Source organism: Canis lupus, chromosome 1, assembly GCF_003254725.2.
Source record: "Canis lupus dingo isolate Sandy chromosome 1, ASM325472v2, whole genome shotgun sequence".
Classification (NCBI taxonomy): domain Eukaryota; kingdom Metazoa; phylum Chordata; class Mammalia; order Carnivora; family Canidae; genus Canis; species Canis lupus.
The window spans coordinates 105,456,235-105,704,379 of record NC_064243.1 but is presented as its reverse complement, the minus strand read 5'-3'; the positions used below and the strand labels follow the sequence as shown (position 1 = coordinate 105,704,379).

At 48.7% G+C, this 248,145-nt stretch overlaps 14 protein-coding genes, 1 long non-coding RNA gene and 2 pseudogenes across 46 annotated transcripts; 4 read left to right on the top strand and 13 right to left on the bottom strand.

Annotated features, from left to right (window-relative positions):
• Nucleotides 1–13,224: 13,224 nt before the first annotated feature.
• On the top strand, nt 13,225–28,965 carry IGLON5 (IgLON family member 5). Its single transcript, XM_025424077.3, is given in 9 exon segments — nt 13,225–13,332; nt 20,999–21,036; nt 21,038–21,078; nt 22,048–22,280; nt 23,798–23,917; nt 25,303–25,437; nt 25,591–25,711; nt 26,215–26,369; nt 27,445–28,965. Coding segments are annotated over 9 exon segments (1,011 nt in total). The 5' UTR covers nt 13,225–13,253; the 3' UTR covers nt 27,534–28,965.
• Nucleotides 28,966–30,893: 1,928 nt separating this feature from the next.
• VSIG10L (V-set and immunoglobulin domain containing 10 like) lies at nt 30,894–39,746 on the bottom strand. Its single transcript, XM_049109403.1, has 10 exons — nt 39,689–39,746; nt 37,865–38,782; nt 37,177–37,470; nt 36,735–37,019; nt 35,786–36,040; nt 35,033–35,311; nt 34,515–34,811; nt 33,384–33,497; nt 33,046–33,200; nt 30,894–32,148 (listed from the first exon to the last, which is right to left on the bottom strand). The coding sequence occupies exons 1-10, from the start codon at nt 39,744–39,746 to the stop codon at nt 32,077–32,079; spliced, it is 2,727 nt and encodes a 908-aa protein (XP_048965360.1). The 3' UTR covers nt 30,894–32,076.
• A 1,957-nt stretch (nt 39,747–41,703) lies between these two features.
• ETFB (electron transfer flavoprotein subunit beta) lies at nt 41,704–57,080 on the bottom strand. Of its 3 annotated transcripts, none has more exons than XM_025424057.3 (6): nt 56,923–57,080; nt 47,966–48,124; nt 47,683–47,841; nt 45,234–45,296; nt 42,525–42,683; nt 41,704–41,917 (listed from the first exon to the last, which is right to left on the bottom strand). In XM_025424057.3, the coding sequence occupies exons 1-6, from the start codon at nt 56,977–56,979 to the stop codon at nt 41,747–41,749; spliced, it is 768 nt and encodes a 255-aa protein (XP_025279842.1). In that variant the 5' UTR covers nt 56,980–57,080; the 3' UTR covers nt 41,704–41,746. The 3 variants fall into 3 exon arrangements, with proteins under 3 accessions (XP_025279842.1, XP_025279843.1, XP_035566933.1); XM_025424058.3 differs by lacking the exon at nt 56,923–57,080 and adding an exon at nt 56,512–56,842; XM_035711040.2 differs by lacking the exon at nt 56,923–57,080 and adding an exon at nt 55,602–55,696.
• Nucleotides 57,081–57,745: 665 nt separating this feature from the next.
• CLDND2 (claudin domain containing 2) lies at nt 57,746–60,354 on the bottom strand. Of its 7 annotated transcripts, none has more exons than XM_025424069.3 (5): nt 60,317–60,354; nt 58,933–59,114; nt 58,473–58,610; nt 58,013–58,132; nt 57,746–57,856 (listed from the first exon to the last, which is right to left on the bottom strand). In XM_025424069.3, the coding sequence occupies exons 2-5, from the start codon at nt 59,099–59,101 to the stop codon at nt 57,783–57,785; spliced, it is 501 nt and encodes a 166-aa protein (XP_025279854.1). In that variant the 5' UTR covers nt 59,102–59,114; nt 60,317–60,354; the 3' UTR covers nt 57,746–57,782. The 7 variants fall into 7 exon arrangements, with proteins under 7 accessions (XP_025279854.1, XP_025279851.1, XP_025279853.1 ...); XM_025424066.3 differs by lacking the exon at nt 60,317–60,354 and adding an exon at nt 59,341–60,310; XM_025424068.3 differs by lacking the exon at nt 60,317–60,354 and adding an exon at nt 59,341–60,310 and having other exon boundaries at nt 58,933–59,111.
• A 638-nt stretch (nt 60,355–60,992) lies between these two features.
• NKG7 (natural killer cell granule protein 7) lies at nt 60,993–62,460 on the bottom strand. 2 transcript variants are annotated; one of them, XM_025424060.3, is made up of 5 exons: nt 62,322–62,460; nt 61,901–62,083; nt 61,679–61,825; nt 61,462–61,596; nt 60,993–61,347 (listed from the first exon to the last, which is right to left on the bottom strand). In XM_025424060.3, exons 2-5 carry the CDS (start codon nt 62,055–62,057, stop codon nt 61,136–61,138), a joined length of 651 nt encoding a protein of 216 aa, XP_025279845.1. In that variant the 5' UTR covers nt 62,058–62,083; nt 62,322–62,460; the 3' UTR covers nt 60,993–61,135. The 2 variants fall into 2 exon arrangements, with proteins under 2 accessions (XP_025279845.1, XP_025279847.1); XM_025424062.3 differs by lacking the exon at nt 62,322–62,460 and having other exon boundaries at nt 61,156–61,375; nt 61,901–62,206.
• Nucleotides 62,461–70,273: 7,813 nt separating this feature from the next.
• LIM2 (lens intrinsic membrane protein 2) lies at nt 70,274–76,451 on the bottom strand. Its single transcript, XM_025421897.2, has 4 exons — nt 76,277–76,451; nt 71,895–72,044; nt 70,755–70,889; nt 70,274–70,527 (listed from the first exon to the last, which is right to left on the bottom strand). The coding sequence occupies exons 1-4, from the start codon at nt 76,449–76,451 to the stop codon at nt 70,466–70,468; spliced, it is 522 nt and encodes a 173-aa protein (XP_025277682.1). The 3' UTR covers nt 70,274–70,465.
• A 610-nt stretch (nt 76,452–77,061) lies between these two features.
• C1H19orf84 (chromosome 1 C19orf84 homolog) lies at nt 77,062–79,504 on the bottom strand. Its single transcript, XM_025421896.3, has 2 exons — nt 79,300–79,504; nt 77,062–78,273 (listed from the first exon to the last, which is right to left on the bottom strand). Exons 1-2 carry the CDS (start codon nt 79,332–79,334, stop codon nt 77,721–77,723), a joined length of 588 nt encoding a protein of 195 aa, XP_025277681.1. The 5' UTR covers nt 79,335–79,504; the 3' UTR covers nt 77,062–77,720.
• An 8,873-nt stretch (nt 79,505–88,377) lies between these two features.
• Nucleotides 88,378–136,852, bottom strand: LOC112645046 (sialic acid-binding Ig-like lectin 10). 7 transcript variants are annotated; one of them, XM_035710924.2, is made up of 12 exons: nt 101,969–102,120; nt 101,699–101,795; nt 101,197–101,580; nt 100,756–101,040; nt 100,417–100,464; nt 99,999–100,271; nt 98,951–98,998; nt 98,572–98,829; nt 98,204–98,488; nt 97,815–97,905; nt 97,590–97,719; nt 88,378–89,110 (listed from the first exon to the last, which is right to left on the bottom strand). In XM_035710924.2, exons 2-12 carry the CDS (start codon nt 101,733–101,735, stop codon nt 88,982–88,984), a joined length of 1,968 nt encoding a protein of 655 aa, XP_035566817.2. In that variant the 5' UTR covers nt 101,736–101,795; nt 101,969–102,120; the 3' UTR covers nt 88,378–88,981. The 7 variants fall into 7 exon arrangements, with proteins under 7 accessions (XP_035566817.2, XP_025279829.1, XP_025279832.1 ...); XM_025424044.3 differs by lacking the exon at nt 88,378–89,110 and adding an exon at nt 94,652–95,344; XM_025424047.3 differs by lacking the exons at nt 88,378–89,110; nt 98,204–98,488 and adding an exon at nt 94,652–95,344.
• LOC112645047 (sialic acid-binding Ig-like lectin 14) lies at nt 113,763–117,850 on the bottom strand. Of its 5 annotated transcripts, none has more exons than XM_035710953.2 (8): nt 117,202–117,831; nt 116,726–117,004; nt 116,521–116,568; nt 115,663–115,703; nt 115,265–115,523; nt 114,901–115,158; nt 114,443–114,578; nt 113,763–114,314 (listed from the first exon to the last, which is right to left on the bottom strand). In XM_035710953.2, the coding sequence occupies exons 1-8, from the start codon at nt 117,701–117,703 to the stop codon at nt 114,272–114,274; spliced, it is 1,566 nt and encodes a 521-aa protein (XP_035566846.2). In that variant the 5' UTR covers nt 117,704–117,831; the 3' UTR covers nt 113,763–114,271. The 5 variants fall into 5 exon arrangements, with proteins under 5 accessions (XP_035566846.2, XP_035566849.2, XP_035566851.2 ...); XM_035710956.2 differs by having other exon boundaries at nt 115,663–115,700; XM_035710958.2 differs by lacking the exon at nt 115,663–115,703 and having other exon boundaries at nt 115,323–115,523.
• Nucleotides 136,853–146,667: 9,815 nt separating the features above from the next.
• LOC125754878 (uncharacterized) lies at nt 146,668–149,394 on the bottom strand. The gene is made up of 2 exons (XR_007409895.1): nt 149,257–149,394; nt 146,668–147,493 (listed from the first exon to the last, which is right to left on the bottom strand). It is a non-coding gene; the product is annotated as an uncharacterized LOC125754878 (long non-coding RNA).
• ZNF175 (zinc finger protein 175) lies at nt 146,836–166,574 on the top strand. 3 transcript variants are annotated; one of them, XM_025421371.3, is made up of 5 exons: nt 146,836–146,956; nt 149,265–149,519; nt 156,462–156,588; nt 156,850–156,945; nt 162,903–166,574. In XM_025421371.3, the coding sequence occupies exons 2-5, from the start codon at nt 149,370–149,372 to the stop codon at nt 164,690–164,692; spliced, it is 2,163 nt and encodes a 720-aa protein (XP_025277156.3). In that variant the 5' UTR covers nt 146,836–146,956; nt 149,265–149,369; the 3' UTR covers nt 164,693–166,574. The 3 variants fall into 3 exon arrangements, with proteins under 3 accessions (XP_025277156.3, XP_025277160.3, XP_025277161.3); XM_025421375.3 differs by lacking the exon at nt 146,836–146,956 and adding an exon at nt 146,977–146,995; XM_025421376.3 differs by lacking the exon at nt 146,836–146,956 and having other exon boundaries at nt 149,370–149,519; nt 163,002–166,574.
• On the bottom strand, nt 156,582–180,420 carry LOC112643391 (beta-1,4-galactosyltransferase 3-like). Of its 10 annotated transcripts, none has more exons than XM_025421413.3 (9): nt 180,263–180,399; nt 172,149–172,269; nt 171,182–171,462; nt 169,437–169,672; nt 168,063–168,250; nt 167,393–167,515; nt 167,139–167,240; nt 166,571–166,671; nt 156,582–156,879 (listed from the first exon to the last, which is right to left on the bottom strand). In XM_025421413.3, exons 3-9 carry the CDS (start codon nt 171,459–171,461, stop codon nt 156,746–156,748), a joined length of 1,164 nt encoding a protein of 387 aa, XP_025277198.3. In that variant the 5' UTR covers nt 171,462; nt 172,149–172,269; nt 180,263–180,399; the 3' UTR covers nt 156,582–156,745. The 10 variants fall into 10 exon arrangements, with proteins under 10 accessions (XP_025277198.3, XP_025277199.3, XP_025277200.1 ...); XM_025421414.3 differs by having other exon boundaries at nt 172,149–172,264; nt 180,263–180,395; XM_025421415.3 differs by lacking the exon at nt 172,149–172,269 and adding an exon at nt 177,752–177,942 and having other exon boundaries at nt 180,263–180,387.
• LOC112643404 (high mobility group protein B1-like) lies at nt 161,102–162,038 on the bottom strand (annotated as a pseudogene).
• A 389-nt stretch (nt 180,421–180,809) lies between the features above and the next one.
• On the top strand, nt 180,810–186,566 carry LOC112643390 (cytoplasmic tRNA 2-thiolation protein 1). Of its 2 annotated transcripts, none has more exons than XM_025421406.3 (3): nt 180,810–181,001; nt 182,421–182,965; nt 184,380–186,566. In XM_025421406.3, the coding sequence occupies exons 1-3, from the start codon at nt 180,811–180,813 to the stop codon at nt 184,949–184,951; spliced, it is 1,308 nt and encodes a 435-aa protein (XP_025277191.3). In that variant the 5' UTR covers nt 180,810; the 3' UTR covers nt 184,952–186,566. The 2 variants fall into 2 exon arrangements, with proteins under 2 accessions (XP_025277191.3, XP_048964430.1); XM_049108473.1 differs by having other exon boundaries at nt 180,933–181,096.
• Nucleotides 186,567–196,916: 10,350 nt separating this feature from the next.
• Nucleotides 196,917–223,070, bottom strand: LOC112643398 (sialic acid-binding Ig-like lectin 5). The gene is made up of 11 exons (XM_025421431.3): nt 222,897–223,070; nt 210,071–210,206; nt 209,835–209,911; nt 209,376–209,756; nt 208,872–209,150; nt 208,623–208,670; nt 207,623–207,880; nt 207,256–207,540; nt 206,939–207,038; nt 206,062–206,152; nt 196,917–197,382 (listed from the first exon to the last, which is right to left on the bottom strand). Exons 2-11 carry the CDS (start codon nt 210,076–210,078, stop codon nt 197,191–197,193), a joined length of 1,719 nt encoding a protein of 572 aa, XP_025277216.3. The 5' UTR covers nt 210,079–210,206; nt 222,897–223,070; the 3' UTR covers nt 196,917–197,190.
• On the top strand, nt 209,897–211,418 carry LOC118352930 (syntaxin-12-like; annotated as a pseudogene).
• On the bottom strand, nt 219,565–225,263 carry SIGLEC14 (sialic acid binding Ig like lectin 14). The gene is given in 6 exon segments (XM_049109353.1): nt 219,565–219,625; nt 220,572–220,626; nt 220,629–220,679; nt 220,784–221,041; nt 223,122–223,400; nt 223,626–225,263. Coding segments are annotated over 6 exon segments (1,203 nt in total). The 5' UTR covers nt 224,125–225,263.
• Between the last annotated feature and the right edge of the window lie 22,882 nt (nt 225,264–248,145).

Below are 248,145 nucleotides of genomic sequence, written 5' to 3'. Positions count from 1 at the left end.
AGCACTACGCAGCCATAAAAAAGACTGAGGAGGCTGTCCGTGTACTAATATGCACAAATATACCAGAAATATTAAGGAAAAGAGGAAAAGTACCAAAAAATTGGTCTAGAAAAAAAAGCATACACATATTGAGACAGGACTGGGAGAGAAGCTGAGGAAAGGCACAGCCATGAAAAGCCACTGGGCTGGAGGGCTGGGACTTCGTCATGAGGTCCTGCAGAGCCATGGGAGGGCTGGAAGCAGGGGAGATGCAGGCCAGCTCTGGGGCAAGAGGTTAGAAAAGAGGCTAGGAAGAGGATCCAGGCCAAGAGAGTAGGGATTTGTATGCCCATTTGCTGAGGAGAGGGTGGTGCTGGTCACAGAACCAGCAAATGGAGGCAAAGTGTCTTCTGACCCCCAGACAAGGGCTCCTTCTAGGAAGAGGGAGGGGGCAGGCAGAGACTGAGCACAGTATTAACCACAGCACTCATTACCTTAGAATGAAGATGCTTAAATGGTGGAAGGACAGTCACATCTCCAAGGCCAAAGAGGCACCAATCATCCAGAAACCAGAGCTGCTGGAGGAGCCAGAAATAGACGTGGAGTCTGAAGCCAAAACTACTGGGCCTCAGTTGGAAGTAAGTCCCTGGGCTCAGACTGGCCACCAGCCAGGCTGCTGCACAGCTGAGGCCAGCTGAGCTCAACAAGCTGCCTGAACTCACCTACTGCCCACTGGCACTGCCAGGGAACACTCGTTAGAAACAAAGATTGTCAGGGGCCCTTGGACCTGCAAATCCAACCCCTCAGGATCTGAGCCCAGAGGGTCTGTGCTGGTGGCAATCTCCTATTCATTTTGAGGCGTGGCCACTGGCCAGACAGTGCCTTACCTGAGTGTCTGTCTGGTTCCTCAGGCCAAGTTCCCTGCCAGCAGAGCCCCCTTTCTTGGATGGCGAGGACCCAGAGGGGCTCCAGGCCCAGCCCCTGCCCCAGCTGGGGAGGCAGACTTGGCCACAAGTGGCTGTTGCCCTGCCAGGAGAGAACAGTAAATACTAGGGAGTGGGCCTTCTTAATCTGCTCGGGGGCTGCCATAGCAAAGTATGGCAGACCCAGGAGCTTAAACAACAGATATTTTCACGGTTCTGAAGGTTAGAAGACCAAGAACAAGGTGTCTGCAGAGTTGGTTCCTTCCAAGGTCTCTCCTTCTAGACAGCCACCTTCTCCCTGTGTCCTCACGTGGCCTTTCTGTGCATGAGTCCCTGTCCTAATCTCCTCTTTGTATGAGGACACAAGTCACAATGGATTAGGGTCCACCCTAATGGCCTCATTTTGACTTAAGTATCTCCTTAAAGGCCCTGTCTCCAAATAAAGTCACACTGGGAGGTACAGGGTTAGGACTTTAACATATGAATTGTGCAAGGGGTAGAGAGGGGGGACACAAGGGGGAGGGCAGAGTTCAGCCTGTAACAGAAGCATCAAGGTGCTAGTCATGTCCCTCCATTGGTGGGGACCCAGATCAGGGAAAGGCTTGGCCAAGCAAGGCAGGAGAATGCCAGGATCTTGTTCTCCCACAGTCTAGGGCTCTTGAAACAGAAGGACCCACCATGGACAGGCAAATTCCCAAACGGATAAAGACCGACGCGTGGCTCGCAGACTATAGGCTTCAAAGACCTACAGAGCAGGAGCAGCAGCTCCATTGGAGACTCTAAGACCAGAGACCAGCGCTAAGAGCTCACGCATTCACTGAACAGACATCCCCCGAGGACTCCCACGAGCGGAGCCTGTTTGTCAGCTCCTCCCAACAACACACCTGCTCCCTGCCCTTGAACTGTGAGGTCTGGGCGGGCACCCTGACGTCCAGGAGGACAGATGACATTACACAGGAGCCTGGTGGGGAGGGCAGGGGGAGGTAGCACTAGGAGATGAGCTAATGCTATTGCTATTGCAGGGGCCACACAAGGCAGTGTGACCCAGAGTGACAGTGACCTTCCTGCAGCCTCGGGCACTGCCAAGCAAAGCTAACTTCAGTGTTCTAAGAAGAGAAACTGAGACCCACAGGAGGGAAGCCCCAGTGGTCTTACTGCAAGGACATTGGGGGTCATGAGGCCTGCCCTCCACACCCCCCACATTGCAAATGGGGAAATGGAGGCGCAGAGGGCCTCAGGGCACACAGCAAGACTGTGCACTGCTCAGGACACCTCCATCCCAGGATCGTTAGTCCCTGGAGCAGCTGTCCCTGTCCCCTGGCAATTTTCTCCTGACCTTATAAAACTGTAGTGCAGAGGTTGCAAGCTCAAAAGCCCACCGGGGCCCTGCACATAACAAGATGAGTACAGTTGACCTGGTGGAAACCAAGTCCGTCTTAAGAGCAGGTGCCCCACCGAAAGGGGGCGCCAGCAGCAGCGAACTCGGCTCCAACTCTTAGCTCCCACCCACCCCCGCAGGAATGAGATCTGCATTGCTGGGCCTCCTGGTTTTGGTTTTATCTATCTATTTATTTTCAGAAGAATCCAGACATCTAGATTTCAGTGTGAAATTTCTGGATTCAAACTGTTAGTAGCTGTTTTTAAAAAGCAGCACGGGCCCAGGAAAAGCCGTATATGGACCTATCATTTGCAAGTGGGATCAGAAGACAGACCCGAAGGAGACATCTTTTCTCTGAACACACCTCCTGCCTAAAGGCGCTGTTTTTCAGAATGCAAGCTCCTTGGCCAGTGGAAACAGAATCCCCAGACCCTGGCCAGAGGCTTCGATCTGGAAGAATGAGGTGGAATTATTTAGATGGAGAAGGAGTTCCAGGACCTCATTCACTTGTACTGCCACAAACAACTGCAGTGGCCCCCATGTGGCCTGTCCTGGGTTGGGTACACAGACGAGTGAGACCCAGGCCCTGCCCGGAAGGACCCTCCAGGTATCCCAGCCTGAGGGGCTATGCCTGTGTACAGGGAGCTTCAGGGAAGGGCAGGGGCCAGCACTGGGGAGAGAGGGCGTGGCCTCACCTCTAGCTGGACCATTGCCATCTGAGCTGGGCAGACAGGCTGGGGCGACTGGGAAGCCATGGGATGGACAGCCTGAAGTGCTGCAGCAAGGGCAGCACCAACAGGAGGCCACTGCAGGGAGAAAGGAGCCCAGCAAGGCACCACAAGCCAGCCAGAGTAAGCTCCCCTGCTCATGGGCCTCAGTCATCACTCCTTGAGTCACACCGTCTGGACCAAAGAGCAGGTTTGAGTCTCCAGAACAAACTCCCAGTCCTTGGTTATATGGTCAGCAGTCATTCATGTCACTGGCTAAATCTCGCCATTTCCTCCCTCGACCCAAGGAGGAGGTCACGGGGGAGGTGGACTTTATAAAGAACCCTCCCCTGTTCTTTCAGGAGATGATGGGAACTACCATGATGGAGGATGATGGTAGCACTCCAAGCCCTCAGGCCTCCTTCGGTCACATATCTCAGTGACACTGTGGAACTGGTCTGGTCATCAGGTTCATTTTACAGCAGAGGAAGCTGAGGCCCAGAGAGGTTACAAAACCTCCGTGCAGGAGAGAAAAAGAGAGAAACCTCCCTAAGGTCACACCTCAACCCACCTTTTCCCACAAGGAAGCTGACATTCAGACCAGGGAAGGTCCTTCCCCGCTGGTCCTGCATCTCTACCCTCTCCTGCCAGGTCCTTGGAGCCCAGTCCATTGGGATGGCTTCTACTGATCTGGGATACAGGAAGGCTGGAGCACAGGCTGGGGTCCCTGCTCACCCTGTTCCACTCAGCTCACTCAACACCATCATCCCAATTTGGTTCTATTCTCAGTTAACCCTTTGTATGCCTGAACTTACTAGGTTTGAAGGATGGCCATGGACAGGGCTGCTATGGTCCCGGCCTCCCCAGAGGAGGGCTTTCCACTGGTCGCCTCAGGGCCCCCAGAGCATGAACCTTTATGGTGGGCCCCCTGGGTGCTGGAGCTGGGGCTATCTATGATGGGACCGCAGCACTGCCCCCAGTGTGGGCCAGTCATGTATCCCATTCCTAGCTTCATCTGCAGAATGGGAGCATAATATCATTCATCACTGTGGGGTAGGAATGGGTTCACCTGGCACCTGGCAGGGCATTGAGGGCGCTGGAATGGCAGCTCACATCTGTTGAGCTGTTTGTACCCGCCAGGTCCTACTCTAAGCACATTAAGACCCTCTCATCTTTGCATTGGTCAGGGTTCAACCCCAGAAGCAGAACCAGTAGCTGATCCCTCTTAAGAGATTTATTGCAAGGAATTGGCTTATGTGACTGTCAGGCTAGCAGGGCAGGTCTGACATCCATCCAGCAGGCAGGTTGATGGGACAGGCAGGAGGCTCTTAAGCATGGGAAGCCTATGTCCCCAAGCAGAAATTTCTCCTGGGAATCATCCGTTCTGCTTTGAAGGCCTTTCAAGTGATTGAATTGAGCCCACCCAGATTATTGAGAATTATCTCAACTGATTAGAGATGTCAGTCACATGTACAAAATACCTTCAGGGCGACGCTAGCTGGGGGCTGGACCAATGGGGAACTCTGGCCCACCCACGTTCACACATAGATATGACCATCCTGACATTTGATCCCCACCCCGACCTGGTGAGGTGGGTGCCAGTGTCCTCCCCATCCTACAGAGAGGGACAAGACACTTAAGGAGACCACATGACTGTACAGAGGTCAAGGCGCTGGAGCCAGTGCTTGGATCCCCCCACCCCCTGCCCCAGGCAGGGAGTGTCTGCACCTACTGTTACTAATACCCAGCATGGTTCCAGGGGCCTTACTGTGGCAGGAAAGAGGAATGTATATTACAAAGTGGGTGACTGTGCCTGACCTGTTGTGGGGCGGAAGCCAGGGAAGAGGGTAGGGAATTATTTATTCTTTCAAAAATGTGCTGTGAGGAGATCCCTGGGTGGCTCAACGATTTAGCACCTGCTTTCGGCCCAAGGTGTGATCCTGGAGTCCTGGGATTGAGTCCCTCATCAGGCTCCCTGCATGTAGCCTGCTCCTCCCTCTGCCTGTGTCTCTGCCTCTTTCTGTCTCTCTGTCTCTCTGTCTGTCTGTCTCTCTCTCTCTGTCTCTCATGAATAAGTAAAATCTTTAAGAAAAATGTACTGAGACCCTACTGTGTGTGAAGGCATTGAGGGCATAGCAGTGAATGGGATGGACAAGGTCCCTGCCCTTGGGCAGCTCAGAGTCCCGTGGGGGAGAAAGACACAGAGCAAGTGGGCAGGAATAAATGGGATGCGTGACAGATAAGGGGTGGTGGGGAAGACAGTGAGTGCCCCTGGCCAAGGAGCCAAGGGTAGCCATGGAAGGCCTCTCTGAGGAGGTGAAGGTCTTAGGAGAAGAGAGTCCAGGCAGAGGGCAGAGATGAGCAAGAGTCTGGGGGCTGAGTGCCTGGTGTGTTCACAGAGAGGAAAAAGACAGTGTAAGAATTTTCCAGAAGAACCCACCCAAAAGCCCACAAAAGCAAGGCGTGGGCCACTTCCAGCACCACCTGTTCTTATTCTAACTTCCAGCTTTTGGCTTTAATGAATTCTTTAAAAAAAAGAAAAAAAAAAGATTTTATTTAAGAGAACGTGAGAGGGCACAAGCAGAGGAGGAGGGAGAAGCAGGCTGCCTGCTGAGTGGGAAGCTCCACGTAGAGCTCAATCGCATGACCCTGGGACTATGACCTGAGCTGAAGGCTGCTGCTTAACAGACTGAGCCATCCAGGCACCCTGAATTCCTCATTTTCAAAGAGGCTTTGCAGGAACAAGTTACAAAAGAGGGACATAATGAAAAGGCAAGACCCCTGCCTCATCCCACTCCCCAGAGACAACCACGTGGGTCCCTGGTCCCTGTGCTTCCTCCCAGAGTGGTGGCTCTTCATGGGAGCAATATCCCCCATCCTGGGTGACACTGGGTCTTCCTGACCATTACTGGTGGCAGGAGAGCTCCTGACATCTAGGACTCGAGTCCCTGGTGCTGCTCTACTCCCTGCAATGCCCAGCACCTGGTAAACACTGAGTGATAACAAAGCCCATGCTAGCACTGCAGGGTCCTGGCTGGAAAGAGATAACCTCCTTCAATAAGATTCTTAAACACAAAGATGTCACTTACAGAAGTATGAGCAGGGTTAGGACGCCCAGGATCCAGCAGCAGAAGGAAAGAGCTCCTTCCAGATACTGCTGTATCCTAGAGGAGTCGAAGGGGGGTGGGGTGCCACTAGGGTCTCACTGAGAACCAGTGCCAAGGCAGAGGGGCTACCCACCACGAAGGGAGGGCAGCGAGCAGAGAGGACAGCATTCTCCAGCCAACCTCCAGCGTTCAGCCTGTGCCTCCCTTTGGCCAGACCCACCTGAGGTCAAAGGGCAGGGGAGCTTGTTGATGTGATCACTGGAGGTCAGCCTCCCAGGCATGTATTAGGGCCGTGAAGGATAGAGAAGGGACGTAGTGAGAAGCTGAGTAACAGTCCCCAAAGATATCCAATCCTAATGCCTGGGACCCGTGAATGCTACTTTATGAAGGGAAAATGATCTTTTCAGATACAGTTAAATGGGGGATCCCTGGGTGGCTCAGCGGTTTAGCGCCTGCCTTTGGCCCAGGGCATGATCCTGGAGTCCCAGGATCAAGTCCCATGTCAGGCTCCCTGCATGGAGCCTGCTTCTCCCTCTGCCTGTGTCTCTGCCTCTCTCTCTCTCTCTCTGTCTCAAATAAATAAATAAATAAATAAATAAATAAATAAATAAATAAATAAAATCTAAAAAAATAAAAGATACAATTAAATGAAGGATCTTGAGATGAGAGGATTATCCTGGATAATCCAAATGGGCCCTAAATACAATCGTGTATCCTTACATGAGGGGCCGAGCTTGGAGCCACGCAGCCACAAGCCAAGGAACGCAGGTGGCAACCAAAAGCTGACAGAGGCAGGGAACAGATTCTCCCCTGCCCGGCCCCAAAAGCCTCTCAAGGAAGCACAGCCCTGTCGACATCTTGCTTTCAGCCCTGCGAAATTGATGTTGGACTGTTGGCCTCCACAATCTGGAGGGAACACTGGTTTTAAGCTACTGTGGTTTTGGTCATTTGTTACAGCAGCCACGGGACGCCCGGGCAGATGGGGAAGGTGGTACATGGAGAGAGAGCAGCACAGCAGAAACCAGGAGAGCTCTCCCTTCTGGCTGGGTGCTGGGATGAGTACTATTCTTGTGTTAGGAAATTCCCTTCATTCTCAGAGAACTCCAGGAGCAGGAATTTTTTTTTTTTTTTAAGATTTTATTCATGAGAGACAGAGACATAGGCAGAGGGAGCAGTAGGCTCCCCAAAGGAAGCCTGATGTGGGACTCGATCCCAGGACCCTGGGATTAGGACCTGAACCAAAGTCAGATGTTCAACCACTGAGCCACCCAGGTGCCTAGGAGCAGGAATTATCACCCTCCGGGTTTTTTTGATGATGAAACTAAGGCACAGAAATATTAAGTAATTTGCCCTGCCAAGCATTTTCTTTTTTAATTTGAACAGGGAAATTTTAATATAAGAAATTATTAACCATAACAGGTAGTATTCTATAAAGGGATAAAGTAACTACAGTAGGCTTCAGGGAGGATGTCTGAGGAAGGAAGGAACTTGGAAAGGGGCCCCCTCACCAACAGTGAGGTTCAGCCCACACTGTAAGAGATGTGGGTGTGAATCACTGGATGGTGAGGAAGGTAGCTAGCTTGCCCAGACCAGAGCTTGTCCACAGATGCTGAGCAAGCAGAGAACACCTCTCCCAAGTGCTGGCAGGGTGAGGCTGGGAAGCCAGCTTCTAGGACACATTGGGAAGGCATCAATTGGGACAGCACTGAAACCTAATGAGATGCCGTCGTCCATGTGGGCACCACTGAAACCTGATAGAAGTGAACACCACTGAATATGCCCCACATGTGTCCCTGATGACCACAGGATAAGAGCAAGAGGAAGCCCAAGGGAAAATTCAGAACAAGGGAGAAGCCCTGTTCCTCTGCAATGTCCTTCAGGCTCCCTCTACTGACAAAGCTTAGCAGCCCACTCACTGCAAGGAAGAATTTTTTTTTTTTTATCGATTTTATTTATCTATTCATGAGAGACACAGAGAGAGAAGCAGAGACACAGGCAGAGGGAGAAACAGGCTCTATGCAGGGAGCCCCATGTGGGACTCGATTCTGGGTCTCCAGGATCATGCCCTGGGCTGAAGGTGGTGCTAAACCGCTGAGCCACCCAGGCTGCCCTGCAAGGAAGAATATTTAAAGGTTCCAACTCTATTTTTGCAGAGCAGGTAACAAAGGGTAGCTTTGGAGCATAGAAGCAATAGCCAAGTAGTATGATTATCCATTCATTGTGCCTGGTCTGGGAGAGATGGGATATTCTTATGTGATTATCAGATATCCTCTTGTGCATGTGTGTAGTGCCTATTCACGTCTTTTTGCTGAGTTTAAAAATGAGTGTCTCTTAATGATTTGTAGTAGTTCTTTATATATTCTGGCTACTAGTTCATTATCAGATACACATATGACAGATATCTTCAGCCATATCTAAGGCTTTGGGAAATTTTTTTACTTCTCTGTGTCTCTATTTCCTCCTCTGTAAAATAAAGGCAAGACACACCTTGTAAGGATGTGACGAGGCTTCAAGGAGGTAATATCAAAAAAGTGCTCAGAAAGATGCCAGCTCATAGTAAGCACTCATGTTGTCATGAGGCCTGGCATGGGCCAATCCAGGAGGAGGAATGCCATCCTCACCCTAAATTTGGATGGTCCTGAATTCAAGGGGAGTGATAAATGGTCTTTGGCCAGGGCCACAGCAGATTTTGTACAGTGATGTACTGGTACAACAGCCCTCCAAAAAAAAAGTTCTGATTTATAGTATTTGCTAGTTGCCATAGTGTAAATGCTCCCTTCACAGCCAATTTCAAACTAACAATGGTTTAACATCCAGCTTGCAAAATTACTGGAAATCTAACAGCCAGGTCTCTGGAGCCAGTGCAAGCCATCTGCAGTGTACCACTAGCTCTTGTACCACCTGGTTGGGTTAACTTAGGTGGATCTCTTCCTCTCTGTGGATCTTCATATCCTCCATCTGTCTAAATGGGGCAAGTCATCCAACTCATTCATGCAGTACCGATTTATTCAGTATCTTTTATGTGTCAGTCACTGGGCTTGGCTCTGGAGACACAGACTTGAGCAAAAACAGACAAGAAGACCTTCTCTAGCAAGGATATTCTGAAGATAGGGGCTGAGGGTAGGATAATGCTTGAAAATAAACAAGCAAACACATGAAATAAAGGAATCATAAGAGCTACGGAGAAAGCAAAGCAGGTCTGACAACTCTTGTGTTGAGAGGGGGTTTACTTTGGCTAACATGATTGACAAAGGCTTCTTAAAGGTAACACATGATATGGGGCGCCTGGGAGGCTCAGTCAGTTAAGTGTCTACCTTTGACTCAGGTCATGATACTGGGGTCCTGGAATCGAGCCCCACATCGGGCTCCCTGCTCAGCGGGCAGTCTGTTTCTCCCTCTCCCTCTGCCCCTCTTCCCACTTGCACTTTCTCTCTCTCTAATAAAATCTTTAAAAATAAATAAAGGTGACATCCGATAAAGAGTCTGGTACCAATATGGCAGGAAGAGAGCATTCCAGCTGAGGGAAAATGCCAGTGCAAAGGCCCGTAGCTACAACAAATTTGGCTTGTTTGAGGAACCAAATGAAGGCCAGAGCAGCTGCAGCAGAATGAAAGTTTAAGGTGGAGCGGTGGTATCGGCTAGTTTACGTGTTCAGTAGCTGTGGCTCTGAAGGTGAAGGCAAAGGTAGAGCAGGACACTGACTGCTGGAGTCAGAGCAGTCCTACGGGCAATGGTGGCAGCTCAGACCTGTGAGGGACCCAGGACAGGGAGAAGTGGACAGAGACTGGTTTTAAAGGCAGGGCCCGCTGCTCTTGCAGACAGATGGGACGTGGGGAGAGGAAGGAAGGATGGATGTATTTGTGAGGCAAAACAGCCCCTGTGGGGTGGCTTCAGAAACTCCTGCCTGCAACTGCCAGACATGGAGGAGGCTGAGACTTCTCTTGCCTCAGAGGTCAATACAGGGGATGGGGACACCTCACCTGGTAGGCCCAGGGGGAGAATCCTACCTAGTGATGTAGGAAAGATGTTAGGGTTCAAAGCCAATGGCTGAGAAAGAATTCTTGAGATGCCTTTGGCACAAAACGGTGGTTTTAATATAGCCCAGGGACAGGATCTGTGGGCAGAAAGAGCTGCCCTGAGGTCATAAGGGGTGGCCCATTATATACTTTCAAGTTGGAAGGGAGTTTGGGATAGGGTAAGGTCCCAGGTATTTTGGAAACAAGGTTTCCAGGATCCTGAAAGGGGCTAGCTATTATTGGAAACAGGTCATTTATTACTGTTTCATAAAAACTCAGTCATGAGACCCTTCAGATGTATATCGGTGGGCCATATGCTTGGGGGATGATTGTCAACATGTATCTTGGGGGAATAGAAATAAAGGAAGTTTCCAAAGGAGTTTTTATAAAAGTAGACTTATAGGATCCTGGGGGTCGGGCAAGAATTGCCTGTTGCTCTTAGCAAAGTGTTAACATCAAGGCAACTGAGTTCCTAGGGGAATGTGTCACTCTGCCTGTTTTAAGGACTTGTCAATGGGCTGTAGATAAGGAAATTTAATAATTTTTCTTCTGCCTTTGCTTCCCACATCACCTAGTAAGTGAGTACATGGTGGGACTAGGTGGAAAGAATGAACCACAGGTTGTTGGGATACTGGACAGAGCCAGCAGTTTCCCCAGGATCTCTCCTCTTCTCAATAGCTTGAGAAATAGAGATGATTCCCTCTTGCAGGGCAGACACAGAGGTTCTAGGAAAAGAAGTGACTCATCTAAGGTCACACAGCCAAGTAAGTGAAAGAATGGGGAATTCAGATTTTCTGCACCTTACCATCCCCTCCCCACTCCCATGACCAGATTCCTGGTCCTGCCTTATTCCCCCTGTTATCCTGAGGATGAGGACTGGAGTAAAGAGAAAAAGGAAATTTCACCCCAGAAGTCAGTGTTATTCATGAAAGTAGATGGAGAAGCTGAACTGTGTCCCACAAGAACTGGGATCCTAGACTCCTGGGTCTGAGGCAGGAGGGGGTTGGGGTCCTGGACTCTTGGGTCTGACAGAGGAGAGGGTTGGGGGGGGGTTGGACTTCTAGGTTTGAGGGAGGAGGGGCTGGGGTCCTGGACTTCTGGGTGTGAAGGAGGAGGGGGTTGGGGGGCTGGACTCCTGGATCTGAGGGAGGAGGGGCTGGGGGGCTGGACTCTTGGGTCTGAGGGAGGAGGAGGTTGGGGTCCTGGACTCCTGGGTCTGAGCGAGGAGGGGCTGGGGTCCTGGACTCCTGGGTCTGAGGGAGGAGGGGCTGGGGGCCTAGACTCCTGGGTCTGAGGGAGGAGGGGCTGGGGTCCTGGACTCCTGGGTCTGAGGGAGGAAGGGGCTGGGGTCCTGGACTCCTGGGTCTGAGGGAGGAGGGGCTGGGGGCCTAGACTCCTGGGTCTGAGGGAGGAGGGGCTGGGGGCCTGGACTCCTGGGTCTGAGGGAGGAAGGGGTTGGGGTCCTGGACTCCTGAGTCTGAGGGAGGAGGAGGTTGGGGTCCTGGACTCCTGGGTCTGAGGGAGGAGGAGGTTGGGGTCCTGGACTCCTGGGTCTGAGGGAGGAGGGGCTGGGGTCCTGGACTTCTGGGTCTGAGGGAGGAGGGGTCTAGGGTCCTGGACTCCTGGGTCTGAGGGAGGAGGAGGTTGGGGTCCTGGACTCCTGGGTCTGAGGGAGGAGGAGGTTGGGGTCCTGGACTCCTGGGTCTGAGGGAGGAGGGGCTGGGGTCCTGGACTCCTGCGTCTGAGCGAGGAGGGGGCTGGGGCTGGACTCCTGGGTCTGAGGGAGGAGGAGGTTGGGGTCCTGGACTCCTGGGTCTGAGGGAGGAGGGGCTAGGGGCCTGGACTCCTGGGTCTGAGGGAGGAGGAGGTTGGGGTCCTGGACTCCTGGGTCTGAGCGAGGAGGGGGCTGGGGGGCTGGACTCCTGGGTCTGAGGGAGGAGGGGGCTGGGGGCCTGGACTCCTGGGTCTGAGGGAGGAGGGGCTGGGGTCCTGGACTCCTGGGTCTGAGCGAGGAGGGGGCTGGGGGGCTGGACTCCTGGGTCTGAGGGAGGAGGGGCTGGGGGCCTGGACTCCTGGGTCTGAGGGAGGAGGAGGTTGGGGTCCTGGACTCCTGGGTCTGAGGGAGGAGAGGCTGGGGGCCTGGACTCCTGGGTCTGAGGGAGGAGGGGCTGGGGGCCTGGACTCCTGGGTCTGAGGGAGGAGGGGGCTGGGGGGCTGGACTCCTGGGTCTGAGGGAGGAGGGGCTGGGGGCCTAGACTCCTGGGTCTGAGGGAGGAGGGGCTGGGGGCCTGGACTCCTGGGTCTGAGGGAGGAGAGGCTGGGGTCCTGGACTCCTGGGTCTGAGGGAGGAGGGGCTGGGGGCCTGGACTCCTGGGTCTGAGGGAGGAGGGGGCTGGGGGGCTGGACTCCTGGGTCTGAGGGAGGAGGGGCTGGGGGCCTAGACTCCTGGGTCTGAGGGAGGAGGGGCTGGGGGCCTGGACTCCTGGGTCTGAGGGAGGAAGGGGTTGGGGTCCTGGACTCCTGGGTCTGAGGGAGGAGGGGCTGGGGGCCTGGACTCCTGGGTCTGAGGGAGGAGGAGGTTGGGGTCCTGGACTCCTGGGTCTGAGGGAGGAGGGGGCTGGGGGGCTGGACTCCTGGGTCTGAGGGAGGAGGAGGTTGGGGTCCTGGACTCCTGGGTCTGAGGGAGGAGGGGGCTGGGGGGCTGGACTCCTGGGTCTGAGGGAGGATGTTAGTACACGAAGCAGAAAGAAGGTGGGCTCAGGAAGTGTCCCAGACCCGGGGTTCTGGGGATCCGAGGTGGGAAGACGCGGGGACGCCCGGGGCGGGAGGGGGTAGGGGCCGGGCGGCAGTAACAAAGGCCTCTCCCTCCAACAAGCAACCCCCCCTCGGCCCCGCCTCCCCGGCCCCCCGCCTCCCCTGATTGGTCGGCCTTCCTGCCCGTCAGCGCCGCCCCCCTCCCCGGGTCTGCAGCAGCTCCGGCCGCCTCGTCGCGCCCCCCCAGCCCCCTCCCCCCGCCCCCGCCGCCCCCCGGGCCGGTGCAGCCGCAGGCGGGGTCCCCCCTCCCCCTCCCCCTCTCCCCCCGGCCTCGCGCGCCCCGGACCGGCCCCCCCTATCCCCTCCCCCTTCGCGCCGCCGCTGCCGCGATGCCCCCCCCTACGCCCGGGGCCCGGCTCCGGCTTCTCGCCGCCGCCGCCCTGGCCGGCCTGGCCGTCATCAGCCGAGGTACCGCAGCGTCGGGGGCGGGGGGAGGGGGGCGGGGGGCTCGGCCGGGACGCCGTGGTCCCGAGCGGGGATTGGGGGTGGGGGGCTGCATCCCGGGCGGGGAACGGGAGGCTCCCGGACGCGGAGGTCTGGGCCCGGGGGCGGGGGCTGCAGCCCCCCGGCTGGGAAGGGGGTCTTGGACATCTGGATTCGCGCCCGGGGGCAGGGTTCCGCGTCCTGGGGCTCGAGCCTGGGCCTAGGGGCGGAGGTCGGCTTCTCCGGGCCGGCGAGGGGGTCGCGGACACCTGATCCCGGCCTGGGGGCGGGAGTCTGCGGTTCCCGATCAGGGAATGGGATCAAGCTGAAGTTAAGGGTCCCTGGGCAGGATCCCTGAACTGAGTTGGGGTGTGGAGGGGAAGTGGGATGCCCCGTCGGGGGGTCTTCGTCTCTGAGCGGAGACAGTCCCTGAGGGGGTCCTGGCCTAAGGGCTGGGGTAGGCGTTTCTGGGCAAAGGTGGGGGGATGGTGTAAGAGAAGGTGGCAAGGGTATCCACAGACCCCCATCCCAGGGCCAGGAAAAGAAGAGGGGCTCTGGCCTCCCAGCTGGGTCATGTAGATTGGGAGAAAGTGCTGGTGTTTGGGAAGCTGCAGTTATATAGGGGAATGGAGCTGGTGATCCAGGAAGTTGGGGACACTGGGCTGGGGACTCAGATGTAGGAAGCAGGGTTCAGAGACTGAGGATAAGAGAGGGACAGATTGAGAAAGGAAGGAAGGGAAGGGTTAACACGGGGTCAAAGGGTTAATGAGACTGGGGATGATTGGGGAGGGGTGACCCCGGGCTGTCTGTGCACAGAGGATGTGGATGTCTGCGGGACCTTAAGTCTCCCCAGTGCTGGCAGCCCAGGGATGGTCCGGGAGGTGCCCCCTGAGGAGGGGAGAACAGAGCACTGAGGCAGGAGATCAGGGTTAATCAATGCTTCTGGAGGATTCCCCCAGGCCCTGCCCTGAACCAAGGATTATAGTCAGGGACACACAGTCAGGGACAACCTAGAGTCCTCAGCCGCCTCAAGGAGGCAGCCACTCTCAGCCTCCCACCCACACACACTGGGTCACGCACAGACACATAAACACCGTCACCGAGGCTGACCCAGGGCCGCACCCGCAGACGCCCACAGCCACACCAACATGGCTCTGTGCCCGCGGGACGCCTGTCCACGCACCCGGGCCCCCCAGCCCTAGGGCCTTGGCAGGCTGGAGCCTCGGTGGGTTGAGCGTTCCCCTGGCCTGACCTGTCTGAATCACCGTCTGACTCTGCCTGGCTGTCTGCGTTGCCCTGTCTCTCACTTGTCTGTCTCTTTAGGTCATTTCCAGAGGCTCCTATTTCTGGGGGACATCCCGTTTGTCTCCGTCTCTGGGTCCCTGTCTCTCTGTCCCTGCTGGTCTCAGCATAATTTCACATCTGTCCCTCCCTGCCTCGGGAACTGCTTCCTGTCGTCACACACGCGTGTCTGTGTCCTCTCCTCGCTTCCTCACAGGTCCCTTGACCCTCGCTCCTTTCACTCCTGGGAATTCACCATCACTGGCGGCTCCCATTGTTGTCCTTGGCCTTTCCTTGTCTCTTGCCTTCTCCTTCCCCTGCTCCTCGTGACCCCCATCCCACCTTGTCTCTGTGCCCCCCCACTCCCACTGTCCTTCCTCCCTTGCCCCCTCACACCTCCTTGTTTCCTCCAGTCTCAAGATAACTTCTCACTTTCCACTTTGGATCTTCCAGATCCCAGAAATCACTGTTGTACACACAGGGGGGAGCTTCTGGGTGCCCGGAGGCCGCCGGTGACCTAGGTCAAGTTCTCTCCCACTCCTGGGCCTTGGGTTCTCTGTGGGAGATCGGGGTGGGGGTGGGGGGCAAAAAGGGACAGGGCAGGGGTAGGCTGAGACCAAACTAGGTGGCAGCAAGGCAGCCGCACCCACTGCCAGTTGGGGCGCTCTGAGAAAAAGCAGGGGGGCCACGTAGACGAAATTGCAGTCTTCTCTCCTCTGATTCATTTGCTCTTTCCCAAATTCCAGAAGGAATGCATGCAAGTGAGCATTCCACTACAAATATGTATCAGAGCAAAACCTACCTTACTCTGGCCCCGCCCCTGCCCAAACACACTCTCTTGAGAGAGCCAGGGCCACAGCTCTCCCTCGCTCACACACAGGCAGACACACCGAGTTGAACATATGTAAGGTATTGGTTTGTTCCGGAATGTTGCTTCCCGAGATAGAAACAAAATCAGCCCATTTCCCTGCAACTGGCTTTTTCCCACTTAACTTCAGCTCCCTGGCATGGGTAGATATTGCTCTATCTTTAGTGTCTTTAGTAAATTCCTTATGCCAACACTCACACACACACACACACACTTACACACTCACACTCACATGTATCTATTCAGTTGCAGAGGTAGCTGCAGGAAGCCGTGCAGGGCAGCCCTGGGCGTCTGGTGAGGGGTGTTTGACAGCAGGGGGCAGGCATGGGGCACTGTCCCCCGCCTTCTGGGCACCTGGTCTGTCCGGACTGGATATGTGACAGATATTTACTGAGCACAAAGTCTCTGTTCTGGGCACTGGAGATCTATAGACACAGGGCAGTGAGCAAGCCAGATGAAGTCGAGGAGCTCTCAAGGAGCTTCTAGCCTAGAGGGATGGAGAGAGATCAAAACCTAAAAACAAGCAATGAGTAAACAGGTAATTTCAGAGAGTGACACGTAGTACAAAGAAGTTGGGAGTGACTTCAGGGATGAGCTGAGCATGTGAGCTGTGGTGAGTGAGCCCTCTCTAAGCTGCCGGGAGTGGAGTTCACACTGAAAGAAGAGAATTCAGCCTATCAAAGATCCCGAGGGAATGACAGTAGAGGCAAAGGTCCTGAGGTGGGAACCAGCAAAAAGGAGCAGCCAACATGTAATGGAAAGTTCTAGGGCTCTTGGCTCAGCATCTGAACTCTAGGACTCCGGGCATCTGTCCTGGGAAGGCCCCGTTGGAGGGTCCCAGCTTCACCAAAGTTCCCCCCCTTGGGGGGGGTGGGAGGTGCTTATCTCCAACCCAATGTTCTCCATCTGGTTCGAAATCTCTTTGTCTCTTTAGGGGAGGAAGCTCACCTACCTGTGACCTCCATCCCTTGATTTATCAAGCAGGGATGAGGGCTACCAGTCCAGACTGGCAGAGACCTGAGTGGTCCTTCTAGGACCACTCCCTGCCCCCTCCCAGACAGGCTGGGGCACCTACCACATCATCATCATCATCCCATCAGTCAGCACATGTACAGCTGTTGGCAAGCACTCACTAGCAAGCTCTGCATTGAACCTGTTGCTGGGGTGACCTCTTTTCATCCTCCCCACCACAATGCGATGAGGGAGGCACAATGATCATCCCCACTCATAGAGGGAGAAACATGAGTCCTGGCAGGGTGAAGTAATTCATGCAACTAAACGGCAGTGCTGCGACTCAAACCCAGGCAGCCCAGGTCCCCAGTCTGTTCTTTGAGTGGCCTGGTTATGCTGGCTTGGTGGCGTCAGAGCAGAAGCTGACAGGGCATCTGTACATGAGTTGCTGACTCTGGTGGGTGCTGGGCACAGAGCAACAGCCGCTCTGCCCTCGCCCCCACCCCCACCCCCAAGGGACTGACAACGAACCAGGGATAGCAGTAGGTGTTTCTTTTAAAAGGTGCTCTTAGGAACAGCTAGCATTTATTGGGCCCTTTCTGCATGCTAAGCGCTGAGCTAAACATTTTGCTTGCATGTCCTCATAGAATCCCTCACAAAACCCTCAGAGGGAAGAACTGTTGGTACTTTCTCCTTTAATAGATGGGGAAACTGAGGCTTAGGCTATCTGGGGGTCACCCCGACAGGAAATGGTAAGGCAGACATTTGGTCTCCCAGCACAGATTCCTCCAGGCTTTCTTATCCAACCTCTCAAGACCATTCATTCTCCCCACAAACACTTCCCTGCTCTGAGCTAAGCCCGGTTCTGGGGGACACAGCCAAGATTTGGGCCCTTGGGGAACTCCTGGACAAGTGGGGGAGGCACCCCTGAACATTGTTCCAGCTGAGTCAGAGGGTATCCAGTAGAAAGGGTTGAGACTCTCTGTCTTAAACAGTCAGGGAGGTCCTCCTGGAGGAAAGGGCATTTGAGTTTGGGTCTTGAAGAATGAGTAGGAGTTCAAGAGTTGGAGACACAAGTTGTAGGTATCTATTTACATTCACTCAGCAAATATTTCCCAAGGCCTTCCAGGGTCAGGCCCTAGGCTGAGAAATCCTGAGGATACAGACCTGAGTCAGACCCAGGCTCTGCCCTCAAGAAACTTCTAGTCTATTGGGGGAAAGAGGCACAGATGGTCACCATGGCGTGATATGAGCTCTACTGGAGGTAATCCAGGCATTGTGGGAATACAGATCAGGTTCAGAGAGGGTTAGGGAGAGTTCCCAGAATTAAGAGAGAGTTTTTCAAGCATAATTCCTACAGAGTGGATCTCATGTGCACCAGCTTGTTTTTTATACATTATGTATCTTTCGTGGTCTTCTGTGGGACAGACCCAGAGCCAGCAATGCTGGAACCCTGCAGGTGGGTCAGACCCCAGCTCCACCCTGAGAGGCTCCCATCTGGTGAGGGAAACAGGCTCAGACAGGATCCTGGGGTGATCAGAACTGAGACCGAATGAAGAGCCGTGCTCAGGGACAGAGTGGGTGGTGAAATGACTAACCCGACCCCTACCTCCACTTACGGAAGCCCAGAAAAGGGAAGGGACTTGCCCAAGGTCACACAGCAGGGAGAAGGGAGGGAGTTCCTGATCCTGGAGTCTGGGAATTGTGTGAGACAGGAATGCAGACTCAGGATATCCACATTTATAGACACAGGGACCAAGAATAAGACCTGCCTCAGACATGGATTCCTTCATCATGTACCTCCTGGGACTGCCCTCAGCTGAGCCTGGAGCTGGGTGTGCTAGGGACACAGATGGTCTGGACCAAGCTCTGCCCTGGAGGAGCAGATGGGGGAGGCAGATGACACTGTTCCAAGCTGCCCTGGGAGGAGGGCAGGAGCTCATACGGGGCTGTCTCTCCTAGGAGAGGCCTCATTATATTAGACCCCTGAAGAAGGAGAAGCATTTTTGACATAAACGGTGGGACAGAGGGATGAGAATAGTGAGGAACACAGAGCTGGGCCAAGCAGTGACCCCAGGGTCCTGGACCCAGGTTGAGGGGCTGGGCCTTTGTCCTGGGGGCAGTTCTGAGTGTTGGAAAGATCCCCTTGGAAGGAGTATGTGTCTGTCTGTATTTCCGTATGTCAGGACATGTGATTGGGGTCCTACTTGCCTGGGTTTGTGGGCCTAGCTCCTGCGGGCAGCACCTGGGTATTGTCCAGGGCTTAGCCCAGTAGCCCTGGGTCCCGAAGCCTGGGGGACCTTGGACAGCTCCATCTTCAACTCGAGCGGGATGTTCCTCCTATAGCCTTGGACAGTGGCTGTCCCAGGGAGATGAGGGGAGATTTTGCCCCCTGTGGGGCACCTGCCAACGTCGAGAGGCATTTGTGGTTGTCACCACTGCAAAGTAGGTAGAGGCCAGGGATGCTGCTAAACATCCTGCAGTGCATAGTCCCCACTGTCCCCTTGTGGGGACAGGAGAGTCCCCACGGTGAAGAATCATCCGACCCCAAACGTCAGTGGTGCCAAAGTGGAGAGGCCCTGATCTAGGAATGTGTGAGCAGGAGTATGACAGGTCCTGTGGTGTGTGTGTGGATGTGTGTGTGTGAATGTGGCTGTGTATGATCTGATCATAGGTGACAGCATGACTGCATGCGCCTGATTCTTGGCCCAGGGCAGCTCCTTTGTATTGGAGAGGCTGTGACAGTATAGCTGTTTCATTGCACGCTGTAGCTTTCTGCACGACTTTCCAGAGTGCAGGGGCGGGGGATGGTGAGCATAGCCCTTGGGCTGGTAGTGTCAGCGTGACTGATTAGGCCAGTGTGAGTGTGTGTGTGTGTGTGTGAGAGAGACAGAGACAGAGACAGAGAGAGAGAGAGAGATGGCCCTCTGGATGGGGCTCTAACTGCCTGTATGTAGACTGCATCTGGGACTGTTAGTGTCAGTACAACTGTGTGCATCTAGTTGTATATTGTGGGGTGACCTTCTGCTGGGTTTGTGTTCGGGGCTGTGTGTCAGCAGGAGCGTGTGTGCACCTGTGCCTCCGAGCAGGCCACATGGCCCGCCATGTGTTGGAGTGTGGGATGGTCTCCTGGCCCAGCCCTGGCGCTGGGTGTCCTCCCTGGGCCCCAGCGATGTGTCTTGTTTCTGCGTGTGTCCACCTCCTGGCGGTCTCCTTCTCTTACCAGGGCTGTGTGTGGCAGCGTCCACTCTGCACAGCTCAGGGCAGGCAGGCCCCTTCCCTGCATCCAGAAGTGACTCCGGCCACGGTGAGGGGCTGCAGGGCCCACCCCAAACCCCAGGACCTGGTGAGCCCACTGCACTGTCTCTGCCCCAGCGCTGTCCTGAGGGGCTGCTGATGGAGAGGGCCCCCGGGAGTCATTGGGGCGGCACGGGCAATTAATTCATTAGATTAATTAGCTCCTCATGCCAGGGCGGGGGCAGGGCAACCCCACGCCAGGCCCTCCTTCCCAGGCATCCAAGGTCATCCAGCCTCCTCTCCCCCGCCTGGTGCCGGCTCCATCCTCCGCCTCCGCATGCCCAGCCCCCACTCCCTGGCCCTGGTCCAGCCCACTGGCCGTGGTCCACGGAGATGAATGGGTGGGGGTGGGGGCTCTGCCAGGCGATGGTGCCCCTGAGCTGCGCTGGAGGGTGCGGGCAGGCGTGGGCGTGCACCTGCAAGCGCGCCTCGTGAGCAGGCAGGCAGGCGGGTGTGTCTGTAGACGCATGTGTCTGCGAAGGTTTGTGTGGCTGTACAAACCCAAGGCCCAAGGGTCCAAGGATGTATTTGTGCATCTGAGACAGATGTGTGTCTGAGTGGATATACACATGCATCTGTGTTCGTGTGCATGTGTTTGCGATTATGTGTCTGTACGTCTGTGTACATACGTGGGGAGCTCTGTGTGTATTTCCATGTATTTCTGAATTGATGTGTACATGTGTGCATCTGTGTGTATACATGTGTCATAAGTTTGAATATGTGTGTGCCCATGTACATGGAATCTGTGTGTATCTGTGTTTATTGCATATGTGTATGTGTGTATCTGTATATGTATCTGTGTTCTTGAACTTTGAGTGTGTGTCTGTACACTGTGAATGTGTACATATGCATCTGTGTACATGTGCCTGCTGTGTACGTGTATATCTGCATATACATTTATGCAGTTGTGTATCTGTGCATATGTATATGTGTGTTCCTCTGTACACTGCATTTGTGAATAGGTATGCGTGTGTATATGTGTGTTTGTGTGCTGTGATTGGGATGTTGTCTCCGTGTCTCTGGAGGTATGTGGGATTGTGTGTCCCAGTCTGTCTGAGTCTCTGTGAGCTTGTGGAAAGGAACACGTTGCACATGTTTGCTCTGAGCACATCTGCCGTGTGTCTCTGGAAACATCCATGACTGTGTGCCAGTGAGTGTGGGAAATGTCTGTGTCTGCAAGGGCACGTGTGTGTATGTGCAGACATGTACAGTCCCTGCCGAGCTGCCAAGCTGAGCTGGCCCTCCCCTCCGCAGGGCTGCTGTCCCAGAGCCTGGAGTTCAGCTCTCCTGCAGGACAACTACACAGTGTGTGAAGGTGACAACGCCACCCTCAGGTACCTTCTATCTCAGGGACTCAGAAATCACCCAGTCCTGCTCCTTCACCTTCCTTGGGACACAGCCTGGCCCTGTCAGTCAGGAGAGGTGGTTAGGGGCATGGACTCTGGACCTGGTTCCATGCCTGGGCCTCAGTCTCCCCATCTGTCAAGTGGGTGGAGGAAAGATAACCACTATATTGACTGTCACAGGGATTTAACATTTTGTACACACACTCCCAGTTCAGAGAGCTCAGCACCCTGACTGCTTAGCCAGATGGAGCCAGGCTTATTTCCCCAGATCAATGCTGCTCCCCACACTGGGTCAGCCCTGCTCTCTGGCCCTGTCCCCATCTCTCTGGGTCTCTGTCCTTCTCTCTGGATCTCTGTCCCCTCTCTCTGGGTCTCTGCCCCCCTTCTGTCTGGGTCTCTGTCTCCCTCTCTCTTGGTCTCTACGCCTCCTCTTTCTGGGTCTCTGTTCACCCCTCTCTAGATCTCAGTTCCCCCCCTCTCTCTGGATCTCTGTCCCCCCTCTCTGGATCTCTGTCCTCCTTCTCTCTGGATCTCTGTCCCCCCCTCCCTCTGGGTCTCTGTCCTGCCTCCCTCTGGATCTCTGTCCCCCGCTCTCTGGATCTCTATCCCCTCTCCCTCTGGATCTCTGTCCTCCCTTTTCTGGGTCTCTGCCCCCCTTCTCTCTGGATTTCTATCCCCTTTCTCTCTGGATCTCTGTCCCCACTGTCTGGATCTCTGTCCTCCTGTCTCTGGATCTCTGTCCAGCATCTCTGTCTCTCCCAGAGTGTTCCAAGTACTTTTCCGGTCTCTAGCACACAACAATCACTCGTAACCATTAGCTACCCCTTCATTGTGCACTTGGGCTCAAACTCCGTCTGAGGCTGAGTTTACCCACTTCCAAGCCCCCAAGATGGCAGAACCCAGAGGGCCTTCTGGGGTGGGAGAGAGAAGAGCCCTCCTCCCTTGTCCTCCCTGAAGCTGCTTCATTGACGAGCATGTGACCCGCGTGGCCTGGCTGAACCGCTCCAACATCCTGTATGCGGGCAATGACCGCTGGACCAGTGACCCACGGGTGAGGCTGCTCATCAACACACCCGAGGAGTTCTCCATCCTCATCACCCAGGTGGGGCTCGGCGATGAGGGCCTCTACACCTGCTCCTTCCAGACCCGCCACCAGCCGTACACCACTCAGGTCTACCTCATCGTCCACGGTGAGCCCTCCACTGGGCCTGGGGTGGCAAAGGGGGTGGAGGGCATGAAGGAGAGGGAATTCGCACATCCTTACCAGCTGCCCGCTCTCTGATCCTGGAGATACATGGTGTGGAAGGCAGACACACACCCTGCCCTTGCAGATTTCAGCCAAACAGGAGGGACAGTCACTTGGAGAGTGACCCTTCAGCATGACAGCTTCTAGGACAGGAGAGCTACAGAGGTCAGGGAGTGCACAGAGAAGACTGCAGCCATTCACTCAGCTCTGTTTATTGAGCACCTACTATGTGGGCCTGGTTCCATGTTCCTTCTATGTGCTCATAGTAGGTGCTCAATAAACACCTAGGCATTGCTCTAGGCCCTGAAGATAAAGGAGCCAGGCAGGCTGCCCCTGACCTTTTGAAGCTGACTTTCTAAGGAGGTGGCTTCCCAGACATAATGTCTGAGCTGAGACCAGTGACCCACAGACTGGTACTGGGAAAAAAGTGGCACTGCAGGGGTCGGGGGAGAAAATGAGTCAGATGTGTAGAGTGGGTCCCACAGGGCTGGATGCCCCAGAATTCAGACAGGGAGAGGTGGGCAGAAGACAGAGAAATAGGGGAAAAAGCTCAGGTGGCTGCCCCACATGGCATCAGAAACGGTCTGGAGGGCAGGGAACAGTTGGAATGATAGGAACCCAGAGACAGAGACAGCCCAGCGGGGCCATGACAAGCCCCAACTCAGGAGCCAGACCACCCAGCGGCTGAGGGACCTTGAGCAAGCAGGGCGGCCTCGGGCTCCTCATCTGCAAAATGAGGATGACTCTGTCATGCATCACATCCAAAGCATCATCAACAGAAAAGGGCATCTTTAATTTTACCCTCTGCCAAGAAAGAAAAGAAAAATAATCCTACCAGTTAAACTCTGGCATCCTAAGTTGTCAGGCCATCCTGATTGGAACAATGTTCAGATGGGTGGGAGAAACAGCCAGATGTGTTAGAATTGATGAATATAGCAACATCTACCCCAGAGGGTGGTAGAGTGGTGAAGGTTTAATGAGCTAATTTGTGTAAAACACTTAGAACAGGGTTACCATTGCTGGAAGCCCCATATGAATATGTTATAGAAATTAATTGTTTAAAATAAGAATAATAACAATTAATGAATAAAAGCAGACAGAGATAAGGTGGGAGGAATTCAGAAGAGAAGGCAGAGAAACCAAGTTAGGGTGAAGGGAGACAGAGACAGAGAAAGAGACAGAGACAGAAAGAATGGGAGAGAGACCAACAGTTAGACAAGGAGGCAGACCCAGAGGCAAGGGAGAAACACAGAGGAATTCTTAGAAAGACAGAGGGAATATTGGCTAGACCCTTGGGTCTGAGGAAGGAGAGGGTTGGGGTCTGGACCCCTGGATCTGAGGGAGGAGGGGCTGGGGGCCTGACTCCTAGGTCTGAGGGAAGAGGGGGCTGGGGGCCTAGACTCCTGGGTCCTGGGAGGCCATATTCAGCCTCTCACTGGCCTCTCCCCTCCCGGCCTACAGTCCCCGCCCGCATTGTGAACATCTCCTCACCTGTGACGGTGAATGAGGGGGGCAATGTGAACCTGCTTTGCCTGGCCGTGGGACGGCCGGAGCCCACAGTCACCTGGAGGCAGCTCCGAGGTGAGGATCCCACCCCTGGCCCAAAGCCCCTTCCCCACTCCACAATCTGGGCCCCTCGATTCCCCATGTCCCTAGCTAGATTCCCAGAGTCCCCCTTCGCCTGACCCCCCAATCCTTGTCATGACCTGATTTCCCCCTCCCACTTTGATCCCATTATTTCACCAGCAGCCCCCAGAGCCTTAGGGTCTTCACCACCTTCTGGCCTGAACCATTTCATCAAACTCACCCGCTAGACCACAGCCTGCCCTCTGTCCCCATGTTCCCCACCAGTTCACATAATTCTGGGTGCAGAATCCCTATCACTAATCCTAAATCAGGTTACAACAGTAGCAGTAACAATAACAGTGGCCCCGGCCCCTGTTTCCATCTCCTGGTCACCTCACTGTATCTCCTCTGCTGGATGCTCTCACCCAGCAGTTCTCAAAGTGTGGTCCCCAAGCCAGCAGCATCAGCATCACTGGGAGCTGGCCAGAAATGCACATTCTGGGCCCATACCAGGCCTTAGGAATTAGAACTTCCCCCTACCACCACCACCACCACCACCACCACGAGTCTGTTTTAACAAGCCCTTCAGGTGATTCTGGTGATAGAGCTGAGAACCACTACTCTAGGCTTCCCCCAAACATATCACCAAGGCACCTGAACATGACATCCCAGATCCTGGACATCCACCACCCCTTTTACCTGGATCTCCACCACCATTCCCCCAGATCCCTAGGCCCTTGTTCACTGAGTCTTTAGAGACCAATGGTGCCAATCACTCTATCCCCCGAGACCCCAGAACCCAAAAACTAGGTCTCCTAGATCCTTTCCCACTGGGTCATCTGAGCCCCACAATCCTGGGCTTGAGATTCTGGATCCTTGGAAGTCCCTGGATCCCAAAGGGTCTTCTGAGCCTGATGATGTGTCATCAGACCCCAAATATCTAGATTGAGGATCCCAATTACTAGATCCTGATTCCCTGAACCCAAGAATAAGATCTCAGACCTCTGGACCCACCCCCCTTGGGTCTGTATGATCTGGATCTTTCTGAGGTCCAAGAACCTGGGATCCTCCCTACTGGGTACTATGAGCCTCATGATCTGAATCTGAGCTCCCAGATCCCTGGATCCGTTGCATCCCCAAATTCTAGGACCCTCCCCATTGGGTTCTAGTTACTAGGCGCCACACCCTCATTCCCCGCCCCACCCCTAGCGGGAGATCCCGGGCCTACCGATCCACACCCCCACCCCAAAGCCCTGCGAACCCCTCCTGGCTCTCATTGCCCTGGGCACTCCAGGCCCTGCGGTGCCTGCCCCGCTGATGTATGTCCGTGTTGTGCCCGTGTTGTCCCGTGTTAAGTGTTTGTGTCCGGCCTCGCCCCCTCCCCTTCCCTCCCCGCACAGACGGCTTCACCTCAGAGGGCGAGATCCTGGAGATTTCCGACATCCAGCGAGGCCAGGCTGGGGAATACGAGTGCGTGACTCACAACGGCGTTAACTCGGCGCCCGACAGCCGCCGTGTGCTGGTCACAGTCAACTGTGAGCCCCTTGGCACCGGGCATGAAAGGGGGGGCAGTCCCTGGGGAGGGGGAAGGGGGTGCTGGACCCCTGCGAAGGAGGGAGGAGGGGGACAGGGACAGAACCCCTTCATCTCCAGCTCGCTGGAATTCGCTGACTCTCGCCCTTCGCCAGATCCTCCGACCATCACGGACGTGACCAGCGCCCGCACGGCCCTGGGCCGGGCCGCCCTCCTGCGCTGCGAAGCCATGGCGGTGCCCCCCGCGGACTTCCAGTGGTACAAGGATGACAGACTGTGAGGACAGCACTGCGGCGGGCCGAGGGAGTGGGGTGGGGAACGTAGCCGAGCCCTAGGTCCCGAGAACTGGGGGATCCAGCTTCTGGGGGATGGAATCTGGTGCGCCCCAGAGAGATCTCGAGGGTTACTGGAAACTTTGGTCCCCGCAGGGTGAATGTTGGAGCCTGATCTCTTCGGGCTATTCAGGGACAAGTTCGGGGGTCGATGCTGAGAATGGGGTGGGGAAGCTTCAGAGGACCATCGAGGTTGGGGTCTAGCAGGGTCTGGGACACACTGGGAGAGTCCAGTGACCGTTAGGGGCAGGGCTCCCCGGAGAGGGGTGTCTGTGGAAGCGGCCTGGGGACCCACGGGGAGCTAGAGCCCGAATCTGGGTAGAGGGCAGGATTCGGGGTCTCCGGGAAATCGGGGAACCTGAGAGTCGCGGGGAGTGGGGCTCTGCGCCACGAGGGGGTCCCGGGCCAGGGTCCCACGGCGCGGTCCCTGACCTGGATCCCCGGCAGGCTGATCAGCGGCACCGCGGAGGGCCTGAAGGTGCAGACGGAGCGCACCCGCTCGATGCTTCTCTTCGCCAACGTGAGCGCCCGGCACTACGGCAACTACACGTGTCGCGCCGCCAACCGGCTGGGAACGTCCAGCGCTTCCATGCGGCTACTGCGTGCGTCCGAGAGGGAGGGGCGGGGCCGGGTGGGGGCGGGGCGGGGCCGGCGCCGGAACTGCCCCCGACCCCCGCGAGCTCGGGGAAGTGACCGACGCTGAGACCCGAGCAAAGCGACTAAACGAGAAACCCATTCCTTCAATGAATGTGATTCATTGAGCCCCCACTAGGGGGCGGAACTGAGACTGGAATGGGAAGAAGCAGCCGGCCCCGCGGAGATCTGCGGGAAGAGCTTTGCAGGCAGAGGGAACAGTAACTGTGTGCAAAGGCACAGCAAGGAGGCTAGCATGACCTGAGCAGAGTGATCACCGTGGAGTCTGAGGCTGAAGAGGAAGGGAGAGGCAGAGTCTCGTGGGCCATGGAAAGGATCTGGGGTTTTATTCTACCGCAGGGTGAGGCCCCTGGAGGCTATTAAGCAGGGGGGTATGACCAAGTGGTTGATGCTTATAGAGAATCACTTTGACTGCTATTTGAGGAATGGCCTATAGGGGGCGCAGGATGGGCGCCGGAGGACCGGGGAGGCGGTGGCTGCAGAAATCCGAGGCGGGGGAGGGGGGTGGGGGGGACGGTGGCACATCTCCCGGTGGGAGATGTTTTGAGGGCGGCAGGAAGAAGCAGGTGGCGTCCAGGCGATCCCAAGGTTTGGCTCGGGCAGCCGAGAGAATGGGGATGTGGTCACAAAGTATTGAAGTGGAGAGATATTGGGGTGGGGGCAGTACCCAGTCTTGGGGGGAAACGTCAGGAGTACCACTTCAGACGTGCCGACTGCGAGACGCTTCGTGGCGGTACTGGGTAGATCCAAACCATACGACGTGAAGATCTGAGAAAGACAGATCTTTCTGTCTAAGTCCCTTTCTTAAGAGAGAGGGACCGAGTGGCAGAGAGAAACAGATATTCAGCGAGATGACTCGGAACCGAGTGGGAGGAGCAGAGTGGAAGCCCCGGAAAGGTCCCTAGAGTGGAAGGCTCCAAGAGCCCCTCGGAGACCGGGACCGGCAGACCCAAAGCCCCGCGGGACGCACAAGGAGTCTCGCCTTCCCAGGTCACTCCCGTGACCCCCTCTCTCTTTCCCCAGGCCCAGGATCCCTGGAGAACTCAGCCCCAAGGCCCCCGGGGCCCCTGACCCTCCTCTCCGCCCTGGGCTGGCTGTGGTGGAGGATGTAGGAAGAACCCAGTGCAGCTCGCCTCCCCCTGCGCGGGGCCTGAGGCCGGGAGCGAGAGCAAAAGGGAGAGCAAGCACCGTGGGTCTCGAGGGGGCGGAAGAGCTCTCTGCCACCGAGGAGGAAGAAGAGAGGAGGAGGAGCAGGAGGAGGAAGAGGAGGAAAGCTCTTTAGAGAACCCATCACTGTGAGGGATAACGCAAAATTATGCATCTTTCTACAGCCATTGTCGCCACTGTTCACGTTTCCGATTGTGACCCACCCCCGGCCACCCCACACCCCTCTCTTAGCTCAGGCTGTCAACTGGATCGTGTGTATGTAGTGGGTGTGTGTGAGCATGAGCCTGCACGTATGTGTATGTGTGTGGAGGGAAGGGGCTCAGCAATCTTCCCTCCCCTAACACCCACACGCCCACTGCCCCCCAATGCTGCTGCCTCTCACCTCTGACTGGAGGTAGGTATGTGGGCTTCGTGGCAGAAGCTGTGAGGAGAGGTTTCCAGGCTCCCTGCGTTCCCAATATATGCACGCACACCACCCTCTCCCTTCCCTGTTGAAAGAGCATCTCCTGGCCAGGTTGAGAGTGAGGAGGGGTGTCGCGCTCACCTGTCGAGCTCAACATTCAGCCTTTGTGAGCAGGTGGGGGATCCCCATCGTGGCTCTGGGCCTCCTTGCGGTCAACCACCAGCTGCCTGTAGCCAGAGTCCCTGTCACTGGCTCAGCAGTCTGAGACCTTCCCACTTTCCCTGCCAGCCCTCCCTCCCCTGCCCCCTGACTTTCTGGCCCCCTCTGGGCCAATCGGTGCTTCCATCCAACTGTCAGACAGGTGCCTGTGGTCACCTGTCTGTCTCAGTGCTTTGCCCTACCCCACCCCCGACTCCCTTGGCCCCCCCGCAAGCACCAACCAGCTGCCCTCAGTGCCCCTGTAGCCACCCCCAGGTGTGGGCTTGCTGGTCTACCACTCCCTGGCTTCTCCAACAACTGCACCTCCCAAAGGCTGACCCAACTGCCCTCACACACACACTCAGATAGACACACACACACACACACATACCAGCGAATGACCAGCAATAGCTCCTGGCTCCAGCTGCCCTGTAGCTGGTGACCAGCTGTAGTTCCCCCGAGGGTGGGCAGCTTGTCAGGAGGGGGTGCTGAGAGGCCATAACCTCAGCTCCAACTGTAGGAATATGCAATCCTGGCACACCACACCACACAACGTGGGGAAGAGAGAGGCATCACGCAAACATCCCCCATCCAGACCAAGATGTCAGGTCACCAGCTCTGACTCCTGGGAGACCCGCTATAAACACCCACCCCAAATCACACTACCCAGAGCTTGGGGAGGAAGAGCTCAGAGCAGGGGCAGGGGGGCAAGGGGCAGTGACTGTACCTCAGACGGGGGCGTGGGCCCCATCCCGCATTGTCTTCCATTCCCAGGGTCCAGGGGTTGGGGAGGGGAGGGGGAGGGATGTGAGGAAGGGGGCGGGGGGGGGGCCCTGGGGGCCGTGTGTTCCGATTCATGGGGAGTGTTGAGACCACCACACCAATAAACGCCTTTTTCCAAAGTCTCTGCCTGCAAATGTCAGTGTCATTGAGGATTTGGGTGAGTTGAGGGTGAAGAGTCATCGGTGGTGCCTCCCCAGCATCATCTCTACCCTCTCTTTTGGTAGATCTGGAATTGACCCATTACAGAGGTGGCCCCTGATTGACTTAAGCCCCTCAGCTAATGAGACAGTACCATAGCTGCGTGGATTTCACAAGATGCTCTTCCACTGGATAATGTAGCTCAATGATGTGAGATCTATCTAGATCTGCATAGTTGCTTTTCTCCATTACATGGAAGATCTTGGGTCTGTTGGGATAGCAATGGTGGGGAAGATAGCACATAGAGCCTGAGAATGATAGAAACTACACAATACAGAAAGGAAGGAAATTGAGGCCATGGTGACATTGAGAAGCTGGATCAAAACTGACCTGACACCCACCTTTATTTACATAAGCAATACAGTCGCCTATCTGTATAAAACAAGTTGTGCTAGGTTTGTTATTAGCTTTCATTTCCTTTTCAATCAAAAAGGAAATGAAAGCTCTGAAACAGAAAAGACAGAGAGAATCCAGGTACCCAGGGCCCCAGCCTTCATCTTTCCGAAAATATCAAGAGTTCTATTTCCCTAAAGGCCTCTTTCATCCCAGTCTTCAACCAGAATACCTCCCAACTTTTCCTTCCCTGAGACAGACGCTTTAGTTGTTTCCTCCTCCTTTGCTATCAGACCCACCTCCCATGATACAGGCTGAGATGTTTGGTTTCCCAGCCTCCCTTGCAGTGATGTGGCTAGTTTTGGACCAATATGGGCAGTTTGCTGATGGGATTCCAGGAAAGTTGTTTTCCCCATTCATGAGGTTGGTCAAGGGTAGGGGTGTAAGAAGGGACTCTAGCTACCCCTCTCCTTTTGTCTTCAGATACAGTTGTGTGAAGACGTGATGCCTGGAGCTCCAGCAGCCATCTTACCACATAAGACAAATATGTTAACCCACTGAGGGTGGTCAAGCAGAAGGATGCAGAGAGCTCAGGTCCTTGACGGGGTCTCGAAGTTGCTGAGCCAGCCTGAAACCACCACCACTTTATTTTGCCACCATATATTTTGTTATATGGGAATCTTCACTGATGCACTCCCTAAATTTCTAATGAGAAACCCAGCTAAGAAAGAAAGGCACCGTGCTGGCAAGAGCGGCTGCAAGCCCAGCCTTCCACTGGCACCAAAACAATTGCTCAGTCAATCCATATTTATTGATTGCCTGCTGTGTGCCAGGCTCTATGTTAAGAGCTGGGGATAATGACATTGTCTCTGCCTTCATGAAGTTCTCAGTTTGGAGAACGAGTCAGAGGCTAAACATGTATGTACAGATTTATGTGAGAGGGGCCAGAGGTTCAGAGGCTGTGGGACTTAACCCATGATTAAGGCAGATTAAGGTCATGGGTTAGGGAAGGGTCTCCCAAGCTGGTAATGGTTACTTTTTTAGGGTTTCTGCACCTGATTCCAACATTAAAGGAATGTTCTAATATTCTCCGCACCCCCCCAACAACAACAACAAGCAATTGTCAGATGCCTGCTGGTGTCTGAGAATTCAACTCCATTCTGACTTGTCTACCCAAAGATAGCATGAAATTCTACAGGTGAAGGATGCAGCCCTACAAAACTGCCACCCCTATTCCCCACATCAGACACTAACTGCAAGCCCCAAACTGCTACCCATGCTTCTGACTGACTGGCTACAGGCTGGAGGTTCCAAAGACCTCTTCCTTGAATTTGATTATTTTGCTAGACTGGCAAGCAGAACTCAGGGAAACACTTAGTTACATTTAACATTTTATTAAAGGACATGAGAAAGGATATAAACCAACAGCCAGATGAAGAGATACACAGGGCAAGCTCCCAAAGGAATCTCTGTCGTTGTGGGGCCTGGGGACCCAGTTTAGTGGTACATGGGGGCATTCTGGTTCCCCCAGCATAGAAGCTCTGCTGAAATGGGTCAAAGAGCTGTCCTCTGGGGTTTGTTCGTAGGCTTCATTTTACAGTCATGATTGACTACGCCACTGGCCATTGGTTGATTCAACATCCAGTCCCTCCTCCTCCTGGAGGTGGGGGTGGGGAGCGTGTAGAACTGAAATTTCCAATCCTCTAATCACAGGTTTGGTCCTCCAGGCAACCAGTCCTGCCTTTGGGTGCAACCCAAAAAGTCACCTCCATTAATAATAAGACACTCATTTCACCTTTATGGCTCTGAACCGTTTTCAAGAACTATGGATCAAGACCAAATCTATCTGAGAAACCAAATGATAATCAAATATACATGTCCTATAAATCACTGTATCTCAGTTCCCATTATACGTGAGAAGTGGACGACCCAGGGCAAAGAGTGGTGTTCTAGGCAAAGCAAACTCTGAGGCAAAGCCCTGGAGGCAATCTAGAGCTGTGTGGACAGAAAATCTGTTGTTAATTCTGAGTAGCAGGAGTGAAAGGACTGGAAGGGAAGGTCAGAGGCCAACAGAAGCCAAACCACAAGGCTTTGAAAATCACAGTGAGGAATCAGGACAATATCTGAAGGGCAATTGGCAGCCATAGAAGGGTTCAAAGAGAAGTGGATGTGATCTGGGCTGTTTTAAAGATGAAGACTCTGGGTACCGGATGGGGAATGGCCTGGAGGAGACAAATGGACATAGGAAGATCTTCTGAGAGAATGAGGGAGGGCCCTCTCTGGGGCTCGGAACAGCAAGGACAAGTCCTGCCTGTTCACCACCAAGCCTGTACGTCCTGCCTGCTTGGAGGTTGTGCAAATCACACTGGTACATCAGCAAGGAGTATCTCCTAGCCTGGGAACCACAGCTCCTTAGTTGCACAAATATGAGTAGAGTCTTCTGTGCTGACAGGGAGACTAGAAGTCTCATGCTCTATAGCCAGTTTTCAATCTCAGCAGGGCAGGAAGGCCCTGCCTGCTGTCGGGGTGAAACAGGAGGTCCTACCAAAAAGTCCTGTGCAGAGTGGGCCCCGTCACACCTGTGTGGCTGCCCGAACAGTCCTTAGGCCCCCACCCGGAGAGATGACTGGACTGGGGCCAGTGACCTGGAAGAGAAAGGAAGGGAAGGGGACCATCTCAGGGGTTACCCTGAATGTGACACAACTTATGCTTTTCTAGGGCGAGCTCACACCAGTTGGACATTAACCAGGTTACCTCCATTTACCAAAGGAAAAAATGTCCACCTACCCTTGGGAGAGATAAGACAAGCAACAACCCAGCTTTTATGGGGAAGATATTCCATCCCACATCTGATAGAAAAGGGAAATTTGCCAATTGCTATGGAAAAGAATAAGGTATTTTTCCTCCAAAACTGGAATTTTTTTTTTAAAGATTTTATTTATTTATGAGAGACACAGAGAGAGAGAGAGGCAGAGACACAGGCAGAGGGAGAAGCAGGCTCCACACAAGGAGCCCGATGCGAGACTCAATCCCAGGACGCCGGGGTCACGTCCTGAGCCAAAGGCAGACACCAAATTGCTGAGCCACCCAAGCATCCCTAAAACTGGAATTTCACTCTTAATATAACAAAAATTGGATGGGAATTCCTGTCCAATTTTTATGTATTTTTTAAAAGAGGGGGGATTTTACCGACATTGTAAATCAACAAGTAAAGCTAGAAGAAGACTCAGACCGTCTTCGCTCCCTGATTAATACACAGGAAGGGGGCACCTGGGTGGCTCAGTGATTGAGCATCTGCTTTTGGCTTAGGTCGTGATCCTGGGGTCCTGGGATGGAGTACTGCATCAGGCTCTCCACAGGAAGCCTGCTTCTTCTCTGCCTATGTCTCTGCCTCTCTCTGTGTCTCTCATGAATAAATAAGTAAAACCTTTTAAAATAAATAAATAAATAAATAAATAAATAAATAAATAAATAAATAAATAAAATAAAACACAGGAAGTTCCATGCCCTTTCCAGAAGGACATTGGGGCACCTACACTCACCTGGTGGGCCCTGTTTGGGCTAGGGTCCTCCAGCGGCACTTTGAAGGGCAGAGGCTGTGGGGTCTGCACTGGGGTTATGCTCTGCATCTTTTTTTCCGGTGGGGGAACCACAGGGGTCAAGGAGGGAGGACACTTGTTTTTCTTAAGAGTGTCTTCTGGAAAGAGAAGGAAGAGAAACAGAAACCGTGATTGGCTGTTCCAACATTCCAACCCAGCCAATGACCAGGGAAGCTGGGCTGAGGGGCGGAGCCTTACTCTGATTGGCTGATAATGGTAGAAGACAGAGTGAATGATCTATGACTGGGTTGACTGGTTCAGTCAGTGGGCCCCTCACTTACCCCTAAAACTGCACAGGCAGCGGATGCACTTGTAGAGAAGCAATGCTAGGAGGGCCAGGCCCAGTAGGGAACCCAGGACGATGCCAGCAATGGCCCCAGAGCCCAGGGGGGGACCTGGAAGAGACAAAGAGATGGAGGATAAGGAAGCAGGAGCCAGGGCTGGACCCAAGTTTCCTATTTTGGAACTCGGGAATTTGGGATCCCAGACTCCCAATTCATTTTGCATCTACTAAATCACTGTGGTGCGTCCGGCATTCTACCGGATGGTAATGATCCACTGATGAGCAAACCCGGATATCTACTGTCAGGGGGATTAATTTTTAGGGAAATCAGAAATGAACACCCAAATTAATAACAATTACAGGTGGCACTAAAAAGAAAGTAAGTGTGCTATGCCAGAAGTAATGTGCTAACATAGAAATAGAGTCAATCTTCTACAAAGAATCTGTTTCCATATAAGTTCACATTCACAGGCACAGAGAGTTAAAACGTAATATATCTTTTCAGGAGGAGACACATCTCAACCAATCAACTCAAGATGAGATCATTAGGATGAGCCGTAACCCAATATGACTAGAGTCCTTACAAGAAGAAGACAGAGGGACACCTGGGTGGCTTAGCAATTGAGTGTCTGCCTTCAGCTCAGGGCATGATCCCAGAGATCCAGGATCAAGTCCCACATCGAGCTCCCTGTAGGGAGCCTACTTCTCCCTCTGCCTATGTCTCTGACTCTCTCTGTGTGTCTCTCATAAATAAATAAATAAATTTAAAAAGAAAAAAGAAGACAGAGACACACACACAGGGAGGAGGTAGCTGTGGAAAGCTAGAGGCAAAGATCACAGTGATGCAGCTATAAGCCAAGGATTGATGGCCACTATCAGAAGCTGGATGAGGTGACAAAGAGTCTACCCCAAGTCTCAGAGGGAGCATGGTCCCAATTTCCCTCAGAGGGAGCACTGACACCTTGATTTCCGACTTCTGGCCTCCAGAATTGGGCGAGAATACATTTCTGTTGGGTCCAAGCCACTTTCTTACACTAGCCCCAGAAAATGGATACAAGCAGACAAGCGGGATACAATGCAACAAACTGAGGAGACAGCCCAGGAAAAGGCTCCAGTAGCCCCAACTCACTGGCCTGGTACACTCGGCTCTGTGATGGAGTCCCTGGCTGGCCCCCCAGCATGGGCAGGACACGGAAGACCCAGGTGCCAGGGTTCCGACGGGGAAGGGGTACCACGGCTGACCGCTCCTGAGGCCCCAGGGTGAGCAGAGAAATCCAGTCCTTGTAGGTAGTGGCTCGACCCAGGTCAGGGCCTTCTCTTTGTGCCTGGATCTCAAAATCACTGATCAGGGCCCCACGTTCCACATCCCAAGTAAGCACTGCTGCATCCTGGGCTCTCTGCAGCCTCCATGAGGAGATGGAAGGTCCTGAGGAGATTAAGGTGAAGGCTAGATTTATGGGTCCTAGAGGGGAGAGGGAAGGGGGCTCTGGACCTGGGCTCATAGGTCCTGAGGGTCTCCTGGGGAGCCTTCTAGGCCTACAAGAGCAAGGGACTGAGGGGCTGGACTCTTGGGTCTGAGGCAAAAGGAGCTGGGGACCGAGTGGGAGGGAAGAGAAGGCTGGAGGTTCTGGGAAAGGATGGACTCACCAGTGAGAGTGATCTGGTTGCCCCCAGCACCCAGCGCCCCGCTGCACAACACGGAGTAATTTCCCAGGTCCCAGTCCAGACTGAAGTTGCTAATGAGGAGCCTGCGCCCATCTTGGCTGAGCCGCAGGCGACTCCCACCTCCTGGGGCCACAGGCTGCCCTGCCCGGGCCCAAGAGGCTCTCGATGGTGGAGGGCAGCCAGTGGCCTGCAGCACCACCTCCACCTCCCCTGACCGTGTTTCCTCCACTGTGGGATGCAGCAGCACTTCCCGAGGGGCCTCTGCAGGTAGAAGAAACCCAGCTGAGTCAAGACCTTCCCCTGGAATGGGAGACCAAGTCCTGCGCCCTTTGGTGAAGTAAATTGCTGTGAGACCCCAGCACTCTAGCCAAACAAGGAAGCACTGCCCATTCACTCACTCTCTCATTCAATCACCATTATGATTTCTTTAATAAAGACGACTTATTACATACATACTAGCAGCCAGGTTCTAGACTGCGGAACTCGTATTATTCTCAACCATTTATTGCACTGGACACGTAGGAAGGTGTCTCTTCCTGGATCCAGGAAAGAAATTGTGGCCCTTCTCCTGTTTGAGGTATGGGAAAACCTTAGTCCTTCTGTAGGGTTTAAGACACAGGAACTCTCTTTTCCGGGAGTTTCGAGTCTGCCTTTCTCATTTCCTAAAGGAGCTAAGAAATACCGCCCTCCCCCCCCCCCCTCAGGAAACAGGAGAGGAGTCCCACCGGCTCTCACCCGGGGTGACAGTGCAGGTGCGCGTGGTCATCAGGTGGCGGGCAAGGCAGGTGACCGGGACGCCGCTGAGCCGGGGGTGGGCGGGGACCGCTGCCAGGAGCGCAGAGGCCACCGGCCCCGCGCGGACGCCTTCGGGGAGACCCTGGAACTGCAGGGAGGCGGCGGGGACCCCGCCGGGCCACGCGCAGCGGAAGCGCAGGCTGCGGTCCCCTGGACCGCCTTCGACTGAACACTGCGGGGACCCGGGAGGCAGATCTGTGGGGCGGAGGGAGATGCAGGGGTCAGCCTCTCTCCCTCCGCTCAGCCCTCCAGCCCCGCCTCTCCGCGCCGCACACCAACCCTTCGGCACCTGGCCCCGCCCCGTAGGCGCCGTCCGCGCCCCATTCTCCTGTCACCCCAGCTCACTCTCCCAGAAACTTCCGGGCTGAGTGGGCAGCTGCAGACCCCTGACCGCACCTCTTTCCTAAGGAAACTACATTTCTGCACGGATTTCTTTCCTTGCAAACATAACCCCGCCCCTTTCTTCCCAGTCCCGCCCCCTCCACCAAGTTACTCAGCGCCTTCAGCCAGACCTCTGCGCCCCTCCTGGTGCGCTCAGTCCCTCTTCTAAGACCAATCCGCCCATTTCTAGAATGATCCAGCCCCCTTTTCTTATGACTTAACTCCCAGGCAATTTATTTGCTGATCCCACTTACTGGCTCAAGCGCCCTAAGCCCCTTCCCTTTCTGGCCTCCACTCTTGCCATCCGACGCTCTGCTTAATTTGTTGAGACTCCTGCCCAGGAAACTCTGCCCTATTAACGCTGGCCCCGTGCCCTCCCTGGCCTTCCCGCCCCACCGGCCCAGTCCCTCGGGCCCCTGTTGGCCCGCCCCTTCCCCGGCACCCGCCCCTTCTACGGGGAGGCCCCGCCCACAGGCTCCCCACTCCACCCCGCCCCCACCGCGTTCACCCGCCACCGTGAGGTTGAGCAGAGAGCGGCGGCGGCGGCCAGTGCGCGGGTTCGCCGCAAGGCAGGCGTAGGTGCCGGCGTGGCCCGGGCCGACCGCGGGCAGCAGGAGACGCGGGCCGGCGGGCACCGCGGCCTCGGCCGGGTCGGCCAGGCTCCACGCGATGTCGGCGGGCGGCCGCGAGGCGGCGGTGCAGCGCAGGGTCACGTTGCTGCCCGCAGTGACAAAGAGGGCGGGGGCGGCGTCGCGGTCCGAGGAGATCTTGATGACCGGCGCATCCGGGCCGTCTGGACGGAGGAAAGGGTCCGGACCAGGAGGGGCGGGGTTACCCGGGACCCCGCCACAACCCCGGGGCGCTGGACCTCCAACCCCCCTCCGCCCCAGGGACTCAGGAACCTGAGCTCCCAGATCGCGGACCCGAACCCGAGGCACACCCACACTCACAGAAGACTCTGACGTCGGCCGCAGCCTCGGTGTGGCCGAAAGGGCTGCGGACGCGACAGGTGTACCGGGCCTGGTCGCTGCGCACGGGACGCATGATGAGCAGCTGGTCGCCCTCTGTGCGGATCCGGGGTGGTTCCGCTCCCTCACGGTCTGTCGCCTCCAGGGTGCGTCCGTCCTGGCTCCAGCTCAGCTCTCCACGACCAGGCCCCCACCCCAGGCAGCGCAGCCGGAGCTCGGCCGCCCCCTCCTCTGTCTCGGGGGTGTGGGGCTGCACCGACAGCTGGGGCAGGGGCTCTGGAGAAGGGAGCAGACTCAGGACCTGGTCTCTGGCCCCCTGGTCCCCTAGATCCAGGACTCCAGACCTCAGCCTTCACTCCTCCCACCCAAGACTTTGAGGCCCAGCCCTAGGGGTCCTCCCCCTCCCAGACCCATAAGTCTGAGTCCCCCACTCTGTCCTCTCAGAGACTCAGGATTCCAAGCACCCAGGGGTCTTGATCCCCAGGGCCACCTCCCCTCAAGAACTCCTGTCTTGACCCCCAGCCCCTCTTATCCCTCCAACCTAGAAGTGCTCTCTCCCCTGTCAAAGGACCCCTTCATCAAGGGAGAAAACATGGACAGCAGCCACCTGCCCAAAGGTCTGGCACAGCAGACCCTGCAGCCTGCACTCTGAGCCTCGGTGCCCACTTACCATACACACCCACCGTGAACTCCCGAATCTGCCGGGAAACCCCAGCCCGGATAACCTCAGCAGTGTAGAGACCAGCATCCTCCAGCCCGGCAGAAGCAAGTTCCAGGCCCCCTTGGGCCTGGTCAAATCGTAAGCGGTCTCGGTAAGCAGGGTCCAAGCTGATCAGGGGCGCCCCTGGCCCCAGGCCTCCTGCAGCCAGCACCTTGGAGCCACGGCGCCAGACAACCAGAGGAGCAGGAGGGCCAGGGCTGGGAATTGGAACTAGAGGAAGCTGGATGGTGGTCCCCACTAGCACCGAAAGAGGCCTCCCCACCTGCTGGGGGAAGCTTTCCCCTGGCTGGGCTCCTGCAATTACTTTGGACTCAGGTTTCTGGGCAGAGATTTCAAGATCATGATCCTCAGGGGAGGCTTTTGAACCTGGGGTCTCAATAAGTACTTCAGTAGCTGGGACCGGAGCTGAAATGTTCAAAGCTGGGGTCTTAACAGAGGAGGGCTCTGAGTCTTTGGCAGGAACTTGAGAACCCAAGATATCAGAAAATACTTCAGAATCAGGGATTTCAGAGAAGGTAGGATCCAGGCTCAACTTTTGGCCCTCAGCAGAAACATTTGACCAGACGGACCTAGGCACATCGTTAAAATTTGAGGCCTCGGAAAACCATTTGGGATGAGGGATAGCAACCGTGGCATTTGAACCTGGAAACTGATCTGGAAGTTTCCAGCTGGGGGGGTTGATGTAGGAGACTTTTGAACCTGGGCCCTGGGAAGAGCTTTCTGAGTCCAAGGAGAAATTGGTTTGCTGAACTCCAGAAGAGGCTCCATGGGTGAGGACCTCTCTTCCAGGAGGCTGCAAGGAGAGGAGGGGAGGGTGTTGAGGAGGTCCCGAGAAGGGGAACAGGTGGGAAGGGGCTGAGCAGGGGACTTACCCAGAAACAGGAAGAGCAGCAGAGCCCATGAGGTGTCCATGGTGCTGGCTGCACCTGTGAAGACACTGGAGCGAGACTCCAGTGCCTCCCTGGTCAACAAGTCTGACAGGACTGGTAGCTTCCTGGGCGGGGAAGGAAGCCAGACCCAGTGGGCGGTGCCAGGATCCCCCAACCCCAATCTAGTGGCAGAGCCAGCCACCCCACCTGACTGGTCCTCATCAGTTGGTCCCATATGACCCCTGCACTCCCCACACCCAGGGTGAAGATAGTGAAAGCTGCTGAGTCCCAGCGGAAATGGGGTAGCAAACCCATGGGGAAGAGAAGCCAGGAAGACTTCTTGGAGGAGGGTGAGGTGACCCTTTGGAGAGCCCCACTTCTGATGGCCTTGGCCTCAGTTCATCCTTCCTTCTCCCCACCCTCTGGCTTTCAGTCTACTCTGTCCTCCCTGCAGCCTCAGATACCTGCAATTGCCCAAATGCTTCAACTCCTCCTATGGCTCCCTGCTGCTCTCAGAATATGTCTCAATTCGTTGTCTCCCACCCTCTCCTGAGACCTAGAGTTGCATCTCTGTGCCCCCCACGGCCTCAAATGCCCTGCATCCCACTAAACTCAGCATCTTCCCTCCAATACAACCCCTTCCTGGGCTCTCCATCTCAAGTGCCATTCCACATCTATGCACAGGTTGGGAAGACTTCTTCCCTCCTCTCTTCCCCCTCCTCTGCCCCTTCCTCTCCATTCCCACTGGCCAGACCCCAGCACAGATCCCATCCTCTCCTCCAGCCTCCTCCCTCCAGCCTCTGCCAGCCTATGGATCCACACTTAAACCCTTTCTGTCCCTGCCCCTCCTGTGGCTCCCCTGTGCCCTCAAGAGACATCTAAGGGCCCTTTCAGACCCACCCACTCTGGCCACGCCCTCCACCCTCTAATTCTTTGAACATCCTGCCATTCTTCTGCGCCATCTCTCCCCTCCCAGATTTGCAGGCGGGTTTCCTACCTGGAATGCTCTGCTCGCTCCCTGCCCAGCCCCCACCCCCAACTTGTCCTGCAACCTCACCTGCTTAAGAATCATAACAATAATTACCACTTCTGTGCCAGGAACCATGCAAAATGCTACCCAGGCATGATCTGCCCAAACACTTCCAAATGCCCTCAGAGCTGGGTGTCGTTATCTCATCTTACAGGCCAGGGGACCGTGGATCAGAGAAGTCAAGGGACCTGCAGGAGGTTGCACAGCCAGAGAGGAGCTGGGCTTTGGCTCAGGGTGGTCAGAATGCTTACTCCTTCTGAAAGCTTCTACCACCCTGAGCTCTGCTCAAGCTCCCAGTCAGTCATCTGAGCTTATCCAGGGAGTTCTAACCATGCTGATGGTAACAACAATGGTAATAATAGATTGTGAGCACTTTCTGTGTGTCAGATGCGGTTCTGGGGGAGCTACATTAATTCCCTCAAAACCTCATGGGGTAAGTTTTATAGCTTCAGGATGCCCGTAAATTCGACCCTCCTCCCTCAAGGAGTAGGGTCTATGCTCCCTCCCCTTGGATCGGGGTAGACTCGGACTACCAGATCAAGGGAGTACAGCAGAAGTGACCCCACACCAATGTCTGCATCTCAGCCTGCAGACTGGCATATTCCACTTGTGTGGTGGAACACTCCCTCTTGGGGGGCGCCTGGGTGGCCCAGTGGTTAAGCATCTGCCTTTGGCCCAGGGCATGATCCCAGGGTCCTGGGATCAACTCCACATCAGGCTCCCTGCAGGGAGCCTGCTTCTCCCTCTGCCTGTGTCTCTGCCTCTCTCTCCCTCTCTCTCTCTCTGTCTCATGAATAAATAAATAAAATCTTTTTTAAAAAAAAAAAAAAAAAAGAACACTTCTTCTTGGAACCCAGCCACCATATTGTGAAGAAACTCAAGCAGCCCCATGGAGAGGAATCATGGCCTCTGGTCAACAGTCAGCTCAAGCCAACAACCCTGGCCAGTTTGTGGGCCACATGACTGAATCATCTTGGATGTCAATCCTCTGGCCACTTCTTGAGACCCCAAATGATGCCACGTAGAGCGGTGAGCTCTCCTGCCAAGCCCTGCCCAAATTTCAGGTTTATGGGCAAAATAAATTATTGCTGGCTTACACCAGAGTTTTGGGGTGGTTCGTTATGCCATGCCAAACAACCAGAACACAGATCTTATTACTAACTCCACCTGAGAGAGGAGGAAATACAAGTTCAGAGAATAGGAACTTGCCAGGAAGTGGCCTGGCCAGGGCCTCCGGATCCAGACCCCAAGCCCTAACCACTACACTAAGCTCTTACTATTTTGATCAGCTAGATAAAGAAACTGAAGCTCAGACACCACATGTAACTCACTCAAGATCCCACAGTTGGTAAATGCGAGAGAGGCTCTAAAATCACCAGGTCTGACTCCAGACCCCGCTCTTTATTCCCACAGGGGTTTTGATTGTGGTATGTCTGTGTCCCAAACCAGAACCTGAGCTTCCAGCTTTGTCCTCTCTTGTATCCCGACTCTCAGAAGGGGCCTGGCACCTGGGAGTCCCCAGCAAAAACTCTGCAGATGAAAGCCTTTCTTCTTCCCACCTCACTGATAAGTGTCTTTCAAGACTCAACCAAGAAGCCACTCCCTGGGAAATCTCTTTGGCCCCAAGAGCCAGGTCAGGTGCCCCAGGTGGCTCCCAAGTGTGTGGTGTCACCTGTGCTTAGAGCACACAGTACTCTGCATTACAGCTGCCTCTGCCCATGTCCATTCCCCCTCCCCACCAACATGGAAGCTTCTCAGGGACTAGATGTGACTCACCTGGGTCCCCAGCGTCACCCAGCACAGGGCCTGGCACACAGGAGACTTAAGTAAATGTCTGTTGAATGAATCAAGGAACAGGTCTCCAGGGAATGAGTTAACAGAGACAGTCGTCGAGAGGGTCATAGTTTTATTGCTGGGTTTTAGGGAAGGGGCTCAAATCCGCCCAATCTCCTTCAGCTTGGCCACCAGGTCCTCCACAGTCTCCACCTTGATGCCAGCGGTTCGCTGGGGTGGGTCCTCCACACTAACTATGGAGAGCTTGGAGGTCAGGTCCACACCCAGGTCTCCAGGCTTGATCACTTCAATCTTCTTCTTCTTGGCTTTCTGCACATGGGTGGCCAGTTTACAGGCTGCTGAAGGCACTGCCCACCCTCCCACAGCCTCCTGCCCATGAGTGCCACATCTGCAGAACCAATGCCACTGCCTGAACTTTCCTGGACCTACCCCACTAGCCAGAACATCTGTGACCTCTTACAGAGCCTGGTATAGATCATTTCTATTGGCAGGGATGTCCTGGAAAGCCCTTCACTGGCTGAAGTACACTGGCAAAGTCAACCTTCTGGCAGTAATGACTCCATGAACTTTGGGCCGAGCCGACCCACTGAACCCACCCTGCTGGATGGATGAGATAACTCACTGAACCCATCCCACTGAAAGAGATGCCCCACTGAATTCTCCTTGTTGGCTGAGATAACTCCTTGAATCCATCCTACTGGATGAGATGACCCACTATACCCTTCCTATTGGCTGAGATGACCCAATGAACCCATCCTACTGGCCATGATGAACAGTGAACTCTTCCTTTTAGCCAGGTGATCCCTCCCTTTAGATAAGAAGAGCCTTAGATCCTCTCTCCTACCAGGGAGGCACTGGGCCTGCTATGCACTCACCCGTTCCCGGGCCCTCTGTGACCCGTCCACTAAGCGCTCACCATGATGTTGGGCAATGTGGCATAGCGGGGCTCATTGAGCCGCAGGTCAGCAGTCACCACAGCAGGCAGCTTCAGCCGCACGGTCTCTAGGCCCCCATCAACCTCCCGCTCCACTTTCAGTTTGTCACCTTCCACTGTCACCTGGGAGGCGAATGTGCCCTGGGGAGATGAGAGGATGGGTAAGGTTAACTCAAGGCAGGAACAGAGCTGCAGGTGTGCATACACACAGGTGAGTGAACAAATAAGAGAACAGAAAAGACAGTCCTGCAAGGCAACCTGTAGACATCAAGTTCACAAACATGAGGAAGCCACAGAAAGGGATCTCAGTAATCTAGGGAAGATATCTTGTACTTTCCCTGGGAGCCAAGGTGTGGGTCCTAATGATTTGAACCTGCCAGTTAGGCTCCTTCCTACTATTAACCTAAATTAATAATGATGAACACATATGGAGTAGGAAAGGCACTGTTCTAAACAATTTACATGCACTAAGTCATCAGGCCTCACAGGAACTCTATAAGGTAAATGTTATTATCCCCCTTACAGATGAAGAAAACTGAAGCAGAGGAAGGCTCCAAAATGTGCTCACCATCACCCACCACTGTTAAATCCAAGAGCTGGCAGTCTGGTTCTAGGCTCGAGGCAGTGCTCCCACTACCCACCATTCTGTCCCCCAGCTCCCTTTGAGGTCCCTCTGTGGGGCTGACCACAGCTCTATGTTCACCTTGACCCTGGAAACCTCCGCTAGGACCCCATCTTCTTCACTCGGTGCCAATGCTCTGGCCAAGACCCCTCTGGCTCTCAGCTCTGAATCAACATTTCCTGATGTACCTACACCCTCTTTGTCCAACCAACCTGTTCTCTCCATTCACTTATTCACTAGACAAACCTTCCAAGTCTTAGCTGGAATGTTCCATCACTCCCAGTGTCATCTGAGTGCCTCATGAGCCAGCCCTGGGGATACACTGTGACCCCCACCAACAAGCTTTGGTGGGAGCTTGTTGGGCATCTATCCCGACCAGGAAGACCACCGGGAACCAAAGAGATACACAGCAGCCACTGGACCCAGGTGTCTCCTGAGCACAAGAAACGTGGCTACCATGATTGAGGGATAGAGTTTTTCATCTTACTTAATTTAAATATAAAGACCGAGGGGCGTCTGGGTGGCTCAGTTCGCTAAGCGCCTACCTCTTGATTTCAGCTCAGGTTATGGTCTCAAGGTTATGAGATCGAGTCCTGTGATGGGATCCTCACTTAGCAGGGAGCCTGCTTCTCTCCCTCTGCCCCTTCCTGTGTGTTCTCTCGTTCTCTCTCTCTCTTTCTCTCTAAAATAAATAAATAAATCTTTTTAATAAATAAATAAATAAATTTAAAGATTGACAAGCCAGATACATTATGATTGTAGTGATGGCTTTATGGGTGTACCTATGTGTCAAAGTTTACCAGACCGTACACTCTAAATATATGCAGTTTATTGTAGGTCACTTAATCTCAATAATGCTGGTTAAAAAATAAAAGATACTCAATGCAGTCCCTGGAAAATTTTTAAGTCCATTTGGAACAACTTAGGTGTGTGAACCTACTTTTCCTTTTTTTTTTTTTAAGATTTTATTTATTTATTCATGAGAGACATAGAGAGAGACATGACACAGGCAGAGGGAGAAGCAGGCTCTCCACAGGGAGCCCAATGCGGAACTCGATCCCAGGAGCCCGGGATCACGACCTGAAGCAAAGGCATACGCTAAACCACTGAGCCACCCAGGCACCCTGAACCTACTTTTTCAACTGTGAATTTTAGGAATCTAAATTAAGTATTTTTTAAAATGTTTTATTTACTTATTCATGAGAGACACAGAGAGAGGCAGAGACATAGGCAGAGGGAGACGGAGGCTCCCCATAGGGAGCCCGATGTGGGACTTGATCCCAGGACCCTGGGATCATGCCCTGAGCCAAAGGCAGATGCTCATCCACTGAGCCACCCAGGCATCCCTAAATTAAGTATTTCTGATGGAATTTCAGCATCTGAACTGAGATGTGCTGTACATATAAAAATCCACCCTGGATTTCGAAGACTTAATACAAAAAGAAAAAAGAATGTAAAAAAAATAGCTCAGTATTTTTTATATTGATCATATGCTAAGAATATTTTAGATGTGTTCAGTTAAATAAAATATTATTGCAATTAGTTTTGCCTGTGTCTTCTTACTTTTTTTAATCTGGCTACGAAAAAAAGTTTGTTTTTTTTAAATTTTTAATTACCTAGGTGGCTTGTGTTTCTATTGGGCTGGCATAGGTGGGGAGTAGGGAATCTGACATTGAGGAGGGGATCTGAGGATTTCATAAGGGTGGGCAAGGAAGGCCTCTCTAAAGAGGTAATAGAGGTAATAACAGCAGGGACCTAAAGGAGAGAGTGGGAAAGCCATGAGGCAATCTGAGGGAACCATGTCTTGGCTGAGGGAACAGCAAGTGCAAAGGCCCTGAGGCAGGGATGAATTCAGTGAGGTTGACAAGTGACAGGGCAGGTAAAAACAGAGGACCAAACGCCCAGATGAGAAGCATGGTGTCCTGGCTGGGCACATCTCCTTCCTGCCCGACAGAGTAGCCATCCTGTCTTACTAAGCCTGCCTCCTTCCAAAAGGACAGGAACAAGGGTGGCCCTGTTCTGAGCTCCCAGATCTGACCCCCAGCAGGTGCTCCCCACTCCAGCCTCACCTGTGGCCAGTCTAGAAATCCAGCTGTCATCTGCCCCGTCTGGTTACAGTCATCATCGATGGCCTGAGTGGAGAAAGAGAGAAGACTATATGACAACGGGTCTTTTCACATATCATTTGGGCCTTGGTCTAGATGGGGTTTGGCCAACATTTTCCAAATATCACCTAGTCTCTGTCACAGCTACTGAACTCCACCTCAGTAGTACACAAGCAGCCACAACAATGTGCTTATATAAAGCAACAAGTGTGATAGTGTTTCAATAAAATTTTATTTATAAAATCAGCAGTGGTCATGGCCCAGTTTGCTGACTCTTGGTCTAGAATGATCCCATCCCCCCACTTGGGTCTGAAGATAGGCAGCCACTTGTCCAGGGGCACATAAGGACATCTAGCATCCTCAATGCCAAATAGGGGTCTTTGCCCACCATACAAATATTCATAGAAGCCAGTACCTGGGCCAGCCACACTGGGGAACTGACTAAGCAGGACCTGGGCCAAGAACGTTCTATCCCCTGACCCTAGTGATTGGTTCAGGGATGGGTACTTGACTCAAGCTGGACCAACGAAGAACCCTGAAAGCTCTTCAGAGCCCTGAAAGATTTGTTGGAATCTTTGGGAAAGAGGCTCTTTTCTTTTCACTGAAGGTGCTAGACTTGTGGGGTGTGAGCCTGGAGATGTGGAAAGTAAAGATAAGACAGAGGAACAGGGATCCCTGGGTGGCGCAGCGGTTTAGCGCCTGCCTTTGGCCCAGGGCACGATCCTGGAGACCCGGGATCAAGTCCCACGTCAGGCTCCCGGTGCATGAAGCCTGCTTCTCCCTCTACCTGTGTCTCTGCCCCTCTCTCTGTGTGTGTGACTATCACTAAAAAAAAAAAAGAAAAAAAAAAAAAAGACAGAGGAACAGAGCCTAGAGCTGACATGTGACCCTGGATCAAGCTATCCCTGAAGCCTGCTTATATAAACTAACAGGTTCACTTTCTGGCTTAAGCCAGTTTGATTCTGTCACCTACAATGAAGAATGTTTATCCTCTATCTTCTCAGTTGGAGGTTCTGGCCCCATGAACTGTCCCTGACAACCAGGACAGGCAGAAGGGGGGCTTCCATTGGCCATGCTGCCACCAGCAGTATCCTGGGGAGCTGGTGTGAGACCTGGGTCCTCAGAGCCCTGAGCCCTATCCAAACCATGCCTTTTTGGCCTGTTCTCTGATCAGGCCCTTTGCCTCAGCTTACTGACTTACACTGATTCCCTTATTGTTTGTCATGTCTTGTTCTCTATTGCCTGACTTGTGCAAGGCTGTGCACGACACCCAACAACCTACATAGACCCATCAGCCTCCCTGTATCCTCAGGTGCTGATCCAGCCTGCTGGAATCGCTGTCTTTTCCCGCCAGGGCTCAGTCTTTATATCTGAACCTCCTGTGCCATCTATGTGCCTCATCTTCTCTCCCAGGCTCTGATATTCTTTCTCAGCCTCTGTCCCTGAGTCCCTGCCCTTTGGTCTTTCCCCTCCCACTGCTGTCTATCTACGGCTTGGCTCTTCTGATGACCCTCTGCCCCCACCCTGAGTGAGGCCACAAGGTCTGTCCTCAAATAGGAGGGGGTGGGCAGGCTACCCAGAGGGTAGTCACCTGCCTGGTCTCCTGAAAGAACAGCTGAGCCAGACTCACATCCTCCTCAGGTTGGGGGTACCACATAGTAGGCAGGGTTCCAGCTCCCCGTTAGCCCCCATGCCACTCCCAGGACTCCTAACCTCCAGTCTCTCCCCTTCCAATTCATTCCTCATGGCCTCAGAGAGGTCTTTCTGTACCCAGAGCTGATCCCGTCCCTCCCCTGCTCACAGGCCTCCGGAGGCTCCCCAGCACCCTCCAGAAGCCTCAGGTCTCTGCTGTAGCCCAGGCTGTCTGAACCACACGGCTGTCTTCCCCACACACCAAATCCCCGTGTCTTCCTGAGTTCTTTGTAATTCCTGATTGTTCTTCCAGGAGTGCCCCTCTGCGTCTCCCAGCCAGGCCCAGCACTGTCTGTACCTCCTCCCTCCCCCTCACTCCCTACAGCTCAAGCCCGGTCCCTCCAGCCACATATATCTGCTCTATCCATCTGTCTGCTCTATGTTGGCCTCCTATTCTTCCACACAGGCCATCACCACAGTGTCTCCAGGGCTCCAATGATAACCCCTAGGACCCCAGGAGTCTCTGGAGCTCCGATCATACCCCTAGGACTCTGGGGAGTCTCCAGAACTCCAATTGTACTCCAGAGGACCCTGGGAGTCTACAGATCTCCAATCATAGCCCCTAGGACCCTGAAAGTCTCTGGAGCTCCGATCATACCCCCAGGATCCCGGGAGTCTTTCTGCATCCATGGTCACCCTGCCCTCCACTCAGCCTGGGCCCCCTGTAGTCTCAGCTCCTATGTGTGTGTGGGGCGGGGGGGGGGGGGGGGGTCACATTTACCTGCTTGCCCAGCAGCAGCAGGTCCACCTTCTCCTTCTCTGCCAGCTTGGCCAGGACCCGGGCCACCTGCAGGGGACCCAGGCGATCTGCCTCTGCAGCTGGCACCTCCACGTGGATGCCTCGGTCTGCACCCATGGCCAGAGCAGTGCGGATGGTCTCCTGCCAGGAGAAGGGGCTTGACTTGGCTTCCAGCCCCAAGGGGATCCCGGAGCCTGGTCCCAGTCCTTCCTCCCTCAGACCCAGGACTCAGGGCCTTGGCACCCTCTCCCCAGGATCTGGGCACCTGGCACTGGGCAGGCCCACAGCTGACAGCGATGACCTCTTTGACCAGCTTCTTCTCCTTGAGCCTCACGGCCTCCTCCACTGCGATCTCACAGAAGGGGTTCATGGAGTGCTTCACGCCATCTGTGACTACGCCCATCTTGTCAGGCTTGACCCGGATCTGCCAGCCAGAAAGGGAAGGGGCGGGGTCAAAGGAAACAGGCAAGGAGGCAAGAGGGGGACCCCCCCCACAGAAAGGGGCAGGGCCTTGTCCAGGGTTCCACAGCTCTGGAGACACAGCAGAGGAGAATTTCAGGTAGGTAGAGGGTCATCCTCTCATGGTCTCATTCAGACATTTGTTGAGCACCAGGGACATCTGACAGGCTCATCAGACTCTGTTGCTCAACTTGGGCCTGAGAGAACGTTTCTCAAATTTCTATTTCCCATAATCCAGTGTGAAATACATTTTATGATACACCTGAGTATATCACAAATGCATAACATATACTTATATATAAATATAAATATCACTGCAATGTGAGGTTCAGTGAATACTTAACCTTAAAAAAATTATAATAATAAATTTAAAAAAAACAATACATAACCTTACTTTATACACCATACCCTGACATTTTCTACTCTTTCTTTAAATGTCAGCCTTCAGAATGCCTGGGTGGCTCAGTGGTTGACTGTCTGCCTATGACTCAGGTCGTGATCTTGGGGCCCTGGGCTCCCTGCGGGGAACCTGCTTCTCTCTCTGCCTGTGTCTCTGCCTGTCTCTCTCTCTCTCTCTGTCTGTCTCTCATGAATAAATAAAATAAAAATCTTTAAAATAAAAAAAATTAAAAATAAATAAAATCTTAAAAAATAAGATAAATTTTTTAAAAAGATAAATAAATGTCATTAAAAAAATAAATAAATGTCAGCCCTCTTGGGGGATTTCATGATTGACACATGGTCATGATCTAGTATGAAAAACACCAGTATCAAAGGCCTATTCTGCCAAAGAGGCAAACCCCGCTCATTCCTTTCCTCACAGGGTCCGTCTTTACTGAGCACCGACTGAATGTGGGCCCAGAGCTGGATTCTGGGGATACCGCCACGAGCAAGGGAGAGAGGCCCACCGGCCCTTGAGCTCCGGGTCTAGTTAAGGGAGGACAGTATAAACAACTAACCATCCTATTAGTTTCCACGTGGCTGCCATTCTAAATTACTAACCCAGTGGCTTGCTGTCTCACCACTCTGGAGGCCAGAGGTCCACAATCAGTTTCAGGAAGCTGCAAGCAAGTGTTGGCAGGGCACAGCCCCTCTGGAGGCTCTAGGGGAGAATCTATCCCTCAGCGCCTCCTGCTCCCTCTGCCTCTCTCTTATGAAGACTCTAGAGATGGCATTTCGGGCCATCCAGGATAACCTCCCCATCTCAGGAGGCTTAATTCAGCCATGACTGCAAAGACTCCACTTCCAAATTAGTTACCATTCATCCGTTCCACGGATCAGGGCCTGGATAGCCTGGGGGGGGGCCACTTCCTAGCCCATCACATTCCTCTTAAAAGCCAACGGGGAGAATATTATTGGCCACCGGGCACTGAAGGAGCCTCAGGCAGGAGTCCGTGTTCTAAGCAATTATCCTAACTCATTCATCTCATGGGTGACCATTTGATGAGGGAGGAGCAGTCATTATCCCCATGGGCGATGAGAAAACTGAGGCACTCAAGCAAAGTAGCTGGCTTGGTTTCTAGGACCCAAGCACTCACATTCCCTGTTATGCCACTTGACAATCCATGAGGAAGTCTGGGGAGCTCTGAGAGAGGATGATGGGGGCCTCACCGAGTCTGAGGTTGGAGGCTATCATGGAAGGCTTCCCTGAGTCAGTGGCCCTAGAGCTGACGCTTGAAAGATGAAATGGAGCTGAATAGGGTAAGTGTGAAAGCGGTCAGTGGAGGGCAGAGCATGTGCAAAGGCCCTGAGGTATAAGGAGTCTAAGGAGGCCTGTGTGGCCACAGGAGTAGTCTGCCATCAAGCCAGAGAGCCGGGACTATTGTGATGGGCACAAGATGTCCTCATCCTAATCCCCAAAACCTGTGAATGTCGCCACCATGACAAAAAGGACTTTGCAAGGGGGATTTGAGAGGGGGACTATCCTGGGTTGTCTGGGAACGGGCCCCGTATAATCACAAGGGTTGCTGTAAATGAAGAGAGGTCAGTGGGAGAGGTAGTGTCAGGGTCAGAGAGACAGTGAGGACACTGTGCTGCTGACTTTGAACCTGGAAAAGCAAGGACGCGCATCACTCCGCACCTCCAGAGGGAATGTAGGGTTGAGGACACCTTGATCTTAGCTCAGCAGGCTCATTTCAGTTATCAGATGTGCAGAGTGGTAAGAGAACCAGTCTGTGTTGTTTAAAGCAACTGAGTTTGCCAGAGTTGCTAGAGCAGTAACAGGAAACTAACACAACTCTTAGGGCGCAGCAGGCTACAGAAGGGGAGCTGGGTCTCGATCCAAAGAACAATGATGATCAAGAAGCGAGTGGATCGGGCAGCCCCGGTGGCGCAGCGGTTTAGCGCCGCCTGCATGCAACCCAGGGCGTGATCCTGGAGACCCTGGATCGAGTCCCACGTCGGGCTCTCTGTATGATGCCTGCTTCTCCCTCTGCCTGTGTCTCTGCCTCTCTCTCTCTCTGTGTCTATGAATAAATAAATAAAATCTTTAAAAAAAAAAAAAAAAGAAGCGAGTGGATCCAACTTAAGTTTTCACAAGATCACTCTGGATTCTTGGTGGAGAAGAACGGGAACACAGTAAGGGCAGAAATAGGGAGCCAGATGGGTGGCTGTTAGTCAACAAAATAAGTAATGACAGTGGCCTGGTCAGCTGTGCCAGCAGAGATGGAGAAGTGGATGGACTGGAGAAGCCTTTGGAGGTGGGAGTGACAGGGACAGAGTGGGGTTTCTAGAAGCCAGGGGAGGGGAAGAGGTGGGTTCTGTGTCTGAGAAGCCCATGAGATGCCTAGAGGAGCCTTGCTCGGGAGCCTGCACGATCCACCAGGATCTGGCCTGCCTCTCTCCTTCCCTGTGGCTGCTGCCAAGGCCTCAGCCAGTGCAGACCTGGGATGATAGCCTGGCCCAGCCGGGGACACTGGGACACTGTCTCTTTCTATCTTCTTACACATTTCTCTCTTCCCAGCCTGGACGTGCCTCATGGACCGGTAATACTGAGGCGGAGGAAGAGGAGAAAAGGACAACTATCATTTTCCATCACTGTTATTTCCTTTTTTAAAAGTCAGGGGCACCTGGGTGGCTCAGCCAGTTGAGCATCTGCCTTCAGTTCAGGTCACAAGCTCAGGGTCCTGGGATCAACCCCCACATTGGGCTCCCTGCTCAGTGGGGAGTCTGCTTCTCTCTCTCCCTCTGCCCCTCCCCGTACTTGTGCCCTCTCTCTCTCAAATAAATAAATAAAAATCTCTCTTTAAAAAAAAGTCATTTTAGCACCAAAATAGGCTCAAATTTCAGACCTGAATAAATTCACTCTACAGAAATCCAATTGGAAGAAACATCATGTTCCGAATCCATGCTTTTTTCCCAAACCATACCGTGGGGGTTGCACATGATCCCCAGAATTTCTTGGAATATGCCCTTGCTTGACTCTCACCTCCTCTGCTGTCCCTGTCCCACCTCCTCTTGTGTAAACCCTGTCCCTCCCAACTCTCCCCACCCCCTCTTATCCTGTTTAATTCTCACCATAGCACTGACCACCCCTGACAATCAACACACGCTGGACTTATTAAGAGTCAATTTTCTCCTCACCAGAATGTCAACTCCCCGAGGACACAGATCCAGAGCTGAACACTCCATCAGCTCTGTTCACAACTGAACTCGCAGGCCTAGCATAGTGCCTGGCACACTGCAGGCACACAGTTAAATACTCGCCAGACACACACATGAGAACCCATGTTAGAACCACTCAAGACTTGAAAATGGTAGGAAACTAAAACACAAAAGCCCTCTGGTTACAAAAATAAAATACAAGTCAGAGGTTTCCCCTTTCAACAGAAAAGCAGCCCCCCACCAGCAAAAGGCCAGTGCTGGTGAGCCAGGGGCCAGTGGAGGGCGCTGGGCCTGCTCTTGCTCTGGCAGGACTCCCAGCACCAACCTCCTAACTCCCAAGGAGAAGGAGACAAGAGCCCTCCACACCAGGGAAATATTGCAGCTCATCTTCTCCATGAAAGACCCTTTAGCCTGAGTTGATTTCAAGCTTCAAAGCCACTGTTTAGTTAAATTATGTAAGTCAGGAAAGCAAGGTCAGTCTGAAAAATTAGTGCCAGTCTTTTTATTATTTTAAGTAACGAGGTTTTATAAATCAGAGATGATCATGAAGCTTCTCTTAATGGTGCAAAATATTGGGGCGCCTGAGCGGCTCAGTGGGTTAAATGTTTGCCTTAGGCTGGGGCGATGGTCGTAGGGTCCTGGGATCCAGCCCCATGTCCCGCTCCCTACTCAGAGGAGCCTGCTTCTCCCTCTCCCTCTGCCTGCCGCTCCACCTGCTTATTGTGCTCTTTCTCTCTCTCTCTCTCAGTCAAATAAATTAAAAAATCTTTTTTTATAAAAGTGCAGAACATTAACCTTTAACAAAAATAACCATGAGTCAGGCAGGCATCGCTCCAAGGGCTTTTTGTGTATTAACTTAATTAACTGTCCTAATTGCCTAGAGGTTAGTTACTGCCATGACCATTCCCATTGTACAGATAGAACAACCACAGAGAGGCCAAGCGCCTTGCCCAGGATCACACAGCAGGACCAAGGGGCCTAACTCCGAGTTTGACTTGGGAATCACAAGACTCTCCAGGACACAAAATGGGCTCTCAAGAGGTAGGGTAGCCAGTCCTTTTATTCATGGCCCACTGTATCAGAGCAGGTGTTTATAAAGTGACTTCCAAAAGCTCTCCCTGAGCTCTTGACACAGCTCAAGGACTTCTCTATGGTTCTGTCTTCTAGTTTTTTCCATCAAGCGAGTCACTCACTGGGCATGTGCTAGAGCTTTGGGCAGAGCACAGAGCACCCAGGACACACAGTGATCAGGACAGCCAAGGCCAGATAGGCAGATGGTGGCTAGGGAGTGATGACAGTGACAGATGACTAAGGCAGTAGTCAGTGCTCTGAGACCCTTCTACAGGAGACCACATGTGGGGCAGGCAAAGAGGATCAAAAACAAAGAGTTGACATGTATGACCTGAGGGAGGAATGAGGAGGTGCCAGCCTTGCCAAGAACCGCGAGGGGCCAGGAGATGCAGAAAAGGCCATGTGCTCCCAGAACCAAGAGAAGGCATGGCTGGTTGGAGTTAGGCCCAGAGGTCAAAACAGGTTTTCTGGGGCCTGAGGTTTCCAGTCTTTTGGAGTAGCCTCTTTAAGAATATGCACACCAGGGGCACCTAGGTGGCTCAGTGGTTGAACATCTGCCTGTGGATCAGGTGGTGATCCGGGAGTCCTGGGATCAAGTCCTACAGGGAGCCTGCTTCTCCCTCTGCCTATGTCTCTGCCTCTCTCTGTGCCTCTCATGAATAAATTTTTAAAATATTAAAAAATAAAAAAGAAAGAAAAGAAAAAAGAGAAAACGCACACCAAATCATGAAGGCAAAATTGATCCAGTCTCTCACTGGGCCTTGAAAGAAACTCTGAAGGTTACGGCCTCATTCGGCCTCATGGAAAATGTATCCCTGGCCAGAACTGAGCATTCCTGGGTTGCCAAATGCTGATGTGTTAATACCCCAGACACACAATCTCAGACATACACACAAACACACTGAGCAGAGCGTTTGTTGTGTCCTGAACAGATGAGCAAATGAATTTCTACTACCAGTTCTACTGATAGTAACCACACCCACTGAGTGCTAGCCAAAGCCAACAGTTACTGTAGGCCAGGCATTATCTAAAGGGCTAATTTAATTTTCATTGCCACCTGATACAGGAGGTATTACTGTCATCCCTATTGTAAAGAAGAGGAAAATAGGGCTCAGAGTGGTTAAGCAACTGCCCCAAGGCCACACAGCAGGAAGCAGACCCAGGCAGATGGCCTGGAGTCGGCCCTGAACTTCTCTTGCAGGGTCTCTGCTATCTCAGACAGTGGTGACTACATTAGACAGACTCTCCTCTCGACTCCTGGAGCTCAAAGCAGTCTTTGAGCTGTCTGGAAGGAGAGACAGACACCAAAGTGAGCAGTTATAAATTACACTGTGGAAAAAAAAATTTTTTTTAATTACACTGTGGATTGCAGGGATCCCTGGGTGGCGCAGCAGTTTAGCGCCTGCCTTTGGCCCAGGGCGTGATCCTGGAGACCCGGGATCGAATCCCACGTCGGGTTCCCAGTGCATGGAGCCTGCTTCTCCCTCTGCCTGTGTCTCTGCCTCTCTCTCTCTCTCTCTCTCTCTCTCTCTCTCTCTGTGACTATCATAAATAAATAAAAATTAAAAAAAATACACTGTGGATTGCAAAGCAGTAAGAGTATGGGAGGAATCACCACGAGACAGCGGACAAGGATGATGGGAGCTGCAATTTTAAGTCAGTGTCCAGGGAAGGTCTCACAAGGAAGGTGACATCTGAACAAAGGCTTGGAAGGAAGGGAAAAAGCCACACTGGGAACAGAGCAAATGAGACCCAGCACTGACCTCGAGGAGCTGCCATTCTGGGCAGGAGCGGTTGAGGGGGGGTACATGAGTGAACCAAGGGATCCCAATCCAGCATGGGAGCAGAGCTGAGAGAGGCAAGCCCGGGGGTGGGGGTGGGAGGGCTGCAGAAGTGTTCAAGGACACATGGAGAGGCCTGAGAGGGTTGGGGAAGGGGGACTTTCTGGAGGAGGTGACACCAGAGAATCACTAAACTTTGATACAATTGACAGGTCAGAGTTAGGCAGGACAAGGGAGGCACAAGCAACAGAGGTGGAGAGGGACAGGTACCCAGGCAGAAGGCAGAGTGGGGGCAAAGGCCCAAGGCAAGAAGGAGTCTGGTTATGTCCAGAAAGATCAGGTGGGAGCTGTGGACACATAAAGGGTGAGGGAGGGACAGGGCACCGTGGATGGCAGAGCAGGAAGCATACACCCCGGGATAGGTCAGAGGCTGATACCCGAACTTTGTTCTCAGCACACACCTCCATGCCAGGCGCTGTGCTGGGTGACGCTGGGACCCAAAGCCCATCAAACTCGGGTCTGCCAGGTCAGGGAAACAGATGCTACCCAGGCATCTCAGGCCATGGAGACCAGGGCTGCGGCCCAGGGAGGCCTACGGGGGCAGAAAGAGCCTGAAGCAACAGCTACAGGTGGGAGGAAATCTAGAGAGAAGGTCCCAGGACACCAAGAGCAGCTAAAGACAATACCCCTGCCCTTTGCTGCCAGGGCTGTGCTCTAGCTATGGGGTGAGAAGGGGAGGAGTGGCGCCTGGGTGGCTTGGTCAGTTCAGCGTCAGCCTTTGGCTCAGGTCATGATCTCCAGGTCCTGGGATAGAGGCCCACGTAGGGCTTCCTGCTCAGCGGGGAGCCTGCTTCTCCCTCCCCTTCTGCCCCTTCCCCTGCTTGTAAGTGCACCTGCACACACTCTCTCACTCTCAAATAAAATCTTTAAAAAGCCGGTGGGGGTGGTGGGGGGAGGAGGAGGAGCAGAGACTGGAGCAGGACTTGCCTGCACTTAGATCCTGCTTGTGGCTGCCTGGAGCTGGGTGATCTGGCAAGTCACAGAACTTCCACAGGCCTCAGTTTCCTCACTGGTCCAACAGGATTCATAACATCAAGAAGATACTGAAAGTACTGAATGAGTCAGTCCCTGTCCCTGCAGAATAATCACTCACTAACCATTAAGCAGCTATGATCACTGAAGTTTCCATGCCAGGTCCGGCTCCCAGGCCCTCCTCCCCACCTCACTCCCCAAGCCCATAGGGGCCCTGGTTTCATGCACCCTGAGGCCTCTGGCATGCCAGGCCCTGTGCTGGGCAATGCTGGGGACAGAGAGGTGGAATCCAGTCTAATAGTGGGGACTGACACGGATGGGCAGTCACCATCTTCAGTCTGCTTAAAGCCAAGTATTTCAAGGGGTGCCTGAGTGGCTCAGATGGTTAATCATCTGCCTTCAGCTCACGTCATGATCCCAGGTCTTGGAATCAAGCCACACATTGGGCTCCCAGCTCAGCAGGGAGTCTGTTTCTCCCTCTGCTTCTCTCTTCCCCCTGCTCATGCTTGCTCGCTCTCCCTCTCCCTCTGTCTCAAATGAATAAATAAAATCTTAAAAAAAAAAAAAAAAGCTAAGTATTTTGAGAAACTGGCCTGAGAGGCTGTATCTGATTCACCTCTGCTTGGACCAGCTTTTCTCTGGGGCAAGCCAGACCCTCAGACACACTGCCCCCCAAGCCCTCTCATGGGGAGTGGGAGCCATTCCACCAGCTCAAACAGGATTTCATCTCTAGCAAGCACTTCTCCCTCCCTTCCTGGCTAGAGCCTTCTTGCTCACCAAGCGACTACGTAGGGTGAAAGCTTCTGGGTTCCCAAGTAACAGTCAACTGAGTGTGCATGTCCTGACAGGTGACAGTGTGGCTTGCGTGCAAAGCACTAGTTGGGCTGAGCCAGACGGACCTGGAGGGGAATCTCAGCTCTACCGCATTAGCTGGGTGACCTCTCTGCGCCTCAGTTTCTCCAATATGTTCCACAGGGGCCATGGCACCTCCAGCAGGTTAGAAATAGAGAAGGCAACTCGTACTGCACACGATTATTAAGACAGTGAGTCCAGAAGTTGAGAAAAGGGCACGGGGTCATGAGCCCAGAAGGGCCGGGGCTGAATGAAGAGGGATCTGAAGTCTGAACCTCACAGTCCTTGATCTTTGCCCTCAGGTGTGACTTTGACGTTTGGGGGAAGAGCGGCAGAGATCAGATGTACGAGAAGACCCCCCAGCCAGTGACCCCGGAAGCACATGGCCGCGGGGTTCGGGGAGGTGGGGAGTGGGGCCCGTCACCTTCACGGCGAAGTCGATGACCCTCTTTACAGCCACGAGCGCGCGCAGCTCCGCCATCTTCCTGCCGCCACCTGCGGGGTCAGGGGGCTCGCTCGGCCTCCAGATCCAGACGTCCCGCCCCCCACCCCTCCCACCGCCCCTCTCTGCGTCTGCGCCCCGCGCCGCCAGCCAGTCAACCGCTGCGGTGCCGCCTCCGTCCTGACAGAGGACCAATCGGAGGCCCGGAGGGGAGGGGGGTGTGGCAAGAAGATCCGGACCAATGGGAACCGGATCCCGGAGAAAGAGGCGGGACCTGAGGGGAAGCGACAGGGACTCAGGGAAGGGGGCGTGGCCGGGAACTAGGGGAAAGGTCGTGCGCGTAGGCTGGAGCTCCCGCAGTGGAGCTCCTCCCGAGCCTTCTGAACTTTTCCCAACGCCTCTGCAAGTCGCCATGCTTGTGTTTCACCACCCACCCCGGCCTCTTATGTCTGTCTCCCCTTTATCTTCTTGCCATGTCGCTAGTCCCCTGATCATGCCTCTAACGTTCCCCTATATCCGTCTTCCCGCGTGCATGTCCCTAAATCCCCTCCACGCGCCCATGTGCTCTCCTGATCCCCTAACCCCCGTGCCCCGTTCCCCCTCCTAGCCCACGCGCCTTGTCCACTCCATGCTCGTGTCCCCATGTTCCTTGTTCCCTATAGATTCATGTGCTTATGTCTCCCCCAACCCCCAGGTACCCCCCATGTCCCAGTCCCCCGTCCTTTTCCTATCCATGTTCCCGCGTGCTTTTGTGCCCCCGGTGTCCCCGTCCTCACGGTCGCTAGAAAGGCACGCGCAGCCGCGGTGGTGAAAGCGGTTCCTTTATTCTGCCCCAGGCAGGCTCACAAGTACACGGGAAATCCGCTGATGGCATCCGTGCTCTGCACGACCATGTCCGCCAGCAGAAAGTAGATGCCTGGGGAGCGGAAGGCGGGTGGGAGCCCTTGGGCAGGTGGGAGCCCCCAGGGCGCCCTTGCCGGGGATCTGGGGGGTCCCGGGGGAGGGGGGTGGCGGCCGAGAGTCTGCGGTGAGGGGGTCCTCTCCCCCACTCTCTTCCCGCTGTGCAGCTTACCCGCGAGAATAGAGAAGGGCAAAGCCAGCCACCCCGAAAAATAGGACCACGAGAAGAAGACGTCGTTTTTCCACGCGTTCTCCACGGTGTAGCCTGTCAAGGCCAGGAGCAGCAGCAGGCCTGGGCCCCGCGCACGCAGTGAGGAGCGGGGCGCGGACCCTGGCCCCACCCAGACTGCGTCCACGCCTGGGCCCACGGGCCACGCAGCCTCCTCTGGGTCTCCGGCCCCTCCTCCCACTCCCCTCTCAGCGCCTGAAAGCTCGACGCGTGGGCCCCTAACCCCGTGCAAGCGGCAGGCCCGCCCTATGCCTGAGGGCCCCCCCTCCCCGCGCAAGCGGCAGGCCCGCCCTATGCCTGAGGGCCCCCCTCCCCGCCCCCCCCCGCCCCCCTCCCCGCCCCCCCCCCCCCCCAGGGGAAGCGGCAGGCCCGCCCTATGCCTGAGGGCCCGCTGCCCTCTCACCGCAGAGGAAGAAGATGCTGCTCGTGGTCTGGCCCCGCGCGTCGCCCTCGTGGCACAGGATCCGCAGCCCCATCACCAAACCCACGATGCCGGAGCCCGCCGCCAGCACCATGTACGCCCCGGTCACCGCCAGCATGGCTGGGGAAAGGGGGCGCCTCAGCCCTGCGCCGGCCCCTGGCCACCACCCCGACCCGCCGGTACTGGGCGGGAGCAGAGTTGACGGTTTGGGTGGGGACTTGGAAGTTACTTCATGAGGGGCAGTTAATGTCACAACAGGGAAGCAGGTCCCAAAGTGGGAATTTGTGGTAGTCTCTGTCGTGGAGGAGCCGGTGGGCCTGAGACTGGAGTGGAAGGGGTGAGGGTGGGGGCACCGCGGGATGTGCCCAGCTGTTGTGCCAGCTGTGGTCTGTGCTGGGGGCTGTCTGTCCAGTGGGGGACACCTGGGCGGGCCGGGCCTCACTCTGGCAGGGGATGTTGGAGCAGGTGCCGGCATTACACTCCTGCCACAGGCCACGGTGGCCCCCAGGGTAGCGTATCCAGTAGTTGGTGGCAGTGGAGAGAATCATGAGGATTTTGGCGAAGAAGCCCAGCAAGATGCCCCCTCTCTGAAGGCTCCGCTTCACCCCCATGCCAAGGAGGCTGCTGCCAAGGGCCACACATGCAAGATTGGCCAACACTCCTCCTGCCCCTAGACCCCTCTCCCAGGGTCCTGCAATTCCTTGAGATCCCCTCCCACATGTCTCTCCATATCTGACTGCACCCCGGGCACAGCTGTCTGCGGACCCCTTCTTCAGGCCCTCCCCAAACCTCCTTCCAAGAACTCCTTCCCCCTGACCTACTGCTCTTCATGGGGGCCTTAAGACCTTACCCCCAAGGAGTCACCGCTTAGAAACCTCCCTGTCTTTCAAAGATCTTCATGCCCCAGTGGAATGTCCCTTTAGCCTGTCCAGTGCCCTCCTCGCCTCCCCCATGCACACACCCACCTAAGTGACAAGTGACTCACTCCTAACTCTCAGGCTTCTTAGACACAGAGCCCAGAGGGGTGGGGGAAGGGAGACTGGGTCTCTGTGAGGCAGGAAGAGTTCCAGAATTCCCTCTCCCATCAGCCATTTAAAGGGATAACAACACACACACACACACACACACACACACACACACACATAACTCTTCTAGCACAGAGACAGCTCAGAGTCTGGGGGGAGCCAAAAGGCCATGACATGGTAGACCATATCCCTCTGAAAACTCTTCCCTTGATCACATAAGCACTCCAGGTTCCCAGCTCTCTGACTGCCCTCTTAGATGCCCATGCAAGCTCCTGCTCCCCATCCTCCCGATTTTCCTAGAGCCTCCATCCTGCACATTCCCACAAGAGGACCTCCCTCACCTCCACTAGTAGCCACCGATTCTCTGATAACAACCCAAACCATCTCCAGCCCAAGTCTCCCTCCCAGACCCCTGACAAACATATCCCAACTGAGCTCAATATCCCCCACCCAAACCAGGGATGACCCTGCTATCCCGCCCATTGCCCATGCCAGACGCCTGAGTAGTCTCCTTCCCCCTCCTGCCCATCACTCCACAAAGCCCTTGGATCCCTGAATCCGGTTCCTTCTGCCACCACCACCCACTCCTGCCCCAATCTTTCTGGCTCCTTCCCTCTTTCTCATCTCATGCCCTGGTCGCAGTCACACCCGTCACGTTGCCAAACTTCTCTCTCCCTCTGGCCTCCCTGCATGCCGCAGAGGGGTCTTTCTGGCACCTAGAACTGGTGTCACCCCTCCCCAACTCATAACCTTCTCCTAGATCCCCAATGCCCCCAGGAGTGGCCTTAGGGGACCTCCCACCTGCCTCTCCATCTTCATGCTCCACCACCCTGCATTCCACATTCCACCACAAAGCACTGTTTTCCATCCCTGAAAACGTCCAGCCATTCCACACCTCCACCTTTGTGTCCCTCTGCCTGGATGACCTCTCCTTGGCCCTCAAGAAGCCCCTAAACACCCTCTCCCCAGAAAAGCTCACCTTCACCACCCCCAACAGTCTTTCTTCCCACCATCCTGGACTCTACCTGTGGTCTCAATTTCCCCAACCAGGACTAGCAGCCCTAGTGGGCAAGGCCCAAGTCAGATTACCATCAGCACCCCAGTGAGACCCAGCAGGAAAGATGAGCTCAGGAAAAGCCAGCTGAAGGAGTAAGTGAATTAATGAAGTGGGCAAGGAGGACCAGAGTGAAGACCAGGGTGACAAAATCAGAGCAGGAGTGAGATGGAAAGATAAAGAAGAAAGAGAAAGGACAGAGAGTCTTGAGGTGGAAACAGGGAGAAAGATAAGGGCAAGAGAAGGAAAAGACATGGGACCGTGCCTGAATCCACACAGTCGTGTGCGGGAGCTACCTGAGCACAGGTGGGGGTTCTGACTCCTTTCTGTGTGCCTAGTGTCCCCACCTTGGAGCTCAGTTTATGTCGTGTCGGAATTAATCTCAGAATAACCAGATTCCAGGATGCCTGGGTGGCTCAGTGGTTGAGCATCTGCCTTCTGCTCAGGTCATGACCCCAGGGTCCTGGGATCGAATCTTACATCAGGCTCCCTTCAGGGAGCCTGCTTTTCCCTCTGCCTGTGTCTCTGCCTCTTTCTGTGTCTCTCACAAATAAATAACTAAAATCTTAAAAAGAAAAAAGAAAGATTAACCAGATCCCAGCAAATTTTTGTTGAATGGATGAAGAAACAAATGAAGGGGTCTCAGGAGGGCTAGGGGTAAGGGCTAGAGGGAGGCCTGTGGGTGCCTGCGGCTCCTGACGACATCTTCTGTGACTACTGCTTCTTCCTCCTGGTCTCGCCTTCAGCTCACAAGGTGTCATAGCCAGGCCGGGAGGCTCTACAATAAGCACTCAGACTCAGGCTACCTGGTGTGGCAGAGAGAGGTTAGCGCTTGCCCCCACTCTGCTCTCTCAGACCCCAGACCGCCTCCAGTTCCCAGAGCAACAGTCACCTGTACAGAGCAACAGGACAGTCGAAACCCAACCCAGGTAGAAGGACCAGGAGAAGAAGGTCTGGACCTGGGGGCTGTGAGGCTGGTTCCACCGCTCACTGGTATAGACCACCATGGCCACCATCGCAAAAAGGCCTGAGGATGGAGAGGAGAGACAGGGCTCAGCCCCTCTGCAGGAACTCCGGTCCCCAGTGCCCAAGTACAGCCCAGAGTCTACCTGCAGCAAAGGCTGTGACAGAGGAGATGAGGCGCCCGTGGCCTGGAAGGGACAGTAAGGGGATGTAGGACAGGACCAGGAAGATCACCGACACCAGGACCGACAGACTAGCCAGAATGGTGAGGCTCTGCGTCGCACGGATGTAGTCTGTACGGAGGTGAGATTTTGGTGCCTGCCCCTCTGGCAGCCCACCGCCCCCAACAAGAGACCCCTCTCCCTTACCTGCTACTTTGTTATAAACCCCCTTTGGCCAGAGGCCGGAGTGAAATGTAAAGCTGGGCCCCATGGCCACGAACCAGAAATCCGTACTCAGAGCAATCAGGATGGACACCAGGCCCAGGGAGCCAGTGAGTAGAGCCAAGGACCGATAGGGCTCCATGTAGGTGAGCACTGGGTGTCTGGGTCCTGGAGATGAAGAGGCTGGTAACCTGGGCGGATGGGTCCTCTGAGCTCAAGAAAGAGACTCAAGACTTTAAAACCAAGCTGGTTTGGTTTTACACAGTTCCGGGTAACTGACTCTTGCCTTACACCCTCCCTTCCTGGTTGCCCTGTCCTCCCCCCGCACAGGTCCAGTTCTCCTCATAGTGTGTGGTGGGGGAGGGTGTCATATCATCAGTGGTTTGGGTGGTGGTTCAGAACTTACCTCTGTTTTAGGTTCTATACCTCCCACCCTTGGAACCCTCAACATCAGAGGAGACTTCTTCCTGGAAGAGGTGTGAGAGAGGCTTGGGGGCCTCAGGGTGGAAGGTGACAGATGAGACCAGGGTGTGAGTTAAATGGGGGGGATGTGGCCAAAGGGGACAGTTAGGGGTTGTGTCATGCTTTCCTGTGGGTTCTGCAACCTTCCATTCTGGAAGAGGGGGCCCCAACTCTAGTGTCTCTGCGGAAGGAGGGGCCTGGAGGCCAGGATGCTTGCAACTGAAGGGATAGAGGGCTGGAGGCCTGGACTTGGGTCCTGAGGAAGAGGCAAGCAAGCAGGGTCTCAGACTCCTGGATCCCTGCCTGGAGCTTTTACCCAAGACAAGCAAACAGTGGAGAATCACAATTCTGAAAGTTTGTGGAGAGCATGACATGCCCACATCCTCCTCTGATGAGAGTTCACAGAGCTCTACTTTGAGCAGGGCCTCCAGTGTGATGGGCTTCATTGCCAGGATCAGGGTGCCTGAGGGACACAGGCAGGCACACAGGACCCTCCCACCCTCCAAGCACTAGCCGCCTCTTCCCATACCAGCAATGGGCCCTAAGCAGTGCCTCACCTCACCAATGAGCAGGTATAAGGTAAAGGTGCCATAGCCCAGGTAGAAGGTGCAGGCCATTCCTCATGGCCTAGAAGAGGACCCCTGTCATGAAGCCAGCAGTCCCACAACAGCTGGTAAAATGGAGACCCAAGAGTGACTCAAGTGGCCAGGGCTTCTTCCATCTTCCATCATTGGAGACTCCAGTTTGCAGTCCCCCATCTCTCACCCAGACCCTCATCACTGACGTAACTGGCCACTCCTGAGAACATGTTCACAAGGACAGGCTCTCAGGGGCAAATTCAGGTCAGCAATAACAAGGGCACCAATACAAAAATGGCGGTGCATATAACTAGTGAAGAACAGCAGACAGGCTTCAGGAAGTCTGGGCCATGGGTGTGTGGTGAAGGGAATGTCAGGGCACAGAGGCCTTCTGTGATGTCTACCCCATCTAAAACCCAACCCCATTCTCATTTCCAAACCTAACCCCAAATTCAACCCCATCCATAACCCAGCTCTACGCACAAACTCAACCCCAACCTGATTCCTAAAGCAAGCCCTATTTACATCATCAAGACCAGCTCTAAAGCCAGTCACATCCCCAACCCTAAATATGATCCACTCCTTAACCCCAGTTCCAACCTCTAATTTAATCCCATCCTCCAACCTAACCTAACCTCCAACTTCTTGGAGAAAGAAACTCTGCCCCAACCCCATCTCCAAATCTAAGCTTAGCCCCAGACTCAAACCCATCCTCATCCCAAGAGACTTAACCCTATCCACATTCCCATCCCCATGCCAGATCACACTTATAGCCCCACCCCCACTTTCTCATCCCCTACCTCACCCCCCATAATTCCTATCTCGACCCTACTCATTCTTCTCTCCATTCCACCTCCAGGCCCATGCCTGTAACCCTGTTTCATCTCCCTTTACTTTTGAGTTTGTTTCTTTAAGTAATCTTTACCCCCAATCTGGGGCTTGAACTCAGGACCCCAAGATTGAGAGTCACATGGTCTCCCAACTGAGCCAGCCAGGCACCCCTCCTGTTTCATGTCTTAAATCCCACCATCACCACCACAGCATACACATACACAGGAGCACACACATGCACACACGTGGCCATACTGTGGTCCTGCAGGTTCCTTGCACTTGTAGGCATCACAGGCTGACTACAGGCCCATGATCTTGGTGCCCACCAGACTATACACCTCAAACCAGTAGAATCAGACTAAGGCCAGCAGGAGAGCCCGAAGCAACTCAATGTGACATTGAAGATGCGCTTGTCCTGCAGAACCTCCATCTTTTTTCTTGACAAGATGTGTGTGTGTTCTGAAGCTCTTCCCCAGACCTCAAGTCCCCAGCTCCCAGCCTCTCTCAGACTCAGGGAATTCCTTCTGAGGCCCCCACCCTGCAGAAGCTCTGCCCAGTCCTCAGGCTCACCTGTACCACCTAGACACCTGGTCTTTATTCTATGGGCTCTGTCTCCAGACCTGAGGTCCCCCAGTGCCAAGGCTCCAGGCTCCACCCTCAGTCCAGGGCACTATTCCATAGCCGTAGCCCAATTATTATCTCCCAGGACATTGTTCACTTGGCTTGATCCAAAGTGTCTTGCCTTCCACCACTTTCCACACATCCTCAGACCTCAAGAACTCCAAGCCAGAAACAAAGTCTGATGAATTTACGGGACTCGGGGGCTCCCCTCGTAGGAGGCCTCTGGAAATATTTAATTTTGTTTTGTTTTGTTTTGTTTTGTTTTGTTTTGTTTTGTTTTACCGAGGAGAGACTGCACACCAGAGCAAGGGGCAGAGGGAGAGGGAGAGAGAGAATCTAAGGCAGGCTCCACGCTCAGAGCAGAGCCCAACGCCAGGCTCAATCTCACAACGCTGACTTGAGCCAAAATCAAGAGTCAGATGCCCAAAGAACTGAGCTACTCAGGTGCCCCTGGAAATAGTGAATTCAATCAGCACTGCTTATAGGCCAGGCCTTGAGGAAACAGCAGTGCCCAAGGCACATGAGGCCCTCACCCTCACTGAACCTATAGAAAAGATGTGAATGCTGCTTATAAACAGTTATCATGGAAGACACTCTCATTTCTACTGAGGCCTACTCCATCAATATTTAAGGCAGTCTATTATGATAATAAAAATGTACTAAATCTGTTAGTTTAGTTGTTGTCTAGTAGAATGCAGCTTAATGTATCTGCTCTGACATAAGAAATAACTTGTTAGATGGAAACTCTCTGCTAAGAATAGTAAGCTGAGGGGTGCCTGGCTGGCTTAGTGGGTGGAGGATGTGACTCTTGATCTCCAGGTTGTGAGTTTGAAACACACAAGGGCACCTTGATGGCTCAGATCATGATCTTGCGGTCCTGGGATCAAACCCCACATCACATTGGGCTCCCTGCTCTGCTGGAGGCCTGTTCCCTCTCCCTCTGCCTGCTGCTCCCCCTGCTTGTGCTCTCTTTCTCTCTCTCTCTGTCAAATGAATGAATAAAATCTTTTAAAAAAGCAAAACAGGGGGCAGCCTGGGTGGCTCAGTGGTTTAGCACTGACTTCAGCCCAGGGCCTGATCCTGGAGCCCCAGAATCGAGTCCCAAGTCAGGCTCCCTGTATGGAGCCTGCTTCTCCCTCTGCCTGTGTCTCTGCCTATCTCTGTCTCTCATGAATAAATAAATAAAATATTAAAAAAAAACAACAAAAAAAACAGGGACACCTGGGTGGCTCAGCGGTTGAGCATCTGCCTTCAGCTGGGTCATGATCCTGCAGTCCCGGGATCAAGTCTCCCATCGGACTCTCGGACTCTCTGCATGGAACCTGCTTCTCTCTCTGCGTTTTCTCTCTCTCTCTCTCTCTCTCTCTCTCTCTCTCTGTGTCCCTCATGAATAAATAAATAAAATCTTTAAAAACAAAACAAACAAACAAAAGCAGATTGATCCAGATGGGCGACGTTCTCCCAAGAAAGCACTACTCTCTCCTTGCTGTTGTATTTGTGGTTACTTTTTTCAGCTTTATCAATTTTACAACAAGGACTCCCTCCTCTCAGTGTCCCTCTCTTAACTTCTCAGAGTTTAAAAAAGTAAAGTAGGTTTTTTATACAGTGTGTCAGGATCTTATGAAATGTCTCACTATAAAATTAATAGTAATAAAAGTGTCTGCTACCATATGTAAAACAGGCAATATATGTGTTTTGTATATTATCTTTGGAAAAGTAATGTTTTCTGGTTGTGTAGCCTATAACTCATAAAGGGATTATGTGCTCTTCCACCTCTATTTTACTTTTTTGGTTTATTTTAAATGAAAAAATATAGGGGCACTTGGGTGGGTTGAACATCTGCCTTTGGCTTGGGTCATGATCTTAGGATCTTGGGATCAAGTCCCAAATCAGGCTTGATTTGGTCATCAGGGTGTCTGTGTCTCCCTCTCCCTCTGTCCCTACATCCTGCTTGTGCTCTCTCTCTCTCTCTCTCTCAAATAAATAAAATCCTTAAAAAAATAAATGAAAAAATATATATATTAGGGGATCCCTGGGTGGCTCAGTGGTTTGGCACCTGCCTCCGGCCTGGCATGATCCTGGAGTCCTGGGATTGAGTTCTGCAGGAAGCTCCCTGCATGGAGCCTGCTTCTCCCTCAGAGAGTCTCTGCCTCTCTCTCTTTCTCTCTCTCTGTGTGTCTCTCGTGAATAAATGAATAAAATCTATTTAAAATATATATATTAAATAAGCAGATTAATTATAAAAATATACATATATACTAAATCTCAATAAATATCATTAGGGTAGAGCTCAACAAATATTTTTCTAAGATGATAAATAGTATCATTAATTGGCCTGAATAAATGTATTTTAAGCAACATTCTTTTTTTTTCTTTTAGCAACATTCTTTTGAGTGATAATTATATACCAGGTACTGTCTTATAAGATGATCTAGCAGTGACCAAAACCAGATACAAATCTCCTTTTTAGTAACATTTACATTCTGGCTGGGGATAGACAAACATGGTGTCCACGAAAAATAGCATAACTGTGAAAAGTGCTGTAGCTAAGTAAAAGTAGGGAAGTGGGAGAGGAAGTGTGTTGTGATTTCAGATAAGGTGGCCAGTGGAATCTCAGCAAAAAGTTAACTTTGAGACAAAAAACTGACAGACAGTTGGAAAGAGCCATCCAGGAAGAGGTGGCCCAGGCCTGTGCCAACATGGTGGCCAGCAGGGCTCAGAGAAGAGTGGGAAGCCAAACATTAGCCTTGACAAGAGATTGAGGGAGGAACTTCTAAATCCTTGGCATGTCCTGCCTGTTTAGAGTGTCTCTGATTACCTGGGGTCCTTGAGCCACACTAGATGGTATATACTGTCCATGTGGCATATGGTGGGGACCCTGGGCCATACGGTATCAGGATGACCCCTGGAGTAGCTAAGGTCAGCCACATGATTTCTCCATGCTTACAAAACTGCCTTGGACCCTGGACAGTGACACCCCTGGACACCAAGGCTCAGGTGAACTTCTCCGGGAGGCAGGACTCAGTGCATATTGTCATACATTGTTGATGGAAGCAGTAAGTAAGCACTGTCTGTGTGACTCCGCTGGGAGAAGATGACTGGAAGCCCAGGCCTGGTCTCCTGGACGCTGCCTACTAGCCTCTTCATTTCTCTGCTTTTCATCTCCAACCTTTGGCTATGTATGATGATCTGTAACTATGAGTATAACAGCTTTCCAGTGGTCCCTTCTAGTGAATTATTGAAATTGAAAGTGGTTTTGGTCTAGTCAAAGAGCTAGCAGGGTTTGGAACATGTGGCACCTTGTATGGTCTTGCTAGACTAGCCTTTTTTTTTTTTTTTTAAGATTCCTTTCATTTATTCATAAAAGACACAGAGTGAGAGGGAGAGATAGGCAGAGGGAGATGCAGGCTCCCTACAGGGAGCCTGATGTGGGACTTCATCCTAGGACCCTGGGATCACAACCTGAGCCAAAGGCAGATGCTCAACCACTGAGCACTCAGGCACCCCTATAGACTAGCTTTTCATTGGAACAGAGGGGTGACATGACTTGAATCATGCTTTAACAAAAATGCCTCTAAATGCTGTGTAAAGAATGGACTGTGGGGGGTGGCAGGAGGAGGATAGAGACACCAGCAGAGCTGGTTAGGAGGATGAGGCCATAAGCCAAGGGAGATAAGATCAGACTGGTAACTGGATGGGCAAGGAATCAAATTCTGGAAACATTTTTAAGGTAGAGCCAAAGCTGCTTGCTGATAAATCAGATGTGCGATGTAACAAAGCAGCTGAGGATGTTCCCAACACTCTTGGCTGGAGTAGCTGGATGACAGTGGGGCAGGATAGGGAGATATGGGAGGAGTCAGTGTGGGATGTGGAAGAAACTAGGACACGTGAGATTTGAGATGCCTCTGCTCTTCCAGCGGATATTGGAGATGAGTCTGGAGTTGCAACATCATTATTATTGCTAGAATAAACCTCTATAAATATGATTACTGGAATAAGCCTCAGTGAATATGACTCCTTAAATAGGCCTCAATAAATTATGATTAGAGAAGGCTTCAATTGCCATTATTAGTAGAGGAAGCCTCTATAAATATGGTACTATTGTTATTTGTGGATGCCTCAATAAACATTTCTAGGGAGTAAGCCTCTATTAATATGACAGTTTTAGCATAGGATGTAATTAATATTATTTTCTTTAAAGATTTTTAAATTTATTTATTTATGAGAGACACAGAGAGAGAGGCAGAGATACAGGCAGAGGGAGAGGCAGGCTCCATGCAGGGAGCCCGATGTGGGACTCAATCCCCAGACTCCAGGATCACACCCTGGGCTGAAGACAGGCGCCAAACCGCTGAGCCACCCAGGGATCCCTGTAATTAATATTCTTATTATTAGAATTAGCTTTGCTAAATGGCCTTATTATTTTATGATAGATATCAGTAAATTTCATGGCAATTGGGTGCAGCTTATTGACTAAAATAATGAAGAGAAGATCAAGGTCATGATGAATGGTGTGCGAAGAGGCAGGAGGGTGTGCAGATCAGAGATTTGGTGCTTCTAGATGGAGGGGGCCATCCAGGAGGGGAGGGCCTGTTAGGAATGCTGCCTGGAGATGCTGCGAGTGGACAGTGAGATCTTTTCTTTTATTGTATTATCCCACTGATATGATTCATAATAAGAAATATATATTTGGTCTTTGTATTATTCCTGGCACAAAGCTGTGGAATTTCATGGGTGATAAGGGCCTTGAAGGTCTATTTGTTACATTAATGAGGGGACTGGGGGGAGTGGGTTGCACTCCAGGGTAAGGGCAGGTGGCAGGGGAACCAACCAGGTGACTAGAGGGAGTCCAGCCCCCAACCTGGAGAGGGAGGGGCTGGAGACTCAGTAACCACCTGTGGCCAATGATGTACTCAAGTATGCCTGTATAATGAAGCCACCATAAAAACCCACTAGGACTGGGTTCAGAGAGCTTCCAGGTTGGTGAATGCATGCATAATGGGGAGAGTGGCCTCTTGGAGAGTGCATGGAATTCCCTGGCCTTTTCCCCACACCTGGCCCTGCACTTTCCTTCCATCTGGCTGTTCATGACTTAGATCCTTTTATAGTAAACTGGTGATCTAGTAAGTAGAAGCTTTCTGGGAGTACTGTGAGCCACTCTAGCAAAGTAATCAAACCCAAAGAGTGAGTCATGGAAATCTCCAGCTACTGCTGGTTGACCTTCAGAAGCCCGAGTGATAAACTTCACTTCTGATGATATTTGAGGTAGGGGGTGGGGCAGTCTTTAGGACCCAGTCCTTCCTCTGTGGTATCTGACACTACCTCCACTTGGATAGTGTCAGAACGGAGTTGCTTGGTTGATGTAGGATAAAAAAAACAAAAAACAAAAAACACATCAGGGGCACCTGGGTGGCTCAGTGGTTGAGCATCTGCCTTTGGCTCAGGTTGTGATCCCAGGGTCCTCCCTGGCAGGGAGCCTGCTTCGCCCTCTGCCTATGTCTCTGCCTCTCTCTGTCTGCTTTATGAATAAATAAATAAAAATCTTTTTAAAAAAACACATACACACATTAGAATAGGTGTCAGAATTTGACCTATACATCTGTTTCCTAGAAGTCATAGTTAACCCCTGGTGGGGACTGTGTGATTCATGTCTGTCCCCATCCCTACAGAGGCTGAGTGGGTTCACCTGCAGTAATCCAACCACTCCCACCCCATCCACCTCTCACACCTGTTTCTCAGCACCCCAGCCCCTCAGGGACCACACCTTAGTAGTTTCACATCAGTTTTATTAGACTCTCAAAAAGTCACTCTAATGGAGATCCCATTTCTCTAATACCCCCCCTTTGTGGGCTGGGCCTTGGGTCTTCTCAGCTGCTTCCCACCAGGCCCCATTCTTCCTCATTCCCCCTTGGGACACAGGAGTCAGAGGTCCCCACCTGGAGTCCAGGACTGAACCTCCTCATGCCCACAGGAACCGGGACTTCAGGCCTCTAGACCCTCCCCCTCCTTTTCAGTGGCCCCATTCTAACTTCCAGATGAAGTTGGGAGTACACTGGGCTCAGCGGGGAGCAGACAGGCGCCGACATTCATGCATCCGGTAAGCACACATGTAGAAAATCCCTGCGTGAGAAGAGATCCCAGTTGACCTCCCAAGTCCTCCTAACCTGGGCTCCCAACCCAAGACCCCAGCACAGCACTCCCTTCTTCCTTGGGTTTTTGGCAAAACCTGGAGTCTGTCTTCTGGCTCACTGCTAGGGAACTTGTAGGGGACACCCCATCATCTTGCCCTCTGGAGTGCCGCCCACTCTGCCAAGGACACTGACTTTCCCACCCCCAAGCCCTCGTACCTGCGAAGAAGGTCATGAGCAAGGCCACCCAGCCCAGGATGTAAGACCAGGAAAAGCGCCAGTCCCCAAAGCGGCGACCAAGGAAGCTGACAGTGACTCCAGTGTAAATGGCCAAGGCCAACAGGACAAAAAAGGCTGGGGAGAGAGGGTAGGGGGTAATGGGTGGGAAAGGGGGCAGGAATGAGGTTTGGAGATGGGATGGGAATGAGATGGAGGAAGGGGGAGGCCCAGGTAGGGGAGGGAAGGTGTAAAAGGTGAGGAGGCTTGGGGAGTAGGGTTGGATGAGGATGAGTCAGGCCAGTGCTGTGTAATAGAATTTGACTGGGCTGGTTTTGGTCTCTGGTTCCTGGGAGGGAGACACTAAATCCTTGGAATTTCCTCAGTAATACGAGTGTCTTTGTTATTATTGGATTTATGTGGAGCTGAGATGACACAGGGTAGGAACTGGTCACCAGAAAGACCAGCCACAGAAACAGAACAGACAGTAGGGGCTTTGAGCCACTAGCTATCAGATCACCCTCTGCAGAAAGAACCTGGAGATTAAATTCGCTCACACAATCAATGACTGAGTTGTGCTTTGGCAATGAAACCCCAGCAGGAACTCTGGATGTCCAAGTGTGCAGGAGCTTTCTGGCTGCTAACACAGCAGTGTGTTGGGAGGGGAGTATGCCCTGACCCCAAAGGGGGAGGGTGCAGAAGCTGTGTCTTCAGGACCCTCTCCAGCTTCATGCTAGACATCTCTTTCTTTATCCAGTGCTGAGATGGAGCCTTTATTAATCTGTTCGTTGTTAAGTGTAGTGCCTTCCTGAGTTCTGTGACTTCTAGCGAATTTTTTAATCTGCCTGGGTTCTGGGAACCCCCGAATCTATAGCCAGTTGGCCAAAAGTGCAGATGGCCTGTGGCCCCCTCTTGCCACCCAAGTAGGCACAGCCTTGTTAGGGGTCATGCCCTTAATCCTGTGGGGTATGGCATCAACTCTGGGTGATTGGTGCCAGAAACTCTCTGGTTGTTGGTATCAATCGGGGTTGGGGTAATGGAGCTGAGAATGAGAAGAAACACCCCAGAAAGAAGTGCTGGGGATGGAAATGGGCAGGGAAGTTGGGGGTGGGGGTGGGGATGGGGGAGGGTGGGTCCACTCACTGGAAGCGAAAAACATGATGCCTGCGGAGAAGGGCCGGGAGAGGCGGGTGAAGGTGGGCTGCTGAGCGAAGGCGAGGATGCCCATGATGATGCCCGAGGTGGCGCACAGGGAAGACAGGATCATGAAGGCCCGGGTGGCATTCCAATAAGCTGTGGTAGCACCGAACAGTCACTCCCAGGCTCCCAGGCCACTCCTGCCCTCAGTGGCGAACACTGCCACCTCTGAGGGCTGGAATGTCTTGCCTCTCTCCTTATCCTGACCCAGCTTCTCCCTCGGCCTCTCTGCAAACCAACACTCTCTGCACCTGGCAAACTCCTATTCATCTTCCACAGTCCAGCTCCCAAATTCCCTCTGGGAAGCACCCTTTGACCCATCAGGCATGGTCTTTCCCTCCTGCTCTGGATTGTGGCTCTTGGCTTGTTTTCCCTTCTAGCCTGATTGCTCCCTGAGGCCAGGATTCTACATGGAGAACACCTCCAGCTCAAGTTTGGTTTGCTAATGGGTGTGGAGAAATGTTTGTTGGATGAATGAATGAATGAATGAATGAATAATGAATGAGGGTTGATTCCCTGCTATCCTCCTGCTATTTACTTCCTATACTCTCTCGATTACCATCTTTTTAAAAATATTTTATTCGTTTATTCATGAGATACACAGAGAGAGGCAGAGACAAAGGCAGAGAGAGAAGAAGGCTCCCTGCAGGGAGCCTGATGTGAGACTCTATCCCTGGACCTGGGATCAAGACCTGAGCCAAAAGCAGACACTCAACCACTGAGCCACCCAGGTGTGCCCCATCACTGTCTTTCATTTCCTTGATACCACTTGCCCATACCTGAAAATGGCCTATTTATTTATTTTTAACTTTATATCTGTCTTTCCCTGATGATTTTTTGGTTCTGCAAGGACAAAGGTCTTGCTTCCTCATTCATTGCTTCATTCCTAACACAGAGCACCTGGCACATAGTGGGTGCTCAGGGCAAACGCTGAATGAATGAATGTGGAGACCTGAGAATCATTCTTCTGTGCTTAGCTCTGGGCTTGCCCTATAGGACATGCCCTGAGAATAATAGTTATGATCTCATCTTCTGTTTAGCAGCTGCTAAATATGTGCCAGGCATGCATTCTGTGAATGGGCCTATTTGTTCCTTCTGAGAGCCCTTATGCTGTACGTACTATTTTTAACCTCATTTTTTTCAGGTGAAAAACTAAGGCTCAGAGAGGTAAAGTGACTCACCCAGGGTCTCATAATTGGCAGTAGGACAGGCATTGAAAGTCAAGCACCAAAGCTCTTGTTGTTAACTGCTTGCCTAGTCTGTCTCTCAGAACACCCAGGACAATTCTGCAGCTGGGACAGAGCCTGGGTCCTGCCACTTGAAAAGTAAAAAGTCTGAGGGCACTCTGTGTTACAGAGTTGAACTGTGTCTCTCCCCCAGCCCGCAAATTCAGACATTGAAGCTCTAATCCCCAGAATAGGACCTTATTTGGAAATAGGGTCATTGCGGATGTGATTAGTTAAGATAAGGTCCTACTGGAGTAGGTGTATTCCTAATCCAAAATGATTAGTATCCCCACAAAATGGGGAAATTTGGAAAAAGACAGACATACAGCATGGGGTGGGGTGGCAGGTGCAGGGATGGGGCACCATGTGAAGATAGAGATGGAGATCAGGATGATGTATTGACATGCCAAGGAATACCAAAGACTGCCAGCCAACCACCAGACACTGGGCGAGAGACAAGTAACAGACTCTCCCAGGCAGCCTCAAAAGGAACCAACTCTGCTGACACCTTGGTTTTGGACTTCCAGCCTCCAGAGCTGGGAGACAGTACATTTCTGTGGTGTGAGCCTCTCAGTCTGTGGTCCTTTGTAATAGCAGCCCCAGGAAACTACAGATGCCTCTGGGTATTTAAAAGTCTGGAGGAGGGGCATCTGGGCAGCTAGGTCCATTAAGCCTCTGCCTTCAGCTCAGGTCCTGATCCTGGGGTCTTGGGATCAAGCCCCACACTGGGCTCCCTGCTGAGTGGGGAGTCTACTTCTCTCTCTCCCTCTGCTCCTCCCCCCGCCCCGCTTGTGCTTGCTCTCTCTCTCTCAAATAAATAAGTAAAATCTTTAAAAAAAAAATAAAAATAGGGGCACCTGCGTGGCTCAGTGTTTGAGCTTCTGCCTTTGGCTTAGGTTGTGATCCCGGGGTGCTGGGATCGAGTCCTGCATCAGGCTCCCTACAGGGAGCCTGCTTCTCCCTCTGCCTGTATCTCTGCCTCTCCCTCTGTCTCTCATGAATAAACAAATAAATAAAATCTTTAAAAATAAACAAATAAAAATAAATATAAATAAATAATAAATAAATAAATAAATAAATAAATGCAAACCTGGAGGACTTACCAGGTACATTTTAGTCTATGCCCTTCCCATGGTGTGCTAAGGTGGGACTGGAAAGAGCAAATGTCTCTGAGGCCTGCCTAAAGCTGCAAACAAGTCCAGTGGGCTACGGTGGGGTGTTGCTGTGAATTGGGCATGTACATCCCATCACCAGTTACCCACTACGGCCCTCTGCTCCATCTTGAGAGAAAATTCTCCTGCTTAAATCGCAGTGTGCTTCCCTGAGGGGCCCCTGACAGATACACCACAGTTAAAGATTGCAAAACTGGATTTTTCTAAGTGAGCTGCAAGCCCAGATTTTGTACATAAAAATTTTTATACAAAATTTTAAATTCTGGCAGAGACTTCAGAAACTTTAAAAACTCTATACACCCACGTCTGCAGCTGGGTTCAGCCACTGCACGTTCACGTCTCCTGCTTTGATTCTCATGAGCTCCTGAGAGTTGATGTGCAAAGTGAGCCAACTGCTTGGACAGATATTCAGCAATCCATCATGGTAAGGTGTGTCCCTGAGGATCTTGGGTTTGAGGTCAAATGCACTTGCAAAGCTCCATCATGCCTCCCTCTCCCCATCCCCAGCAGAGTTAAGACAGGGGATATGGGTGTCCCCCAGGATGTTCCCAGACTGAAGTGGGAGAAATGGTAGGTAGAGGCATGAATGAGACCTCCAGAAATGAAAGGGAAACATGAAGTCAGGAGGCCAACTGAGCTCGGAAGCTGGAGGCTGGGGCAAATCTTTCCACTGCTTGCTGCCCTGGTTTACCCCTTCTGAAAATGGGCATCCTGCTGCCTCTCCCAGGCAGGTTCAATGAGATGGGATGCCTGAAATCTGGCCCATCACAGGGCTCAGGGGGGTTGGCTCTTCCTCTCAAAAACTCCCTGGAGAAAATGTCTGGCTTTTTTTTTTTTTTTTTAAGATTTTATTTATTTATTTATTTGTGAAAGACCTAGAGAGAGAGGCAGAGACACAGGCAGAGTGAGAAGCAGGTTGCATGCTGGGATCCCGCCCGATGCCAACTTGATCCCAGGACTCCAGGATCACACCCTGGGCCGAAGGCAGGCGCTAAACTGCTGAGCCACCCACGGATCCCCAATGTCTGGCTTTTTGAGGGCAAGTTTCATATTTTATTCCCAGAAACAGTGGTACCACCTTCAGTGTTGTTGAGAGACCAAAGGGCATTAATTCATGTCAAGCACTTAGAATAGTGAATAGGACACAATAATATTCAATAAATGCCAGTCATCATTATTATTATTACTATTATTATTATTATTACTACTACTGTTTAGTAAATAGAAAATATGTAACCTTATATATTATTAATATATTAATATATAATGCACATTATATATTATATAATATAATATACAATGAATGTATCTCTCATATATATGTATAAATACACATACGTATATGTATATACATATATAGAGATACATATATATTATATAATATACTATATAATATGTATTATCTTTCATATAAAATATATATTATTATAATGTAGCTTGCAAGAACTCTATGCTGGGAGAGCTATTTTTCCCCATTTTTACAGCATATATTGTAACATGCACATATATACATACACATGTACATATAGACAGATTACATAGCCTGGCACACAGTACGTATTAAATACTACCATCCAGTCTTTAGCAAATTTAGGATCCATATTTCTCCTGTAACCCAGTTTCCAACCTAGTTCTTGATACGTAGTAGATATTTAGAAAATGCTAGTCTGCCAACCCTAACCCCGCCTGCCCTACCTGACTTCATGCCAGGAAATGTCATGTCTCTACTTAACCTCTAGGACATTTCATAATTGTACTAGAAAAAAATCCTGAAATCCCAGTTCTGCTGAGTGATCTTTGGTTGGTGCCTTTCCCTCTCCGAGGCACAGAGTTCTCCACCTGCAAAACAGGCGGAGAGGCTGTGTCCTGGGTGGGTGGGGGGCTCTGGCTCTATCCCCAGAGGGCCTCTAACCCCGCCCCAGAGCCTTACCGATACTCTCTGTCTGCAGGTAGCACTTGTTGCCCAGGCAGTAACGCCACAGGCCCTGGTGGGCAAAGGACCCTGACAGCCGGTACTGCATCCAGTGATCTGTTGCTGTGGCCACCACCAGGAGGATGGTTCCCACCCAGGCACAGAAGAGGCCGCCACCCATGAAGCTGTACATGGTGATCTGTGAAGAAGGGGAGAGATGGGGTCAGGAGCTGGACTCCTGGGTCCTGGCAGAGGAAGGGACTGGAGCCTGGGCCCCTGGATCCTGGGAGGGGGTGGCTGGAGGCCTGGGCTTCCGGGTCCTGGGTGAGGAGGGGGCTAGGGGCTGGGACCCCAGCAGGCCCCTGGGAGAGGAAGGAGCTAGAGGATGGCCCCCTGGGTCTTGGTGGAGGAGGGGGCCTGTAGGTCCAATGCCTGGTCCCTACCTGAATGGCAGAGCCTGTCACAAGCCCTCTGTCTGCCTCGGCCCTTCTGTGCAGACTGAGCCGAGCCAGGTCACTGGCCTCTCTGCTCCCTGGGTCCCCCAAATCCCTTAAGCCTCCCCACACAATGACCCCATGGCCCAGCAGCTTCCAGCAGGCAGAAGTGCAGTGGTGGCAGAGGCCCCAAATGGAATTCGCTGAAACAGGGATCCAAGCACTCCCTCCCTGCAGTCCCTGGCTCCACTGACCTCTCTCTGTGACCCTCCCAGCGACCCTCCCACCCTTTCACAGGCCTTGCTCACAGCACCCACTGGGTTAGCCTGAGCTGCGTAAGCACACACACAGAGACACAAGACATAGGGCCAGTCATCCATTTATTGTTCAACCAGGGCTCCCCATCCCCAGGGGCAGGAAAGGGAGTGGGGGGCGGCAGGTGTCTGGGTACGCTGGGCCAATGGGGTTCTTTGCAGATGGGTCACAGGGCATGTCACATTTGGGGCTGGGACTGGAATAAGAATGGGACAGGGTTGGCTGGGGTCACAGATGGGCTAGGTTTGGGGTCAAGTTTAGGAGGCAGTTAAGGATGAGGGAGGACTGGGTTGGCCTGAAGTAGGTAGAGAATGAGAGTGCAGAGCTGGGCCTGAGGGGAGAGGTAGGAATGGAAATGGGAATGAGTGGGTTTAGGGGTATGATATTGAGAGTGGGGGATGGGCAGGTGGGGATGGGGTTAGGGTCATCACTGTAGTTGGGGATGGTGTTGGGAATGGGAAGAGGTATGGCTTTGGGCATGGGCATGAGGCTCAGGGTTTTTTCTGGCATGGAATCCTAAGTCAGCTCCAGTTTCCATGGGGTGGCTCGCAGGACCCACTTCTGAAGCTGTGGTTTTGGGAGAAGAAACATGGGAACAGGATGTTTCCTGGAGTATCTCTGCCTCAGCTGAGGTCACCCTGGGCACCAGGAAAACCCTCCTGGTGACCCTGCGTGGGCCCACTCAGGAGTTTGGGGAGCTGGACCTTCAGGTCCTAGTACTCTGACTCCCAGTCTTCTGCTACAGCAGGCGGCATGTCCTGGGATGACTCCTGATCTCTGTCTTCCTTCTTCTCATCCTGTCTGGGCAGTATTGGTGGTGATGCTGGGATCGCTGGAGGAGTCTTGGGGCCAGCCCCAGACCTCCCCAGCCAGCCCCTCTCTGGATTCTCAGCCCTGCCAGGTCGCCATTGCTGTGGGCCCTGGCCCCGGCCTAGCCTGCGCTGGGTGCCCCAGCCCAGACTGCGCTGGACGCCCCAGCCCCTGCGTCCCCTGGATGGCCTGATAGCGGTGCCTGGCTGGGGGCAGCATGCCTGGGTGGTGCAGGGGCAGGAGGGCAAGGACTGTTGAAGGTTGTAGGCCCCCAGAAGAGCGCTGTGCAGGAGGTAAGAGAGGGCGTCCAGGCGGATGGGGACGGTGACAGAAGCCAGGCTTTCAGGGAGCCCCAGGTGGGCTGGATCTGGGGTGCCCAAGGGAAAAGGCGGCAAGGCTGGAAAAGGTGCAGGTGGCCACAACTCCGTCCCAGGGGATGACAAGGGCGGGCTGTTCCTGGAATAACAAGAGGACAGGTCCACAGGTCTCACCAACTCTTTCTATCCTTCCTACTATAGTCCAGCACTTTTCCTGGGAGTCCTGCATCCACCTCTGACTTCCCTGCGCGTTCAATCTCTCTCTCATTCTTTCTTCCCATTTCTCTACAGAGGGACAGCCAGCTCTGGCAGAACTTTAGCACCAGAGACAACAAAGTTCCAGGGTGCCTGTGTGGCTCAGTGGTTGAGCATCTGCCTTTGGCTCAGGGCATGATCCCAGGGTCCTGGGATGGAGTCCCGCAACGGACTCCCTCCGCCTATGTCTCTGCCTCTCTCTCTGGATCTCTTATGAATAAATAAATTATATATATTATATATTATATATATATAAAACACAGTTCCAGCACCAGGGCCACTTCCCTCAGGGTATGTTTCTGGGCTCCTCACTTCCCTGTGCTGAACCTTAATTTTTCACACCAAAAGATGGCTTTTGGTAGTGTCAAAGGCGCATACGAAAGGCCCGGGTCTGACAATTATTATGCTGTCTCCAGCTCTACCGCTGTTTCTGGGATCTTTGATTCTCCTTGTTCCCTCTTGAAATGTCTCCCTGCTCTGCGAGTATCTGTTCCTAACTGAATCTCTGTTTGTTTTTTTGTGTTTTTTTTTTAATTTTTATTATTATTTTTTAAATTTATGATAGTCACAGAGAGAGAGAGAGGCAGAGACATAGGCAGAGGGAGAAGCAGGCTCCATGCACCGGGAGCCCGACGTGGGATTCGATTCCGGGTCTCCAGGATCGCGCCCTGGGCCAAAGGCAGGCGCTAAACTGCTGCACCACCCCGGGATCCCCTGAATCCCTGTTTGTATCTCGCTCAGCTCTAGCAACATTTTGTTGCTAAGATTCTGTTTCTAACTGATGATACTTGACTTTTTTTTTTCCTTTCTGATACTCTCTTTGGGTCTGTCCACTCTGTCTCTGATTTTCTCCATCCCCTTCCCTCTCTGGTCTGTTTCCTCCCCGTGGAGAAGGTCTTGTGTCTCTCACCCTTGGGGCTCAGTCCCCTCCTCCTGCTGTTCCATCTTTACAGGAGTCTCTCAAGTCTCTTCTAGAACCTTCCCTTTGAGTTCTCCCAGGTCCAGGGAGGTGCGGAGGGGTCGGGAAGGAAGTGGGTGGGACTTTGTCCAGAGGGGGGCGTGGCCTGTCGGTGCGCGGAGCCGTGGAAAAGTACGCTGGGATCTTACCCTGAGATTTCGAGATCTAATTCCTCAAATCCCCCCCACCCCTCCAGCTTCCCACCCCCCATCTCAGGCCACAGTTCACACGTCCCCGAGACCCAGGAGTATGGCCACTGAGTTTCTCCCTGCTCAGACCCAACAGCCCTGGTCCCAGCCTCTTCCTCCCTCAGACCCAGGAGTCCAGGCCCCAGCCCCTCCTCCCTCAGACCCAGGAGTCCAGGCCCCAGCCCCTCCTCCCTCAGACCCAGGAGTCCAGGCCCCAGCCCCTCCTCCCTCAGACCCAGGAGTCCAGGCCCCAGCCCCTCCTCCCTCAGATCCAGGAGTCCAGGCCCCAGCCCCTCCTCCCTCAGACCCAGCAGGTGGAGCCCTCAGTCTCCTCTTCTCTCTCGGTCTATATTTATGGCCATTTCTTCAGGGGGCCCGCTGGTGTTCCTTAGGACTAAAGGGATATTTAGATAGGGAAATCGGAACATCTGTACACTCCTGGAGCAGCAGGAAAAGTAGATGAGCTGGAGTTAAGGCAGACACTTAACGGACTCAGCCACCCAGGCACCCCTCTGTTGGAATACCTTTATATTTACGGGAAAAGTTACAAAGATAATACAGAGTTCCCATACAATCCTCACCCAGCTCCCCTAATATTATCCTCTTACGTTGTTATAGAACCTTTGTTGGACTAAGAAACTAGCACGACTATTTACCAAACTCCAGTCTTTATTTGGAATTTACCAGTTTTCACATTAAAGTCCTTTCTTTTCTGTTTAAGAATCTGTTGCTGGATACCATTTATCGCCACACCTCCCTAGTCTCCTCTCAGTCTTTCCTGGCTTTCACAACCTTATCAATTTTGAGGAATACTAGTTACATTATGAAATAGGAGTCTATTTTCATTAGTAATTTTTTTTTTTTTTTTTAGAATTCTAATAAATTCACTTCGCAGGTGATCAAACTGTGCCTCAGAAGAGTCTAAAAAAGTTGCTTGAGGTCACAGAGCTAGGAAGTGGTACAAGTGGAATTTGAATCCCGGCAGCCTGGCTCAAATCTGTGCTCTTAATGGAGACACAAGTAGTAGCCAGATTTTGTAGGACCTGGTAGGCTGCAGTGAAGACTTTGGGGTTTTTGAGGGGTTGTGCCTATGTTTTTAAATTTTAGAACACTGCGATGACTTCGAACATTTGTAAGCTGAGATGTGACGTAATTTGATTAATGTTTTAAGAAAAGCACTGTGAGGGCACCTGGGTGGCTCAGTGGTTGAGCGTCAGCCTTTGGCTCAGGTCATGATCCCGGGGTACTGGGATCGAGTCCCACACCTGGCTCCCTCTGCCTATGTCCCTGCCTGTCTCTCTGTCTCTCTCTCTCTCTCTTTTTTAAAATACTTATTTATTTATTCATGAGAGACACAGAGAGTGAGAGAGGCAGAGACATAGGCAGAGGGAGAAGCAGGCTCCTTGCAGGAGCCCCACGTGGGACTCGATTCCAGATCCCGGGATCATGATCTGAGCTGAAGGCAGTTGTCCAACTGCTGAGCCACCCAGGAGTCCCTGTGTCTCTCATGAATAAATAAATAAAATCTTTAAAAAAGAAAAGAAAAGGGCAGCCCCGGTGGCACAGCGGTTTAGCGTGCCTGCAGCCTAGGGCGTGATCCTGGAGACCCGGGATGGAGTCCCATGTCAGTCTCCCTGCATGGAGCCTGCTTCTCCCTCTGCCTGTGTCTCTGCCTCTCTCTCTCTGTGTTTCTATGAATAAATAAAATAAAAAATCTTAAAAAAAAATAAAAAAGAAAAGAAAAGCACTGTGTCAGTGGTTTGGAAAACAGGCCCTGGTGGAAGAGCGGTGCTAGAGTGGTCGCAGGAAGTCCAGGGAGGATATTGCTATCCTCCAGGCCAGGGGTGGTGGTGGTGACTCCCAAGGAGAGTGGGGGTAGTGGGGATGGGAAGATGTGAGTGGATTTAGGATGTGTTTTGAAAGAAGAACCATCAGAATTTGCTGCAGGGCTCCCGGGGGTGACTATGAGGATCAAAGATAATGCAAAGTTTTCAGCCAGAGCAGTGTCTCCGAATATGATTTTTTTTTTTTTTAACAGAAGTCCACAACATCCCATTTTAAGGATGGGAAAGCCCAGATACCACCTTTCGCTTTTTGACTTCCTTGGAATCCAGGCCCTGTGCAGGATGATGCTGGTGACTCAGAGATGTCACCTGTCCTCAAAGGGCTTTGTGAAGGGTGGGGGACAGACAGAGAGGGACGGTAACATTCCAGAGTGATCAGAGCCTGGAAACAGGTAAAGGACAATGAGAGCCCCAAATGGGTGGGGATGCTGCCTGAGGGCAAAGGACTGAAGTCTGGTGAAGAGGGGGGCAGGAAAACCTTGTTGCTGCAGGCAAGGGGTGGTTCTCTGGCGGTTTTGTTTTTTGGTTTTAGGGGAGGTAGACTTTGGACTAGGTCTAGACTGAGTGGATATTTGATGTAGAAGAAATGGTGTGAGCAAAGGCCAGGTGGCTGGAACCAAAATATTTTTATCATGAAGCGAGGGCTTTCCTTTCCTGGACAGTGTGATAGGATTCAGGTCTCATCCATCCCTTATGTTGTATCTCAAAGAGGCAGGGCAAGACTATTTTGTGGAAATGGGGCTCAGAAATGACGGTTTGAATCTACTGCTCCGCTACTTAGAAATGCGTAATCTAAAGCAAGCTGCTTAAGCTTTTCGGGTTCCCATTTCTTCGTGACTTGGCGCTTCCTGCTCCATTCCAGCATAACGGAATTGCTCTATTTGCTGTTACTGTTTCCCCTTTATATATATATATATATATATATATATATATATATATATATAATTTATTTATTCATGAGAGTCAGAAAAAGGCAGAGACATAGGCAGAGGGAGAAGCAGGCTCCCTGCAGGGAGCCTGATGGGACTCAATCCCAGAACCCCAGGATCATGACCTGAGCCCAAGGCAGACCCTCAACCACTGAGCCACCGAGGCGCCCCTGTTACTGTTTCTCCTATTTCTGTGATCAGGGTACCACATCAACTTAACCAAGCACCTGGCCCTTTAAGACCCTCCTCCCACACTTGAGAGCCCTTGTAGGCTCTAGCCTCTCTAGGAGAAAAGTCTTTTATTCATCTTCCAAAATTGACAGGCAAGTTCTTTTTTTTTTTTAAGATTTTATTTATTTATTCATGACAGAGAGAGAGAGGCAGAGACACAGGCAGAGGGAGAAGCAGGCTCCACGCAGGGAGCCCGACGTGGGACTCAACCCCAGGTCCCCAAGATCACACCTCAAGCCGAAGGCGGCGCTAAACCGCTGAGCCCCTGGGCCTGCGACAGGCAAGTTCTGAAAGTGACCAATCAACTCCTGAGACGGAGGCAGCAAAACTTCCGATTGGCTTCCGATTCCGTTACGTGTAAGCTCCGCCCCTCCGTGTTACAGATCCCAGCGCGAGAGCGTCATCCTTGGCTCTGATTGGCGAAGGAGCTCGCGCTGCCTTCGAGTCCCCTCCCCGTCGCCGTCAGAGCCGCGAGCCAGCATTCTCGCTCTCTGATTGGCTACATTTCTGAGCGCGCCCTCGCCCTCGCTCCCTGATTGGCTGTCGTTTATCGGGACCTTCCCCGGACTCTCTTGAGGCTGCATCTAGGGTTGTCGGTTACCATTGTTACTGTTGTGCGGCACCTGCTGCATCTGGGAGACCCGTCCCAGGGCTAGAGATGACGAGCGAAGCTTGGAGGGGAGACCGGCCTCGGGCTGAGCGGAAGGATCCCTGCAGGGGTCTCCTTGGCCCACCAGGGAGCCCCATTGCCTCACCCCCACCTTAGGATCCTCTTCTTTGCATTGTCCTCCACGTGTCTCGGACAAAATCCCAAGACTGGACCTTAAGGTCCTCCAGCCTACTGGGCTCACGGATTTCCTCAGGTCTCCGCTTCCATCCCCCTCCGCGGGACCCTGGGATGCCTTCGCTTGAGCCTTACCAATTCTTTGAATCCCTCCAACTTGGGGATCCTCCCAAGTGCAGGAAAGGCATCAGGGCCTCTGGGTCTTGGGGGCTCCTCTCACTGCCACCCCTACCTTTACATCCTCCCTGTCCCCAAAGTCCCCCCTACCTCCCTTCCTTGCCTCCCCTTGGAGAATCTCCCCACCTCTGGGGACTCTGACCTCACTGCTTTCTTCCCAGCTGCTTCAAGGCACAGGGGTCACTTTTACACGTTGACCCAAGACTTCTACGTTTTTCCTAACAGAATGCTGCTGACTGAGGAGTGGTTCCCAGCCCACAGGTCAGGATTCCCACACTTGTAAAATTGTAAAAATCAGTCTCTCCCCTTTGGAATTGCCGCTTCCCCCTTTGGGATGTATATATGGGACAATCCTTTCCATTGTCTTTTTTTTTTTTTCATTGTCATTTTTTTTTAAGATTTTATTTATTTATTCATGAGAAACAGAGAGGCAGAGACAGGCAGAGGGAGAAGCAGACTGAGCAGGGAGCCTGATGTGGGAATGGATCCCAGGACCCCAGGATCATGACCTGAGCAGAAGGCAGACAGCTCAACCACTGAACCACCCAGGGGTCTGTGTATTGTCAGCTTTGTTCAGGATTACCTGCATTCAGGGGGTCACCTTCAGAGCTTCCCTACATTTGGAGAGCTCCCACACAGCAATCCCCAACTCAGTGACAGTCCCCTTTAGCCCTCAAAGCAGAACTTTCTGGGTTCAGAGACTGACCCTCAGAGCCTCCCTCAGCCTCAGAAATCCTCCTCCCTCAGCCTCAGAGATCCCCCGACTCCTGGGTTTCCTCTTACTCTCAGAAGACCCAGCACTACCCTCCCCCACCCCCTGCCGTTCTTCTGTCTCCCACACTCACACTCAAGTTGTGGTCCTGGGGTCAAGTCCCACATCAGGCTCCCTATAGGGAGCCTGCTTCTTCCTCTGCCTGTGTCTCTGACTCTCTCTCTTTCTGTGTCTCTCATGAATAAATAAATAAAATCTTTAAAATAAATTAAATAAATAAATAAATAGTGCTCAATCTATTTTGTATTCATATTCTATTAATCCAGCAAAATGAACTCTTTGGTGTACAGTTCCAAGTTTTGACAAATTCGTAGCCATGTAATGACCATCATAATCAAGGCACAGAATACTTCTATTATCCTCCCCAAATTCTCTTGTGCTGCCCCTTTGTTATAATGACTTAAAAAAACACAAAACAAAAAAAAAAACCAGCATCTCTTGGAGAATGGTTTGTCCTTATCTAGCAAACTTAGAGGCACAACCCTTTAGACCTGACATTACTACTGCCAGTGGGTTACCTATGCATGGATTAGTTACCCCAAGTTTTTAAAAAGATTTATTTATTTGAGAGAGAGAAAGGATTAAAAAATTAAAAAAAAAAAAAAACACGAGCAGGGGGAGAGGCAGAGGAAGAGAGAGAATCCTTGAGCAGACTCACTGCTGAGCAAGGAGCCTGCAGGGTTTGATCCCAGGATTCTGACATCAGGACCTGAGCTGAAATCAAGAGTTGGATGCTTAACCAACTGAGCCACCCGGGTGACCTCTATTCCCCCACATTTTACTGACCAATAAATAATGGCTCAGAGGTTACCCATGTCATATTGGCAAACATGCAAACAAAACCAGCTAGGACCAAAACTATCATTGTAAATCCAGAGCCTTTTTTTCTTTTTTCTTTTTTTTTTAATTTTTATTTATTTATGATAGTCACACAGAAAGAGAGAGAGAGAGAGAGAGAGGCAGAGACATAGGCAGAGGGAGAAGCAGACTCCATGCGCCGGGAGCCCGACGTGGGATTCGATCCCAGATCTCCAGGATCACGCCCTGGGCCAAAGGCAGGCGCCAAACTGCTGCGCCACCCAGGGATCCCCAGAGCCTTTTTTTCTTGCATATGCTGCATTCTGGACCAATGATGGTGATGATGATGGTAACGATGATGTCAGAGTGGGAGAAAACAACACATATTTTGAAAACATATAGGTTCTGGATTTCTCTTTCAAGTGCTTTTATCTACCTCAATCTCACAGCAACCCAAATAGATATTAGTCTCATTTTTTAATTTTTTATTTTATTTTTTTATTTTTTATTTATTTATTTTTTATTTATCATAGGCACGCAGTGAGAGAGAGAGAGAGGCAGAGACACAGGCAGAGGGAGAAGCAGGCTCCATGCACCAGGAGCCCGACGTGGGATTTGATCCCGGGTCTCCAGGATCGCGCCCTGGGCCAAAGGCAGGCGCCAAACCGCTGCGCCACCCAGGGATCCCTAGTCTCATTTTTTAGATGAGGACACAAAGGCACAGAGAGGTTAATGACTTGCCCAAGGTCATCGCTAAATGTGTGGCCTTTCTGAGCTGCTCTGGCTACCTTCTTTCTTAGGTTTTATATTCTCTCGGGGCCTTGAGGAAAACGAAGTTTGAGGTGACAAATCAGGTGGAAATCCATCAGTGGAGAATTAGAGCTAGTGATAGCTTCTGGGAAAGCAAGTGGCTCAGAGGGAACAGGAGAGGACACCTGTGATTTAAGGCAAAAAATGGTAGTCCAAGGCTGGCATATGTTGTACAATAGATTTTGTCAGGCCTTTGTTCCTGGCTTTTGTGGGGGAACTTCTAAACCCTTGTGATTTTCTGAGCCATAGAGGTGTCTTTGATATTTATGGTGGGCCCTAAAAGCATACCTAAATTTATGGTTACAGGGCAACTCATGGTGGGCCCCTAGATGGTTCCAAGATGGGGGCTGACCATGCTGGAAAGACCAGCCATGTCATTAGGGCTTTGGGGCTTTGAGCCTTGTGATATCAGCCTGACCCCCTGAGAGGGAAGGACTAGGGTTTGAGTTCAATGTCACGTGTTCAATGATTCAATCCATTGTGGCTACATAAAAACAAAACAAAACAAACCACTAAAACCTCTAGACACCAAGGCTTAGGTGAGCTTCCTGGTGGGTGTCACACATAGACATGCAGAGAAGGCAACGCATCTCAAGGACACAGAAGCTTCACAATTGGGACCCTCTCTGACGTCCCACTGTGCATCTCATTGACTTAGTACAAATTTGTGTCCTTGGGGGCATCCCGGATGACTCCGCAGTTTAGCGCCACCTTCGGTCCAGGGCCTGATCCCGGAGTCCCGGGATTGAGTCCCCATGTCTGGCTCCCTGCATGGAGCCTGCTTCTCCCTCTGCCTGTGTCTCTGCCTCTCTCTTTCTCTCTGTGTCTTTCATGAATAAATAAAGAAAATCTTAAAAAAAAAAAAAAAAAAGAAAAGAAACAAATTTGTGTTCTTTAGAGCTGTAAGTGTAAAGAGTGCTGAATTTGTGTCCTTTAAATACAGCCATAAGTGTAAAGAGTGCTTTCCTGAGTTCTGTGAGTTGTTAACAAAGAATTATTAAATAGGTGATTATGGGAATCCCTGAATTTATAGCCAGTGGCTCAGAAGCGCTGGTGGTCTGGGGATCTCAAGTTCATGGCTGGTGTCCAAAGAGAGTAGGGGTAGTACATCCTGCACTCTCCATGGTCCAGCATTGTTAGGATTTGTGAGTCAAGTGGATCCCATAGAGCGTAGCTAGGATTAGCTGTCTAGAAAGGAATCTCCCCCAACAGGGCAGCAAGAGGCCATGTGGTGTCTGCAGGTGGTGGGTTGGAAAAAGTGTATGTAAAATAATAGAAACTAGGGACGCCATGGTGGCTCAGCGGTTGAGCATCTGTCTTTGGCTCAGAGCGTGATCCCGGGATCCAGGATCGTGTCCCACATCGGGCTTCATGCATGGAGCCAGCTTCTCCCTCTGCCTGTGTCTCTGCCTCTCTCTGTGTCTCTCATGAATAAATAAATAAATAAATAAATAAATAAGTAAATAAATAAATACAATCTTTAAAAAAATAAAATAATAAATTGTAGGACACCAACCTGGTGTCAAAAAATGGCTCAACGTGCGGAAAACTCAGACCTCTGGTGTCAGAAGTGAAATGTTGTAGCTGGGAAGGGTAAAGGAGAGACATACAGGGTGGGAGAGTGGGGCCAGCACTCTCATGTCAACAGAGGATCTAGGAAACCTCACTGGGCCCACCTGAGTCCTCACACCTTTGCATCATGAGAGAGCCAATCTCTGGATACCTACCAGGCAGGGCACAGCCAAGGTTAGCCAGAGAAGCAGCTTCAGCCAACAAGAGGTCACTGCTGTGGCCAGTTGGGCCAAGAGTTACTTGTCCCCATGCCTGTCTCTCTTCCAGGCCCCCAAACTTTGGAAAGCTAGGGCTTTAAATGGGAATGCAGAAAAAGTGTGTTCAGGACAACTGGTCTCCCTCTCTTCTCTAAGGAGGCAAGTCCCAGCTTGAATCTCCACTGGATAGAGAGGGAATCTGAGGGGACAGTGTAGGATCAGGCTGAGTTTTAATCATTAGAACTGACAGGATGCCTGGGTGGTTCAGTTGGTTAAGTATCTGCCTTGGAGTCGGGTCATGATTTTGGGGTCCTGGGATCAATGGAGCCCCATTCCAGGCTCCCTGCTCAGCCAGGAATCTGCTTCTCCTTCTCCCTCTGTCCCTCCCATCACTTGTACTCTCTCTCTCTCTCTGTCAAATAAATAAATAAAATCTTTTAAAAAGTAATCAGAGGGATGCCTGGGTGGCTCAGCGGTTGCGTGTCTGCCTTTGGCCCAGGGTGTGATCCTGGAGTCATGGGATCAACCCCATATCGGGTTCCCTGTGTGGAGCCTGTTTCTCTCTCTGCCTATGTCTCTGCCTCTCCCTCTGTGTCTCTCATGAATAAATAAATAAAATCTTTGGGAAAAAAAAAAGTAATCGGAACTGGTTGGAAAGTTAGAGTATCTGAGACACCATTAGGAGCCAAGAAAAAAAATGTTTTGACAGAGAACAATTGAGTCAGTGATCAGAAAGGTAGACCTGTTTTTTATTTATACTTCCCGGGGTTGAAAGTTCCCAGGTAATTAGAGGAAGTATCTGGCAATGTGGAAAGTTCACGCTGAGACTTCTGCCTCCAAGCCTGTTATCGCTTTTGTTGTTTTCATTTACACAGCTTTGCATCAGAAATCCCCAATGACACCCTCCCCCACCTCCAAGTCCTGTCATTATTGCAGGAGTCAGGACCTTAACTCACATATTTCAAAATTATTGACCCCTGGTTGAACCTGTTGCCCTAGCAACACACTCTTGGGATTTCCCAGGTGACACAAACTTTGAAGGATGGCTTTCATGGTAGGATTTGTGGGTACAGGGTGGGAAAGCCACTGCAGCATCCTCCCCACTCTCAAGTCTGTTAAAAGGAATTCACGATGTGCAGTGCTCATCCATTCTAGGACCGGTCTGAGTTTGAATTTCACTTCTGCCGGTTCCCCGCGTGGCCTTAGGCAAGACCTCGTCCCTCTCTAAGCCCGTCTCTAACACAGGTGGTTGCATTGGGTGATCCTCATCCTGTCTTCTATTCTTCTGCTCTGTGGATGCTGGCCCCTAGTGGCCAACTTCAGTCCTGGAAGCTAATTATCTTGGGCGGTCCCCAGCAGGTGTTGGAGCACTGAAGAGACCAAGCATGTCTGAGGGGGTCTCCCTACCATATATACCATCAGCCACCCAGTAGCGACCCAACCAGGGCTCGTAGGGTGACTCTGGAGGAAGAATAGAGAGAGCATAGGAGACAGTGAGTACGGCGCTCGCCCTTGCTCTGTTATCTTACTCTCCGAAGCTATTTGCATTCCCCCCTGCAGACTGGAGGACCGGACTGTAATGCAACTAGGCAGGCTTTTACAAGCTGAGAAGATGTAAAATGTTATAGTTGTCATTAAACGAACGTGATATTTGGATCTCAATAGACACATTCTTGATTCTTCTGCATCAAAGAAGAGTACTCCCCCCCCGTGTCAAATAAATAAATAAAATCTTTTATTTATTTACTCCCCCCCCCCCCGTACTTAAATAAAAACACTTAGTGATATACAGATAATCATAGTCAATGTCTGGGTGATGGTTTACAGGTTTTTTTAAAAAAAGATTTTATCTATTTACTTGGAAAAGAGAGCACAAGCGGAGGGGGGGGGGTAGTGGGCAGAGGGAGAGGGAGAAGCAGACTCCCCACTGAGCAGGAAGCCCGACTCAGGACTCAATCCCAGATCTCAATCCCAGGACTCTGGAATATTGACCTGAGCTGAAGGCAGGCAGGTGCTTAACCAACTGAGCCACCTAAGCACCCCATTCCCTCCTCATTTCTCTCTCCTTCTTCTTCATTATTTGCTGTGTAGTGATCTTGTGATTTGTTAAACTGTCACCAAGAGATCCTTGGTACCACAAAGCTCCAGTCATTTCATTCACAGGAGTGAAGTTTTATAAGTTGTGACTAATAAAAGGAATAAAGTTGTGAGCTGTTCTTCAGTTTTCACATCTGGCCCTATGTCATAAGAATTTTTACATGCTAACTTCTTTGTAATTTTTATATTAGAGAAAAGTCAGAACCTGCCTCTTAGTGGCTCACATGAGGGGGAAAGTTGTGATTGGACATGAGACCTGTCAATCATTTCAGATACAAAGAGAGGAAAGTCAGGACGCCTGGATGGCTCAGTGGTTGAGCATCTGCCTTCTGCTCAAGTCATGATGCCAGGGTCCTGGGATCAAGTCCCACATCAGCTTTGCGCAGGGAGCCTGCTTCTCCCTCTGCCTGTGTCTCTACCTCTCTCTCTGTGTCTCTTATGAATAAATAAATAAAATCTTAAAAAAAAAAAACAAACAAAGAGAGGGGAGTGTGTCACCTCATCTGGGGAGGATGCAGCTGGTCACTGTTGACGATTTGTTTTGTTTTTGTCTTTCTAAGATTATGGTGGTAGGGGTGGGAAGAAGGGGTCTTTACTCCTCAAAAGGATGAACAGAATTAGATAAAGAAATCTTGCCAGTAGCGGCTAAGAAACCAGAGCAAGAATCAGCTCGTTATTATTGACTATTTTCTTAGACAAATTAAGAGGTTTTGTTGAACTCTTTTGGATTAATATCTGTTCTTTCTTAAAGTTCTGAAACTTTTCTGGCTGCCTTATATGAACCAGTTAATCAGAATCTCGCAAGATGGAGACCTCCCCAGGCTTCGGTCAAACATTATCTTAAGAGTTTCTTTCTTTTTTTTTTTTTCAAATTTTATTTATTCATGAGAAACACACACACAGAGGCAGAGACATAGGCAGAGGGAGAAGCAGGCTCCCCGCAGAGAGCCGGATGCAGCGGTCCCTACCTTAAGAGTTTCTCATTAACAGGTGCCCGGGTGGCTCAGTCAGTTCAGGGTCAGCCTGCAGCTCAGGTCATGATCTCAGGGTCCTGGGAGAGAGTCCTGAGTCGGGCTCTCTGCTCACCAGGGACTCTGCTTCTCCCTCTCCCCCTGCTCCTTCCCCTGCTTGTGCTCATTATCTCTTCTCTGACAAACAAATAAATAAAACCTTTTTAAAAAGAGTTTGTGGGGCAGCCTGGGTGGCTCAGCGGTTTAGCGCCACCTTCAGCCCAGGGTGTGATCCTGGAGACTTGGGATCAAGTCCTGCATCGGGCTCCCGGCATGGAGCCTGCTTCTCCCTCTGCCTGTGTCTCTGCCTGTGTGTGTGTGTGTGTGTGTGTGTGTGTGTGTGTGTGTGTGTGTGATGAATAAATAAATAAAATCTTAAAAAAAAAAAGAGTTTATGTATTGAGTGGGATAATATAAGCATTAAACAAAGCATGTGGGCTAAGTGCTCAACATACGTTAGTCAATGTTCCAAACATTTCCACAAAGAAATAGCTCTGGAAGTTGAGCGGGGTTTAGCTGAAGTGGGGTTTATCTGCGAACATCCTGTTATTCTCTCACTTGGGACACGAAGCCTCAGGACCTCAGGACCTCAGCCAAACACCTCTGCACAGGCTTGGAAAGCTTTAACATATCCACCACCAACCACCAGCTTCTTCCATTTCATCGATGTTGTAACCTTTTGAAATTATATGGCTTCTCTTCTAAACCTTTCCCTGCTCTTTAGTTCTTTTTTTTTTTTTTTTTTAAGATTTTATTTATTTGAGACACAGTACGAAAGAGAACAGGAATGGGGGAGGGGCGGGGGGGGTGAGCAGACTCCCGGATGAGCAAGAAGCCCGAGTTCAGACTCGGTCCTGGGACCTGAGCCGAAGGCAGATGCTTAAACCTCTGAGCCACACCGGCACTCCTGCTCTTTAGTTCGTGGCCTTGTTCACTCTAAACTTGGTCAGTGACGGGCCTTTTACATTTCAGTCCAGCTAAGTGCCCTGGATTCCCACCTGGGGCTCTGAGTCCTTTCCACTCAAGAGCGCCTCCTTCAGGAGGGATTGCAAAACAGTGAAGAAAGCTGTGATTTTTTATTTTTTTTATTTTTTTTTTTTTAGGTTTTATTTATTTATTCATGATAGAGAGAGAGAGAGGCAGAGACACAGGCAGAGGGAGAAGCAGGCTCCATGCAGGGATCCCGACGCGGGACTCGATCCTGAGACTCCAGGATCGCGCCCTGGGCCAAAGGCAGGCGCTAAACTTCTGAGCTACCCAGGGATCCCCCAAAGCTGTGATTTTAGAGCCAGATGGCCGTTGCTGGGGGTGGATGCACCCCTCATTTCACAGATTTCTCCTGTGTGGCTTTATTTTATTTTATAATTTTTTAAGATTTTATTTGGGATCCCTGGGTGGCTCAGCGGTTAAGTACCTGCCTTCAGCCCAGGGCGTGATCCTGGAGTTTCGGAATCAAGTCCTACATTGGGTTCCCTGTATGGGGCCTGCTTCTCCCTCTGCCTGTGTCTCTGCCTCTCTCTGTGTGTCTCTCATGAATAAATAAATGAAATCTTTAAAAAACAAGATTTCATTTATTTATTCATGAGAGACAGAGAGAGGAAGAGGGAGAAAGCAAGGCTCCATGCAGGGCACCTGACGCGGGACTCGATCCTGAGTCTCCAGGATCACGCCCTGGGCCAAAGGCAGTGCTAAACTGCTGAGCCACCTGGGCTGCCCCCTGTGTGACTTTAAATAAGTTAGTTCACCTCTCTGAGTCTCACATCTCCACAATGGGGATACTCTTCAGGGTTTGTTTTGTTTTGTTTTTTAAAGATTTTATTTATCTATTCATGAGAGACACAGAGAGAAACAGAGAGAAGCAGGCTCCATGCAGGGAGCCGGATGTGGGACTCGATTCCGGGACTCCAGGATCACGTCCTGGGCATAAGGCAGGCTCCAAACTGCTGAGCCTCCCAGGCATCCCCAATGGGGATACTCTTTGATGGCGGAACACAGGATTAGCTGAGGACAAGAACGAGTCTGGGGCAGCACATTGACAAGTCCTTGAAACAAGCAAAGGGACATTCTTCTACAGACTCCAGGAGCCTGTAAGTCTACTTTAACATATAAAAACTTCCTTTAGAAATTTCCTTTATCTCTGGGCCCCTGGGTGGCTTAGTGGTTGAGCATCTGCCTTTGACTCTGGTTGTGATCCTGGCATCCTGGGATTGGAGTCTGCATCAGGCTCCCTGCAGGGAGCCTGCTTCTCCCTCTGCCTATGTCTCTCTCTCTCTCTCTCTCTCTCTGTTTCTCTCTCTCTCTGTCTGTCTGTCATGAATAAATAAATAACATATTTTAAAAAAGAGATTTCCTTTATTTGTAAACCCCCAAGATACATGTTGGCAATCATCCTCCAAGCACATGGCCCACTGATACACATCTAAAGTGTCTCATGACTCAGTTTTATTAGACGGTAATAAGTGACCTTTTCCCAACAATAGCTAGCTCCCTCTGGCCCTGGAAACTTTACTTCCAAAATTCCTTAGACAGTACGCTATCCTCAAACCTCTCCCAACTCCCAGGTATATAATCAGCCACCCCTCACAGGCCTGGGGCAGCCCCTCTTCCTACCCACAGGTCCTGTCCCCGGGCTTTAATAAAACCACCATTTTGCACCAAAGACGTCTCAAGAATTTTTTTCTTGGTCGTCGGCTCCGGACTTCACCTATATTCCAAAATTTCATCATTCTTTACCAGACACCAGTTGTTACTGAAGGAGGTAATTACTAATAATTGGCTTACGATGTGATACATGGTAGGTGCTCAAAAATGTCACTTTCTCCTTCCTTCCCCTTCCTTTCCTCTTATTACACTGCCACTTACACAAGGTGAGTTACCTGAGAAAACTCTCTTTGACCTGCTTTACCCCCATACATATTTTTCAGCATTACCCTTAACCTCTTCTGCTTTACTTTTGTGGGGGTTTTTCCCCCCAGCTCTTCTGGTCTTCCTATTGTATAATTTAAAACGTTTTTTTGGGGGGGAGAGGGGCCTGAATGGCTCAGTCAGTTAAGAATTTGACTCTTGGGGGCACCTAGGTGGCTCAGTGGTTGAGAATCTGCCTTTGGCTCAGGACAAGATCACTGGGTCCTGGGATTGAGTCCCACATCAGGGTCCCTGCAGAGAGCTTGCTTCTCCCTCCACCTTTGTCTCTGACTCTGTGTATCTCTCATGAATAAATAAATAAAGTCTTTAAAAAGGAAGCATCTGATTCTTGATCTCAGCTCAGATCTCATTCTCAGGGTCGTGAGTTCAAGTTCCACGCTGGGCATGGAGCTGGCAAAAAAACACATTCTTTCTTTTTTTAAATGCAAAGATCCCAACATCTATGCTGGGATCCTCAGTTTTCAGCCTGACAAGGAGTAACCATCTCCCAAGAGAGCTTTCTATGAGGCAATTAGGACGGATCTCTGGGGGAGGGAGGAAGGAAAGGGTAACGTTCCTCTCTGAGAAATAGAGCCATCTTTTCTCTTCACCAGCAGGTTGATTCAGAGCACATTGTGAAGTTTGTTTTCTATTCCATTTTGAGAGTATTTCCACCTCCATGCCCCTCATGTGTTTGCTCATCCTTAGATGGGTCAGAGAATGCATTTGCCCCCACCCTCCGTGTTCTAGCCCAGAGAGACCTCACTCTGGGGACTTCCTGTCCTGTCACTCAGCTAGCCTCTTTTTGCAGTGGCTGCTCTTGAGCTCACTCTGAACTTCTGCTTCTGTTCCTCTTCTGTAAAAATAAGTGGCTGAGTTTAAAGATTTAAAGATTCTGCAGACTCTTCCTGGAAACGACCAGACAGCAAATATTTCAGACTCCACTCTGCCTGACTTTGGCTATAGACATACATAAAAGAATGGGCGCGACTGTGCTTCAACAAAGCTTTATTTATGGACACTGAAATTTGAATTTCATATCATTTGCACGTATCACAAAATATTTTTTTTCTTTTGATATCCCCACCAACCACTTATTTTCTTTAAGTTTATTACTATTATTATTATTTTAATAATCTCTGCACTCAACATGGGGCTCGAATTCAGGACAGGGAGATCGAGTCACAAGCTCTTCTGAATGAGGCAGCAGGGTGCCCCTCCCCCAACCATTTAAAGTGTAAAAAAACACTATGCTCAAAAATAGGTAGCAAGCCAGTAGGACTTAACCTCTGAGGTTAGCTTGCTCACCTCACAAAGAGATAGTTTAATTGCCTTTAAAGAGAGAGAGACTGGCTGCTCATTCTCCTCACCCTCTCCATTCTGCTTACCCTGGATCCCCGCCCTGCAGCTCCCGCCCTGGAGACCCTCAATGGAACTTGATGTCTGCGTAATCTGAATAGGTATCCTGGGGCTCCCGGGGCTTCCGCGGCCTGGGGTCTGAGAAGTGGAGGGTGGCATAATGGAGCTCCTCTCGGTTATTTGATTCTGAGGCTTGAGTGAATGATCTGGGTCCTTGGCTAGTGTGGGAAACAAAATGTAGCTCCTTCTGGTTCTTCTTACAGTCCAGGGAACCCGGAGGAGGGGCCTGAGAAGGGCTGCTTGGTTTGGCTTTCCGATTCTGAGCCTGAGGGAAAAACAACCACCTTTCTTTCTTTCTTTCTTTCTTTCTTTCTTTCTTTCTTTCTTTCTTTCTTTCTTTCTTTCTTTCTTTCTTTTTTCCTTCCTTCCTTCCTTCCTTCCTTCCTTCCTTCCTTCCTTCCTTCCTTCCTCCTTCCTTCCTTCCTTCCTTCCTTCCTTCCTTCCTTCCTTCTGGCAATAAATAATGTCTGTGGTGTAAGCCACCTTTCTGTGGTTCTTTGCTGTGCCAGCCTGAGCAAACAGGCACAGGCAGTTCCATGTCACCACCACCATTCAATATGAGAACTGTTCCATCACCACCAAGCTCCCCTGCTTCCTATTTCTTTAAAGTCCTCATCATCCTCCTGTCTCCAACCCTGGTAACTACCAATCTGTCCTCCATCTCTATAATTTTACCATTTCCAGGGTGTTATAAAGATGGAGTGATGCATATAAGACCATTTGAGATTGGCTTTTTTCCTCCTTTTTTGGTCTCTAAGTTTTTCCAATTGGTAGCTTTTTTTTTTTTTTTTTAAGATTTTTTTTTATTTGGGCAGCCTGGGTGGATCAGTGGTTTAGTGCCACCTTCAGCCCAGGGCATGATCCTGGAGTCTTGGGATGGAGTCCCATATCAGGCTCCCTGCATGGAGCCTGCTTCTCCCTCTGCGTGTGTCTCTTCCTCTCTCTCTCTCTCTCATGAATAAATAAATAAAATCTTTTTTTTAAGATTAACAAAAAAATTTTTTTTAAGATTTATTTATTTATGAGAAACACACACACACACAGAGAAATAGGCAGAGACACAGGCAGAGGGAGAAGCAGGCTCCATGCAAGGAGCCTGACGTGGGACTCGATCCTGGGCCTCCAGGATCACACCCTGGGCTGCAGGCGGCGCTGAACCACTGAGCCACCGGGGCTGCCCCCCAAAATTTTTTAAAGATTTTATTTATTTATTCATGAGAGACAGAGAGAGAGAGAGAGAGAGAGAGGCAGAGACACAGGCAGAGGGAGAAGCAGGCTTCCTGCGGGGAGCCTGATGCAGGACTCAATCCCAGGACCCCGGGATGACCTGAGCCAAAGTAAGATGCTCAATCCAGGAGCCCCTAACTGGTAGCTTTTTTAAAATGTTTGTTCCTTTTGATTGCTGAGAAGTATCCCATGGGGTTAGATGTACTTGTTTGGACTTTTAAAGAATACCAGGCACAGAGAAGGGGGGGGGTGCAGGGGCGAGGGGCAAGAGTGAAAGCAGGGAGGACACACAGGAAGTGAGGAGGTGCATGGAACTGCAGGAGTTGGGGAAGGTAGTTTGGGTGTATTCTGAAGGGGATTTGCTGATGTGTTGGTTGTGGGGTGGTAGAGAAGAGAAGAGCAAAAGATGACCTCAGGAATTTCAGTTTAGGCAACGGGGCAGATATGGTGCTATTTGTTAAGATGGTCCCAGTGGAAGAGAAGCCTACTCAGTCATAAGTTCTGTCTCAGACAGGCTAAGTCCAAGATGCCCTAGTAGACATCCAAACAGAGATGCTGCCTCAACAGTTGGCTGTGAGTCTAAGATTCAGGGGTGAGCTTGAGAGATGTAAAATTTAGAGTCATCACAGTAAATGTTCTCTCCTGAAAATATCCAGCATTTGTATAGAACACCTAACTAGGTGCCAGGCACTATTCGAAATGTTTTACAGGTACAATAAGCAAGGTGAATACTTAGAATGATCCTAGGTAGAAAAAAAAAGATGAAGAATGATCCTAGGTAATAAATACTACTATTTTCCCCACTTTATAGTTCAGGAAACTAAGACACAGAGAAGTTAAGAGACTTGTCCAAGAACACACAGCGTTAAAACCAGGATTGAACCCAGACAGGCTGGCTTCAGAGCCCTGATCTTAATCACTAAATATAATCTGCTTTTCAGTGATATTAATAATTATCACATCATTAATTATAATTAGTAACACCATCAAGGTGGTAATAATGGGACAGCTGCTCCATTCTGAGTAAGTGTATGTGTTCTAACTCTCAAACCAATTCTCAAAGGAAGCAGGAGGAGAAATGGAGGCTCAGAGGATACAAATGATTTGGTCCAAGTCTCACAAATAGTAGGTGTCAGAATCAGGACTTGAATCCAACACTCATACCTTTTCCACCTTGCCGTCCCTTGGGAAGATGGTTGGGACCATCTTGGGTTGGGACAGGAGAGGGGCCAGGGTAGAAGTCTGAGCAGGAAAAGAACAGGCAGGCAGCATGAGCCACTCACCAGGGGGCCAGAGTTAGGGACCACGTTGATGTAGTCCAGGATCGTGCTTCTCCGTGTGGCCCTGGGCCTTGGAGGGATCCCTGCCTGGTCCGGAGTCCCTGCCTGGGTCTGTTTCTTCCTCAGAATCTTCCTGCCAGGGAAACAACCCACCTGCAAGTACGCCCCAACACCTCCCCTGTCCCCAGCCCCAGATCCCACATGCCATTGCTCTGGCTCCTAACTCACATGACCAGGAGGAGGCAGAGGAAAAGAAAGGTCATGATGCCAGTTCCCAGAAATGTTCCATTGGAGAATGCTTTTGAGACGAGCCCCTTATCTGCACAAGGAAACAGCCATCTCTGAGCCTGTCCCATGGGCCTCACACCCACCGGCCCTTGGGCACTCAGGCTTTCAGCTCCCTTTCCAGAGGTTTTATCTGCAACCCCTCATGTCCAAGTCATGGAGACCCTGCTGCACCTCAGGACCAGGTGACAGGCCTTCCCATTTGGATTTCCCTTCGTATCCCCAGCCACAGGAATTGCTTGTCCTCTGCCAGCTCCTGCTTCAACCACAGGACTCTGGCTCCAGCCCCACTCAGTGTCCACCTCTGGGGGGCACCCACTTGGTCCCCTAACCTGGCAGCAGCAGGACGGCGGCGCTCTGAGCCCCGTGCATATTCCAGGCCTCGCAGCTGAGTCTGAGGCCAGAGCCCAGCGGCCCACGGAGGCTCAGGGAACTGTTGGCCCAGGGCCCCTCAGAGCTGGAGGTGACGGTCAAGGAGGCATTGCTGTGGTTCCGCTCCAGCAGCCCCTCCCCCAGGCGCCAGCGCAGGGTGGGGGCCGGGCGGGCGAGGGAAGAGCAGGTGCACTGCAGCGCCTCGCCCTCCCAGGAGCAGGAGGGGCTGAGCGGCTGCAGGGGGTCTGGGGGAGGGAGGAGAAGGGGTCAGCGGTGCCCCTGCTCCCCAGGCCCTGGGCATCCTGCCCCCAGGGGTCCCCACACTCACAGACCACAGAGAGGTGCAGGGAGACGTGCTGGGAGCCCAGCGAGTTCTGAGCTCGGCAGGTGAGTTCTCCTTCATGCTCCATTTGTATCTGAGGCAGCTCCAGTATCCCAGGGTCTGCAGGCTGCGAAGGGTTCAGAGTCTGTCCCCCTTGGGCCCAGCTCAGCCGGGCTGGGGGGTTGCTGTGGGTGACACAGAGCAGATGCAAGCTTTGGCCCTCCAGGACTGGGAGAGATGTGCCATTCCCGAGGTTTTCCAGGACTAGGGGAGGGAAGAGGCAGGACAGATGGTCAGCTGAGGGCACAGGGACCCCTTTGCATGCCAATATTCCAGATACCGATGCCCCCTGTGTAGTACCAAGTTTCTCTGTTCCCCTTCCTACCTGTCCTATTTTTGTGCAGGACCATCACTTTCAGGTTCTCTGGGGCATCTGAAACAGAGACAGGGTACTGGCTCTAGACTGGCCAGGGGCATCCCTCTGGACAGAGATGGGGGGGCGGGTCGAATCATCCGCTGACAGATTCTCCCCTGAGTGGCCGGAGGGAATAGACTGGTGAGAAGGACTGGTTTCTGTGATTTGGAATTTATAAAATATATTTGGCCTCTGTCCTGTTCCTGGTAGGGAGAGCTCCTAAAACCCTAGGAATGTCCTAAAGGAAGAGACCAAGAAAACTCTCTTGATATGCATAACAAACCCCTTTCCACCACAGCTGGGTTTATGTAAATGAGGGGACTTTTGGAAAGCACCTCAGGTTGGTGGCTGGTTGCCAGGAGAACCAACCTTGTGACCTGAGGCTTGGGGACTTAGACCCCACCCCTGACTTCCATGGTGGGGGAGGCTGGAGGTGGAGTCAGGCCAATCATTTGCTCAATCCTGCCTTTGTATTGAAACCTCCATAAAAACCCGAAAGTATGAGGTTTGGAGAGCTTCCAGGTCGGTGAACAGGTGGAGGTGCAGGGATGAGGGTGTACCCGGAGAGCAGCATGGAAGCTTAGGGCCCCCACACCACACCTGGCCCTACACATCTCTTCCATCTGCTGTTTTTTTTTTCCATAATAACCCGTGATCTAGGAAATAAAATATTCGTGAGTTCAGTGAGCTACTTTATCAAATTAAATCCAAGGAGAGTGTCATGGGAAACTCCAATCTATAGCCAGTTGGTCCACCTGGGCTTGTGACTGGCCTCTGAAGAGGAGGGAGGCTCTTGGACTGAGCCCCTTCACCTGTGGGATCTGACATGTCTCCAGGTAGACAGCATTCAGTGGAGTTGAATTATAGAACACTGGGCTGGCCGTCAGAGAATTGCCAGTCCCCAAAGGCCTGGGGTTCTGAGTGCCTTTAGAGCTCTGGGACCTTGCCTCCAGCCCGGGCCAGCCCCCCTCATCCCTCTCCCTTTCTGGAAACCAGGCCCCCAGCCAGTGGCACTCACACTGCACAGAGAGGTCCAGGGTGCGGCTCTGGGAACCAAGCCTGTTCTCCGCCCGGCAGGTGTAGCAGCCGGAATCCCCAGGCTTTACCCCGTGCAGCACCAGCTGGTGCTGCTCGAGGGTTCCAGGGCCCCGATGGTGGGACCAAGAGAGGATTCTGTCCTCCAAGGCCCAGCTCAGTGTGGCCGGGGGCTGGCTGTCCACAGCACAGAGCAGTCTCAGGAACTGGCCTTTCTCAACCTCTAGATGTGGGCTGTTGCCCTGGGGTTCCAGGGCTGTAGAGACAGAAGCAGCTAGAGGAAGTCTGCAGGGCGGAGCACCGCCTTCCTCCCTCCCTCCCTCCCTCCCTCCCTGCCTCCCTCCCTTCCTCGTCCTCCTGACGCCTGGAGGACCAGCCCCTCCCTCCCAGCCCCGAGGTACCTGACGTGTTGTCACGGGAAATGCTGATCACCAGGTTTTTGGGAGCATCTGCAACAAGATTGAGATCTGGCTCTGGGGAGGGACGAGGAGTTCCTCACAGTAAGAGAGTGCACCCTCCGGGAAAAGAAAGTATGACTATCCGTGGGACACAAGCCATGGACAAGTGCCAAAGATGCTTGTGGACACGGAGCAGACTGCATCCCCAAGCCCCTCCAGGGCAGAGGCAGCATGGTGGGGCTCAACACTGGCCTCTCGGGACCCACCGCCAGACACATCTGTCCACTTGCACATCCTCTCCGTTCCTGCCTGCGCACCCTGATGCCCCACCACCAGACTCACAGGCAACATTAAGTTGAACGGTTTTCTCTGTGCTCACGCTCTTCCCGGCAAACTCTACACGGCAGGTGAGGTGGGTGCCATGGTCCTGGGGCCTCGGTGTGAGAATAAGCATGGAGAAGTAGGAGGATGTTGGTCTGCTCCTTTGGTCGGAGACGGCGGCCCCCATCCAGGAGAAAGTAGGGGCTGGACATTCCTCAAAGGCCCAGTTAAACACGCAGATGAGGGTCACCTGGCGCCCCGACTCCAGGACCTCTGGGACGAAGACCTCTGGCTTCTGCGTCAGGGCTGAGACAGAGAGAGGGCACGATCCTAGCCCTGGAAGGGGTGACCCCTGGTCTGTTCCCCCACAGACTCCCCTTTCCCAGTGTGGGGAGCGGTGGCGGGAAAGGCAGGGAGGAGGAGAGACCCCACCCCATTGTCCAGCTGGAGCCAGTTCTATACCTGTCACTTGCAGATAGAACTGGTTTCTCAGAAAATTGTATTGCACGTGTCTGCCTCTTTCCACCCGAAAGAAGTACATGGCTGTGTCCTCCACCTGGGCCTCTTTGATGAGCAAGGAACAACTCTGACTCTTGGGATCGCCAATAAGCTGGAATCGATCCGGGGGCACAGTTTGCACCTCTCGATACTGGTTGTTTGTGGCCACCGGCCTTCCGATGGCCGAGTCCGACCCAGCTGTGAACCAGTAGCCAAAAGCTGGGGTATCATCCCTCCAGCCTATCTGGGGGTAGGAGAGGGTACAGGGCACATGCACGCACAGGCCCTCTTGCACCTTCACGACCTTCTGCACTTGCAGTGAGAATCTTGGGTCCTGAGCCTGAGACCCTGAAGGAGACAGAGATTCAAGCTACACCCCCAGCCCAGACCACCCCACCCACCCTGCCTGGGCTCTCCCACCCCACCCCCACCCATCCAGGACCCTGCTGGCCCTGGACCTACTCACCGCCCCACAGCAGGGCCAAGAGTAGCAGCAGGAGCATCTTTGCACTAGGAAGTCCTTGGACCTGCCTTCAGACTGGCTCATTCCCCACACGCTGTGACTGTCAAGGGGCAGAGCAGAAGAGGAAGCACCGCGCAGAGAAGACAGAGGAAGCTGAGCTTCCCGTGATGTGTAAACTGCTCCTGATTCTGGGCTCCACGTGGCAGTCCCTGTCCTCTCCACTCCCCACCCCACCTCATCCACTAGGACTGGGTCTTTCCCTCAGGGGCCTACCTGGTGCTGAGGATTGCAGAGCCGATCCTTCGGGGAGCCAGCTCTGGGGGAGAGCGTGGAGGGCATGTGAGGCCATGGGGTCTGGGCAGGTGGAAGATAGGGGCTCTCCCACTGGGCTGGCCCTGGGTCACTGAGGAAGCAGAAGTGAAAGTGCACAGTGAACCCTTCTTCAGAGAGGTGCCTCTAGGGATGGTGGTTGGTGCAGAGATGGATTCTGGGGGTGGAGGAAGGGCTGGTCTTGAAATTTAGAATGTCCAGCTAAAGTTAACTTTCCTGGGACACCTGGGTGGCTCAGTGGTGGAGAGAGACTGCCTTCAGCTCAGGTCATGATCCTGGAGTCCTGGGATCAAGTTCCACATCCGGCTCCCTGCTGGGAGCCTGCTTCTCCCTCTGCCTGTGTCTCTGGCTCTCTCTGGCTCTCATGAATAAGTAAGTAAAATCTTTAAAAAAAATAATAAAGTTGACTTTCTTTCTCTATTTTTTATAAGGTTTTATTTATGAGAGAGAGAGCACGAGAGAGAGAGAGAGAGAGAGAGAGAGAGAGAGAGGACTCGAGAATGAGAAAGGGGAAAGGGCAGAGGGAGAGGGAGAAGCAGACTCTCTCGTTGAGCAGGGAACCTGATGTGGGACTCGATTCCAGGATCCTGGGATCATGACCTGAGCCTAAGGCAGACACTAAACCGATGGAGCCACTCAAGCGCCCCTGAAGTTGACTTTCAATTAAACAATGAATTTTTTTTTCTTTTTCTTCCTTTTTTTTTAACATGAATTTTTTTTAACGAAATATGTCCCAAATATTGCAATGGGACATTCTTGTATTAAAATTATTTGTTGTGGGGCGCCTGGGTGGTTCAGTTGGTTAAGCACCTGACTCTTGCTTTCAGCTCAGGTCATGGTCCCTGGGTCCTGGGATGGAGCCCCGATGAAGGCAGGCTCCCCACTGAGTAGGGAGCCTGCTTCCCCTCTCTCTCCCACTCTGCTTTTTTCCCCTCCCTGCTCCTGCACACTATCTCTCTCTCAAATAAATAAATAAAGCTTTATTATTTTTTTAAATATAGCTTTAAAAAATCAAAATTATTTGTTGTTCATATCTGAAATTCAAATTTAACTAGATGCCTTGTGTTTTTGTTTGCTAAATCTGGTAACCCTAGGCTGGTCTCTGTCCCATCCCTCCATCCTGGCTGGTGGGCTCACTGATCCCCTGGTCCACCAGAGGCTCCCACCCCCAAGACCTCAGTCCTCCTCTCAGGCTCCCCTTCTTCTGCCCTAAGATTGGATGCACTTACTTGTAATACTCGTTCTGAAAAGAACACCTGCTCTCACAGGTAAGGGGGATATGGAGCAAGTGGGATAAACTCCCAGATGTCCTCCTCACCCAGCCCTTCCCCTTGAGATGACCTTGGCCACATAGAGACAAGGGTTCCAACCACTGAACCTGGGGGTGGCAGGTATCATGCTGCACACTGGGGACACAGGCAAATCAGACACAGTGTCTGACCTCAAGGGGATCCAATTTGGTAAACGAAGCTTCTTCTGAGAATCAGAAAAGCACTGAAGTGCTCATAACCACTCCCCCTACCCCCTCATCCCTGCCGATGCTGGGACAGATGTTCATGCAGAAGCCAGGAGAGGTCTCCTGGAGGAGGTGACATGTGGCTGCCTCTGTCCTTGCTCTCATGTTCACTGTACTCATGCGCTCAGGTGGCTATAACAAAGCACCACAGACTAAATGGCTTAAACAACAGAAAAATTATCCTTCATCCTTCTGAAGTCTGGGAGCCCAAGATCAAAGTGTTAGCATGGTTGGTTTCTTCTCAAGCCTCTCGCCTTGGGGGTATAGACACCATCCTCTTGCTGTGTCTTCATGGGGTGGCCCCTCTGTGTATGTCTGTGTCCTGATCTTCTACTTCTCCCCCTTCTCCTTCTTCAAGTGGGCTAACGCCCAGTGTGGAACCTAACGCGGTGTTTGAACTCATGACCCTGAGATCAAGACCTGAGCTGAGATCAAGAGTTGGACAAATAACTGACTGAGCCACCCAGAGGCCCCCTCTGATGTCTTCTTAGGAGGACACCAGTCCTACTGTATTTGAGCTTGCTCTATGATCTCATTTTAACGGAATTACCCCTTTAAAGGTCCTATTTCCAAATATAGTAGCAATCATAGATCCTGGGGTTAAGACTTTAACATATGGGGACTCCTGGGTGGCTCAGTGGTTGAGTATCCGTCTTTGGCTTGGGGTGTGATCCCGGAATCATAGAATTGAATCCCACATCGGGCTCCCTGCATGGAGCCTGCTTCTCCCTCTGCCTATGTCTCTGCCTCTCTCTCTGTGACTCTCATGATTTAAATAAATAAAATCTTAAAAAAGAAAAAGACTTCAACATATGACCAGGGCAGGGGGCACAATTCAGTCAGTCCATAATATCTGTTTTGGCGCTCTGATCCAGGTCCCTGCTCCCCAACCTGGGCTTTATCAGGGGAGACCCAGGATCCCTTCTCCCAGGGAGCCTCCTGTCCAGGGGTTACAACGCAAGCTCAGAGAGGAAGGGCCTCCCACGGAGAAGAGGGAGAGGGAGGGAAGGATGCCCCAGTCCTCATATGGGCTTATTCTGATTGTGCTACTGACAATTCCCTGATTTTCTTTCTTTCTTTTTCTTTCTTTCTTTCTTTCTTTCTTTCTTTCTTTCTTTCTTTCTTTCTTTCTTTCTTTCTTTCTTTTTTCTCTTCTTTCTTTCTTTCTTTCTTTCTTTCTTCTTAATTTCTTTCTTATTTCTTTCTTTCTTTCTTTCTTTCTTTCTTTCTTCTTCTTTCTTTCTTTCTTGATTTTATTTCTTTATTCATGAGAGACAGAGAGAGAGGCAGAGACATAGGCAGAGGGAGAAGCAGCCTCCCTGATGGGAGCCTGATGTGGGACTCCATCCCAGGACCCCTGGATCACAACCTGAGCCAAAGGCAGACGCTCAGCCACTGAGCTACCCAGGTGCCCAAATCCTTGATTTTCATATTGTCCTTAGTTGCAGAAGATGATAATATGGCAGGGGGAGAAGGTTTGAATCCTTGGGATGTCCCCGTACATTTCTTTGCAGCCTCCTATGAGTCTATAGTTTTTTCAAAATGAAGTTAAAAGCAAACTAAAATATTCACTCATATATGGACTATAAAAAATAGTGAAAGGGACCATAAGGAAAGGGTAGTAAATTGAGTGGGGAAAAATTAGAAAGGAAGACAAACCATGAGAGACTCCTAACTCTGGGAAACAAAAGGTTGCAGAAGGGGAGGTGGGTGGGGGGATTGGGTAACTGGGTGATGGACACTAAGGAAGGCATGTGATGAGATGAACACTGGGTGTTATATGTTGGCAAATTGAATTTAAGTTAAAAAAATGTTTTAAAGCAAACCAAAATAGATAATCCCAAAGCACAGCAACAACAGTCTGATGAGTCTATTAGACACCTGCTCAGAAATCTGTAACGTGCATCTCAAACTTAACGTGCTTCATGCAGCCCTATTTCTCACCACAAACCTTTCCGGCTATCTAAATATTTTTATGTGTCACCAAGTCCTGACTGCTTCCTTTACCTCACTCCATACACAACTACCCACAAGACCCATTAGCTCAACTTCTTAGGTATTAAAAAAGTCTATCCATTTACCCCCACCCCCACTACCATTCGTTACCTCCTGCAAGATGTATCGGTCTTAGCACTATTGACATTTTGAGTCCGATGGTTCTGGGAGGGGAGGGATAGGGACCGTGGCAGGAAGTCCAACAAGAGCCCTGGCTTCACCTCTCAGATGCCAGTGGCACCCCGTCCACTCTAGCTGGGACTGGGACAACTAAAAATGTCTCCAGACATCGCCGCCTATCCCCTGATGGCAACCTACCCCTTGATGGAGAATGACTGCCCGCATCCCAGCCACCACCTTCACTCCTCCGTGTGACACCAGTGATTGATTATTCTCGCTGCTCCCACTCTGCCCCCTCCATGGTGGCTTCTCAACACAACAGAGTTACTATTTTTCAAATATAAATCCATCCAGGTCCCTCTCTTACTTAAACGTTTCAATGGTGTCTTGCTATATTCATGAGAATACCCAAACTGCTCACCCTATCTCACCATGACCTCCCCAAGCTCACTTTGAACCCTCTTTTGCTTTGCTTCCGCATTCTGTCAGGGATCCCCACTGTGTTTCTCACTCACAGCAAGTCTGTTCACACCTGGGGACTGGAGGGGGGATGACCCTAGGGGTTGTCCAGAATGCTGTTGGGGGGGGGCTGCTCCTCCTACCCTTCTGAGTTCAAAGTCGTCCACGTTTCCCCTCCCCCACAGCCTTCTGAATTTCCTGTGGCTTCTTGGGCCCTTCCTCTAAGTGACCAAACCACTTCCACCCCTCTCCCAGGCTTGCCCAGACAAGAGCCAGGTGGCTACCCAAGGCCCCCAGAAATCTTTTTCCTTCATCCTAACATCTCTCTTCTCTGCCCAGGAGTGTTCAGATTCTCTCTGAACATATTCCTTTAAGACAAACGAACAGGGGCACCTGGGTGGTTCAGTGGTTGAGCCTGTACCTTCGGGGCTTAGGTCGGGATTCCCAGGTCCTGGGATCGAATCCCGCATCGGGCTCCCCTCAGGGAGCCTGCTTCTCCCTCTGCCTTTGTCTCTGCCTCTCTTTGTGTATCTGTCATGAATAAATAAATTAAATAAAAAAAAAAAGAAAAAGAAAAAACTACCAGCTCTGCAGGCCTCCCCTCTCCTCTCATTAACAAATGTTGCGTATCTGCTCCATTTACCCCTGATGTCACAACGGAGGCGCTAAGATAGACTTTGAGAGGAAGTGAGACAAAGGTGGGGCGCGGGTATGGGGCGAGAGAAGTTGAGAGGGAAGAGAGAGGTAGTTAGCTCTGGACTGGGCCTGGGGAGGAAGCAGGGGTGTGGGCCTGAGACTGGAGCGAGGCATCGAGGGGATGTAGGAAAGGGTCCCAGTTAAGGATGAAGAGTCGGGGACTGGCTGCAGTTGAGGCCCTGAGTGCCGAGGGGACTCTAGTAGGGGAAAGGGGCACCTTATCCTCCCCAGCCCTTACACACACACACACCGTCCTCTTCCTGTCATCTGTCCGCAAAGGACCTGTCCCCGGTGCCTCGCCGTCTCCACCGCAGTTCAGGGCGCCGCCGCCAGGAGGCGCGCCACCTCCGAAGCGCCGAGGACCCCCGCGGAGCCCCGGGCACGAGGGCCGGTGCTGCTGATGGTGGTGCTGGAGAAGCCGCAGCTCCACGGGGACTATTTCCCTGGTGCTGCATATATTTGCAATCTCGGCTCTTCCCAAGAGGCTACGTTGATTCTCATTGCACCTGCAAATTATGACTGTTCTTTCACTGCATCTCAATAGACCGAGTCTCTGCGGGGGGTGGGGGGAGCTATTAAAGAAGTCACCGTGACCACTCTCCTTCCCTCACTGCAAACCACCCTCCCCAATTTAAAACACTTCAGTAGGCGCGCCTGGCGCGCCTAGGTGGCTTAGTTAAGTATATGCTCCTGGGGTCCTGAGATCGAGCCCCAAGTTGGCTCCATGCTCAGCGGGGAGCCTGCTTCTCCCTCTTCCTCTGCAGCCCTCCCTCCTCATTCTCTCTCTCCCATTCTCTCTCTCTCTCTCTCTCTCTCTCTCTCAGATAAATACATAAATACTTAAAAATAAACAAATAAAACACTTCAGTACTGTCCCATGCTCACACATCATTCTCAAATGGAGTCCTGCCCAGGCACACTCACCATGTGACAGCCAGGGGGGGAAAACATGTTCCTGTGATGGCTTCATCTGGGCTATAACAGAGATATCACAGACTGGGTGGCTTAAGCAGGGAACATTCACTTCTCACAGTCTTGGGTCCGCAAGTCCAAGATCAAGGAGCTGGCTGATTCTGTATCTTGGAAGAGCCCACTTCCTGACTCACAGAGGAGAACTTTCTAGACCGCCTTGCCCTCACAGGGTGATAGGAGGGTCCAGGGAGTCTCTGGGGCCTCTTTTACAAGGGCACTAAGTCCCATTCAGGAGACCTCCAGCCTCACGGCCTAATCACCTCTCCAAGGCACCACCTCCTACTACCATCACATGCGGGGGTCCGGTAAATTTCAACATACAGATTGGGGGGGGGGGTGACATAGTATATAGCATGTGGTGTTATCAGGTCCCATCCTCGAATTGTCTAGGTTGGGGTTGTGTTCTCAGCTGGACCTTCACCCTTTTCTCTTCAAGTGGAGATAGCATATTAAAAAGCAAGAAGGTGAGAGAAATACTACTACAGGATAAATTTGGATTTGCTAATTTCTAGTATAAGGAAAAATTTTGTAAGTTCAGTGCTTTGTTTTCAGATGTAATTGCTATTCACTGGCATGTGTTTTGACAGTCCGTGTGAACTACCTATTTTCTTTTCTTTTTCTTTTTTTTAAAAAAGATTTTATTTATTTATTCATGAGAGACACACAGAAAGAGAGAGAGGCAGAGACACAGGCAGAGGGAGAAGCAGGCTCTATGCAGGGAGCCTGATGTGGGACTCGATCCCAGGACTCCAGGATCACGCCCTGGGCCAAAGGCAGGCGCAAAACCACTGTGCCTCCCACGGATCTCCAACTATCTATTTTCCAAAGTGAAATACTAACTCTTTACGTGAAGACCCAAGGCTCTCTGTGATCTGGTTCCTGTTTACTTCCCCAGCTTACTATCTCTTTACTCCAATACTTTAATTTTTTTCCCTTTAATAAAGTGTAAAGCAGCCCCTGCTGGCATTGACAGACAGGCCCTGGTGTTCTCCTATTAAATATAAATGATTTCACAGGATTTCACACCAGACAAACCCACTTTGTGACTGGAGTAGAATAAGATAAGGATAAGACTACTCCATAGTCATGCCTTAACACAGACAGATCGTCTAAGCCACAAAATGACGACATAGCCCCCATCCCCACCCCAGTCCAGGATAACATGAATGACTGCAGAATATTTATCAATTACAGCTTTAACCTTTGTTATGGACTGAATGTTGTATTCCTCCAACATTCATATGCTGAAGCCCTATTCCCCAGTGCGTTGGTATTCAGAGAGGGGACATCTGGGAGATGATTTGGTTGTGAGGGTAATTTCCTGAGTGAGATTTGTGCCCTTACAAAAGAGACTGCGGAAAGTACCCTTGTCCCTGTGAACCAGGACATGTGCTCTCACCAGGTGCCAGATATGTTGGTACGTTGATCTTGGATTTCTCAGCCTTCAAAACTGTGAGAAATAAATTTCTGATGTCTGTAAACTATCCAGTCTGTAGTGCTCTTTTAAAGCAGCCTGAACTGACTAAGACAGATACCTATTAGAGCTGAGACATCACTTGGTAAGCTGGCATATATTCATCTAACTAAAATCCTTACCAAGGTAATTGAACATTTCTGACTCTAGAAAATACTGTCCATCATGCCCTTTCCTATCAATGCCAGTGTTCAGAGCTAGAGTCTTGGCCGTGTGGATAAGGAGCAGCTTGAGGAAGAGAGCCCCTACCTTCTCAGCTATATTCACCTGATATTTAGTCCCTTTAACACACAGCTGGCAGGGAATGAAAAGTGCTGGCAGCCTGCCCTTTCCTGGGAGGGTACCATAATTCTCGACTTGGGACTTGGAGGAGAGGAAGCCTTGTGTTCTTGCTCTACCTACCTGGAATAGAGTTTCCATTATCCTGAACTGGTATAGGGATGGAAGTGGAACCAGCAACATTATTCTTAAAAGCCAAAACTGGGAACAATTGAAATGTCCATTAACTGGTGAACACATAAATGAAATGTGGTATATACTCACACAATGTAATAATATTGAGAACAAAATGTCATTAGCTATTAGTATGTGCTCTAACATGGTTGAACCTCAGAAATGTAATACTTAGTGAAAGATAGCAGACACAATAGACTTTATATTATGTGATTCCATGTATATGAAATATTTATAAAAACAGTTCATCAGTTCATTAGAGATTGAAAGCAGATCAATGATTTCCTGGAGCTGTGAAGGGAGAGGTATTTATTGCAAATGGGCATAAGGGTCCTCTTTATGCTAATCAAAATGTGTAACAATGACTATATAACTCTATAAATTTACCCAAAAATCGTTGAACTGTACACTTACAATGAATTAATTTTACACTGTATAAGCTATACCTCCATAAAGCAGTTATTAAAAGTCTGCTGGGAGGACACCTGGGTGGCTCAGTGGTTGAGTGTCTGCCTTTGGCCAAGGGCGTGATCCCAGGATCCGGGATCTAGTCCCACATCCGGCTCCTTTCAGGGAGTCTGCTTCTCCCTCAGCCTGTCTCTGCCTCTCTCTGTGTGTCTGTCATGAATGGATGGATAAAATCTTAAGAAGAAAAAAAAGGTCTGCTGGGGACTTCTGCTTCTTAGCATAAGAGAGTATAGGGTACAGAATTCTCCTCCTGTAAAAAACTGGAATGCCAAACAAAATATAAGAAGCCTCTGTTTTCATACGTGAAACACAGGCAGGGAAGAACTGTGATCCTTGAGAGAAGGACAAAAATGAGGTTAACCATAAAATCACCCAGGTTTTTTGTGAGGCAGTTGTTTGCAACTAGCAGAGTGAGAAGGGGATGAGGTCATAATAAAAGGGACTGAAAATGGGGATCCCTGGGTGGCTTAGCAGTTTCGCACCTGCCTTCGGCCCAGGGCGTGATCCTGGAGTCCCGGGATCAAGTCCCACATCAGGCTCCCTGCATGGAGCCTGCTTCTCCCTCTGCCTGTGTCTCTGCCTCTCTGTCTCTCATGAATAAATAATAAAATCTTTAAAAAAGGGAGGGGGACTGAAACTTCACTGGGTTGAAGAGACAGACTTGAGGGATAAGGAGACCGACATAGCTAACATATGTAGGTCAGAGTTTCAGACAATAGAGAGTATTGTGAAGAAAGGGTTCAAGGTCTCCAAGAAAGGTCCTTGAGTGGTTGGCAAAATAAGAATCTGCATGTGCACAGGGTAAAACCCAATGAGGCCAAATGAGAATATATATTTTTTAAAGATTCTATTTATTTATTCATGAGAGACACACAGAGAGAGGCAGAGACACAGGCAGAGGGAGAAGTAGGCTCCCTGAAGGGAGCCTGAAGTGGGACTCTGATCCCAGGACCCTGGGATCACGACCTGAACCAAAGGCAGTTGCTCAACCACTGAGCCACCCAGGTGCCCTGAGTAATTTCTAAGGGGAGAATAATTACTGGAGAGTTATTAGATGGGAGATTCCCAGTGCTCACAAAGGGCTTGGTCTTGTGTATATTCCCTCCAGCCAGAGTGAAAATATCTCCTTGAATCCATGGGGCATTCAGTAAAATCACCAAAAGGGCCATGGCATTCAAGTGAAAGAAAATTAGTCAAACACTAGACCTGTCTTAGGAGGAGCTGAAAATTAAAGAATCTTAGGAATATGGCCCAGAGGTGCCTGGGTGACTCAGTCAGTTAAGCGCCTGCCTTCAGCTCAGGTCATGATCCCAGGGTCCTAGAATTGAGCCCTACATGGGTCTCTCTGCTCAGTAGGGAGCCTGTTCTCCCTCTCCCTCAGCCCCTCCTCCTGCTTGTGTTTTTCATTCTCTCTCTGTCAAATAAATATTTTTAAAAATTGGTCCAACATGCAAGTAACTTAACTGCTTTTAAAAAAATGACTAGTGTTTTTAAAGGAATACAACAGGGGATCCCTGGATGGCTCAGCGGTTTGGTGCCTGCCTTTGGCCCAGGGCGTGATCCTGGAATCTCGGGATCAGTCCCGCGTCGGGCTCCCTGCATGGAGCCTGCTTCTCCCTCTGCCTGTGTCTCTGCCTCTCTCTGTGTGTGTCTCTCGTGAATAAATAAATAAAATCTTTAAAAATAAGCAAATAAATAAAGGAATACAACAAAACCAAGCAGTCAGCCACATAAAATTGATAATTTCCAGTATTCAATGAAAATTACTAGACACACAAAGAAGTATGAACACATGAGAAACACACTCAACAAGAGAAAAGTCCTCCAGTGGAATCAGAGTCAGACATGACACAGAGGGCAGAACTAGGAGACAAAGACATTAAAAGAGTTATTACAAGTATGTGCCGGAAATATTGAAGGATGTAAAGGAAAAAATTACCATTATATAATAAGCGAAGAAGTATAAGATTAAAAACAGGATGTGTAACTTTTTAAAAAGATTTTTAGGGCAGCCGGGGTGGCTCAGCGGTTTAGGCCACCTTCGGTCCAGGGCATGATCCTGGAGACCCGGGATCGAGTGCCACATCGTGCTCCCTGCATGGAGCCTGCTTCTACCTCTGCCTGTGTCTCTGCCTCTCTCTCTCTGTGTGTCTCTCATAAATAAAAAAATAAAATCTTTAAAAATAAGTAAGTAAGTAAATAAATGAATAAATAAATAAATAAATGAATAAAGGAATAAAACAAAACCAAGCAGTCAGCCACACACACAAAAAAATCTTTAAAAAGATTTTTATTTATTTATTCATGAGAGACACAGAGAGAGAGAGGCAGAGACATAGGCAGAAGGAGAAGCAGGCTCCCTGAGGGGAGCCCAATGCAGGACTCAATCCCAGGACCTCATGACCTGAGCCAAAGGCAGATACTCAACCACTGAGCCACCCAGGTGTCCTGGAAATGTGACTTTTTAAAAAGAGTTTATTTATTTATTTGAGAGAGGAAAGCACATACATGTGTGTGTGAAAGAGCAGGGGGAGGGTGGAGGGAAAGGAAGAGAAAATCTCAAGCAGACTCTGCTAAGGACAGAGCCCAATGCAGGGCTGGATCTCATGACCCTGAGATCATGACCTGAGCCAAAATCAAGAGATGGATACCAAATGACTGAGCCACTCAGGTGCCCCCAAGAAATGTAACTTTTAAAGAAGAAAATACATTATCTGCAATGAGAGTTCCATTGAACAATAGATTCAACATTGTAGAAGAATGATCAGCAAACTTGGAGATGTAGCAGTAGATCCTGTTCGAACAGCAGACAGAGGGGGGGGGAAGGGTCTGTAAAACGGCAAACAGATGTTCAGGGCCCTGTGAGATAGCATCAGGCCACATAACATATGTAAAAGGAGAGGCCCAGAGAAGATGAGAGAAAGGAAGAATAGAAAAAAAATATATATATATATATACATTTAAATAAATATTGGCTTCACTTTTACAAATTTGATTGTAATTGTAAAACCACAGACTCAAGGTACTCTGCAAATGCCAAACAGGATAATATCTTTCTTCCTTTCTCCCTGTCCCTTCTCAACACACACACACACACACACACACACACACACCCCAAGGCATATATTAATCAAATTATTTAAACCCAGGGAAAAAAGAGAAAATATTAAAACTGGCCAGAGAAAAAGACAAACTACAGATGGAAAAAAAAAAAAAAAAAGGAAGGAAGGAAGGAGGAAGGAAGGAAGGAAGAAAAAGCTTTACAGAATTCTCACAAGAAACTATGAAAGACAAAAGAATTTGAAGAACTGAAAGGGAAGAAAATGTTACCCTAAACTTCTTTATCCCATAAAAAAATATCTTTGCAAGCTAAGGGAAACAGAAACTCCTCTAGATAAATAACAGCTGAGAGAATTCGCCACCAGCATACCTACAATCACAAGAAAGATAGATTCAGGCAAAAGGAAAGTGAAACCTGAAGGTATACGAAGGAATGAAAAGCTACTGAATGGTTAATATGTGGATAAATATGAAATAGTTTATTTTTCTAATTTAAAAAATCTCTTTAAAATTCACTGCTTGGCTATTTTTTTAAGATTATTTATTTATTCACAAGAGATATATAGAGAGAGAGGCAAAGACATAGACAGAGGAAGAAGCAGGCTCCATGCAGGGAGCCAGATTTGGGACTCGACCCCAGGGCTCCAGGATCTTGCCCTGAGCCAAAGGCAGATGCTCAACCACTGAGCCACCCAGGCAGTCCTAAAATTCACTGCTTTGAGAAATATTATGAGATTTATAACAATATATTATGGGGTTGAATTTTGGGCTTATCCAAATCGAATTACAATAAGCACACAGAAGCAAAATATTACATGGAGTATACATAATTCAATTAATAATAACGAAAAAATCTGTCTATGTCCTCATTCACCCTCCCCACCATGGATGTGGAACCATCAGGAAGAATCTTAAGGATCAGAAGTGAAGAGGTATTATTTCTGGAGAGGAGGTGGGGTCGAGTCCTCTAGTATTTCCTTGTTCCACAGAGTAGTGCAGGGGTGAGTCTAGGATACTGTGGTTTGACAGATCCTCAGTTACAACTTGCAGACTTACCCCCTTTGGAGCCTCTGAACCTGTAGGGGAAACACAGTTCTGAGATAAGAGGCCAGTTCTGTGGGTAGCTTGCTCTGGAGAGGACAAGAAGAGTGAAACCACCCAAGGTGTCCCAAAATCTGGGATGCTGTGAGAAAGGACTTCTCACCTGGTATAGTAGATCCAGGTGAGGCCATAGGTGGAAAGGAAGCCAGCCCCCATGAGGGCCCCTCTGATCAGGGTGAGGACCAGAGGCCAGGTGCCCCCCTGCTCCCCTGAGTTCTGGGGGCAGGAACTGGAGGTACCTACAGGAGGAGGAGAGAGAAGAGGAGGAGAGTGAGTTTCCTTTAAAAAAAAAAAAAAAGATTTATTTATTTGAGAGAGAGTGAGAGCCAGACAATCACAGAGAAAGAGGCAGAGGGAGAAGCAAAGGGAGAAACAGACTCCCCTCTGAGCAGAGAGCCCAATGATAGACTCAATCCCAGGACCCTGAGATCATGACCCAAGCCAAAGGCAGACGCCTAACTGACTGAGCCACCCACTCACTGAGAGGGAGTTTCCTGAATTCCGAACCTTAGTCCCATTCACAGCCCCCTGTCAGAATGCAGGTGTCCCGCACATACTCACCCTGCATAACTAGGTTCAGGGAGACGTGGTTGGAGTTCTGCAAGTGCTGAGCTCGGCAGGTGAATTCTCCTTCATCGCCCAGGACCAGCCGGGGCAGCTCCAGGACCCTGGGATCCGAGGGCTTGGAGGGGCTTAGGGTCAGGCTTCCTCGGGACCAGCTCAGCATCACAGGGAACTTGTGGTCAGTATCACAGACCAGGCGCAGAGACTGGCCCTTCTGAACTCGCAGAGAGGTGGCATTGCCCAGGGCCTCTGGTACTAGGGGACAGAGAGAGCCAGAAGGGCACAGCTGAGGGCCCCTTCTCTCCCTCTGGCCTTCCACAGACACGGGTGTGGAAAATAGTGTCTCTCAGACAAGTGTTACCAGCAAAGGCAAGTAAGAGTGACGAGCCATCTGGTGGGGTGGGGAGAAGGAATGGTACCCAATGAGGCCAGGACAGGTGAATGGCTCCCTGAGCGAGAGCTGGCATGTCTGGACATGGCAGAGAACATCCCAGGAGGCGGTCCCTTTGATGTATGATTCTGACGAGGGGCATGGACACACGTAGGTCTGACCTGGAGACTCGCGCACAGGTGTTGCTCCCAGGCTTTCCTCTGAGGGCCACAGGGAACCATGGGAGGGTCTAGACAGGGGAGGAACAGGGCCAGATCTAGGGAAGGTGGAGGCACCTTTGGGCCAGGGTGGGCTAGAGGGGACGGTGGGGATGGGGGCAGAGACTGGCAGGCCAGAGAGGAAGCTGGTCCAGATGCAGGTGGTCTCACCATGTCCAGGTAAGAGAAGGTGGAGGCCCGAGGTGGGGCTGCTGCCGTGGGGATGGAGAAAGAGAGCCACTTAAGACATTTTCCTGAAGTTGAGTTTGCAAAACTCGCTGGTTGTGGGGAACATTGGGTGGGGCACAGAAATGTCTAAAGTGACTTCCAGGGATGCCTGAGTTGTTCAGCGGTTGAGACCTGGGTGGCTCAGGGTGTGATCCTGGATTCCTGGGATCAAGTCCCACATTGGGCTCCCTGCATGGAGCCTGCTTCTCCCTCTGCCTGTGTCTCTGACTCTCTCTCTCTGTGTGTCCCTCATGAATAAATAAATAAAATCTTTTAGAAATAAATAAAAAAAGTGACTTCCAGGATATGGACTCAGGTTGCTCAGGTGGGAAAGGCCTCCCCAAGGTAGCAGAGGGGGCTCAGGATGATCTGGACTGGACAGAGATGGACAGAGACTGGGAGGATCCCTGGGCAGACACAGGACTGGAAGCACCAGGGCACAGGCTTATTCACGGCGTCATGCAGAAAGCAGCCAGGGGCCCAGTGCCCAGCTATAGGAACTTGTATCTAAGGCTCCTGGTGGGACAGAGATGTCATGGCCACAGGGAGAGTGGAGAATCACGAAAAGGGTCCGATGGGAAAATGAGAGGAGAGAGGTCAGGGGAGAGAAAGCAGCCATGGTGACAGTGAGTGGTCAGCTAGGATTCAGAGTGACCCCAGAGAGTCCAGCCAGGTGGTGGGGTGAGGCAGATTTGGGACCAGGGAGCGATTAAGGGGCAATGGGGCTTCATTCCGCCAGACCCTTGCAACATTCCCTTATTTGACCTCTGAGATACCAGTTGTGCCTCAGACCTCACCCACCTGTGCTGTTTCCCCTGAAGATGAGGATGGTCAGGTTGTGTGGGGCATCTGAAACAGAAACAAATAATCGGCCACCTGCAGTATGATGAGGTGGCCGTGAGCAAGGGGATGGAGCCTGGGTACTTGCTCCATCTTGATTCTGTGGCTCTAAGAATTCTTCCCGAGTATCCCACTCAAGCCCTGCCTCCCCCTCCCTAGCACTCACAAGACACGTTTAGCTGGATGGTCCTCTCTGTGCTCACACCAGCTCCAGGGAAGGTCACTCGACAGGTAAGGCTGGTGCCGTGGTCCTGGGGCCCTGGTGTGAGGGTGATCACAGAGGCGTAGCGACTCTTGGAGCCCCAGGAGGGGAGGGCGACCCCGATCCAGGAGAATGTGGGGCGTGTTCCCCTCTTACAGACCCACGGCACACTACAGGTAATGTTCTTGGGGTGGCCAGATTCTAGGGGCTCTTGGATGTGGATGTCAGGTGTCTTTGTCAGAGCTGAGGAGGAGAGAGACAGAGAGACAGAGATCCTGGAGATGGTACCTGAGTGTGCCCCTAGAAGCAGCCTCTACCCCCAGGCCAGCTGTCTCCTCCTCAGACAGGATGGAAATCAGGGATCCCCTCCTAGTCCTGCCCCAGGAGCCCTCAGGACCCATGCATGTGGCATGTGTCCTTTTCTTGGCCCCATTTCTTACCCGTCACATGCACGGAGAGCTGGTTCTGTAGGTAATTATATCTCACATAAGACCCTCTCTCCACCCTGAAGAAGTATGTCCCCGAGTCCCTTCTCTGTGCATCTTTGATCTCCAGGGAGCAGTCATATTCCAGGGGGTTTCCAAGGAGGCAGAATCGGTCCTGGGTCCCCTCCTGTACTTTACGATGTGGGTTGTTTGTGGCCACTGGAGCATCCTGGGACGTAGAGGCCCCTTCCCGGAACCAGTAGCCATGAACAGGGTCAGAGTCAGCCCAGCCATTCTTGGGGTAGAAGAAATTGCAGGGCACAGAAATACATAGGCCCTCCTGCACCGTCAGGGACTCCTGAACTTGCAGCCAGTACCTCGAATCGGAATTAGAGAACCCTGGAGGGAATGGAGCCAGTGGAGGCAATGGAGGCAGTGGCTTCTGCCTGCTCAGCCTCTTCCCCTGGGCCCACTCACCTGCCCACAGCAAGGGCAGCACCAGCGGCAGCAGCAGCATATTTGAGATGGAGGGTGTGTGGGCTTCCTGTGGGTGAAGGAGAGGTGCCAGGGAGGAGCCTGAGTCCTGGTGGTTCTCAGAAGAGGAACTGCAGCCCCAGAGCTGGCCCCATCTCTGCACAGAGCCTGCCACATTTCCTGGCCAGAGACCCAGAAGACGCCCTCCCCAGGAAGGAGAGGCCAGCACCTGACTGCGTGTCCTGCCCCCATCTTGGCACTTCCCTATGGCACCAGAGCCTGGACTGGGATTTCTGAGGACATGTGAGGCATGAGACACAGTGAGTCTCCTCGTCCTCCAACTGAGGTGATTGTCTGAGCAGCATGGTCTATACTGGGAGCTAGTCAGTTCCTGGCTAGATCTGGAGGGGTCACAGCTTCATCTAGAGCTTCCAGGTTCTAAAGGATTCTTTAGGTTTGTGTGAGTGTCTGGAGCAGAAGAAAAGAAGGAGTCCTGGGTGTAGTGAAGGCAGGAGCCATTCATTCATTCATTCATTCATTCATTCATTCCCCAAATACTTAGTGAACATCTGTGTTGGGGGACCTGGAGACAAGCCAGTTGGGCCTAACCTGGTCCACCTTGTGACATGGTCCCCACCCAGGGTGCCAATTCCTCCCCAGCCACACAATACTGTCCCTGGGGGGTTCAGAGCTGCAGGCACCTGTGACTTTGCCATGTGTCCTTAGGTATTTTCTAAAAATACGAGTACGAGATTATTTTTGACATGTAGTAAACAAGAACAACTCTCTTCAAGCTGCAAAACTTGAACTATACCCATTAAAGAACAACTCTCCATTCCCCTCTCCTCCCAGTCCCTGCAACCACTGTTGCATGCTTTGTCTTCAGGAATTTGACAATTTTTTTTTTTTAAGATTTTATTTATTCATGAGAGACACAGAGACAGAGGCAGAGACACAGGCAGAGGGAGAAGCAGGCTCCGTGCAGGGAGCCTGACGTAGGATTCAATCCTGGGTCTCCAGGGTCACGCCCTGGACTGAAGGCGGTGCTAAGCCACTTAGCCACCCGAGCTGCCCCTTGTTCTCAATTCTTTTGCATATGTACCCAGATGTGGAATTACCAGATTATATGGCAATTCTATTACTAATTTCTTTCTTTTTTTTTTTTAATTTTTATTTATTTATGATAGTCACAGAGAGAGAGAAAGAGAGAGAGGCAGAGGGAGAAGCAGGCTCCATGCACCAGGAGCCCGATGTGGGATTCGATCCCGGGTCTCCAGGATCGCGCCCTGGGCCAAAGGCAGGCGCCAAACCGCTGCGGCACCCAGGGATCCCTCTATTACTAATTTCTTGAGGAAAGGCCATACCCTTTTGTGAACCTTCTCTATTACCACGTCAAGCTAGCTGTGACTACTCTTGTGATTCTGGACGTTCAAATTCAGCCCTCCCTGACATCCCCAGTTGGATGTCAAGTGGCTTCTCAGAATGAACATCATCCTTCAAAACCCAGCTCTCTGAAGTCCTCCCCATAAGAGGACTCTGCCCTTCCAGCTGCTCAGGGGAGATACTGGGCATCATTTTTGCTCTTCTCTATCCCCCACCCCCTCCTCCATTAGAACATGCTGTTAGCTTGACCTTCAGAATATATCTAGAAATATTCCCCCACCTGCAGTGTATCCTTGGCCCAGCGCACCTGGACAACCACCCCCCACCCCCAGGGCTGTGCCACATCTCTTTTTTGCTCCCACGGACGCAGTCTGGCTGATTCTGAACTGAGTAGCCATGGGGATCCTCCTAAATGAGGGTCCTAGCATGTGTCTGCTCTCCTTGAAGGCTGCAGTGGTCTGCAGTGGTCTTCCACAGGATCTGCATCATCCTCCGGGCTCCCCCACCTTTGCACTTCTGTGCTGCCGGTCTCGGAGCTACTGCACTCACTGCTCCCCTAAGAGGATTCCTTTTAGGCAAACAAAGAGTCTGCTTCTTCCTACCTTGGAGTCTTAGTTCAAACATAACCTCCACAGCCTCTCAACTCCAGAAAACCCAGCCCAAGACACCACATGCTCCTTTCCTTGAGAGCTTTTTCTCCAGGCCTCTATGAATATGTGACATACTCTATTTTTATTTATTATTTACTTTTTTATTCTTGTCTCATAAGAACAGCACCTTGATGACAGATGTGCTTAGTGTTCCCTTGTTTTGTTTTGTTTTGTGGTAAAACACTCACAAAATAAAACTTGCTTTTTTTAAAAAAATTATATTTATTGGGCAGCCTGGGTGGCTCAGCGGTTTAGCGCCTCCTTCGGCCCAGGGTGTGATCCTGGAGACCCAGGATCTTTTTATAAAAATATTTTATTTATTTATTCATGAGAGACACACAGAGAGAGGCAGAGACATAGGCAGACAGAGAAGTGGGCTCCCTCCAGGGAGCCTATTATGGAACTTGATCCCAGGACTCCGGGATCACGACCTGAGCCAAAGGCAGATGCTTAACCACTGAGTCACCCAAGTGTCCCGAAATTTGCCATTTTTAACATTGTATAAGGTACAATTCAGAGACACTAAGTACACTCACAATGTTGTGCAACTATCACCACCAACTCTTTCCAAAACTTTTTCATCATCCCCAACAGAAACTCTGCACAGTTGCCCAACAACCTCCACCCACCCCCATCCCCAAACTCAGAACAACTCCCATTCTACTTTCTGTTTCCATGAGCTTGCCTGTTCTGGGTAGCTCGGATAAGCAGAATCAAACAGAGCTTGTCCTTTTGTGTCTGGTTTTTTCCTTTAGCATATTGTTTTCAAGGGTAATCCCTATTGTGGCTGCATGATATTCCATTGTGTGTGATATTCCATTCTGATGATGGACATCAGGACTGTTTCCATTGTTACCGTGAGTAATGCTACCATGGAACAATGATCCACAAGTATCTGTTTTAGGTGATGCTTTCAATTTCCTTGAGTATATACCTGGGAATGCAAGTGCTGGGTCATACAGTAATTCTGTTTATTTTTTTATTTTTTTAAAGATTTTATTTATTTTTTCATAAGACACAGACACACACACACACACACACACACACACACACACACACACAGAGGCAGAGACACAGGCAGAGGGAGAAGCAGGCTCCATGCAGGGAGCCCGATGTGGGACTCGATCCCAGGACTCCAGGATCGCGCCCTAGGCTGAAGGCAGGCACTAAACAGCTGAGCCACCCAGGGATCCCTGTTTAATTTATTTTTGAAGATTTATTTATGGGATGCCTGTTGGCTCAGCAGTTGAGCATCTGCCTTTGGTTCAGGCCGTGATTCTAGGATCCTGGGATCAAGTCCCACATCTGGCTCCGTGCGGCGAGCCAGCTTTTCCCTCTGCCTATGTCTCTGCCTCTCTCTCTATGTCTCTCATGAATAAATAAATAAAACCTTAAAAAATATATAAAAATGTATTCATTTATTTGAGAAAGAGAGAGAAAGACTGCATTAGCAGGGGGAGAGGCAGAGGGAGAGAGTCACAAGCAGATTCCCCATCCAGCAAGGAGCCTGACATGGGGCTCGATCCCACGATGCTGAGATCATGACCTGAGCTGAAATCAAGAGTCAGATACTATCCAATGGAGCTACCCAGGCATCCTGATTTCTCTTTAACTTTTAAAGGAGATTCCAAAGAGTTTTCCACAAGGCTGCACCTTTCTCATTCCCACAAGCAAAGTGTGTGGGTTCCCATTTGTCCATGTCTTTGCCAACACTTGTTACCTTTTTTCTTTTTCTTCTTTTTTCAAGGAGATCTGTCCTAATGAATGTGAAGTATTGCTTCACTGTGGTTTTGACTTGCATTTCTCTAGTGACTAATGATGTTAATTATTATTTCATGTTATCCTTGGGCATTTGTATATCTTCTTTGCAGAACATCTATCAAGTCCTTTGGATGACAGAGAATTTTGAAGCTGTGTTTATAGATGTACCTCTGGCACCTATAACAAGGCTGGCACATAGCAGGTGTATTTGCTGAATGAGTCTATGAATAAATGACTGAATATCATTCTTCCATTCAAAACCATACAACTACATGTGTGTGTATATATATATATACACGTGGGTACACACACACACACACACACACACACACAGGTGGGTGGTATTTAATACTGACCCTGAATATGATCAGGCTCTGGAGATGCAAAAATGGGGAGGAAAGGGCATTTCATGAGAAGGAACAGCATATGCAAAGTCTCACAGTCATGAAGGCCCTGATCCAGCTGTGTGTGGAGACACTGCAAGATGCAGGGAGAGGTAGAGATCTGGGTGGAGGGTAAAGTGGAGGATGGACCAAGCCCGGCCTTCAAATCCACTGTTTGCACCTCAGTCTTGGCTCTCAAGAGGAATCATAGCTGTTCATGATGGGGAGGAAGTGGACGCTAAACATCTCCCAAGGCTCGGTGTGTTGAGGAGAGAGAGGGAGGCAGGAGGCAGGTGGGTTAGAGGCCCAGGGAAGAGAGGAGGCCACAGGAATAAGCAGGGTCAGGATGGGGAGGAGACCAGCATCAGGATGAGCTTAGGAGGGAGGATGGGGAAGACTGAGTGAGGTACTGGATCAGGCAGAAATGAGGGAGGTCGCAGTGGAGAGCCACACCCCAGTTCTGGTCTTATATATGGGGGCCAGGTCAGCCATGTGAGGGAAACCCAGCAGAGAAGTGGGCTTGGGAGGAATGTGGCAGCTCAGCTCTGGCCATGCTGAGTGGAACAATCCTGGGGCCATCCTGGGGGAGGTGCTGGTGGGATGTTGGATGGTGAGCTGCCCACATCACTTAGCTGAGGGATTAACTGGGGATGGTATTTGCCTCCTCCATGCCCCCTGCAGGCCTGGCTGTCTCCTTCCTGAGGAACCTCAGTCTGAGAGAAGAGACCAGGGTCTTTCAGTCTACCTGTGGTGGTACAGGGTGAACTGACTCACTCGTGTTCCCAGTTAAGGGGTTGGAAGTGAGTGATTGAGGTAGGAGAGGGCAGGTCTGGTCCCACAGATCACCTTGAGCCCAGGAGGCACATTCCATCTGCACATTCAGTGGAATCCTGCCCCCTGGTGGGCCTCCTGCCTGCCCTGCTCTCTGACCTGTTCAGTCCCTCCTCACTGGTTCTGGGACTCAGCCACATGTCCCCGCCCTCCCTATGCCTCCCCTTCCCCGGGGGGGAGTGTTCATGTGGTTGACTGCAACCCTATGTCCTTTGCTCCCAGCAGGGCTCTGGACATTGGTTCTCAAGGCCTTGCTGCACCCCTGGATGTGGGACCACCTGCATCTGGGCTTCACCCCACCCCGTGCCCTACCAGCAGTTGGATAGAGGGCTCTGGGACTGCCTGCTCAGGGTCCAGGGAGCTGAAGGGCACTGGCATTAAAGTCCAGTGTGCAGTCCCTGGACACTCACTCCTCAGAGAGACACTCGGGGAGACGGGCTGGGAACCCACAGCACCTGAGCTCAACAGGTGAATCCTCCTTCATCTCCCTTGTGTACCTGTAGCAGTGTCAGCACCCCAGGTGGAGAGGGCTGTGAGACACTCAGGGTCAGGCTGCCACAGGTGCAGCTCAGTCTGCTGGGGGGTTGCTGTTGATCACACAGACCAGGTGCAGGGATTAGCCCTCCAGGACTGAAAGAGACAAACTGTTCTCCAAGGACTGCGGGTGCTGGAGAAAGAGACAGAGGGTAAAAGAGACAAAGAAGCTGAGAGAAAGCAGATGGATGCAAATGGAGACCAGCAGAGAGGGATAGAGTCGGGCACATAGACATAGCCCGAGATAGACCAAGACTCAGAGAGGAACCCAGAGAGGAGGAGTGAACATAAGAGGCTGCCTAAGTCCTTCTTTCTCTGCACTTATTGATGCAGATTCATCCCTGCCCTGATGGAATCTGGCTGGAGGTAGGCCCCAGGAAGCACAGACAGAGAGTCTTGGGCTTTCAGGATACCCATGCACATTGTCAGCCCTACCCTAAATTCCAAGTCCTTCATTCAGAACCCAGACTGACCCAGAAAACTCTGTCCTTTTACTTATATTTCCACCTGACACCAGTTTACTGATTTAATGCAGTATCTCTGAGGGGGCTCACTCTTAGAAACTCACAGTCTGGTGGGGAACAGGGACCCAGGAGCTCCCAATACCACATGACTCATGTTGAGGTGTTAGTGACACGGAGCTGGGCAGGCCCTGCAGATGGCAACACAAATGAGACTGGCAAGTCCAGGGGGGCCTCCTGGAGGAGGCAGCTTCTGAAGTCAAGTGGGAGGGGCAAGCAGGGACAGCCAAATGATGATAGGGCTGTGGCAGGGCATTGCAAGAAGGAAGACTAGAGAATGCAAAGATGACGAAGGCCTGAGTGTGCCCAGAGAAAATATAATAAGACCTGCAGAGTCAGAACTAGAGTGTGTGGAGTGGAGGCAAGCCTTCAGAGAGCAGGGCACAGGAGGAAAGGCAGAGAGTTTGTTTTTATGAACTCAAAGTGGGGAAAAGCAGAGCTGTAAGAGAAAAGATTGATAAATGTTTACTACAGATATGAATAGATCCCCAAGCATCAAAAAATCACTGACCACCCAAAACAAAAACAAACAAAAAACCCAAACAAACAATCACAGTGGCATACCCATTAAGTGCTTGCAACTCCTATTACAGATAAACAGCTAATTTCTCTAACTTGAAAAAAAAAAGTCCAAAAATGAATAATAAAAGTCAAGTCACAAAGTAGAAGACTGAGCAAAGAATATGAGCAAAGACTTGCCAAAATTAAAGAAACACAGAGGCTCCCCACCAACTCAGTTGGTAGAACTTGCAACTCTTGATCTCAGGGTGCTGAGTTCAAGCCCCACATTGGGCATGGAGCCTACTTAAAAAAAGAAAAAAAGAGAAAAGAAACACAAGCGACTTGTCATTATATAAAATCATGTGCAACATCATTTATAATAACAGAAATGCTAATTAAAACTCCCTGGAGATTCCAGCTTTCACCTGATGTCAGAGATCTAGAACGTTCACCCCAGGGCGCACCTGTATTCTGACGGAGAGCTGGTGGGCAGTAAATAATCTGGCCTTATTTCTCCAAAATAGACAAGGTGGAGAAAAGGAGACCCCCAGGGCATTGTAAGTGGGTATACAAATTGGTGCAACAACTATGAAAATGCTACGGAGTTTCGTCAAACAATGAAAATAGAACTATCATGTGATCCAGTAATCCCACTTCTGAGTGTTTATCTGAAAAAAAAAAAAAAAAAGAAAAGAAAACACTAATTCAAAAAGATAACTGGACCCCCATGTTCATGGCAACATTATTTATAATAGCCAAGATATGGGAACACCCTAAGTGTCCACTGATGGGTGAATGGATAAAGAAAATGTGAGAGATATAGAAATCATATATCATACATATGATATATATATCATAGAATATATATGGGAATATTATCTAGCCATTAAAAGAAAGAAGGACATATTATTTATGAGGACATGGATGGAACTTGAGGGCATTATGCCAAGTGAAATAAGTCAGAGAAAAGCAATACATATGATCTCACTTATATGTGGAATCTGAAAAAGAAAAACACACCTCCCCAAAAGAAAGAAAGAGAGAAAGAAAGGAAGAAAAAAAAGAAAGACAAAATCAAGTTCATAGATATAAAGAACAGATTGGTGGTTACCAGAAACAGATGTAGGAGGGTGGTGGGCAAAATGGGTGAAGGAGGTCAAAAAATATAAACTTCCAGTTATAAAATAAGTAAGTCCCAGGGATATAATGTACAACAAGGTGACTATAGTTAACAATACTGTGTTGCATATTTGAAAGTTGCTAAGAGAACAGATCTTATGGGACGTCTGGCTGGCTCAGCGGTTGAGCAGCTGCCTTTGGCTCAGGGTGTGATCCTGGGGTCCCAGGATCGAGTCCCACATCGGGCTCCCTGCATGGAGCCTGCTTCTCCCTCTGCCTGTGTCTCTGCCCCTCTCTCTGTGTGTGTCTCTCATGAATAAATAAATAAAATCTTAAAAAAAAAAGAGAACAGATCTTAAAGCCCTCAAAGCAAGAAAAGAATTTTGTGACTATGTATGATGATGTTAACTAGATTACTGTGGTGATCATTTTGCAATATCTACAAATATCTAATCATTTCATTATATACCTGAAACTGATTTATTGTTATGTGTCAATTACATCCCAATAAAAAAATAGAACACATGACCCAGGTACTTAATTTTTAGGAATTTATCCCAAAGGCATAAACACAAACATCAGAAACTAGGTACAAGAGTCTTGATTGCAGCATTTCAATTAAAATAAAATGAATTCCATGATTTTCCATTAGAAGAAAATGCACACAGAAGCAGAATCCATCCGTGGGAAGGAACAGAGAAGAAGTCACAGAGAAGAAGGTGGACACTCTGTACTACTGATAGCATAGGACCCCTCTAGGGGAACACACCAAGGCTCAGAGCAGCCTTTGGACACCAGTCACTTCCCGGGAGGGGACTGGGTGTCTGAGGACTACCACCACAGGTAGACTGCTGTGCATTCTGAATGTTTGTCCATGTGAATATATTACCTGTTTAGAAGTACCTAAATAAGCAGTTTTTAGGAAAAATAAAAGGGCAGGAGGAGTCATCAGGAGATGCATGATAAGGGGCAGATCTGCTGTTCTCCTTGTTCTCCTGATAATGGGGCGGGGGGGGGGAAGTGGGGGAAGGGGAGGCTGAGGGGGACAACTGCTCACAGGGCCATGGGGATTGGGAAGGGGGAGGACCACTGGGTTCACCCACAGGGGGGTTCCGGCCCTGCCCTCACTCCCCACACCCCAGGAGGAGGCTCCAAACTACATGTGCCATTTCCTTGGGAGAAGTTATCATCAAACTCTGTGGAGAGTCTGGAACAGAAAGACATGGTGGATTCATGTAAATGGATAGGGCTGGTGGACATTGGCCCTCTGTCCCCATGAGCTGCATAAATGGGGAAAAGGTGGAGACAGGTGTCCTCCTGACCCCTCTCAGCCCAGATTTTGGGACCAGCATCCAGTGTCCTAGCCCCTGGCCCCCCACCCCACTGCCCTCAGGACCCTATCAGAGACCTGGAGTGGGGAGGTCCTGGCCTGGCTCTTACAGACATGTTGAGATGGATGGTCCTCATCGTAGTCACTCCAGCCCCAGGCAAGTTCACCTGACAGGTGAGGGGCATGCCATGGTCCTGGGGCTGTGGGGTGAGGGTAAGCACCAAGGAGAGGTGGGTCCTGGGGCCTCTAAATAAAAGCTCTCACTGAGAATTTGAAATTACATTGAACTTATCAATCCATTTGGGAAAATCTACACCCAGCAACACTGAATCTTCCAACCAATGAACATGTTATATATCTCCATTTATTTAGGTCTTCATTCATTTCTTTCGGCAACATTTTTTTCAACGTACAGGACTTGCATAGATTTCATCTAAGTTAGTTTATATTTTCATGTTGCCATAAGTTGCATCTTTAAAAAATATTGAATTCCTAATTGCCCTTGGCCAATACATAGAATTGCAAAGAAATTTTATAATTTGAGCTAGTATCTTAATACCTTGCTGAACTCTCTTATTGATTTTAGTACCTCTTTTGTGGATAACTTTAGATTTTCTATGTGCACAACCATAACATCTGTGAAAAAAAAGACTGTTTTGTTTATTTTTTTAAGAAAAATATTTTATTCATTTATTTGAGAGATACAGAGAGAGAGAACATGAAGGGGAATATAGGTGGGGCAGGCAAAGGGAGAGGGAGAAGCAGACTGCAAAGCTGGGAGCCGGACTCAGGGCTCCATCCCAGGACCTGGAGATCATGACCTGAGCTGAAGGCAGACGCTTAACTGATGGAGCCACCCAGGTACCCCAAAACTGCTTTGCTTCTTACTTTATGATCTGGATAACTCTTATTTCTATTTCCTGCATTTATTGCACTGGAAAGGATCTACAAAATACTGTGTAATAGAAGTAGTAAGGGCAGCCATCCTTGCCTTGATCCTGGCGGGAAAGTTGTGTGGCCTCTGGGATTGTCCCCTCCAAGCTTTCAGAGAAATCATTAGCAGAAACTTTCTGTTAAAGCAGCTAACAGAAGTCTTGACACATACCATGTGTTCAGAGTTCCCAAAAACATTTGTGTCAGAACTTATCTGTTTTATTTGTAACCTCTCATCCATCTTCTGCGATCATCTGGCTGGATAAGGATGACTTCCCTGATTTCTCAATCCATGGCATAGATGGTTTTGAGCTCAGTTCTTTTGAACACAATTCCTGTGGTTTTCCACACATACTGGGAGATTCAAACCATTGCCAAGAAGACCATTAATTTTAAAATAGTCAAGGCTGAGCATTATTGGCTGAAAAATCATAAGATTAACAATACATTGGAAGTCCTAATCTCCAGTACCTTAGAATGAGACTGTAGGAGATAGGGTCTTTAAATTTCAGTTAGAATGAAGTCACTAGGGTGGGCCCTAATCCAGTACATCTGGTGTCCTTATTAGAAGAAGAAATTAGGATACAGACTCACACAGAGGGAAGACCAGGTGAAGACACAGAGAGAAGATGGCCAAATACAAGCCAAGGAGAGAGACCTCTGCTGACACATTGATCTCAGACTTCCAGCCTCCAGAACTATGAGAAAAATAGTTCCTCATTTGTGTGTCTTGATCTCTGAGTACTCAGTGTTGATGCTTTCCTGTTCCCGAGGCTTCAGCTTGGGAAATTGGAGGAAAGCATAGTGAAGCTCCTGTTCCTCTCTTGAAATGGGGCTAGCCTCAGCAGGAGCTGGGTGGTCTTCAGGGAAGTCCATCCAGGACTGGTCCTGATGTGCCTGAGTGGAAGGAAGAGGAGGACCTCAGAGCTGGTTAATATAGGGCCTGGGGGAAAGCAGTCAAGGACCAGAAGGGGATCAAGACATATTTTTATCAAGACAGGATTTTTATCACTTACCCATTCATTTATTTTTAAATGTTTAATAACTAAGATTGGCTAGCCCTTAGTGTTTTGTGTGTTTTTTTTTAATATTTTATTTATTTATTCATGAGAGACACAGAGAGAGAGAGGCAAAGACACAGACAGAGGGAGAAGCAGGCTCCCTGCAGGGAGTCCGATGTGGGACTCAATCCCAGGACCCTGGGATCACGACCTGAGCTAAGACAGATGCTCAACCACTGAGCCACCCAGGTGCTCCTTAGTCAGTGTTTATATTAATTGCATTACATTCTTAAAAAAAAAAAAAAGAAAAAGGCTGGGAGAGGGTATTATTATCATATTCATTACACAAATAATAAAATTAAGGCTAAGAGAGATTATATACATTGCCCTAAAGACACACATCTATCTATACAGGGGCACCTGGGTGGCTCAGTCAGGTTAAGCATCTGACTGTTGATCTCAGCTCAGGTCTTGATCTCAGGGTCGTGAGTTCAAGCTCCACATTGGACTCCATACGGGGTATGGAACCTACTTAAAAAAAAAAAAAAAAAAGACATGCAACTGTTATAAATGCACGATTGAGCCAGGACTCAAAACTAATTCTTTCTAACTATAGCACCATCCTTTATCCGGGCAGTGTTCAGGGTGCTGTCTAGAGTGACGAATAAAGCAGGTACAGGGATCCCTGGGTGGCGCAGCGGTTTGGCGCCTGCCTTTGGCCCAGGGCGCGATCCTGGAGACCCGGGATCGAATTCCACATCGGGCTCCCTGCATGGAGCCCGCTTCTCTCTCTGACTGTGTCTCTGCCTCTCTCTCTCTCTCTCTCTCTCTCTGTGACTATCATGAATAAATAAATAAAATCTTTAAAACAAACAAACAAACAAAAAAGCAGGTACAGTTCCTGAGACCATGTAGCTTATGGTTTTCTAGGAGAGGTAGTTACTAAACAAATAGAAGACAAATACATCCAAAGTTCTACATTTTTATAGGAGATATTTTGAATCTAAAGCAGGGCAACTGGGGGCCTGGGTGGCTCAGTTGGTTAAGCAACTGCCTTTGGCTCAGGTCATGATCCCAGGGTCCTGGGATGGAGCCCCGAGTCGGGCTCCCTGCTCAGTGGGGGTATGCTTCTCCTTCTCCCTCTGCCCCTCCTCCCGCTTGTTCTCTCTCTTTCTCTGTTAAATAAATGGATAAAATCTTTTTTTAAAGATTTTATTTATTTATTCATGAGAGACACAGAGAGAGGGAGGCAGAGACATAAGCAGAGACAGAAGCAGGCTCCATGCAGGAAGCCCAATGTGGGACTTGATCCCGGGACTTTGGGATCACGCCCCACTCAAAGGCAGACACTCAACCACTGAGCCACCCACGTCCCACTGGGTAAAATCTTTAAAAATAAAATAAAATAAAGCAGGGCAGGGGTGGTATATCCTTTTTCTGGACAGGCACTAGAAGACAGAGCAGAGGTCACGTTTGCAGTCAAGATGGCAACCAGACACCCTTTCCCACGTCTGCTCCATACCCACAACATCCTCAGGCTATGGAAGTATGAAACAAGAATCCCTCACACAGTTGCTGAAAGAGGTGAGGTGTTCTCAGATTAAGAGGAAATGGCTAAAAAATAAAAAAAATAAAAAAAAAAAAAAAAGGAAATGGCTAGATATTTCTCTGGCCTGAGAGATATAACAGGGAATAAAATAATAGCAACAACAAACCACCCTTGGGACTCACCTGCTAGAGGTGGGAATGATTTCAGATGTAGTAACGAGTTCTGTGCATATTCCATGCCAGCTACTGTGTTACACACTTCTCATAACTACTGTATGATACTGTATGTACTCGTAATATTCCAATGTCACCAAAATAAACAGAGGTCAGAGAGGGTGCATCACTTGTCCAAGGTTTCCCAGCTTGTCAGTAGGGAAAGACGGAATTTTTTTTTAAATATTTTATTTATTTATTCATAGAGACAGAGAGAGAGAGAGAGAGGCAGACACAGGCAGAGGGAGAAGCAGGCTCCATGAAGAGAGCCTGACGTGGGACTCGATCCAGGGTCTCCAGGATCACACCCTGAGCTGCAGGCGGCGCTAAACCGCTGTGCCACCGGGGCTGCCCTTTTTTTTTTTTTTTTTAAAGATGGAATTTGAACACAGTCTAGCTCTGGAGTACATGTTTTGAGCCCCCATACTATACTGACTGCAAAAGACATTCACTTAAAATAAAAAAGAAGGGATCCCTGGGTGGCGCAGCGGTTTGGCGCCTGCCTTTGGCCCAGGGCGCGATCCTGGAGACCCGGGATCGAATCTGCTGTGCATGGAGCCTGCTTCTCCCTCTGCCTGTGTCTCTGCCTCTCTCTCTCTCTCTCTCTCTCTCTCTGTGTGTGTGACTATCATAAAAAAGAAATACCAAGAATTTGAAGGTAAGGAAATTGAAGATGTATTTCCTGATTCCTGACAAGATGGGGATTTAGGGCACATTAAGAGTTTCATTTCCCAAGGTTAACCAAGGAGAAAGAAGAGAGAGAATTACACAAATTAAACTTTAAAAGTGATTTTGTGTGTACTCGTTCTACCAGTTACTGAGAGAAAAGTTTTAGGAATAATCAACTCTAATTGCCAATATGTTCTCCTTGCTGTTCTGTCAGTTTTCATATATTTATTTTGATGAATGATGTTCTGTCACTGAAGGCATACATGTTTAGGATTTTTACATCTTTTAATGAAGTGATAGAAACCAGAAAAATAGAGTAAATATTACATGATTCTATTTATATTAAGTCCCAGAAGGGACAAGATTAATCCATAGTGATAGAAATCAGTGATTGCTGGAAAGGTCAAGCTAACTGGGCAAGGGAACAAAGGAATTTGGGGACATGATGGGAATGTTTCACATCTTGATTGGGGACATGGGCATAGGGTGAACACATCTGTCAAAGTTCATTTCACTGCATACTTAAAATGGGTGCGTTATTATACATAAGGTATACCTCAATAAAGTTGATATTAAATAAACACAGTAGTAGCCATCAGGGAAATACAAATCAAAGCCACAATGAGATACCACTTTGTAACAGTCAGAATGGCTAAAATTAACAACTCAGGAAACAATGGATGTTGGTGAGGATGCAGAGAAAGGTGAACCTTCTCACACTGCTGGTGGGAGTGCAAACTGGTGCAGCCACCTTGGAAAACAGTATGGAAGTTCCTCAAGAAGTTAAAAATAGAACTACCCTGTGGCCCAGCAATTGCACTACTAGGGATTTACCCCACAGATACAGACATAGTGATTTGAAGGGACACCTGCATCCCAATGCTTATAGCAGCAATGTCCACAATAGCCAAACTATCGAAGGAAGCCCAGATGTCCATGAACAGATGAATGGATAAAGATATGGTATATGTACACACACACACACACACACACACACACACACACACACTGGAATATTACTCAGCCACCAAAGAGAATGAAATCTTGTGATTTGCAATGACATGGATGGAACTAGAGAGTATTATGCTAAGTGAAATAAGTTAGAGAAAGATGAATACTATATTATTTCACTCATTATGTGGATTTTAAGAAACAAAATAGATGAACATAGGGGAAGGGAAGGAAAAATAAAATAAGACAAAAATGAGAGGGAGGCAACCCATAAGAGATGGTAAACTTTAGGAAACAAACTGAAGGTTGCTGGAGGGGTGAGGATGGGGGGACAGGGTAAACGGGTGATGGACATGAAGGAGGACACGTGATGTAATGAGCACTAGGTGTTATATGCAACTGATGAATCACTGAACTCTACCTCTAAAACTAATAATACATTATATGCTAATTAAATTGAATTGAAATAAATAAAGAAAGAAGCACAACAGTAGATTTGAAAAATGCAAAGGGGAAGTGATGAGTTGTGACTTTGGGGTGCCCCAGTCTCTCTACCCTAGGGCTGGAGTCCACCACTTCCCTTGTACTCAGTGGTCTGACACAGACTATGTTTGGGCCATTATACTTCTGGTAATCAACGCCACAAGAAAAGGCTAATATTCCAAGGGAATGTAATATTCCGACATAGGAGGCATAAATACCCCTAACAAGCAACTGGGCTATATACATATTCCATCAGAAGCAGAAGTATTGGGTGCCTGGGTGGCTCAGTTGGTGGAGCATGTGCTGTCAGCTCAGGTTGTGATCCCGGAGTCTTGGGATGAAGTCCTGCGCTGGGCTCCATACTCCTCGGGGAGTCTGCTTCTCCCTTTACCCTTCCCCCCTGCTCTGCTGTCTCTCTTTCTCAAATAAATAAATAATAAATAAATAAATAATAAATAAATAAACAAATAAATAAATCTTTAAAAAAAAAAGCAGAAGTATTAGAGCAGTTGAATTAATTTAAAATAACCAATAACCACATGTGTAACTCCAGGGAGTATTGGATGTTAATAGGCAAATGCTCAAGTGCCCTTGCTGGGGGTGACTTCCAAAAGGCATATACTGGATAGGACCTCACAGCCTGTCACTCACCCCAGAGTCTGAGCTGTCATCTGGGCTCATATCCATGCTTTGCACTGGCTGGGCTGCTTTCTTCCTGCGGGTCTTCACTCTAAGTAAGAGAACAGCCCCGGGCCTTTCAGCTTGGTTATTTGGGGTATGCAGTAGGGAGACCATCCCCTGCAACCCATGAAGAGCATAGAATGAGGTAAGAGGTGGGTCCAGTCTCCAGGTGCTCCTCCTAATCCAAAACCTGGACCAGGGCCTGGGAAGAGACCCCAGGCTTGGCCCAGTTGGGTATTGGCTGATTCACACCGCCACTCAGCCTCCTTCCCTGGCTCCCGGATTTCTAACCAGTCCAGGTTGCTCTAGCTCAGGCTCTCTGAGATTCCACAACCCTATCCCCTTTCCACTCCAGGCCTCTCCCTCCATACCTGGACCCACTCTCACCTGAAGATGAGGCAAAGGCAAAGAGAAAGCAGGGCCATGCTGCCAGCTCCCCCAACTGCTCCCAGGACCCCACTAGTCCTGGGTTCTGATTTACCTACAGAATTTGAGTTTAAAAAATTTTTGAGTTAAAAAAAAATTGAGTTATATGTAAGTTGCAGCTTCAACACATGGCATGTTCCAACTGGCCACTTCTCTCTCTCTCTCTCTCTCTCAGTGTGTGCCACTAGTATACCCACTCCCCTTTTAGGACTCAGTGACATGGCATTCCATTGCCCTGTGAACGCTGGACCAGCCTCTTCCATTGGCCTCAGGACTGAGGATGTTAGGCCTTCAGCTGCTCCATTTGAGGCCTTGGTGTTTCTCCTGCCAGTCGCATCTCTCTGGGGGCTGTTATGGGCTGAACTGCATCCCTCACCAAATTCATAGGCTGAAGTCCTAGCCCTCTGCGACACCCCTCCATCCCTAGCATCTTAGTGTGTGGCCTTATTTGGAAACAGGGTCTTTACAAAGGTAATCAAGTTAAAATGGGATCATTAGGGTGGGCCATAACCCAATATGACAGGTGTCCTCATGAAATGGGGATATTTGGACACAGACATACACGGGAGGATGCCATGTAAACATGAAGGCAGAGATTGATTCCACAAGCCAAGGAACACCAAAGATTGCCAGCAAACACCAGGAGCTAGGGGACAGGCTGGAAAACATTCTCACAGCCTCGGAAGGAACTGATCTGCAGACACCTTGATCCTAGGCTTCCAGCCTCCAGAACTGGAAGACAGTAAATCTCCATTGTTTAAGCTGCCCGGTTTAAGGTACAAGGTACTATGTTGCCGCATCCCTATAAAATTAATAAAAGAGCAAGGTCTCTTCCTCCAGGCATCAACCCCCAATAGACCTCAGACCTGGCAGCAGCAGGACGGCGGCGCTCTGTTTCCCGTGCGCATTCCAGGCCTCGCAGCTGAGTCTGAGGCCAGAGCCCAGCGGCCCACGGAGGCTCAGGGAACTGTTGGCCCAGGGCCCCTCAGAGCTGGAGGTGACAGTCAAGGAGGCATTGCTGTGGTTCCGCTCCAGCAGCCCCTCCCCCAGCCGCCAGCGCAGGGTGGGGGCCGGGCGCGCGTGGGAGGAGCAGGTGCACTGCAGCGCCTCGCCCTCCCAGGAGCAGGAGGGGCTGAGCGGCCGCGGGGGGTCTGGGGGAGGGAGGAGAAGGGGTCAGTGGTGCCCCTGCTCCCCAGGCCCCGGTGTCCTGCCCGCAGAGGTCGCCACACTCACAGGCCACAGAGAGGTGCAGGGAGACGTGCTGGGAGCCCAGCGAGTTCTGAGCTCGGCAGGTGAAGTCTCCTTCCTCTGCAGTTCCTACTTGAGGCAGGTCCAGGATGGGACTTCTGTAGATGGGGGTGGCATTCAGGGCGGGGGACCCCCGGAACCAGCTCAGCTCCGCAGGGGGGTTACTGTCAGCAGCACAGAGCAGTTGCAGAGCCTGGCCCTCCAGGATGAGAATGGATGAGGTGTTTTGCAGAGTCTCCAGCACTTTGGGGAGAGATGCAGAAAGAGGGATATGACAGCAAATCTGCCAAAGAGGAGCCCCACAGCAGGAGGATTTGACCAAAGAAAGTTGTGGGTGAGTGAACATTAACTTCAGGGAGTCGAGGTTTGTGGGGGCTTCTCTCCACTGCTCTTCCCATGCCTGAACTCAGTGACTGGCTTCTTGTATGTGTCTCATGCTCCACCCCAGCCCTGGAGGAAAGAGGTTCTTTCCTACCTGTTCTGTTTCCTTGGAAGATCCTGATAGCTGTGTTCTGTGGAGCATCTGGACAGAAGGATGAGCCGGCCTTGGCTTTGGTGGCAAGGAAGGAGTGGGTGCTCGGGCTTCCCCCCAGGAGCCATGGAAGGAGGTAAAGGGGTTCTCATCCTGCTTAGCTACTGAGACCCCACTGTCAAGCTCTAGCCCAGCTCTGCCCTGGCTTTACACCCTCAGGATCACAGGTGTCCTGGCCCCATATACTCACAGGTGACATTGAGCTGGATGGTCCTTCCCACCATCACATCAGCTGCAGGGAAGTACACTTGACAGGTTAGATTGGTGCCGTGGTCCTGGGGCCGGGGGCTGAGGATGAGCACCGAGGAGAGGTGAGTCCTGGGACCCGGGGAGGTGAGGGCAGCTGATGTCCAGGAGAAGATGGGGGCCATGCCTTGCTCGCAGGCCCAGGGCACAGAACAGGTCAGGTTCCTGGGGTGGCTGGACTCTAGGGTCCTCGGGATGAGGATGTCAGGTGTGTGAGTCAGGGCTGGTGAGGATAGAGAAGATGTTGGGACCCCTCGATGTTTTGCCATCTGCCCCAGTGCCTGGCCATCCCTCACCACCCCGAAGAGGAACAGAATGTTCATTTTCTATCTATGGTGCCCACACCCTGGGGCCTTCCTCCAGGCCCCTACCATACCTGTCACATTTAGAGAAAGCATATTATCTAGATATGAATATTTCCCTATTTGAAAAAAGTAAGTTCCACTGTCCCCCATGTTGACTTCTATGATGTCCAGGGAACAGTCCTGGGCCTGGGGGTTCCCACGGAGGAAGAACCGGCCCTGGGTCCTCTCATGTAGCTTCTGGCTTGGTATGTTTGTGGCCACTGGAGGATCGTGGTCTACATCTGCCCCTTTCTGGAACCAAAACATGTGGGAGCCTATAAAAGCCAACCAGGGGTAGGAAAATTTGCACGGCACATGGACACACAGGCCCTCCTGCACTGTCACCGACTCCTGTAGTTCCAGCTGGTAGCTCAGAACTTGAGCCAGAGGCCCTGGAGAGAGAAAGAAAAACTTATTTTGGAGTTCCAGCGCCTCCCCCAAGTGGGATTCCCCCCCCCCCCCAGCTCACTCACCTCCACACAGCATGAGCTGCAACCACAGCAGCATCCCTCCGTGGTGTCTGGGACAGTCTGCCTTCTGCAGTCTCTCTGACAGAGAAAGGAAGCCACAGGATATGAGAGGGCAGAGAACGCTTAAACAGGAAGCCTGTGGTAGAAACAAAAGGCCACAAACCTAGAATAGAGAAGTTCAGAACTACAGTCAACTGTGATTAACCTTTGAAATACTCTGGTTCCCTTTCTGTGTGCAGCAGGTGGGTCCTGAGGCTCAGAGGAGGCAAAGGTCTTGGTCTGGTAAGGCAGCAAGGAAAGAGGAGACCCCCCAAGTCCTGCATCCTGGGCTCATGCACAGTTGTCTATCTTGGAGACCTGAACCTGCTCTGATTTCAGGTTTGGCTGCTTGCCACTTGAAAATAATATTTGTGTACACCTGGTGTACTGTAATTAAAGGAAAATTTTTAAAAATAAATACTTGAGAGACAAGTGATAGTGCTTTATTCAGGAAGCTGGCAACCTGGGAAGATGGCAGACTAATGTCTCATAGGGGAAGGGAGCCGTGTGCAAGAGAAGCAGGTGCCAGGTGGTTAGTCATACGTGAACATGACCCTGGACAGACTTGGTGGCATCCACAACAGCATTGTTTGAATGTAGTCAGGCCTTCTCTTCTGGCAAAGTCTGGTTCTCAAGGCCAGTGATCTGCAAACCTGAAAGAAGAAAGCTAGTTCTGCTACAGATGAACGGACTTAAGTCAGCAAGCAAGTAGTGCATAAGTTTGAAGCAAATTAACTCTTCAGACCTGTTGGAGTGCTGTTACGATCCCACCTGGCCAGCCCCCAGGAGAGTCACAGCCTCAGGATCTTCATGGAGGCAGACTCCTAGGGATGGGTCTCAGGATAGCCTACATAGCTTTAGAGGGATAAGAGTCCAGATGAGGCAGGGGATGCAACACAGGCCTTCACTTCATTTATTCATTCATTCACAAACTAACATTAAAAAAAAAAAAAGAAAAAGAAAGAAAAGACAGATTTGAATCAGTCCTGACCCTCAACTAGCTCAAGCATTAGGGGAAAACAGACAAGTTTGAGCTTTATCTGAAGGTAATGGGGAGTCATGGAAGGTTCTTGAGCAGGAAAAAGGCAGGGTCATATAATTATCAACATGGTCCCTGTAAAGTCAGTGTAGGGAAGAACTGGAAGGGAGAGGCTGGAGGCCAAAAGGTCAGGGAGGAAATTGTTGTGACTTTGCAGAATGGAAGAACCAAGCCCACGTGGAGACAGCGGACTTGGTGATGGAAGAAAGAATGATTTAGGATACTTTCAGGAAGTGAAACTTAAAGAGAGGTGCAGTGGGTGGGGGAGAGATTATTACAGTGACACCTAGAACCCAGACTCTAGCCCTGGGGGCTGGAGGTGCCATGGCCAGGAGTAGTAAATGTGCAGGGCTGGGCTGAGCAGAAGGTGGGAAAGGGAAAGGGAAAGGTAGCAGAGTTGGCTCTAGGGGCAGGTATATTCACGGTGGGTGGGGGGTGGTGGTGAGGGTTGGGGGGGTGGGGGAGTGCTGGGCAGAGCTGCAGACATACACACACACACACACACACACACACACTCACACTCAAGCTTAACTGTGGGAATGGGGGTGAGGGATTGAGATGGCCTGGCCAGGGAAGAACCAGAAGAAGGTGGTTCTTGGTGACCCTGGTGAGAGTTTTGCCAAGAAGAAGCTGGAGGGGGCAGCAGCAGCCAGACTGCAGAGGGGGCATTCAACAGCAGCATCAGCCTTTTTTCATTTGAGCTGAGACCCCACTTCTGTCCCGAGCAGCAGAAACCCTACTTCCAACATTGCCCCAGAGAATTTTTCCTACCTGTGCCATCTCCTTGGATGGGACCCAATAACGAGTTGCTTAGAATATTTGGACCAGAGAATGACAATATTCTCTATTTCAATGGTGGGGTGGGGGTGGGGTGGCTAACACTTTGGATCCACAGAAGGGTGGTGAAGTGAGACTGTCACGCTTTCTTCTCCTTCCTCAAGCCAGGCTTCTGGCCAGGCCTTAAGTCACACAGGCCCTTAGGGACACAGGTGTCCTGACCAACAACTGTAGGAGACATTGAGCCAGGTGGTGTCAAGAGCTTAGCCAACCCAAGTGTCTAAATAAGCAATTGAGCAACACTGAGTCAAAATAAAAGTAACAATGAAGCCTTTAATTACATACTGTGATGATAGATTGCACAAGAGTCTAAATGGGGAGAAAACACCCTTGTTCCACTTTTCCCCACAGAAAGGCAGCTGGCAGGGCACCTGAGTGGCTCAGTCAGTTAAGCATCTGCCTTTGGCTCAGGTCATGATCTCAGGGTCCCGGGATGGAGCCTCTGCTGCTTCCCCTGCTTGTTCTCTTCTCTCTCTCTCTCTCTCTCAAATAAATAAATAAAATCGTAAAAAAAAAAAAAAAAAGAAGAGAAGGGTGGTTGGGTGCTAAAAAAATATGATTCTAACTGTCAAGGGAAAAATTATTCATGACACTTATTAAGAAATGGCAAAAACTGGGACACTTGGGTGGCTCAGGAATTGAGCATCTGCCTTCGGCTCAGGGTGTGATCCCAGGGTCTTGGGATTGAGTCCTGCATCAGGCTCCCCACGAGGAGCCTGCTTCTCCCTCTGCCTATGTCTCTGCCACTCTGTGTGTGTTTCTCATGAATAAATAAATAAAATCATTTAAAAAAAAAAGAAACAGGGCAGCCCCGGTGGCGCAGCGGTTTACGCCGCCTGCAGCCCAGGGCGTGATCTGGAGACCCTGGATTGAGTCCCACGTCAGGCTCTCTGCATGGAGCCTGCTTCTCCCTCTGCCTGTGTCTCTGCCTCTCTCTCTGCATCTCTATGAATAAATAAATAAAATCTTAAAAAAAATAAAACCCTCAAACTTTAAAAAAAAAAAAAAAGAAGAAATAAACAGTAAAGACTATATCCAAGGCCATTGCAATAGGGTACAGGAGCCACCTCAGTGGGGTTTGGCAGCAGAAGAGAGAGCGCGATTGGGCTCAACTCTGAATATAAAAGGAAAAGTGGGAATTTATAGCCAAGGAGCAGGGTTAGCATCAGTGGAGGGAAGATTACTGCGAGGGGTGGAGTTAGGGAAGTAGGAGTGGAAAAAGTTCTGAGTTCTGAGTGGATAAAATGTCTTCAAGCTTTTCTCCTCCCCCTCCCATAAGAAGGCCTCAGTAGAGGTGTAGGAGTGGAAAAAGTTCTGAGTTCTGAGTGGAGAAAATGTTTTCAAGCTTTTCTCCTCCTCCTCCCTTAAGAAGACCTCAGTAGAGGTGCCTGAAGACCTCTGCCCAAGGCCTCAGATAAAGAGAGGTAGGAAAGAAGGCACCTGGCCTATGGATACAGATAAATGCAAAGAGCATGACCAGCCAGAGAGGTCTGAGTCCTTGAAAGGGGCAACTTCCTGTCACCAAGTCTAGACCAGGGAGGGCAGCTTTCTCACTTGAGACTTTCCCTCTGAGGAAGGCCTTCATATTTGCCTGTGATTAGGCCTGGAAAAATCACATACAGGTTTTAACCAAGGGCCAAACTTCTCAGATGGTTCTGTCTACAAAACTACCACCTCCTAGAAATGTTGCTTGATATATAGTGCTGGTATCATGATCTTGGGAACTTAAGATATGGATGAGTACTAAGGGACGGGGGGCCTTGGGGCCCAGGGAGGAAAGAAGCATCTTCTTATGCAAGCTCCTGGCAAAGTGCTCTTTAGATTCTGAAATGATTCTGTACTACAGGTACAGTTTTAGGGTATCTGGTACAAGCTGGAGAAGTCAGCTTTTTCCCTGGAGGAAAAGACTCAGACCCTGGACCATGATCCTAGGCACAACCTCTACAAGGTCTCTCCCTCTATTAGCTTCAGGGATCTGTACATCTCTCCCACTCTCCAGATAAGGAGATATATTCCCATCTCTGGGGTCCAGTCCTGGGGATCCTTGGCTATTTGTCACATTCAGAGACAGTGTCATATTTGGGAACCACATTTCTCTATCCTTTTTTTTTTAAGATTTTATTTTTTAATTTTAATTTTAATTTTTTAAAAGATTTTTATTTACTTATTCATTCATGAGAGACACAGAGGGGGAGAGAGAGAGAGAGAGAGAGAGAGAGAGAGAGAGAAAGAGAGAGAGAGGCAAAGACACAGGCAGAGGGAGAAGCGGGCTCCATGCAGGGAGCCTGACATGGGACTCGATCCCAGGTCTCCAGGATCAGGCCCCGGGCTGAAGGTGGCGCTAAACGGCTGAGCCACCCGGGCTGCCCTACTTTTTAATTTTTTAAAAATATTTTACTTATTTATTCATGAGAAACACAGCGAGAGGGAGGCAGAACCACAGGCAGAGGAGAAGCAGGCTCCAAGGGAGCCCGATGTGGGACTCGATCCCGGGACCCCAGGATCATGCGCTGGGCAGAAGGCAGGTGCTAAACCACTGAGTCACCCAGGCATCCCAAGATTTTATTTTTAAGTAATCTCTACACCCAATGTGGGGCTTAAACCCACAACTGTGAGATTAAGAGTTGCATGCTCCACGGGCTGGGCCAGCCAGGTGTCCCCATATTTCTCTATCCTAAAGTATTTCCTCTTTTCTGAATTTTGGAAAACCTGATGCTCAGAGAGCAATTGAGGTCCTTGGGTCCCAGAAGAGGTTCTCTCTTTTTGGTTTTGATAGGGTCTGTGGCCAGAGAAGGATCATGATGTCTCTTGGCCAACCCCGGGATCTGAAGGTGGATGTTAATAGGTCAGTCAGTCCAGAACGGGATTGGATGCATAGACCCTCATTCACTGTCACTGACTGAAGGATACAGATCATACCTGCACTATCCTCCAGCAACCATGGTAGCAAACAGAATGTCTGACCACAGCCCCACCCAGAACTCTTCTTAGACGTCTGTTGCCCTCACAGCTATAGCCACCAAAGCAGCAGCAGCAGCATCTCTGGGCTGCAGAATATAGTCTAGATTCCCTTAACATTGTCTGGTTAGCCTCTCCCAGCTTGGAGATGGGGGCATCTGAGGGGTGGTAAGAGAGCTGGGGATGCTTTCTGGATCAAATGTATGGTTTCTGTCCCCAGCTTCTTCTTTCAACAGAAAAAAAAACTCTTTCTCAGGCCACTGCAGGGGAAGTGAAAGCTGAGCTCTCATCTCCCTGGAATATGGCAGTGTGGGCCTTCCTTTCTCCCACACTCCAGAACCCTGCCTCTTAACTTCTGAAAACCAATCCATTTCCCTCAAGAGAGATGTGGAGTTTGAGGGTCTGTTCTTCCCAGGTAGCTTTCTTGGAAACCCTATCATGAGGATGGAGGAATAGAGGACCAAGACCCTCTGGGGAACAAATTCTCTCCCTGTTGGACCCACCCCTGAGACCTCAGGAAGCCCTGGGTGAACTCTTGAATTGTCTACAGGGAGAGACCCTAGGGACAGAGGCTGGGACTGAGCCTGGAGCTCTGACTCCAGCCCCAGACTTGGGTATGCAGCTTGGGTTCAGGGTGAGATAAAACTTGTGACTAAGCCTTACCACTCTTCACGTTTCCCATGACCCCCGAACATATAGAACATCTCTCCCCTTCTTCTCCACAGGTGCCACAATTCCTCTCCCCCATGAAGTGATAATCTAATTTCTCTCTCCTCACTTAGCTTCTAGATCTCCCACTGATAGTGCTCCATCTCTGAGATCACAGAACTTCCCATTCTAAGCAAGGGCCCTCATGTGCCTAAACATTTTTTTTTAAGATTTTATTTATTCATTTGAGAGAGAGAGCACAAGCTGGGGGAATGGGAAGAGAGAGAAGTCTTCCCACCAAGCAAGGACCCTATGTGGGGCTTAATCCCAGGACCCCAGGACCGTGACTTGAGCCAAAGGGGATGCTCAAGCCACTGAGCCACCCAGGCACCCCATGCCTAAACACTTTGTATGTCTTCCTTCCCTTCCAAAGACAATGCCCCAGTCAGCCTCCTGATACTGCAGTCCTGATATTCCAGTCGTTGAGTGTCTGCCTTTGGCTCAGGATGTGATCTTGGAGTCCTGGGATTGAAGGTGTGATCCCGGGGTCCTGGGATCAAGTCCCGCATCAGGCTCCCTGCAGGGAGTCTGCTTCTCCCTCTACCTATGTCTCTGTCTCTTTCTGTGTCCCTCATGAATAAATAAATAAAATCTTTAAATAAAAAAGAGAGAGAGAGGGAAGATATTCTAGTCCTTCATTTATCTGACAGACACTGAAGCAAATTTAAAAAAAAAAATCTTTCAGGATTTGGCACGCACATGGCTCAAGTTAATAAAGAATCATGGGTTTTATTCTCAGTCCTCCAAAATTCTATTTGGGCATCAGCCAGAGACTGAGCAAGACCAAGAGAGAGAGAGTGGAGGAGAGGGCTGACGGATGAAGAGGCAGAGGCAGAGGCAGAGGCAGAGGGAGACAGGAAGTAGAGGGGAGGAGGGAGGAGAGGAAGCAGGGAGGAAGAGATAAGCTTGTTGGAGAGAGGATAAAGGTTTATCCCAGACGGAGGGATCTCTGAAGAGATTGGGAGTGTAATCAGCCCTGAGAGGCAAGAACCCAAGTGTATGTGAGCAGTTCCACACTGAGGTTATGACTGCACATAAGGCCCTAACTCCCGGGGGTGGCAAGGAGACTGGAAAGGGCAGAGCTGGACTGGGGGGCACTTATCCTGTTCATATCTGTCAGCCCGCAAGCCTTCCCGATTCGATTCTCCCATCCCGTCTTCCCGAAATTAGAGGTGGCGCTGTCCGTGGTGCTGAAGCAGAATTCGGTCCGAGTTCTGGAATAACTGGGCTGTGCCGAAGTCTCAGCTCAGGAAAACAGCTGAGTCAGGACTGGGCCGGCCTAGGAGTGAGAAAACCGGGAGGGAGCCCGCTCCTCTCCCTCCTCCTTCTCTACCCCTCAGAAAGTCCAGTGGGCTCTGCCAAACCACTGAATCAAAGACCATAGCAGCCCATCTCTAGACTTCGTGTTATGTTAGAAAAATAAAGCCCCATGTATTAAGGTCCCTGAAAGTCTGCCTTCTTGTAACTTAAAGCAAAATGCATTTCTCGTTTTTAAAAAAGATTTTATTTTATTTATTTATTCATGAGAGATACACAGAGAGAGGCAGAGACACAGGCAGAGGGAGAAGCAGACTCCATAATGCAGGGAGTCTGATGTGGGACTCAGTCCTGGGGGAACGGGATCACACCCTGAGCTGAAGGCAGATGCTCAACCACTGAGCTACCCAGGCGTCCCTGCATTTCTTATTGTTACATCATGTGGGGAGTGGAGTCGATGATTCTTCCAGTTCCATATGAAGCCAATCTGACATTTTCCAAAAGTGCCCTACTCATTTAAATCTCCCAAAAACACATTGAGAGTCCCCTATATGGGGGCACATGGGTGGCTCAGTTGGTTAAGCACTTGCCTTCAGCTCTAGTCGTGAACCCAGGGTCCTGAGATTGAGCCCCATGTCTGGCTTCCTGCTCAGCAGGGAGCCTGCTTCTTCCTCTCCCTCTGCCTGCTGCTCCCCCTGCTTGTGCTCTCTCTCTCTCTCTCTCTGTCAAATAAATAAAATCTTTAATAAAAAAAAAGAGTGCCTTTACGATGGACTTTTCTCACGTTGTTAATTCAAGATCCAAGAAATAGTGTTATATCCTTCATTTTGCATTGATGTGATTAAAAACAACTTTTCTCATCTCTTTCTTTTTCATTAACTGTAATCCTTCTTTGTGAATTATCTATTCATAGAATTTACACAGAGGGACCTTTAAGTTTCCTTATTAACCTCTCTAAAGATACTAATCTCATTCTTATTATTTGCCTTAGAGAATAATATTTTTTTTATTTTTAGGTTTTATTTTATTAGAGAATAATATTTTTAAAAGTTTATTTAATTTTAGGGGCACCTGGGTGGCTCAGTCAGTTAAGCATCTGCTTTCAGCTCAGGTCATGATCTCAGGGTTGGAGATTGAGCCCAGCCTAGGTCAAGCTCTCTGCTCAGCGGGGTGTCTGCTTCTCCCTCAACCCCTTCCCCCGGCTTGTGCTCTCTCTCTCTTTCTCACTCTCTCTCTCAAATAAATAAATAAAATGTGTTTTTTAAAGTTTACTTAGTTTTAGTAATCTCTACAGCCAACATGTGTAAACACAACACAGATCAAATAATAAGAGATTGATGACCACCTTCCAGATGTCCTCTCTGTGTGTCTCTGATCACAACACTCTGTATATCCCTCCTGAAAGTATCCATGCTCCTCGCTTTTATATTAACCATTTTTACATTTTCTTTATTGTTTTTATAACGTATCCCTGAAAAGGATAGTTCAGATAAACCTATTTTTGAACTTTTTATAAAAGTAATCATATTATATGTCATTGCCTGTGTCTTGTTTCATTTTTTTATTGTGGATAATTTACATGAAATGAATATATAAGTGCATATTTGTAAATAATGGATTTATGTACATCATTGAATTTTTAAATAATAGACTTTAAAATTTTTTTAAATTTATTCATGAGAGACACACACACAGAGAGAGAGAGAGGCAGAAACAGAGGCAGAGGGAGAAGTAGGCTCCACGCAGGGAGACTAATGTGGGACTCGATCCCGGAACTCGATCCCGGGACTCCAGGATCACACCCTGGGCCAAAGGCAGACACTAAACCGCTGAGCCACCCAGGGATCCCCAATAATAGACTTAAAAAAAGATTTATTTACTTATTTGAGAGGGAGAGAGAAAGCAGAGGAGGGGCAGAGTTGAGCACGGAGCCCAGCATGGGGTGGATCTCACAACCCTGAGATCATGACTTGAGCCTAAGAAACCAAAAGTCTGATGCTTAACCACCTGAGCCACCCAGGTGCCCCACAAACTCTCCTTTTAAAGTATTCATCCTAACTCTAAATAAAAGGAGCCTATTTACCCCTGCTTGGGAAGTCAGTTTTGGAAGTTCTGTCCTTTGCTGAAAGAAAATTTCTTTCTGTGACAATTCCTTGTGGTGTAGTTTCTGACTTGGAAAACAAACACAAAAGGAAATGCAGATAAAATTAAATTCCTTATAACTGGCAGCCCATGGACAAATACTTGAGGCAAGGAGAGTATGCCACCCTTCCAGGAATTCCCAACTGTCTTAAAGTTAATGCCTTGCTAGAGGGTAAAAAACAACCTTGGCTGTAGTCAGGTCTACAGGATCCCCTAAGTCTTCTTTAGCATATGAAAATCCTTTTGGAAACTTCCTTTGTCTTTACCTCCCCCAAATCCAAACGATATAATCTATTGCTCTTTACAATCCCAGTGCACCTCTTTCTGCCCATGGGTCCTGTCCCCGTGCTTTAATAAAACCACTATTTTTTACACTGAAAACGCCTCAAGAGTTCTTTCTTGACCTTCCGCTATCGAATCCTACTTCAAATCACATCAGTTTCTATCTGTGACTCACCAAGGAACTCCAGTTCTTTCGGTTACACAAACAATGACCTTAAACAATTTTTCTTGGGCATACCATAGGAACCCAATAATCTCTTGAATGAATGAAATAGAATGCCCCCCCCAGCAGTTCATTCTCATTACATCACAGCACCGTTTTAAACATTTTGCCTATGATAATATATTTAATTATTTAATCCTCACAACTTTATGTAATAGGAAATTTAAGTACAGAGAGGTTAAATAACTTGCCCAAACGTAAACATCTGGCTTCAAACCCAGGCAGCCCAGCTCCAGAATCTTTGTGCTTAACTATGATACCTACTGCAGTAAATGGCTGCAGAACTTATAAAGAAACTACTTCTGAACACTGGGTCTGGCTTTGTCTCTTCTCTCACCGGCAGCGCACTGGGGAGTGGCTCCTATCCCATTAGCCTCTCTCAGCACGGTGGGTGGGTCGTGGTAGGGAGGAAGGGACAGAACACCTGGATTCTGAGTGCAGGGATTTAAATCAGTGTGAAAATACAGAGGAATGGTATCTTCCAGGAAGCGCAATGGCAGTTTCTCCTAGAAACACATCTAGAAACAAGTATGTAAGAGATGTCCTGCCAAAGTGGGACGGACCCCAAGACTTTGTGAGATTGCAAATGCCTTCCCTGGCTGTACGGAACGGACGTTCTTGGAAAATGGCGGGCCTCCCATAAGTGTCATAGTCCTTAGGAACGCAGCCATGCCGCTCTCTTGACAGTCCCCGAAAGAAAATGTACCGCGGTGGGCGGTGAGGGCAGAAGGGGAGGAATTAAAAAAACAAAAACACAAAACAAAACACACACACACACACACACACACACACACACACACACACACACACACACACACACACACACACACACACACACACACACACACACACACACACACACAGAAAACCGCCATGATAACTATTGGCAGGGCGTGGCTTCATGGCTCCTACCGAGCATGCGCACCGCTCATACCCCGGCGCGCTGAGAAATGTGGCCAGGACTATAACCCAGACCGGAAGTAGCTCGGCGCGGCCATTTCACTTTAGCTTTGACTGGCTCTGGCCGGTCCGTCATCCGTGTGGGAGGCTGAGGTGATTTGGGATATTAGCAGTGGGGATTCTGTGGGGTCTGTGAGTGTCGGTGGCGTGGGGGACGAGTGACGAGGGTTTGCGGTGTGAGTGATGGAGCCCTTAGTGAGGGGGGCTGTGAGATTGGTGGCGGCTTCTCCGAGTTGGGTGATTGGTTCGGTCCTTTTCAGGCTTTTGCCTATTTCGTGTGTGTGTGTGTGTGTAAGTATTGTGGGAACTTAACTCCAGGTGTGTTCTGATATCAGATCTCGTAGTGTTGGTCCTTGAGACTTGTTCACTTGAGGACGGCGAACGTGCTTCTGGAGCAGCCGTAGTAGGTGGAACCGGCACGTTCGGGGAGAGACTCTGCAGGCAGTGACTGACTGGGAGTAGGAGCTTCAGGGATGGGAGGACTTCGAGGGGCCCCTTGTAACAGCGGGAAGCAGTGTGGGGGACCTACAGAACTCAGAAGGGTGCTAAGGCAGCATATGGGAGCCGATGGACTGCAGGTCTGGCCGGGAGGTCCGTTATGGGGGTTTCTGAGGCCTCCTCCTTGGCTCCCTGTGGAAAGTGGTAAGGGTCAGTAACTGGCACTTGAGCAGATGGAGGATGATTTCCTATTGGGGTGCATCAGTTGGAGCCCCGTGTTCGGGATTATTCCAGGTTCTGTGGAAATCCCACTCCCTGGGAAACATTTATTGGCAGCCAGCGTAGCCTGGCTATGCCTGAGACGGGGAGGCATTCCGTGACCTTCAGGCAGTCCTGTGGTCCACTCCTTGGGGATATCTGGAGGTCAGTGCTGTGGGTGAACTGCATTTGGGTGAGTGTGGTGTTGGGAGGCAATTCATGATGTACAGTCAAGACATGGTAAGTGATTGGAGGTCCTGCTGCATGTCTGCAGGTTTTCCAGGTGATGGTGGGGGTTGAGGACAGTAAATTTAAGTTTTATCTTTGTTATGGGGCACCTAGCTGCTCAGTGGGTGAAGCGTGTGACTTTTGATCTGGAAATTTAAGTTTGAGCTCCACGTTGGCTGTAGAGATTACTTAAAAATAAATATATATTTATTATTTTTATTTATTTATGAGACATACAGAGAGAGGCAGAGACATAAGTGGAGGGAGAAGCAACCTCTCTGCAGGGAGCCCGATGTGGGACTCTATCCCAGGACACAGGGATCATGACCTGAGCCAAAGGCAGACGCTCAACCATTGAGCCACCCAGGTGCCCCCAAAATAAAATATTTAAAAAAGAAAAGCCTGGGCTGTCAAAGGATTCTGGATGGGAACTGAAATGTCCAGAAGCTTGGACCAGCATATCAGCAAGGCTACCTCAGAGACCCTGTTCTGTAAAGGCAACAGGAAATGGAAATGGTGTTTATGGAAGCTGACTGTGTACATAGGGGACCACATGAGATAGAGACAACTGTGCAGTTTGGAACAAGGCAGAGGAAGGATTGATTATCTTTTCTCCCCTCTGCTGACTGAGACCATAAGGCAAGGGTGTAACAGCTTAAGTTTCCTCATCCACAAAATGGGCATAATAATGATCGTAATGTTTAGTGGACAGTGTTATGTGAAAATTGAGCAGGGTGTTTACCACATGCCGGACATATGCTGACAGCTTGATAAGCCTTATCACATGTCTTTCTCGATGCCTGCTGCGATAAAAACTTGCATCCTCATTTTGGAGACTACAGTTAAAGTATTATCTTCATGTTCTCAAAGCTAAAAGGTGGCAGAGCTACAATTAAACCTTCATGTAGGGGGTCCCTGGATGGCTCAGCGGTTGAGCGCCTGCCTTCGGCCCAGGGCGTAATCCTGAAGTCCTGGGATCGAGTCCCACATCGGGCTCCCTGCATGGAGCCTGCTTCTCCCTCTTCCTGTCTCTCCCTCCTTCTCTCTGTGTCTCTCATGAAAAATAAATAAAATATTAAAAAAAAATAAACCTCTATGTATTCCAAATACTTTGTTTTTTGTTTGTTTGTTTTAAGATTTATTTCCTTATTTTAGAGCGAGGGCAGGGAGGGACAGAGGGAGAGATAGAATCGTAAAGCAGACTCCCCGCTGAGCGCATAGCCTGACTTGGGGCTCAATCCCAGGACCCCAAGATCATGACCTGAGCCAAAATCAAGAGTCGGCTGCTAAACTGACTGAGCCACCCAAGCGCCCCAGAACTCTTCATCTTTTATTTTACCCTGATTAATAACTGGTTGGGTTCTTCTGAACTTTTATTCCATAGGGTCTAGCATAGTGGCCTTCCGCTAAGGATCCTCAGAAATAATGTATAGAGCAACTGTTAGAGGAGTGACCATGTGGGCCATTACCTTTCCAGGACTTCCTGGCTTTGCAGGGCCCCTGGGTCAGACCACATCATTCAGGCTGCAGGTCTCCACAGCCCAGCCAGACTCTCGCCAGCAGCTCTGATTGAAGCTTCTAGATGCCCACCGAGCTTCAGGATCCTGAGAAAAGTGGAGCTGTCAGCAAGAGAAACCGGGAAGTGAAGCACAGGGGAGACATGCCTGCCAAAGAGAATTGGCCCCAAAGATCCCAGGTCCTGAGTCCACAGGAGCAGGATGGACCATGTGAGGTAAGCAGGAACAGCCCCAGGGACAGTTTTCCAGACTTCTTGCAGACACAAGAAGCAGCAGATTCTGGACTCACTGTGGCTGAGACCATGTGCATCTTCCTGCTGAGAGTGGACTCCGGAGGGGGGCTGATGTCCCCTCTTTCACAGACCTGTATAATAGAGGAAACTGTAGAGGAAGGTATGTTGTAGAGGGGTTGGCCCTGGGGCAAAGGAAGAAGAAAAGGTAGCTCCTGATCTGGGTGGGAAGCCCCAGTCCCTGGCAGAGAAATGCTAACTCCTGACTGCTCAGCTCTGGAGATCCTTCATCCACCATTGGGTCTTTGCATATTCTCAGCTGGTCCCCTTCTGACTTCTTACCTGCCTGGTGGGGGTTGTCTCCTTTCCGCTCTGTCCTCATGGTTTTAGAATCATGGGATACTAGAGCAAAAACTGTTTTAAGCACATGTGTGGTTTTTCATATTTTAAATGATGAATGAAAATGCCAGAGAATGATGTTTCCAAATTGCCCATAGATAAAATATTTGATACTGGGGAGGGAGAAAGGAAGATTCTTGGGTATACTCAAGATTTGCTGAAATTCCAAGTTAGTCTGTATATTTATTTGTTTGTTTATTAAAAATTTTATTTATTTAAGAGTGAGAGTGTAGATATGAGTGGGGGTCGGGGCAGAGGGACAAGCAGACTCCCCACTGAGCACAGAACCCACTCAGGGCTCGATTCCAGGACCCCGAGATTATAAGGTACCTCTAGTCTGTGTATTTAAAGACATTGTATGTTTGAAAACAATGATGTTTGTTAACAATAACAATTGTTGACCTGTGATAGGTTTATAATCAAAATTACAGAGAGATACTCTGTTTTTAAAAAATATAATAAGTGCATGGTTTATTACCATTGTGAACTGGTGCATTGTGAAATTACATATTTCAGTAATGTTTAAAGTCATCTCCATCTTAAAAAAAAAAAAAAAAAAAAAATTTAAAAGGGATCCCTGGGTGGCGCAGCGGTTTGGCGCCTGCCTTTGGGCCAGGGCGCGATCCTGGAGACCCGGGATCGAATCCCACGTCAGGCTCCCGGTGCATGGAGCCTGCTTCTCCCTCTGCCTGTGTCTCTGCCTCTCTCTCTCTCTGTGACTATCATAAATAAAAAAAAAAATTAAAAAAAAAAAAGTCATCTCCATCTGACAGAAACATTTAACAGAAAACATTGAAAGAAAGGAACATTAAACTATTACAGTAAATGCCAAGTAAAAATCATTTAAAAATTAAAAGATACCGCCACAAGTATTTAAAAGTCATTCTTTTTTTTTTTTTTTTTTAAAGCTTTTATTTATTTGAGAGAGAGTGAGCACACAAGTGGGTGGAAGGGCAGAGAGAGAGGGACAAACATACTCCCTACTGAGCAGGGAGCCTGATGCAAGGTTTGATTCTAGGACCTGGGATCGTGACCTGAGCAGAAGGCAGACACTTAACTGAGCCACCCAGGTGCCCCTAAAAGTCATTCTTAAAATGCAAATGTAAAACACCCAAATTTGAAACAAAATGTTGAGACCTTGTTGTGTGACAATGTTAGCTTTCTAGAGCTGTTATAAAAGTACCACCAATTGGGTGGCTTAAACAGAAATTTATTTTCTCATAGTGCTAGAGGCTAGAAATCCAAGATCAAAGTGTCAGCAGGGTTGTTCCTTTTGTAGTTTCTCCTCGGCTTGTAGATGGACCTCTGTGTCCGTACACATGATCTTCCCTGGGGAAGAGGGGGTATCTGTGTCTTAATCTCCTTTTTTTTTTTTTTTTAAAGATTGTATTTATTTATTCATGAGAAACACAAAGAGCTAGGCAGAAGAAACAGGCTCTCCATAGGGAGCCCAATTTGGGGCTCCATCCCAGGACCCTGGGATCACACCCTAAGCCAAAGGCAAGTGCTCAACCACTGAGCCACCCAGATATCCCTTAATCTACTTTTCTTATAAGGACCCCTGGAATAGGGCCCACCTACTGACTTCATTTGAACTTATTAAAGACCGGGGATCCCTGGGTGGCGCAGCGGTTTAGCGCCTGCCTTTGGCCCAGGGCACAATCCTGGAGACCCGGGATCGAATCCCACGTCGGGCTCCCAGTGCATGGAGTCTGCTTCTCCCTCTGCCTATGTCTCTGCCTCTCTGTCTCTCTGTGACTATCATAAATAAATAAAAATTAAAAAAAAAAAAAGACCATGTTTCCAGGGATGCCTGCGTGGCTCAATGGTTGAGTGTCTGCCTTTGGCTCTGTGTGATTCTGGGGTCCTGGGATCAAGTCCTGCATTGGGCTCCCTGTGAGGAGCCTGCTTCTCCCTCTGCCTGTGTCTCTGCCTCTCTGTCTCTCATGAATAAATAAATAAATCTTTAAAAAAATTTTTTTAAAAGACCATGTTTCCAAATACAGGCACATTTTGAGGTACTGGGTGTTAGGACCTCGGCATAAGAATTTTGGGGGTGGGAGGAGGTTGGAGAGGGGACACAAGCCCATAAACATTGTAGGAAAGTGCCTTTACTTTTGTGTTGACATGGGTTGAATTGTTAAGAATGTGATTGAAAGCATGTTCAAGTGGATGTTATGATACAGGTTACTTCCTATTAGCTCATTCCCTTTTTTATGATGAAAATCATTTTATCTGCTTGGCCTGGTTTTCATTTTGCCATTTCATTAGATAACTCCTTTGCTACTTCACCTTTTCAGTCAGCTTTTCTGTTCATGTTAGAATATTTGCTGCCAGCATTCACCTAGTCTGCCCTCTTTTGGCCAATGCTGTATGTTGTTATTTTGAACTTTACAACCCTGTGAATTTTTTTTTTTTTTAAGATTTTATTTATTTATTCATGAGAGAGAGGCAGAGGGAGAAGCAGGCTCCATGCAAGGAGCCTGATCCGGGACTGGATCCTGGGACCCCAGGATCATGCCCTGGGCCAAAGGCAGGCGCTAAACTGTTGAGGGATCCCCATAACCCTGTGAATTTGATAAAAAATAAATAGTATGCTATTGTTGCTTTAATTTGTACTTTACATTTTTCTGTTTTATTGGTCTTTTTTTAAAAATTGAAGGTTAGAGGAACCTGGGTGGCTCAGTCAGATAAACATCTGCCCTCTGCTCAGGCCATGATCTCAGGGTCCTGGGATCAGAGCCCCATATCAGACTCCCTGCTCAGTGTGGAGTCTGCTTCTCCCTCTCCCTCCAGCCCCCACCCTATTTGTGCACTCTCCCACTTTCATTCTCAAATAAATAAAATCTTTTATTTTTATTTATTTATTTATTTATTTATTTATTTATTTATTTTTAATTTTATTTATTTATTTGAGAGCAGGGAGAAAGAGACTTCCCACTGAGCAGGATACAGGACCCTGAGATCATGATCTGAGCCCAAGGCAGCTGCTTAACCAATTAAGCCACCCAGGTGCCCCAGCCTCTGGTTTTCAAATATATTTTATAATACTAATAACCTGTCTTTGCATATATTTGTAAAATTTTTGCCACTTTTTTCCTTTGCAAGTAGTTTTAGTTTTATTAGTACATAGAAAAGAAAGATTGTTTTGCTAGGCTTATGAATAAAAACAGTTGTCTTTGCAAGCAGCACTCTGGCAAATGATCAAAATTGACACAGTATGAGCTTGATGTAGCAAGAAGGTGTAACCTATTTCACTGTTCTCCATAAGATCACATGTTCAGCTTAAAAAAACCCAAAATAACCATGGTCAACATTGTCTTTCTCCTCAATATCAATCAGTTTTTGGGGATCCCTGGGTGGCGCAGCGGTTTGGCGCCTGCCTTTGGCCCAGGGCGCGATCCTGGAGACCCGGGATCGAATCCCACATCGGGCTCCTGGTGCATGGAGCCTGCTTCTCCCTCTGCCTGTGTCTCTGCGCCTCTCTCTCTCTCTCTGTGACTATCATAAATAAATAAAAAAATTTAAAAAAAAATCAGTTTTTACCCCAATAACTAAATGTTTTGGTATTTGCCTCCTAAACTTTTAATGACCCCCTTGCAAAGCTATGTATTAGGAGATTTATGAGAAACCTGTATATTAGTTCGTCATCCAGGGTTCCTGGCTCACAGCTCCCCAAATCTCTCTCAGGAATTTCCTGAGCTATAAGCAGGAGCATCTTTTGTCACAGTATTTGGTCTTGTCGTCAGTTGCTGGGGGGAAAAATGCTTCAGAGCCCTAAAGGTGAAGTGTGTGTCTTGTTTATAACAGACCTCTTTCCACAACTGGGTTTATGTAAATAAGGTGAATTTTGGAAACCCTACTGGGGGGGGCGGGGGTGGTTGCCAAGGAAACCAACCCACTGATCCTAGGGTTGGGACCTTCAGTCCCACCTCCAGAGAAGGGGGGAGTGGCTGGGGGTAGGCTGATTTACCAAAGGCCTATGATTTATTCAGTCATGACTGTAATAAAACCTCCATAAACACTCAAAAGGATGGGGTTTGGGGAGCTTCTGGGTTGATGAGCACATGGCCCTGCCCCAAGAGTGATTCACCTGGAGGGGGCATGGAAGCTCTGATTCCCTTCCTACATACCTTGCCCTGTGCATCTCTTCATCTGGGTCTTTTTTCTTTTTCTTTTTTTTTCTTTTTTTTTAAGATTTTACTTATGAGAAAGAGAGAGAGAGGCAGTGACACAGGCAGAGGTAGAAAAGTGGGCTCCCCATGATGTGGGACTCAATTCCAGGACTCCAGGATCACGCCCTGAGCCGAAGGCAGATGCTTAACTGCTGAGCCACCCAGGCGTCCCCTTCATCCGGCTCTTGATCCATATCTTTTACTATCTTTTCATAATAAACTGGTGATCCTAGTGAGTAAATGGGTTTCCTTAATTGATTGAGCTGCTCTAGCATATTAATTGAGCTCAAGAAGGAGGTTGTGGGAACCCCTAATTTATGCCAGCTAGTCAGAGCTACAGGTGACAGCCTGGGCTTGTGACTGGCACCTGAAGGGGTGGGGCAGCCATATAGGACCAATCCTTCACCTCTGGGATCTGACACCACCTCCAGGTAGATGGTGTCAGAACAGAGTTGAATCGTGGGCCACCCCACTGCAGAACTGCTTGGTGGTGTGATGGGATTCTCCCTCCTTTCACATATATGTTAGAATTTGGTCCAGAAATGCAAAGAACTGTCTTGGAGTTTCCATTGAGTGCTCTTATATACTCCCACCCCCAGCACACACATGCTTTCAATGCCCACCCTTCCAGGAAGGGAATTGGCTTTTGCTCATATCAGTATTCCCTGTTGTAAAGGAAAGTAACTTCTCCTATTTGTCTCCTTTATATGCACAGAACGCTGCGCTTCTGGTCACCAAATGTGTGGGACTTTTTCCCATACCAAGCACTTCTCTGCAATACCAGCTGGGTGTCCTACAATTTGTCAGCAGGAATTCCCAGAATGCAAAGATTTGGTCCAAGGCATGGGAAAGCTTAATTGGCCTACAGCTTGCAAACTGGGGTGACCACAGCCTTCTGCTATAAAAGGAAAGTATGCTCCAAAGGGGAAGATGTAGGGTTAAATAGGCAAAACCCACAAGTTCTGTACCCTTAATAAGGGTGACCAGACTCAGGTCCCAGACTTCAACATTAGGAGCAGACAAGCAGGATGCAGCTTGTGGTTTCTGGCAGTGGCTTCAGGATGTGGTGGCCAATGAGGAGCATGAAAACACGTTGCAGGGGTTTTTCTATGAATTTTCCTGAATTTTGTGCCAGCTCATCATCTCTAGCTGTGCTGACTGATTTTGTTCCTCGCGGTCATCCAGCCTGGTTAAAATTTTGGGAAGTTGACATCTGCTCCATGAGCTGTTATCGTCTTATTGTTGGGGTCTTTTGTTCTCAACTTTAACTCAATTCGGGCACTATCTACCCATGAATAGGGTCAGATCCCACAGGTTGAGGGCACAGTCCTACAAGACAGCACCTCTCTCCCCCACTTCATCTGCCAATCACAACTCCAGTTGGTCACCATTGCTTCTGACTCATTGGTTTTGGAGGTTCTCATAACCCCCTCTTTGGGTTTGATTAATTTTCAAGAGTAGCTAACAGAACTCAGGAAACCCATTTACTCACTACGTGTTACTGGTTCACTACAAAGGATATTAAAGGATAAGAATCAACAGCCACATGACATCCATCGGGCAACATTCTAAAGGAATTTCTGTCCCCCATACAATTTGAGGCCTGGCCAGGGGGCATATGGAAGTGATCTGGTTCAGCAGCCTGGAAGCTCTCCAAACCCTGCCCTTTGGGTAAATACGCATTTATGGAGGCTTCATGACATAAGCATGACTGAAGGAATCATTGGCCATTGGCAACTGGTTGCACCTCCACCTCTTCCCTCCCTGGAGGTAGGGTGGAGCTGAAAATTCTAACCCTCTAATCATGTGGTTGGTTTCCCTAGCAACCAGGCCCCCACTACCAAAACACATCTTTTTTAAAATTTATTTATTTATTTATTTATTTATTTTTTAATTTATGATAGTCAAACAGAGAGAGAGAGAGAGAGGCAGAGACACAGGCAGAGGGAGAAGCAGGCTCCATGCACCGGGAGCCTGACTTGGGATTCGATCCCAGGTCTCCAGGATCGCGCCCTGGGCCAAAGGCAGGCGCCAAACCGCTGCGCCACCCAGGGATCCCCAAAACACATCTTAAACATAACACAAGACACCTTTATTACTTGCATCACTTGAGAAATATAAAGGGTTTAAGAGCTCAATGCCAGAAAACTGGAATAAAAGCCAGCATAATATCACAAGTATGTAGTAGATGGCAAGGTATTTCTAGAAATTTTTTTAATCCCCCAAAATACAATATGAAATGGGAGTTAGTGGAAAGCCAATATAAATCATGGTGAAAACTCATTAAAAACAAGTCTACATGTAACTTCTGTATTCACCAACGTCTAATTCACAGTGGGGTATGTTGTTACAGGGATCAGTGTCATTTGAGGATGTGACCATGGACTTCAGCAGGGAGGAGTGGCAGCAACTGGACCCTGCCCAGAGATGCCTATACCAGGATGTAATGCTGGAGATCTACAGTCACCTCCTCTTCGTGGGTGAGCACACCTGACCCGGGAATCTTGGATGGACCTCGTTGAGATTTCCTTCCTTGTTGTGGAACACAGTAGGGCATCTGAAGTATGTAATCTGTTTGCCTTTGATTTGTCCTGGATTGCTCATTCCTTTAGGACACCTTTGAATATTACTTTGTTTCTAGTGAAAGATGTTGACTTTTCTGATGAGCCAATACAGAGCTTCGTTGAATGGCCTGTAAAGCCCAAGACCACATCCAAATCCAATATTCTTTTCATTAACAGGGTATAACATTCCCAACCCAGAGATCATTTCTAGGATGGAAAAAGGAGAGGAGCCATGGATGAGAGAAATTCAGCTCCCACATCAGAGGCATCGAGGTGAGTGATTTTACCTGGCCAACATGGATATCTTGAGAGGAGCATTATTCAACCTGCCACACTATCCATCTCCCAGTGGTGGGTGGTATGTCACCTCCCACTCCCAGTTTCTTTTTCTTTTTCTTTTTTTTTTTAAAGATGTATATATTTATTCATTCAGAGAGAGAGAGAGAGGCAGAGACACAGGCAGAGGGAGAAGCAGGCTCCATGCAGGAAGGGGAAGACTCCCAGTTTCTAACACTGATACATTATCTTGTAAATGCCCCTTAGGGGCAGGTGTAAGAATTTCTCAGAGGTGAATACTCAGGAGTGGGATTCCCTCACCCCTGGATAGAAGTGTTATTATAATGTGACTTAGTATACTGTACTGCTCTTTAGTAGGATTTAATTTACTCTCTTATCGGAGAATGCACAAGGATCCACATTTGTGCATCTTGCCAGCATGGTGCACATCAGATTTCTCACAGCCCATTTGATAGCCAATAAGGCTGTTTCTTGTTGATTTCATTTTTCTAATAACTAGTGGAACATCTCCTATCTGTCTTCTGATTGGGTTTTCTGTCTGTACATTGCCTTCCTCATATTGTTGTACCCATTTGTGTCCATAGAGTTTTTTCTTAAAACCTTTTTTCTTTTATTTGTCCCCTTAATTCATTGGTTTTTCTTTTCTGTGCTGGGTCTTTTTTCTTCTTTTCCTTGTAATTGTGACACCTGCAGCTCCGGTCCCTGCTTCACTCTGGTCATCCCTTCATATAGGAATTACCTTAAAGGGCCCTTCTATTCAGAACACACAGGCCTCAATTTTTTCTGGTGATCCTTAGACCAACTCCCTCTAGTCCTTGTGGCTCAGCCATTCTCTTACCTTATTCAGCCATTTGGTGGACTGTGGGATGACTCACTTCCTTTATTTTTGGGAGATCAGAAATTGGAATCCTTACACCAATTAGACATTCTTCTCACCTTATACATTTTGTCAGAGTCTCCTATGTTTCTTGGCCCTTCCATCTCAGTCTTAGAAATCCAACCATTTTTTTCTTTTTTCTTTTTAAAGATTTTATTTATTTACTCATGAGAGACACACAGAGAGAGAGAGGGGCAGAGACACAGGCAGAGGGAGAAGCAGGCTTCATGCAAGGAGCCCGATGTGGGACTCAATCTAGGGTTTCCAGGATCACACCCTGGGCCAAAGGTGGTGCTAAACCGCTGAGCCACTTGGGCTGCCCCCATTTTTTTGTTTTGAATGTACAACTTAGTTTACACTTTTTCTTAATCCCAATGGGTCTCTCATAAATTAGTTCCCAGTTCCTCCTGCCTCTGTTTTTGTTCCTAATGGGTTTTTGTGGATTCCAGTCATTGATGAGGTCAGTCAAAATGCCATTGGTAGATTTTACTGATATTTTCTTTTTTTTGCCTGAGATTTGATGGAAAAATAGTTATTTCTTACTAATAGGATTAATAAATAGTCTTTCCAGTAACATTAGCATCATGGCCACACATTTCTAATTTTAAATGTATTTGAAGACTTCTGTCATTTGTGCTCTATTCCATTGGGTTCCTATTTTCTTCCATGTTTACTGCAGAGACATATGTATGATATACATAAGTGAAGACAATATATACTAAGAAAACTGTGAAATCTATTAAGGTAAATTCAAAGGCACAGAGATTGTCATTAGATTGGGTAATGGCATGAGGTGTTAAAACCGTTAGCCTTTGGCATTAATCTTATGTATTTAATGGAAGGCTACTCAAGAAATAAGTATCAGAATAAGGGATGTAGGGAGTGCTTGTGAAGGTCAGAGGGGATGTCATCAGCCCAGAGGAGGAGCAGCACTGGGGCTGATGTGAAGGACATGGTACTTGTAGCTGTTCCACATAGCAGTTATGAGCTGGAGCAAAGGAACAGGCAGAAAAAGCTGAATGAGGGTAGAAGTCATGAGTATTGCTTGGGCTGGGGAATAAATTGGGCTTTTTTGAAAGCAGCATTGTTTAGCTAGCTGTGTTGGAGAATTAAGGATAAGCCTTTCAGCATAGTTATTTTACATTGAACATCTTCAGCAGTGGGAGTTTAAAATGTTCCATATGCATGCCTGGGAATTCAGTATAAGATTTTCAGAAAAAAATAAAAGCCAGTGTTTGGGTAAAATTGCTATATGAGTGAAAAATGAAACAACAAATAACCTGATTAAAAAAATAAGGTAAAGGACTTGAATGGACATTTCTCCAAAGATGATATATAAATGGCCAACAAGTATTTGAAGAGATGTTCAACATTAGGGAAATGCAAAGCAAAACCACAATGTGAAAATCAGCTCATTAGAGTGGCTACTGGCAAAAAACAAAATAATAAGTGTTGGCAAGTTAGTGATTCCTGTGCATTGTTTGTGGGAATGTAAAATGGTGCAGCCACCCTGGAAGACAGTATGGTGATTCCTCAGAAAATTAAATGTAGAATTACCATATGATCCAGCAATTAATTCCACTTGTGTATATGTATATATCCAGGAGAATAAAAAACAGGATCCTGGGCAGCCCAGGTGGCTCAGTGGTTTGGTGCCGCCTTCAGCCCAGGGCATGATCCTGGAGACCCGGGATCGAGTCCCACATCGGGCTCCCTGCATGGAGCCTGCTTCTCCCTCTGCCTGTTTCTGCCTCTGTGTGTGTGTGTGTGTGTGTGTGTGTCTCATGAATAAATAAATAAAATCTTAAAAAAAGAAAAAACAAAACAGGATCCTGAAGCGATACATACCTGTGTTCATAGCACTATTCATGATGGCTAAGACATGGGTGCAATACAGTTGTCCATTGATAGGTGAATGGATAAACAAAGTCTGTTCTATATACACCATGGAATATTATTCAGCCTTAAAAAGAAAGGTAAGTAACACATGATATAGGTGAACCTTGAGGACATTATAAGTGAAATAAACCACTCACAAAAAGACTAATAGTCTCCAATTCCACTTACAATAGGAGGTATCTAGAGAGTATTACTATTCACAGAGACAAAGTAAAATGGTGGTTGCCAGAGGGGAGAGGACGAGGGGGAACTGCTGTTTCAGGGGCATCGCTTCAGTTTTTCAACTGGAAATTGGCTACACAACACTGGGAATGTGCCTAACACTTAGAAATGGTTGAGATGGCGGGGTGGGGCGGGGGGTGTGTGGCAGGGGAGAGCCCTGGCTAGCTTGGTCAGAGGAGCATGCAACTCTTGATCTCAGGGTCCTCAGTTCAAGCCCAATGCTGGACATGAGTGTACTTAAAATAAGAACAATTTTTAAGAAATGGTGGAGATGGTAAATTTTATATTATTTTTTTAACCACAATTTTTAAAAAAGATTTTAAGTAATCACCAAACATGGGGCTCAAACTCACAACCCCAAGATCAAGAGTTGTGTGCTCTACCGACTAAGCCAGCCACGTCCCCCTTTTTCTTTTTAGCATCTGTTGTATCTTGTGTTTTATACTACTAAATTTGTTGATCAATGACTCCCATTCTTGGTGGAGAAAAAATGGTATATTAGGTAGTATAAGGCTGAAAGTTATTCAAAGAGACCAAGGTTCAGCTTAGTAATTTCTAGAATAATTTCTCTCCTGTAGAAGGCAGGTAGGTCAGTAGGAAGCCTCACTTCTTATATTCTTCAGATGTCTAAGTTTTTCTGTTGGTGTTTTGCCTATGCTTTATGATACTACCAACTGTGCACAACATCCAAAGCAGGTTGTAGTAGGCAGAAAAGGTGTGGAGGGTTTTGAGAAGCTGTGGTCTTATCACCCAGGCCAGAAGTGGTACATAATGTATCCATATTCCATCAACAACAATGGTCTATCCATCAACACCTCATTGCAAAGGACATTGGGAGCTGTTATATAGCTTGGCAGCCATGTTCCTGACCACAGTTAACTTCTGTGGAAGAGAGTGACACAAATTTCAGGGGACAGCTTGCTTGTCCACTCTTCCAATGTACTTCTCTAGGGTTGTAAGTTTGTTTATTAACTTGTTTTTAATTTAAAAAACTGTATTTACTTAGAAGCATTCAGAATGTCAACAAAACAGCTGCAACTTTTTTTTTTTTTTTTTTTTGCAATTACAGAGTGGTATTCAGTTAACAGAATAACAATTATTTCATAGAAGCTGCATCAGAGACAACTGAAGATGAAAAACTACCATCCCCATATATAACTAATTTGTGCTGTGCACCAACAAGAACCTGCTTTAAATTTCCATGCCAATTTACAACCCCCATACTGTACCCGGCAAGGTTAGTGGCTACTGAAAATGCCACAAGGACAGAGCTATCTAAAGACACATTCGGTAGTGTGTTAACTATACAAAAAAAGACACGGTACAATTTAAAAACAAATCCTACACAGCCTTACATTTCAATTTTTTTCTTTAAAAGGAGTGAGTCATGTACAGGGGGGTTAAATGCTTTATAGACAAGAAAAAACTGCACTAGAACCATCTTATTCATCCTCATCTTCTTAATCTTCTTCCTCCTCATCCTCTTCATCTTTCTCATGGTCCTTCTTTTTCTTGCTCTTTTCAGCCTTGACAACTCCCTTTTTTTGCCACATCAGGCTTTCCTTTAGCTTGGTATGCAGCAATATCCTTTTCATATTTTTCCTTCAGCTTAGCAGCCTTCTTTTCATAAGGCTGCTTGTCATCTGCATCAGTGTTATTCCACATCTTCCCCCAGTTTCTTTGCAACGTCACCAATGGATAGGCCGGGATGCTGTCCTTTGATTCTTGGGCGATACTCAGAACAAAACAAGAAAAAGGCCGAGGGAGGCCTCTTGGGTACATTGGGATCCTTGAGCTTCTTTTTTGTTTCCCCTTTAGGGGGGATATAAGTTTTCATTTCTCTTTCATAACGGGCCTTGTCCACCTTAGCCATGTCTTCAAATTTTCCTTTCTCTTTAGCAGATGTGGTCTTCAACCTTTCTGAGCACTTAGAAAACTCTGAGAAGTTGACTGAAGCATCCAGGTGCTTCTTCTTGTGCTCCTCTCAGCAAGTTTGCACAAAGAATGCATATCATGACATTTTGCCTCTCGGCTTCTTAGGATCTCCTTTGCTCATGTTTGTTTGTTTATTTATTTATTTATTTTTTGCTCATGTTTATTTTTTTTCTTTGTTTGCTCATGTTTAATGATTTTCCTTAGCGAGGCAATGTCGCCCAGTGCCCATCTGGCTCTCACTTGCCCCAGTGCTATCTCTATGGAGCTCAGTGTACTGCAATGGCTGTGAGAACCAGGCTGTAAGTTTATATCTATATTCAAGCAGACAAATTTCAGCTTCCTGGAGAGTTGAGTTTGGGCATAGGTTCACTTTCACTGCTTGGCCATGTCAGGGTTGGTGCTTTCTTACTTTTCCAGAGGATTTATAGGACAGATGGATTTGGGAGAGGAAACTGGGAGGTTAGTGACAATTTAGATCTGAAAGCTAATGAAGAGCTATCCTCTGAGTCCCTCCTTCGAGCCTTGGCTGTTCCCAGATGGTGCCCTGTCACACCTGTCTGTATTTTCTGTCATCGTCCTATAGGCATGTGTATCTACAGGATCTAGACCATGTGTTTGCATAAGTGGAGCCACCTTGCCTGTGTTCTAATCTCATTTTCCCCAGAGTTCTGTGGGATGATCTTGGTCAATTACTTAGCTATTTTGTGCCTCCTATTCATCTGTGAAACAGGTAGAGTAAGCACAGTTACCTCCTGCAGGGTTAGTGGGGATTTAAATGATTTTCCATGTGCACTGTGTAGAACACTGGCACATGCTCTGTGCTGTATGCAGACAGGTGACAAGTAACTAAGGCAGGGCGGCTCTTTCCTCTCATCATTGCCATCATCACTGCCATCGTTTTTATCATGACACAACAATTTGTGTTCAGCCTCAGTCTGCTCCTATTCTCCTTCATCCTCTGCTAACTTGTGTCTCTTTCATCTTCTTTTTCTCTTTCTAGAAAGGGCATTTGGGCTTAAAACTTCCCAACACAAAATGTTTGAAAAATTTTTATTTCACAATGAAGTCATAAGAGACAGTTCCTGGTGTTGCATTTCAGAAGACCTGCGGGAAGATGCCAGCCGTGCAGTGAGGAATCAGCAGAAGCAAAATAATCCTGCACAGCATGGGGCTTTCCTCAACAGGAAAACACTGGATACAGGGAGAGACTGTGAATGTAAGAACCCCAGAAAAATCATTCATTTGAAGCCCTACCTTGTTTCTTCACAAAAAAGATCTCATAAACATTGCTCATTTGCAAAAAGTTTGAAGCCTAACCTAGAAGTAAATCATCAGAATCAAAGTGACAGCACAAAACACCTCAATGAGCTTGTTGGCCCTGGCCATCTCTTCACCCATAGCTCTTCCAGTGCTGGCTGCAAGCATATTCATCCAGGAGAGAACTTCTGTGAAGGGAATCAATGTACGAAAGACCTCAGCCATAAACAGTCGCATAGCCAACATCAAATTCGTAATCAGGAGAAACCTGATAAATGTGCTGAATGTGGGAGGGGCTTCCCCCAGAAGCCACCTCTTGAGCAACAGAGATTCCATAGTGTAGAAAACCTCCAAGAGTGTGGCAAATGCACTAAAGGCTTCACCCCACAACCAAAGCTTGGTGTGTATCTGACAAATCACACAAGTAGCATTCCTTACATCTGTAAGGAATGTGGGAAGGTCTTCATTCAGAGATCAGAACTGATTAGTCACCAGAAAACTCACACTAGAAAGAAGCCCCATAAATGCCACGAATGTGGGAAAGCTTTTTTCCAGATGTTATCCCTCTTCAGACATCAGAGGACTCACTCTAGTGAGAAACTCTATGAATGCAGTGAATGTGGAAAAGGCTTCTCCCAGAATTCAACCCTCACCATACATCAGAAGATTCATACGGGTGAGCGGCAGTACACATGCGGTGAATGTGGGAAGGCCTTCACTCAGAAGTCAACACTCAGCTTACACCAGAGAATCCACTCAGGGGAGAAGTCCTATGTTTGCATTGAGTGCGGGCAGGCCTTTGTCCAGAAGGCACACCTGACTGTACATCAGAGAGGCCATACTGGAGAGAAACCTTACCCATGCCACAGCTGTGGGAAATCCTTCATTTCCAAGTCACAACTTGATATACATCACCGAATTCATACTGGGGAGAAGCCTTACGAATGTAGTGACTGTGGGAAAGCCTTCACCCAAAAGTCACACCTCAATATCCACCAGAAAATTCACACGGGAGAGAGGCAACATGTATGCAGGGACTGTGGGAAAGCTTTCAACCAAAAGTCCATACTCAGCATGCATCAAAGAACTCACACTGGGGAGAAACCTTACAAATGCAGTGACTGTGGGAAAGCTTTCACTTCCAAATCACAGTTCAAGGAGCATCAGCGAATTCACACCGGAGAGAAACCCTACGTATGCTCTGATTGTGGGAAGGCTTTCAATGGCAGGTCAAATTTCCACAAACATCAGATGACACACATGAGAGAGAAAACTTTTGCCTGTTACAAATGTGGGAACGCCTTTGTCCAGAAATCAGAGTTGATGGCACATCAGAGAACTCATGTTGGAGAGAAGCCTTATGAATGCTGTGACTGTGGCAAATCCTTCAGCAAGAAACCACAGCTCCAAGTGCATCAGCGGATTCACACAGGAGAGATGCCCTATGTATGTTCACAGTGTGGGAAGGCCTTCAACAACAGATCCAATTTTAATAAACACCAAACGACTCATACTAGAGGCAGGTCTTATTAAAGCAGTTATTGTGTAAAAAGGCTTTACCCAGAAATCATTTCCTAGTATGCATCAGCATATACATAAATGAAACCCCAAATTTCTCAAAGAAAAATATCTCCCAAGCATTGGATTCAATTGCAGGTTATAGAATCCATGAAAAACTCCAGGAATGCACTGCCTGTTGCAAAGTGACACATTATTTCATGTGTAAGAAATTACTCAGAAAACAAAAGGATATTTGTACAAGCCTTGTTAAGGATTGTAAAATTCATCTGGGAAGAAACCCCCACCTAACACATTGAGAAACGTATTTCTCTAGCAAGTAGTGAGACAGACTTTTGCCAGATTATAGGAAAATTTATGAGGTTATATTAATGATAACCCTATTGAATATGGAATATCAGTAATTTCAAAGTACCGGCAAACTGAATGACCAGACAGGTGTGTGTATGTGTGTGTGTGTTTGTGTGTGTGTGTTCACATGGTCAGGTATATACACCTACATAACACTTTGTGAGTTTTGTAGTGTTTGCTATAGGATTCACTGCGTAGCAGAATTGTGGGGAGATGATACATTTTTTTAAAGGATCTGCTGTGATTGTGTTTATCCGATTTATTCCCAATTGAATATATCCTGAGGTTGCACAGTAATTATTTAATTTCTTTATACATACACAGGCATAGCTACCTCATTTTATCGTGCTTTGCAGATACTGTGTTTTTACAAATTGAAGGTTTGTGGCAGCCCTGCATTGGGCAGTACCATTTTTCCAACAGTATTGGCTCCCATCATGTTTCTGTCACATGTTGGTTATTCTTGGACTATTTCCAAATTTTTCATTATTTGTCGTGGTTCTTTGTGATCAGTGATTACAACTCACTGAAAACTCAGATGATGGCTGGCATTTTTTAGCAAGAAAGTTTTTTAATAGAAGTATGCACTCTTTTTTAGGCGTGACACTATTGCATACTTCATAGACTACAGTGTAGTGCCAACATGACGTCCACATGCACTGGGAAACCAAAAATTCATTTGACTTCCTTTATTGCAACATTTGGTTTGGTTTCCTTTATTGCAACATTTATGTGGTCTGAGACCCAACCCAAGTATCTCCAAGGTATGCCTGTCTCAACAGGTGAATGTACACTTGGTAAATGCATAAGTGTGATTTTGTGATGTATACTGGTCTTCACAGTACATCTTTTCTCTGACCAGCTCTGCTCTACCCTGCCCCCTTTCAACCTCCCCCCATCTCTGGTGAATGTCTCCATAAATAACCAGTGGTCAACCTTTTTTAGTATGGACTTTAAACATTTTTACACAGGCTCCTGATCATTTACTCTGGGAGTCGACAGACTGGCCATCAGCCAAATAGGGTTGGTCACCTGATAGTTTTACTGGACACAGCCACATTCGTGTGTTTATGTACAGTCTGTGACTCTTCCTGTGCTTCAGTGGCTTGCAAGCCGAAAATTGTATCTGGCCTTTTATAGAAGATTATTAGTATCTGACATCCACATTCAGTACTCACTCATAATCCTATACCTGTGTTGGAACTCTGTTTTATAAATATCAGATCAGAGCGCCTGGGTGGCTCAGTCAGTTAAGCATCTGCCTTCTGCTCAGACCATGATCCCTGGGTTCCTGGGGTTGAGCCCTGCATCAGGCATCCTGCATGTTCTCTATACCAAATAATTAAAATCTTTTTAAAAATGAATAGCAGGGACACCTAGGTGGCTCAGCAGTTGTGTTGCTGCCTTTGGCTCAGGTCATGATCTTGGGATCTGGGATTGAGTCCCACATCGGGCTCCTGTGAAGAGCCTGCTTCTCTTTCTCTCTCTCTCTCTCTCTCTCTCTCTGTCTCATATTTTTAAAAAATAAATAGCAGATCATACCATACACGTGTACCTTGTTCTTTTCGTGCTGCATCTGGTTGCATGGTATTCTGTTGGGTGAACACTGTTCAACCATCCTCACAGGACGATGCCAGCAGTGCCTGTCGCAGAAGTTTTTGTGAGAAATGAATGGGTAGGCAGGTGTGTGCTGCACACTTGGAGAGAACCAGGGAATCTGAGTGGGACTTTGAATGAATGTGCGAAAATGAAAGGGTGGAGATAAAGGTTGACAGAAGTGAGTAAAATAAACTTTAATAAGAAACCAGTTGGGAGGACTGCCCTACAGCCCTGGTCTTGGGGATTCTGTTCCAGCCTCCAGCTCCCCCTCACCTTGGCACTGGGCCTGCTAGGGCTGGGAAGTTGGGAAGTTGATGTCCACGGTGAGGTTGGTGTAGAGGGGCTGCAGCTCCTTGGAGAGCCGCCTGTAGCCCAGCGAGTTCATGCCATCCTGCTGCCATTTGTGGTGGATTGAGGCCAGAAGGCCAGGGCTGGAGGCAGGGGCAGCTACGTGAGCCCAGGACTTAGTGACTGCCCAAGGTGGGACATCCTACCTCCAACCCCAACTTACCTCTGGGGGCTTTGCTGGTGGCTGGGGTCCTGCCCCTCTAGCATGTGGTAGCGGCCAAAGAGCAGATGGGGTCGTGAGAGTAGCATCCCGCTCAGTTGCAGCCTTACAAGGGAGAGGGCAGGGAAGCCACAAGCCTGACTCTGATAGGGTCCCTATGCCACACACCCAGCCCTTCAGGCCATGGCGGCCAGTGTCCCCCACACCATGGAGGGACCTGCAGCCCCATGCTAGGCTCCTCAAGCAGGGCCCCCCACCTAGCAGCGATGTCATGGTCCTCGTGATCCCAGTACCAGTACGAGTTGGGGAAGCCGTTTATCCTCAGGTAGTGAGTGGGGCGCAGAGCAAACACGCCCCCAAGGTAGCCATGGTAGGGTAGCCTGGAGAGGCAGAGAGAGTTGGGGATAAGGAGTTTCAGGCAACAGGGGTCCTGGCCAGGATCTCCGAGCTTTATTTCTGAGTTTACCCTTCCCAACTCACCCCTGTGATCACCTCTCCCCTAACCCCGCAGGTACCCCCTTCCCTGATCTTGGAGTAACCCTTCCTCTGCCCCCTGAGGTGGGTCCTCACTTGACCTGGGATATCTCCTCCCCTAAATCATCTGACAGGCCCACCTTGTGACCCCTCGATGGCTCTTTCTCCTCAGACCCTAAGATAACCCTCTCCTGTCCCCTAGTCAGCCCCTTCTTTCACACATTCTCCTTCTCTGACCTCCACCATGACCCAGTCACTGACCTCCACCCTTAACACCCACATCTAAAAGGAAGTTTCTTCCCTGTCTACAAGACTTTTCCTTGGGCCCCATCATTCTTCTCCACCTGAGTTCCAGGGATCGAGGCTTAGACCCTATAGATGGGCAGGGTGAAGTCCAGGGAAGCACAGGGTCTGACTATGGTTTCCCCCAGGAGGCCCCCTCCTTCCACCTACTTGTAGTTGAACTTGTCAATGGCCACAGACACATGGGCTGGGAAGATGTCACAGATGTAGAGGTTGCGGTCATCCTCTGGGAGGAGGTTCACATCATGGAAGAAGACACAGTCCCATTCCTCCTCCTGCATGGCCTCCCAGAACCCCACATTGCGTAGCTTGCCCCGGTTGAAGGCAGTGGTGTGTACCTGGGATGGACAGAGATGCTCCATGCTCACTCACCAGTGGGCAGGAGTGTTCCCCCACCTGTCAGGCCCATCTGCTCCCCCTTTCCAGTGCCATTCTGCTTGGGCCCTATTCCCACTGGAGCTGCAAAACCCAGACCTATCCACAAGGGCACAGTTCAAAGTTTACCTCTCCTGGAAGACTTTTCCTGGATTCCCACCTCCTATCCTAGGCAGAGTCTGTATCTCCAGCCCCTCAGCTCTGTCCACAACCATTTGCAGGATTCTCAAGGATTATCTCCTTCAAGAGACCATAAACCTCCCTTCAATAGGCAGGGGTTAGGGTGAGCAGGGACCACCTACATCTGTTTCTGCCCCTACCAAAGAATGGATCTGATGCTCAGAAACCATGACAGGGTTTGCCTCTCCCTCCTCTTCCTCCATCATCATGTTCTCCTTCATCACCACCTTGTTACCATCAACACTTGCTATTATGTTCATTGCCAGCATGAGCACCATCATCTTCAGCATCTCCAAGGCGATCAACACAACCTCATATCACCTCCGTCACTCACCACATCAACATCATCCTCACCACCATCAAAACCATCATTGCCATCATCATCATCACCATCATCATTAGCTTTATCACTAAGTACCTACTATGTACCAGGCCTTGACCTCACTGCTTTAGTCATTAACTCAATGCTTCCCACAACCTAGCGATGGAAGGGTTACTATCATCCCTGTCTCATGAATGAAAAAACCATAACACTGAGTTCTCCAAGTTTATCCATAGTTATATGAGTGACAATGGGATGGATGGATGGATGATGGTTCCACACTCTGACCACACAGGTAGTAATAGGCAAGACTGAGATTCAAACAAGCATCCAAAGGGATCCTAAACCCAGTGCTTTAAATTACCACTTAGCTTCATTGCCCAACCTGGCCAGCCCTGGTTTCAGGGAGGTCTAGACTCCGTGGGACTGAGTCTTCCAGACAGCCACTTGAGCCAACCCCAGACTCAGCCAGTCTAGACCAAACCTATAGCCCCACCTCTAATTTCCCCCAAGATCTTCTTGACTCATAAATCCAGCCCCCAACCAGCCACTCTCTGGCCCAAATGCTGACGTGACTCTCCACAGCTGTGCTTGGAGACCCACCTTGTGGGTCTTTTTGCCTCTGCCCCTCCCCACCCCAGATGCACCTGGTTCACCACGTAGATGGCATAGTGCAGTTGCTGGCGCTGTAGGAAGGGGTGCAGATGGAAGAGCAGGTGCTGCAGATGTTGGACTTGCCCATAGTAGGGCACCACTACTGCTGTGTGGTGACGTGTCCAGCAGTCAGGTGGCCGGTACTGGCCCCCCAGCTCCACCAGCGGGTTCTTTTCCACCACCTGCTCCATTGTCAAGTTCTCTGGGATCATCACCTTCAAGGGGCCATCTGAGAGAGGTAAGTACCATGGATGGTCAAGGGGATCCCCTAGAAACCCCACAACCCAGTTGTACTGGGTTCCATCATGTCCCCCCCGCCCCCAAACCATGTCCACCAGCCTTCAGAATGTGACCTTAACTTGGGAATAAGTCTATGCAGATGTAAGTGATTAAAATGTGGAAGTGTTGAATTTGGGTGGGCCCTAAATGCAACAACTGGTGTCCTTATAAGAAGGTCATGTGAAGACCCAGAGAGGTGGCCATGGAGGCAGAAATTAAAGTGATGTGCCTCTAAGCCAAGGAAAGCCAAGGATTGCTAACAACCACCAGAAATTAGGAGAGAGAGAGGCATAGGATGGTTTCTCTCTCCAGAACATCCAGAAAGAACCAACACTGTCAACACCGTGATTTTGGACTTCTGGCTTCCAGAACTATGGGAGAATACCTCTCTGTTTTGTTTTTTGTTTTTTTGTTTTTTTTTCCTCTCTGTTGTTTTAAGGGTGTTTCCCCTGGGGTGGTTCTCAGGCCACCCACTCTCCCTGCACCTCAGACTGCTCCTTCCAGCACCTTCTTCCAAGGGCCCCACTGCCCACCCACCCAGCCCCAGCTGTGGCTCCTCCCCCTTTCTGTAGCAGAACATATTTTTTTCCAAAGATGCCACAACAGTATCTCTTTACCCAAATGCCCTTCTTACAACATGACTCTGATACTCCTCCCACGGAGAGGTGAGTGTATGTCCCCACTCCTTAAAATTGGGTGGGCTTTTATAACAGTTTCAATGAATGGAGTATGGCAGAAGTGACACTACATGGCTTTTGGGACCAGATCAGAGAAGGCCAAATGGCTTCTGCCTGCTTTATGTGAACACTTGCTCTTAAGCTAGCAGTTGCCGGCTAAGCTCTCAGGCCACCATACTGTTAGGAAGCCCAAACGAGCCCACTGGGAGGGCTCTGCGGAGGCTCTAAGATCATGTACAGAGAGAGAGTGGGAGTGCTTCCACCCCCTGCTTTTTTAGCTCCAGCCATATCTCACTGCAACTGTGTGAAAAACCTGGACCACGACTGCCCAACTGGGCCCTTCCCAAAACTCCCCACCCAGATACACATTAAGAATTGACGACTGTTGGGCACCTGGGAGGCTCAGTGGTTGAGCATCTGCCTTTGGCTCAGGTTGTGTTCCCAGGGTTCTGGGGTCGAGTCCCGCATCAGGCTCCCCGTAGGGAGCCTGCTTCTCCCTCTACCTATGTCTCTGCCTCTCTCTCTGTGGCTCTCATGAATAAATAAATAAAATCTTTAAAAATAATAATAATTAAAAAAGAGTTGATGACTGTTTAAAGACAGAGTTCTGGGGTGGTTCGTTATGATGCAGCCACAGATGACTAGTACACATGCTGTCACCCTTGGGTCATCAGTGCCAGGCCTGCTGCTTCTAGATCCCCCCCTACCCCCCCAAAGGAGTCTTTCTAGCTCCCCAAAACCTGAGGTAGGGTTGGGGGGACAGGATATTCTGACAAGCTTACTGATGTAAGGTGAGATGAGGGGGCAGCTAGGCAGGTCCTCCTCACTAACGCCCACAGGGTGGATCTGGCTGAGGTTGGTGTACACGTCCTGGGAAGAGGTCTGCGCAGCAGAGACCGAGACCAGAAAGGGCAACTCTTCTCCCACCGTTGGCCTGTCCTGTATCAGGACGCGCAAGAAGGAGGTGAAGCTGTGGCGGTGGCGGTTCTGGTAGAGGAATGCCCCCATAAGCAGCAGCTGTACCCCCAGAAATAATAACAGGAGCCCCCTCTGTTGTTCCATGCTGGGGAAGGAAACAGAAGGTCATTCTTTCCATCTTGCAAACCCCTCACTTTTGCCCCATGTAGCTCAGTCCCAGGGCCCTGCACCCACCCGCTCCCTGACTGTCTTTGCACAGGGGAGGGGAGGTCAGGGTGAGAGAACAGCAAGGCTGCTCAAGGCTGTGCCACCTGCATGAAGAACCTGACTCGGGCACATCTGTAGCCTCATCCCTTCCCGCCTGGTCCCCTCCAAGCCCCGTGATCACAGTGGACCCTGGCTGGTTGCTCCCCTGGGTGAGCAACTCAATCTTTCTAAGGCTCAATGTCCTTGTCTGTGAAATGGGACCTACAGCGGGTTTGGGCTCACTGGGTTGTTGCGCTAGGATGTGCAGTGTGCAATGTGACCTGGCTGCACATTATTCCAGATTGTGCCAGGTCTGCTCATATTTCCAGCACCCTGTATGAAAGGGACCTGACTCCTGTTTATTCTGGGTGCCCTTCTCTTTCCTGTAATGAGCACCTGGTAGCTCCTAGAGGCTTATGCAGCCTCTATACGTCTCCACCATGGTCTAATCATCCTGGTTTGTGGCTGTCCTGTCAACCGCCCCCATCAGAGTAGGAGTTTGCAGAGAACAGGGTTCAGGACTGACTCATCTCTGGGTCCCCGGCATTTCCGAGCACAGGATGAGTAAGTGAATGAATGACTCACCACCTGATAGACTCCTGCTCATGCTCAGCCACCGTCAGAGCCCCTCACTGGGGAGCCTTCTCCACATCCTCCCCTCTCTGCGTCAGCTCTCCTGGTCTCCTGTATCTCTGCTGTCACTGCTCTGCCACCAGACCAGGAATGATCTGTGTCCAGATCTTCCTCCGTCATCTCCCTCCCTCACCCACCTGGGAATGGGGCAGGCCCCGGCCCAGCTCAGCCCTGGGTCCCCAGCATCACCCAGCACCAGGGCTGAGTGTTTGTTCATCTCTAGTTACTAAGAACCACTTCTGTGCCAGGATTATTGAGCAAACCAACGAAGCTGCCACAAGCAAAACCAATAGAAACCTCTACTCCCCAGGAAACCCTCATTCTGGTGGGAAGGACAGGCAAGAAAACAGGTCATTTCAGAGAGCAATAAAAACCTACACATCGAAAGGGGTGGAGCAGGAAATGGATGGAAAGGAAAGAAACAGAGGGAGGCTATCTCTTTTCTGGGTGGCTGGGCAGAGGGAAGAGCAGGTGGAAAGGCCGTGAGGTAGGCAAGGAGAGAATCAAAGGGCACTGAACAGTCATACACAGGCTGGAGGCCTCGTCACTAAATTGGTGAGCAAATTTTCAGACAAACCAGAAAATTATCTCATTACAGAAATAGGCTCAGTATTATATCTCAAATGTGGGACAAGACAGTATGGGATTGGGGGCAGAAAACCCTTCAATTTTGGAGCATGGAGATATGAATCCCAATTTCAGTAGCAAATTCTCTGTTGTGAGGCAGGAATAAGAAAAAACTACCTGAAGGTAGAATGTCTCTCAGCTTCTCAGCTGAAAAGCCAGATCACAAAGGAGCGCTATTTCATAGAATACCACACAGACTTTTGAGTGACATTTCAAATTCAGATGCCCTTCTTTTCATCAAAATGAGAAGAAACCCCCACATATGGTGGAAATGCACCCTGTTCACACAAACAGGAGAAAACGGATTGTCGAGTATGTTTCGGGGGGAACGTACTGGGTGTTCAGTATGGGTGTGGTACTGGGTGGCTCAGTGGTTGGGCGCCTGCCTTCGGCCCAGGACATAATCCTGGAGTCCCAGAATCGAGTCCCACATTGGGCTCCTTGCATAGAGCCTGCTTCTCCCTCTGCCTGGGTCTCTGCCTCTCTCTCTCTCTGTCTCTGTCTCTCATGAATAAATAAAATATTTTTAAAAAGTATGCCTCAGGGAGCTCAGCTGGACTTGGTATGCACTTTGGGACCAAAAACCAGTCTTTGAAAGGTCCTGGTAGAGTTGGCGCAGCAGCAATTTATGAATGTATTTGATGAGAACAGCAGGGCTCATACTAATCCCTATTTCCCAGCGGTGAATGCTACAAGCGTGGATCGTTCCTGAGTCGGCCACCCCAGCCAGGGTCCAGCTGCTCTGTAAACATTTGGAGGTGCCAGCAGAACCTCGATGGTGACTCTATTTCCCCTTCCTCGGCAGCTTGGAGGAGCAAGGAGCCTTCCATGGCATATGTGTGCTCAGGAGCATGATTCTTCACACAGGAGTCGGCTGCATCTGTTGGTTTCTGTGGAGCCACCAACAAAGGGAATGTGTTGGACACACATCACCCAGTGTTAAGACACCCAGTGTCCAGACTTCTTTTTCCTGGTGCAGGACAGGAAGGACTACTATGGAAAGTGTGGTTTGTCTCCTGGAGAGCCCAGTAAAAAGGACCCCTCTGACTTCACAGGAAATGTGACAGGCACGTTTTGTAGACTGCAACAAAGCAATTATCTTCTGATTCCTTATTTTATCATTGATCCCTATTGCAAATACAGGGGTTATGACTTAAGACACAGTGTTACTGTCATTTGGGCTCCTGGTGGAGAAAATTTAATTATGAGCAATGATTTGAAAAAAGAAATTGGGGGAAGCATAATCATGTGACTGTAGGTATAGAAGCATGAGTGGGGATCCCTGGGTGGTGCAGCGGTTTAGCGCCTGTCTTTGGCCCAGGGCACGATCCTGGAGACCCGGGATCGAATCCCACATCGGGCTCCCGGTGCATGGAGCCTGCTCCTCCCTCTGCCTGTGTCTCTGCCTCTCTCTCTCTCTCTGTGTGACTATCATAAATAAATAAAAATTAAAAAAAAAAAGAAGCATGAGTGTGTTCCTGTTACTCCCTCAAAAAATAGAGTCCATTTCACTACTGTTGAAAGGTGAGCAAGGTAGGATAAAATCAATTGCACATTGTTTCCCAAAGTTACTTAAGATTTCAAGAAAAAAAAAAAAGCCCGACATTTTAAAGTAGCAGGAACCCCCATGCATGTTACAAGATTCAAATTAGTACACCCACATTTTCCAACTGACATGTTTCCAAGTCTCATAATAAGTTATATTTTCATTTGGGAAAAGCAATATTTTTCTGACTGCCGTGTGATATGTGTACATCCCTTAAGAGCCTATATGACCTCAGAGGCCCCAGAGTCTCCCCAAGGAGTCTCCCCATGGATCCCCCTAGGAAGCTGTCCATCCCTCCTGGTGGGTTCCTGACACATGCCTGCACCCCAGCTCTGTCTTCTGAGTCAGACTAAGGGTGGCAGTGGTTTGAGGATGACAATGCCTAGCATCTTCTGCCCCAACTGTGGCTCATTAGGTCTCTTTTCATGAAAAGGGAAAGGTAGAAGCACAGGGGATCTTAGGCTGACCTGCCATACACTACTGGCCCTCCAAGGTCCATACTCTCCAGAATGAAAATACACTGCCAACAAGAGGGAAGGTGTTGAAACCAAACCATCTAGAAGCCCCTCATTCCAAAGAAATTCTAATATTAGAAATGTGTTTCTTGGAGCATCTGGGTGGCTCAGTCGGTTTAGGCATCTGCCTTCAGCTCAAGTCATGATCCAGGGTCCTAGGATTGAGTCCTATGTCCAGCTCTCTGTTCAGCAGGGAGTCTGCTTCTCCCTCTGCCCCTCCCTTGCTCATGCATGCTCTCTCTCTCTGAAATAAACAAAATCAAGAAAGAAAAGAAAGAAAAGAAAGAAAAGAAAAGAAAAAAGAAAAGAAAAGAAAAGAAAAGAAGAAAAGAAAAGAAAAGAAAAGAAAAGAAAAGAAAAGAAAAGAAAAGAAAAGAAAAGAAAAGAAAAGAAAAAAGAAAAGAGTTTCTTCTTTAGGAATGAAACCAATTTTTCTTTTCATCCGGAAATTATCTTTAAAGCTGGATCTGTTAGCTTCAGAAATACCTGCCCCAGGTCAGATTTTGTGTTCACTCTAAGGCAATCCCTAAACTTCCTGACCTCCAAGAAGGTAAGAAATGTATTCTGGTATATAGAACCTGTTTTATGTAGCAGAGGTCTTCCAAGTGGGGTGTGTATGTATACACAACTTCCTGCATGGGAATGTATTTCTATTCTACTCATTTAAGGTGATGCTAGGTTCCTGTTGGGACATTCTGTATTCAGAACCACCACAGCATGAGAGTTTAGTGGAGTTAATTTAAAATTCAACCACGGGGATCCCTGGGTGGCTCAGCGGTTTGGCGCCTGCCTTTGGCCCAGGGCGCGATCCTGGAGTCCCAGGAGATCCTGGAGTCCCGGGATCGAGTCCCACATTGGGCTCCCGGCATGGAACCTGCTTCTCCCTCCTCCTGTGTCTCTGCCTCTCTCTCTCTCTCTATGTCTATCATAAATAAATAAATAAATCTTTAAGAAAAATAAAAAAATAAAAAAATAAAATTCACAATGTTTTCAGGGACAAGTTTTTCAAGTTACACTGGATAAAATATCCAGGTAAAAATTTATGAACCCCAATTTTAGAATTGGTATGCATTTTTCTCTTAGGTACTTAAAGCCTATTTGAGTCATGTCATAAAATATTTATCCCATTAACAGCCAATCTTCATCTCATATCACCTTGTAAAATGTGTAACATTTTCCACCTCTGAGTAACAAAACAAAACAAAAAAAACCTCAATGTTGAAAAATGTCAGGTGCCACTCGTCTTGTTCAAATTTTCCATAGCTTTACAGTTTTTTGTCTGCTTGATGAATTCATGAGAAATTTATATTCAAATATCGCAGTGCTTCTAGAATTTGTCAGTTTCTCCTCCTCATCCTGCTAATTTGGGTTTTATTTCTTTGGAGACTGTTTTGTTAGGTACATCCAAGTTTAGAATTGTTTGATCATCCTGGTTATTCCTTGTTCATCTGGGATGACACACTTTATTACTCCCAGTGCGTTTTGGCTCAAAAATCTGTTTAGTGGTTGTAGCTGAACTTAGATTTCTTTGTGCTGTTTTCCAGTGTCTTTTCCTCTCCTCTTGTGTTCACACTTTTGAGTCTTTACTTATTAGATGTGGGTGTCATGTGTACAGCACATAGCTTTTTTCTCAACTCTCCTGGTGATTGAGACAATTTTGCTAGTTTCTAATCTCACAGCAAATCTTATTTATTAAATGATTTTCATTTTTTGAGGAATCTCTGTACCCAACGTGGGGCTCAACCTTATACTGCAAGATCAAAAGTTGGATGCTTTTCTGAGACTGAACCACCAAGTCACCCCCACAGCATATATATATTTTTTAATTTTATTTATTTATTTGAGAGGGAGAGAGAGGGAGAGTGAGCTAGAGGGCAGGGGGAAGGAGAAGCAGACATCCTGCTGAGCCCTGAGATCATGACCTGAGCCCAAGGCAGACACTTAGCTTAACCACTTAACAGACTAAGTCACCCAGGTGTCCCTCCTACAGCAAATCTTATTTTAAAATATTTATTAACAAATTCCCCTAATTGGGACACCTGGATGGCTCAGTGCTTGAGCGCCTGCCTTTGTTCAGGGTGTGATCCTGAAGTTCCAGTATCAAGTTTCACATGGAAGGGGGGGTGAGGCGGCCTGCATATACCCTGCTTCTCCTCTCTCTGCCTTTGTCTCTGCCTCTGTCTCTCGTGAATAAATAAAATCTTAAAAAAAAAAAAAAAAAAAACAATTTTCCCTAACCTAAACCAATACTAAGCTTTTAGATTTTATAAACTAATATAATCCACAAAGGTAGTCTTGATCTTAAAAGAATACTAACGCATTGTGGGCCTTTCATTTCCAAAGCCACCCTTTGATTTCACAAGTAAGGATATTGATGCCTAAAGTCACTCAGGTGTAAGAAAAGAGCATGAATTTTAGGGGCACCCGGGTGGCTCAGTTGGTTCAGCATCTACCTTTGGCTTAGGGTCATGATCTCAGGGTCCCAGGATTGAGTGCCACATCCAGTTCTCTGCTCAGCAGGGAGTCTGCTTCTCCCTCTCCCTCTGCCCCTCCTCCTGCTCCCTCAGATAAATAAAATCTAAAAAAAGAAAAAGAGCATGAATTTGAGCCCAAGCCTGTGTGTGTGCAACTCCGAAGTTCTTTCCATTGCCTGGCTGGGGGTGTCTTGGGGGATGAGGGTGGTAGAGCTCAGGGAAGGTTTCCCCAAAGAGGTAGCATTCTGGGTATGTCCCGAAGGATAAGCAGACATTCGCCACCCATACCCAGGGAGGGAAAGGCACTCTAGGCAGAGAGAGATGGAGGTACCAGAGAGCCCGGTGTGCCTAAATCATGGTGGTAATGGTACCTCTCATCTTTGGAGCACTTACTATGGCCCAAGAGCTGTTTTAAGCACTCATCAAACGTTCCCTCTTCTCAGTCTCAGCATTACTGGCATTCTGGGCATGTTAGTTCTTTGCTATAGGGGCTCTCCTGTGTATTAGAGATTTCTAACACTTCTGGATGCCAGTATCCGCCAACTCCAGCTGTGACCACCAAAAATGTCTCCACCAAATGTCCTCTGGAAGTCAAAATCATGTCAGGTTGAGAACCAGTGCTCTCATCGTATGAGGGCTGTACTATTATTTTTTTTTAAATTTTATTTATTCATGAGAGAGAGAGAGAGAGAGAGGCAGAGACACAGGCAGAGGGAGAAGCAGGCTCCATGCAGGAGCCCGATGCAGGACTCAATCCTGAGACTCCAGGACCACACCCTGAGCCACCCAGGAATCCCTACTATTATTATTTCTATCTCACAGGTGAGAAACTGTAAGTTGTCCACAGTTCCACAACTAGGATGGTACTCCCAGGATCTGAACCAAGTTGCTTCTGCTCTTAACCACCATACCACACGGCAAACTTCCTGGGTTCTGTGCTCACTGGGGCGCAAATCACAGGAGACAAGAAAAGAGGGGCAGGCTAGGGGCAGCTCAGGAAGGGCCTTGAAAGCCTTGCCTGCTCTGTACCTGGCCTTGTGCCTGGATGCTGGGACCCAGGTGCAAATCCAACTAAAGCCCTCTCTCAAGGAGCTCCCAATACAAAGAGACACCGAAAGTCACAGATAGCCACAGCCCAAGGTGACAGGGCCTCTGACAATGTCAGGGACCAGGGGCTGTGTGAGCCCAGAGATGGTTTATTAATGCAGTGCAAGTGAGGACAGGTCCTGCAGGCTTTCTAGAGGGAGTACATCCACATGGCTACCTGGATGAGAAATAGGAATCAGTGTGGTGAGGAGGAGGGGTGAAGAAGGGTCTTCAGGAAGGGAGGATGGCACGTGTAAACATCTGGCAGAAAAGTTACTTCACTGGCAATTGTGGGGGAACTGCCAGAGGCTCAGGAGGCTGAAAAGTCATCAGGGGCCTGGTTGCAAACACCAAGCTGAGAGACTCAAACTTACCCTGCAGGTGATGAGAAGCTACATTCTCCTGCCCTCTCCAGAAGCCCCTGACACCAACTTACAGTCTTTCCCACTGGAATATTGTGTTGCAACAAACAAAACATAAAATGTTTGCAAAGCATCCATGAGATACCTCTGTCCAAACTGTGCCAACACACTGGTGAATATGGCCACTAAGGACTAGTGGGACTGGTCCAGCTCTCAACTGGATTACCAATTACTGCTGCGCCAGGGAAGTGACATGAGGAACCAGAACACCCCGGCCTCAAGCACTTACTAAGCACCAACCACTGGTCTTAATGTTTTACAGAGGTTAACTCAGTTACTTCTTTAACCCAACAACACTATTATCATCTCCACTAGGCAGAGGACACTCAAGCACATACTTTTCATCACTTACTCAAGGTCACACAACTAAGCAAGTGGCACAGGGAGTCAACTGGCAGGCTGGCTTTCACATCCTCTTTTTGTCAATGATGTCCAGTTTGAGATAAACCTTTCTGTCAATTTCTCAGTACAAAGTGTGTGGGTGGTGTTAAGATCTGCTCAAATACATAGTGAAAGAGACTTGCAAAGCAGGAGACTAAAACCAACACAGAACCACCTAAATTTGTATACTAGTTGTGGGGTTAGAAAACCAAAGTACAGCACAGCAGAATACCACTTAGGCCATGGTTCCTCAACTTTGGCACTATTGTTCTGAACCAGAAAATTTGTTGCAGTGAGAGGCCATCCTGCACACACTATGTTTACCAGCATCCTTGGCCTCTACCTACCAAACGCCAGTCACATCCTTCCCTGCTTCCTTGTTGTGACAACCACAAATGTCTCCAGATAGTGCCAACTGTTCTCTGAGGTACAAAACCACCCCCAAGCTGAGGAGTGACTTAAAGACTCTCAGTAGATTGCCTGCGGTTTTGACATTCTCACCTCACTCCTTTCTTTAAGAGAAAAATTAAGCCTGGTCACCAGTGGGAAGCTGTCCCCAGTCATTAGAATAAATGGGATGAAAGTCTACTGTTTGGTGAACACACACTTTCCATATTAACTCATATTAACTCAGTCTGTGAGGCACATTCTGTTATTAACCTCCACTTTACGGAGGAGGAGCACATGCCAATTGCTCAGCAAGTGCTATTCTATCCCTCATGTCCTGGCTCGCAGCACTTTTAACAGCTGGTCATCTGTATCTCTCCAGCCAGGCCTGACACTCCAGTGTCCCCGAGGGTCAACCCTCGTGACAGCTTCGGACACCCAAATGTCCCCCATCACCCATTGAGAATGAATTCTCAATCCTCCCTATCGAGGGTCTCACAGGGGGAGACAAGAAATAACACTCAGGAGGAGGGCAGTTTGGGGGCTGCAAAGCGGCTGAGGGGGGGAGAGGGTGCTGACTCCTGGGAGACTGCACCCTAACCCTGGGACCAACCCTCATTGGTCTCACCTGCCCTCTCTCTCGAGCTCTGCCTTCAACCCCACAAGCCCGGAGGGGCGCGCACTTGTCACTGAGCCACGCCTGCGGGTAACTGCTCACCGGGGTCCCGCCCCGAGCCTGGCGCGCGCGTGGCGAAGCGCAAACCGCTCGGGTCAGCTCCGCGCCCGCACAGCCCGCCGGCCGCAGGGCCCTGGACCGCGTTCGCTGGCGCGCCCACGCCCACTCCCACGGCCGTGGGGGCGCGCGGAGAAGCCCACCCTGTGCCCCGGGCGACGCGGCCCCATCCCTGCAATCTACGCCGCGGTCGCGCTGCCTCTCCCTTGCGCACCCCTATTCCCTTTCTCCCCTCCACCCTGACAACTCTCCACCCGCACCTCAAGCCCTATCATACTCCCATAAAGGCAGAAAACCGAAAAGGCAACCATTCCCTCTCTAGAATGAAGTGCACAGCGGGCTGCAGGACACGGGAATCAGGCCCCTGCTCCTGCTTTTGCGCAGGCGCAGCCGGAGACGCGCCGGACTGACCCGGAGCACCCGAGGAGCCGTGGGCGGCGCGCATGACGTCACTGCGAGGCTCGCAGGGTGTGGGCCCAGCTGGCTTCCGAGCTGTAGGAGCTTTGGGCCAAACTGCCCCAAGGGCACCTGGGAGTCGTAGGCAGGGAAACCCAAAGCCTTCTGGTAGTCGTAGTCCCTTCACCGTTTCCGCGTTTTCTCGGAGCCTGGACTTTCCTGCGCGGGTTCTGCTCACGTGAGTGCCTCCTTCCTCGATGGGCCGATCCTGGCCCTTTGTAGTGCTAGAGTGTTAGGAGTTGAGGATCTCCTATTCTTCTCCCACGCATTCCGGTAGGTGTCCCTGGAGACATGGCACTCCTCTCCGTGATCCCCCAGCGCCAATCTCTGGCGACTCTCTGGGCGGAAGTGCCCTAAGCAGCTGGTGTCCCTGCTGATCCGCTTTGGACTCTGCCTCGGTTCTGACCCCTCGTTTCCATCCCGCAACCTGAGGACGGTTCCAACGCACCCTCCTCTATCCTGGTTACAACCTGCATAGTTGTAGAGTGATCGGGGCCGGCGTTGGGGGAGCGTCAGGCGGCCGTGGGAGCCCAGCGGAGGCGCCAGACCCAGCCCAGGGTCCCAGAAGGACTTCCAGAGCAAAGGACCTCAAAACTTACCATGCCCAGACAGAATTACAGAGGCCTAAACCTCTGGCTCGCACAGTATTTACCTATTCTTCCCTCTTCCACCTCCTTCCCCACGAAATGGTCCCCTGTTCTTCCCCGTGCTGAAGCCAGAACCTTTGTCAGCCCCCTGCTTCTCTCACCTACTGCCTCGTTCAACCAACTCTTGTGCGAGTCCCACTTGCTCTATTTCCAGAAGAGATCCAGACCACTTCTCTCCACCTCCACTGCCTCTACTCAGTCCTAAGCCACATTATTGTTCATCTGGATTGTTGCAGGAGCCTCTTCATTGGTCTGCCCGTGTCTACCCTCGCTACTCTCCACCCTCTATTTGCGCGCAGCAGCAGCCCCAGGATCTTGTTAAAATATAAATCAGATCCTGTCACTGCACAGATTACAACTATCCAATGGTTCCCATCTCATCCAGAATAAAATCTAAGCTCCTCACCCTGCCAACCTCCAAGGCCTAGATCTTCTCCCCTCTTCAGCCATAAATCACTTTCCAAAAAACTGAACACAGGTCCTGCCTCTTCGGTCTTTGCATTTGCTATTAACTCTATCTGGAACATTCTTCCCACCTTGATGTAATGCCTGATTCCTTACCCTTCTAGCCTGAGCTCAGAGGATAATTCCTTCATATTACTTCTTATATTTGTAAAGTATCTTGGTTATTTATTTATCCATGGGTTGGCTCCTCCACTAAACTTGTTGCCTGCAACCCTTCCTATTTTGATCACTGCTGGCCCAGTGCCTAACACATGTTAGGTAGATGGGAGGCAATGAATGGATACTTGTTGAATGAATGAATGAATGAATGAATGAGTGAATAATGAACGCTTAACCTGAGACTTGAAGGTGCCAAGCCTGCACAAGTGCTGGGAGAATATTCCAGGCAATGGGTGTACTCAGCGCTATCCAGGCCGCCTCTCCGGAGGCGACGACCCCGCAAATCGGAATCCGCATGTAACCTGCCTCTCGCTCTCCCTGTCCAGGAGAAGCCAACTCCTTCCCGCCCGCCCGGAACCCGCGATGCCCGCCCCGCAGTGCTCCTCTTGCCACGCGGCGCGCGCCGCCCTCCGCCGGCCGCGCTCCGGCCAAGCGCTGTGCGGCGCCTGCTTCTGCACCGCCTTCGAGGCCGAGGTGCTGCACACGGTGCAGGCGGGCCGCCTGCTGCCACCCGGCGCCGTAGTGGCCGTGGGCGCCTCCGGCGGCAAAGACTCCACGGTGCTGGCGCACGTGCTGCGCGAACTGGCGCCGCGCCTGGGCGTCTCGCTGCGCCTGGTGGCCGTGGACGAGGGCATCGGCGGCTACCGCGACGCGGCGCTGGCGGCCGTGCGGCGCCAGGCGGCGCTCTGGGACCTCCCGCTCACCGTCGTGGCCTACGCGGACCTCTTCGGGGGCTGGACGATGGACGCGGTGGCCCGCAGCACCGCCGGCTCCGGCCGCAGCCGCGCCTGCTGCACCTTTTGCGGGGTGCTGCGGCGCCGTGCGCTGGAGGAAGGGGCGCGCCTCGTGGGAGCCACGCACATCGTGACAGGTGAGCACGGGCCCTGCGGCCGAGGGGCAAAGGGGGTACCCTTAAGTGGTGAAGGAGCCGCTGGGTGTGCCCTGGGGGGAGGAGCTGCACATGGGGAAGGGGATGTGCGTGCCCCCTGAAGGTGCGTGCCTGGCATGGGCGCGGCCAGCTTTTGAGTCACTGTGATCGATGGCATTGGCAGCTCCAGGGTGGAGGGGTAGTCTCCAGGGGCTTGGTTCCCTACATTAAGAAAAAATGACATTCTTTGTGTCCCCGTTCACAAAAGAAGGGGAATGAAGTGGTCCCACCCTTCAGAAGCCAACTGTAGTCTGGAATACAACTGTCTTTGAATTCCTTTTTTTCTGTCAGCCTCTCCTCTGTGATGACCCTTATTCTCTCCTGGTCATCACTTCAACACATAATTCTTGACCACTTACTGTGTACCTGTAAGCTACAGAGCCCAGAGCAATGCCTAATTTCAGTGTCCTCTTCTGTAAAATGGGGTTGTTAATAATATTGAGGTCCTAGGGTTGTTGGGAATTAGGTTATGTGTGCAGCACTTGGACCAGAGACCGGAAACCAGTAGATATTGCAGAAATGTTTGCCATTGTGATGCTGCACTAGACGGTATCTCTTCCTGCTCTTCTCTCACACGTATAATTAGAACCTGAGAAGTGCTACTCGGGAAAATCATAGACTTTGCCAGCTTCTAATAGAAGCATCCAGTTGAAGGAAGAAGAGTAGGGGTTAGGGGTTAGGAAGCATCTAGAGTGAGCTGAAGGCCACCCAGTAACCAGTGAAAGGCAGACAGAGGGGCAGATTATAAGCAGAGGAAACAGTTTATGCAAAGGCCCTGAGAAGGGTTAGTGTGCCAATTCAAGAAGCCCTAAGAACACCAGTGTTCTACTGTCTGGACTATACAGGCTCCAGTATAAAATAATAAGATGCAGAATAAGAGATTTAGCTTGTTTTATGGTGATTGTTGTGTAAATATTCCCTTTCTCCCTGGTCTTTCTGAATGCCGTGATGTGCATTCCCAGAGGCACTGGGGCAAGGGCTCACTTGAGAGTCTCCATTAACTTAAATGCTGCTTTGGCTCCTGTGCAGTGTGAAGCACACTTCTGAGACTGAAATGTTTGTAGCCTAAAGCACTTTTACTACCTTCCTGAAAAGGCAACTAGCACAGGGCGGGCGGGGATGGTGATAAGTGGGTGCCAGATGAGGGCACCCCGAATTGCTCCCCGGGAACCTGTGTGTGTTCCCCTCTTCTTTCTCACTGTGACCACCGTCAGCCTCCACCTGGCTGTCCCGGGGCGCCCAGGGGTCTCCATGGCCCCTGCGGCCCTCCCTGCTGGTCTCCGGGCCCCTCCCCGTCTCCCCGCCCGGCTGCCCTGCGGTGCGCCCCCACCTCACCGGCTCCCCCTCTCTCCCCCAGGCCACAACGCCGACGACATGGCAGAGACGGTGCTCATGAACTTCCTGCGGGGCGACGCGGGGCGGCTGGCCCGGGGCGGGGGCCTGGGCTCGCGGGGCGAGGGGGGCGCGTTGCCGCGCTGCCGCCCGCTGCAGCTGGCCTCGCAGAAGGAGGTGGTGCTGTACGCGCACTTCCGTCGCCTCGACTACTTCTCCGAGGAGTGCGTCTACGCGCCCGAGGCCTTCCGCGGCCACGCGCGCCACCTGCTCAAGCTCCTGGAGGCGGCGCGGCCGTCGGCGGCGCTGGACCTGGTGCACTCGGCCGAGCGCCTGGCCCTGGCCCCGGCCGCGCGGCCCCCGCCCCCCGGCGCCTGCTCCCGCTGCGGGGCGCTGGCCAGCCGCGCGCTCTGCCAGGCCTGCGCCCTCCTGGACGGCCTGCAGCGCGGCCGGCCCCGGCTGGCCATCGGCAAGGGGCGCGACGAGGAGGGGCCGCCCCCGCCTCCCAGAGACCCGCGCTCGGCGCCGGGCCCCGCCGCCGCCGCCGGGGAGTGCGGGGCGGCCTGTGAGGGGCGCTGCGCCCAGGCCTCCGTGTGACTGCGGGAGGCCGCTGACCCCGCTGACCCCGCAGAAGCTGAGGCCGGGACCCCTGGGTCGGAAGGAGGAGGGAGCAGGGGGCTGGGAGCCAGGACTCCTGGGTGCGAGGGAGGAGGGGCTGGGGCAGGGACCCCTGGGTGTGAGGGAGGAGGGAGGAGGAGGCAGGGACCCCTAGATCTGAGGGAGGAGGGGCTGGGGGCCTGGACTCCAGGGTGTGAGGGAGGAGGGGCTGGGGGCCTGGACTGGTGTCAGGGAGGAGAGAACTGAACAACCTTCCATTCCAGAGCCAGTAGAAATTAGAGGGCTGCTTGCCTAGTACTCTGCCAGGTTCTGGGCATGCTCGGGAGAGTCCTAACCCTCCTTTAGGACCCACTATGTGTCATGTTTGCCAGGAGCGGGTAAAGCAAAACCGCTTCCCTTGATGGGCTCTCTCATTTACAGTAATCAGGATGCTTATCTTTGAGTGCTGTGCATACTGCAGATGCATCCACACCACAATCTCACTGGCTGTTGCCCGAGGTCAGGTGACTGGCCAGAGGTCACCTAGCTGGAGACAGATAATATTGGAGCCTCACACGCAGATATGCGCCTAAAGCTCTTCAAAACAGTGGATTTGCTCCCCACCCCCACCTGAATCTCTCCTGGTGTCTCTGTGTGGTGCATGAGGAGCAGCTGGGTGGGCTCCCCAGACCTCAAATTATGGAGGCAGAGCTGGGTGAGCCTCAGTCAGTGACTTGACCTCTCTGGTCTTCAGTTTCCTCCTCTGAAATGAAATCACCACCCACCCACCCCATCAAAGCACCGTTGGATGGATTTGATAGTGTCCTTAATATATGCTGGCCAACTTTGTGGGTCATATTACATTTTGGCCACCAGGGTTCTCTGGGTTTCAGAGTCTGCACTTCCAGAAGGGTGTGAGGCCAGAAGCTTCCTTGCATGACCCCTGGAGAGACACCTGGAGTTCTCAGTACCCTCTCCAAGTTGCTGGCCTGGCCCTTTGTCAGGAATGCCCTCCCTTTCCGTACACCTTCTCAAATCCTCCAAGATACTTCTAGAAACCTTCCTGACTCTCTCTTCTCACCTGCCCAGCCTGGGACGTAGGACTCTTCCCAAGTCCCAGCCCCTGAGTCCTGCCCTCATATGTGGCTGTCCACAATCTGGTTCTTGTTCTCCCTAACTGGACTGAGGTTTAAGAGCAGACCCCCCACCCCACCAGATAACCAACATCATTTATTCGCTATTTATTGAGTCCCTAATGTGTGCAGGAGCTTTTCTAGATATTGTTGGGGGAAAAAAATACAAAAACCTCTCACTCAGGGCTTTTGTTGGCTTGGTCAGTGGAGCATGTGACTCTTGATCTTGGGGTCATGAGTTCAAGCCCCACATTGGGTGTAGAGATTACTAAAAATAAATAAACTAAAAAAGGGGCACCTGGGTGGCTCAGTGGTTGAATGTCTGCCTTTGGCTCAGGTTGTGATCCTGGGGTCCTGGGATCGAGTCCCGCATCGGGCTCCCTAAATGGAGTCTGCTTCTTCCTCTGCCTATGTTTCTGCCTCTCTGTGTGTGTGTGTCTCTCATGAAGAAATAAATAATCTTCAAAACAAAACAAAACAAACCAACCCTCTCACTCCCAGAGCTTAAGAAAGCCAAAGCTTTCTTTGGTATTGCTGGAGAAAGCCAAAGCCAAATCAGTATGTAATAGGCATCTGATAATACACGCTATGAATAACAAAGCAGCTTAAGGGGAAAGGGCATGAGGGGGTGCTATTTCAGTTTGGGAGGTCAGGCCCCTTTTAAGAAAGTGAACAGAAACCAAAATAAAGCAAGGTCAGTTTCTAGCCATGACAGAGTATCTTGTGTCAGAACAACACTTCCGCTGAGACCAACTGGAAAAGAAAAAATAGATATATAACAAAGCGATCTATTTGAAGACATCAAAGAGCTACCAGGGCAGCCAGGATCCCACAGAAGAGGCTCATTCTGCTGGAGGGACCAGGAGGCTAAGGAATAGGCAGAAAGCACAGGCTGAGAGGCCAGGGATCTCGGTGGAGCATTCAACAGTGTGCTGGGACTGGAGACAGATTTGGAGTCTAGGGCTACATGGGCAGGGACTCCAGGGACCAGAATCTGGGGTGAAGGGAAGAGTGTTGAGGTCGGCCGGACACTGCATTTTCCCTGGACAGTCTCATGGAATCAGGTAAAGTTTGATGTTCAGGGTCTCGTAAAAAGTCGAGGCCCAGTAAGCACCTGTTAGGACCCCAGTAAGATTACAAATTAGAAGTAAGGCCCACCTAGAAGTAGACCCACCCACAAAAACACCAGAACCTAGCTTCAAATACTCAATCCCAGACCAGGTTAAGAAGATTCCTACCCTGCTGGCAAGCAAGAGTAGGGTAGCCCTGTAGAGTTGTAAAGGGATGCTCTCTCTTCCTTGCCTGCCTCCTCCACAACCACCCCCCACCCCATACACACACACTCCCAGCTCCTCACATGGAGAAAGGGGCTGAGTGCTCTAATAAATCCCTCGTCTTAGCTCCCTCCCTAGGTGCTTCCCTAACTGCACCCACTCATACAGCTATGACAAATTCTAGAGACAATTTTAGATTCTGTATAGTATTCTCTTCCTCCAGAATCTATTTCTTGCCTGTAGCAGGCAGGGCATTTCAATGCAATCAGGGATCAAGGGAATTTAAAACCCAGCTTCAGTCCTTATGGGGTGAACTTTTTTTCCAGTCTACCCTCACTGGTAGTCCCAGCTACAGGACTGTAATGGAGCCAGGGCCCCTCCCGCTTGGCAAACCCTCAACTGTCTTTCTTCTCTAGCGCTCCTGACACTTGTAAGGTCCTACGTAGCTTCTCAGTAACTGCTCAGAATTGGCAATCTAGCCGGGAAAGGGGGCTTTAAATACGTGGCTCATGTCTTTTAACTTCCTGCTTCTTCCATCTTCACTGTGCAATTTTCTCTGTCAACTCCAAACATCTGAAAAATTGTATCCAGGTTGTCTGATATTTGTTTTTTTCCACAAGGAAGGTTGGTTTGAAATACCCTGACAGGCCACTGTCAGAATCGTGTAACCTGAACTAGAGAGTTTGCCAAGCTTCCTATGTGTGCTGAGTGCCATTACCAGAAGGTTCTGGGATCCCACCCACTGAGGGGCTCCCCACAGGTCTTGTTTCTCCCAGAACCAGCTAACCACCCCCAACTCATGAGCCAGACCACAGTATTGTTTGCTCTGAAGCTGTACCAGCTCTGGAGCAAGTCACCCAATAGATGGATCAGGAGTCCGTATGCCTTCCTGCTCTAGGCCCCACACACACCCCACCCCCTATATCCCCATGCACCCCATCTTTATGGCCTCTTCTAGTGCTAGCTCCAGCTGGTACCTGCTGTTGTTACAAACAGCTTGAATGTCCCCTCATCCCACATCTGGGCACCTTTCATGCTCTGGGAGCAGTTGCTGGTCTGGAGGTCTCAGAGGAAGTGGATTTTTGTGGCCCTGTTGTTGCACATTTAGATTCTATTATGTGTGCTCACTGGAGCATCCAGGTGAGGATCCTCCTTCCCAGAACCAATAGCCACGCACTGGATCTGGGCCTACCTCAGCCCATCTTGAGGTGGAGAAGATTCAAGCACACACAGAACCGTCTGCGTCATCACAACCATAGAAGTGTGTTGGAGGGAGGGTAACTCAGGATAATTCCTTCTCAGTAAAAGTTGTGGGGTGTCCTACCCCCTTCACCGGGCCCTGGCATGGGAAGATCAGGTTCCCCCCATACCTAGACTCTAGGGTCCCCAGGGTGAGGATGTCAGGTATCTGGGTTAGCACCGAGGAGGAGAGGGAGAGGCCCAGAGCTCAGAAAAATGACACAAGGAGAATCTCTCAAGCCAACCCAATCTCCTGGCTGAGGCCCTTCCCCTAATTGTCACAGCCAGAGATCGTGTTTTCCGTTTGTGATGGTATCTTTTAAGAAATCTCTTCTCCAAGGAGCAATATCCTAGTCTCCCTCATCCTAGTACTTCTGTTGCTCACAGAACAGTCACAGGTGGAGGTCACCAAGGAAACAGCCCGAGGTCCAGGGTCCTCTCCTGCAGCTTCAGACCTGGTCTGTTTGTGGGCTCAGGAGGAGTGTGGTATGTATTGGCCCCTCCCACAAATCAGAAGATGTAGGCTATTCCAGAATAAACACAGAAATCTCAGGGTGAAAGAAGGTCGGAGCATGAGGATCCACTTTGTCCTATACCATGTTCTTGTTTCTCATACTTGCAGCTCCTACCCTGCATGCTTCTCCAAGTTGTGCCTCAAATGGAGACCTAAGCTCTTCTGTGAAATCACAAGTCCTACAGCCCTCTTACCACCCCCCTTGCCCCACGCTCCCAGCAAGGGGAGCAGCAGCAGTAGCTTGGGCTTGGATGGGGCAGGTCTGGGCCCCCGACACCGCCAGATCAATCCTTTCCAGCTGGAGATCAGAAGCAGTGGACCTGGGGCACCTGGGTGGCTCAGTGGTTGAGCGTCTGCCTTTGGCTCAGGTGGTGATCCTGGGGTCCTGGGATCAAGTCCCACATCGGGCTTCCTGCTTGGTGGGGAGTCTGCTTCTCCCTCTCATGTTCTGCTCTCTCTCTCTCAAAAAAAAAAAAAAAAAAAAAAGCATCTCCTCACTGTCACCACAGTTGTCCCCGAGCTGCATCTTCTTCCCAGATTACGGCTGTTTAGATTACCACAGCACCTAATAGTGGTTCCTGCTCCCTACAGTTCCTTACCCCCCACCATTCCCCCCCACCACCTTCCCTACTACCCCCCGTCCCCACCAACCTCAGGGCCTGACTGAGGCCTTCCCCTCATCTGAATATTTAATTTTCAGATAAAATGAAGGAAAACTTAGAATTTATCTCTGTGACCCACCGGCTCCCAATATAACATCTCATCCAGGCTTCTTTTTTTAAAGATTTTATTTAATTATCCATGATAGACACACAGAGAGAGGCAGAGACATAGGCAGAGGGCGAAGCAGGCTCCATGCAGGAAGCCTGATGTGGGACTCAATCCAGGGACTATGGGATCATGCCCTGAGCCAAAGGCAGACGCTCAACCGCTGAGCCGCCCAGGCGTCCCTCATCCAGGCTTCTGATGCTTCACTCCTTCACCTGAGCTGAATCAGGGCTTCCTATAGCACCAGGCACAGAGCAGGATCACAAGTCATGCTGTCATCCAGAATTCCATGGCTGCACAAGGAAGGGATTAAAAGCAATAGTGAATATCAACCCACTGGAAAGTGATGGGAGGAAGGGGAGGAATGAGACACTGAGAGAATTTTCTGGAGGGGGTGAAGGCAGAGGCAGCCCTGGGGGGCAAGGCATCTTGTGTTTTGTGAGAAATGCATTATGTCTCTGAAGTTAACTAAGCCACCAGGATGAGGAGGTTTTCAGAGAGAGACTAAGGAGAAGCCTGGATGTCCTCCAGCCACCACTTTTGTCCCCTAGAACAGAATTTCACACCAGTCCCATTCCCCAGCCCTCCTCCTTCTCCATCTGAGGCAGGTCAGGGATATGCCTCCAGGGGGTGCTCCACAGATCATGCCAGACCTGGGGACCTCCCAGCCCTAGGGTTGGCGCTGTCCGTGGTTCTGGAGCAAAGCTGAGTGAGTTCAGTTCAGTAGGGTCCCCCAACTCTGCCAGGGACCCTAATCCACAGGCACAAGGTCCCGAGCCCTAGGTCAGCAGGGCACCTAAGTCAGAGCAGTTTCAGAAAGTCTGGGTTCCCCTTGGGAAGGAGGATCCAGAAGAAGGGGTGGGAGTGGGCTGAGCTTATCTCTGTGCTTTCCCCCTCAACCCTCTTGTTGCCTTAACATTGATGCCAGCCTGGTGAAGCATAGGGTCAGGTCTTCTCTGAGGTTCCAGGTTATGCTCATGCTGTTGGCCCCTGGACCACACTTCAAGTAGGAAATCTGTGCCCCGATCTCCCCTCGAGTAGAGGATTAGGAAAGAGATGGTTGTTCACCAGAGCTCCTCATGTGCTGGACTCAGGGTTGTGCCTTTCTACAAACTGGCCCAGTGAGCCTTCACAACCATTCCTAGAGAGGACTGGCTAACAATTCTCCTCATTTGGCAGAGCAGGAAACTGCAACTCAAGGTGCTAAGCAATCTTCACAGGGTTTCACATTGTTAATGCGCCTTTGGAGGCTGGGGCTGCGACCTACACGTTCTTGATGCCATAGAGTGACTCCTGAATCCACTGTATTCTAGTCTCAGAAAAGCAGATGACGCACACTGGGGAAGTGTTTTATTTATAAGGGATAGAGACCATCATACGATAATCAGAACACGTGGCAGCAGACAGCAGAAGGTGAAACCCTCATAAGAGGGGGAATCGAGGGCAGCTCGGGTGGCTCAGTGGTTTAGCACCTGCCTTCAGCCCAGGGTGTGATCCTGGAGACCCAGGATGGAGTCCCGCGTCAGGATCCCTGCATGGAGCCTACTTCTCCCTCTGCCTGTGTCTCTGCCTTTCTCTCTCCCTCTCATTCTCTGTCTCTCTCTGTCTCTCTCTCTTTCTGTCTCTCATGAATAAATGAATAAAATCTTATTTAAAAAAAAAGGAGGGGGAATCGAAAGTGATGAAGATCATGTCTCCAAGGACCAGCCTCTATGCCATCTTCCAACCGGTTCAGGAGACTCTCCTGCTAATAGACACGCAGCATGCTCACCAGTAGTGACAGAGTAGATTTCACTTAGCATTTGCCACTGGAATGTCTCTAGAAGAGGAAGTTCCCCAATGAACTTCATATCCTAGGGAAGCTTCCAAGCTCATCAGGCCTCCACTGAGAATTAAGGTCTCAGTGTGACCTACAGAGAGGGTAGTTTTTGAGAATGCTAGGCCAGCTATGGAGAAGCAGGGGACTGGGGAAGAAGCAGAGCATGAGGGGGAAGAATGTGCAGAAATTTGTTTAAAAAAAAAAAAAAAAACCAGGGTGCCTGGCTGGCTCAGTTGGTGGAGCATGTGGCTCTTGATTTCAGGTTGTGAGTTTGAGCCCCACCTTGGGTGCAGAGATTATGTAAAAATAAAATCTTAAAAAAAAAAACAATTCACCTCACACCTGTCAGAATGGCTAAAATCAAAAACACAAAATGGGCGCCTGGCTGGCTCAGTCAGAAGAGTGTGCAACCCTTGATCATGAATTTGAGCCCCATGTTTGGTGCAGAAATTACTAAAACAAAATAAACATTTTCCTTCAGGGATTTTATTTATTTATTTGAGAGAGTGAGATTAAATACAAGCTGGGGGGAGGAGAGGGAGAAGTAGACTCCCCACTGAGTAGGGAGCCAGACATGGGCTCCATCCCAGGACCTCAGGATCACGACCTGAGCTGAAAGCAGACACTTAACTGACTGAGCCACCTATGTACCCCTAAAATAAAATAAACTTAAAAAGAAACCAACAGTGGCACCTGGATGGCTCAGTGGTTGAGCATCTGCCTTTGGCTCAGGTCGTGATCCCGGGGTCCTGGGATTGAGTCACACATCGGGCTCCCTGTGGGGAGCCTGCTTCTCCCTCAAAAACCAAAAAGCACAAGAAACAACAAGTGTTGGAGAGGCTGTGGAGAAAAAGGGACCCTCATGCACTGTTGGTGGGAATGTGAACTGGTGCAGCCACTTTGGAAAACAGTATGTAGGTTCCTCAAAAAAATTAAAAATAGTGGCACCTGGGTGACTCAGTTGGTTAAGTGTCTGCCTTTGGCTCAAGTCATTATTCTGGGGCTCTGTGGTCAAGCCCCACATCAGGCTTTCTGCTCAGCAAGGAGTCTGCTTCTCCCTCTGCCCCTCCCCTCCCCACTCATTCTCTCTTTCTCTTTGTCTCAAATAAATAAATGAAATATTTTTAAAATTTAAAAATAGAAATACCATATGATCCAGTAATTCCACCACTGACCACTGAGTACCCCCAAAATACAAAAACACTAATTTAAAGGGACACATGCACCCTTATGTTTATTGCAACATTATTTAAAATAGCCAAATTCTGGAAGCAGCCCAAGTGTTCACTGATAGATGAATAGATAAAGAAGACATGGTACACACACACACACATACACACACACTCAATGAAATACGAGCCATAAACAAGAATGAAATCTTGCCATTTGCACAACATTGATAGGTCAAGAGGGTATATGCTAAGTGAAATAAGTCAGTCAGAAAAAGACAATTACCATGATTTCACTCATGTGGAATTTGAGAGACAAAACAAATGAACAAAGAAAAAAGAAAGACCAAAAAAGATTAAAAAAAAAAAAAGATTTGAGAGAGTGAGAGAGAGATAGCAGAAGCAGAGGGAGAGGGAGAAGCAGATTCCCCATTGAGCAGGGAGCCCAGCTCTGGGCTAGATCTCAAGACCCTGAGACCATGACCTGGCCTGAAGGCAGATGCTCAACCAACCAAGACACCCAGGAGCCCCCCAAAAACAGACTCTTTTTTTTTTAATTTTTTTTTTTTTTATTTATGAGTCATAGAGAGAGAGAGAGAGAGAGGCAGAGACACAGGCAGAGGGAGAAGCAGGCTCCATGCACCGGGAGCCCGACGTGGGATTCGATCCCGGGTCTCCAGGATCACGCCCTGGGCCAAAGGCAGGCGCTAAACCACTGCGCCACCCAGGGATCCCTCAAAAACAGACTCTTAAATGGAGAACTGAAGGTTACCTGAGCAGAGGTGGATGGGGGGATGGGTGAAGTAGGTGAGGGAATAAGAACACACTTACAATGATGAGCACGTAGTAATGTATAGAATTGTTGAATCACTATATCCTACAACTGAAATTGCTATAACATCATATGTTAACTATACTGGAATTTTTAAAAAGATTTTATTTATTTATTCATGAGAGGCACACACAGAGAGAGAGAGAGACTGAGAAAGAGAGGCAGAGACACAGGCAGAGGGAGAAGCAAGCTCCATGAGGGAGCCCAATGCAGGACTTGATCCTGGGACTCCGGGATCACACCCTGAGCTGAAGGCAGACGCTCAACCACTGAGCCACTCAGGCATCCCAACTATACTGGAATTAAAAGAAAAAGGCCACAGGTACAAAATAGTGTCATTTATGCTTAATCCCCAAAATGAAACTTAACACATAATCTCACTACAGTTTCAACCTCCTATAACTAGGGAGCAGGGGCTCTGGGAGCTCCAAACAGACCAGGTTCAGTGACTCCAAAGGCAGAGACACAAGCAGTGGTGAAACAAGAAAGGGATTTACTTGAAGGAGGCCAACACTGGGAAGACAGAAGACTAGCATCTCAAAGACTGTCTCCAGAATGCTGAAAACATTCCTAGGTTCCTATATGGAAAGTGGGGGCAGGGTGGTGCCTGGTTAAGTGGCTCAGCTGGTTAAGTGTCTGACTCTTGATTTTGGCTCAGGTTATGATCTCAGGGTCGTGAGACTGAGCCCCACATTGGGCTCCACACTCAGCACAGAGTCTACTGGAGATTCTCTCTCTCTCTCTCTCTCTCTCTCCCTCCCCTCCCCAACCCCTACCCACAAAAACCCCCACCCCACATCCCTTCATCCATCCCCACCCCAGCATATCTCTGAGCTTTCTCTAAAAAAAAGGAAAGGAAAGAAAATGTAGGGAAAAGACAGTTGAGGACATGCCGCTGGGCAGTAAAAGACAGGTGGATCATTGTCTTCGGGTCAGTCATGCCAGGTCTTACAGGCTCAGGACAGTTTTTATTGCTTGAGGGAGTAGTTTCAGTTCCCATCGTGGGATGCTTTGCCCACAAGGTTTTTTGCTTAAGAGATAAGCTGCAAGGACGAACTGAATCAATTAGAAGTACTGAGGGGGCACCTGAGTGGTTCAGTCATTAAGGGTCTAATTCTTAATCTCAGCTCAGGTCTTGACACAGGGGTCGTGAGTTCAAGCCCCTTATTGAGCTCCACACTGGGCATGGAGCCCACTTACAACAAAGCGGGGGTGGGGCACCTGGATGGCTCAGTTAGTTGAGCAGCTGCCTTTGGCTCAGGTTATGTCCTGGGATTGAGCCTTGAGTTGGGCTCCCTGCTAAGCAGGGAGCCTGCTTCTCCCTCTCCTTCTGCCTGCTGCTCCCCCTGCTTGTGCTCTCTCTGTCAAATAAATAAATAAAATCTTTAAAAAAAAAAAAGGTCACCCTGACCTAGACTGAGGTCAAGGTCAGGGTGGGTCACCCTCTCCCCCCCCCCCAGAAATGTAGTCTTAACTGGTCAGTCAGGAAATTTTTGATCAGCACCAATGATCTGCCACAAGGATCTTCCTTCCATCCCCAAAGGAAGATGAGGTAATGTTCAGAAGACCCCATACCTTCAATTCCCAGCACCAGGGAAAGCAGCCTAGCCGGGACAAATCTTTTTCTTTTGCTAGCTTTCTTGTCCCATCTCCTTCCAGAAAAATTTGCATTTTGTACCTCAGTAGAAATGCTTAATGTCAGGCACTTACAATCAGAAAAGCTTGTTGCTGGGCATTTGCACTGCAGTGCCACTGGTGAAGTTCTGGCTGTTTTTGTTCTAGTGCTTTGTGGAAAAGAAATAACACATTAGTCCCACTTTAGAGAAAGGGAGAGAGTGAGCTCTTTCTTTGGTCCAGGCTCTCAACTGGGATCTGTGCAAGGACTCAGGTGTGAAGGACCAGCCAGCGTTGGCCAGGTGAAGCAGAGATGCTGGGTCTCCAGGAGAGGGTCAGAACAACACAGATGTTGTAAGGAAGACAGCAGAGAGAAGTGCAGATGAGCAGTGCTAATGAAGGAAATTCAGCTAAGTAAATTGCAGGATGTAACGGGCTTTATTCCATGACTTATGAAGTGGTCAGCATCCCTTCCAGCAAAGAGACAGGTGCTCCGAGGAGCTGTACACAGTGGAAGGTTTATAGAGGCAGGAGGGTGGGGCAAGGGAGTTATTGTCAAAAGAAAGCAGGTATTTTCAGATCGGGCCATCTTTTTTCGGGGAGGGTATTAACTTGCAGGTGACCTCACCAGTGCTGATCAGGACGTTTCAGATCCACTGTTTAAAGAGCACATTTCTGGGAGAGCTTGAAACCACTGTTAGTCTTGGTTTGCTGTCATGGAGGCAAGTGTCTCCATTTTGAGTCTGTTTCTTCTTTCCTTTCCTTTCCTTTTTTTTTTTTTTAATTTTATTTATTTGAGAGAGAGATAATGAGAGAGAGTGAGAGAGAGAGAGCACAAGTGGAAGGGAGGAGCAGGCTCCCCACTGAGCAGGGAGCGTGACAAGGAGCTCAATCCTAAGACCCCAGGATCATGACCTGAGCCGAAGGCAGACGCTCAACTAACTGAGCCACCCAGGTGCCTCTGTTGTTTCTTTTTCAACAGTAGCTAGCAGTGAGGTCATGATGGACTTTAAATGCCAGGGGCAGGGATGCCTGGGTGGCTCAGTGGTTGAGCATCTGCCTTTGGCTCTGATTGTGAGCCTGGGGTCCTGGGAGGAAGTCCCACATTGGGCTCCCACGGGGAGCCTGCTTCTCCCTCTGACTATGCTCTGCCTTTCTCTCTGTCTCTCATGAATAAATAAATAAAATCTTTTAAAAAATGCCAGGGGTACCAGATGCTTATGTATTGTCTAAGGTTAGGGAGCCTTGAAGGGGTTTGTGCAAGGGATCCAGGGTTGGACACATCCCTGTGAGGCCCATAAATGACATAGGGAAGGGACTGGAGGTCAGGAGGTGAAGGAGTGTGATGGAAGAATTGACAGGTACAAGTGGGACGAGGAGAAGACCTGACAGAGATGATAAGATGCTGTATCATGAAGCAAATGGCAGGTCAAGGGGTTGGTCCTTCCCTGGGAGGCTTTGAAGAGTTCTGGGAAGGAGCATGAGCGAGCCCTAGGCCTGGTCATCCCCAGCCTCAGGGTAACTTGCCAGCAGGACCTTTCTGTCCAAAGAAGATAGCAGTAGGAGGCATGGAGCACACCTGGTGAGACAGGACCTCTGTAGGTTGATTTCTGCATGTTAATTTCTTTAATGTCCACAACCACCTCTGAGGCAGGATGCATGATCTCTGATTTACAGAACAGGAAACAGGCACAGGGAAATGGAGCAACTTGCTGGATAGTCTATGTTTGAGCCCAAGTCAGCTCTGCCTGGGGACACATGGACAGTTTTTCCTGTTCATATTGCCACAGGGCTCCACATGCTTCACTGCTTAGTGCCTGACTCTTCTCCCCCAGGGATTGTGATTCCCCAGGCCAGCACCAAGCTCTGAGCAGTCCTCATTTGCTTGTCCTGATCTCTGAGTACTCGTTGGTGCTGGTGGCCTCCTCATCCTGAGGCTCCCTCAACTTCATCTCATGAAAGCTGAAGGAGGCATAATGCAGATCCTGTTGATCCCCCGAGGTAGGGGCATCCCCAGCAGGAGTCGCCTGGTCTTGGGGGCTGTCTGGCCAGGCCTTTTGCCTGGAACCCTAAGTAAAGGAGAAATAAAGGAGTAAGAGAAGGAATAAGGCAGGTGTAGTCCCCAAGGGAAGTTGGGCTAATGGGACATTTATTCATTCATCCTCCTATTCACACACACTTCCTATGTATTCAACTCTTCACTCATCCATTTAAAATTCTGTAAGGCAAAAAATAATCATAAAATAAAATAAAATTCTTTAATGTTACAACTGATTAGGCCACATTGAAGCTTATTAATCACATTTAATCCTCACACACACACACACACAAAACCCACAGCCCAGTAGGAATAATATCTATTCTCCCCATTTTACAGATAGGGAGACTGAGGTGGGGGAAGGTGAAGTTACTTGCCCAAGGCTACTCCTTGGCAGAGCCAGGAAAGAAAAGAAACTCAGGCCAGCTGTGTTATTGGAAATTTAAAAAGGAGGAAATACTTGAACAAAAACAATAATGAAGATAAAATTCCCAGAACTGAAGAAAGATAAACCACCTCAGCTGAAAAGTTCCCCACAAATACAAGAAAAAAGACCAGGACACCACATATTCTAATACAGTGTAGTAAATCTTATGAATATCACAACCAAAGAGAAAGGTGTATATGTGCTGCCAAAGAGAGCACTCAAAGAGAAAAGTGTAAAAGTTTCCAGGGACAACGAGTGGATTACTTACAAATGTGCAAGACTCAGACAGACATAAAATCTCTTCTTCTTCTTCCTATTTTCTTTCTTTTATTTTTTGAGAGACAAGGAGCATGCAAGATAGCAGGGAGCAGAGGGAGAGAGAGCATCTCAAGCAGACTCCACACTGAGCACAGAGGCTGACATGGAGCTCAATCTTACCACCCTGGGATCATGACCTGAGCTGAAATCAAGAGTCAGATACTTAATCACCTAAGCCACCCAGGCGCCCCCAGACATTACATTTCTCAATGGCAAACCTAGGTACAAGAAACAATAGAGTAGGGATGCCTGGGTGGCTCAGCAGTTGAGCATCTGCCTTTGGCTCAGGGCATGATCTCATTCCCAGGATTGAGTCCCAAATTGGGCCCCCTATGAGGAGCCTGCTTCTCCCTCTGTCTATGTCTCTACTTCTCTCTGTGTATCTCTCATGAATAAATAAATAAAATCTTAAAAAGAAAAAAGAAACAATAGAGTTCAGTGTTGGGGCACCTGGGTGGCTCAGTGACTGAGGGTCTGCCTTTGGCTCAGGTCATAATCCCGGGATCCTGGGATCGAGTCCCACATCGGGCAACCTGCAGGGAACCTGCTTCTCCCTCTGCCTATGTCTCTGCCTCTCTCTCTGTGCCCTTCATAAATAAACAAAATCTTATTTATTTATTTATTTATTTATGATAGGCACACAGTGAGAGAGAAAGAGGCAGAGACACAGGCAGAGGGAGAAGCAGGCTCCATGCACCAGGAGCCCGACGTGGGATTCGATCCCGGATCTCCAGGATCGTGCCCTGGGCCAAAGGCAGGCGCTAAACCGCTGCACCACCCAGGGATTCCAATAAACAAAATCTTAAAAAGAAAAATAAATATAGTGTTTAAAACATTGGAAGAAGGGGTTGCCTGGCTGGCTCAGTCAGTAGAGCTTGCGATTGTTGATCTTGAGGCTATGAGTTTGAGTCTCATGTTGGGTGTAAAGATTACTTAAAAGGAAAATAAAATAATAAAATAAAGCATTGAAGGAAAATCATTTTGATCCTAAAATTTATATCCTGCCAAATGAAACTCAAATATAGGACCATTACATAAAATTTCAAACACATAAGTCCTCAGAAATCTTAATACAAGAGAATCCAAATTGAAAGCACATTGGGAGGAAGAATACAAATAAAACTAACAGGGGCACCTGGGTGGCTCAGTCGGTTAAAGCATCTATCTGCCTTTAGCTCAGGTCATGATCCCAGGGTGGTGGGATCAAGCCCCTGCCCCCCCCCCATATCCAGCTCCCTGCTCAGCCGGCAGCCTGCTTCTCCTTCTCCCTCTACTGCTCCCCCTGCTGGTGCTCTTTCTCTCTCGGTCAAATAAATAAATAAAAATCATATTAAAAAAAAAGATAAAAGTAACAAAACCTGAAAATGCTGCAATAAATCTGGGGTACAAAGGTGTGACTCAGTAAAATGTGTGACTGTGTATTAAACAAAATACCAAAGAATAGAAAAATATTAGGTATGTTCATAATAATCTAGAGTGAAAAATGAAGATCTAGAAAAAGCAGCAACGTTGTAGAAAGTGTAGGGAAAGAAGCATGAGAGATATAAAAAGCACACTAAAGTTCTTTCTTGGGTATAAGGGAGAGATTGATTTTTTAAGAGAGGAGAAAATGAAATATTGAAAAAAAATGGAACCAAGCAAAAGGGAAAGGTAAAATAGGAGAATGAAAACCGCATGTATTAATAAACATAGTAAACACAAATAGAGGAAGTCAAATTGGATTTGTAAAAACCTGGCTGGCTCAATTAGTAGAGCAGGAGATTCTTAATCTCAGGATTGTGAGTTAAAGCCCCACATTGGGTGTGGATCCTACTTAAAATTCAAAAAATTTTTAGGGATGCCTGGGTGGCTCAGCGGTTGAGCACCTGCTTTCAGCCCAGGGCGTAATCCCGGGATTCCTGGGTTTAAGTCCCACATTGGGCTCCCTGCATGGAGCCTGCTTCTCCCTCTGCCTATGTCTCCACCTCTCTTTCTCTGTGTTTCTCATGAATAAATACATTAAATCTTTAAAAAAAATTTTTTTTAATTTTAAAAATGGAAAGTTCTTTTTTAAAAAACTTGGTTATACTACTGTTTACAAAAATCACTTCTGAAGCATAAATAAAATGTTGCTGGAGAAACAAAGGATGGACATATAACAGACATCTTACTAGCCAATGACAAATTGTTGTATCTATATTAAGATCTAACCAAATAGACTTTAGAACAAAAAGTCTCAATAGAGAAGATCATGATGTATGATCAAATGTTCAATTCACTGAGAAGATCCAATATTTCTAAAACAGGTGGACTTACAACCTAGAAATCAAAAGTAGTATGCTCCACCTGCTGAGCCAGCCAGGTGCCCCTAACTAAGATACTTAAAAAAATTTTTTTAATGGGCTCCACATCCAATGTGGGGCTCAAACTCACAACCCTGAGATCAAGAGTCATATGCTTTTCCAACTGAGCCAGCAGATGCCCTGTGATATTTTCTAAATCGGGGGAAAAAAAAAAAACCCTGTTGGGATGCCTGGGTGGCTCAGCAGTTGAGCGCCTGCCTTCAGCTCAGGGCCTGATCCCAGGATCCGGGATTGAGTCCCACATCGGGCTCCCTGCAAGGAACTTGCTTCTCCCTCTGCCTATGTCTCTGCCTCTCTCTCTCTCTGTCTCTCATGAATAAATAATCTAAAAAAAAAAAAAAGAAAAAAACTGTTAAAAATACTTCCATGTCTATATACAAATTATTAGAATAACAAGAGAGCTTAGGGGCACCTGGCTGGCTCAGTTGGAAGAGCGTGTGGCTCTTGATCTTGAGGTTGTCAGTTCACGCCCCACATTGGGTATAGAGATTACTTAAAAATAAAATCTTTTTTTTTAAAGATTTATTTATGATAGAGAGAGAGAGAGAGAGGCAGAGACACAGGAGGAGGGAGAAGCAGGCTCCATGCGGAAGACTGACGTGGAACTTGATCCCAGGACTCCAGGATCGCGCCCTGGGCAAAAGGCAGGCACTAAACCGCTGAGCCACCCAAGGATCCCCTTAAAAATAAAATCTTAAAACAAAACTGGGGCATCTGGTGGCTCAGTGGTTGAGCATCTGCCTTTGGCTTAGGTCGTGATCCTGGGGTCCTGGGATCTAGTCTCTTGCCGGGCTCCCAGGAGGGAGCCTGCTTCTTCTTCTGTCTATGCCTCTGCCTTTCACTGGGTCTCTCATGAATAAATAAATAAGTTCTTAAAAAAAAAACTAACGAGAGCTTAGCAAGCTGGGAAAATATAAGATCAATAAACGTCATTGCTTTTCATGCGTTGCTGCATCTACTGAGAGAATGAAGACAATTCTGAGCACCCAGATCAGCACTCCGAAGAGGTGAGTGTCACAGTGAGGAGATGAACATTTACAGTGAAGCCCCAGAAGAACTCTGCAGGGGCGTTGGGCCTCACCAAGGTAGAGAGTAGAAGATGTATAGATAAATTGAGGAACTGGCTACTGCTCAATCTTTTACCACCTACCGCCCATAGTCCATGTTACAGGAACATCTGTGACCAGAGGATGGAGTCTGAGTGTGCTCACTTCTCCATCAATGATTCAGGAGAGTGAGTCGTTTATTGAAATACAAAATCTTTTAGGAGAAAAATACAGGAGGGTGCCTGGATGGCTCAGTTGGTTAAGCGGTTTAGACCGCATCTGCCTTTGGCTCAGGTCATGATCCCCAGGTCCTTTAAAAGAGGCCCCCCCCACCCCACATTGTGCTTCTCTGCTCAGCAGGGAGCCTGCTTCTCTTTCTCTCCCTCTGCCCCTCCCCCTGTTTGTACTCTCTCTCTCTGCCGCTCTCTCTCAAATAAATAAATAAAATCTAAGAAAAGAAAGAAAAAAGAAAAGAAAAATATATCTGCAGAGGATGCATGAGGCCAGGTGTTTCTTGTGTAGTATCTGCTGTGTAATCCAAAAGGACAAGTTGATTTAATATAATTCAATATAATGATGACATTATATTTGCATGAAATTCAGCTGCTTGGTTCAGCAAGCCATGACAGTTAAAAACCAGAATATCACAAATTTTCCAGATGGTATCTCTATCTCTGTAAAAGCATGGTGCAGTACGCTTATGAATAGATCTAAAACACTCCAGCTACCAAAACAAGAATCTAAATGACACCTAAGGCCAATTTGTAATTTTATAAAATTCTAAAACACTTTATAGGGATCCCTGGGTGGCGCAGCGGTTTGGCGCCTGCCTTTGGCCCAGGGCAAGATCCTGGAGACCCGGGATCGAATCCCACGTCGGGCTCCCGGTGCATGGAGCCTGCTTCTCTCTCTGCCTGTGTCTCTGCCTCTCTCTCTCTGTGACTATCATAAATAAATAAAAATTAAAAAAAAAAGAAATTTAAAACACTTTATAAAATTTTTAAGTTTCTTCTTCTTCTTCTTCTTCTTCTTCTTCTTCTTCTTCTTCTTCTTCTTCTTCTTCTTCTTCTTCTTCTTCTTCTTCTTCATCTCTATACCCAATGTGGGGCTCGAATTCATGACCCGGAGATCGTAAGTTGCATGCTCCTCCAACTGAGTCAGTCAGGCATCCCAACACCTCGTTGTAAATTTTTTTTAATTAATTAATTTATTTGAGAGAGAGAGAGTGTGTGTGCTTGCAAATTGGGGTAGGGAGCAAAAGGAGAGAGAGAGAGAGTTAAGCAGATTTTGCGCTGAGCACAGAGTCTGGTACAGGGCTCCATCTCAGGACCCTGAGATCATGACCTGAGCTGAAATCAAGAGCCAGCTGCTCAACTGAGCCACCCAGAAGTCCCAATGCTTATATATTTTTAATCAATATTTTAATTCTAAAAAAAATATTTTAATTCTGCATATCATTGATGAGTGATCAGAAAATGCATTTTTAAAAAGATTTTATTTATTTATTCATGAGAGACACACAGAGAGAGAGAGGCAGGGACATAGACAGAGGGAGAAGCAGGCTCCCCATGGGGAGGTCCATGCAGGACTTGATCCCAGGACCACAGGATCATACCCTGAGCCAAAGGCAGATGCTCAATGGCTGAGCCACCCAGGCGTCCCAGAAAATGCATTTTTAAAAAGATAACATTTATAATAGTAACAGAACTAGCATTAAGGAAGTAAAATAACAAAAGGAAGACCTATCTGAAGGAGTCCTACATCTTTTTTGAAAAAAATTTAAACTAATAGATCCCTGTTTTTGTGGACAAGAAGACTTGAATTCACAAACAAGTAAATTCTTCCCAAGTTGATCTATAGATTCAATGTAATTCCAGTAAAAATACCAACAGGGGTGTTTATTGGGAACTTGACAAACTGATTCTAATGTTTAAATAGAAGAGCAAAAGGCTGAGAATAGCCAAGACACTATTAGATAAAATTAAGGAAGGGATCCTGCTCTATCAGATATCAGTACTTGGTCTTGAATCTACAGATCGGTTGCCTTGCCTCTAGAGATAGTTCTGGCTCAGACAGTTAAATTGACCACTGGAATAGAATAGAGGCCACAGACAGAGGCCCACATGTGTACTGAATTTTGATGTATGACAGAGTGGTGTGGCAGATCAGCAGAGGGGCAAGAGAAAGGTTATTCCATACACGAAGGAGAAACATATAAAGGTCAGCGCTGCACCCTACACAAAAATCAACTCCAAGTAGATTAAGTCTTTACATGTCCAAAGGAATACATAAAACTTTTAGTAGGAATTATACTTGAGGGATGTACTTGGGGGACTCAGTGGTTGAGCATCTGCCTTTGGCTCAGATCGTGATCCCAGAGTCCTGGGATCGAGTCCTGCATCAGGCTCCCCGAAAGGAACCTGCTTCTCCCTCTACCTATATTTCTGCCTCTCTCTGTGTGTGTCTCTCATGAATAAATAAATAAATTCATGAGACACAGAGAAAGAGGGAGGCAGAGATATAGGCAGAGGGACAAGCAGGCTTTATGCAGGGAGCCTGATGTGGGACTCAATCCCGGGCCCCCAGGATCATGCCCTGAGCCAAAGACAGATGTTCAACCTCTGACCCACCCAGGCATCCCAAATAAATAAAATCTTAAAAAAAAAAAAAACTACACTTGAATATCCGTCTAATCTTAGAATAAGAAAGGTTTTCTTAAATGAGACCCAAAAGTCACTAAACAAAAAAGGGGAGATTGGGGAATATGGTTATATTACTATTAAGAACGTACACTCATCAAAGATCACCTTTAAAAAGTAAAGACAAATTACTGAGAAAAGTTATTTATAGTGTGTATAACCAAGAAAAAAATTAGTATGAAGACGCACAAGCTCTCCAATAAATTCAATAAGAAAGTCAAACACCTAGGCTCCTGGGTGGCTCAGTTGGTTAAGTATCTGCTTGGGTCATGATCCCCAGGGTCTTGGGATCGAGTCCCAGAATCCCATGTCAGGTTCCCTGCTCAGTGAGGAGTCTGCTTCTCCTTCTGCCTCTGCCCCTCCCCCCTGCTCATGGGCTCTCACTCACTCTCTCTCTTTCAAGTAAATAAATAAAATCTTAGAAAGAAAGAAATAGAAAGAAAAGAAAGAAAGAAAGAAAGAAAGAAAGAAAGAAAGAAAGAAAGAAAGAAAGAAGGAAGAAAGTCAAACACCCAATAGGAAAATGGGCTGCAGATAGGACCAGGCACTTTAGAGAGGAGGTGTTCATATGCCAATGAAGACAGAGATTTTCATCCTCATTGGAACGAATGAAGTGCAGATCAATACTATAGTTATATAGTGAGACGACAAAAAATTCCGAAAATCAAGTGCTGCAGATATTATAGATCAACAGGATCTGATAGGCACAGATGGGTATATTAATGGATGCATTCATTTGCTTTGGAAAACCATTTGTCATGATCTTGTAAATTGGAACATTCACATACCCCTGACCTAGTAATCAAATTCTTAAATAATGCTGAAGAAAAATTCTTGCATGTGAATGCAACGAGATATGAACAGAAACATCTGGAGCAACTCAAATGTCCACCCACAGGAACTTAGGCAATAGACATAATCATAAAATGAAACAGGCAACTGTAACTTCATGCAACATAGATGCATCTCTGTGACGTCACTAGTAGTGGTGAGTCTGCAAAGCTAGTCCAAGAGGAGTGAACAGAGTGTGAAGCCTTTGCAGGTTCAGAAGCAATTTAACTGAGTAGCAGATATTTCAGGCATATATATGTGGGATAACGCTAGCAAATGAAGATTCAGAGCAATGTTTAAAGGGATATGTCACAGAGCAACACGAGCAGATATAAGTTATGGTCAGTGTTTGAGGTGAGTGTTTGGTGGGTTCACAGTTGCTTATCATATTGCAAATAAAACGAGTAAGTACAAGTGAACAATGCTTGTTCCCATGATAAGAGCTTGGCCATGAATAAAGTATTTTGGATAACTCCATTTAGGGCAACACGGGCTCAATTTTATAGAAGGGCAGGGGCACCTGGATGGCTCAGTGGTTGAGCGGCTGCCTTCAGCTTCGGTTGTGATGCTAAGGTTGTGGGATCGAGTCCTGCATGGGGCTCCCTGCAGGGAGCCTGCTTCTCCCTCTGCCTGTGTCTCTGCCTCTCTCTCTGTGTGTCTCTCATGAATAAATAAATAAAACCTTTACAAATAAATAAATAAACATCAGACCAAGAAACGTGACTCGATTCTCTAAGCAACGGGCATAGACAACATCACTGAAACTCCAGAACGGCTGGAAAGCGATCGATTTTGGGAGAGGCTCTGTCTGGCTGTATCTAGCAAAGAGGTGAGGTGGGCTCAGTGATCAGCAGGAGTGGAACAAGAGTTGACCAGAGGGTCATTGGGTCACTGGGAGATGAAGGGGAAGAACAGAAGAGAAGTCAATCCCCAGCTGTCTGCCCAGGTGGCCAGACTGGAGCAGGGGTGGGGAAATGCGGAGGAGCTCCATCTGGACTCCGAATGGACAAACCTAGCCCCCATCCCCACCCCCATGCGAAAGAAGACGCCAGCATCACTCACCCAGGTACCCATGACAGGATCTTCATCATCCATGCCGTCTCCACTCCCAGATGTCTGCTTCCTGCGGGCTTTCATTCTAAAGGGAGAAACCAGCACCCTGTAGCCAGGGTGGCTCAGGTACACATGGGCAGGCTTCCTGCTCCCTGGTGAAATGGCACCCAAACCCCGGAACCAGCCTCAGACCTTCCTGATGTTCAAGTAAGCACTCCATTCCCCTGGATGAGTGGATATTTGGCCAGACCAAATGTCCATCACTAAAGAACTCTCTCATATGTAAAAACTTGGGCCCCCGGTGGTCATTGCAGTGTTATTCGTGATAGCCAAAAAGTAGAAACAACCCAAATGTCTATCAATACATGAGTGACCAATACAATGTGCTTCATCCATGTGATAGGATGGTATATGGAAATAAAAATAGGACAGGATACTGATGCACGAACCCTGAAAACATCACGCTAAGTGGAAGAGGTCAGTCACAAAGCACCATGTGTTGTAGGATTCCACCTATACAGAGTGTCTGGAATGAGCAAATGTAGAGAGACAAAAGAGATTGCCTAGGGCTGGGGGGGGGGGCAGGATGAAAATTAGGGAGTGGAGGGTTTCTTTCATTTGTTTCCTTTTCTTTTGGGGCTGATGAGTCCTATAATTGGGGTAATGCATGCACAACTCTGAATGCACTAAAAGCCATTGAACTGTACGCTGTAAATGTACGGGAATTACATCTCAATGAAATTGTTATATCCCCCACCCCCACCCCCACCCCCAAAAAAGACCCCCTCTGGATCTACTCTACTCTACCCTGCATTTCTGGGATTAAGTGACCTCTCTCTGCACTCCCTGTAGTTCCCCAACATAGACTTACATGCAAAAGAAGGAGAGGCACAGACATAGGAACAGCAGAGCAGTGGCACCAGCACCTCCAAGAGCTGCAGGCATGGCTCCTGCCAGGAATACCGATTTCCCTGCAGAGAAGAGGTGTGAAACTCCCTACCAGCACTCAATCTCTTGCCTTCCTACCTCCTCCCAGAACGTGCTGCAGGGCCTGCTTGGGCCCCAGAGATGGGAGACCATAACTCACCAATCACCTTCTGTCCAGGCCCCCGCCTCAGCTTCAGGCCTCCTTTTTTCTAGGATCCGGACTCCCTCCTCCCACACCTCTGCCCCCAAGAGCACCCAGACCTGGCAGCAACAGGACAGTGGCGCTCTGTTTCCCGTGCGCATTCCAGGCCTCGCAGCTGAGTCTGAGGCCAGAGCCCAGCGGCCCACGGAGGCTCAGGGAACTGTTGGCCCAGGGCCCCTCAGAGCTGGAGGTGACAGTCAAGGAGGCATTGCTGTGGTTCCGCTCCAGCAGCCCCTCCCCCAGCCGCCAGCGCAGGGTGGGGGCCGGGCGCGCGTGGGAGGAGCAGGTGCACTGCAGCGCCTCGCCCTCCCAGGAGCAGGAGGGGCTGAGCGGCCACGGGGGGTCTGGGAGAGGGAAGAGAAGGGGTCAGCGGTGCCCCTGCTCCCCAGGCCCCGGTGTCCTGCCCCCAGGAGTCCCCTCACTCACAGACCACAGAGAGGTGCAGGGAGACGTGCTGGGAGCCCAGCGAGTTCTGAGCTCGGCAGGTGAAGTCTCCTTGCTCCGAAACCCCTACTTGAGGCAGGTCCAGGATGGGACTTCTGTAGATGGGGGTGGCATTCAGGGCAGGGGACCCCTGGAACCAGCTCAGCTCCGCAGGGGGGTTGCTGTCAGCAGCACAGAGCAGTTGCAGAGCCCAGCTCTTCTGGATGAGAATGGATGAGGTGTTTTCCAGAATCTTCAGGGCTTTGGGAGAGAGATGGAGAGAGGGAGAGGGAGAGACAGGGCATCAGCTGTGGGAGGCTCTCAGTCTCCATCCCTCCCTCCTTCCCAGGATCCCATTGCATCTCTCCTTCCTTGACCCACTGAGTTGATTCCATCAGGGCTGAAAAGCTGGGCTTTAACACCCAAAAGAGGTTGACCTCAAGTGTCTGGGCCTCATAACTTCAGGGGAGACTCAGTGTCCCACTAGGACATGCCTGGACTGTCCGGTGGCTTCACTCAGTGAACACAGCAGGAAATAGGGGTGGAGGGTTAGGAAGAGTGCCAGAGCAGTGCCATTGGTAAAGTGAAATGGGCTTTGAATTGTGTGTTTGTGCATGCTTGCACATGACAGTAGAGGTGCATGGACCCATGGGATGTGCAGGAGGGAGGGTGCTGATTTTTTTTTTAATTTTTTAATTTATTTATGATAGGCACACAGTGAGAGAGAGAGAGGCAGAGACACAGGCAGAGGGAGAAGCAGGCTCCATGCACCGGGAGCCTGACGTGGGATTCGATCCCAGATCTCCAGGATCGCACCCTGGGCCAAAGGCAGGCGCTAAACTGCTGCGCCACCCAGGGATCCCAGGGTGCTGATTTTTAACCTTGCTTTCTCCATATCTGATCCCATTCAATCTATGATCCCTACCCTCTTGTTGGGGGCTGACTCCCTACCCCCACATCAGGGCCAGGTCCCAGACCCCCAAGAAGACAGATTATTTCCTACCTGCAACATCACTGAAGAAGATGCTGATGGTGAGGTTCTGGGGAGCGTCTAGGATGGAAAGATATGGCCCTGCTTCAGATGTGAAGATTGGAATGGAAGTAGACCCAGCACCCAGGGAGGGGTTGGGGAACACAGGGAAGGTGGACATGACTGTCCCTGTTGACTCTTCACCTACCCTCCCAAAGGGTATTCACGCATTCACACAATCCCCACTGCCCTGAGGGATCCAGCCATCTCTCCAGCACTCACAGGACACATTGAGCCTGATGGTTCTCTCCACAGTGCTCTGAGCTCCTGGCAGGGACACCCGACAGGTGAGGTTGCTGCCATGGTCCTGCAGCCTCGGGGTGAGGGTCAGCACTGAGGAGGACATGGTCTGGGGGTCCAGCCGGTCCAGAGCACCCCCTACCCAGGAGAAGGTGAGAGGTCTTCCCCCTTCGCAGAATCCCGGCAGACTGCAGGTCAGGTTTTGGGGGAAGCCAGACCTCAGGGGCTCCAGAAAGTGGATGTCCGGTTTCTGTGTCAGGGCTGAGGAGGAGAGAGGGAGGTGCCTGGGCCCTGGGCTTGTGGGGTCCCAGAGTATGACCCTGAGAGGGACCAGGGCCTCAGGGCACAAGCTGACCCCAGGCCCGCATGTCTCTTCCCACCATCCTAGCCCCCAGACCTGGAGCAGGGAATGTTCCAGTGTCCTGTTCCTGTTCTAAGATGGGAGTTTCCAGGTCCCAGAGCCCTCTCCTGAGGCCACTGCCATACCTGCCACCTTCAGGGTCAGCTTCTTATCTCTGTAAGTATATCTCACGTTATCTCTCTCCACTCGGAATTGGTAGACTCCCTGGTCGCTCGTCCTGGCCTCTTTGATTCTCAGGGAGCAGTTGCTGTCCGGGGGGTTCCCGATGAGGTGGAATCGGTCCTGGGTCTCTGTCTTCACCTTTATCCTTCGGTTATTTGTAGCCACAGGCTGGGAATTGTATATATTGTCCCCATCCCGGAACCAGTACATATATGGGATCCCAGAGGAATACCACCGGCTCCAGGGATAGGAGAAAGAGCAGGGCACGTCTGCACACAGACCCTCCTGCACTGTTACTGATTCCTGCACTCGGAGCTCATACTCTGCATCCTTCTGCAGGGACCCTGGGGGGACACAGAGGCTTGGCGGTGGGTCCAGCCCACTCCCACCTGTGCCCAACCCCCCTCCCTTGGCCCACTTACCCCCCCACAGCAGGGGCAGCAGCAGCAGGGGTAGCATGTCTGCAGCCACCAGGGCAGGAACGTGGGTGTAGATCCCTCTGTCAGGGAAGGAAATGCCCTGAAGGAGGGGGTGAGGCCGAGGAAGCCCCAACAGGAAGCAGTGTGTGACAGAGCTGTGGTCACCATGGATGGGGAACTTGGGCAACAGGAGCCATGGTGGGTGGTGAGGTGGGGGCTGAGAAATTATTATGTCTCACCTCTGCATCTGACACAGCAGGTTAAAATACCGAGGCCCCTGGAGGCTGGCATGCTTGTCCAGATGTAAGTCTGGACAGTGATTGCCTTCCAAATGATGTTTAAATCAAGAGTGAGTTTAGCAAAGGGCCAGAGACGCTAGAAAAGAGAAACAGGGAGTATGCAGGCAGCCTCAACTCCTTCCCCCAGCTCTTTCTCTTCCCAGTTCCCCATCAGTCTCTGTGTCCAGTCCAGGGGCTGCTTCAGGGAATGCCAGGCAAGGGCAGTAGGTCTTGGCTCTTCATCATGTCCTATAGTCCCTTAGACATGTACCAAACCTGTAGCCCTCTGAGCTTCAGCTCCAGGATTTCATCTAGACCCACTGCAACCACATGCAGCAGATCTGCTGAGCCATGGCTCTATAAAGAACTTTTTTAAAGATTTTATTTATTTATTCATGAGAGACACAAAGAGAGACACAGCCAGAGGGAGAAGCGGGCTCCCTGCGGAGGAGCCTGATGCAGGACTCAATCCCAGGACTCCAGGATCATGCCCTGAGCCAAAGGCAGACGCTCAACCACTGAGCCACCCAGGCGTCCCTGATAAAGAATTTGATGAGCTAACTAGGAAGTAAGCAGGATTCAAGCAACCAGAGGAAAATCTGCAACAGTTGCAATATTCCACAAATCAGCTGGCTGGGGAAACAAATGAATAACCCAGAACTTGAGAAAGATGGCCTCCTGAATGACTTCTCTGAGGCTGTGAAGGATTTCTAGGCTGTGCAGGGAACGGATCTGGAAAAGAAAAGAAGAGTATAGCCAGAGTGAGAGGTGAATCTCCTCTCTCTGCAGAGGAGAGGCAAAGAGAGAGCAGCTCCCCTTGTTTGATGGCCACAGGAGTGGGACCAGACACAGAGAGCCAGGAGAATGAGGTGGGTCATCACGGAGCAGGATCGGAATTTATTAAAGAGTGAGAAAAGGCAATTTGGCAGCTGCATACTGACATTCTGGATGCCCATCAGATGTTTAAAGATCTGGCCATGATGATCCATGACCAAGATGACCCAATTGACAGCATGCATAGAAAAGCCAATGTGGAAAGCTCAAAGGTGCTTGCAGACAGAGCCACTGGTCAGTTACAGCAAGCTGCTTTACTATCAGAAAAAAAAAAATCTCACAAAACATCTGTATTCTGGTGCTTCTCCTGTTTGTGATTACCGTAATCTTGGTACTTATCTGGCAAATTTGAGGCAATTGCCTCAGAGCTAGCTTTTGCAGAGCTGTTTTCAGAGGCTAGTGCTAATTGGAATCTTGCCAGAACAAACATCACAGGAAGAGAGCACAGGAAGAGAGCCCACGTTGGGACTCGGGACTCGGGACTCATCCCTGGACTCCAGGATCACACTCTGGGCCTAAGGTGGCGCTAAACCGCTGAGTCACCCAGGCTGCCCAGGAAGCTTTTTATTTCCATTTAGCTGTGAGTTTTATGATGAAAGTGCTTGAAATCAATGCTTAATAATTTTTATCTCTTGAGATTTAATCGGCCAAGGACCAATCATGAAAAATGAAGCCATACTATGTGTTTCAGCAGAGGGAATTCATCATGAAGGATTTGTTATCCAGATGTTGGGAGGTGAATGGAGCCCTGCCTAGAAATCTTGGACCACTTTAAGTACCCAGCTTGAGGATTTTTTTGTTTGTTTGTTTTTAGTCTTTTTAAAGATTTTTTAAATTGAAATACTTTTGATGTATAACATTAGTTTTTGGGACACCTGGGTGGCTCAGAGTTTGAGCGTCTGCCTTTGGCTCAGAACATGATCCCAGGGTCTGGGAATCAAGTCCTGAATCGGGTTACCTGTGAGGAGCCTGCTTCTCCCTCTGCCTATGTCTCTGCCTCCCTCTTTCTGTGTCTCTCATGAATGAATAAATAAAATATTTATTAAAAAACATTAGTTTTGAGTGTACAACACAGTGATTCAATATTTGTATATATTGGAAAATGATCACCACACTAAGTCTAGTCAACATCCATCACCATACATAGTTACACAGTTTTTCTTGTGATGAGAACTTTTAAGATCTACTCCTTTAGCAACTTTCAAATATACAATACAGCATTATTAATTATGGTCACTATGCTGTGCATTATATCCCCAGGACTTATTTTACAGCTGGGAATTTGTACTCCTCCCCCAAGTTTTATTTATTTGTATTTTTAGTAATTTCTACACCCAACATGGGGCTTGAACTCATGACCCCAAGATCAAGAAGAGTTACATGTACTTCTGACTGAGCCAGCCAGGTGCCCTGCAAGTTTCTACTTTACAACCTCCTTTATCCATTCTGCCCACCCCTGGCCTCTGGCAGCCAACAATGTGTTCTTTGTATCTACAAGTTTTGTTTTGTTTTTTGTTTTTTAGATTTCACTTATAAATGAGATCACATAGTATTTGTCTTTCTCTGTCTGACTTATTTCACTTAGCATACTCCCCAGGAGGTCCATCTGTGTTGTCACAAATGGCAGGATTTCCTTATTTTTATGGCTGAAGGATATTCCATCATGTAAGTATAAACTGCATCTTCTTTATCCATTCATCTACGGATAGACACTTAAGTTGTTTCCAGTCTTGGCTACTTTAAATAATGCTGCAGTGAACACAAGAGTTCATATATCTTTTTGACTTAGTTCTTTCATTTCCTTCAGATATATACCAGAAGTGGTATTACTAGATCATATGGTAGTTCTATTTTTAATTTCTTGAGGAACTTCCATACTGCACTAATTTACACCCCTGGGATCCAGCTCTGCATTGAGCTCCTTGCTCAGCAGGGAGTCTGCTTCTCCCTCTCCCTCTGCCTCTCCTCTGGCTTGTGCTCTCACTATCTCACTCTCTCTCTCAAGTAGGTGAATAAAATCTTTTTTTTTTAATTAAAAATAAAAGATGCCATACGGTGGCCTGGATGCCTCAGACCGTTGGGCAGCTGGCTTTTGATTCTGGCTCGGGTCATGATCTCACGAATAAATTTAAAAAATAAAATAAAATCATTTTAAAAACCCAATATTGTATTAATGTCAAGTGAATCTAAATTAATATGCAGAATCAGAGCAATATAATTACCCAATCCCCCTGGTGATTTTTGTGGAACTTGATAACCTTATTATAAAATTTATATTGAAGGGGTGCCTAGCTGGCTCAGGGTAGAGCATGAGACTCTTGATCTCAGGGTTTGAGGTTAAGCCCCACATTAGGTGCAGAGATTACTTAAAATTTTTTAAAATCAGGGACGCCTGGGTGGCTCAGAGGTTGAGCATCTGCCTTTGGCTCAGGGCATGATCCCGAATTTATTTATTCATGAGAGACACACAGAGAGAGAGGCAGAGACACAGGCAGAGGGAGAATCTGGCTCCCCAAGGGGAGCCCGATGCAGGACTTGATCCCATGACCCTGGGATTACGCCCTGAGCCAAAGGCAGATGCTCAACCTCTGAGCCACCCAGGCGTCCCAAAAACTTTTAAACATCTCTTAAAAATTTATATTAAGGTAGAAATTTCCAAGTGTACCCAGGGCAATTATGAAGAACAACGTGCAAGGAGGGAATCTGGAAGATATCAGGATATGTTACAATGTTATAGAAAATAAGATGGTGTTGTACTGACACAGGGATAGACCAACAGACCCATAGAGCAAAATAGGGAAGCTAGAAGTAGTCCCTAACCACAGGCAACATCCTGTATAACAGAGAAGGAGATACAAAGAAGTGATAAAAAGATAGACTTTTTAATACTGTATGTGGGTAACTGGGGATCTAAATGCAGTCAAATGAAATTGGATCCCTAGCTCATATCATGCCCCAAACCAAGTGCTGATGGATGGAAGACTTAATGTTTTATGAGAGATGGAACAACAGCAGTAATAAATCACCAGCCACTAAGTGAGAGAAGAAATTTACAATGCATATAACCATCAGTGTCTGTAATATAAGAATTTCTACAAATTCATAAGAATAAGAAAATACAGACAGAAATGGGCTCCCATGAGCAGGTGCCTCATAAAAGTTAGCATACAATTAGCTAATAAATGAATGAAAAGCTACTCTACCTCATTAGTAACAAGAATTAAGATACTACCATAAGAGGACACTCATTGTACTCATACATGCTCCTCATTGGTAAATATTAAAGTATCTGAAAACACCAAATGTTGGGGCATCTGGGTGGCTCAGTTGGTTAAGCATCTGACTTTGGCTCAGGTCGTGATCTCAGGGTCCTGGGATTGAGCCCCACATCAGGATCTGAGCTCAGTAGAAAGTCTCTTTCTCCCTCTCCCTCTGCCTCTCTCCCCACTCGTTCTCTCTCAAATAAATAAATAAATAAATAAATAAATAAATAAATAAATAAGAATCTTTTTTAAAAAATGAAAATACCAAGTGTTAGTGAAAGTATGGAGTAATGGTTGTTGCAATATAAGTTGATATAAATGCTTTACGGGAAAATAGCATCTGCTAATAAACTGAGGAAGTGCTGAACCATGACCCGGCATTCCACCTGTAGAGTTATGTTCTAGAGCCATGCTGTCCAATATGGCAGCCTGTCACCATATGTGAATTGACCACTTGAAAGGTAGCTATAAGGATGTGTGCTGTAAATGGCTCTACAATGTGCCATAAGGGTGAGGCACACCAGTTCTGAAGGCTTGGTACAAGAAAAATGAATGTAAACAATCTATTCTGGTATTCTGAGACCAAATCCAATGTAGACGTGGGGAAGAGTTTCCCCCCACCACGACTAACAAGCAGTTCTCAGACACCAGCACAGTGTCCGAGAATTCACTTCTGCTCCATTCTGACTTTCTCCCTGGAGATAGCATCAGATCCCATAGGTTAAGGGTTCGGTCCTACAAGTCTCCTTCCTATCCCCACAGTCCCCTTCATATGTCAGTTGCAAATCCAGGTTGTTACCTGTACTTCTCACCAACTGGCTACAGACCAGAAGTTCCCAGGAACTCATCCTCAGACTTGATTAATTTGCTAGAGGGGCTCACAGAACCCAGAGAAACATTTAACATTTAACTTGCTGGATTACTCGCTTATTACTGTACTCAGGTACAGCCAGACAGAAGAAATGCACAAGGCAAGGTATGGAGAGAAGACGTGCAGCTTCCATGTTCTCTCCAGGCATGGCACTCTCCTGCACCTGCATGGATTCACCAACATGGCAGTTCTTTGAACTCAGTCCTCTTGGGTTTTGGGGTTTTTAAAAAAGACTTTATTTATTTATCTTTTAAGTAACAAAGAGAGAGCATAGAGGGAGAGGGACAAGCCGACTCCCAGCTGAGCAGAGAGCCCAATGGTGGGCTCCATCCCAGCATCCCAGGATCATGACCTGAGCTGAAGGCAGGCACTTAACTGACTGAGCCACCCAAGTGCCCCATAGGTTTTTTAAAAAGATTTTATTTCTTATTTGAGTGGAGGGAGGAGCGGGGCGGGGGGGGGGGGGGGGCGGGGGGAGGAATGAGACTCTGAAGCAGAATCTGCTTGATCCCAGGGCCATGAGATTATGACCTGAGCAGAAACCAAGAGCCAGAGGCTCAACTGGCTGAGCCATCCAGGCACTCCCTGCTTACAGATGTTTAAAATAATTGTGAAATTATCTAAGTGTAAAAAAAATTATCTAAGTGTATCCAAATGTATCAGTTATATAAAACAGTACTGAGACCACTTCTATTTTACCATCTGCTTTCTGAGGATTAACTATGCTGGAAACAAAGTCTTCTAAAATTTGTTTCCTTTCTTTTTGTTTTTTAAGATTTTATTTATTTATTCATGAGAGACACAGAGAGAGAGGCAGAGACATAGGCAGAGGGAGAAGCAGGCTCCCTGCTGGGAGCCCGATGCAGGACCGATCCCAGGACCCTGGGATCATGTCCTGAGCCAAAGGCAGACACTCAACCACTCAGCCACCGGCATCCCTAAAATTTGTTTCTTAATAAATAGAATAGGAAGATCAACTCAAAACCAAGTCAGAAACAAGCTACAAAATGCAATGAATAAACTTAAAAATAAGCTGAAAGCACTTAAGACATGGCTTCCCCAAAGAGAGAAGATAAAAAATAAAATCCTGAAATATATGTCACATTTCTCATTAAGACCCATTAAAAGAGTCCCTGGGTGGCTCAGCTGGTTAAGCATCTGCTTCAGCTCAGGTCATGATCCCAGTATCCTGGGATGCAGTCTCACTTGAAGCTTTGTGTCCAGCAGTCATTGAACCCCACATCAGGCTCCACACTCAGTGGGGAGTCTGCTTGTTCCTCTCCCTCTACCCCTCCCCCTGCTCATTCTCTGTCTCTCACACAAAGAAATAAAATAAAGTCTTTTAAAAAATAAATGTTCTATTTTGGTAAAGTAAACATAACACAAAAAAACCATTTTAGCTATTTTGATCATTTTAAAGTATACATTTCAATGGTATTAAGTACATTCACCCTGTTGTGCAACCATCACCATCATCCATTTCCAGAACTTTTCATCTTTCCAAATTGAAACTCTGTAAACAATGAACATAACTCTGTATTTCCCTTCCTTCTAGCCCCTGACAATCACTATTCTACTTTCTTTTTCTATGACTTTGCTCCATGTACCTCATCTAAGTAGAATCATACAGCATTTGTTATTGTGTGTCTGGCTTATTTCCCTTATCATAGTATCCTCAAGGTTCACCCATGCTATAGCTTGTATTAGAATTTCCTTCCTTTTCACAATTGAATAATATTCTATTGTGTGCATACACCACATTTTGTTTATCCATTTATCCACTGATGGATACTTGGGTTGCTTCCAGCTTTTGTTGTTGAGAATGAAGTTGCTGTGAACATGGGTGCACATAGATCTGTTGGAGTCCCTGCTTTCTGTTCATTTGGAGGTCTACCTAAAAGAGGAACCACTGGATGTGGTGAAATTAGGAGTTTCAAACATGAACATGAGGGTGGGAAAGTGAATTCGTTTGGGTATTCTGGAGAACTCTTGAATACTATCCTCTGTAGCTGACTATATGCCAAATCATGACGAAGCCATTCCATATCTACCATGAAGAAAAGTGCTGGTCCTTCTTATTTTCATTGAAAAATCATATTGGGGCACCTGGGTGGCTCAGTCAGTTAAGCATCTGTCTTTGGCTCAGGTCATGATCCCGAGGTCCTGGGATTGAGGCCCACATCTGGCTCCCTGCTCAGTGGGGAATCTGCTTCTCCTTCTGCCTCTGCTACTCCCCCTGCTTGTGCTCTCTCTCTCACTCTCTATCTCACAAATAAATATATAAAATCTTTTAAAAAAAGAAAAGAAAATTCATATCAAAATCATAAGTAAAAGCCCCAAACTGGAAACAAATGCAGTCATTGTATTTTAGAATAAACAACTGGAAGGATGTTCACACATGGAATACTAATTAAAAGCAAAAACAAGACTTACAAATGGGTGACAGACACATGGAAAAGTGCTCAACATTGCTCAGCATCAAGGAAATACAAATCAGAACCACAGTGAGATACCACCTCACACTCTCACACTGCTGGTGGGAAGGCAAGCTGGTGCAGCCACTCTGGAGAACAGTATGGAGGCTCCTCAAAAAGTTGAAAATAGAGCTACACTATAGCCCAACAATTGCACTACTGGGTACTACTTAAGCCAAAAATACAAATGTAGTGATTTGAAGGGGCACTTGCACCCCAATGTTTATAGCAGCAATGTCCACAATAGTCAAACTAGGGAAAGATCCCAGATATCCATCAACAGATGAATGGATAAAAAAGAAGTGGTATATCTATACAATGGACTACTACTCAGCCATCAAAAAGTAAAATCTTGCCATTTGCAATGACATGGATGGAACTAGAGGATCTTATGCTTAGGGAAATAAGTCAGTTAGAGAAAGACAATTATCATATGATCTCACTCACATGTGGGTTTTAAGAAACAAAACAGGATCATAGGGGAAGGAAGGGAAAAATAAATAAGACAAAATCAGAGAGGGAGACAAACTGTAAAAGACTCTTAAATCATAGGAAAAAACAGGGTTGCTGGAGGGGAGGGGAGTGGGGGGATGGAGTAACTGGGTAGTGTAATGAGCACTGGGTGTTATATAAGACTGATGAATCATTGACCTCTACCTCTGAATAGTACACTATATGTTAATTCATTTAATTTAAATAAAATAAAAAAATAAAAGCAAAAACATACTGAAACCAAAAATGAATTTTTGATACATGTAACAACATGGATAAATCTGAAAAATTTAAAACTGGAAGAAGTCAGACCCTAAAGAATATATAACATTTGAGGCCACTTACACAGTGCACAAACCTGACAGTACAGATCTGTATTAAAAAAAAAAAAGAGGAAGTCAGTATTTCTGTGACCATGTTGATTTGAAGGAGCCCAAAAGAAAGCCCAATACTTTCAGCATGGCATTCAAGGTTCCAAATTTCTTTTTTTCCTTCCTTCCTTCCTTCCTTCCTTCCTTCCTTCCTTCCTTCCTTCCTTCCTTCCTTCCTTCCTTTCTTTCTTTCATATTTTACTTATTTATTTAACAGAGAGAGAGCACAAGTAGGGGGAGAGGCAGGCAGAAGGAGTGGGAGAAGGGAGCCTGACAAGGGGCTTGATCCCAGGACCCTGAGATCATGATCTGAACCAAAGGCAGACACTTAACCGACTGAGCCACCCAGGTCCTTCAAGTCTCCAAAATTTCTGACCTTGCCTTCTCTCCCACCATGGTCATGTCCATCGTCCTGCTGGTTCTTCCTGCCAAGTTATAGGTATAAGAGCGCTTCCTCTCATCTGCCAGCCTGTCTCCATCCTTGGCACATCTCCACTGGAGCTGCCTGCCCACTGCCCATCCCTCCTGCCTCAATGGTAGGTCCTGACCTCCAGGGATAGGGGGAAAGAATCTGTGCATTGAACTTGGTGGTGGAAGCAAGGGTGTGCATATAGGTAAACATTCATCTAGTTGCATTCCTTAGATTTGGTTATTTAATCAATTTAAGTTAGGCTTTGAAACACAATAAACTGAAGGGCTTCTTTGGAACATGTTCAACAAAAAAGAATAGAAGATTAAGATATAATTTTGCTTGAGAAACTTCCACATGGGCATTAAATAGTAAAATCAATTTGTATGTTGCATTTTTTTAAAAAATTATTTATTCATGAGAGACACAGAGAGAGAGAGAGGCAGAGACACAGGCAGAGGGAGAAGCAGGCTCCACGAAGGGAGCCCAACGTGGGACTTGATTCCGGGACCCCAGGACCACGCTGTGGGTCAAAGGCAGGCACTAAACCACTGAGCCACCCAGAGATCCCCTGTATGTTGCATTTTTAATAAAGCTTTCATTTGTAATTAAATGTAAGGGTTTATAGCGATTACTGGGAGGTAGGCGTCTTTCATCTGGGAAAGAAAAGCTGTACTCCTGACTTACCGTGCACTGATGTCTACACTGAGAGGGAGGTTTGGGAGACCAGAAACACAGGGGTTAAGCAGATAACTTCTGGGTCACGGGAAGTAAGCCCCCAACTCCCTTGGCAGGGGCAGGGCTGGGTATGGAGAGGGGGAGGGGCGAGAGGGGTGGGGTGGGCAGTACTGGAAAGGGGAGGCAGGTTAAATAGATGGAGTCTGGCATAGGCAGAAACAGGGGGGCGTCAGTGGGGGTGTGTATTAGTCAGATTTTTTATTTCCTGTATCTTAAAAAGCTTGCTGTCCGGGGAGAGACCACCCCTCCTAGGATCAGCCAGTTCTTCAAGATGGCAAAGTGCTCTGCCAGGAGCACATCTTTCACATCAAACCAACCAATCCCCAGCCAGGGTCCCACAAATACCCCTTTTCTCTCTGTCTCTAACTTACACACTAGACCACAATCTCCCCTGCCCTAAATCACCCAGGACAGGGGCCAGACAACTAGAACCACCCCTATGGGCCAAAGTCCCACAGAATCACTCAAACTAGCTCATCCTGAACAACTCTCCAGGCCTTGCCTTTCCCACAGAAACCCCTGGAAAGGCTCCTGCAAGGCTTCCCCTGCACCTGCTTCTGCCTCCCATCCAGAACGTGGTGCTTACAGATCCCCTGTGGCCCTGCACGGCCTGGCACGCCACATTTCCTCGGGAAACATAAGTAGTAACTTCTTCTGATGGTGTTGGCCTGGGCATGTCATCACTCATTCACTTCCCCAAATTAAACCCCCAGGGGTACAACTGAGAAGGTTTTGGTTGAGAGGTTCCAAAGAGAAGCTGGCTATGACGTCCCCATATCTGCCCCCTGGGCTCCAGGTCACTCCCGTCTTGAGAAGAAGGAAGCCTCTGTCAGTCCCTCCGCCTCACTCTCTGGGGCCTCCACACCTGCAGAACTGACACAGGTCTCCGATCAGAGAGCTGCCACTTTAATTCCAACTCCAACAGGTAGGGGGTGGGGGGACAGCTCAGCCCCGTCTGGAGTGCAGGGGCCCATCAGCAGACTTCCCTGGAGAGGGACAGGCCCACGCACCTGCTGAGGAGGAAGCCAGCCCCCATGAGGGCCCCTCTGATCAGGGTGAGGACCTGGGCCAGGAGCTCTCCTGTTCTTCAATCACACAGTTGCAAGAAGAGGGGCTTCCTGAAGAAGGGGGTACAGAGGATGAAGTTCTGTCCCCAAGCCCCAGGCCCTTCCACACTCCAAACACCTGACCAGGCTGTCCACCCCCAGAACCTTATTACAACTTTGCACAGAGAGGCTGAAGGAAATGTGCTGGAAGCCCAGTGGGTGCTGAGCCTGGCAGGTGAATTCCCCTTCATCTTCAAACCCTACATGGGGCAGCTCCAGGATCCCTGGAGCTGAGGATTGGGAGGGGCTCAGGGCTTTTCCTTCCCAGGACCAACTTAGCATGGCAGGGGGGCTGCTGTCAGCACTGCAGACCAGAGGCAGGTATTGGCCCTTCAAGACAGGCAGTGACAAGTGGTTGGTCAGGGTCTTCAGGACTGGGTAAGAGATTTACCACTTTGAGGGTGGAACTGAGAGATCTGTCTCTTCCTCATCTTCCCACAGAGCCAGCAGTGAAAAGACAGGTCATGTGACAAGAGCTAAGAGGGTAGGCAAATCATGCCTGAAGGGGCAATGACCCTGGTGGTTGAGTCAGGCCACCAGAAGGAAGGGGGCTGGGACACCTGGGTGGCTCAGTGGTTGAGTGTCTGCCTTTGTGGCTCAGATATTCATTACTGGGTCCTGGGATTGAGTCCCACATCGGGCTCCCCACAGGGAGCCTCCTTCTCCCTCTGCCTGTGTCTCAGCCTCTCTCTCTGTCTCTTATGAATAAATAAATAAAATCTTTAAAAAAAAAAAAAAGAAGGAAGAGGGCTGCACTGAGGTGGGGAGGGTGAGAGGTGGGTGGGCAGCTCTGGCAGAGATGTGTCCAGAATGGAGACAGGCTGGCAGATGAGGAGAAGCGCTCTTGTACCTATAATTTGGCAGGGAGGACTGGGAGCACAAGAGACATGATCAGGGTGGGAGAGAAGGCAGGATCAGAAATTTTGGAGCTTTGAGTGCCAGGCTCAGGGCATTGGGCTTTGCCCTGAGGTTACTGGGAAGCAGCAGGGGATATGAATAGGGAAAATGCAGAATCATGCTGGGTCTAGAAAGATCATGCTGGGGCCAAGTGGGGACCTGTGCCAGAGAGAGTAAACAGGAGGCAAGGAGGCTGAGGAGGAGGCTGAGGCAATGGTCCAGGGTCCAGGATAAGATTGGAGCTGGGTCTGGGGCCAAAGGTAAGAAAAGAGAAATGATTTGGGAAACGAAGTTCTAGAGACTCACTGACTCATGGAGTGCAGCTGGTGAGAAGAAGAGTTATCTAGCCTCCTGTCCAGACCATCCCCTAAAGATAAGTAGCAGAAGCAGGGACAGGTGAGAGGCATGAGCAAGAGACAGCTACCTGTGCAGATCTGTGGCCGAATAGAAAGTTGTGGAAGACACAGGAGAGGGATGAAGACTTGGGACAGGATGAGGATGCCCAGCAAAGTGGGTGTCCAGGGTGGGGCTACAGGGAATGGGAAAGATCAGTGATGAAGGAGGGCAGATGGAAATTCAAGCGCAGGGAGCAGAACCCGGAGCAGTCAGAATCAGAGACAGAACAAGGTGGAAGGGTGGCTGCCAGGGGCTGGGGAGTCGGTGCGTGATGGGCACAGAGTTTCGGTTCTGCAAGATGGAGAGAGCTCTGCAGACCCATTGCACAACACTGTGAAAGCCCTCCACACCGCTGAGCTCTAGCCTTAAACATGGTGAAGACAGTAAGTGTTATGTTGTATCTGTCTTATTACAATTAAACAAACTCTAAAGCTAATGAAAAAAGGAAGGGGGTCAAAAGGTACCAACTTCCAGTTATAAAATCAGTAAGTCACGGAATGTAACGTGCAGCGCGGGGACTACAGTTAATCGCGCTGTGTTGTATATTTGAAAGTTGCTAAGGGGGTAGATCTTAGATGTTCTCATCACAAGAAAAAAAACTTTGTAACTGTGGTGAGGGGTGTTAAGTAGACTTATTGTGATGATCCGTTTTGCAATACACACAAATACCAAAACATGTTGTACACCTGAAACCAATACACTGGTATGTGTCGATTAGAACTCAATTAAAATAAAACATACATAACACACACAGGCTAGAGCAAAGAAGCAGCAGCAGCCAGAAGCAATCCTGGGTGCACCTGGGAGACACCGGTGAGGTGAGTAGGGGCAGGTACAGACCCGGGGGCTGAGGAGGGTTTCATCCCCAAGCCCTGAGCCCTGTGCTGGCAGACCCTGCTCCCATCACAGTCCCAGGGAATAGAGTGTCTTTCCTACCTGTGTAGTTTCCCTGAAAAAATGTGGGTGGTCATCAATTGTGGAGCGTCTGAGAACGAAAGATGTGATGAGGCGCAGGGTGGGCTTTCGCCCTTTACAGGAGCTCCTTAAGTGAAGGCATGGGGCTTTCCAGCTTCCCCCAATCTCCTTCAGAAAAAGGATTCCAGGACTGACCTCTCCTTCCCCCACTGCCCTGAGGGATCCAACCATCCCTCCAGCACTCACAGGACACATTGAGCCTGATGGTTCTCTCCACGGTGCTCTGAGCTCCTGGCAGGGACACCCGACAGGTGAGGTTGCTGCCATGGTCCTGCAGTCTCGGGGTGAGGGTCAGCACTGAGGAGGACACGGTCTGGGGGTCCAGCCGGTCCAGAGCACCCCCTACCCAGGAGAAGGTGAGAGGTCTTCCCCCTTCGCAGAATCCCGGCAGACTGCAGGTCAGGTTTTGGGGGAAGCCAGACCTCAGGGGCTCCAGAAAGTGGATGTCCGGTTTCTGTGTCAGGGCTGAGGAGGAGAGAGGGAGGTGCCTGGGCCCTGGGCTAGTGGGGACCCAGAGTGTGACCCTGAGAGGGACCAGGGCCTCAGGGCACAAGCTGACCCCAGGCCCGCATGTCTCTTCCCACCATCCTAGCCCCCAGACCTGGAGCAGGGAATGTTCCAGTGTCCTGTTCCTGTTCTAAGATGGGAGTTTCCAGGTCCCAGAGCCCTCTCCTGAGGCCACTGCCATACCTGCCACCTTCAGGGTCAGCTTCTTATCTCTGTAAGTATATCTCATGTTATCTCTCTCCACTCGGAATTGGTAGACTCCCTGGTCGCTCGTCCTGGCCTCTTTGATTCTCAGGGAGCAGTTGCTGTCCGGGGGGTTCCCGATGAGGTGGAATCGGTCCTGGGTCTCTGTCTTCACCTTTATCCTTCGGTTATTTGTAGCCACAGGCTGGGAATTGTATATATTGTCCCCATCCCGGAACCAGTACATATATGGGATCCCAGGGAAAGACCACCAGCTCCAGGGGTAGGAGAAAGAGCAGGGCACGTCTGCACACAGACCCTCCTGCACTGTTACTGATTCCTGCACTCGGAGCTCATACTCTGCATCCTCCTGCAGGGACCCTTGGGGGACACAGAGGCTTGGCGGTGGGTCCAGCCCACTCCCACCTGTGCCCAACCCCCCTCCCTTGGCCCACTTACCCCCCCACAGCAGGGGCAGCAGCAGCAGCAGGGGTAGCATGTCTGCAGCCACCAGGGCAGGAACGTGGGTGTAGATCCCTCTGTCAGGGAAGGAAATGCCCTGAAGGAGGGGGTGAGGCCGAGGAAGCCCCAACAGGAAGCAGTGTGTGACAGAGCTGTGGTCACCATGGATGGGGAATTTGGGCAGCAGGGGCCATGGTAGGGGGGTGAGGTGAGGGCTAAATCATCCCATCTCGCCTCTCTGTCATTTGCAGGTGGAGCCTGTGAGCTACTGAGATGGTGAGAGGCTTGTCTAGGGGGATAAGGCCCCAGAACTGCAGTCCTTTCTCATACACCTTAGGTTTTCTTTTCTTTTCTTATTTATTTTGGGGGGTGGCACAAGCAGAGGGAGGGGCTGAGGGAGAGAGAGAAGCAGACTCCCCAGTGAGTGGGGAGATGGAGGTGGGGTTCTATCCCAGGAACCCGGGATCATGACCTGAGCTGAAGACAAATGCTTAATGGACTGAGCCACTCAGGCGCCCCTCCTCATGCACCATGTTTGCACAGGGAAGAGAACACTACCTCACCAGCTCCCTGGCATCAGAGCCTCTGGGCGCTGGAAGAGATCAGAAGCAAATGCATTATCACATGATGGAGCTCTAAGGAGAGGCTCCCAGGCTGAGGGGCCAGGTGGCAGGGTCTGCCCCTCTGTCAGAAGGTAAGTTCTCAGGGACAATTACATCAGGTAGACGTGACTTGGTCCACAGTAGTTACAAGGGATGTGGTTCCCACCAGTGACCCTGGGGCCTCCTGACCCCATGGGTTTGGGTCCCCCGTCCCACCACTGTGCTCATGCCAGGCAGCTTCAGACTCTGGCCTTGGTGTTGACGCAGGATTGACCTGAGAGCGGGGCACTTGGAAGGTAGTAGTGACCGGGCTTAGGACAGTGTCTGGCACTGAGCATTAATTCATCCAAATGATGTTTCCTGGACACCTTGCATGTGCCAGGCCCTATTTTAAGGCTGGAGATACAGCAAAGGGTCAGCTCTGAGGATGGAAAATAGGAGTCAGAAACTAGTTAGAAGATAAACAGTTAATAAAAAATTAAAATGCACTATCTCTTAAAGAGTGATATATTTTAAGGGGAGGGGGGGAAACCCAAACAGTAAAACAGAAGAGGAATCTTTGAAGACTGCTGAAATTAAAAAAAAAAAAAAAAAAAAAAAAAGTACCTTCTCACAGAGAAGGTGACATCTGAGTGAAGACACAGAAGAAGCGAGAGAGGGATCCCTGGGTGGCGCAGCGGTTTAGCGCCTGCCTTTGGCCCAGGGCACGATCCTGGAGACCCGGGGTCGAATCCCACGTCGGGCTCCTGGTGCATGGAGCCTGCTTCTCCCTCTGCCTGTGTCTCTGCCTCTCTCTCTCTCTCTCTGTGTGACTATCATAAATAAATAAAAATTAAAAAAAAAAAGAAGAAGCGAGAGAGAGCCTGTGGAACCACGATAAAGGAACCGGTTATGAAGGAAGAGTGCACACAGAAGTCCTATGTGGGAATAGATGTGGTGTGTTGACAGACAGCTGGATGACAGCGTAGCAGAGTAAGCCATGGGGAATATGGGAAGGAGACGAGGTCTGGGAGGTACCTCAGGTCAGTTTCTGAAGAGCTCTGGAGGCTACTGTAAGAACTTGACTTCTATTCCAGGTGTATTAGTCAAGGTTCTCCAGAACCCAGAGGATCACATCCTCTGCATAGACACAGAAATCTATTGTAAGGGATTGGCTCCTGTGATTATGGAGGTTGACAAGTCCCAAGATATGCAGTTGGCAAGCTGGAGACCCAAGACATCTGAGGGTGAGTTTCAGTCTGGAGACCAGCTGGCTTGAGACACAGGAAGAGCTGACATTTCAGTTCAAGTCCAATGGCACAGAAAAACTGATTCCTAGCTCAAAGGCAGTGAAGCAGGAAGAGTTCCCCTTACAGGTGGAAGGGTCAACCCTTCTCTTCTATGCAGGTCTTCAACTGATTGGATCAGGATGACTACACTGGGAAGGACAATCTGCTTTACTCAATCTACTGATTTAAATCATTGGCCATCTGGAGGTCAAAGGAGCAGGACTGAAAGTCCCAACATTTCACTCAAAGGTCCGTTCCCTTAAAAACCAGCCCCTGGGGATCCCTGGGTGGCGCAGCGGTTTGGCGCCTGCCTTTGGCCCAGGGCGCGATCCTGGGGACCCAGGATCGAATCCCACATTGGGCTCCCGGTGCATGGAGCCTGCTTCTCCCTCTGCCTATGTCTCTGCTTCTCTCTCTCTCACTGTGTGCCTATCATAAATAAATAAATAAAATAAATAAAAAAAAGCAGCTCCCATCCCCAAAAGCTATCCCAAAGTTGCTTTATTAACATAACAAAACACACTTTTATTGCTTTCATCACTTAGTAAATTCCAAGGGTTTTAGGAGCTCTGTGCCAGAAGCACGACTGGGAGGACCAAATATACATATTTCTTATTATAAATCACAAGTACGGAGGGATGGCAGTACAGGACTTGAACTGAAAAGGAACAGGGTGTGATTTGCTATTCCCTGACCCCTTGCTTGCTGGACGGAGCCCAGACTCCTCCAGGGCTGTTGTGGTGCCCGGGTTGTGAGATGGGAGCACCAGGGTCTGAGTGGACATGGTGGATTGGCGGAAAGCTGATGGCTCGCAGTATTTCTTGGTGCATCAGATGCATATTGACAGGGAAAGAGAAAGATCAACAACACCGATGTGTTTCTCCTGAGTGGTTGCAAGCACCAAACTGCCATTGCTGGAAAAGGGAAAGCCTTGAAGAGAATTTTTTTTTTAAGATTTTATTCATTTATTCTTAAGAGACAGAGAGAGGCAGAGACATAGGCAGAGGGAGAAGCAGGGTCCCTGCAAGGAGCCCGATGAAGGACTTGATTCCAGGACCCCAGGATCACGCCCTGAGCTGAAGACAGACGCTCAACCACTGAGCCACACAGGTGTCCCTTGAAGGGATTTTTAAAGAGGAAAATCGAGAGCTCAATTTCAGACATGTTGGGTTAGAGATGCATGTATGACATACAAGTGGAAAATCAACAGAATATTTGCTCTGTGGGTCTGTAGTTTAGAAAAAGTTCCAGCTAGACCCATGAACTTGGAGTGCCACCACACAGATCGTATTTAACCATGGGCCTAAGTGAGATCATACATGGCACGAGCTAAAACAGAGAGGAGGTGAGAACCATCTCCATTGGGCATCAAACCAACCTTTCTGCTGAAAACAACCAAACCCTGAGGGAAAATCATGGTAAATCTGAAAACCACTGAAGGGCTGACAAGAGAATTTTCACTGTGAAACTGAGGACAGGCTAGAAACCCAGATAGGGAACAGAGGCACCAAAGCTACACATTTCCTGAGAGAATTTTTTTTTTTTTTTTTAGATTTTATTTATTTATTCATGAGAGACACAGGGAGAGGCAGAGACATAGGTCCGATGGGGGACTCCATCCCAGGACCATGAAATCACAACCTGAGCCGAAGGCAGATGCTCAACCACTGAGCTACCCAGTTGCCCATCCTTGAGGGAATTTTGAACATGGATTTGGTACTTAACTGTCCTGAGGATCAAAGTCAGACTGTACATCAGGTGGGGAAGGCTCAGGACCTGTGTGCATATCCAACTCCCTGCACACCCCCAGGCTCTCTCTGGGGACAAGCTGGAGCAGGGCAACCTCACTCCGCCCTCTGGGGTTATCCCATCATTAGCAGAGAGGGCAGAAGCATCTCTAGGCTGGGGATCCAGACCCTGCCCTTCCTGCTCTGACTCATCTATTAGGAATGTGAATACAGATAAGACCCATGAGTGGGAAGGAAGTTCCCGCCAGAGACCACAATATATAGATATAAGGACCCTGCTTGAACAGAAAAGGAAGTTTCCCCATAGCATTTCCAAGGAAGGATGAAGCCAGACCTGACAACCACCAGGCCCACAGGACATGGACTGATGGGAAGCCTCTGTCCCAGCCTGAGGGTTCAGCAGCCCTCTGAGGGCACCTAGGTGGGTGCGGAAAACAAATTCTCAGGGTGAGATCTGCACCTCCAAGCTTCAATCCAACCCATACATCTTATAGCCCTAGGAAAGCTCGTCCTCACTCCTACTGCCTCCCCTACATTCCCAGATTCTCCGGGGTTCCCTCATGACTGTCTTCCTATGATTGTTTTATTGTTTTATTGTTGGTTGGTTGGTTGGTTGGTTTTTTGACTGTCCAGACCCTGGTTTTACCTCAAAGCAGCATCTTGGGGCACCTGAGTGATCCAATTGCTTGGGTGTCCGACTCTTGGTTTCAGCTCCTGTCATGATCTCAGGGTCATGGCATCGAGCACCACATTGGATTCCTTACTCAGTGACGAGTCTGCTTGAGATTCTCCCTCTGCCCCTCCCCCTGCTCTTGTGCACTCTCTCTCTAAAATAAATACATAAATCTTAAAAAGAATTTAAGTAACATCTTGATTTCTTTTTGGAGAATGAACATTCTCCCATCATCAACCCCATTCTCTACTTCAGGGGTGAGCCTATGAGCCAACACTGATCAGTTGGCATATTTTATCACTGATAACACCCATGATCAACTTATTAGCTCCTAGATGTGCCTATATCCATTTTCCTCTAAAGAGTTTCTAGGACTTTTGCTCTACCTTTGGGAAAAATAGCTGCCCTCCTTTACCTGGGGTCTTTGAATGGGGAAGAGTCAAGCCTGGAGCTGTCAGAGTCCAATACCAGGCTAGAGCCTGCCTGAGAACAATGCCAACAGATGAAAGCAGAGCTACAAGGGGTAGCAAATTTTTATAAAGGATTTCGGTGACATTGACTAAGCTCTAGAACCCTCTGTGCCAGAAGCCAGTGTATTTCAAAACTCTTCAGCTAACAAAGTGTGATACTGTGATTTATAATAAGAAATATATATTTGGTTATTGTCCCAGTTCCTGGCACAAATGTCCTAAAACCCTTGGATTTCTTAAGTGATGAGAGCAGATAAAGGTGCCTTTTGCTGTGTTAACAAGGTAACTTGGAAAACACCTAAGGATGGGGGCTGGTTGCCAGGGGAAACAACCATACTATTAGAATGTTGGGACTTGAGGCACATGGTGGCTCATTGGTTAAGCATCTGCCTTCGCCTCAGGTTATGATCCTGGGGTCCTGGGATGGAGTTCCATATTGGGCTCCCTGCAGGGACCCTGCTTCTCCCTTTGCCTATGTCTCTGCCTCTGTCTGTGTCTCTCATGAATAAATAAATAAAATCTCAAAAAAAAAAAAAAAAAAAGAATGCTGGGACTTCCAGGAAGGGGAAAGGAGCTGGAGGTCAAATTCAAATGCCAAGGGCCAATGATTTAAGCACTCAAGCCTATATAATGTAGCCTCTGTATAAACCCATATGGAGGAGGTCCCGAGAGAGCTTTCAGATGAGTGAACCAGAAGGCATCCCAGGTACCACAGTGCAGGGTCCCAAACTCCACAGGATCAGAAAAGTTCCTGTGTTCAGGACCTTATCCTAAGCACCTTTGATCTGACTGTTAAATTATATCCTTCCATATCCTTTGTAATAAATTGGTTACCTCATGAGTAAACAGGTTTCCTGAGTATGTGAGCTGCTCTAGCAAATTAACTGAACCCAAGGAGGGGATCCTGGGGGCCTCTGATCCATAGCCTGTGGGTCAGAAGCACAAATGACAACCTGGGACCAATGATGGGACTGAGCCCTTAACCTGTGGGATCTGAGACTGTTTCCAGGTAGCTAGTGTCAGAATTAAATTGAATTGTAGGACACCTAGCTAGCGTCAGAGAATTTCCTAAATGTGTAAGGAAAAACCCCCACATGTTGGTATAGGGAGAATTGTAGTGAGTTAATACATTCCCCCCCCTCCATTAGGCCAGTTTGAACTAGACTCATCTTTTTTTTTTTTTTTTAGATTTTATTTATTTATTTGTTTTAGATTTTATTTATCCACGAGAGACACACAGAAAGAAGCAGAGACATAGGCAGAGGGAGAAGCAGGCTCCCAATCCCGGGATCATGCCCTGAGCCTGAAGGCAGCCGCTCAGCCACTGAGCCACCCAGGTGCCCCCAAACTAGATTCATCTTACATGCACCTGAAAGAGTTCTAACACAACCTCTCTCTTAACCATGGTGCCCACACTCCCTTACCTACTCTGCTTCAGCCCCTGAAGCCGCCCAAGCCTCCTCACGAAACTCAACTCCAATTTCACAGCTTATCAGCCTGTCATGTACTTCTGGGAAAGACACTGATGTGTGTTCATGCTTTTTAATCAGCCCATCTCGGGCAGCCCAGGTGGCTCAGCAGTTTAGCGCCACCTTCAGCCCAGGGTGTGATCCTGGAGACCTGGGATCGAGTCCCACGTGGGGCTCCCTGCGTGGAGCCTGCTTCTCCCTCTGCCTGTGTCTCTGCCTCTCTCTCTCTCTCTCTGTCCCTCATGAATAAATAAATAAAAAAAATCTTTAAAAAAAATCAGCCCATCTCTGATGCCCATCAGTATAAGACAAACATGATCAAAACCAGCTGTAGAAATAAATAAAGACCAATCTTAGCTTGCATTTCCACAACAAAATATCATAGATAGGCAGTTTAAACAAAATGGAAGGAGGGACATGATGGAGAGGGAGTAAGAGAGAGAGAGACCAAGGGAGCATGCCCACCAGTCTCTATTTTTCCTCTTGGGAGAACATTAATCCCATCATGGGGGCTCCATCCTCATGACCTCATCTAAATTTAATTACCTTCCAGAGGCTCCACCTTCAAATATCACACTGGGGGTTAGGGCTTCTACATATGAATTTGGGGGTGGAAGGACACGAACATTATAACCAATGAAATGAGAGGGGGCAGAAGCCTATTTTTTCAGAGCTTGCTAATAGTAAAGGGAGTGGGCCACCACCACTTGCACTTGGGCACAGACTCAAAGGCACACAGAGGATTAGGAAAGCTTCACTGAGGAGAAAAGAGAAGGCTTCAGGTATATCCTGGTTGGAAGCTGTTGGCCTGGGGAAGCCAGAGGAGGGTTAGCTAGAAGTGAGGCACCCTAAATGACTAAGGTTATTTAAGCCACATGTATGTGGCTAAATACTCTGGTTGGTCTTAAATTGGAAGCAGAGACAAAAACCAGGGAAGCTATCAATTATTAATCAAATCCTGGCCGTGTGGGGCTGCTTGATACAGGGGTTAGTGTTTGGCTTCCTGAATCAGAGACATGATCTGACTTCCTACAAGTCCGAATTGTCGATAGTAAGCTGGTTTCCTGGGCTGGTAGGCTGAAGGTTGTGTGTCAGACTTCTATTATTATATATGGTCTGAGTTTCCCCTATTTGCATATTCAATCTCTCACCATGTGGCGAAGCAATGTCCACATTTACAAAGGACCACAAAACCCGTCTTAGGGAGAAGACCTACATACTTATTTTTCAAAACAAATCAATGACCTTTTTTGGGTGTTTAAACAGAAAGCCCCGGATTCATCTGGAGGTTGGGCTAAAGAGTAGGCTAGTATTTCCCTGCCTGAAAATCATGAGAATCCTAAAACTGGCTGAGATAAACACTGAGGGCAGCACTGGAGGTGGTGGCCATGGAGGTTGTGGGGACTGAAGCTAGACTTCTCATGTGGCAGGAGATGCAGCTGATATGAGGCCCCCATGGGGTGGAGATGGACAGTGAGGATTAATGTCCCATTTACGTTGCTTCCTTTGTTGTGGGGCCATTCCCCACTGTTATCTCCAAATGTTTGGTACGTTATGCATAATACTATTGTATTAAAGTGCTAAAGATTGCAAGAAAGAAGTTTGGTTGGGTTTTTTCCCCCATATTGGGAGAAAGGACATCACAATGTGTGTGACAATTAGGAGAATGGCATCCCCAGTAATCTTCCTAAATAGTATGCAGAGCAGGCAATTTTGTATTTACTGTACTTTTGTGGCATGGGGGCTCCAGTTATATTCTCTAGATATCAAAGTCCTGGGGTGCTGCAGGATTTGGGGGACCTTTGGCTTGTGCTATGTGTGATGGCTAAAATCCCTGAGGATATCAATCTGATAACGAAATTTGGATATAATTGAAGGTGGACAAAAGGGCCAAGAATAAAGGTATAACCTCTGCATTGGGACACAGTCCGATGCAGTGAAGTGAAGCACAGGGAGGAAATGTTGTGAGATTCCACCTAGCACAGATATCAAACACAGGAATGACAAGAGTCCACACTTGACCAGCAGTGTGGTTCCAGGGTTAAGAGTAAAACCAGGCATCTGTGAAGAGTTTTCCCTTGACTCAGCTTCTAATGAATAGGCTTGATCTAGTTCGTATTTGTATTTTTTTTTTTTTGGCTGGACCAATTTGGAATTTTATTTTTTAAGATTTTATTTATTTATCCTGAGAGACACACAGAGAGAGACAGAGACACAGGCAGAGGGAGAAGTAGGCTCCCTGCGGGAAGCCGGATGTGGAACTCAATCCCAGGACCCGGGAATCACCACCTGAGCCGAAGGCAGATGTTCAACCACTGAGCCAACCAGGTGTTCCTGGTTTGGAAATATTTTAACAAAAAACTTATGACACTTAAATACTGGGAGTTATTTCAAGATATTTCTTTCCTTGTCTATTCTTTAAGTAGTCTCCATGCCTAGCATGGATTCCCAATGCAGGGCTTGAATTCAAGACCCTGAGATCGAGACCTGAGTCGAGATCAAGAGTCAGCCATTTAACCAACTGAGCTATCCAGGTACCCCTCAAGATATTTCTTGAAAAATTGAAATATCTGGTATTCTCTCATGGTAGCAATCATCTGGAGCTGCACATGAACTGGCTCCCTTTATACCCCCACCATGCACAATTGCCTCTTTCCACTAACGCCAGATCCAGGTACTACTTGTCAGAAACTTACCCAGACACTTTCCTTATGCTAGTCTGCTCCAGTTATTTACCACATTGCCTTGTTGTGTAGGGATTTGATTTTGGGGAAAAGCCCTTGGCATCTGTGGCCCTGGTTTAAGGAAGTATTAATACCCTTAAAATATCAAATATTCAAATTCATGAGTATAACATATCTCTTACTGAAGACTTCTTTATTTTAATTTTTTTAAAGATTTTATTTATTTATGATAGACACAGAGAGAGAGAGAGAGAGAGAGAGAGAGAGATGGAGAGAGAGGCAGAGACACAGGCAGAGGAAGAAGCAGGCTCCATGCAGGGAGCCCGACGTGGGACTCAATCCCTGGTCTCCAGGATCACGCCCTGGGTCAAAGGCAGGCACTAAACTGCTGAGTCACCCAGGGATCCCCCCTACATTTACTTTTTAAAAAATGTACTTTTAAAAAGAGGAAGAAGAAAAAGTGGTGAAAATAGACATCTTTGTCTTTCTCGGCCTTAGGGGAATAGCAGTCAATATTTCACTATTCAGCATAACTGAAACCAGTGCCATGTAAGTACAGAAGATCCAATGCCACTCACCAAAACATTCCAGATGATAGTTTGCATTTAGTTTACACACAGGCTTCTAAAATAGTTTCAAGGGGCACCTGGGCAGCTCAGCCAGTTAAGCAGCTGTCTTCAGCTTAGATCATGATCTTAGGGTCCTAGGATCAAGTCCTGCATCAGGCTCCCTGTTCAGGAGGACACTACTTCTGCCACTCCCTCTGGTTGTGCTTTCTCTCTCTCTCTCTCTTTCAAATAAATAAATAAAATCTTAAAAAAAAAAAACAGTTTTAATTCATTAGTCACAGTTTAATATTTGGAGATCTTTCATAATAATTGGAATGTCCACCCTCTCTTGAAACTGTTTATGATCTAACATTCCCATAAGACAGCAACCTGCTGAGGCTGAACAAGATATGTATGGCTTTATTGTGGGGCATTCTCCCAGCAATTGCTGTGGTTTCCCTGGAAATGAGGCCAAAGCCTGGGTACTGCTTGTCAGAATATGTGTCCCATTATTGTCCTTTACCCCATGTCTCCTACACTCATTTTCTATACTTGCCTTTCTATTGTAGAGGTTTAATTTTGCATCTGTTGGGAAAATAGAAGCACTGTCTCATCAAGCAAAAAAATTCCTTTAGCCAGAGATTTAATTTCATTTCTCAACAGTGGATCCTGTTCAACCTGAGGCAGGGAGGCACTCAAAGCCCAAGCGTGCCCCCTGCTGGAAAAAAATGCACTTACCATGCTTGGTGGGTAAATTATGGAGCGAACAGGATTCCTGATTTAGATGCCTAACAATACTCTAACCCTCACTTTCAACACAATTTTTACAAATAATAAAGGAGAAAAAGAAGAGAGCATGGAAAAATTATAAAGAGAAGTGCTCAGCTGGCTCAGTCAGTGGAGCACGTAACTCTTGATCTTGGGAGTGAGTTTGGGCCCCACCTTGGGTGTAGAAATTACTTAAAAATAAAATCTTTTTTTTAAAAGATTTTATTTATTTATTTGACACACACACACACACACAGAGCACAAGTAGGCAGAGCAGCAGGCATTGGGAAAGAGAGAAGCAAGTTGCCCCCTGAACAGAAGAGCCTTATGTGGGGCTTGATCCCAGGAAGCCAAAGGCAGACACATAACCAACTGAGCCACCCAGGTGCCCCCTTTAAAATAGTATTTTAATTTTTTAAAAAATATTTTATTTATTTATTCATAGAGACAGAGAGAGAGAGAGGGGCAGAGACACAGGCAGAGGGAGAAGCAGGCATCATACAGAGAGCCTGACGTGGGACTCGATCCAGGGTCTCCAGGATCATGCCCTGGGCTGCAGGCGGTGCCAAACCGCTGTGCCACTGGGACTGCCCAGTATTTTAATTTATTATTCATTTCACCTTTTGGTTCTTTCCCCTGCATCCTGAACTTGGACTCTATGCCACTAGTTTTTACTTTCTGTGGGCCAAGTATTATATTTTATGCTTCTAAGTCCCATTTTAATTTTTCATTGTCATCATTTTCTCTTTAATAATTTCCCCTAGAGGGGTCCCTGGGTAGCTCAGTTGGTTGAGCATATGCCTTCAGAACAGGTCATGACCTCAGGGTCCTGGGATTGAGGCCCACCTGAGCCTCTCTGCTCAATGAGGAATCTGCCTCTCCCTCTCCGTCTACCCCTCCCCCCACTTGTGCTTGCATGCGCTCTCTCAAGTGTGTGCTCTCTCTCAAATAAATAAAATCTTTTAAAAAATAATAATTACCCCTAGATTTATTAGTTCCATTTGTATTGTTTTCTTATCATTGCTTATATGTTTTCTTTAATTTCCTTATAAGGGGAAAGCTGCTACAGCCTATGAATTTTTTTTTTTTTTTTTTTTTTGGCTTCATGAAAGTCTTGCTATGTTAGTACTATCATTGCAGAGTATATGATAAAATATGTTTTTGGGGTGCCTGGCTAACTCAGAGGGAAGAGCAGTGACTTGATCTCAGGATCATGAGTTCAAGTTCCATGTTGGGTACAGAGATTACTAAAAATAATAAGCAAAGTTAAAAAAAAATCTTTAGGGGATGTCTAGGTGGCTCAGCAGTTGAGCGTCTGCCTTTGGCTCAGGGCATGAATCTGGAATCCCGGGATTGAGCCCTGCATTGGGCTCCCTGCATGGAGCCTGCTTCTCCCTCTGACTATGTCTCTGCCTCTCTGTGTGTCTCTCATGAATAAATAAATAAAATCTTAAAAAAAAAAAAAAAACCCTTTTGAATTCTACTTACCTACTTACCTGTCAGGAACATAAAACCAAAAAACCAACTTAAATGCTTCCTTCTAAAACACTGCATTGGCCTACCCTAAGGCCTATTCCTTGTGGGTAAGGAGAACAAAGACAAAAGGAAATGTAGATAAATTAAATTTCCTTATAACTCGCAACCCATTGACAAACACTTGAGGTAGGCAGAGAATGACCTTCCTCCAAGAACTTCCAACTGTTTTAATGTTAATACTTTGCTGGAGGCAAAAAGCAACCTTGGCTTGACAATAGCTAGGCCTCCAGGATTCTGGAGTCTTTAACATATAAAAGTCTTTAACATATGAAAATCCTTTTGGAAACTTGCTTTATCTCTACCCCTTGCAACTTAAAAATACACAATTAGGGCTCAGTGGGTGGCTCAGTTGGTTAGAAGTCTGACTCTTGATTTCTGCTCCTGTCATGATCTCAGGGTCAGGAATTTGAGCCCTACATCAGGCTCTGCACTGGGTGTGGAGCCAGCTTGAGATTCTCTCTCCCTTTGTCCCTGCCCTAATCTCAGGCTCTCTTTCTCGCTCTCTAAAAATAAAAAATAAAATAAAAATAAAACCTTAAAATAAAAAGTATATAATCATTACTCCTCACAACCCTGGTGCAGCTCTTTCTGCCAATAAGTCTTGTCCCCATACTTTCATAAAACCACCTTTCTTGCACCAAAACATCTCAAGAATTCTTTTGTGACCATTCACTCTTGGACAACACATAAAATCACATCACCTGGACCACTTCTCTCTGCCGTCTTTACTCATTCCCAAAGCAATTTATTCCAGTCCAAAGTCTTCAAATACTATCAGATATATTGATAACTCCCAAATGTGTATCCTTCTTCTGGTCCTGTCCCCAAAGCTCCAGATTCATCTATTTAATTGTCTGCTTGGGTATCTAATATGAACCTTAAACTCACCATGCCCAAGCCTTACTCTAGATTTCTGATCCTTGCCCTCTCTTCCCACAGTCTTCCCCATCTCAGGAGAAGTTAACTCCACTTTGCAGGTGTTCAGGTCAAAGATCTTGGAGACCTCCCTCTCTCCTCTCCTCATTCACCCTACATCCTGTTAGAAATCACCTCAGTTCTGCATTCAGAATATATCCAGGATTCATCTCCTTTTGTCTCCTCTCCTTCTCTTCTCTTCTTTTCTCTTTCCCTTCTGATTGGTAGGGCTCAGGTGTGACAGAGAAAGATGGATACCTGTGCAGAGAGGTGGCTGGGAATGGAGTATCTCAAACACAGTGAGGAGGGTGTTCACTCAAGAATGTCATAGAGGAATGTCAGGACCTGAGCAAGATGAGGAGGGCATTTGCTTGTGTTTGCTCTCTGAAATGACTCAGCAGGATGATGAGAGAATCCTAGGTGGAGTAGGGTGGGAACATCCCAGCAGGGAAAGCAGAACCAAGTGGGATAAGGAGGGCAACCATACTGGGTAGGAATGGTGGCTGAGAGGGAGAGCTAGTTACACTTAGGGGGATTGATGAAATAAGTAAATATATTATGAATAATGGGAAACAGATTTCTCAATTTCATAGAAGGGATTTACATATACAGAAAGCAGAAACTAGAATGATGCATATGGTTTTAGATTGGAACTGCAGGTAAAGGACTGAATACATGGATTTTAATATTTATTTTTCAAATGAATTAATGAATGTGTGCAGACAAAAAACATGTTCCAACAAAGTCAGGAATAAGAGCGTGACACCTGTTACCACAATTATTATTTAACATTCTAACAGTGGGGCTCTTGGTTGCAAAGGAAACCAATTTGGGTTAACTAAAATGAAAAAAAAAAAAGGGAATTCATTCATAGGACGTGAGGCAGCTGACAGTTTGGATGAGAAAGCTAAAGTACCACATTTAGAAAATGGGTCAGAACCCAAGGAAACAATGAAAAGAGAATCATCACTAAGTTTGCCTAGGGACAGCCTGGTTTAGTGTCAAGGCCATTCAAATGAGCACTGACCCATTCTTGATGTCTTTTTAAAGTCTCAGTGTGAGTTTAGTCAGACACCTGCATGCTGGCCATGAGTTTTCAGGGAAAGCAAATGTCTAGCATTTAGGTCCTTAACAGTAGGAAATGGGACCTCAACAACAATGGATTTCCCAAAGAGAGAGAGAGAGAGAGAGAAATCAGCTGCTCAGTGCAAACATGGTTCTGATGGTGCCAGCCAAACACAGTTACAAAACAGAACCAAATAAGAAGTATAAATGCTAGGAAGGATATATCCTTATTTTTTGCAATTAGTGTGATTGTGTACTGGGAAATCCAAGGTTAACTGAAAAAAACTATTAGAAACAATATGATAACCCATCAAGGTGTCACATTACAATTTTTCAATTTCAGCACTATTGACATTTGGAACTGGATGATCCCTTGCTGTGGGGAGAGAGGACACCCTGAAGCATATTTAGAAAATCTCTATCTTCCACTCACTAGATGCCAGTAGCAAGCCTCCTGGCATTCAGGACAAACAAATGTCTCCAGATGTTGCCAAATGTCCCCAGGAGGGAGAACAAAATTGTCTCCACTTGGATTGGGTTGTTAATTTATAAAAATCATTAACTTTTTTACACTAAAAAACAACCAGTCAAAAATGATAATCAGAAAATATTTTCTGTTTATACACAAATTACCTTAAAATCATATTAAATCCAGCTAGAATAGCATTGTGTATGGTGTGATATACAGATTTAATTTTACTTGTTGATTCTTCATAAGATCTTGATTAGTATATTTATCTTATATCTTGCCAAGTCAAAGAACTTGATAATGAGTTCTGTTTCTCTGTGAAGTCTCTTGGGTTTTCTAGATAAAGTATCATATCACTTGCAAAAGACCATTTTGTCTTTTCATTTCTCATATTTACATTGTTTCTTTCAATTTCCTATCTAGCTATCTTCCCTAGCACTTCAGAAGCAATTATAAGTATGTTAATAGTGAGATTTGCCTTGTTACTGGCATAAATGGGAAGACTTTAGAATTTCACTATTATCACTGGGACACCTGTATGGCTCAGTGGTTGAGTGTCTGCCTTTGGCTAAGGGCATGATCCCGAAGTCCCGGGGTCGAGTCCCACTTCAGGCTTCCTGCATGCAGCCTGCTTCTCCCTCTGCTTATGTCTCTGCCTCTCTCTCTCTCTCTGTGTGTGTCTCTCATGAATAAATAAATAAAATCTTTTTTAAAAAAAGGAATTTCACCATTATCACTAATGACTCTTAAATTTCTTTAGTACTTGGGATGGCTGAGCTCTGCTGGATTTGATATAATTATTTTCTAGATATTCTGAAATAGTGATTTTGACTTTTTTCTTTGGCTTACTGTCAAAGAATGTTTTTCTTCCTTTTTGCTGTGTATATGTGTGATTTTTACCATTTTGTGATAGATACAATAACTCATTATATATGAAATAGGTCCTCTATGTAGCTATAGAGCACCTGAAATATGGCTAGTTGTGACTCAATTACTATTCAATTTTATTTCACTTTAAAATTAATTTAAAATATTTTTTTAAGTAATCCCTACACCTAACCTGGAGTTCAAACTCATAACCCTGAAATCAAGAGTTACATGCTCTACCAACTGAGTCAGCCAGTCACCTCTCACTTTAAATAATTTAAATGCACATAGCCATAGGTGGCTACTGGCTACCACATTAGACAGGACAGCTCTAAAATTTCATTTATTTTTATCTACCCATTTTATTGAATCTACCCTGGCCAAGACAGCTGAATTAAAATTTTAGTACAGGTCAATATTTGTGTATTTCTCATGTTCTGTGGTTTTTGCTGTTTATTTTTAAAAAAGATTCATTCATTCATTCATTCATTCATTCAGGAGAGACACACAGAGAGAAAGGCAGAGACATAGGCAGAGGGAGAAGCAGGCTCCCTGCAGGGAGCTGGATGCAGGACTTGATCCCAGGACTCCGGGATCACGGCCTGAGCCAAAGGCAGACACTCAACCACTGAGCCACCCAGATGCCAGGTTTTTACTGTTTAAGTTGTGATGCTATGTTATACAGTATGTAGAATATCATGGCCGTTAGATCATTCTTGTGTAATACATCTCTTATCCTTATAAAGTGTCTCTCATCATCCTGTTTATGGCTTTTTGTCCTAAATTCAACTTTGCTGTATATTAAAATTGAAGCCCTGCTTTCTTTTTCTTTCCATTGGTCTAATTTGCCTTGGCTCATCTTTTCATTTGCAAACCTTCAGAGTCAATTTGTTTAAACATGTCTCTTATAAAGCCAGGAAATAGTTGGGTTTTACTGTGTGATCTGATGTGATAATTGCTTTTTAAAAAAATATGTAGAATAAGCACATTTAAATTCATTCCTATGACAGATACATTTGACCTTAGTTTTATCAGCATTTTAGTGTTATGCTTTCTGGTTTTATTGCTTCTTTTGAAATTATATTTCACAATATGGTCTATGTTTTCTTTGCATTGAGATGTGTGTGTGTGTGCGTGTGTGTGTGTGTGTGTGTGTGTGATTGTGTGGTCTTTCTCCACTATGAGTTATGACAGAATTAGAATCTTTCCACTTCCTCTCATTCCCTCCACACCCAATTTTAGTTGATTTTACTGTTTTTTTTTTTTTTAAGATTTTATTTATTTATTCATGAGAGACACAGAAAGAGAGAGAGGCAGAAACACAGGCAGAGGGAGAAGCAGGCTCCATGCAGGAAGCCGGACATGGGACTCAATCCCGGGCCTCCAGGATCACGACCTGGACTGAAGGCGGCGCTAAACCGCTGAGCCACCCGGGCTGCCCCTTTACTGTTTGTCTTAGTGCTTCTGGTTTTTACTTTTAAACCAGTAAAAGACACCAGATGAGTATCTTAAAATACTCATCCTCCTGTTTGATTGATCTACTTTAGTGTTTTATTTTACTCTTCCTGTGAAAACTTAAGAAATCCTTTCTTCTACCACTTTCCATCTTTCATTCTTTCAATTTTTGTCAGTATATTATTCTTATAGGCAAATGGCTTATAATACTTCTGTTCTGTGACAACAATCCCCATCATTGCTTTACTCTGAGTCCAACAGGTAAGTAGATTGGTTATTACTGGGTTCAAATTCATTGTTTTGTAGTGGGGCTGGTCCACTTGGCTGGCTGCCCCACAGCTGTTCTCTGCTCTCTTTACTGTTCTTACCTCCTGCTGTAGAGACTGAAATGGCAAGAACCTAGTTCTCCATATTTATTTAAATGATCTTTAATTCACTATATAGACAGTTTCTTCCACTGAAGCTCAAGGAGGTGGTCACAGGCTGGTCTAGGCATATATGGTTCCTACACTCTACAATGACAGAGCAAGTAGGATCCTTTCTCTTTCCTGTCATTCATTTACCAAATCTCTTAGAAAAGTAATGAAGTGTGTTTATTTGTTTGTTTTAATGTGGTATAAGAATATACTATAAATCTAGTGTTATCAAATTAGTATAATATTGGAATAGGAATAGAAAAATAGATCAAAGGACACAGTAAAGTATCCACAGCAGATCCAAGTTGGCATGAGAATTTTAAATATGACAGTTGTAACAGTCCTATTCAAATGGGAAAGAATAGTTTATTTAACAAACATGCCTTGGCTAAACAGACCTATCTGAAAATATACTAAAGCTGGACTCCTATCGCAGCTCACATCATATACAAACAGGCATGCCAGATTTAAACATTTTTTATTATTTTTATTTTTATTTTTTAAACTTTTTTAATTTTTATTTATTTATGATAGTCACAGAGAGAGAGAGGCAGAGACACAGGCAAAGGGAGAAGCAGGCTCCATGCACCGGGAGCCCGACGTGGGATTCGATCCCGGGTCTCCAGGATCGCGCCCTGGGCCAAAGGCAGGCGCTAAACCGCTGCGCCACCCAGGGATCCCTAAACATTTTTTAAAAGTCATAAAAGTATTAGAAGAAAATCAAGGCAATTATGTGGCTGTGGAGATAACTTTCTTAAGCAGGAAACTCAGGATCCCTGGATGGCACAGCAGTTTAGTGCCTGCCTTTAGCCCAGGGTGTGATCCAGGAATCCCGGGATCGAGTCCCACATCAGGCTCCCTACATGGAGCCTGCTTCTCCCTCTGCCTGTGTCTCTGCCTCTCTCTCTTTCTGTGTCTCTTATGAATAAATAAATAAAATATTTTTTAAAAAAGGAAACCCAAAGCCCTGAAAAATAGTCATGTGGCTATATGGATATAAAAACTTTTGCCAGGGGACACCTGGGTGATTCAGTTGGTTAAGCATCTACTTTCAACTCAGGTCATGATCTCTGGGTCTTGGGATAGAATCCCACACCAGACTCCCTGCTTAGTGGGGAGTCTGCTTGTCCCTCTCCCTTTCTCTCTGTGATCTCCTTCACTCTCTCTCAAGTAAACAAGTAAAATGTATTTTTTAAAACCCCCAAAACTTTTGCCAAGAAATAGACTCTTAGCTATAGGCAACAAACTGACAGTTACCAGATGGGAGGGATTGGAGAGATGGATTAAATAGAGGATGGGGATTAAGGACGGCACTCATGATGAGCACCAGGTGTTCTATGGAAGTATTGCATCATTCCATTCTTTTTTTTTAAGATTATTTATTTATTTATTCATGAGAGACACACACAGAGAAGCAGAGACATAGGCAGAGGGAAGAGCAGGCTCCATGCAGGGAGCCCAATGTGGGACTTGATCCTGGAACTCCAGGACCATACCCTGTGCTGAAGGCAGACGCTCAACTGCTGAGCCACCCAGGCATCCCTGAATAATTCAATTCCACACTTGAAGCTAATATTACACTGTATGTTAACTAACTGTATTTAAATAAAAACTTTGAAAAAATAAAAAATAAATTAAAAAACTTAAAACTTAAAAAAATTTAAAACTTTTGTATGGTAAAATGTACCAAAACCATAATCAGTGTATTAAGGGTCAAGGATAGTAGATTTTTCAATACTGATGGCTGATAAACAATCAAGATCTACATTCCTACCAGATGAAAAAAAAAAGATGATCTAATAGAAAATGGACTAAGAATGAGAATAAAGAACAATGCCAAGGGGCAGGGGAAGATGGCAGAAGAGTAGGGGTCCTCAGGTCACCTGGTCCCACCAACCTACCTAGATTTAAAGAGAGGACAGCTGGAACGCTACAGAGAGAAGGGTTTTACTTAGGTCATGGTTGATATTCTTGACTCAGCCCACTCATACAGCCACTCTGCACTGAGCAAAATGACTAGAAGGAAGAATTCACCACAAAAGAAAGAAGCAGAAACAGTACTCTCTGCCAAGATATACAGAATATGAACTACAATTTAATGTCAGAAGCCAATTTAGTAGCACAATTATAAAGCTACAGGTGGCTCTGGAAAAAAGCATAAAGGATTCTAGAGACTTCGTTACTACAGAATTTAGATCCAATTGGGCCAAAATTAAAAATCAGTTAAATGAGAAGCAATCCAAACTGGATGTCCTAACAACTAGGGTTAATGAAGTGGGGAAAAAGAGTGAGCGACATAGAAGACAAGTTGATGGCAAAGAAGAAAGCTGAGGAAAAAAGAGAAAAACAATAAAAAGACGATGAGGAAAGGTTAAGGGAAATAAATGATAGCCTCAGAAGGAAGAATCTATGTATAATTGGGGTTCCAGAAAACGCCGAGAGGGACAGAGGACCAGAAAGTATATTTGAACAAATCATAGCTGAGAACTTCCCTAATTTTGGGAGGGAAACAGGTATTCAGATCCAGGAGATAGAGAAGTCACCCCCCCCCCCAAAATCAATAAAAACTGTTCAACACCTCGACATTTAATAGTGAAAATTGCAAATTCCAAAGATAAAGAGAATATCCTAAAGCAGTGAGAGATAAGAGATTTTTAACTTATATGAGGAGAAATATTAGATTAACAGCAGATCTCTCCACAGAGACCTGGGAGGCCAGAAAGGACTGGCAGGATATATTTAGGGTACTAAATGAGAAGAACATGCAGCCAAAAATACTTTATCCAGCAAGGCTCTCATTCAGAATAGAAGGAGAGATAAAGAGCTTCCAAGATAGGCAGAAATTGAAAGAATATTTGATCACCAAAACAGCTCTTCAAGAAATATTAAGGGGGACCCTGTAGAAGAAAGAGGAAGAAATAGAAATAAATAATCCACAATAACAGGGACTAAATAGGTATTACAATAAATAGAAAGAAATAATCCACAAAAACAGGGACTAAATAGGTATTACAATGACACTAAATTCATATCTTTCAACAGTTACTCTGAACGTGAATGGGCTAAATGATCCCATCAAAAGACAGGGTTTCCGACTGGATAAAAAAAGCAAGACCCATCTATTTGCTGCCTACAATAGACTCATTTTAGACCTAAGGATACCTCCAGCCTGTAAATGAAAGGGTGGAGAGCTATTTACCACTCAAATGATCTTCAAAAGAAAGCTGGGGTAGCAATCCTCATATCAGATAAATTAAACTTTATCCCAAAGACTGTAGTAAGAGGTGAAGAGGGACACTATATCATACTTGAAGGGTCTATCCAACAAGAAGACCTAACAATCATGAATATTTATGCTCCTAATGTGGGAGCTGCCAAGTATATCAATCAATTAATAACCAAAGTAAAGACATACTTAGATAATAATACACTAATAGTAGGAGAGTTCAATATGGCACTTTCTGCAAATGACAGATATTCTAAGCACAACATCACCAAAGAAACAAAGGCTTTAAATGATACACTGGACCAGATGGATTTCACAGATATATACAGAACTTTCCGTCCAAACGCAACTGAATACACATTTTTCTCAAGTGCACATGGAACTTTCTCCAGAATAGACCACATACTGGGTCACAAATCAGGTCTCAACTGATATCAAAAGATTGGGATTGTCCCCTGCATATTTTCAGACCACAATGCTTTGAAACTAGAACTCAATCACAAGAAGAAATTTGGAAGAAACTCAAACACGTGGAGGTTAAAGAGTATCCTACTAAAAGATGAATGGATCCTACTAAAAGATGAAATTAGAAAAGAATTTAAAAGATTCATGGAAACTAATGAAAATGAAGATACAATGTTCAAAATCTTTGGGATACAGCAAAAGCAGTCCTAAGAGGGAAATACATTGCAATACAAGCATCCCTCAAATAATTGGAAAAAACACATACACAAGGTAAGCTCACACCTAAAGGAACTGGAGACAGAACAGCAAATAAAACTTACACCAAGCAGAAAAAGAGAGATAATAAAGATTCAAGCAGAACTCAATGAAATAGAGACCAGAATAACTATAGAACAGATCAACAAAACCAGGAGTTGGTTCTTTGAAAGAATTAATAAGATAGATAAGCCATTAGCCAGCCTTATTAAAAAGAGAAAAGACTCAAACTAAGAAAATCATGAATGAAAGAGGAGAGATCACAACCAATACCAAGGAAATGCAAACGATTTAAAATATGTATTATGAGGGCAGCCCTGGTGGCTCAGCGGTTTAGCGCTGCCTTCAGCCCAGGGTGTGATCTTGGAGACCCGGGATCGAGTCCCACATCAGACTCCCAGCATGGAGCCTGTTTCTCCCTCTGCCTGTGTCTCTGCCTCTCTCTCTCTCTCTCTCTCTCTGATGAATAAATAAATAATTTAAAAAAATAAAAAATAAAAATGTGTTATGAGCAGCTATATGCCAATAAATTAGGCAATCTAGAAGAAATGGATGCATTTCTGGAAAACCACAAACTACCAGAACTGGAACAGGAAGAAATAGAAAACCTTAACAGGACAATAACCAAGGAGGAAATTGAAGCAGTCACCAAAAACCTCCCAAGACACAAACGTCCAGGGCCAGATGGCTTCCCAGGGGAATTCTATCAAATGTTTAAAGAAGAAATAATACCTATTCTACTAAAGCTGTTCCAAAAGATAGAAAGGGATGGAATACTTCCAAACTCGTTTTATGAGGCCAGCATCACCTTAATTCCAAAACCAAAGACCCCACCAAAAAGGAGAATTATAGACCAATATCCCTGATGAATACAGATGCAAAACTTCTCAACAAGATACTAGCCAACAGGATCCAATAGTACATTAAGAAGATTATTCATCATGACCAAGTGGGATTTATCCCCGGGATGCGAGGTTGGTTCAACAGTCTTAAAAAAACCAACATGATAGATCACATCAACAAGAGAAAAAACAAGAACCAAAATACAGCAACCATTCCTGATCAAAACTCTTCAGAGTGTAGGGATAGAGGGAACATTCCTTAGTATCTTAAAAGCCATCTAAGAAAAGCCCACAGCAAATATAATTCTCAATGGGGAAACACTGGGAGCCTTTCCCCTAAGATCAGGAACATGACAAGAGATGTCCACTCTCACCACTGTTATTCATTGTAGTACTAGAACTCCTAGCCTCAGCAATCAGACAACAGAAAGAAATAAAAGACATTCAAATTGGCAAAGAAGAAGTCAAACTCTCCCTCTTCATAGATGATATGATACTGTACATAGAAAACCCAAAAGACTCCACCCCAAGATTACTAGAACTCATACAGCAATTTGTCAGTGTGGCAGGATACAAAATCAATGCCCAGAAATCAGTGGCATTTCTATGCACTAACAATGAGACTGAAGAAAGAGAAATTAAGGAGTCAATCCCATTTACAATTGCACCCAAAAGCATAAGATACCTAGGAATAAACTTAACCAAAGAGGTAAAGGATCTATACCCTAAAAACTACAGAGCACTTTTGAAAGAAATTGAGGAAGACACAAAAAGATGGAAAAAATATTCTATGCTCATGGATTAGAAAAATTAATATTGTGAAGATGTCTATGCTACCCAGAGCAATTTACACGTTTTATGCAATCCCGATCAAAATACCATGGACTTTCTTCAGAGAGTTGGAACAAATAATCTTAAGATTTGTGTGGAATCAGAAAAGACCCCAAACATCCAGGGGAATATTGAAAAAGAAAACCAGAGCCGGGGGCATCACAATGCTGGTTTTCAAGTTGTACTACAAAGCTGTGATCATCAAGACAGTGTGGTACGGCACAAAAACAGACACATATATCAATGGAACAGGATAGAGAACCCAGAAATGGGCCCTCAACTCTATGGTCAACTAATGTTTGACAAAGCAAGAAAGATTATCCACTGGATAAAGGACAGTCTCTTCAATAAATGGTGCTGGGAAAATTGGACAGCCACATGCAGAAGAATGAAACTGACCATTCTCTTACACCATACATAAAGATAAACTCAAAATGGATAAAATATCTAAATGTGAGACAAGAATCCATCAAAATCCTAGAGGAGAACATAGGCAACACCCTTTTTGAACTTGGCCACAGCAACTTCTTGCAAGATACATCTATGAAGGCAAGGGAAACAAAAGTAAAAATGAAATACTGGGACTTAATCAAGATAAAAAGCTCTGCACAGCAAAAGAAACAGTCAACAAAACTAAAAGACAACCTACAGAATGGGAGAAGATATTTGCAAATGACATATCAGATAAAGGGCTAGTATCCAAGATCTATAAAGAACTTATTAAACTCAACACTCAAGAAACAAACAGTCCAATCTGAAATGGGCAAAAGACATGAACAGAAATTTCACCAAAGAAGACATACACACATGGCCAACAAGCACAAGAGAAAATGTTCTGCATCACTTGCCGTCAGGGAAATACAAATCAAAACCACAATGAGATACCACCTCACACCAGTGAGAATGGTGAAAATTAACAAGACAGGAAACAACAAATGTTGGAGAGGATGTGGAGAAAGGGGAACCCTCTTGCACTGTTGGTGGGAATGTGAACTGGTGCAGCCACTCTGGAAAACTGGGTGGAGGTTCCTCAAAGAGTTAAAAATAGAGCTACCCTATGACCCAGCAATTGCACTACTGGGGATTTACCCTAAAGATACAGATGCAGTGAAACGGCAGGACACCTGTGTGCAGTGTGCAGCCCAATGTTTATAGCAGCAATGTCCACAATAGCCAAACTGTGGAAGGAGCCTTGGGGTCCATCGAAAGATGAATGGATAAAGATGTGGCATATGTATGCAATGGAGTATTAATCAGTCATTAGAAATGACAAATACCCACGTGGATGGAACTGGAGGGTATTATGCTGGGTGAAGTAAGTCAATCGGAGAAGGACAACCATTGTATGATTTCACTCATACAGGGAATATAAAAAATAGTGAAAGGTGAAAGACATTTAGGGGAAAGGAGAGAAAATGAGTGGGAAAATCAGAGAGGGTGACAAAACATGAGGGATTCCTAACGCTGGGAAACGAACAAGGGGTAG

Bases quoted from the DNA above. Each gene is read 5' to 3' on its own strand.
- LOC112643398 (XM_025421431.3), bottom strand. The intron at 209,151-209,375 runs GTATGGCAGTGG...TCTCCTCCTCAG, and splicing joins GCTGACCCTGAAGGTGGCAG to CCCTGACACAGAAACCGGAC. The intron at 197,383-206,061 runs GTCTTCTTTCGC...TCCTTTACTTAG, and splicing joins CCTGGGTGAGTGATGCTGGC to GGTTCCAGGCAAAAGGCCTG.
- C1H19orf84 (XM_025421896.3), bottom strand. From the start codon at position 79,334: ATGGAACAGCAGGAGGAGGGGACTGAGCCCCAAGG. The intron at 78,274-79,299 runs GTGAGAGACACA...TTGTTATTCCAG, and splicing joins GAGGGGACTGAGCCCCAAGG to GAACAGCCCGCCCTTGTCAT.
- ZNF175 (XM_025421371.3), top strand. From the start codon at position 149,370: ATGCCCACCGAGCTTCAGGATCCTGAGAAAAGTGGAGCTGTCAGCAAG. The intron at 149,520-156,461 runs GTAAGCAGGAAC...ATGTTGTTACAG, and splicing joins AGCAGGATGGACCATGTGAG to GGATCAGTGTCATTTGAGGA. The intron at 156,946-162,902 runs GTGAGTGATTTT...TTCTCTTTCTAG, and splicing joins CCCACATCAGAGGCATCGAG to AAAGGGCATTTGGGCTTAAA.
- CLDND2 (XM_025424069.3), bottom strand. From the start codon at position 59,101: ATGGGGGTGAAGCGGAGCCTTCAGAGAGGGGGCATCTTGCTGGGCTTC. The intron at 58,611-58,932 runs GTGAGGCCCGGC...CCCTTTCCCCAG, and splicing joins CTCCAACATCCCCTGCCAGA to CCATGCTGGCGGTGACCGGG. The intron at 58,133-58,472 runs GTGAGAGGGCAG...CGCGGGGCCCAG, and splicing joins CAGCATCTTCTTCCTCTGCG to GCCTGCTGCTGCTCCTGGCC.
- LOC112645047 (XM_035710953.2), bottom strand. From the start codon at position 117,703: ATGCTGCTGCTGCCGCTGGTGCTGCCCTTGCTGTGGGCAGGTGAGTGG. The intron at 115,704-116,520 runs GTGGGTGAGGTC...TCCCCACGGCAG, and splicing joins CTTCAGGGGAAACAGCACAG to CAGCCCCACCTCGGGCCTCC. The intron at 115,524-115,662 runs GTGAGACCACCT...TCCCCTGTCTAG, and splicing joins CCTTCTCTTACCTGGACATG to ACCCTCCCATGGTTCCCTGT.
- NKG7 (XM_025424060.3), bottom strand. From the start codon at position 62,057: ATGGAGCCCTATCGGTCCTTGGCTCTACTCACTGGCTCCCTGGGCCTG. The intron at 61,826-61,900 runs GTAAGGGAGAGG...ACCTCCGTACAG, and splicing joins GGTTTATAACAAAGTAGCAG to ACTACATCCGTGCGACGCAG. The intron at 61,597-61,678 runs GTAGACTCTGGG...CTCCATCCTCAG, and splicing joins TGTCACAGCCTTTGCTGCAG to GCCTTTTTGCGATGGTGGCC.
- LOC112645046 (XM_025424044.3), bottom strand. From the start codon at position 101,735: ATGCTCCTGCTGCTACTCTTGGCCCTGCTGTGGGGCG. The intron at 100,272-100,416 runs GTACCTCGGGGC...CTGTCTCTACAG, and splicing joins TTCCCGTGACAACACGTCAG to CCCTGGAACCCCAGGGCAAC. The intron at 95,345-97,589 runs GTGAGTGGCTCA...TTTTTCCCTCAG, and splicing joins TCCCTAACTCTGGCCCCCTG to GCTCAGAATCGGAAAGCCAA.
- LIM2 (XM_025421897.2), bottom strand. From the start codon at position 76,451: ATGTACAGCTTCATGGGTGGCGGCCTCTTCTGTGCCTGGGTGGGAACC. The intron at 72,045-76,276 runs GTAAGGCTCTGG...GTGCTACCACAG, and splicing joins CCTGCAGACAGAGAGTATCG to CTTATTGGAATGCCACCCGG. The intron at 70,528-70,754 runs GTACGAGGGCTT...CTTCTCACGCAG, and splicing joins GCTCATGACCTTCTTCGCAG to GGATTTTCTACATGTGTGCT.
- LOC112643391 (XM_049108478.1), bottom strand. From the start codon at position 173,270: ATGCAAGGAGCCCAATGTGGGACTCGATTCTGGGACTCCAGGATTATG. The intron at 168,251-169,436 runs GTGCATCTGGGG...TGTCCATCCCAG, and splicing joins CCATCTACGTGGTGAACCAG to GTACACACCACTGCCTTCAA. The intron at 156,880-166,570 runs GTATGATCTGCT...TTTCCATCCTAG, and splicing joins GAACAAGGTACACGTGTATG to AAATGATCTCTGGGTTGGGA.
- LOC112643390 (XM_025421406.3), top strand. From the start codon at position 180,811: ATGACGTCACTGCGAGGCTCGCAGGGTGTGGGCCCAGCTGGCTTCCGA. The intron at 181,002-182,420 runs GTGAGTGCCTCC...CTCCCTGTCCAG, and splicing joins CCTGCGCGGGTTCTGCTCAC to GAGAAGCCAACTCCTTCCCG. The intron at 182,966-184,379 runs GTGAGCACGGGC...TCTCTCCCCCAG, and splicing joins AGCCACGCACATCGTGACAG to GCCACAACGCCGACGACATG.
- ETFB (XM_025424058.3), bottom strand. From the start codon at position 56,628: ATGGCCCCTGTGGAACATATTGGAGAAACTGAGGCGCAGAGAGGTCAC. The intron at 48,125-56,511 runs GCAAGCCACACT...TCTGGCTGGCAG, and splicing joins GCCCAACTAGTGCTTTGCAC to ATCCGGGTCAAGCCTGACAA. The intron at 47,842-47,965 runs GTGCCCAGATCC...TTCTCCTGGCAG, and splicing joins GTGGGCCTGCCCAGTGCCAG to GAGACCATCCGCACTGCTCT.
- VSIG10L (XM_049109403.1), bottom strand. From the start codon at position 39,746: ATGGCGCAGAAGAATGGCAGGATGTTCAAAGAATTAGAGGGTGGAGGG. The intron at 35,312-35,785 runs GTGAGAGCCGGT...TTCTACCTGCAG, and splicing joins CACCTGCACTGTCACCCCGG to AGGCCCCTCGGGAAGTGCTG. The intron at 33,498-34,514 runs GTGAGTTGGGGC...TGTCTCTTCCAG, and splicing joins GAGCCGAGTGTACCAGGCCA to GTCCCCCCCTGGGCTCTGGG.